This window comes from Amphibalanus amphitrite, unplaced genomic scaffold (assembly GCF_019059575.1).
Source record: "Amphibalanus amphitrite isolate SeventyFive unplaced genomic scaffold, NRLGWU_Aamphi_draft 000282F_arrow, whole genome shotgun sequence".
NCBI lineage: Eukaryota > Metazoa > Arthropoda > Thecostraca > Balanomorpha > Balanidae > Amphibalanus > Amphibalanus amphitrite.
The window spans coordinates 88608-322500 of record NW_024881777.1 but is presented as its reverse complement, the minus strand read 5'-3'; the positions used below and the strand labels follow the sequence as shown (position 1 = coordinate 322500).

The following is a 233893-nucleotide window of genomic DNA, read 5'->3' as shown; positions in this document are numbered from 1 at the left end:
GTTGGTTCCTAGAACTTCTGTTAATCTACGAAATAGGTCAGATCGCTGAGTGTTGAAGAGAGGACATATGAGTAGAAAATGTTCGACGGTTTCTTTTGAAGCACCACATCGGCAGATGGCTGAGTTGCTTTTTCCTAGAGCATACCTATGCTCGTTTAGTTCTGACGCTTGGAGCCTGATTTGGGTATGTAGCTGGTTACCTACTTTAGAGCCTTCGCTAAAGTAATGTGGAGCTGCCTTATCCATGCCCATAAGTGCATGGAGCGTTTTTTTGAATAGCCTCCAGTTTATTTCGCTCCTCAAGGCGTCGGAAAGTTCGTTCCATATTTTAGTTGTGGCTGGAACAAAGGATCTGGCATAGGCAGCTGACCGGGCAGCTGATACGGCACGCCGTGTTGATTGTGTGGAGCGTAGTTCCCGATTCAACTCTGTGGCTCTGGTCTGGGGGATTATGTCCTTGATATAGTTAGGTATTCGGTTATCAACTATGATTTTGTGGTAGAGTTCGACTCTATGCGTGCGCCGTCTGTCTTGCAGCGTTGTCCAGCCGAGCTCTGCTCTAAGACCAGCAGTCGACGTCCGTCGAGGCGTGCCTGTGATGAGGCGTGCCGCTCTATTTTGTGCCTTTTCGAGTCGGGACTTGTCATTGGCTGTCAGATGGCAATCGAAAATGGTGTCACAATAGTCGAGGTGGGGCTGAATGTACATCTGGTAAATATGAAGTAAGATCCGTCTTGGCACCAAAGACGCAATAGGGAAGAGAGGACTCAGCGTGCGATTGAATTTCAATAAGATATTATTTACATGCGACTTAAATCTAAGGTCAGTGGATATAGTCACCCCAAGATGTTTATGGGAGTCTCGAATGGGAATGATCTTATCGTCAAAAGTTAGAGCTGGGATACGCGCATGTTTGTAGGTAAATGTCTGTTGGGTGGTTTTATCTGCATTAAACGTTATGGCCCAATCATATCCGTAGCGTTTGATCCGATCAAGATCTACTTGAAGCGATCGCTCAACTTCGTGAATATTATCAGCATTATGACTGGCGTGTAATGAACTGTCATCGGCAAAAAATAGCATTTCGTTGTCAGTCATACTGCTGAGCCCATGCAGGTACATAATGGCTAGAAGGGGGCCTAGGACAGATCCTTGTGGCACTCCAGCTGATATTTTGCGTTGGGTAGAAGTAGCCTGGCCTACCTGCACTATTTGCTTTCTTCCACTTAAATAGGTGAGTGTCAGCATAGGCGTAGGAACAGGGGGGGCCGGGGGGGCCATGGCCCCCCCACTTTTCAGCCATTTTTTAAGTAAAATCTTGAATTTTTATTTTAATTACAAAACTAAGAGCAGGAAATGGTTTAGCAAGGTGAGATGAGCACAAAACTGCAAAGAATTTCTTCATAGGGGTATTGGGGCTCCCACAAAGAGACATTGAAGTTTAGCTGGCCCCCCCCCACTTTTCGTGAGGTTTCTACGCCCATGTGAGTGTGTGAGTGTGTGAATGATTGCGGTGACTGTTGTCATATCCCATTCGATTTGTATATGCACAACGACTTGGACATAGAATAGCCGTGTTTCCACGGACATGTCTGTAATGTGAAATAAATAAATAGGATTTTAACCAATCAAGATAGGTGCCTCTTATTCCGAATTCGATGTCACATTTCGCTAACAGACCCTCATGCCATATTTTTTCAAAGTATCTTGAGATATCTAGATAGATGACTGTATAATCGTCACCAGAATCCATAGCTCTATAAAGTTTGTCAGAAAGATAGCTAAGCTGAAGTTCCGTGCTGTGCCCTGGGCGATAGCCGCTTTGTTTTTCTGTTATAAGTGAATTGCTATAGATGTGGTGGTATATTCGTGCGAACATTAGTTTTTCAAAGATCTTTGATAGGCATGGTAGTAAGCTTATCGGGCGATACGATCCAGCTTCAGACGGGGAACCTCTTCCTTTGAAAACGGCCTTCACTGTTGCCTTTTTCCACTGGGTTGGATATTTGCCTTCTTGTACGGATTTGACAAAAAGTTTGGATAGCGGTTCGGCAATATAGGCAGCAGCCATTTTTATAAGTCGTACTGTTAAACCATCGGAACCGCAGGCCTTTGATGGGTCCACAGTGTGGCCAAATTGGCAATGTTGTGGGGAAATCCTCCCCTAATGAAAAGGATAATGACATCCTAAAAATTGGGAAAAAGACATCCTCACGACTTTTTCACTTAAATATATCATACTGTTCGGCAAGCATCAATGTGTTTGGCAACTTCTTGCTAGGTCATAAAATACCTCTGTCTCAATGAGCGCCAATTTGAATATAGGCATATACAATGTTAAGCAATATTCATATTCTTATGATCTGGCAATATTGATATAAAATATAGGTCGAGGTATGTATGCAGCAACTGCAAGACGTATGGAAGAAGACAAATGCAAGACCGAGACAGCATGGCATTAGCAGTTGAAATCAGCAATAGCATGCTGATGCTGCATGGGTGATGTGATTGTGACAAAATAAAAACTGCATTATATTCCAGTGTCTTGACTTTTGGAGCTGAGTTTGTACCTACCAAACAACATACACAGGTTTGGTAAGGAAATCACAAATTAAATTGTACAAACAACTAGGCTATTTCAATTTCAATTTCAATCGATGCTCACCCAGCGCAGATACAGCAGTGCTGCCAGATTTGGAGGATTTCCGCAAATCTGGAGGATTTTGAGCTCTATTTGCGGACAAATTTCGCTTTTGGAGGATTTTTGCTTCTGGAGGAAAATCTGGAGGATTTATCGCCCGATTATTATATTCAATGTCATGGAAAAATATAACACATTCAAGACTAAAAAGGCATTTTCCTGCCCAGCGTCACCCTACCCGTTAGGATATATCACGTCCTTCATCACCGTGAGACTGAAGAATGTCTCAGTCTGTAGCTATAACTACCAAGCTACTGGCGGATCTAAGGGGGACATTTGGGGCAAATGCCCCCGGCCCCCTGCATCGCCCGAAATCGACGAAAATTTTCGTTTTTTTGGGATAAAACGAAAACTAAACAACTTTTATAAGAAAAAGTATCTTTTAACCCGCGCACCGACGGGGGTCTGCGCCAACTTCGCACCGACGGGGGGGGCGGATGACCGCCCCCCCCCCTGAGATCTCGAGAACGAAGCAAGATAACGACAAGCAGTAAACGGCATCGGATACGCACGGACAAGGTCTACAATTTTTACTAATGTCATTTTCAGGTCAGGTCAAAAATGACGTCACAGGGGTCGAAAAAGTCAAAATGACGGCGCTAGATATGGAGAGTTTTTCTCGAATAACTTTCGAATTAGTCAAGATAGGAACAAACTAAGGGCATCATCGTGATCCTCTCGTCAATCCGCATCGAATGGTATATATGTTGAACTCGAAAGGTCAAGGTCAAAGGTTGACCTCAGGTCACGTGACCTCGAGGTCATCATGTATATCATTCGATGCGTCTTGACGAGCTGAACACAATGAGACCATCCGCGCGGCTGTATCTTGTTCCTGTACGGAGTTATTGGCAAAAAAACCTTAGGTGACCTTTGATGACGTCACATGACCTTACAGCTGCCCAACAGCAAAACAGGCCTCAAGGTAGTGAATGTTGATCATATATGAAGTCATGTATGGTATATGGGGCCATTCCGACCCGTTTTGGTGGTAAAAACAGGGAGTTCATTTTCCCCCATTGACTTACAATGGGGAGGTCGCGAAATTGACCTGACCTTAGGTCACCGATATCAAAACTCCGAGATATACAAATTGTAGCTACTAATGACCTAATAACATCCTGCGACTTTCAAAGGCCTCCGACATCTATTGTAGCTCTGGCACGGTGACAAAGTTGCAAAAAAGTGACTTGAGGTTGGGTCATTTAAAGTGACCTGGTGACCTGACCTTAAAAGTTAGGAGATTCAAACTGGCACACCATGTGTAAAATTGATGAGAGAATAGTCGTACCAAATTTCGCGGCGCTACGCGCCGCGGTTTTCCCGCTATCCGCGAAAAACCTCAGGGGGGGGGGGCGGATATCCGCCCCTCCCCGTCGGTGCGCGGGTTAAACTGCACAGTGCACAGCAGTGCGAAAGGATTCGAAATCCGATGAGTTTTTAGAATTTGGTGAAAAGTTTTTGGGGGTATAGCCCCCCGTAGCGTCCAAGACCGCCTTTCTATATCTACCAATAGGATTTGGAGGAATCTGGAGGATTTTTGTAACTGATCTGGAGGATTACAGCCTTCCCCATCTGGCAGCACTGAGATACAGCATATAGCCTTGGACCAGACTCGGATTAATATACAATAGTTATCAATTGATCGCAAAGAATAAAAGCAAAACTAAGCTCAAACACAACCACTGAAAATCAGGATAAGCACAAACCCCTCGGACACAACACCAATGCATCCACAGCGTCCACAACACAAGCAGTCGTTCGAGATTCAAGGCCATCAAAGACACAATAATCCCCTGTTGACTCTTCATACATCATGCACCACCGCCCTGGCGTGCTTTGTTCAGCCTGTGACGTCACCGGTGGTCAAAAAGGAAGTCGTTATCGGGAAGTCAAAATCCCGAAGGAAGTCGTTATTTTCGCCCCTAACAACCCCTAACTTATAATGACGACAGCACCGCTAATCGACCAAACCAAGACGAGAAAATGAGATAATACGAAAGAAAATGAAATAATACATTGCATACGCGGTCATTTTCTTGGAAAATTTGCGAAATGCTTGTTTTTAAGCCCAGTAAACTTCCTTCATTTTCATGCGAAAAATCCGCTGATTTTGCGGAAAAAATGGCTTCTGAAGAAATGAAATTGTTAATTCCCAGGCTCATTTTACGAGCTAAATGTTATACAAAGTGAAAGAAAATTGATGAATTATGCCCACCTATGCATCAAAACTGATATTAAGCCCACAATACTCTATTTTGACATGTTCAAATATAATGACATCCTTCGCCTGTTTTGGCGAAATTCTACCCCTAACAACCCCTAACTTCAACTCTTCGCCAAACTGTGAAAAACCATTTTTGTGATTTGGTATTCACATATATCATGCTCCATTGATTTCCCTACAATATTATCATCATTTTACGGACTGTATTGTCTTAATTTTCACGTTTGGCTGGCTTTTGTGAGCCGCTGTTTTAGGGATGTCGGAAGTTTTTCTGCCGAAAATCTCTGAAATCGTGTGACGTAATACGGAGGCCGCGAAGTTCGACAGGTGCGTCGAGATTGATAATCTTGTACAATATTTTGTAGACGAGGAAAACCGAAACATTTGCTCCATACCAAGGCCGTATAAGAGAGGTAGAATCATCCCGCAATTTCCAATGGACCGGTCGCTAAGCATTAGCGTGACGTCACTGGTGGAGACCGCGCGGCGCCCGGCTCCAAGCCGTATGTCGGGTACATTTGACACTTTATCGTTGTTATTACTGAACGTAACGACAACTTATGACTCTTAATAACTTTTTTACCCACCTAAAGCTGATTTCCTGGCCGATACATTGCCGAACCGAGCCCCAGGGTTGACAATTTTGGGATATGATGGTTCGGATGGGCGACCTCGCGACGGGAGAAGGAACAATTGCAATTGTTGTGTCCCGCACCGCCGATTGCATTCTCTATCTGTACCCGGAGGGGGGGGGGCAGGGGGCACGTGCCCCCATCGGATCAGGGGTCCACGCTGGCATTTTCGACTCAGAAGGGCCCCACAGGGCTCGAAAGAACACCTTATGTGCTCCGAATAGCCACACCTTTCTCCATAAGAGTCACACACCGGCTTTTTATTGTCCCTTGTCGGCATTTGAGGGCCCCTCGCCGGCCTCTCAGGCCCCATTGGCGACCTGTGAGGGCCTTTACCGGCCTATCAGGGACCAGCAGCTCTAAGGGTTCCACACACGCCTGTGATGAACCCCTAAACCAATGGTTGATGGCCCCCACAACGGCGCCTGCGAGGGCCCTCACCGGCGGCTGTGTGAAAGCCCCAAACCGGTGCCCAGCTGAGGGACCCACACTGCCACCTCTGAGTTCAACCGGCACCCCTGAATGAACTATGAAGTCCCAAAGGCCCAAACCAGTGGTTCTTGGCCATATATTTATCGGCGGCTCTGAGGGCTGAACGCCGGAGCCTCTGACGGCCCCAGACGGGACCTTCGCATTCACTGATAAAAATTTTGACACCCCACCTCCACGACGACTCCATATTTCGGAGTCTGAGTGCTTAAATTTTGGTGTCCGACTCCAAAATGTATGGTCATCGCCCCATCTTTTGGCGTCAGTTTCCGACGACGTCAAAATATGGTGTCCTCCTGAGAGGGTCATGATACCCTTAAATCGGATCAGTGAGTTCTGCGAGGGTGTTCGACACCAAAAGAGGGATACTTGACGCCTTTGTTGGGGAGTGTCTATCTCAAAAAAGGAGTCGTGCATTTTGGCAAGGGAGTAAGAAACCTTTTTATGAGAGTCACGTTGGAAATGAGGTGTCTCGACTCCACATTATACACTCATTTAACATGGAGTCGAGACTCCTTTTACACATTTGACTCCCAGAAACGGTGTTTTACTCTCTTGTCAAAATGTTCGACTCATGATCAAAGAAAGATGACTCTCTTTTAAAAATATATGACTTTCCTTTGAAAATAAGTGACTCTCTTTTGAAACTGTGGGAATCTATTGAAAATGAGCGACTCCCTTTTGAACATGTGCGAGTCTCTTTAAAAATGTGCAATTCCCTTTTAAAGATGTTCGATTCCCTATTGGAAATGTACGAATCCCTTTAAAAAAGTACGTTTCGTCTTAAATAATACAGGACGCCTTAGTTCAAATGTATGAATTCCTTTTCAAGGTCTCCTTTTGGTGCATACGACTCCCTGTTGAATGATCCCCAATGACCTACGACTCCCTTTTGAAAATTACCTTTGATGATACGGCATTCTTTTGAAGATCTGCTACTTAATACATCGCTGAAAATATACGCCTTTCTAACTAAAGTGTTACGCCTCATCACGGGAATGTTTAACCGTCTAAACGGAAAAAGTATACCCCCTAAGTAAAGTTTCGGACTCCTCTATGACTCCCTTAAACGGATGTCATAAAGGTGGCGCTGGCATCGGCTGGTGGCTGGTACTGCTAGTTTTAACTTTTCTCATAGATGTCGTTAACTGTCACAGCCTTTTTTCGGGTCAAACTTTCCGCTCTTTCTATGAAGGTTTGAGGAATCTTGTCTTTCTTTAATAATTTTTACGAGTTTGGCAGCTTGTGGTATAAACCAGGGCCATCACAACTTCTGTATGATGTAAGGTGATTGTGTGATAATGCTTTAGCGGCTAAAACTATGTGGAAAGACTCATGCTGTAAATAATAAAGCCTAAGATTTTCAGACGCGTGGCCATATGAATTTGACTCCAATCTTGGAGTCGAATCTAAAACCGGATGGAGGCATTGAAGTCTCACCTGGGAACTTCCGAGAAAAAAAAACGTTTGGAGTATCTCTCGGTTATGTCGTGACTCCATGTAAAGTGATATGCCAAAAAGTCCGCCCCACAGGGGTATCAAAAGAGTCTCTTTTGGGGCATCATATAACCCCAAAAAGAAAGAGTCCTAAGGGAGTCTTGACTCTATTTACGGGAACATGCCAAAAAGTCCGCCCCACAGGGGTGTCAAAAAAACTTTTTTTGGGCATCCGAACTCCGAAATATGGAGTCCACGTGCGCCAAGAAACGGCGTTTATGGACACCATATTGCAGTGTTATGATGCTCCAAAAGGGAGTTGTTTTGACACCCCTGTGGGGCGGACTTTTTGGCAGAGTCACCCTACCCCCCATTTGGTGTCATTTTTTCTTTCAGTGTTGGACGGCCAGTGGCCGCTCACCGGTGACTTTTGAGGGCCCCACACCGACGACTCTGAGGGCCCCAAACGGCGTCTGAGAGTACCTTGCTGGTCTCTGAGGACTCCACAGGGCTCCTGAAGACACCGCAGACCTCTTGAGGGCCCCTTGTCGGTCTCTGAGAGCCCCTGTCGGCTTATAAAGGGTTCGAGCCAGCAGCTCTAAGAGTCCCAACTCCCACACCCGACTGTGATGACCCCACACTGCAGTGTCTCTGATCGCCCACAATGGCAACTGTGAGGACCCTCACCGGCGCCTCTGAGGGCCACACACTAGCACCTCAGAGGGCCTACAGCGGCACCTCGGGGCCCCGCACCAATGCATCTGAGGGCCTCACACCGGTACCTACCTGTGAGTGCCCACACCAGTGCCTCCAAAGGCTTCATCACCGGCGGCCCTGAGGGCACTACACCGGTAATTTTGGGGGCCTACCGAAGGCACAACACAATCCCTTAGTCTCGCTGAGTTGCTATCCCAATCCCATACCGCGGCTTCCATCCCAATTCCGGCTCAACTAATTAGCAGCCACCCCCCCCCCCCTCCCATAGGTCAGGGGCGCCGCGCCGGTGCCGGTGCCGGGGGCCAGCGCCATCGGGGCGGCAGTAGGCCACGCGCACTCAGTGGTTAACGCTTAGCACCGGCGGCTAGCGCGCCGCTCCAAAACGGCTGCAGTATCTGGTCGATATAGGCAGGAAGCAGATGAGATGCAGGTGGATTGATGACCGGCAAGCGCTTTTGTGCTTTACGAGGGCGAAGGGTCGAAGTCGGCTGCTAAGCCGTGAGCGGGGTTTATCAGATGCCGGTTCACTATGACCTTTATCCGGGTACCCTGATGCACTCTTGGAGAGCCGAATTACAGCAAAGCTCCATCCACGACTGTATCTATACGGCTTACGCTTTTCTGAAAACGTCTGCGTTTGGCCTTCTACGGGCCCGGCCCGGCCGGCCGGCCGAACGGCCCCGATTGGCGATCCACCAGTGACGTCACTGGTAGTGTTAAGCTGATTGGCGAATAATACATGGGAAGAACCGGGACGACATCCCCCTGCTCCATACAAACGATTCGAGAAATTAAATTGAATAGACAAGTAGTGTGTTGTGTTGTGGCCTTGTTGCCTTATTTCAGTATTTGATAGAAGCGTAATAGAACTGATAGCAATACTTGCAAGCTATTAGTCAATAAGGTACAGGGACCCAAGACCTTGATCCTGGAAAGATCTCAATTAAAGTTGGGATGATGTTGGTCTATGCATGCACGTTTGTTATTTGTAGGTGGAGAGCGTAGACTGAGATTGCTTTGGAGAAGCATGGAACAGGAACACAGCTTCAGGTAAGGACGTTTCTCAGCATTTCGAGCCCTTAGCTGTTGCCATCATCAGGAATCCGCAACCGAACCTGGATGTTGAGCTCATTCACAAATATATAAGGCATCAGTTGAAATTTCATTTGTGTGCATCTGTTATTTTATCTGATTTGATAGATTCATATACTTCAAAAATACATATTACCTAAAAACAACAACCAACCAACAATCAGAACTCAGAAGAAATTTCCAGTGATGTTGGCTGGTTCCGTTAAGTTAATTATTAATATTTTGGATTAGCACCTCAGCAATGACATTGTCATTGCTAGTAAAAACCCTCTAGTTTCAAAGATTTTTCATTACCAGTTACCACCAGAGCTGGGCAAGTGCGTTCCTTTAGTGCGTTCCTGCGTTCTTCCGTACGTACGCACCGCCCTTTTTAGGAACGCAAGAACGCAGGAACGCAAAGTTTTTCAAAGGAACGCAAGTAAGAGGAACGCACCACCCGAAATTTTGAAGCGTTCCTGCGTTCTTGCGGAACCACCCGAAAAATTATATTGCTGCCAATGACCTCTGTGTCAAATGTTTGAATCTCGAGTACGTGTGTTTGCCGGTAGAGGCACCACTTGTCGGTCGAATCGAGGAAGGCTTGCTTAGATTTAGTGGTGATGTTTACTATTCGATTCGGTTTCAGGCATTAAATGTGTAAAGATTTTTAGTGGTGATGTTTACTATTCGATTCAGTTTCAGGCATTAAATGTGTAAAGTAAATATGATAACTTAACTATTGTTTTTAAGCAGGTCGTATTTTTGTTGAAAACCCTACGGATGATATTGGTAAAACGTATTTCAGATATTCGATTCGGAAAAGAGATGTCGAGTTGCTTTTCGGCCCCACGTCGCCATTCTGGGTATTCTGTGATCGATTCGCCCCGTGTTTGCTTGGGCCCGCGCCGCGTGGTTCGGCGGTATTTTTGAGGGAGGAACGCAGGAACGCGGGAACGCTAACGCACCGAACGAAAAAAAAATTGAGGAACGCTATTCCAGGAACGCACTAACCGCGGCCGGAGGAACGCAGGAACGCTAACGCACTACCGAAAATCGAGGAACGCGCCCAGCTCTGGTTACCACCCATCTACTCTGTGCATTCTGACTGAAAGAAATGTAGGCATCTGGCCAGATTCTTACAGATTGATATATATATATATATATATATATATATATATATATATATATATATATATATATATATATATATATATATATATATATATATATATATATATATATATAGGTATCTGGTGGTATGATAAAATTTGGTTTATGTGTAGATAGGTTGTGGGCTTAAGGTTGTAGGTTGTAGGTAATAGGTTTTGAGTTGGGACAGCCAGGTTGAAAGTTTTAGGTTGGTAGGTAGCTAGGTAAGGTTATATCAGGTTAGGTTATGTTCAAAATATTCACTGGACTTCATATTCACATTTACTAAAGATTTCTTATATTGAGGGGTGATCTGTTAATATTGGACATTTGATGAAATGTTAATGTGCAGGCAGATGTGATGGGTATGCAGATTTCATTACATCAATCATTGCTTTAGTGTGTGAAAAATCTTTATGAAGAAAATGCATTCTGGCATTTGCAAACACCATTTGAACTATGATGATGTATTGGACTGCTTCATTCTGAAGCCTGATCTGATTCAGATGGGAAGTACCTAATCATTTCAGGGATTTGGAGCTGTGTGTAAATTTAAAGCGATCTACATTTCTAATTCAACATAACTAGGCACTTATTCATTGCAAAACACTACTTATAATTGCAGTGGTACCTGGGTGAGGGGTGTTTTAATTTATGAGGAAAATACTGAGCAATATACATTATGAAATCTTTTAAACTTCACAACAACTGCATAGTACATTATGGCGACATCTATTGAGTAGGTTGTGGTGTTTACAGAGCCACCTACTGGCAGACGTCCAAAACGAAACAACCAAGACGCACCGTGCACTATGCGTTCAGACTCATAATCGAACTGATTGGTGAATTGGCCCCAGTCAGTCATACCACCATTCGTGACTCGTGTGACTGATTTGTGAACCTACCATAGACTCCTTACCTGCAAAGCATGACAATCTCGATGAGATGTCGGCGTGAATGCACTCAGCTAGACGCTAGTGTGTTGTACAGCACAGCTGATCCGCTGTCGTGTGGTACGATTTTTTTTTTGTGCCCAACCAACATGGTATCGTGAACTTCGGTGTGAGACTGAGCACATACCCTGTTGTGCTAGGAAAAGGAAATGATAGGGTGAACTATGAGACCCACAACAGGTTGAGCAGGGAATAAATCGCCGTGTTTTTTCCTTCAAACTCCATATCTGTTCTCCCGTAAATTTCCGACAGGTTGAAAAAAGCTTGAGAAAGCTTGAGAAAATACAGTGACTCGGTTTTCTGAAGTTTGTCTGTCTCAGCAGATCAAGCAATGTAAGAACAAGCTCACATGCTTGATACTTGATCAGGATCGAATAATTGATTGGACTTTTTTAATTGGATTTTTCGTGCTTCCGGGCAATTCACGGGAAGAAGATCAGGGTTTGGAAAAAACGCGTCGAAATGACCGGCTATGGTGTTTTCCCTAAAAAAGTGTGATAGGCTGGTAAATATTTTATGACCTATTCAGTAATAGCTCTAGGTCTTGCTAGATGTAGGTGTGTTTTTCCAGCTCTGTTAGCTCTGTTAGAGTCCGTCGGGCTGGTGCGGACTCATCACCTTAGTTGGTGCAGCTCGTCGACATATGTTGTCTCGTCTGGATATGGATTTGCGATCTGGCCAGCGATATAACGGTGACAAAATGTGCTCATCTCATCCGTTCGACCAACTCTTCTAGTTCAGTGTTACCCAGCCCAAAAAAGATCGGCGATATGGACGTTTCGGTACCTTATTGCATTTTATTTTCCCCTCAGTTGCCGTTACTACACACAGTAATGAGTAAATTCATCGCACACATTGAACCCAAGATCACAGTTGCGGTTGGATTCTGGGATATGCACTAGGACATTAATGTCGAGGATGACATCGGGAGTTGTACTGGCCACTGGCCATATCGGTCAACATTTTATATTAGTGATAACTTTTCTTAGTTCTCATAATCGATGCAATTCTGATTCTTATACTGATGCAATGTTTTCAGGTATTTCAGCTGTATCTTCGGGGAGCAGACGTCGGTGTCCGAGGTCATCTGGCAGAGGGATCTTGATTTGCTCAGAGTTTGCTTTTTGAAGAATTAACAAGTGATACGGTACGTTAAGAAGGCAGCTGTATTCTTGAAACGGATTATTTCGAGGCAACTACCCGGAATCATGCATTCTTTTCTGAGCTCTGCTTGAGTTATTTTCTATACCATCGACACAGACCACCGTGGCAGACGCACCGATGCTGCACTGAAACTTTCCGCCCCGAAAACATGGGATAGCTCACCCCGATCGTGTGCAATAAGACCACGCACTTATAACTTCCCACCGCCCAGCCGGCCGCCCGGCAGATGTCGTGGCGCGCGGTGCCGATAAGGCGCTGCCGCCGCCGTGCGGCGTCGAACTCTCGCCCTTATTGACACCGGCCGGTCGGCGGGCGTAACATGGTCCTCTTTAAGCCGTTTGAGGAGCCCCTAACAGTTAATACTTTTCAGTAAAAAGGGCATCATTGGTCTCAGAAAAGAATACCGCACCACATGAGCCATGAGCCCATATACTTTTCCAAAATTCGTTTTTTTTTAACAACCCTACTGGACAGCCGTCCAGAGTGGCGTCCCCCAAGGATCGGTGCTCGGACCGCTCTTATTCGTTCTTTACGTTAACGACCTCCCGGAAGCAGTGCAGTATCCAAATGTTCGCGGACGACACCAAGATCTACCGACCTCTCAGCGGCCCTACGGACTCCAGAATGCTACAAACTGCCATACAAGCAGCCATGGAATGGTCCAACAGGTGGCAGCTCCACTTCAATGCTGATAAGTGTAGAGTGCTGCATGTTAGAAGGGCCAGCGAAGTCCAGGGATATTTCATGGGCGACACCGAGCTGGAGCAGGTTGCAGTAGAAAGGGACCTCGGCGTCCAGGTCGACAGAGAGCTGAAGTATAGGAAGCAAGATGCATCTGCTTTGCTGAAAGCTTCACGGACGTTGGCTGTGATCCGCAGGTCATTTGAACTGATTGATGAGGTAACACTTGCTTTGTACAAGACACTGGTAAGGCCTCACTTGGAATACTGCAACATCGTCTGGGGTCCATTCAACCGTGCAGGAGGCTGCTCTTGCAACCCCATTCGTAGGTGAAAGTGGGGCACATTCGTGCAAAAAATGGATGAATCCAAATTCTTGTTCTTTGGTTGCTGCAATGGTATAATTGCAGTGGCGGTAGCAGGAAGGGGGGGGGAGCGAATCAGGGCCATGCCCCCCCCCCCAAGGCAAATCAGGGGAGCCATCATATCCATCCATCCATCCAACTGTTTATTGGTAATACAAATTAAACGCATAATATATAGTAAAATAAGAGGAGGCACAAAAGCCAAAGGGCTTAAGTCTCGGTGCCAACTCTCGTAATGCAGTGCACCGGAAATATGTAGGTATAATACTAGCGCAGACACACATACATGCATACTTACATACATACACATACGTACATACATACACATACATACATATATACGTACACGCCTGAACACATTCATCATCTCTCATACTTCGAACATACGCTCAGTCAGAAGTTCGCCCGACCGCCGCCCCGTCGCCGGCCAACGCCCGCAGCCACCGCCCCCGCACGCCCCGCTAGGAGGCCGCGCCCGGCCAGGTCCCTGGATGAAGTTAGAAAGCGCATGAGAATCTGTGAGTATCTTGTATAAATTTTTGGAAGTGGCGTGCCACCGCCCGACCGCCGACACCGTCGAGGCCTGAGCCGTGCAGGAGGATTTCCAGTTGGATGGTTTTAGGTTGAAGTGTAAAGTTGGATTGTAGGCTTCGGGATATATTTTGGTTCATTTCGTCTCTTTGTCGTGTGTATAATGGGCATGAGAAGATAAAGTGTGCTGTGCTTTCTTGAGGGAAACCGCACAGACAAGCTGGAGAGTCAGTTTTCTGAATTTTGTATAAATGAGAATTTAACTGTGTCATGTTAGTCCTTAGTCTGGTGTGAAGAATGTTTAGATTTTTGCTACCGTGTGAATAATATGTGGGTGGTTTGGATGCCGAATAATGTTTTTTGATCCACTTGTTGAAGTCTGAGAGGGGCAATTGCTTTGTGGTCTCTGGCAGTGTATTCCATTGTTTTCCTGTGAGAGTAAAGAAGGAGCGTTGATGTGTTGTTGTCCGGGTTTGAGCTAAAGTATGGTGTCTAGCGTTTCGAAGTGTCATGTTTATGTCATATTGTCGTGTACGTGGGATGATAGTTGAGATATAATTTGGAATATTGTGGTTATCAGGTCTACTTAATTTGTGATAGAGTGTCAATCGATGTGTTTGTCTTCTGGTTGTCAATTTGTCCCATCCTAGTTCGGTGCGTAGTTTGTCAGATGGTGTTCTAAACAGGGTCCCAGTCGTCAGTCTCGCTATTCTGTTTTGTAACGTCTCCAGTCTAGAAATGTCTCTTAAAGTGATATGTCCGTCGTACACAGTGTCACAATAGTCAAAAAGAGGTAAAATGTACGTTTTGTAAATTTGTTCTAGGATATGTCGAGGAAGATATTTTGCAATTGAATATAATGGGCTGGTATTTTTGTTTATTTTGCTTATAATTTCGTTTACATGTTCGTGGAATCGGAGATCGTGAGAAAACGTCAGTCCAAGGTGTTTATGAGTCTCATCTTTCGGTATAGGAGTGTCAGCAAAGTGAAGTGTCGGCTGTCGGTGTGACTTTTTAAGTGAGAATGTTTGTTGACTAGTTTTTGCTGAATTGAATGAAATGGCCCAGTCTTGTCCGTATTTGTAAATTTCGTCTAAGTCTCTTTGTAAGGTCGTTTGGGTGTTTTGTAGTGTGTCTGGTGAGTGGGAGGCATATAAAGAGGTGTCGTCTGCGAATAATAAAATGTCGTATGTGCGTTTTGATAGATCGTTTAGATAAATTAGTGCTAGAAGAGGTCCAAGTACCGATCCCTGGGGGCATCCTGCGTTAATTTTGCGTTGTTGAGAAAAGGAATTTCGAATTTGTACTCGTTGTAATCTGTTACTAAGGTAAGATTTTAGCCAGTGGAGAAGTGTTCCTGAAATTCCGAATTCATTTTCGCATTTATATAATAATCCTTTATGCCAGATCTTGTCAAAATATTTCGAGATGTCTAGGGATATTGCCGTGAAGTCTTGTACGGTATCTAAAGCTTTATATAGGTTGTGTGTTAAGTAATGAAGTTGAAGTTCGGTGCCATGCTTTTTGCGGTAGCCACTTTGTTTATCTGTCAAAAGGTCGTGTTCTGTAATGTGTCCGTAAATTTGCCTGTATACAATTTTTTCGAAAATTTTAGAAATGGCCGATAATATGCTTATGGGCCGGTAGCAAGTTGGATCAGAAGGGGACCCTTTATTTTTGAAAATTGGTTTGATGTTCGCCTTTTTTAGCTCGTCTGGATAAATGCCTATTGATAATGATTTGTTAAATAGTTGAGACAGTGGTTTTGCAATTAAGAGTGCTGTTAGTTTTAGGAACTTTACGGGAAGGCCGTCTGGTCCGGTAGATTTGTTGGTGTCTAGAGAGTTAAGTATTTGAAGTACTTCATGTTCGTCAGTCGTAATGTTGTCGAGGGCTGGTATCGGAGTCATGTCTGCGGTGGTTGTCGGTGGAAGTCGTGTGTCTGGTATGTCAAGTGTGGATTGTAGAGCAAAATGTTCATTTAGTAGTGTCGCCTTGTCTTGTTCGTCGTTTAGTATTGTGCCGTCACGTCCGAGAAGTGGTGGAATTGTGTTATTTTGTTTTCTCCCTGTTATTGAGGCAAGTGTTTTATGATATTTGTGTAAGTTTTGTTTATCATTCAATAACTTTTGCACCTCTCTTTGCATGTACTCGTTTTTTAACCGTCTGTTTATTGCTGTGACTAAGTTACGTTGACACCTCCATCTCGTCCAGTTACTTTCAGTTTGCGTTTCCTTTGCTAGTTTAAACAGTCTATCCCTTTTGCGTATGGTTCTTTTCAGCTCTGATGTTATCCAGTATTTGTCATTTTTCTTGCGTTTCAGTTTAATTTTTGGAATTGCTGCTGCCGCCGCGTTGTGTAAAGAAGTAATAAATTCTGATGTTGCGGTATTTATGTCCTTGTTCATGATGCTTTCCCAGTCAGTGTCAGTCAGTGTCCTAGTTAAAAGTGGTATGTCCATGTTTTGGTAGTCCCAAATAGTTACAACAGAATCGTCGTTGTCTAATGTCGGTCGTGCGAAGTCAAGTGTTACAAATGTTGGAAAATGATCTAGGTTTGCAAATGATGAAAGTATTCCGCTTTGTTGAATTATTTCACTGTTGTTAGTAAATATAAGGTCTCTAAGGTTGTTTACGTTTGTCGTGATTCGGGTAGCCTGTTGAATAATTTGATTAATATCATTTGCCTACCCCCCAAACAACCGATGAAAACCAACGCCAGATATTAACATCCTACATACTGGTCTTAAAGGGTCCTACACTGGCCTCTGGGGGCCCTTCAGTGACCTTCAAGGGCACACCTTGACCGATGAAGGCCCTCCACTGGCCTTTGGGGGCCCTCATCCGGCTTCAGGGGCCCCCCAACTGACCTCTGAGGGCCCCACACGGATCTCTGATGGCTTCATTTCTGTGTCTGGGGTCCCAAGACTGACGTTAACCCTATTCCTGGCGGGGGGCCTTTAAGGCCCCCCTTCAGGTTTTTATTGTGCCATTGCCAAACGCCGCAAGACTGAAAGCTCATACTCGGTGACTTTTTCTAAACATTCATTGCGCACATTTTGACCAAAAAAGTTGCCAGGTTAGGTCACCAGAGGCGGTTTGGTGACCCCACCTCAGAAAAGTTTGCAATCACGCCAGAGCTAGAGTTTTTGACCGATCAATTTCTTCTCTTCAGGTTTTAGTTAGGGTACCAATATGTGCAATTTGTATATCTCAATTTTCATATCTGTGACCTGAGGTCAGGCCAGACTCGTGACCTTTACATTGCAAGCCTATGGGAAAATATTGAAACGCCTCCTGCTTCGTGTAAACGAGTCAAAACCACCCAATTATTTCAGTATTATGGAAGATTATCTCATCGGTGATGATCGGTGCTGCTAATTGACAGGGGCACCGGTAAAGGTCATCTGAGGTCATGTGACGTCATAAATCGTTTTTTCTGTCAATAAATCACGACATGATGGTGCTTAAGACTTGTAAGTGGTACCAAACTGCTCGCCTGGTCAAGGCGCGTCGTTTGGTATGCAGCATGACCATACCCCACAACCTCATTGATGAATGACCTGACCTTGATCTCAGGTCAAATTTCAAATTGACCTGTGAAGGTCATCACATACTTATTTCGCATCGCCTCGGCGAGAGCAACAAAAAATGTATTGGTTTTATGTCTCTATGTTTCTTAGTTTAAAAGTTATATAGGTAACTAATTCCAAACATTTTATCGTTGATGACCTATGGTGACCTCAATATTGACCTGACCTGAAAATGTTTTGTGTAAAAGTTGTAGATCTTTAAACGACCTATCAAACGCCGTTTGCCGTTTGTCGCTGCGATGTGTAGTTTTTGATATCTGAAGGGGGGGGGGCCGAATCGCCCCCCCCGCCAGTTTCTTGTCCCGGCGGTCCCGCCAGGAATAGGGTTAAAGGGACATGTTCATGTCTAACATGGGGAATGGAGTTGAGATAGCAGTTTTGCTCGTTATATGCTAAAAGTAACCACATAATCTGGAGCCATTCGTCTCAAAAATATAAATTGACAGCGCTAGAGAGCAATTTCAATGGCCTTTACCAGATCGCCAAGCGTCCACTTCCAGCTCAGTCACTGTCCACCGTTGCTTGTATGCACGTGCCTACTGCTCGGTCGTCGCATTTCCTCCCAGCGTCAAGATGACCGAAAGATATGAGCAAAGTTATTGCATCACATTTTGTCAGAAACTTGGGGAAACGCAGTCCGACACCATCAGGAAAGTTCAGCTGGCATTCGGCGATGAAGCGATGGGCGTTACCCAAATCAAGTTCTGGTACAACCGTTTCAAGAACGGTCGAGGTTCAGTAGAGAGCGACATGCAGCCTGGCAGGCCCTCGACGAGCAGAAATCCTGAAATGGGTGTTGACGACGGTGACGATCAGGGTGTTGTTCATCATGAGTATGCTCCAGAAGGTCAGACGATCAACAAACAATATTATCTGGAAGTTCTGCGTCATCTACGAGACTTGGTGCGGCGTAAGAGACCGGCGTTGTGGGCGACGCAGGACTGGCAGCTTCACCATGACAAAGCGCCAGCCCTGAGCCCATCTCGTACAGGAGTTTCTGGCCAAGCACAGCATCACGCAGGTGCGGCAGGCCCCATACTCACCTGATATGGCCCCATGTGACTTCTGGCTGTTCCACTAGTTGAAAATGCCGCTGAAAGGCACCAGATCTCAGGACACAGGGGATCAAGACGAATGCGACAAAGGCCCTGTTGGTGATCGCAAAGAGTGACTTCTCACAGTGCTTCCAGCAATGGAAGGGCCACTGGGCTAAATGTGTAGAGTCGCAAGGGGCGTACTTTGAGTGAGAAAACAGTTCGAACTCTGTAAGCATTCGCGTTTATTGTATGGGGACAAAGGTCGGATACTTTTTGATCAGGCCTCGTATAGTCTTGGTTTTGGCCATCTGGCATGGATAGCGACTGACACAACTTCAGGGACGCTTCTCCATAACATTTCTGAAGCACTATCATTTATATTCTTTTCCCAAGGTTAGATTCCCAAATCACTGTTAATCCTAACCTAGGCCAGATCACTTTGTTCGGGTCCACGTGGTTCAAGCAGTTGCACACATTCTTTCTGTACATCAGGATAAACACTGAACACAACAGCTGCTAAGGTAAGCAGTTAGCTATTGAGGTAAGCAGTTACAGCAAGATTATTTTGCTACTAATTGGCAGAATGATGGCATAGACCTCTGTAAACAAACATGGACTGGACACAGAAAATCGGCACATGACCACAACGGCCCTAAAAGTTAACGCTAATCGCTCGGGAACCATAGCACTTACGACATCCATTTTTTCACTCTTCGGTAGCTCCATTCATTAAAGTTGCTGGGAACCTTGCGTTGCAGCAGTGGGGTGTGATGGATGAGAGCCTGCAATTGGCGCGTGCGGGGTGTTTACGAAGTTGGTGTAGTGATATCTCTGGAACGGCTGGGCCGATTTCCTTCCAATTTGGCATGTAAGCAGATACTATGTAACCACCACTGACCCATACTCCCAAAATGGTGTAATGCTGCACGTGCGCACGTGCGCACCCCTTTTCTATATCTCACAAACTAGCCGACGGATTTGGCTGAAATTTGGCATGCAGTCGCATGCTGAACCGTCAATACTGGTGCGCAAGAAAAATATGCGGTACATATGCACGTGCGCACGTGCGCACCCCTTTGCTGTATCTCAGAAACTAGCCGACGGATTTGACTGAAATTCGGTATGCAGTCACATACTGAACCGTCCATACTAACGCCGCAATAAAAATGAGAGGTGTCGATGCACGTGCGCACGTGCGCACCCCTTTGCTGTATCTCAGAAACTAGTGATACGATTGTGATAAAATTTTATATACAGGCCAATGTCATAGTTGCTATGTTGTGTCATACTTCAGAGTTAAGGTCTCAATGCACGTGCGCACGTGTGCACCCCTTTTGGTATCTTAGAAACTAGCTGCACGATTGAGCTGATTTTTGTTCACTGCATTCCAATGCGTATTCCCTATGCTATTGATCTTGTTAAAACATGCGGTATCGCATGTTTTGCAGGTGGTCACAAGAAAGCTTTCGTGGCGTTGCGGTTGGAAAGAAAAATAGCTTGTCATATGTGGTAAGGGAAACAAGAGAAATCATCAAAAGAGTTTGTGTGTTATTTAAGATATTCAAGCTGCCAGCGAGCTACCAATTATATGCAACGTTTTGTAAAATAAAATGCACCAACTGTGAGGCAATGAAAAGGGCGGGCACGCTTGTAATTTATGCAGAACGTCTAAGAATGGCATTTGAATATCTTAACCATAACTGGTGAAATATAGTTATACAATATCATCCATTGTTTACGACAGGTTATTATTGATATTTGAACAGAAGCGAAACTGACCACCATAAAGCGCTCACGAATTAATCTGCGAGCCTTCAAGGCTCAAAATTCGTCTGATAAGTGGTACCCACGTTTCCAGGGGCGTCGCCGACGGGGGGGTCGGGGGGGGGGGGAGTCGTGACCCCCCCACTCTTGAAAACTGGGGGTGTCGACCCCCACTTTTTGCGATGCTGAGTATGCTTTTTTAGCTTTTATATCAGTGAAGCAGGCGTCAACAACACCAACAAATACATCAGATTCAGAATCGCTTCAAGAGCTCCCTAAAGCCAATTAGCCAATTAGCTAAAGTTCAATTAGCTGTGGGTGGGGAACACCAGCACAACAATGTTTTTAAGTAGCCCCCATTCTAGTACCTTTTTATCCCTCAAAGGTTTGGGCGCGCCAAAACTGCCCCGAGCGTTCGTCTGATCGTTTAAAAAAAATGGTCGCAGTCGATTCGTCGGATCAGTAACCGTAACTACAAAACTACAAACTAGCCTCAGCCCCATGGCTACCGTCACAACTAGCTGTATAGCGCACATGTAGGGGAAAGGGAGTCAGATGGAACCGTCTCGGGCTTTCGCAAAGAAGGCGCGCAAAAAGGAGCCGATTGCAACAAAACTTCCGGTGCGCTCGAGTTAAAAACCTATTTAAAAATAAATTGATATCCCTGATTCAAATAAAGATGACCTTAGTTCACTTTTTCATAACATGCTTTTAATTTATAGGGTAGTTTTTGGAGCTGATTTTGAACTTAGCGCCCATCTGAACATTTAAGAAGTAGTTGTGTTGCTTATTCATATAACATGTTAGGAAGCAATCGGTGGTGGTCATCCACTATTAGGTACTGGTCGATCTGACCTGACCTGATCTACCCCAAACGCATGGAGTCATAATCTTCGTTCAAAACTAAGATAACATTCGTAATCAGAACCTCGAAAAAACATCACAACTTACATTCGTTAAGTTCTAGCAGGTCCCGAGTTTCTCTACTTATTGGCGATGACCTGAGTCCTGAGATGACCCGAAAACTTGTAAATGGGTATCATCGGCTTTCTCTCGTCACGGGCAGCATGCTCTTTTTTCCGCAAACCTGTAGATCGATCAGGGGTCGAAAGCATGCCTCAGCGTTAGTTTAGTATACGTTATACGTTAGCGACTGGGAAACCACCAATAGAAGGGCTACAGTGAAGCAGAAAACTATTCGATAGCTCTTTTAACGCTCTTTCGCTAGCTTCGCGTTAGATTTCATCTGAGGTCTATGTTTGGCCCATAAGAAGGCAAAACAGCTAACTGGACAGATTCTGCCGAAACATCTACTTTGCAATAACTTTCGATTCCGTGAATTTGTATGGTATGTACATATGTTGTCTTGTCACCACCGTGTTGATCTCTTTGAGACGCGTCACATGAGTTAAAATTTGACCATTCAGAATTAACGTTAAAACGACCTCAGGTCAACGTTATGTCCTGATCGAAAAAGGACCTCCTGCTGCATATGAATGGATCCGTGTTGTTGAGCTGAACAATGAACACTTTCCAGGTGCTGTCATCGCTCTACCGCGTCTTCGTCAAAAGTTGTAGAAAAAAAAAATGCTGGTGTCCATCGATGGACATTTCCACTAATAATCTTTCGAGTCATCACTCGCCATAAGTTGCACCCTGTCCCTGGCAATGATGAGCTGATTTGTCATGGCTCCAAAGATATTTTGCGTTTCTGACGAACTTTTTCAAAGCAGGAGGCATTCGTGCTTTTTCTAATTTCTCATTATTTTCTAATGATGAGGTCACGTATTTGACCTGCCTTCAGATCATAGATGTAAATCCTCAGTTTGAATCATGAATAGCTGACACGTATAACCCCATACATTAGGTATACAGTGTACCAAATTTCAAAGTTATTTGAGAAAAGCTACAAGAATGGCGAGAGGGGAAAGTTTTATAGAGGTATACCGTATAACTGAACTTGACATGGCGACCTGACCTTAAGTGACCAGTGATAATTTTTACGCAAGTGATGTAGGTAGGTATACCTACCTAATAGGCACAGACTTCTCTATATATGGACTGTGCGCTGATTTAGGAAATCAGCATTGGAGGCCCAAATTTCTGAAGCCGTAATATGAACCCATATGTTGTAACACAATACCCTTTTATTGTTTCCTGTCGACAGGCTGAATTTTATGTAATACATTTTGTTTTTGTACTACCTATTGCTCGTAGCTCAGAATAAGAAAGGCTTCTGGTCGATATGAATCTGTATTGGAACATCATTTCACGTTCATCGACACCCATTGATGTCCTCATGTCAAGTTCATCTCACATTGCACCAGTGGACTTAAAATGGCGTTAGTCCATTTTCACCGCGGGATCCAGCGAGAAAGGGTGGCTATCATCCCTTTCTTCTTCCCCCGTGTGCTGGATTGTTCACATCTCTGACATGGCTGGCTACAAACTCGCGCGACAGTGCACCGACCGCGCTGGTGGTAAAGGTTGGCGGTAATGCCGATGGGGGACTTTACGGGAAAATGTGTGTCTGCTGCAACGGTGTCTTCACTGTTCTTCTCTGCTACCCACTTTTTCGCACCACGCATCTACACATAGTCGCACTTTCACACATTCGCACATGCGCATCACCAATTGCAACGTATCCCTCCGTCTGCTCGTTTTCCACTCGCTGCTGAATGATAAGGCGATAGCTCTTGTGACGGTCGTTCCCATCACGTTGTCATGCTGTAGCTATTGTTGCTTTTATTGTGTCCTTTCGTCCCATGGAGACGTAGCCGAGCAGCTCTGAAGGACCTGTGGGCGGCCCCCAGGGCCACCACGATGCTGCCGCTCCGCATCTCCTCCATGTTGGGGTTGATGGTCGCCATCAGGCGATGTCGGGTGCCCATCAGAGCCGGGCACCGCAGGAGGACATGCTTGGGCTGTCCGCCTCCTCTCAGCAGACGGGTAGAGTGCGGCTCTGCATTGTCGGTCGTCGCACTGGTTGCACCCCGACAGCCAGGAGGGCGCCAACCCGACTCTGTGGCGCCATTGGGAGGAGCTTGTCCAGTGGCCGGCGCGGAGCTGGTGGATGTCCACCGCCGCTGGCCGGTCGCCGCCGGCAACGGTAGGCGGGAGTCGATCCCAGTCAGCTGGTGGAACTAGCCGGCTGGCCAGGCCCCGACACGGTGCGAGCCCTCGCCACTCTGGCGGCGGCCCAGTGGGCCTTCTGGACGTCTATAAGGATTGTTTTTAGTCGAGTATGTTTGCCTTCTTGGCGATGGTGTCGGCCCTCTCGTTGCCTTCCAACTTGCATTGTGAGGGCATCCACTGTAGGTAGACCAACAGGCCTCCAGCTGTCAGTCCCCAGAGGGCTCTCCAGATGTCCACTCCGAGCGAGGAGTGCTGGGCGGCCCAGCCACCTCGGATGGCGACGAGGGCGGACTGCGAGTCGGTGCAGGCTACGATGGTGTCTTCGGCGTGCGGCGGGTTCTCCAGCAGCTAGGAGAGAGCAGCTCGGAGGGCGACCATCTCAGCTCGGAAGCTGGAGCACAGGTAACCTGCCGGGGCGCGGATCGAGTGCTCTTCCCCGTTCGGCCAAACGATTAGTGCCCACGGCGCCTCCGTCATATTCTGTAGCTCGTTAGTTACAGTATGCTCTTCGCCCTTGGCACATTTCTTGGCTTTTCCATTAATAATGTTCACAGCTGGCCTAGAAATGGTGACCTGCCAGTTTCCTGAGATATCCAAAGTAGAAGTTCCTGTAATAACAGGCCACCACCGGCACAGATGTTTGTCCCAGCTACTTATACTCCAATCAGTCCTATGCATTTTGCTTCTGCTCCACCGCTATTTTTCCGTCCGTTCTTCGCAGACTGGCGTATTCTTGAGCTTCCCGATCCCGATGCAAGTTTTGCGGTAACATTTAAGAGCGGCAACCTTCATCGTTTAACATTGATGCGAAGGGTACGAATTCCATCATTTCATCGAGCATTCTTCCGAGATGATTTGATCCAGACCATAATGAACTAAAACCCCATACGACACACTGGATAAACTTCATTGTTTGATTGAATAAGCTTACTTCTTTTGGATGTCGTGGCGTATCACTGCCATGGGTATGGCATTATTTAGCGCGGCGTAGCTTCGAACTGCGATGGCGAGTTGTTCTTTTCACATTAACTGCTGTCAAGTTAAGTCTTTGTAGCTCCTTTCAGTGAGTCTTTTTTTTCTCCAGAATAAAATAAGGCACTAGGCATTATAGGAAGTATGCTGAGACTGGCGCCGTCGATAGCGTCCTGTTTTTCTTCTTGCTGTGTGAGTCTCACAGGAGTCAGTGTTTGCAAAAGTAAACTTGCAAATCTGATTGTCCTCAGCGTTATCTCTTATCTCGATTGATGGTTTCGTCTGTGAACATTTTTTCCTTTTAGTTATACGGGAGGCTAAAAAGTTGCCTTTTTGCTAGAAATTATGTTTCGTTTCACATTTTTCTTGCCCTGACTCTGGCTTGAAACCCGGAATGACATCTTCGCACCACACGTTTTCTGATCCGGTCGTGATGAGGTAGTGATCGATAATATTCTTTCCTTTTTTGACCATTTTTTTCGAGCTATTTCTTACTTATTTTTACTGCTTCTTGTGGCCCTATATAATGTATCGTTATTTCTCAAAACCCTTTTCAAAACCAACGTAAATGACTAGTTCCGACAAATTAGCAACGACAACCAACAATGCAACCAAGATTACTAGAACATAAGGTTGGACAAATTGTGACGTCACTGGTGCTTGGAATATTTTTCCTAGTATCCCACTAGGCAGTTCTAGTTGAAACTAAATTTGAAGGGAGGGCAATCCATTGCCAAGTATCTGATTTTAAGAAAATAATTGTGGGAAATTTAAAGTAAGGCACCATGGACTTGTTTTCAATTGGGAACAGATGATATAAAAAGAAAAATAAATGTTTTACGATACTACTAAATCAGATAATTTGATACAAATTCATAGACGTATAAATAAACTGGACTGGCAATTCGAAGGGACCTCCCATGGAAGATAGTGGCGCCGACAAAGCGGCGCCAAAAATCTGTGCTGTGAAACGTTGTAAAGCAAATAAATTTGTAATCATTTTAAAATGGATGATCGGATCGAGGTGATGGTGGTGCCGTTTGACGTGCCATTTCTGGAGGCAGGTGATGGTATAGGTCCCGGGTCACTCTCTGTCACGTGGCGCGTGTGACTTGCCAACAAACACATTGAGAGCAAAAACCTTTTATCGAAGCTTTAAGCCAATCCAAGGGAGGTCCAGGTGCCAAATTTGTAGGTCACATGTCCCGGCACCAAACCACTGACATATAAAATAATCGGCACCGAGAGATACATATTGCACATGCTCGGAGCGAAAAACATGTTTTGATGAGGCATTCTCCGATGTCCGAAAACTTTGACATAAGCACCTAAAGCTCGGCACAATGACACAAGGACACAACATGGACAAACGCTTGAAGGCGTTGTACGAATAGGTGCATGCTGGGGTGCACTGTCCACATGCTTCGCACGTGGAAACCTTTTGATATTACACTTCGTGCTACGCGTACGTGCGGAACGATATATTTATATTTCCGAAGCTAAGCATCGTAGCGACACGTGCAAGGTGGCGTTGGAAAAGTTTCACCGAGGCGTATCAGAAGCACGCCCTAAAATTCCGAATTTGAGGCAACGTAGTCAAGGTCAGATAAAATTGACCGGAAAAGGTCAATTAAACCCTCGCCGTTTGGCCACTGATTGAGCTAGAGCCTCGCATAAAAAGAACGTGTCGCCCGTGACGAGAGCAAGCCGATGATACCCAATTTTAAGGTCCTAGCTCATCGGTTGACCTGCCAGGTCAGGTCAATGACCCAAAAGTCGGGAAATCGGGACCTGTTAGAACGTCGTAAAGTGTAGCTGCTGTGAGGTTTTTCGCGGTGCTGATCACGAATATCATGTTAGTTTTGATCAAAAATGATGTTTTCATGCATTTAGGCCAGGTCAGGTCAGGTCAGGTGAAGGTCACCCAGCAGGGGTCCAGCCGGGTATTCATTGTAGGTGTCAACCGCCACTGACAGCTTCGTAACATGTTACGAAGGCACCAAAACTACTTCGAAGTTGTTGAAAGAACTGCTAAATTCGAAACCAGCTCCAAAAACTAGCTTAGTAACATGTAAAACTCGAAAAAGTGAACCGAGGTCATCAAAGGTCAATAACCTGACCCGACCTTCAGGCGACCTTGACACCCACAATAATGCATCGGACCAATATCATTTCACATGTTTAAATGTTTGAAACCACAAAATCACTGCAATCGTGCGGTTAATGTGAGCTGACATACGCAGAATCGCGATTCCGGCCAAGTATGGTCTCGAGGAATAAGTTACAGGTCAAAGGTGAATTTGGTCAGCGTCAGATTTTAGGGTACATTTAAAATTAATTACCTCAGGGTACTGAAAGTTTTGTCGCGATCGGCGACTTTTTACGCGAGTTAGGTATTCGCCAAAAACGAAAGGGAGGGAGGGTCCGGTCGACCCCCCCCCCCTCCCCCTATAAATGCGTGGGTTAAGAATTTGACCTCGGGCCAAAGTCACAGAAAAGGTCATGTTGGATGCCATTCGATTTGTATTGCTGAGCTGAACACATTATTGGTCGTTTCAGCTCTCAAGCATATTTCTATCTAAAGTAATGTACCTATTGTCAAAAAATGTTGGAGACGTTTCTTGACCTGAAATGACCTCAGGGGCATAAATGGGTCATAGAAGATTTTTTTCGGTTTAGTATGTCATGTTCACCTGTGTTTCTTGATGTTTGAGGGGTGTTTTAAGCCAAAAGAAAAGCAATTCAATTTGTTCCCTTTGATTTACGTATAATGGAGAGGTCACAAAATTGACTTGACCTTAGGTCACACATATTCAAATTCTGAGGGAAACAAATTGTTGGTACTGATTCCCCCATGCAATAGGTACCCTGAGTTTCAAGCTACTGGAATGTATAATGTAGGAATGACTGAATCACAAAGTTCTTAGATACATGGTGGCACTTTACTTTGCCTGGTGACCTGACCATAAGTGACCTGGGCCGGGGTCAGACATTTTTGCACACGTTACGAATTTGATGTATCGTTAGCTTTACTAAGTATGGATTTTATCATTAACGACCATGATTAAATTATTATCATAAGTTATTTTCACAACATAATATTCATAAGTTTCATTTCTTTGTTGCTGACGAAATTAGCTGACGATCGTTTGTTGAAGGTGCAACGTCTTCAATTTCGGTTGCTAGGGACGCTCGGTTGCTAGGAATGGCGTCATCAGTAGCAAAATGCCGATGCCAGATGAAGATTTGGTGGGGGCTGAATGCAACCAACATTCAAAAGCAAGAAAATGCGCGCTGCATTGAAAGAACGGCTGCATTTGTGAAGTATATACCTCCAGCGTGAACAAATGGCTAACTGAACGAGAAAACGTGTTCTCATTTATATACATTTATTTCTTATTTATTTTGAATTCAACAAAAAAATGTAATCCGACAGGTAGATAAAAGTATGGGCTGTCCTATATCCAAATTTGTAAATATTCTGACACCCTTTTCATTGTAAAAAGATGGATAAAAGTGCACTTATTTTTGGGCCTCCAATGCTGATTTCCTCGGATCAGCGCACAGTCCATATATAGAGAAGTCTGTGTAATAGGTTATACCAAATTTGGCGGCGCTGCGCGCCGATTTGTTACACGCGCACACACACACACATACGCACGCTCAAAACTGGGAAGTGTGGCAAAAAAAACACCCCTACCCAAGGCTATAGAACTCCAGGTAAGGACACCAGCCGTTTGACCTTGAACGCCGCCGGCCGGCCGATGACGTCATTGGAGGCAAGCCGGCTCGGCGGACGCATCGAGCGAGCGTATAACGGAGGAGCGTTGGACGTTGCGGGAGCCGGGGAGAGATTTTAACGTTTGCATACCACCATTGTTATGTTGATTGATCTAGACTGCATTCTTATAAAGCTCGACGCATCTTAGGCCTGGATGGTGCGTACATTCGTAGAACGGTCCGACGTCCGTGGTCGAAGCTGTCTACTCTACATGTAACAAAAGACGCTAAGACCGGTGCAATAACGGCGACCCGATCCCGTCCCTGGCGATTCTAGGACTCGTTAGGACCCAGGCCGAGTCTGACCCGTCTATTTTTAGGGAAATGGGGTGGGTGAATTGACAACCGAGTACCGATGGTTAGAATTGATCCCGTCGTCGAGCGATGGTTGATTGACAGACAACACATGTTGTAGTGGGCGGATAAGCATCAGGGATAATGCCTGAACGTAGGCAAGCATAATTGGTCAGCCATATTGTTTAGGAATATAAAATCGAATATTCCTTTCGCAATCGCCAGCGATGATCGCCAATCCACCAATCGCCAATCCACCATCCTCAGTCAAAATCATCGGATGTAGTTTTGAGTGCTCCGATGTTTTTAATTGATTCTGCGTTGTGCTAACGATTTACATTGTAAGATTTGCATGGATACATTCTTAAAGGTGCGAGGAATAAGTTGGTATTAAAAGGTTACGGAAATAATTTGTTACCTGAACGTAATTTCATCCATAAAATCACGTAAAAATGTAACTTTTCGCAATTTATAAGAATCGAGCCAACCTCAAGATTTCTGAAAGTGCGCTTGAATTTTCGTTGGGTTTCACGTGAGGTCCTTTTACCCAAGCATCCACAAAAATGATTGACCCACAAAGCTACCGAGTTCGGATCGGTTTATTCAGCATGCGATGCAAACGTTCACCCCAAGAGAAGGCCCAAAGTTCCTCGAACGATGAACTGGCCTTGGGCCTCGCACTGGTTCTAACTCTCCTTATTATAGGAGGGGTGGAGCCTAATCCCGGACCGAAGAGAACAGTCAATGTATCGACCCAAAGCGAAGAAGTCATCTGCCTCACACGAAATGAATTAAAGCTGATGGTAGCCGAAGCTGTAGAAGTTGCTCTGCAAAAAAAAGCAACTGAATTTGGAGAAGCACTCGCCTCTGATCTACATGACGCGCTCCGGGCTGTAGATGACGAACTGGGCAGGTATGCCACAAGAATCAAGAATCTTGAGGCATGGAAAAATGATAATGAAACAGATTGGAAAATGCAAACAAATGGATGTCAAGTACAAGACCAAGCCACATCGGAAGTAACTAAAATCGGGTACATACCAGCACTGCAAACACAACAGAGGAAAAATAACGTGACACAAAATGAGACGGGCAAAGAGGTAACCGGTACCCTGCAAGACAAGGTGAAAGGACAGCAGCAAACAGTTGGAGAAATACAAGAAAAAGAAGCCAAAGATATCCATTCGGAAAGATATGAAGAAGAGGGCTGGACAAGGGTAACTCGCAAAAGGAAGCAAAACAAATGGAGGAAATATGGGGGCATTCTCATTGGTGGACAAAATGTGACCAGAATTAAAGCCGCAGCCATGGATGAATTTCACTTCGATCGAAATGTGTCATTCGTCAACACCACTTCGGATAACTTCAAATACTCGTTAAGTAATATAACGGGTAGATCAAAAGCCGAAAACATCGAAGTAGTTATTCACCTAGGTGCCGATGACGCCCTAATACATGACGCAGATGGCATTCTGAAGAAATTGACGGACTTGGTGAAATATGCAACCCAAATTGGTAACGTGGAAACTGTCTCGGTTTGCTCTTTGGAAGAAAGGAGAGATGCTGGACGCTGGACCTGTCGTCTACCAGATCATTAATAAAGTGAACTCTCAACTGGCTCAATTCTGCACCTCAACAGGATCTACGTTCATTGATCTCAGACCCCGACTTGAAGAAACGAGACATGCGGGGATCAACAGAACAGGTATTCTGTACACCTTCGAAGGGGCACGCAACGCAGCGCAACATATCCTCGGACAGGTGCCAGGTTTTTTAGATTGAATGAGTCATTTTGTTCTGACGGCGATCTATCGAAGAACAACTCCGTTCAATCTCTCTATAGAAGTTGGCCGAATTTTCTAACAACCAATGCTAACGGTCTTTGTGCGAACACAAAACAATCAGAACTTTCAATTCTATTGAACACATACAATATTGATGTGTGCTTGATCACAGAAACTCACCTGGATGTAAAGGTATCTGATTGTCAAATATTTCAAGAAGGATATCAGTTAATACGCAAAGATAGAAACCTACGAGCTGTGAATAGGAGTAAAGGTGGCGGTATAGTATTGTACTTGAGAGAAGGCGTCCGTTACACCGTGCCCAATTTTGAAGTGCCTGAGGAACTGGAGATATGCTGGTGCGTTTTGAGACCGTCACAGGCAGAAAGCATTATCGTAGCTGGTCTCTACATTCCGCCTGACACAAGTGCACCAAGACGTCTTGCCATAACAGATCATGTCATTGAAAAGATTGATCATTTGCGATCACGCAGGCCCAAAGCAAAAACTGTTCTTTTGGGAGATTTCAATAGTGTGTTCGATGTCCATTCACTAGCACAGCAATTGAACCTAAAGCAAATCGTTACGGAACCTACCAGAGGTGCGTCAATTCTTGACATGATTTTAACTGATTGTGAAGCAGAGAGCACGCCTACCATTATTCCAGCCATTGGTACATCGGACCATGAAACGGTTGTCTGGATCGGTAGCGCACAAAACAAGAAATTTCACCAATATCGCACCGCAAGACCGATGAGAGCCTCGAACATCAGACAGTTTGGCCAATGGATATGTGAACAAGACTGGAATGACATTACCAGCTTTACTGATGTAGATCAAGCAGCCGAGGTGCTTGAAAATAAACTGAAAATTGCCTACGAAACATTCTTCCCGCAGGTTGCGTATAAATGCAGAAGAAATGATCCTCCGTGGATGACGAAGAGGATTAAAGAACTATTGATCCTACGTAACAGGGCACACAGCCGCCAGCAAACCAATCGCCTCAAACAGCTACGTGAGAAAGTACGATCTGAGATTTGTTCTGCGAAGACCCAATGGTACAGAAAGCGGATGGGTCAAGTCTCATCGGGCAAAAAGGCATCATGGTACAGAGAAGTGTCCAAATTAACTAATCGGCAGCCGAAGTCATGGGACTTCAAAACCACAGATGAAGCAACTTGTGATTCCGCAGCTGAGCTAATAAATAGACACTTTGCCCAAGTCTGTACGACCTATGAGGGACTGCAAGTGGACAAACTCCCGTGTTACCGGCGAATGACATTCCTTTCGATATCCAGCCATGGCAAGTGGCACTGCATCTTTCACGGATCAGAGAAAATATGGCTGTCTCCACTGGTCAATTACCTGCAAGGTTGATTAAGGAATTCTTTTTTTTTATTCCTCGTCCTCCACACGGGATATGTTTTCCCATTTATGGGAGGGCTCCTGCTCCTCCTCAGGGCTACGGTGCAAGGCGGGAGCCCACCCCACCCCCCAGTGACACAGTTAGGGACGCCAGTCCGGAAGCCGGGCGGCACCGGGGATCGAACCCGGGTCCTCCCGACCACAGAACTGACGCCTTACCAACTGCGCCACTGGAGCCGCCCACTGGAGCCCCAGCTAATTCTCAATAGAATTAGCAACTCCATTAGCGTATATATTCAACTGCTCGTTAAAAAGCTCCCAGGTGCCCTCGGTTTGGAAACGGGCTACAATCACACCGGTACCCAAGAAAGACAAGCCGCGCTCGCCATGAGATTTGCGTCCCATCAGCCTCACACCCACATTTATGAAGGTTTTTGAAAGATTTATGGTACCGCTCATTCTCCACGACATAAGTCCAAAGATCGACATCCGTCAGTACGGCAACGTAAAGGGAGCATCGACTGCCCACTACCTGGTCAGACTACTGCACAACCTATTCACGCAGCTGGACAAGTCGGACAAAATATTTTCCATGATAATGTATGATTTCAGAAAAGGTTTTGATCTAATAGATCACACTACAGTCATACAGAAGCTCCTGAACATGGGACTCCGATCTGCCTACGCACATTGGCTCTGCTCCTTCCTTCAGGACCGACACCAACGAGTGAAGATGCCGGATGGCAGCATTAGCACGTGGAGCCCCATAACCTGTGGGGCGCCACAAGGAACCCTAGTGGGACCAGTAGCCTTCCTGGCTATGATAAACGATGCCGCCGTCCAAGAAGAAAGGAGGCTTAAATATGTAGATGATTTAACAGTCTTCCAAGCATGCTCTGTGAATCAATTTAATGAAGAATGCACCCTACAGCAAGTAACGGATAAATTGTCGGAATGGGCCAACACGAACAAGATGGTGCTGAATACAGAAAAATGTCAGATTCTTCACTTCTACACAGCCAAAAAGCCTATTATCTTACCGGATATAGACCTTAATGGCAGCAGTATACCAACAACTGACCACGCAAGATTACTTGGGATCACGATATCCGGTGACATGTCCTGGCAGAAACATGTTGATGACATTGTGTCCAAGGGATCCCGAGCCCTCTACATGCTTGATGCTGCATGTAATGAAGAGGTTTCGGCCGCCACAAGAGCAGTTGGTTAAGGTATATACCACATACATAAGGCCACTGCTCGAGTACTGCGCCCCTGTATTCCACGCCGGACTAACTGTTCAACAGGCTCAGAAAATAGAAAAGGTACAAAAACGGGCCGTCAAAATAATCGCCGGATACGATGAAAGCTACCAGGACATCTTACAACGCCTTAACCTGGAAACACTCGCTAATAGAAGACAGACTTTATGTTTAAGACTCGGTAAACAGATGCTCAAGTCGATAGCACATCAAGACTTATTCCCGAAATCGAGAGGCTCGATATCCGGCAGAGAAACGAGAAGTTCTAACACTCTTGAAACGTTTTGCTGTGGTACTCGCCTGAGGAGGTCATGCATTCCACATATGACCTCGCTCATTAACCTGGATATCATGTCGTCCAGATAGAATATGGCCTGTACGCTACTGTTATCGTAATTGCGCCAATGTAGTTGCATTTGTTTATTTGCAGTGCCTCAAAACTGCTGTACTGTTATCACATGCGCTATATGGGCAAATGCTCGCAGCCATGAACTAAATACACCGTATCTCTCCCCCCCCCCCATGAGCATTATTTCATGTTCGTGCTTTATGTGGGTTAAACAAAACATTAGAATGTACCTATTAATTTCTACCAAGGAAGTACTTACATAGGTGCATAGGCACCTGCTTAAAACGAAGGCGGCGGAGAACAAAACCAGGCCGACAGGGTACGCGACTACTGAACTTTGACCCCGCCCGTGCGCCAGAGACGCCCTGTGTCGTCGCGCGGTTGTTGAAAGGATGCGCCGAGCGCCGGATGGACGGTCAGATGCTGTTTGATGTGTGGAAGGGGGAGGGGGAGATACACCTGCCGCAACTACGAGTCTTGTCCATGGGACGGGTTAGAATGTTGACGCTAAGCCTCTGGTGGTGTTCATGGCGGTAGGGCGGGGTGAGGGGAGGCAAGGTGATACGATACGGGATGCTGAGTTTATTTTCGTGTCCTTCTGCACACAGAAGGACTAAGGGATGTTTGATGTTTCACGCTGGCAATTGGTTAATTGGAGAATGGAGATGATCAGGAAGTGCAACGATAGTCCGATTGGTAGGACTCATTCTGGTATGGTGGAGATAATTGTGTTATGTGTGATTGACGAGGTGATGGGCTGCATTCAAGGTGAAGTAAAATAACAGGTCTTTTGATAAAATGGTTTCATGTGTTGGGCAAAAACTTGGAACACACAGCACAGACGTTGTTCAATGAAAGAGAATCGGGGTATGCCTCGAGTCCAACAACGATTGGTGTTTGCCTTGTCGATCGTCGTCCACCATGTGCGGACAGGAGCGGGTACTGTAATAAAAAAGAAACCAGCCCACAGATGTTATTTGTTTAGGATAAATAGTACTAACTCAGTAAAGCTTATCAATTTTCACATCAGAATTCGAAACGGGAAACAGCGAAACGATCGGTAGGTACTGTGACGCTAAACAAGCAATGGCCTGCTTTTCTCCCCCTGAGAATATCTCAAAGCTACAAAGCTGCATGAGGATTCATTTGATGCTAAAGAAGCGTTCCCGAAAATATGAATCATCTGGGTGCCTCCGGTTACCCGCCGAAATTGAATGAACAGTGCCGAATTTGGTTCTTACTGCTGCTAAATAGCGTGCGCTACCTCTAAACTTATGCTGGCGCAGCCGATTCTACTCGCGCTATCGCCGAAAATGGAGCGTTTTGCCGCTGTGCCGAAATTGAATGCTTTACCGCCGACTGCCTAACCTGCGCCGAGATATTATGTGATTCTTGTACATAATTTTGCGGTATGTCTACACACATTCCGTTAGTTCTAAAATGGACGATTACGCACCGAATTTAACTGACAAAAGGTGTAGACAATATCAAGCATTGGGATACATATAAAATTAACACACTGAATAAGAACATTGCACCTAGTGTGACCACTCATTATGTCCCAGAGGTTATCCCATGTCATGAAAGGTCCGCAGCAGTTTTTTTTATAAATAATTTTTGATAGATTCAAGCTAGAGCGATAAAAACACCTCAGCTGTGTTCAGCTCGACGATACGCATCGACTGCTATGCAGCATGACCTTTCCCGGTCAGGTCATGACCTTGACCTGAGGTCAAATTCTCAAAATTATCCTTCATAAGGTCAACCTTTAGTTTGTTCGACGTGTCTCGACGACAGAAACGCAATGCTGGCAAACGTAATGTCGAGACTCCCTTGAGTCAAAAGTTATTGCAGGAAAACATGGTTCGTAAAAAGGCTATTTTTAGAGTCTTTTGCCCTCTGAAGGCTAAACCGTTGACCTGAGGTCAAATCTGAGCGCAGCTTGCAGAAACACCTTTAAAAGGGCTATCGAATGCGCTTTTCTGCGGCGCTATAGCTCTATTGGTTTCCGAGTTATGTGCCGCTGCTTCGAAAACGGAAAAATGTTGAAACAGGCAACATTTTACCTTTGATGACCTCTGGTGACCTTACATTCGACCTGACCTAAAAAATGACCGTTTTGTTTTCGTCCTGTTTTTGACGATCTTTCGAATGCCGCTTATCGCGTGTCACTACGCGGCCCAGGAGCCGAGTTAGACGAGGGAGTGTGCCCCCCCCCCCCTCCCCAGCAGGACACGGAAAACTCAGACCACCAGCACGGCACGGGTTAAAAGTCGTAGATGGGCACCGCTACCCTAGCAAAAGATATTAGCAAAAAGGTGACCTCCATTTACTGGTGCAGTCCTCCTTCTCCCGGTGATGCCCCCTCCTTTTTCTGGAAGCGTCTCACTTCTGCTGGTATGCCTCACTTCCCGGGGGCGCCCAACCTCTGCTTGGATCGCCTAATCCATTATGGAGAGACCCACTTTGCTTAAGTCGCCTCATTTCTTCCTTCTAAGAACGACCAATTTGCTGTAGGCGGCCCACTTATCTGGGACGCCCATCTTCTGCTAGAAGTGCCCCTCTTCTTCCTGATGCGTCCCACTTCTACTACGAGTGCACCTTTTCTGTTAGGGCGCCCTTTTGCTGCTGAGGAGTCTTTTCTACTGTGAATAGGGCGGCCCTCTCCTGTTTGGCGACCCCAAATTCTGCTGGAGGCGCCCCACTTCTGCCCAACTTTTGGCGGGGTGCCCCTCTCTTGCAGGGGGCACTTCTCTTTTGCTGGAGACGCCACTCTTGTGGGGGCGCCCTTCCACTGCGGGGACGTCTCTCTTCTGCCAGAGGCACCCCTTTTCTTCTTATGGGGCTCCTGTTTTTTTTTCTGGGGCGAGGCGACCCTCTGCTGCTCGGAACGGGGCACACCTCTCCTTTTACTGGGGCACCGCCACTCTGCTGGGGTTGCCCTTCCGCTGTCGTCAGGGGCGCCCCTCTTGGTAGAATATACTCCTTTTCTTTTTGTAATGGGGCGCCCCTCTTCTACCGGGGGCGCCCATCTGCTGCTGGGGCGTCTGTCCTCTGCCGGATATTGTCAATGGGGCGCCCATATCCTGTTTGGCGGGCCCAACCTCTGCTGGAGGCTGCCTATTTCTGATTAACTTTTGCTGTGGCGCCTCTCTTCTGCTGGGGCGCCCCTCTTCTGCTTGGGGCGCCCGTCTCCTACTGGAGACCCCTCTCTTCTGCTGGGGCGCCCCTCTTCTGCCAGTGGCACCCATTTTCTTATTATGGGCTCCTTTTTTGCTGGGGCGCCCAGCTGCTGTCAGGGCGCCCCACTTCTCGGAATGGGGGCGCCTCTCTCCTTTTGCTGGGGCGTCGCTCCTCTTCAGGGGGACACGTCTCCTGCTAAGGGTGCCCTTCCGCTGCCAGGGGCGCCCCTCTTGAACAGAAGGTATTTTATATTCTTGTAACGAGACGCCCTCTTTCTGCTGGGGGCGCCCATCTGCTCCTGGGGCGACTCTCATCTGCTGGGAATAGGCAATTGGGCGTTACTCTCCTGCTTGGTGAGCCCAACTTCTGCTGGAGGCGCCCTATTTCTGCTGAACCTTTGCTGTGTCGCCGCTCTTCTGCTCGGGCGCCCTCTCTGCCGCGGGATATGGGCGCCTTTTTCGGATGGCGGGGGGGGGGGGGGCGGCCGCCCCCGTCGCCCCCCCCCCCTGGATCCGCGCTTGCCCCCCCACTCAAAAATCCGTGGCGACGCCCCTGCACGTTTCACCTAAATTATCCCGAATGAAGTTGTGATATAATAGTCGTCATATTGGCGGCAATGTAAGTCTGCACGTGTTTTACAATAAAAAAGTAAATCAAGAAGTAAATATCGATATTCGTGATAAAGTAATAAGGTGGTAATCCTGGTAATATTTATAGTCACCGTGGTGGTAATAAGCACAGTGTATAATTATAAATACAGTGGCGGCAAATGCGCTTGGTCACGTGACCAAATCTGCACGTGCGGTTGTGGCGAGGGCACTTCCCGAAACTCTGGTGCCAACGGCCTCGCGGCGCCCATAGAGAATACATGGGACCTTTTCTTTTCAGACCTATCGTGTCTACCAAGCCATTTAGTGCAAGGATACGACTGGTTTGAGATTCAGTCGTCTTTTGGCTATAAGTCGGCATAAGAAACGTATTTTTATCGGCAAAATTCGCTAAGTACCAGGTGGTTTTCCGATACCCTGCACGCCTCCTAACCCCCGGCGGCCGACCGGAGTAGTCAGTAGCGCTCCACTCACGACTTTTGGCGATAGCTCAAAACAACTTACAGCTAGAGGGCTGCTATTTGGCACACCTTATCTTTGCTTCCATACGCATCTTTGGAAACCAATTGCATTTCCGTTTCAGGTCAGATCACTGACTTATGACGTCACACGTGAACCTCTGCAATAGTCCCAAAAATACCGAAACTTTGCAATGCCCTCGGTGCCAGAGGAGCTGTCACAGCGAGATGATACTTACAGGACCTAGTATCCTCTAGAAGTCTCAAAACTTGTATATCTCGGATTTCTCCTAGAGGTCACATGAGGTCAGGCCGATCGCGTGACGTCACCATTACAAGTCAATGGGGAAAATATGGAAACTGTTATTTTGACGCCGAGAATGATCTAAACCTAGCTCAAGCACATGTAATCGCAATCTCATGCACTTCTTGCAATGTCCAATGCTTCACTTTTGCATCTTTAACCTAGCGAGACGTCATTTATGACGTCACAAAGGTCACAAGTTTTTTTCATAAATAACTCCTGATGAAATTGAACTGGCAAGTCGGAATAGTCGCCAATGGACTCGGGAAGACCTACCGAATCGAATGATATACGATATAACCTCCTCCGACCAACTTCGTGACCTGAGTGCCTCTGACCTGACTTTGACCCGATGTGAACACCTTATGTTGACCCCACCCAAACAAAAGTGTATGTACCATTTGACGCACCGGAGCATGACAAACATGGCGGTACTAAAATCGCGACTCTGCGCCGTTTTTTGGCAAAGTTATTTCTCAAAACCCGAAATCGTATTTTGGCCCTCGGGGCACTTGACCTGACCCTCAGAGGCCACCAGTTGACCTGAGACTTTTAAACCGTGCATCAATCGCTGCGTCCCCGGTCCCGTAACGGCACACATGCTTGTTTTTCCCACGAGGCTAGCTCAATTAGGGCGAGGGAGTCGTACCCGCCCACTCTCGCGGCCGGGGCATAGGTATGTAAAAAACTAATAAGTCTGGTGATGATTGATGCAATAATCTTACAGATAATGATTGATGAAGGTACGGTATAAGTTATTAAAGATATGTGAAAGAAATTTGCAGCCCTCAGTAGCCTTGATATATGCATTAAGAGTTGTAGAAGTATAAAACAACTGTAAGCTGCAGGCTCAGCTCTTCAGTTTCTACCTATGCCTGCAAACACAATAAAATCAATGGAAGAGTAATAATAGTTTAATTGTATTTTATTGATGCTATTCAAGTTTTAATGGTAACTATGTCAACGATGATTCAATACTATTTGCACGGAATAATTTACCACCGCACGTCTAAATATTTAGTATCTAAAATAATGCAGTAAAATAAGCTGCGCCACATCTGTCGACAGAATCTGGTGCCAACTCAAGGTCAAACGGAAAATGTGGTCACGTGACCAATGTCCGGCAGCTGTATGTAATAAGGTTCGAAACCTAAGTTACGGTTTGCTGTTTAGTGCTAGGAAGAAGTTTTGCTGCAAATTTAGGAAATAATTCGACCCATTATGTGATATTTTCGTTATTATTTAGCATGTGAAGTTGGTGATATGGTGAAATGTGCTGCGACATGGTGAAATGTGCTGCGTACCTTTGTCGCTCAGGATATGCGCCCACAAAGAAGGAGAAAGCTAACGGCACTGTTCTGCAAACTCTATCCGTCTTCAGTTTTCCCAAAGACAATGAATTACGGGCAGAATGGGTGTCTGCATTACGACGAAGGGATACAAATTGGAACCCCGACCATTGTGGAATATGCGAACTTCATTTCCAAGAAGACGATTTCTACCAGGAAACCCGCAGGAAGAGCGAACGGAAGAGGAAGTGTTTGAAGAAAGGAGCCATTCCATCCATCTTTAACCAATCGTGAGTACTTACATTCATATACGAAAACAAGCTGATGATCTTAACATTGCTTACTGAACATGAACTAAATTGAGTCGACAATGTCTTACCCTCGCACAGGCAAGTCATTACTCATAACACGATCAGGCAGGGGGTGTTACGACCCCCTGGCGTTTCGAAACGGAAGGTAGTAGAGCTTCGAAGGAAAATCGAGCGTGTGCACCTCGACGAGTACTACACGATGGTATCCAATATTTTACCCTAGGTCAACATCCGACCTAGTTATGGCAGTTCAAAAATCAAATTTTCGCGAAATCGGCACTTTTCAACTTTGCAAGCCGATTTTAAGAAAACTATGAAACATTTCGACATGAAACCTTCACCAACGTGTTCCCATGCAATTCTAGGTTTGGTACGGTGTCTTTTAAGCCTTTAGCTTGGACATTTAGCGCCCACAATGCTAAAGTCACGCGCCGTCACCCTGATGACACCATAGCAATTGCCAAATCTTATCCCGATCCGCCATACCGTTCGGAAGCTATCGCAAAAAAAACTCTGGGGAGGGGTCATCCCCCTGCCTGTGTGAGAGTTAATCGAAAAGGGCTCGTCACGCCCGACACGCGTGTTTTTTCGCGACATTCTAGCTCCATGAGGAACGAAATGACGAGGGTTTCGCACCACCCCAATTTCCCTCGCTAGATGACGCTAGTGACTTGCGCCGGAAAGCTAGGCTGCGCCGCATGACGGTTAAACATATCGCTAGATGGCAGCAACGCCGTACGCCGTAAAGTTAGGCTGCGCCGCATGACTGTTCTCTACATGGCCTTTAACCCGCACCCCGTAGGGCTACCGGCGGACCCTACTACCCGTAGGGGGGGGGGCGTTTCGGCCCCCCTAAGATCTCGGAAATTTACCGGCCGATTTTCAAAATTCAAACGGGGTTCGATAGCCCCACTCGGGAACTACCTTGTAACCAAATTTCATTGACCTAGGTCAAACCGATGACGTCACAGGTCAGGTCAAAGGTCGGATTTTCACCGTTCACAGGCATTTCAAGAAATGTGTTGTGAAAGCGAGTAAATTGGTAATTTATTGAAAACCATCGATAGTGCATTGTTCGTCAAACACATACTTTGCTATCTGAGGTCACTGATACCAGGTCAGGTCACAGCGAGGTCAGGTCACCGGGGGTCACAATATGGAAGTGTCGTGTGATGCATGATTTATGGTCCATTTTACATGACAAATGCGATTATGTAGGTTAGGCAGCCTTTGGGGCCAGCCTAGGTCACGTTTTGGTAAAGGTCAGGTCAAGGTCAGGTCAAATAAGGTCAAATTTCAAAGTTGATATTTTTGCACAAAATGGGTATCGATTCGATGCAGCTCGTCACGGGGAGTCTAATGGTGGTCTTTGTTTTGCTGTACCAGGTCTAGAATTGCCAAAAATTGGGTTTGAAAATTTGACGTCATCATTTTTGAACAGTTTTTTTACGCTATAACTTGGCCAAAAAACGAGGCATCGATCTGAAATTTGATATGTAGATAGAAGACGGTAGTTGCTATCACATATATTCCGTTTTTTTTCGAAACTCAAAAACTTATTGGATTTTTTGGCTAATATAAAAAAATGCTTTTTTGATTTTTGGGGGTCAAAACTCAAAAATTTCAAAAATTCGAGACAGCAGTTTTGTAGTTCTGTCAATTCTACATCTTTTTTGTTTTGATCATTTTTCTGTATCTTTAAAGCTGTAGGCCTGACAGGTCTTCTCGCGAAGGTCTTTTTTTCGGTCGAAAATGACAGAACATGACGTCATTCTGACGTCATTTGTGGCCAACCTATCATAGCCTCTGGAAAATGTTTTGGTCACAATGTGTAAAATTGATGCCCGGAGGGGTCCTGAAAGTTTGGTGGCGATATCTCCAGCCGGTTAGGAGATATTGACGGAAAAGGACAGGGGGGCCGTTTCGCCCCCCCCCCTACGGGGCGCGGGAGCAATGGACATGGCCTATGAAAAGAGACACATATGTGACTAATGGAAACGCTAAGATGACTGGCTTGAAGCGATTCTTACCATGCAACATGATAGCGATAATGTTGAAATTGCAAAATTATTGGTACCTAACGCTCGAGTCCCTCCACGAGGCCACAAGGCCTATGACCGGTGCAGTGGTGAGAGCCCGGTTCAAGCCCCGGCGCCGGGCGGCCACGTTTAGCTCCAGCGCGTGATGGCGTGCGCACCCGTGACAGGGGCCGCACAGAGCCAGGTGGCGCAAATGAGCGGAGGGGACCGTGTCAGATAGAAGGCACATCGTTCGAACTAAATTCTGCCATAGAACTGGAATTGCGCGATCGGGTGGTGGGGTCGGGGTCAGCACAAGCTATGCTTATTGCGGGACCTGATCTCGCAAATCCACCCATTCAAACATTCGGACAAAATTTATTTAAAAATAAAAATAAATAAACAATATAAAAATGGAGGCAAAAAGTAAAATAACCTATAATAGATTTTCCCATGATTTTTTTTTAATATGATGTAACAGACGCATAAGCCTGAGATAATATTTTCTAAGAGCAGCACATATTTTTTTTTTTTTAAAGAAAGTAAAATGAAAAATAATGTAAATTACAGGTCAGTGGCCAATGAATAATGATACCCGCTAGTTGATAATTCATTCACAATGTTGCCTGACATTCATTTTTTATCTGTTACAGTACATCATCGCACGATGCTGTTCTACGAACAACGGTGCTGGCAACCGCCTCAGCGAGGCGCCAAGCAGAGGAGCAGCAGATTGAGCAGCTATGCGCCGACATGCTGGAGGCTGAGAGCTTCTCCACTCTCGAGGATATGTACGACAAACTGGAGAAAGAAAAGCTGCCCACCGGATTTATCATACTGAGGATGACTACATCAGACGAGCGTTGTGACGTTCTCAGTGTAAGACTGGAAGAGCTGGATGAGACACTGGGACTTTCTATGATCATCAGAAACCTGACCATTTACGAAGACTTGCAGTTCCGAATGCACCTAGCGGGTGCAGAACTACCTGTCAACCACGCCGCGGGACTGACGGCCAGACCCGGACATTTTGAGCGAACATCCGAGGTGCTCAATGTTCTGGCTCGCCTGAAGTCACTCGACATCAGTGCCACCTATATGATGACTTCTGCAGCCAACCACCTAGACCGGGCAGCAGAAAGTGGCAGCAATGGAGAGTCCACGGTCTGTCAGTTTGCGGCGGAGCAACTGCGCCTAGCAACAGCGCCTGCAAACAGACGGCGCTATAGTCAGGCGCTGCTGAGTTTGGCTGTGGTTTGGGACAGAACGAGCCCAAATCTGTATGAAGATATGTGCCGCTCCGATGTCCTACTCCTCCCACACCGGAAAACCCTCCGGCGACTCATCTCTGCGCTCAGCGTGCGGGAAGGCATCGACATCGGCACCGTGACATATCTCAAGATGAGAATTGCCGAACTAAGCGACAGAGAACGCATCGTGAACTTGTCTATGGACGAAGTGTACGTCGCACGCTCAGTGGAACTAGCGGGAGGGCGCGTGTACGGCGAAAGTGGCGACGGTGTCGCCAGCACCATCTTCTGCACTATGATATCGTCAGTAGCCGGGAGATACGAGGATATGGTCTCGATGTCTCCGGTGTGTAGCATAAGCACAAGTGACATTCGCACCATCTTCTTCACGGTGTTGAAAACCTTGACAGAGATAGGGTTTGTCGTCATCTCCTGCACGACGGATAATCACCGCACGAACCAGGGGTTCCATAACTCCCTGGGAGAAGACGGATGCCACCCGGAGTATATAACGAACCCCTTCAACCCCAGCGCAAGAGTGTACACCATGTATGACAGTGTACATCTATACAAGAACTTCTTCAATCTCTTGAATAGGAAGACTCTTATGTGCAACCTCCCACAGTCTGAGACAACAGTGACAGCCGAGTACAAGCACCTACAACAGCTATACAAGATGGAGATGGGAGAAGAGGCGAAGATGGCCTATCGCCTGACAGACCGAGTGCTGAACCCGACAAGTATCGAACGTGTAAACGTTCAGTTGGCCGTGGCGGCAACGCATGAGTCAACCGTAGCAGCCCTCAGGTTCTACAGCCAGAAGGAGGAGTATCGTGACTTTGGACAGACGGCTGATTTCCTGGAGATGCTGAGGAAGTGGTTCAGCGTTGTCAATGTCAAGACAGCTTTCACACATGTGCGCCTGAATGACCCTCTCAGAGCCCCGCCCAGGAAAGAGGAGAGCCTTGGGCTGGACTACCTCACTGCCTTTGGAACAATGCTCCAAGTCTGGCAGGACAGGAAGGGCGGGGCCAAGATGTCCACCGACACATCACAAGCCGCCATCTACACTTGCAGAGGTCTGGTCGGCGTATCCCACTACATGCTGGAGGAGCACAGTGACTTGGTCCACTACGTTCTGCTCGGAAAGTTTCAATCCGACAAGATTGAGGGCCGCTTCGGCTACCTTAGGAAGTTGGCCGGCGGCAACTTCTGGGCGAGCGTACGACAGTTCTTTGAAGGCGAAGCCGTCATCAGGGTTAAGGGCCTCGTCTGGCTATCCGGTTACAGTCTTGGCACTGTAGCTTCAGTCATGGAAGAGGCCCGTCAGCAGCGCCATCGCGACGACGCCGAGGTGGTCGAACTCGAAACTCTAGTCGAGCACGCTTCGTGTGCGGAGCAGGAACCGTTGTCGGAGGGAGCAGAACAAGCCATCGCCCACGTGGCCGGCTACCTAGCCCGATCAGTCATGAGGACGAAACATTGTTATGCCTGTCACGCGATTCTGGTCAACAAGGAACCGGGCGAGCTGAAAGAGATTTCCCTGGATACAGAAGGCGGACACCAGACAGTTGACGCCCCTGGTCTGGATGAAGCTGTGAGAACATTCACAAGTCTCTTGAACCGGGGAAGGCTGCTGTGTCCGTCAGAGCTGGCTGTCAACCTATCAGTGAACATATGCCACGTGTACAGGTAATTTTACATTTCAGCTGTTAGATGTAACTACCAAATTTTCCGTGGGTTTAATTATGGACTAGTTTTGCTTTAACCCGCGCCCGGCTGGGGGTCCTGGATTTCCACGCCCTGCTGGGGGGGGAGGGGGGTGTTTGAACACCCCCCCTTGTAACTCGGCTCCTGGGCTACGTAGCGATACGCGGAAGGCGGCGTTCGAAAGAGCGTCAAAAATAATGACGAAATCACTTCGGTCAATTTTTTGGTCAGGTCAAAGGTCAGGTCACCAGAGGTCATTGAAGGCAAAATTTCGCCGATTTCCAGGTCGAATGTCGAAAATTTCCAAGAAGCCAATGCATAACTCGAGAACCAATAAAGTTACAGCGCCGCGGAAAAGAGCATTCGATAGCCCTATTAAAGCCCTTTCTGAGCAATTCTCTCAGATTTGACCTAACGTCAACGGTTTTGCCTGCAGGGGGCAAAAATTGCAAAAATAGCAGATTTTTTCGGAAACAGTTTTTCTGCAATAACTTTTGACTCAAGCCTTGTACGAGCTTACTTTTACCGGCATTGTGTTCCTCTCGTCAAGACGCATCGAATGAACTATAAGTTGACCTTGAAATGTCAACTTGAAAATTTGACCTCAGGTCAAGGTCATGACCTGACCGGAAAGGGTCATGTTGCATATCAGTCGATCCGTATCGTCAAGCTGAACACATCAAAGGCGTTTTCATCGCTCTAGCATGCCTCTGTCAAAAGTTATTTGCGAAAAACTGTTAGATACCATTCGTGACCTAAGATGACCTCAGGGCATAAACAAGGGTCACTGACACCATTTTCATGTTCAGTGTGTCTGAACCACTTGTAATTCGGTGTTTGGGAGTGTTTATAATGTCTTTTGTCCAAAAGAGGCGCATTTCAATTTTCTCCCATTGACTTATAATGGGGAGGTCGCAAAATTGACCTGACCTTAGGTCATCGATATCAAAATTCTGAGATATACATTTTGTACATGCTATTGCTCTTAGCAATCGCTGAAAGTTTCAAAGCGATCGGTCACTCGGTGTAGCTATGACAGACATTGAAACTGTTTATGAGGTGAGGTCACTTCAAGTGACCTGGTGACCTGACCTTGAATGACCTTGGTCTGAAATTTTCACAACATGTGTAGAATTGATGTACAATAAGGTGTACCAAAAACGGCGGCGCTCCGCGCCGCCGTTTTTGAGATATTCGCGAAAAACCACAAGGGGGGTGTTCAAACACCCCCCCCCCCCAGCAGGGCGCGGGTTAAGTTAGGAAACATCAAGTTTGTGATATTCAGTGACTTTAGCCCGTGCACCCTACACTCACTATATGGTGGTGTTTCTCCGTTCGCAGGTGGCTGATGCAGAATGAGACTTCTCGACGTGCTCTCCTTGGCTGCTCCCAACCGCGTTCAGCATTCCAGCGAGTCATGACCACCATAGGTCAACAGGACAGCAGCCTGACCAGCCTCCGATGCGCGAGCGGTCATGCCTTCCTGGAAGTTTATGGCCGGATGGCAAGCGCACTGTTCAATGTGTTCACCTCGAACTACGCTACTGAGATGAACAGTGCTATCCATTCAAGCAAGAAAAGAACGACAAGTCCAGTGAACACGCGAGATCGAAGTAAAAGATAAGGAAACTCAGCAGTGCGAAGAAGTAGTGCGAAGAAGTTAGCAGTGAGCTGAACTCAGTCCTCATTTCGGCGCCCTTTTAGGTATTGAAGATGTGTTGTAAATCTGACTTGTTAGGGATGATGCTTAGAGTTATGTATCATTTATTATATCCAATGTTGTGTAGCAAATGCGAATAACGACCTTTCCGTCTCATCTTGACCGGACGGGACCCATGCTGTCGCTCGCATTAGAATGTCTTGTCTTGTGTTATGTGTATTGTCATGGCATGTCTTGCGTTATATGGTGTACTGCGTGCGAATAGTGTATTTGGTCTGTCAAACATATGTATATTGAATAGTATGTATAATATCGGTACTTACCAGAGGCTGCGATTGTGATGGCAATCGCTTGGTAACTACCATGTTGTCTTGGGACGCAGTAATATGTAATGATGCAACATGTACTCGTAGGTACTTGAAATGCAGTGGCATGTGACATATACGACACGAATTATTGTTGGTCTGTTTTATCGCCAGCTGGCGCGTCGATACAATTATGAAGTGTGGTATGACTTAGGCAATTCGACAACGGACTGCATGCAAAATTGCAGTCCAATCGTAAGGTTAGTTTCTGAATACAGCAAAGGAGTGCACACGTGCGCACGTACATCGACACCTCACGTTCTTTTTGCACACTACACCTTTTTACGGCCAATTTAGGCGGCACTGCACGAAATTCAGAAGTTGTGCAGACAATTTCAGTTGTTCGGCTTTAGTGTGTTCATATATTGAATCGGTACACGATTTTCATCACTGCCTATTTCGGCGTAGCGCCAGCATAAATAACACCAGTGCAAACGTTTCTAACCACACACTACGGAATCTAAATGCACTGTTTCTAAAATTGGATTCACTGTATCTGAATATTACGCGCTATGTCTGAATAGCCTGCACTCTGCCGAACTATCGATGCACTTTGCCGTACTGTCGAAATTGGTCACACTATTACCGAATTATATGCGCTATGTCTATAATTGGCCGTAAAGTGGTGTACTAGGTAGGGATGGTTTAGTATGTGACTGCATACCGAATTTCAGTCAAATCCGTCGGCTAGTTTCTGAGATATAGAAAAAATGGATGCACTTGCAATTGCATCGACACCTCACATTTTTATTGCGGCGCTAGTATGGACGGTTCAGTATGTGACTGCATATCGAAATTCAGCCAAATCCATCGTCTAGTTTCTGAGATAAAAATAGTGTGAGCACGGTGCACGTGCGCACGTGCATCGACACCTCTCATTTTTATTGCGGCGCTAGTATGGACGGTTCAGTATGTGACTGCATGCCGAATTTCAGTCAATCCGTCGGCTAGTTTCTGAGATACAGCAAAGGGTGCGCACGTGCATATGTATGTACCTCGTATTTTTCTTGCGCACCAGTATTGACGGTTCAGCATGTGACTGCATGCCAAATTTCAGCCAAATCCGTCGGCTAGTTTATGAGATATAGAAAAGGGGTGCGCACGTGCGCACGTGCAGCATTACACCATTTTGGGAGTATGGGTCAGTGATGGTTACATAGTATCTGCTTACATGCCAAATTGGAAGGAAATCGGCCCAGCCGTTCCAGAGATATCACTACACCAACTTCGTAAACACCCCGCACGCGCCACGTGCAGGCTCTCATCCAACACACCCCACTGCTGCAACGCAAGGTTCCCAGCAATTTTAATGAATGGAGCTACCGAAGAGTGAAAAAATGGATGTCGTAAGTGCTATGGTTCCCGAGCAATTAGCGTTAACTTTTAGGACCGTTGTGGTCATGTGCCGATTTTCTGTGTCCAGTCCATGTTTACAGAGGTCTATGATGATGGATATATTCAGCAGGCCTACAACTATTTTTTTTTCAAGGTTTTATTTACATAATTCACATAAAAACGCCGGCAAAAATAAGCATACAACATTGTTGTGCTCACCATCCGCGACCCGCCTGGCCAGGCCGGGACGGTGTCAATCTGTGACATACGAGGGGCGTTCAAAAAGTTCTCGGCCTGACCATGAAGGAGCAGAGATACGACGTCGACTTATTATACCAAAAATGTTCATTTAGTCAAATAACCAGCGTTAAGACAAAAACATTTCGCGCAGCGCTTCGCGAGAGGCCCCAAGGTCTCCGTAGCCAAGTGGGTTTTGGACCCATCTGGCACGTCCAAGACGGCTGCTTTTGTCTCCTTGCTGTCAGCGAAGTTGCCACTGCTAAGCAATTTCTTTATGTTGGGGAAGGGTGCAAGCAACCAGAGGGTGCAAGGTACGGAGAAAAAAGTGGCTGTGACAACAACTCGAAGACACAGCTTACTGCTTCGCTGATCGTCACCCTGCTCATGTGTGCTGGTGCGTGGTCCTGGATCAGGCGCACACTTTTAGTCAGCTTCCCTAGTCTCTCCTCGATATCTGCTGCTCGCTACTGTTATCGAAGGGAGGTGTAGTATTCATCATTAATTGAGCGCCTCTGTTTTAGAAAGTTGAAGAGCAGAGTCCCGTCAGCACCCCCAAATGCAACCACTGTCATCTTGCCGACTGACTTAAACACGTCGCACACATTTGGTTGCCTTTACTCAGTGTGCTTCCACTTGCGCAACTCGGTCACACCCTTAGGGTCAACGTGACACCCACAATCCCTCCTCGGTAACAAGTAGTTCAATGACCTTTTTTGGATCTTCGATATAGGGGCCAACATTTTCGCGTTACGCCTCCTTTCGAGTTTGCCTTTCCTCTGGAGCCAGCAAACGGGGATGCATCTTGCAGAGATCTTAAACATACTAATACGCTGTTGAAGAATGGCTTTGAGGAACCTGATAGACACCTCTGCTTCTGCTGCGTTGTTCCATACCAGGACATTTGTCATTTTTCACAAAGAAGTGCTTATTTTTCATATTTTCTTTCGAGTCAATGCTGCTGATGGTTGGCCACTGCGGGGGTGACCATTAATAATCTGTTGACCAAAGTTGAACAGAGATGCCCACTTTTTGACGCTACTGTAAGAAAGACAAACCTCAACATGTGTTGGCACTAGCTTTTCGTGAATAACGTTTGGTGCATTTTTTCTGCAATACATGAACCAAATCACTGTTCTCTTCTGGGCGTCGCCCATTCTGACCGGGAATGGCAAACTATGTTACGTTTAATTAGCAGCCTGAACCAATCACAGGGCAGATTGGTTAATGGCTGCCCCATTAACCATGATGGTTCCCCTGATTTGCTTTTTTTGGGGGGGCATGGCCCTGATGCCGCCCCCCCGCCTTTCTGCTACCGCCACTGCATGATTATACCATTATAATTGCATGTCTGTCTGTCTGTCTGTCATTGCAGCAACCAAAGAACAGGAATTTGGATTCATCCATTCATAGACCTCTGTACAACGGTGTACAGAGGTCTATGATCCATTTTTTGCACGAATGTGTCCCACTTTCACCTACGAATGACTAATGAGGTTGCAAGAGCAGCCTCAAAAGCACAGTTGCACCCTGGCGCCACCAGCGCCACCTATCGCCCACCGCGCCAGACTTCCACAATAGACGGTGGTACCGCCCTGGTGGCCACCACTAGAACTGCCGTTATGCCAATCGATTGCCCGTGAGGCGGCCGTGGCGGCGGCGGCGGCGGCGACGCCAACTGACGGGGTGCGGGCGGCTGGCGCGGCGGCGGCCGGTGGTGTTGCAGCGCGTGCAGTAACGTCAGTGACGCAGTGACGCGGTAACTCGGTGACCCTGTGAACGGCCGCGCCATGCGCCCGTAAGTGGGCGGCCGCCCAACGGCATGACGTCCCGCTGGGTGGTCATAGCGTTCCTCAGTTTGCTGCTCAGAAAGAGGTGAGCACTGCCTGCCTTGTGATACGCGGGCCTGCCCCTTCTCCCTGCCTTGTGACACGGGCCTGCTCCTTCTCCAAGTTATAGTGCCCCTGCCCCTTCTCCAAGTTATAGTGCCCCTGCCCCTTCCTATGTTATAGTCGTAGCAGTGTTCCGTCACGTGATGACGTTACCTTCAGCAGCCTCCGGCTGCAGTGTTTAACCCGCGCCCTGCTGGGGAGGGGGGGCAGAATCTGCCCCCTCCCGTTTTTCGCCAATAACTTCTAAACGCGTTAAGACAGCGACGTCAAACTTTCAGTACCTTATCATACATCAATTGGACACTTTCCCTGAAAATTTGAGTGAAATCGGTCGGAAAATTTGTGAGAAATTGACGTTTTAGTGACGTCATGTTCGCCATTTTCGCCTCAAAAACGGCAAAATTTCAAACGCCGCTAACATCTTCATTTTAAAGGAATCAAGACGAACCAAAAAATGTTATACGTGATTCTACTTTGGCTCTCTCGGATTTTTGATACTTGGATTTTGGCCCAATTTTGTTTTCTTCAAAAAACTGACTTTTTTGGGAAAATAATTATGAAATCCAAAATTTTGAGTGTATCGAAAAAAACCCGGAATATGTGTCAGAGAAGTGGTCTATGTGCACCTACATACCAATTTTTAGAAGAATCGGTTCAAAAATGTGGGAGAAATTCAAAATTTTATGACGTCACGACACACAAATTTTGAAAAATGATTTTTTTTGAAGTTCTAGACCTCGTACGGAAACAAAAATAGCACCATTCGATTAGACGTGAAAAACTGCATCAGATAGACACCTTTTTAGGCCTTAACAACCAACTTCAAAAGTTGACCTCACTTGACCTAACCTTGACCTGACCTCGACCTGAAATTCATCCAGAGGTGGTCCATATCTTTTATTGAGTGTGCCTATTGAATTCTATGAGTAAAATAACCCATAAAACATGTGTCGCACATGCCCTTTTCTATATTTTGTTTTTGGTGACCTGACCTGACCTGACCTGACCTTGACCTTGACCTTTGAATGACATTGTATGCAAAGAATACTGTCTTGGTAGTCTAAGAACACGTTTTGGGCAATCAGTCTCAGTCCATTCTTCGGCAACTACGGTGCAAGGCCGATACTGTAGATTTAGAAACTTGCATTTTTGTACCCTTGACCTGACCTTGACCTGACCTCTGACCTACTTAAGCAAAAACATTGGGCTCTTTAGATCCGCCTTGTTGAGAGCTTTCGATTGCCGTTTTCCCCGTCTTTCTACGACCATCGGTTCGGAAGTTAGACACGGGGGCAGAATCTGCCCCCCCCCCCCCCAGCAGGGCGCGTATGGCTGAATAGCCCAGCGGGGAGCGGGTTAACCCGCGCCCTGCTGGGGAGGGAGATATGAACACCTCCACCTCGGTTTTTCGTGAATGTCCTCCCTCCAAAAACAAAACAATACAAAACAAAAACAGCGGCGTGGAGCTCCGCCGTTTTTGGAATACCTTATTATCAGGAATGCGGAGCCGTTGAAATTTCAGACGGCTCCGGCTCCGGCTCCGGCTCCGGAGAAAAAAATCGGCTCCGGCTCCGGCTCCGGGTGAAATGTCATGGCGGCTCCGGCTCCGGCTCCGAGTAAAATGATCCGGCTCCGGTTAGACACGTGCATCATCAGAACAGAGACAGGTTTCAAATTTCAGGTACATGAAAGCCAACCAACAAAGAAGATTATGTTCATTTTTACTCTGGCCACAGTGAACGTGTGAAAAGTGATGTAGTTATAGGTTTCTTTTTACGAGCGATGAGAATTTGTGATGAGGAGTTCCTGGACGAAGAGATTAAACATATTTACGACGCTTCACGAAACTGAAATACCCGAAGGGGTATCTCATTCGGCAAAAGCAAAAGGCTGAACGAATAAAGAAGAACCCAAAACAAAAGGAAAAAGATCAAGGAAGGAAAAGAGAAAATGGATATCGATTGCAAACTTCAACAGCGCGGAGGTTATTTCCAAATCACTGGAGAAGACAGGCGTACGAGTAGCAACGAACACGGGAACGAAGATACACGAGATGATTAAACGAAGACCGAAAGAGACGTCCGACACATCCGATTCTCCGAAAAGTGTAGTATACGAAATTCCTTGTGGTGGGTGTAACAAAAGCTACGTGGGAGAAACGGGGAGGGGGGTCGAAACGGGACTTAAAGAACATAAAAGTGACCTTAACCCGCGCCCGGCTGGGGGTCCTGGATTTCCACGCCCTGCTGGGGGGGGGGGGTGTTTGAACACCCCCCCTTCTAACTCGGCTCCTGGGCCACGTAGCGATACGCGGAAGGCGGCGTTCGAAAGAGCGTTAAAAATAATGACGAAATCACTTCGGTCAATTTTTGGTCAGGTCAAAGGTCAGGTCACCAGAGGTCATTGAAGGCAAAATTTCGCCGATTTCCAGTTCGAATATCGAAAATTTCCAAAAAGCCAACGCATAACTCGGGAACCAATAGAGCTACAGCGCCGCGGAAAAGCGCATTCGATAGCCCCATTAACGCCCTTTCTGAGTAATTCTCTCAGATTTGACCTAACGTCAACGGTTTTGCCTGCAGGGGGCAAAAACTGCAAAAATAGCCGATTTTTTTGGAAACAGTTTTTCTGCAATAACTTTTGACCCAAGCCTTGTACGAGCTTACTTTTACCGGCATCGTGTTCCTCTCGTCAAGACGCATCGAATGAACTATAACTTGACCTTGAAAGGTCAACTTGAAAATTTGACCTCAGGTCAAGGTCATGACCTGACCGGAAAGGGTCATGTTGCATATCAGTCAATCCGTATCGTCGAGCTGAACACATCTAAGGCGTTTTCATCGCTCTAGCATGCCTCTATCAAAAGTTATTTGCGAAAAACTGTTAGATACCATTCGTGACCTAAGATGACCTCAGGGCATAAACAGGGGTCACGGACACCATTTTCAAGTTCAGTGTGTCTAAACCACTTGTAATTCAGTGTTTGGGAGTGTTTATAATGTCTTTCGTCCAAAAGAGGCGCATTTCAATTTTCTCCCATTGACTTATAATGGGAAGGTCGCAAAATTGACCTGACCTTAGGTCATCGATATCAAAATTCTGAGATATACATTTTGTACATGCTATTGCTCTTAGCAATCGCTGAAAGTTTCAAAGCGATCGGTCACTCGGTGTAGCTATGACAGACATTGAAACTTTTTATGAGGTGAGGTCACTTCAAGTGACCTGGTGACCTGACCTTGAATGACCTTGGTCTGAAATTTTCACAACATGTGTAGAATTGATGTGTAATAAGGTGTACCAAAAACGACGGCGCTCCGCGCCGCCGTTTTTGAGATATTCGCGAAAAACCACAAGGGGGGTGTTCAAACACCCCCCCCCCCCCCAGCAGGGCGCGGGTTAAAGGGATTATCAGGGTTTAAAAATTGAAAGGAATCGGAATAAATTTCCAATCAATGAACTCCCCAGACTCTGCCGATTCTAAATATATGCATAAAATGTAAATCGGTACCAAAATTTGCGAGATATAGCCGTTTCAAAATTGACAAAATTGTACTTACTCACGCAAAACAAGTACTTGGGCGGCCAAGTTGGCCCATCACTAAAATGTAAACAAAGAGCAGCCTTGGGAAATTTCGCCAAGGCCGCCGCACCGCACTGTCGATTTCCACAAGACGGGCCTTGTCTGTTTTGTTTTTGTCTGTTGTTTTTAGGGCCTTGCAACAAGATTTCAGTGCTTGGCATTGAATTTGGATATGAACAAATTGAAGATTTGCTTTTCAATAAGACAGCAGGAGTTATCAACATTGCCAAAGTTATTATTTTGATTTGGGTGTGATTTGAATAGCTTGAGCTTGTTTGCTGATCATCAAATCTTGATTAATATCATTTAAATGTCAACAATTTTCAAGGGTAAATTTGAGTGTTTTATTTCAATAAATTGAAATGTAAGTGCATCAGGCACACGAGCTAAGTTTCAATCTGATTATTTTGTCAAGAGTGGTCAATCTAATGTAACGTCTTGCGAGAAAGCTTACCTAAGTGACTGAAGAAAGCTCTACCTACAGTTTTTCAAGATCTATGTTGATCTGTTTTTTCGAACAACAGGTTGTACAACATGATGTTGTGACATGACCTCTGTGTCCTGTACGTCTCCCCTGCTGCTGCAGCAGAGCCCCGGCTTCAACTATAGTTTGTTATGGGTGGGCTCTCCGTGAACGTCTTGGTGCGTTTCTACATATTTGCTGCTGTGAAAGGACGGTACATGAAAAAATATGTAACTTGTATGTTTTTTATTGCCCTGGTACCTTCTTAATGTATATTTTTGTTGTTTATGAGTGATAAATGAATATATTTTGAGGAAAATTGAGGCATTTCAGTTTTAGTTTGTGGAACAGAACAGAAGAAGCTGCTGAGTGCGGACTGCGGATCATGCTTCAATTGAGAGAATCATCCTCAGTTATCTACATATAGGCATGCTTTGTAAGCTCCTTGCATTTTGCCAGCTTCTACTTGCTAGTCAAAGTTGTAAGAAGGGTTAGGGAGAACAATTGGTACACATGCCACCATGTGCAATCACCAAACGAATGAACGTGAGGGCCAAGTCCTTCACACAGCATGGATGCTTATAGGTACTGCACTAATGTATAATGTTCATTATGTTCATATTAGCAACTCACCCAGGCAGCCTGCCTTGTGGTATTTCTGAGTTTAAGATTTTGTAAGACTCACACTAATCATAAGGTAAATTATATTGATATGTATGGATGAACAATGTGCAAAGGGGTCGCACGTGCCTGCTCAGTGCTCAGCCATGGATGCACGTGCCTTCTCAACAATAGGCGTGCTTGCAGACATCTCCATGGACGAACAATGTGCAAAGGGGGGGGGGGCGTGCCTCCGCGGCCGCCTGTTGGCTCAGCCGCTGCTGCTGCTTGGCGCCGCTGCTGAGCGCTGCCGGAGACGCCGCTCGCTGCCGGAGCTGCCGGAACAGTCACCGGAGCTGCCGCCCGCTGCCGGAGCTGCGGGAGCCGGGCCCGCCGCTCATCTGTCAGGACCGCCGACGGCAGCACGCCCGTCTGTCAGGGTCTGTCAGTGCCGGCAGTGGACGCGCGCGGGTGCGGGCCGGGTACGGACGCGCGCGGGTGCGCGCCAGGTACGGGTGCGCGCCGGCTATGGACGCGCGCGCGCTTGCGTGCCGACGATGGGCGCGCGCGCGTGTATGCCGACCATGGCTGCCGCCCGCTGCCGGAGCTGCGGGAGCCGGGCCCGCCGCTCATCTGTCAGGACCGCCGACGGCAGCACGCCCGTCTGTCAGGGTCTGTCAGTGCCGGCAGTGGACTCGCGCGGGTGCGGGCCGGGTACGAACGCGCGCGGGTGCGCGCCGGTACGTGCCGGGTACGAACTCGCTTGGGTGCGCCCCGGCTGTGGACGCGCGCGGGTTCGCGCCGGGTACGGACGCGGCGTGCTCGCCGGGTAAGGACGCGGCGCGCGCTTGCGTGCCGACGATGGGCGCGCGCGCGTGCATGCCGGCCATGGCCGCGCGCGTGCGCCCCAGCCATGGACGCGCGCTAATGCGCGCCGGCGATGGGCACGCACGTGCCTGCTCGGCAATGGATGAGCGACGAGCGTGCCTTCTCGGAAATGAGTATACATGCAGACATTTCATGGATGAACGCTTTCAATATGTTCAATGTGTTGAGACGGATCTGAGTAAACTGGAGAGAAACTAGGATAGTTTTAGTCCTGCTCAACTAGTTCTGCCAATAAGTACAAACACCACCTTGCTGCCAACTGCTTACCAAATACCGCATCTGTTGTACCCTTGCATGATGCATATGTACATACAGAAAAAAATACAGTCTGTTGAAATCTGAAAACATACACTGCTGAGCACTGTGGATGAATCTGTATGAACCCTGTGGCTCAGCGAAACCTTCTGGCCCAGGTTATAATTGACAGTGAATTAGGAATCAATCCTTGCGAAGAGAAAATAGATCATTGTGCTTTAGATGAGCATAATGAAGAAGCGTTCCTGAAGTTGAGTTAGTGGCTTTCCATCATCCATGCCAGATGGCCAAAACACACCATTTCAATACTGTCCCAAAAATATATTTCAAAACACTTATTGTATGGCTATACACACCAGCTTACTCAGTCACCACACTCAAACCACGGCCATATAAGGGTAGTAGTATAGCAGGCGCCACACTTGTTTTTTTGCAACCATGAACGAACGAAGAGAGGCGCTGTAGGTTAGGTTTGGTTTGGTAAGGTTTGGTGAGAAAGCATCTCTGGGTATAGCGCATCTCCTTGGTTGCAAAAAGAAGTGTGACGCCTGCTTTATGACTACCCATATAAGTAGACTCAAACACAGTCTACTGATACAAACGTCACTGGTCTCAAGTCTGCGCTCAATGCACCAGATGTACACTACTCACAATACGTCAGGACTCAACGTCAGCCACCAATTTTCTACATCAAAATTCACATCAGGTTTTCAAAGTAACAATGTATGTGCCACTTCTGTACTTTGTGCTACAAACACAGAATAAACTAGGGTTACCCGCGTGCTCCGCAACGCGAAGGGGGGATTTTTTGACCCGTGGGTATTGGGTTAGTCTGTGTCGATTTGCTTGGTAGATATCCATTTCGTTCGATTGCTTTTTGACGGCCAAGCATTTTGTAAGAAAACAATAAGATACATCGCATCGAGGTGCCCGTGTCGTATTATCATGCGTTCTACTTTAGAATGATTCGAAAACTGGCGTGAAGTCTTTTGAGGGCCATCGATGAATTTCGCTAAAAATGACAATGTAATGGTTTGGAACATTTACATTTTTATGGATACTGTTGCTAATCATGCAAAAATGAAGAGTGAATATTGGACAGAATTGAATGCTCTATCCAATGGTACCATATTCAATTGCCAAAGGTATCAGGTTATGCAGCAAACCCCGTGTGATTAATAAAGTGGCACAAAATTGACAAACACCATTTTCTCCTGTGATTTGCACCACCTTGATTTGGATCAATCAGCTTTTCACAATTTTTATATGAGAGGCAATACCTTTCTCTTGCAAATAGGCGTTGATTCAACTCGCTCCATTTAACGGTCACCTAAAAATAAAATTAATTCCAAAATTCCTCAAAAAACCGCAATTTTTCAAATAAAAGTGCCCTCTCCGGTGCACGTGGCGCGTGCTATCCTCTGCATTGCACACCATTCAATAGCCCGTTCAATTCTGTACACGATGCTGTTTTCCCCGTGCCGGTCGGACCCCTGGTCACCAAGATACTGCACGGGAACTGGACCCGTGTCGGCCAAAATTAGCCGTTTTCGCCCGATTTCGCACGCCGATTTATACATGTAAAGTCTATGACGCGAATTTGCACTTCAAATAGTAGTATAGATGATCAGTCAGCAATGCATTGCTCATTGTCAGCCAAAGTCTGCAAAGTCAGTCCGCAGGCTTTGCAAGTAAGTGCAAAGTCTGCGGAGATCAGTTGCTTTACACACCACCAATATCATGCTGCAATGTGCTCAAAACATGCCTATACACCAACAACAAAGCACAACCATGAAGCACCACTGATAACACTTAACCTCAAAGCACACAACATGATAATTTATTTATTTTGAGTACCTACAGAAACAGAATGTCTCGAGGCCACTCGTGCTCACTCCGAAATCTGCCAGTCGCTCAGCCTTGAACATTGACATTATTTCATCTGAAATCTATTTTCTTCACTTGATCAAAGTTGATCTGCGTCATACATCTTACAACGGATGTCTCGAATTATTGGTAACGTTCAGCACTTAGCATTTAAAATGATAGGTAACTTTGATTCAACACTAGTTCCATCCAAGCTTCTTCATTGCTTGAGCTATATCACTTTCAAGTTTAATTACTTGAACTAAGACATTCTTGAATTACACTCGGGATGAGCTAAGTTTGAACGCACACAACACAATTTTTTAATTTGAATTATTTTGATAACCCACAGGATATCTAGAATGAGAAGCTGAGAAGAATGAGAAGAATGTTGTGTTCGTTGTGTTACGGACCTATGCTATATTTCCCTATTTTGTCTTGGGAAAATATAATGGAGCATGTAATCCATTATATTTTCCCTAGATCCATTATATTTTCCCTAGATCCATTATATTTTCCCTAGAAATATTTAGAAAAGTCTCCGCTAGTGTAAACCCTATGGGCGTTTAGAGATGGACCACCAAGTACTCGCAAGTTTACGCGGCTGGCAGCCGCGAAAACTTTGGAGGCCCACCATTGGAAAATTAGGCAATTTTGAGACGAATGACTTTGGATTGGGGCTTCAGTCACCTTCTTCTACACGTTTCACTGAGTAAGTCCGAAATTTTGGAGAAAAAAAACCCTGATAATACCTTTAAGATTCATCGAACATCGAACGCAATCGTCGTACATGCCGAACAATCTCATCATTTACCGAACTGGGGAGCAACTCGATTATTAGAGAAGGGCGCACGAAAAACGACACGAAAAATCTTAGAAGCGGCTCACAATCAGCACGCGATACCATCAATACTAGGACTGGATTTATAACTTTAGCAACATGCGCTGTACGCTTAGTGGTAGGACCCCGATAGATAATCTCGTGATTGTGATCTATTTTTCGAGTGCTATTTTATATTTTTGTACAAGCTGCCGGTGACAATTTCTGTCCTCATTTCTGTTAACACAGTGATCAAGGTATTTTCATACCGAAAGCTTTGTGTGTTTAAATATCCATTTGACGTGCTATTGTTATTATTTATCCTAACTGTCTTGGATATTCTAGATTGAATATAAACTGTGACCCTGGCTTGTTTGTATTTTTACCAGAGTCAAACAGGCAACAGCACATTCACATAACATGCTCACCTAGCACCTAACTCATAGTTCGTCACAGTACCCTGCAGGATTTGTACTTATTGATTTCTCGAGCAGGAACAAAGCACTAAGTAGCTTAGACATGCTCACATAACATGCTCACCTAGCACCTAACTCATAGTTCGTCACAGTACCCTACAGGATTTGTACTTATTGATTTCTCGAGCAGGAACAAAGCACTAAAGTAGCTTAGCTATCATTTGCCACATCAGGTCACCTTTTTATGGACACTTGACAAATTATAAAACTAACATTACATAACCTAATCTAAGCTAACCCAACCAAACCTATTCAACTACTAACTATAGAAAATAAGCACCTGCCTATATACTTGTGCATACCTCTCATACCGTGTCAAAGTAAAGTACCTTGCTGGAAGATTACCCTCAGTACTTTTTATCCCAGACCTGTGAAGAAAACTAATACTTCTAAGTTCTGAGTCACTCCTGGCCATCCACAGAAAGAAACACTGAGAGCTTTGCCGTTGTATATTGGACCAATAATCACTATCACGAATAACTATGAACACATTATATGACCAGTAAAACACCTTTTGGGCGAAGAACGAGCGAGCGAGATAGTGAGCCCTGCACGTGCGGAAGGGCGAAAGGTACTTCCAACGGGCTTGTGCAAAGCACTCTTCTAACCGGTTGCTAGCGGTGTGCCAAATTTGAACGCAATTGGCCCAGCCGTTTCTGAGATCTGGAAGCGGCATTCTGCACGTGCGCACGTGCAAACGGGGTCCAAAGTGACTTTTGCACGGCACCCTACTAACTGGTCCCCAACCGTGTACCAAATTTGAGCGCAATCGGCCCAGCCGTTTTCGAGATATGGAAACGCCCCCTGCACGTGCGCACGTAGCACCCAAGCCGCAACACATGGGAATGCATTGCTTGGTGGGTGCCTACCTGTATGCCAAGTTTCAGCGAAATCGACCCAGTAATTACCGAGTTACTAAAATGGGAACAAATTTGACACCTCTTATTGTTGTATTTTGCATGTGCACTGGGGGTGAACCACATGCATCGAGAGTATCCTATTTTTGGTAGAAGGGATGCAGCTACCCTACAAAAATTACCGCAAGACAATCGCCCAAGCGGCTGCTGAGATATGAGCCTCTCAAAATCACTACTTTTGCAAAACAGCTTGAACACCCTTGACTTTTCACGTGGCACGTGCCACGACGGTCACTGAGATGTATCAAAAGTAGTCAATTACGGGGTAGAAGGGATGGGGCTACCCAACAAAAAAGACCGCAGGCCAATCGGTCCAGCGGTTGCTGAGATATAAGCCTCTCAAAAGCGTTACAGGCCGGGCCGGGCCGGGCCGGGCCGCTCATACTGAGATTTTTCCGTTATATTGAAAAGACTTCGCTTCGCTCGCTGCGCTCGCTCGCTCGTAATCACCATTACCATCTGCATAGCATAGTAAAGCTGCCCGAGTTCGTTCATTCTAGATTTTTCACTTGATAGCACTAATTGATCTTGCTGTTGTAAGTTGTAATTCAATATTCATACTAATACATCAATATGCGTTCATCAGCCAACATTTTCTGGCATGATACCGCTCAGCGTGCTCTTCAGTATTGATCCAAGATCTCCTGCCATATTTTAGCTTGTTTGCGGCCAATAAGCTCTTTTAATTTAACTTTTTCTTGCTGATATGTGAGCCAGGTCAACTTACGTTTATCAACCAACATTTCCCAACTTCAATTTGATATTGATATTGCTCAGGAGTCAGGACCTCTGTCAGCCTCCTGGATACTTGGAATTGTTTTCAGTCAACATGCTTCTACAATATGATATAACTTATAAGAATCACATGTGATTCAAAGCTTAAAAAACGACGTACCTACAAGAGTACGAAAACCTCCAGATGAACTTAAAAAGGGCCTTGGAATGCTTGGAACAGAGCCAAGTGGTGCTCCATTTGTTTGTTTACAATATTGTAGTGCTGATGTATTTTTAGGACTCTGACGGTCGGCTTGTAAAAAATGAAATGGTTTTACAAAATGTGTAAGGCAAGTAATATTTCTCTGAAAGAACTAAAATATTCAAAAGCTAAACACTATGAAATACCGGAATCGGAACAAAAAAGTAACCCGAAAATCCAGCTTAATCACCGGCTCCTAAAACTTCATCAAAATAAGCACTTTTCCCCGCAACTCGTTGTCCAGACGTAAATATGCGGTAACGAAAGGTTCGCAAGAGTTTTTCGCTTGTAATTTGTCATAGATGCATGCCAGAGCGATGAAAACACATTAAAAGCGTTCAGGTCGCCGATACGGATCGGCTGATATGAAACACAACATTTTTCGGTCATGCCATGACCTGGGGTTAACCCTCGCTCGTATAGGGGGGGGGGGGAGGCGAACGGACCCCCTCGGTTTTTCACGAATAACTCACGTAAAAAGTGACTGATCGCGACGAAACTTTCAGTACCCTCGAGTTGATCCATTTTACACTCACCCTGAAAATTTCATGACCCTGACCCAAATGACCTTTGACCTGTGACCTACTTTACAAGACCATGTTTGGCCGGAATCGCGATTCGGCGTATGTCGGCTCGCATTAGCGACGCGTTTGCAGTCTTTTCGTGGTCTCAAGCGTTCAAACATCTGAAATGATGTTGGTCCCATGCATTAGGGTGGATGCCAAGGTCACCTGAATGTCAGGTCAGGTCATTGACCTTTGATGACCTCGGTTCACTTTTTCGAGTTTTACATGTTTCTAGGCGAGTTTTGGAGCTGAATTCGAATTTAACAAGCATATGAACGTTTACGAAGTAGTTTTGTGCCTTCGTAACATGTTACGAAGCTGTCAGAGGCGGTTGACACCTACTACAAATACCCGGCAGGACCCCTACTGGTTGACCGGACCTGACCTGACCCGACCTGGCCTAAATGCATGAAGACATTATCTGTGATCAGAACTAACATGATATTCGTGATCAGCACCCCGAAAAACCCCATAGCAGCCACACTTTACGACCTTCTAACAGGTCCCGATATTCCGACTTTTGGGTCATTGACCTGACCTGGAAGGTCAACTGTAGTATATTAACGTAAAAGCAAGAATGAAATACGTAACGAAAGAGTTCAAATAAGCGCCAAGAAAGAACACATCAGCCTCGACCGGCCGCACCGCGCGCACTGTCTGACCCGACCGCCGCGCCGGTCAGCTCAGCGGGGTCGCCGCGGTCGTGGCGGCTGCCGATTGGTCCGCGCGCTCGAGTCCGCGCCCGCGCTACTCGGCCGGCGCCGCCCGGCGCACACAGGCACGGCATGGCGGAAAGTTCCCAATACAGGATCACGATACCACATCAACCAATGACCTACTGTTAACGCCAGACCCCTTGAGACCCTAATTTTTCGCGATCATTTTTGAATGCGTGGAAGAATTTCAGCCAAGCTCAGGACATGGCCGTTTCAAGACCTGCCGAAACTTTTACAATTTAGATATTTTGTCGCCATTTCAATATTTCAGGCACTTCTCATTGACTCGTAATGTTAAATTTCGAGCAAGATTTTCACCCGGTGTGTAGAGGCTATCACCAGTCAGTCTGTGATACATTATGACGTCATAGCTAAGCCCCGCCTCTGCGGTCTTGGCCTGCGGCGGTTTCGGGCCGGCGCGCGGTCACTCGCGCTGTGGCGGGGAGCGGGGACGGTCGAGCGGTGCCGAAAGCCGGCGGAGTTGTGCGTAACGTCTTTTCTGACAGTGCCCAAAGAGTGACATGATGGCTGAGGAGCCATAAATGCTCAATGCGCATTGCTTTTACAATGCTGATATGTTCGCTGATATTTGTTTTTTATAAGCTGTAAATGATGGGCAGATGGCATAATAACCTGACATAAGGTTAGGAAATATTCTCCTTTATTTAAAGCCTATGCCGTTGCAGATAATGTAATAATGGGATGTCGGATGCCATCAAGTAGCTGCTGATTTGTACATCGCTATGCACCCATCGACCAACGCAATAATTAGTTAATTGCCTTCGCTTCACATCATAAGGCTCGCTCACATTTCACCAAACAGATATCCTCCATCGAAAATCGTATTTGTTAGGAATCGTCAACGTTTGTTCGAAGCATGTGTGAGAACTATGTCGAGGAGCGATGGTCCTCTTGGTCCTATATATAAGAGTCAACAAGAGCCTAACATTTACTTGACCGTCTGCTGCAATTGATTCATAGCACGTGAAGCGTCAGCGAAATTCATAGTCCTTTACAGATGGCAGGGGTGTCGTTTGTACAGAGGTCGCTGATGGGCACGGGTCAATGCCGCAGTCGTGGGCGGAGCCTAATGTCATATGACGTATGAAAGCCTCTATCCAGGATGGAAAAACAGTTAACATTACGAGTCAATGACAAGTGCCACAAATATTTAAGTGACAACAAAATGTATTTGAAGAAAAAGTTTCGGCAGGTTTTGAAACGGCTATTTCCTAAATATGGTTGAAATTGTTCCACGCATTTAAAAATGATCGCGAAAAATTAGGGTCTCAAGGGGTCTGGCGTTAACAGTAGGACCTTAAAATTGGGTATCTACGGCTTCCTCTCGTCACGGGTAACACGTTCGTTTTTTTCCGCGAAGCTCTACACTGTAAACCAAATTGACAAGTCTTGTGTAATATAACCAATCATCTCTTGGTATGTTTACCAACTGATACTTTTTAAACAAGCCGTTGTCTGGTGCATTGCTTGTCAGGTGACAACTACGAGTCAATAGTTACTATGCACACCAACTTCTCAGTATCCCGACCAACTCTACATTTGTTTCAACGTTTGTTTCTTAACCAGTTTTGGAAACTTGTTGTCGCATGGTTATTTAACCGGCGCCTAACTTGTACTGGTCAGCTGGTCAGCATACACATGGTCAGCTGCGCTTATGACGTCAGACTTGGCGGACCAATCAGCGGTCGCCGCCCGCCGTTAGCGGGCCCCGGCGCGGCGGTTTCGAACCAGCAGTTGTCGCGCGGCCGCCGTGCAGCCTGGAGCAGCGACGAGGGCTGTTCCAGCATTTGTGCAGTAAAAAGTGAAATCTGTGAACTGTGGTGTTCGTGCTGTGAGTGAGGCCCCCCTCTGGCCTGCGGGACGCACTAATCGTGCCTATACCCGCGTTCGAGACAGCTCCCTTCCCCTGCGCGCGCAATGTAAGTGGGCCAGACCTGTGCATGCACATGTGAGCAGGTGTTTTGCGGTCGGTGTTTTTTTTTTATATATAAATACATTTATTTGCCTTTAATTCAACTCTTTGTATTTTTAACTTAACTGATGGACATATATGGGCTGTAAAAGCTAATCTGGTTAGCTATCATGATTTATTCGAATTATCTGCGTGATGGTGCAACTGCCATGATTGTTATGGTCAATGTTCAGGAAATATTCGTCATACGGGCATGTTATACTTCTGGCTTGATGTGGTGCACAAAACCATGTTCTTCCACATACGCAGCAGTTCTTGCTTCAAAGACTTATATGCTGACGGTGCACGATAGGTATACCTACTGGGTATACCTACCTCATGCATTTACCACATCCATTCGAAAATATGCACTCGGAATTGTCTCCAGTCAATAGTATTAATTACATGACCGTAATAAATACTAATGATTCCAGAAACTTCCGAATGGATGTGGTGTATGCATTCATTGATTATATAACCCATCAGTATTTCGTTTCTTGTCAGCGCTGCAAGCCTTTGAGCAATAACTGATGCCAGTCATGGTTTTGTGCACCACTTCCAGCCAAAAAATAACCTGTCCGTATAGAAAATATTTCCTGAATCAGTATCGTGGCAATTGAAAACGAACGCGAATCGTAAGTTCTTAAGGTTATCAACGCAAACAAAGCGATTGTTGACAAGTTCGAACAGAGCGTTAGTACACTTACTTGTTGACAATTTGTAAGCTAACAATGCCCAGTCAAAGGCTAGTTCATCAACAAACCAGCGGTTGGTGAACCGACAAGGAGACGAATATGCCTATCCAGAAGTTGGTAGGTCCACAAGGCCCAGACTAGTACTCAACAAGGTGACGCCTATGCGAATTGGAACCAAACTTGTAGACAAACTGTTAGTTTGTTGGCCAACAAGCCTGGGGTTGGTGAATCGACAAGGTGACGCCTATGCGAATTGGAACCAAACTTGTAGACAAACTGTTAGTTTGTTGGCCAACAAGCCTGGGGTTGGTGAATCGACAAGGTGATGCCTATGCGAATTGGAACCAAACTTGTAACAAGGAGCCAACTTGTAGATTTGGTTTACAGTGTAGCTCGATCAGGGGCGAAACGGCAAGGGGGGTCCCTTTATACGTTCGCGGCTGGAAAAATACCAATACGGGCGAGGGTTAAATTTTTAAGTTGACTTTCGAATGTCAAATAATAGTTCATTCGATGCGTCTCGACGAGAGGAACACGATGCTGGTAAAAGAAAGCTTGTGCATCACAAACTATTGAAGAAAAACTGTTTTAGCAAAACACGTCTATTTTGGCAGTCTGATCCCGGGCTTAACCCGCGCCTTGGTGTGTGTGTGTGGGTGGGGGGGGGGCTTTTTTCCCGCTCCAGACTCGATATACCTCCAGAACCACTATACGCCGATCGTCGCCAAACTTTCAGCAGCCTCCCGGGCATCAACTTTACACATTGTGACCAAAACATTTCCTAAGCCCATTATAGGTTGGCCGCAAAGTGACGTCATGTTCTGCCGCTTTTGACCAAAAAAGGTATCCAGGGAAGAGCTGTCAGGTCTATAGCTTTGAAGATAAAGAAAAACGTTTAAGACATAAAATATGTAGAATTACCAGGGCAACTAAACTGCCATCTCGAAATTGTGAAATTTTTAACTTTGACTCAAGTTTTTTTTTTATAATAGCAAAAAACGACTTTCGACAAAAACGGAATTATGTGATAGCCCATACCGACTTCTGTTAACATACCTAATTTTAAATCGATACCTCTTTTTTGCTACGTAATAGCGAAAAAATGTTCAAATTGGTGACGTCAAATTTTAAACTCAGTTTTTAACAATTCTAGATCACGTAGCGCAAAGCAAAGACTGCCATTTGACTCGCCGTGAACAACTGCATCGAATCAAAGCATATGTTTTGCAAAATATCAACTTTAAATTTGACCTTTTTGACCTGACTTTGACCTGACCACCACCACAAAGTGACAAAATCGTTCCTGATGGTCTTATAATCAACTCCATTGAGTTTGAAATGAAAAACTGGCCATAAAAGCTGCATCGCACAGCCCTAGTAAAATTGGGTTCATGTGCTGACCCTTGGTGACATGACTTGTGACCAGAGGCCTGTTTCACTAACAAATAAAACTTGTATTTACAAAGAAAAAGCTTGAGTTTACAAGAAATAATTACCAACATTTGAGATTTGGATTTCACGAAACCTTTGAGCATGAATTTTGAGTTTAAAATTTGCAAACTTTTTTACAAGAAAAAGTTTGCTAGAAAACATGGGAATCGCAAACTTTCTGTTTCACGAAGACCAGAAACTTGAAAGAAAACATCGTAATTACAAAACTGAAATTCCAGTGGTCCTGACGTTCGGAATTTTGATACTTTTTGTGCAATAATGCAAAACAGTCATATATTTAGAACAACTATGCTTTGTTGAGTCGTTTCATACTCAATTTTTACTTAGCACACACCCTAAGAAGCAAAATAATCGGTATTAAAATATCGCCATGTTTTGTCATTCGCGCGCCATAATTGCATTCAACAGTCTTCTGCTGTCAAATGTTTTGCATGTTATTTTCTTTCAATAATAGGACAATGTGAACTATAATTTATATCTTTTTCCAACAGCATCGTTATTTATAATTTAATTGGGCAGCTTTTGACATGAATACTAGACAATATTTGATAAAAAGAAGCAATATCTTTAACATGCTATAGTTCTTGATTAAAAACATTTTTACTGTTTACAAGTTTATTTGCAAACATTTTCTTATCGGAGGTGCCACTGGCGATGAAGCTTAGTGAAATCGGTTTTTACGTAGTTTGTAAAAATACTTATGAATTGTAAACTACAAACACTTGTAAATACAAGTTTTTAGTGAAACAGGCCTCAGACCTGGTATTATCAGTGACATCTAACAGCAGCATATGTACTAGGCAACTGAAGACCCCTCCGCTTATTTTCGATAAAATGCGTTTTACTCGATGATATAACGCATTCCTTAGAAGACCCGTGAACGGCAAAACATTTTATTTTTGACCTAAGCTCTGACGTAATCGGTGACCCTGAGGTCAATGAAATTATATTTTTCTCAACAAATTTGACAAGGCGTTCGAACGCCGTTTGTTGTTTGAATTTTGCGGATCCGTCTAGCAGTTTCGGAGATACGAGGGGGCGGTAAAAAAATAACCCGGCCGCAAACAGACTCCACCAGGGCGCGGGTTAACCGTTGAGCTTAGGTCAAATCTGATGGCAAGTAAGGAAAGACCGTTAAAAGAGTTATCGAATTCGCATTTCCGGAGCCCTGTAGTTTCATCCGTTCCTGACCTGAGGCATGCGCCAGTTTGTCGAAAATTGTCGAAGTTTGAACATGAAATTGGTCAACTTTTTCCTTCTTTGGAAATATATAAGCATGACCTTTCCTCGATATTGAATAAGAAAGTGCCGAAATATGTACTTTATTGATAGAAAATATGTGATATTTCGGCCACTGGCCTTTGTCGAACATATATAATCAAGATTAACAATAGTTCCGTTTCGCCGCAACGCGTTCCCAGGATGGGCATGACTGTGTGTACATAGGTGAAACGAAGCGCCCCCTGCGACTGCGCTTCAACGAGCATGTACTTGACCTCAAAAATAGAACTCCAGATACTCCCATGGGAGAGCATTTCCAGTCCTCCCACTCTAATATTTCAGTAGATGGCAAAGTACCTCTCACTGTGAAAGTCATGTACAGGTCTAAGGACCACCCGGATAGAAAAATAGCCGAGTCTTTGATGATCAGGAACCACCGCCCACATCTTAACAGTAACCACTCGTCATGGCCTATCCTGTGAAATTATTACGGAGCGAGCGAAGCGAGCGGAGTCTTACGTAGAATAACGGAAATTTCTGAGTATGAGCGGCCGGCCGGCCGGCCGTGCGGACGCTTTTGCGAGGCTTATATCTCAGCAACCACTTGACCGATTTACATGCGGTAAATTTTGTAGGGTAGCTTCATTCCTTCTACCAAGTATTGGACTATTCCCGATGCATGTGGATGACCCCTTATGCACGTGCCACGTGCAAAACGAAGAGGTGTCAGTTTTGTAATTGTTGCAATATCTCGGTAACTACTTGGCCGATTGCGCTCAAAGTTGGCATGTAGGTAGGCACCCACTAGGCACTGCATATCCATGTGCCAGAGTTGGGGTGCTGCTGCACGTGCGCACGTGCAGGGGTCGTTTCCAGATCTCGAGAACGGCTGGACCGATTGCGCTCAAATTTGGTACACAGTTAGGGACCGGTTAGTAGGGTGCCGTGCACAAGTCAGTTGGGACCCATTTTGCACGTGCGCACGTGCACGTGCACGTGCTTCCAGATCTCGAGAACGGCTGGGCCGATTGTGCCCAAATTTGGCACATCGCTAGAGACCGGTTAGTAGGGTGCCGTGCACGAGTCAGTTGGAGGTACCCCCTCGCAATTTCGCACGTGCAAGGCCCACCCTCTCGCTCGCTCCGTTAGTCGCCCCAAAAGGCGTTATACTGGTATGTATGTACATTGTACATGTGTGTATATGTGTTGTGCGAACTGCTTTGAGATATGTGTTAGTGATTTGGATTGTTTATTGATGTGCTTGTTTTCATTTGATTTGTATAGACTCACCTTCCACACGCGGTCTTCACAGATGTTAGGATAATTTCGTCTTAAACTGTCCTTACTTTCTTTCGGTCTAGAGCCTTTGTCATGATTTTCTAGCTTTATGAAGGTATCTAAACCTGATTATTACGGAGCGGGCGAAGCGAGCGTAGTCTTTCCTTAGATTAACGGAAATTTCTGAGTATGAGCGGCCGGCCGGCCGACCGGCCGGCCGTGGTCACGCTTTTGCGAGGCTTATATATCAGCAACCACTTGACCGATTTACATGCGGTAATTTTTGTAGGGTAGCTTCATTCCTTCTACCAAGTATTGGACTATTCCCGATGCATGTGGGTGACCCCTTATGCACGTGCCACGTGCAAAACGAAGAGGTGTCAGTTTTGTAATTGTTGCAATATCTCGGTAACTACTTGGCCGATTTCGTTGAAAGTTGGCATGTAGGTAGGCACCCACTAGGCACTGCATATCCATGTGCCAAAGTTGGGGTGCTGCTGCACGTGCGCACGTGCTGGGGTCGTTTCCAGATCTCGAGAACGGCTCGACCGATTGCGCTCAAATTTGGTACACAGTTAGGGACCGGTTAGTAGGGTGCCGTGCACAAGTCAGTTGGGACCCATTTTGCACGTGCGCACGTGCAAGGTGCCGCTTCCAGATCTCGAGAACGGCTGGGCCGATTGTGCTCAAATCTGGCACGTCGCTAGAGACCGGTTAGTAAGGTGCCGTGCACAAGTCAGTTGGAGGTACACCCTCGAAATTTCGCACGTGCAAGGCCCACCCTCTCGCTCGCTCAGTTAGTCGCCCCAAAAGGCGACTAACGGTAGGTATTGTACCGTTAGGTAGGTAACTGGTAGGTATTGTGTATTTAAACCTGTGTACTCATAGATAGAGTTTTCACCTTTCAACGGAATTATAATAATTTGTTACGGTGGTACGATATCGATTTTGTCACGAACTGATGTACGTAATTTTGTAGAGGCAGTTGGAACGCGTTGCGGCGAAACGAAACTATTGTTAATCTTGATTATATATGTTCGACAAAGGCCAGTGGCCGAAATATCACATATTTTCTATCAATAAAGTACATATTTCGGCACTTTTTTTATTCAATATCGAGGAAAGGTCATGCTTATATATTTTCAAATAACTATTACAATGTTCCTCGCACAAGCACTTAACTCCATCAACTTTTTCCTTCGATGACCTGATCTTTGACCTGACCAAAAAGTAACAGAAAAATGTATTCATCATATTTGACGCTCTTTCGAACGCCGCCTACTGCTTGTCGCTACGTGGCCCAGGAGCCAAATTAGAAGGGAATGGGGTGTTCAACCCCCCTCCCCCAACATCTGGGGCCCCAGCGGGGCTCGGGCTAATGATGCTACCTCCAGCAGCATCCAGGCTACAGTGCTTAGTGTTTCTCAGACAATGGCCGCCAGTTGTCATTGATTTCTTGGGTGTTAATGTGTACAGCGAGCGCCGGTCTGGGGATCGATGGGCCGATTCGCCGGCCCGCCTGCTCCTGCCATTGATCACCATTCTGGACTAAGGTGTGACGTAGCCAGTGTCAGGGCCGCGCCGCTGCCCCCAGCACGGGGCCCAAATCGGGACCTGCACGAGCCAAGGAGCCGGTCTATCGAGCCGGTCCCGCGGCCGGCTAGCGGGGCCTGAGGCGGTCTGGGGCTGGGCTCAGCCGGGCCCGGCTACACCACATGCCAGCTTATAATAAAATGAAGCATTATGGCATATCCGTGCACCCGTACCTGGTTTTGTTGGGGCCGGGGCCGGTGTGCGGCCGTGACGGTGCCGCTCGGCACAGGCCCGGCCCGCTCCGGAGTGCAGGTGCCGAGCGGCGGCACGGTGCGTCCACATCACCGTGACGTCACTGGCGGGGCGGGGCGCCGTGACAGCTCGCTTACTGTTAACGCCAGACGCCTTGAGACCCTAATTTTTAGCGATTATTTTAAAATGCGTGGAATAATTTCAACCATATTTAGGAAATAGCTGTTTCAAGACCTGCCGAAACTTTTTCTTCAAATACATTTTGTTGTCACTTAAATATTTGTGACACTTGTCATTGACTCGTAATGTTAACTGTTTTTCCATCCTGGATAGAGGCTTTCATACGTCATATGACATTAGGCTCCGCCCACGACTGCGGCATTGACCCGTGCCCATCAGCGACCTCTGTACAAACGACACCCCTGCCATCTGTAAAGGACTATGAATTTCGCTGACGTTTCACGTGCTATGAATCAATTGCAGCAGACCGTCAAGTAAATGTTAGGCTCTTGTTGACTCTTTAGGTATATGGGACCAAGAGGACAATTACTCCTCAATCTACTACTCACACATGCTTCGAAAAAACGTTAACGATTCCTAACAAATATGATTTTCGATGTAGGATATCTGTTTGGTGAAATACGAGCGAGCCTTATGATGTGAAGCGAAGGCAATTAGCTAATTATTGCGCCGGTCGATGGGTGCATAGCGATGTACAAATCAGGAGCTACTTGATGAAATCCGTCGTCCGACATCCCATTATCGCATTATCTGCAACGCCATAGGCTTTATACATACAGGTGAATATTTCCTAACCTTATGTCAGTTATATGCCATCTGCCCGTCATTTGCAGCCATAGGTGTCCATTTGTATACTTTTGGGTGTGCCCGGGCACCCCCAATGCTGAGTTGGGCACCCCCCAAGGGCTCTGGGCACCCCCAATTAAAGTTGGTACTGGCATCACTGTTACGATTCTTTGAACGCATTGTTTTCTCTAATTCATAGGCGCGGGAACGGGGGGGGGGGGGGGCAGTGGGGACAGACAGCACTCCCCCCCCCCCCAACTCTAGGGCCGTGGGTGCGGTGCCCCCACAGATTTCAGACGGAATATCGCACTGTTTTGCCAATGTTTTCTTTTTTGATGAAAACGCCAAGGGATGAAAAATAAGTAGCCTAAAACCGTCGAGAAAACTAGATTTGGGGATATCCTAGGTTGATTTCAATTATGTTGTGCCCCCCCCCCATCCAGTCTGAAAGTAATTCCCGCGCCCCTGCTCTGATTACCGTACATCAGAATGCGTTGTAAAAAATGGACACAATTTTTCGCTTTATTTACCAAACAGCAGCATTTGGTAGCCAGTGCCGCGTCAATGGGTTTTCGGTTCCGGACGGTCTGAGACCTGAAGTTTTGCTTTGAGTGGCGAGATAGTCTTTTGGTCTGAAATATCATGGTTTAACCTCCGCACCAACGGGGATCCGCGTTCCGCGCCAACCTCACACCGACGGGGGGCGGATACCTGCTCCCCGTGATATATCGAGAACGAAGCAAGATAGAAACAAGCGGTAAATGGCATGGGATACAAACGGACAAAGTCTACAATTTTTGCTGAGGTTATTTTCAGGTCAGGTAAAAATGACGTCACAGGGATAAACAAGTCAAAATAGCGGCGCTTAAGGTAGAGTATTTTTCACGAATAACGATTGAAGTACCAATGTCTGTCATACCTATCTATAGGAATCTTGGTCATACCCACACCGAGTGGCTGATTGCTTTGAAAATTTCACCGATTGATAAGGCCAACAGTTTGTACAAAATGTATATCTCGAAACTTCGATACCGGTGACCTAAGGTCAGATAAATTTTGCCACCTCCCCATTACCTTTAAGTCCATGGGATAATTCTTCGGAATGCTTGAGACGAGGCATTAGTATCACGGATGTTAGTTGTCGGACTTTCGTTCCCGTCTTGAGTTGAGATGTTAGTTTCACAACATTTCGGCCAGTTACTTCTCCGGCCGTCGTCAGTTGTTCTTTGGTCCATAGAAAGGTCTTGGGTGTTGGTGGCGTTGCGCCGTACGCGTTATACCTTATCGAAAGCTCCTGTGGTCAGCGGGAAATGATCTAGGGTTGCCCCGGTGATAGGCGGCAGTTGTAACCAATACTCCACCGCTGACCGCTCGAGGCAGACAAAGCGGCCAGACAAACGAACATCTCACCTCAAGACGGGGACGAAAGTCCGATATCTATCATCAGTGTCAATGGAAGGAAACTAAAATGCGTTTTTTTTCTGGACGTACACCATTCTGAACACTTCCAAACACCTATTAACAATTCAATATGACACACTGAACTGGAAAATGACACCCGACGTGAAAATGACGTGACCCTTCCTTATATCCCTGAGGTCATCTCAGTTCACAAAAGGGAGCCTAACAGTTTTTCGTTAATAACTTCTGGTAGGCGCATGCTAGAGCGATGATCGACTGAACGGATCGACTGACATGCAACATAACCTTTTCCGGTCAGGTCTTGACCTTGACCCGGGGTCAAATTTCAAAATGAAATTTAAAGGTCAAACTATAGTTTATTCGACGCGTCTTGATAAGAACATGATGGCTGGCAAAATAAATGTCATGACTTTCTCGAGTAAAAAGCCATGGCAGAAAAAACAACTTTTTCATAAGTGGCTATTACTGGAGTTGTTGCCCTCTGGAGAGTTTATGCTAAGCCGTTGACCTGAGGTCAAGTCTGAGGACTACTTTGGCGAAAGAGCGTTGAAAGAGCTATCGAATGCTATCGAAGCTATCGAAAATTGATCAACACGAGGGCACTACTGAAAGTTTCGTCGTAATCGGCCGCTTTCTACGCGAGTTATACGCGAAAAACCGAGGTTCGACCCCCCTCCCCCAATGTATACGGGTGAGGGTTAAAGCTCTGGGCAACCCAACCATTTTCACAAATCGACACCCCTGTTTGCAGCTTATAAAAAATAAAACAAATATCAGCGAACATATCAGCATTGTACAAGCAATGCGCATTGAGCATTTATGGCTCCTCGTCATCATGTCGCTCTTTGGGCACTGTCAGACAAGACGTTACGCACAACTCCGCCGGCTTTCGGCACCGCTCGACCGTCCCCGCTCCCCGCCACAGCGCGAGTGATCGCGCGCCGGCCCGAAACCGCCGCAGGCCAAGACCACAGAGGCGGGGCTTAGCTGTGACGTCATAACGTATCACAGACAGACTGGTGATAGCCTCTACACGCCGGGTGAAAATCTTGCTCGAAATTTAACATTACAATACGAGTCAATGAGAAGTGCCTGAAATATTGAAATGGCGACAAAATATCTAAATTGTAAAAGTTTCGGCAGGTCTTGAAACGGCCATGTCCTGAGCCTGGTTGAAAATAAATTCTTCCATGCATTTAAAAATAATCGCGAAAAATTAGGGTCTCAAGAGGTCTGGCGTTAACAGTAGTGGTCCCGTGACCTGCGACAAAACGCACATACCTGCGACAAGGCTCTGTACAGTAGTCCCCCCTCCAGAGGCGGCCGGCCGGCCGAACCCCCGGATTCCAGCCCCGACTCTACTGCGCAGGCCGCGGCAGCGACACGGGTCAGGTCAGGGCGCCCGGCGAGTGGGTCAGTTGGCGGCGGCCAGGCGGGCACCGTGAGCATTTTCAACGGGAAAACAGCGCCAACTGATTATGTGTTTGCTGCTTTTGAACTGCGTCATCTACGGGTACACCTTGTTTTTCTTACTGTACGGAGTAAGTCGTGGCTAGTAAATTATATTTTTGGGAAATGGAGTTAGAAGTGTTGGATTTCTTGAGTTGTTTATTTAAATTGACATATAGATAATTTTCTTTTTACTTCACCACATTTACAATTTTTATTATCTACATTCTTAAAGAATAAAAATAATAAAAATAATTTTAGATCAGACTTTGGGGATGCCTTGGTTCACTTTTTTCCATGTTTAGTCGTGGCTAGTAAATAATACCTACTATCATCACATGCCACAAGAATGGATCCGAATGCTTGAACTACTATTGAGATTAAGTAACAGATTATTACTTTCATAATAAGAAGAGTCGATATTTTAGTCCTTTATCTATTTTGATGTGCATTCGCAACTTCATTTCTGATTGAAAGCCAGAGTTTGGATAAGCACCTGTCACGAAGAACATCTACAATACCTATACATAGCCCGAAGATATTGCTACGCCATGACTCCAAACGGTTTGATTCTTGGGAAGGTTTCGATTTTAGAATATATGACGAAAAGGAAACTGTTGTGATTCCTACGGTGAAGCGCCGCGTACCCGAACTCCATTTGTGAACTCGTGTATACTCCATTGAAACCAGTGGCGAAACATTAACATTTTCCGATCGGGAAATCAGAAATGTTTCAGAAATCCAGGAAGTCTTAAGCAATGTCCTCACAATAACCAAACTAGGATCAGTCAGCCAATGATTGAAGGTAGCGAGCGCAACCCACGCCTCCGTTTAATACTCATTCGAGCAAACCATGTCTCTTCACACTGCATTTATTATACGCAGGTAATGTGACACAGTTTCACAAGTAGAAATAAATCGATATAGATCATCGGTCGTTTATTGAACGTCAAAAACCCGGTTCGGATCACTAAGGCCACGCAGGAGAGAGTTCACTGACCCTCACACAACTCATGAACAAATACAGGACACAATAAAATTACGAGTACAACTCATACATATCCTTACACACATTCAATTCAGTCAACAACATAATTGTACCTGACGCATCGAATGATTGTTGGCACGAGTAAAAATGTTGCTCCTAGCGCAGATCTCATAAATATTATTTAAGCCCGATATGTCCTACGCTATCCAGCAACCACTCCATTTTAAGAGTAACCGAAGGTTTGTTGCCAATAGTTAAAACACTATTCTTTAGAATTGTGTTTTTCTATTGAAAAACAAATCTGAGTTCCCTGACAATTTGGCAAAAGCTGCCTGAGATTAACCCTGTGGCCTGTTAATTTAGCAGCAGGAGCATAACGCGACCCCGGTCCCCAACGGCAGCCCTCTGTCTAGGGGACAATTAGGACTCAAGGATTGCCAGTAGTCGGCAATGAGGCAGTCCATACATGCTCCATCGAGGAGCGGGGCACGTCGAGTAATCAGCATATCGGGGCAGACATCGCGCCAGCCACAGGTGGGCCCCGCACAGGCACGGGCAGCGCAGCAAGACGTGCTGCGGGGTGTCCGCCTCCTCCCCGCACACTAGACACCGAGCGGCAGGGAAGGCGGTGTCCATGCAGCCGGGGCAGTCGGGGGTCGGCCGGCGGCCGATGCGGTGGAGGTACTGTGTCGATACGCTCCAGTGGCCGGCCCGTAGCTGGTGAATATCCACCGCTGCCTCTCTGCTGTCGAGTCGCACCGGTGCAGGCAGGGTCCGATCCGGGAAGATAGAGCGGTACCAGCCGCCGGGCAGGCTCTCCTGCCATGATCGGCGCGCAGACCTGGCGGCGGCGCGGGTGATGCTCTTGACATCCAGGGGGGTTGGTCTGCTCGAGTTCGGCGGCCTCCATCGCCAGCATGTCGGCCCGCTCGTTGCCCGGCAGACCACAGTGGGCCGGGACCCACTGGAGGTGGAGACGGCGACCGCGGTTGGCCAGCTGCATTAGGAGCCGCCAGATAGCGTCGCCTAGCTGGCTCGTCTGCGCCGCCGGTCCCGCATCCACTGTCTGTTGTGCCGCCCTGGAGTCGAGGCAGACGATGATGGTGTCCGGGTGAGTGTCCTGGTCCGGTGTGAGGTCTGATTCGGCAATCTCCTCCAGGGCAGCACGGAGGGCCACCAGCTCAGCTCTGGTGCTGGAGCATAGGGCGCCGGCTGGGGTCTTGACCGTCCACTCGGCTCCGGCGGGGAGGACGATCAGGGCGCCGCCCCCTTCTCGCACGGTGCCTCCCTCCGCCAAGCCGTCAGACCACACCCACGTCGCCCGCTCTGCTCCGGGGAGGTCGGCCAGCATGGCCTCCGCTGCCGCGCGGCGAGCCTGGTCGCCGGCGCTACGGACGCAGTAAGGCGGAACGGCATAGGAAATCGTGATCCCCTCACTTGAGGTCCACGGAGGGAGCTGTGCAACGACCATGGGTTTCACCTGGGAGGCGGTGACGCCCAGGGCGTCCAGCGTCCGTCTGCCCTCGTCGCGCCATCCTGTGATGTTGCGGAGTCGGCAGGGACGTGAGGCTTCGGCGAGCTCCCGGAGCGGATCTCCGGCGGGTAGTGCGGATGCGCGCGCCAGCAACCTCGTCGCGAGGGTGGCGCGTCGCATTTCCGCGGTGGGCAGGCCGGCCTCCGCCATGAGAGCGTGGGTCGGCGCTGACCTGGGGCACCCCGTCACGGCGCGGGCCGCTGCGCGCAGCTCCCGGTCCACCAGCTCCAGGTGGGAGCGGGATGCTGCGGGGAGCCACGCAGCCGCCGCATATTCGATGGCGCCGCGGACGTAGCCGTTGGCCACCGCGCGTAGGTGGTGCTCCTGAAGTCCCCAGGAGTGTCCTGTGAGCTTGCGCAGCTGGGTGGTGCGAGGGCGAGCCTTCCTCTTGAGGTTGGTGCAGTGCTCTCCAAAATGGAGCAGCCTGTCAAACAAACGTGACCCCAAGCAGCTTGATGGTGGAGGTCGCACGGACAGGAACGTCCGATACCTTGATGACGGCATCTTTGGCGTCCCGGCTCCATTGGGACAACACCATTATCTGCGTTTTCTGGCTGGCGATCGTCATCTTGTTGCGCGCCGCCCACCCCACCATGAGGTCCGCCGAGTGCTGAGCTGCAGCTAGTGCTGTCTGGATCGTCGCGCCGGCGCTGAGGGTGGCAGTATCATCGGCGTATCAGTCAGCTCGGAGAGGGAGTGGGCGGACGAGGTCCCGGTCACGGAGCACGGACGGCGCGCGGCGGCATTTAGCAGACCTCGCCAATCTGAACATTAGTCGGGCTACGACTGGACCACAGCCCGGTCCACCACTGCCAGGACCGCCGCGCGGCGTGGGCATTTTACGATCAGCCAGCACGCCGCCGCACGGGACCACGCGGCGGCTGTGACCTTCAGTGTTGTTGTCGTTGCTTCCTCCAGCCGCTACCGCGGCGTAATGGTACAGCTCTCGAGGTTTCTCACGGCGGTCGTCAGGGCCGCCACCTCTTCGTCCTCACGGCTCACGGACCGCCTCGGGGCTCAGGAAGACGGTGCCGAATCGACGGAGGCTCCGTCATATGAGGGCCGGGCACCGAAAGAATAGGTGATGGGGGAGGGGGGGGGGGAGTCGATGTCGGAGCGCTGGCGGTGTTCGTCAGTAGGGTTCTGTTCTATACAGTGAAGATACTGGCGGAAGCCCAACCACTGGCCCGTACGAAGCCGGTAGAGATCGGCAGCCGATGCTCGGTACTCCGCAACCGCTAGCGGCGGCAGGCAGCCCCCCCCCCCCATCAGAAACTGGCACCAACTGTCCGGCCAGGCGGCGGTGGCACAGTGGCGGGCCAATCTGATGGCCGCGCGGTGGACAGTGCCAACATCCCCCGGGACTGTCGCCTGGGGGAGCGGGGCCGCCTCCGCGCTCGAGGCTCGCGCTCGAGGCTCCTTAGCGGCCTGGTCGGCGCGCTTGTTACCATCTATGCCGGAATGGGACGGCATCAATTGCAGGTGGAATTGGCGGAACAGGACTGCCAGCCCCGTCCACACGGCGGCGCCCATCGAGGTTTTCTGTGTGGCTGGGCCCTCCCTCAGTGTCGCGAGCGCCGCCTGGGAGCCTGTGCAAAAGACGACCGGGGCTCAGGTGCCACAGGTGGTCGCGCTGATGGCTGAGCGGAGAGCAGCCATCTCCGCGCTCTAGCTGGTGCAGAGCTGGCCAAGGCCCCGGCCCCTCCGCTGCGGACTCTTGCGTCAGCCGGCCCGTCCGTCCATACCCAGGTGGCTTGGGAGAAAGAGCGCCTCGGACGTACTCGATGGTCATGCAGATTGTAGGCCTCACGAGTGGCCAGTAGGTCTCCTCGGCTGCGCAGTACATGGCGCATCATCCTTCGGATGCGGCCGGCGCGGAGCCCTCGGTGGTAGATCAGCAGGTAGAGCATTACTTGCACAGCTTGATGATCAGAGTCGCTCGGGCGGTCGCTGACGCGCTAGCGCTCATCACCAGTGGCGGGGCAGGCAGGCAGGGGCCAGGGCTGTCTTGCATCAGCCGAAGGCCCCTTCCATCGCCAGAAGCTGAAGCTGGCTACTGGCCTAGACCGCCAGCATCGTGGATTCGTGCTGTTTGATAAGCTCATTTCTCTAATCTGAAAACAAACAAACAAAAGTGGTTTCAAAAGGTATGCACACTGAAGTCAATTGCCAGTGAACCTTGTTATGACTAAAAATACAACCTGCATTGATTCCACACAGAACAAAAAAGTTAACATTGGGCTTAATAAGAATAATGGAGCACCATACAACATATATTGTATACATTCAGTATTATTTGCAATAATAAAGAATAGCACATGCTCACAGCAACCCAACACCACTGGCCACCCAAGTACTCCAGGCTCAAGTCATTGTTGATGACTCAACCATATCCAGGAAAGTCAACAATTTTTCATATTTTCAACTGCATGAACATTTTATGCTGATTGCACAACTAACTGACTCAAATTTGATGTTTTAAAGCAATTCATATTTGCTGAGATGACAATGAGCAATGTGAACATGTGCTTCTAAATGAAAATGATAACAATGCAAAGCACAACCAAAAGTTTGTAAATATTTAGTGGCTGCTTCCTTTTGTACCACCAGAAGGCTGACCTCACTGACATTCATGTGTTTGAAGAAAGAGAGGAAACCTTTGCTTATTAATAAACTTACCCATTGATAACTGGCCAGAATTATAGGCTTGCTGCTTTTTCTGAGTGATATATTTTCAAAATAACCCTGGTTTCTTCATAAATGATAGGAGATTGTCCTGCAAACATGAGAATGCATGTCAGCAATAACTACAGCAAAGATGCACTTTCAGTGTGGGTGTCATACAAAGAATGGCCATTATGGAGAGGTTGCCTGAGCCATGTGAAGCCAAATATGCACCCTCATATGGGGGCGCATACCTATTTATATTTGGATGTTACATCACAAGCTAAAGCACTTCTCAAAAATAATATCATTTCTAATTCTTGTAGCTGGTAAAATGTAGGACATTGTCGGCTATTATTTTCTTTCTGGTATTTGTCAACATGAAGTCCTAACTACAATTGTGACACTGTTGATATGCAACAACAGAAATTTCAGGTTTTAGGTTAGTTTAGGTTGTAGATTTGTATGTTTTAGGTTGTTAGGTTGTAGGTTGTTAGGTTGTAGGTTGTTAGGTTGTAGGTTGTAGGTTGGTAGGTTATAGGTAAGTAGGTAAGGTAAGGTCAGGTTTGATTGTTTTTCTTTTATTTGCGAGACACGTAAGTATCATTTTAGGATTCAGGATGTTAAATGATGTAAGAATATGAATAACATTATCCTTGAAATCTTCTTAGGACTTTATCTTTACATTTGCCTTCTTTGTTTGTATTGTTTTTGTTTTTTTTGGTGCTGCTAAAAGGACAATAGCCGTGTTTACATAGAGATCGTTGCAAGCTCCATCTGTTTTTAGGGCCTTGGCTTCATCCATTATCTTGCAAAAGATGGCAATGGTGCTGAACAGTTTACAGAATGATCCCCTCTAAATATGCGAAGATCACTGCATGGAAATTATCACAAAATAAATAAGCTAGAGCCTAGTCAAAAATGCGATGTAACCAGGCATACCTATTATTTCACGCAACAGCAAGCACAATTGCCACAACCAATGGAAAAATATTTCAAAGTTTAACTGATATGAATACATATCTGATTTCAAACACGAAATTCAACTTCTGTCTCACCTGATAACGAGTTAATTTAATTATAATTGATAGCTTCGTGACCCCCTCCCCACTTCTCATGTTTTGGCGGTGCGGCGGAAATGACGCACACGAGACGCACGAGACGCAGCTCCAAAACAATAGAAGCATGCTTTCCCTACGGCCGACGAAATTCTATAATATTTTATTTCCAATTTGTGATTCCTTAACATCTAAACTTTGGTGAAACGTCAATGCAGTTAAAATTGTTTCTAGTATTTTATTTAGATTCAGCTGAGAAAATATCAAACGGAAGCCCATGGTCTCGAAACTGGGCGAATTCCTTAGTACTTATCATTTTTTTCATAGCAAAATTTTTGTAAGAAAGGGTCAGTTATAGCCGATAACATCTAACTGAGTGGTTACTGACCATATAGCTGGAATAATCAATAACTGAGGATTTTGTGGAAGTAAAAAAATCATCAAAGCAAGACCTCTTTAGCGAAGAAAATAGCTGAAATACTGGAAAATAGGAGGTGATGGCTGAGGGTGCCCCAGGGTTTTCCGCATTTTAATTAACCTTAACATCTTATTTGAGGGGATTGTTGTACCTTATTGAAATCTCTGAGCGATTTTGAATTTACGAGTGTCCTAATATCATCAACCCAATCTTTGGATTTCACGAAATCGACGCTGGCAAAAAGGCTTTTTGAGTGACTGATTTTAATTACTTTTCTGCGTAAGGAAAATTTAGATGGGCAAGAGATAAATAATTCACCAATGAAATCAAAAGATGCGGCTTTTTTGCCAGTTTGGGCGAATTCTGTAGTGTAGTTATCGATTTTGAAAATGTAAATGCTGCTAATGGAATGCCAGGAATGTGAACCAATAGGGTCCATGTTGAAGGAAATTCTCGGCGTTACCTAGTATTTTTATCTACCGTGGCGGCGGCCGGCCGTGGAGTGAGGACGCCGTGCGTGGCGCAGAAATGACGCAGTGCAAAGAAGGGGAAGATAGTGACCCTGCACCATGTCGGAAATGATGCCTTGTGATCTAAATGAAACACCTGCAGTCCACATCCTCCCTTGTCCCATTCCTATGATATCATACCTAGTCCTGCACTAATTTCAAATGGTCATTCAACACAAGCAAGCAAACAACCCGTTAAGCGGCAACATAATCTCGAATAAAAATGCGATAGTGATGACTGCGATAGACGTAGCGCGAGGGCAATTCGAGGGGTTTACACTGAGAAGAAAAAACATTCCCAGGGGTGCTTTACGGGTGTCAAACAGACACCATTGGATGTGTCATCGAACACCCACATTGGTAATGGTGTTGATGCTGATGCTGTTTAGGGGATCATTAACCCTCGCCGGCACAGGGGGGGGGGTTGATGCAACCCCCTAATGTTTTTTCGCAAATAACTCGCGTAAAAAGCGGCTGATCGCGACGAAACTTTCAGTACCCTCGCATTAATCAATTTTACACCAACTCTGAAAATTTCATGACCCTGACCCCAATGACCTTTGACCTGTGACCTCTTTTCCGATACCATGTTTGGCGGGAATCGCGATCCGGCGTATGTCGGCTCGCATTAGCCGCGCGTTTGCAAGCTTTTCGTGGTTTCAAACGTTCAAACATGTGAGTTGATGTTGCTCCCATACATAAGGGTGGGTGTCAAGGTCCCCTGAAGGTCAGGTCAGGTCATTGACCTTTGGTGACCTCGGGTGACCTCGACTAACATTTTCGAATTTTACATGTTTCTAGGTTAGTTTTTGGAGCTGAATTCGAATTTAGCAACCATTTGAACATTTACGAAGTAGTTGTAACATGTTACGAAGCTGTCAGAGGCGGTTGACACGTATTACGAATACCCGTCACAACCCCTACCGGTTAACCTGACCTGACCTGACCCGACCTGGTCTAAATGCTTAAAGACATCATCTCTGATCAAAACTAACACGATATTCGTGATCAGCATCCCGGAAAACCACATAGCAGCCACATTTTACGACATTCTAACAGGTCCCGATTTTCCCGACTTTTGGGTCATTGACCTGACCTGCCAGGTCAACCAATGACCTTGCAGGTGACCTAGGACCTTAAAATTGGGTAGCATCGGCTCCCTCTCGTCACAGGCAACACGCTCGTTTTTTCCGCGAAGCTCTAGCTCGATCACGGGCGAAACGGCAAGTGGGGTCCAACGGACCCCCTCCCCCCTTATACGTTCGCGGCTGGAAAAACACCAATACGGGCGAAGGTTAGTTTTATAACACTGAACTGACGAAGGTTAGTAACCGAAATATATTCGTAATTTTCATATTTTGACAATTTAAAGATTTGAACACAGGGCTTATTCAGACGGAGGCTGAGCGCCGAAGGCGCGAAGCCGGAGTCAAACAATCGATGAAACTTGGAGCTGGGTCATGTATGTATGGTATTTGAGATTATCTCGCGAACCAAGGCATCTAGCGCAATAAATGAGGTACCAAATGATAGCCCGCACCGGGGTGTGTTTGAAGTTTGAACACCCCCCTGTGGTTTTCGCAGATATTTCAAAAACGGCGGCGCTTGTGCATCTTTTCCGCACATGTTGTAAAAATTTCAGACCCAAGTCGCCTTAGGTCAGGTCGCCAGGTCGCCAGGTTGATATCGGTGACCTAAGGTAAGGTCAATTTTGCGGCCTCTCCATTATAAGTCAATGGGAGAAAATTGAAAAGCGTCTGTTTTGCATGAACGCTATTCTAGACACTCTCAAACATCGATATGTAGGTGAAATTGACACACTGAACCGGAAAATGGCAACTGTGACCCTTCGTTATGTCCCCGAGGTCATCTCAGGTCACGAACATAATCTATCAGTTTTTCGCTAATAACTTCTGATAGAGACGTGCTAGAGCGTTGAAAACGCCTTAGATGTGTTCGGCTCGACGTTGCGGATCGACTGATATGCAACATGACCTTTTCCGGTCAGGTCATGACCTTGACCTGAGGTCAAATGTTCAAGTTGACCTATTAAGGTCAAATTATAGTTCATTTGACGCGTCTCGACGAGAGGAACACGATGCTGGCAACAGTAATGTGATGGCTCTTTTGAGTCAAAAGTTATTGCCGAAAAAACCGCTTTTCGTAAAAACGACTACTTTTGGAGTTTTTGCCCTCTGAGGCTAAACCGTTGACCTGAGGTCAAATCTGAGAACATTGTTCAGAAAGGTTTGTAAAAGGGTTATCGAATGCGCTTTTCCTCGGCGCTGTACCTCTATCGGTTCCCGAGATAGCCGTTGGCAGTTTCCAAAATGTTGAAATAGTCAACATTTTACCTTTGGTGATATCTGGTGACGTGACCTTTGACCTGACCCAAAAAATGATCAAAGTGTTTTCGTCCTTATTTTGGACGTTTTTTCGATTGCTGCTTACCGCGTGTCGCTACGTAGCCCAGGAGCCGAGTTAGAAGGGGGTGTTCAGACCCCCCCCCCGGCCCGGCGCGGAATCTCAGAGCACCGGCCCGGCGTGGGTGAAGTCTCAGTCCCGGACATTGCTTAGGCACCATTACAACTTTCCTGGTGCACAGGTGTGCACGTACCGTGCGAATCTGGCAAATTTTGGACCATGGCCAGTGAAGATCGATCCGATAATGATGAAGGATCGGCCGGCGCGCCTCCGGCGGATTCTTCTCCTCGGTGCGCCAGCTCGAACTGCAGTTGGCGCGCGGCACTCGCTCGAGTGTTCCGTGACGGTGTATCTGAAGAGGTCAGGCGTTGGCGCTGAGCTGCAGGTGTGCCGGGTCGGCTGCGCGACATGCGCAGGGGAAAGGAGGCAGATGCGGTCGCGGGTAGGCACGAAGTTGTGCGTCCCGCAGACCAGAGGCAGGGCTGCCTCACTCACAGCACTATCGACACCGCAATTCACAGATTTCAATCACTGACACACAAATCGCAGGGACAACCCTCGTCGTCGTCCCTGCGGGTGGCGGTCGCACGGCAGACTGACGGTTCAAACCCGGGGTGACCGCTGATTGGTCCGCCGTCCGTGACGTCAGACACACGTGACGGAAAGGGCGCGAAAACCGCTGATGAAGGAATGAAGAAGGATCCGATCATTCCTGGCACTAAATATATCTTATGAAGGAGTGCTGCTCATGGAAACGGGAATAAATGTATTCCGTCCGCACAATAGACGGTGTTACGTTACACCACTCATCAGGTGCAAGCTGATACCCCTATATAGGATACCCACACGCTCGGGAATAATAATGCACCTAAAGTGGGGTATAGAGCATAACAATAGCCGTGTTTACATAGGGTTCCCTTAATCTTCCCCTATTTCTCCCCTATTTTCAGATAGAATTTTAGGCATCATAGCGCTCGCGTGTAACGTTCCTATGGACGCTATTGTTGTTAGAAGCATACAAAGCATCGTTTATGCTGTAAACAATATAAATTGGGCTTATTTTTTACTCGAAATTCAACAATTCATATTTTGAAGTAATTTTATCCTGCCCTTCAATTCCCTCTTTAAGCGACAAATAGGGGAGGATTTGGTAGCGTAGCGCCTTTCCAAAAGCTGCTACGCTACCATATCCAGTGGTTCTCAAACTACCACATCACAAAAGCGGCGTGCTGATTGGCCGGCAGTTCCGAATCGTCCGACTGGTGGTCCGCGACTCGACAAGCGCACGTGCGCCGACTGAGGATTTTTAAGTGGCATTAACGCATAACTTAACTAACATAACATAACATAAGTAACAGTCACTTTCATTAGACATAAGCAGGCTTAGAATAGGGCACACATACTTGACACACTCTCACATTTTTTCTCAAAACCCCCGACCAAGATGTGACATCTGCGATGAGCATATCACAGTCTCGCATGTGCTTCTGCAATGTCCAAAATATAGACAACAGAGACACGCTCTCCAACACCACTGCCAATTGAACAATATTAACCCGCACCCTGCTGGGGGTCCTGGATTTCCACGCCCTGCTGGGGGGGTGTTTGAACACCCCCCCTTGTAACTCGGCTCCTGGGCCACGTAGCGATACGCGGAAGGCGGCGTTCGAAAGAGCGTAAAAAATAATGACGAAATCACTTCGGTCAATTTTTTGGTCAGGTCAAAGGTCAGGTCACCAGAGGTCATTGAAGGCAAAATTTCGCCGATTTCCAGGTCGAATGTCGAAAATTTCCAAGAAGCCCACGCATAACTCGGGAACCAATAGAGCTACAGCGCCGCGGAAAAGCGCATTCGATAGCCCTATTAACGCCCTTTCTGAGTAATTCTCTCAGATTTGACCTAACGTCAACGGTTTTGCCTGCAGGGGGCAAAAACTGCAAAAATAGCCGATTTTTTCGAAAACAGTTTTTCTGCAATAACTTTTGACCCAAGCCTTGTACGAGCTTACTTTTACCGGTATCGTGTTCCTCTCGTCAAGACGCATCGAATGAACTATGACTTGACCTTGAAAGGTCAATTTGAAAAATTGACCTCAGGTCAAGGTCATGACCTGACCGGAAAGGGTCATGTTGCATATCAGTCGATCCGTATCGTCGAGCTGAACACATCTAAGGCGTTTTCATCGCTCTAGCATGCCTCTATCAAAAGTTATTTGCGAAAAACTGTTAGATACCATTCGTGACCTAAGATGACCTCAGGGCATAAACAAGGGTCACGGACACCATTTTCAAGTTCAGTGTGTCTAAACCACTTGTAATTCGGTGTTTGGGAGTGTTTATAATGTCTTTCATCCAAAAGAGACGCATTTCAATTTTCTCCCATTGACTTATAATGGGGAGGTCGCAAAATTGACCTGACCTTAGGTCATCGATATCAAAATTATGAGATATACATTTTGTACATGCTGTTGCTCTTAGCAATCGCTGAAAGTTTCAAAGCAATCGGTCACTCGGTGTAGCTATGACAGACATTGAAAGTTTTTATGAGGTGAGGTCACTTCAAGTGACCTGGTGACCTGACCTTGAATGACCTTGGTCTGAAATTTTCACAACATGTGTAGAATTGATGTATGATAAGGTGTACCAAAAACGGCGGCGCTCCGCGCCGCCGTTTTTGAGATATTCGCGAAAAACCACAAGGGGGGTGTTCAAACACCCCCCCCCCCAGCAGGGCGCGGGTTAATTTTGCTCTTAGTACGCTGCTTGGCAATGATAACCCTGTGTTTTGATTAATGATTAATGACCTTACCCTCGTAGTTTGAAAAAGTTAGATCAAAACACTTGTTTATTAATAATTTCGAGCACAGCTCTTCATCAGAATAAATAAGAGCTGTGCTCGAAATTATTAATAAACAAGTGTTTTGATCTAACTTTTTCAAACTACGAGGGTAAGGTCATTAATCATTAATCAAAATGCTTTAATATGATCCTCGCACAAGCACTGAGAAACTTAAAGAACATAACCCTGTGTTGTTAAATTTGGTTTTTACTTTCTTGATAGCTAGAAACCTCTACGACTCCATCTAAATGAGCAATGTGCAAATGACAATTCTTATCTCATGAACACTTATGAAACACCATATATTGTACCTAACGCACATATGTCTGTTAAATGTATTGCTGAATGTTGATGTGTATGTTATATGTATTGATATGCAAGTGTACTAAACTGCTGTGCCATGTATGATCATATGAAGCGGAATGGCACGAAATGACCTGTGCAGGCCGAAGTGCCAGTCAATAAATGAATGAATGAATTAACGCATAAACGGCAGAAAGTCAAGGCAGAAATTCGACAGGTGCGGTGTTTTGATATTGCCGTGGATGTGATTACGCCTACTTGAAAAATAGCTCAGCCGTTTAAAGTATGTTAAATGCCAGATAGTTTTCTGATTTTTCTTGCTTTGAGCTTTCATGTGCTATCACTTTTACCTCAGTGTCTAGTCTGGAAGCTATTTGGGAGAGGGAGAGCCCTAAAGGTAAGTAACAATGGGGTTGGGAACTCGATTTTTTAAGAATGCATGAAAATGATCAAACTATTTTCACAGAATTTATGGTGCATACCATTGCCTCATAAAATCAATATCCTGAGAGAAATGGGGGAACAAAGATAGGAAACTTGTTTTGAAAAGTTCTTGAAAAAGATGCTCTTGATGCTGTTACGTCACATGTCACCTTCTGCGGTTGACAAATAATGGCGCATCTGGCGCACCACAGATTACATATTATATCAATGGGTGAAAGATGTTGTTTGTTTCACTCTGCCATTCGCGCTGTTTTTAACTTTAAATTATGCTAAAACATTTACGGATGAAATGTTCAGTGTCAAAAATTGATGTGTCTGCCGTGTACTATATTTCCACTTAACATTGAGCGCGTGATAAACATTTTATGTACCTCGAATTTTCAAATGATAAAGATGATGAATCGGAGGATGCTGAAAAGCAAAAGCTCATTCCAATATTTGGACTACTTTACGATTAAAATGTTTACATTCCTGTCATCTTATTGATCATTCATTTGTTCTTTTTTTATGAAAATAGCTTAAGGCGTTGAGAACCGAGGTAATTTCTATCTACCGTGCCTTAACTTACCAGCAACAGCAATCTATCTACGCCCTACGGTGGCAAGGGAGACTGTGAAAGAAGCGTAAGATGGATTATAAACAATTCTTTTGTGATATACTAAAGGGTCAAGTGCAGAGAAGAGCGTACAAGTCCTGTTTTGTGCCAGGCTGTTGCAGCAGCACTTATGAAACTCCGAAAACGATCTTCGTTCATGTCCCGAACAACATTACCCTGAGGAGATGATCGTCTGCAATAGCAGGAAGAGCTGATGCAAGTACTTTAAAATCCACTATCAAGTCGGTGCTATTGTTGTAATGATCACTGTGAGGTGAGATATTTTGTGTAAGGGCTGAGTGTAATGCCCAGGAGATGACCTCCATTCGCCCCCTGACCGGTCAGGGTTATAAAATTTGAGTGGATGGTGGTCCGTTTGGGGTTCAGATGTCAATTGTATTTTGTTACTGTCAAACAATACATGTTATGCTGGCGGCGAATGTGTGTAACGTCGGTTTTCGAAACAGAAGTTAGAACTGTAACGGCAGAGTGCTTGCTGGTCTCATCGTAAGTATTGTAAGTGTTGTAAGCAAAAGCATTGTCAATATTGCTTTTGCATTGATAGCATTGATGTATGGTAGATATCACCTCACATGATCTCGGCTCAGATAACCCTCTCCGGTGTCCCTGTCAGTAAATGGCACCTGGATCATTACAGATAAGATAATTTGTCATATTCTTAAAGAATTGGGTGGTTTTGACTCGTTTACTCGAGGTGCAGGTCGCATTTCAATACTTTTCCATAGGCTTGCAATGTAAAGGTCACGACTCTGACCTAACCTCAGGTCACAGATCAAAAATTCTGAGATATACGAACGACACATACCGCAGGTACTGTTTTGAAGACTTGATGAGAGGAAATAACTTCGTGAAAAACTCAACCTCTGACGTGTTTGCAAACTTTTCTGAGGTGGGGTCAACAAACCCGCTCTGGTTACCTGACCTGACCTGACCCGGCATTTTTTTTTTGCTGAGATGTGTGCAAAGAGCATTTAGGAAAAGTCACCAAATATGAGCTGAATGTCTCGCGGCGTTTGGCAATTGTACAAGAAAATCCTGAAAGGCCTCCCCGTCCGAAATAGGGTTAATGTGTATATGAAGAGTTGCAGATGCCAAACATACCCAGATCTAAGACTGCAGTTCCCAGCGCCGCTGCAACGGTTTTAAAACAAACATACATAGGACATACAAACATGTTTATTTGCATCTGTTTTGGATAATAAAGGTCCACAACTAAAAATTGACACAAAGTTTGGCAGTTTGTATCTCCAGAACGGAGAAACCAATGAGGATGAAATTTGGTCTCGAGCTAAATAAAAATGTTCTTATTTTAGATCGTTGAACTTTTTCATTCTTACTGAAACCATGAATTCGTTAGATGGTCTGAACGAAAATGACCGCCGAAAGGTCATTGGCCGGTTTTACATGAAAAACTGGGCGAAGGGCAAACCATATACTGTAAAACATTTTTCTGTGATGAATGTACCGAGAAAAACAGTCTACCGGGTAATTTCGAAGTGTGATGAAGGTAGGGCATTGACCCGAAAACCTGGGAGTGGCCGGCCAGCGGTCAAAATGCCCACACAAAAAGTTAAAGTCCTGAACAGGGGCGTCGACGCGTAAGGAAAACTGGTCCGACTTTTTCTCGGGGGGCCCCCACCGGTGGGGGCCCCCAGGGGCCCCCGTGGCCGCAGCAGGGCCCCCGAGAGCCCCAACAGGGGCCCCCGCGGCCGCAGAAGGGGACCCCGCGGGCCGCAGCAGGGCCCCGCGGTGTCTAGCAGGGCCCCAGAGGCGCAGCAGGGCCCCCGCGGTCTCTAGCAGGGCCCCCCGAGCCGCAGTAGGGCCCCCGCGGTCTGCAGCAGGGGCCCCCGCGAGCCACAGCAGGGCACCGCCTAGTCGAAAAAGTGGTCCGACTAGTCGGAAAAGTCGGACCGGTGTCGACGCCCCTGGTCCTGAAGAAGTACATGAACGAGAAAATCGGGAGGTCGCAGGCACGTGCGGCAGCCAAATTCAATGTCACCCAACAGTATGTGTCTAAAATACTGTCGTCTAAGACACCACTGAAGTATCGACGCCGGGAAAAAACGTCGGGAGCCTCGGAAGCCCAGAAAGAAAAGCAAAAAACAAGATGTCGCAAGCTCAGGATGGGTGACCTGAAGCCATCAGAAAATACAGTCATTGTCATGGACGACGAAAGTTATTTTCCGTTTCACTGCCCGGAAGTCCAAGCAAATAGAAGTTATTATACGGAAAACAAAGAAAATACCGCACCAGAAGTCAGATATCAACGTAAGGAGAAGTACCCAAAGAAGGTGATGGTTTGGGTGGCCATTTCCACCGCTCGGATCAGCCAAAGTTTCATGGCATACAAGAGTGCCATGAATGGTGAAACATACCGAAAGCAGTGCCTTCCTCGGTTAAAGGCCTTCGTTGAGAAACACCATGCTAAAGAAAACGTGATCTTTTGGCCAGATTTGGCCTCAGCCCATTACGAAAAGTCCGTCCTAGAAGAGCTGAAGAGGCTTCATATAAAGGTCGTTAAACGAGACGACAACCCACCTGCAGTGCCTCAACTCTGACCAAAAGAAAAGTTTTGGGCTTTGCTGAAGGCATCAGTATACAAGGACGGCTGGCAGGCAGAAAATGAACAGGAACTCCAGTCACGAATCGTCAAAAAGCTGAAGGAAGTTCCCGCGGAAGTGTGCCAGAGGCTGATGGCACAGGTGAAGACAAACGTCCGCCGTGTGTCTGACGAAGGCCACCAGGCGCTCCTGCGGCTCTAGGTCTAGTAGAGGACAGTGCACCGAGTGTGTTGGTGTGATTTTCATATCTCTGAGTCACTCAGTATGCAAAATACAAGCTCCTGCATTTTGTGTCAATTTTTAGTTGTGGACCTATAGCAACTCATGGCGCCATCACCCGCGATAACTGTTAGGATTTGAGATATATTTTTATTTAGGCCATTAGTTTGGCTGTAATGTTTATTAACCCGCGCCCTGCTGGGGGTCCTGGATTTCCACGCCCTGCTGGGGGGGGGGGGGGGTGTTTGAACACCCCCCCCCCTTGTAACTCGGCTCCTGGGCCACGTAGCGATACGCGGAAGGCGGCGTTCGAAAGAGCGTAAAAAATAATGGCGAAATCACTTCGGTCAATTTTTTGGTCCGGTCAAAGGTCAGGTCACCAGAGGTCATTGAAGGCAAAATTTCGCCGATTTCCAGGTCGAATGTCGAAAGTTTCCAAGAAGCCAACGCATAACTCGAGAACCAATAGAGCTACAGCGCCGCGGAAAAGCGCATTCGATAGCCCTATTAACGCCCTTTCTGAGTAATTCTCTCAGATTTGACCTAACGTCAACGGTTTTGCCTGCAGGGGGCAAAAACTGTAAAAATAGCCGATTTTTTCGAAAACAGTTTTTCTGCAATAACTTTTGACCCAAGCCTTGTACGAGCTTACTTTTACCGGCATCGTGTTCCTCTCGTCAAGACGCATCGAATGAACTATGACTTGACCTTGAAAGGTCAACTTGAAAATTTGACCTCAGGTCAAGGTCATGACCTGACCGGAAAGGGTCATGTTGCATATCAGTCGATCCGTATCGTCGAGCTGAACACATCTAAGGCGTTTTCATCGCTCTAGCATGCCTCTATCAAAAGTTATTTGCGAAAAACTGTTAGATACCATTCGTGACCTAAGATGACCTCAGGGCATAAACAAGGGTCACGGACACCATTTTCAAGTTCAGTGTGTCTAAACCACTTGTAATTCGGTGTTTGGGAGTGTTTATAATGTCTTTCATCCAAAAGAGGCGCATTTCAATTTTCTCCCATTGACTTATAATGGGGAGGTCGCAAAATTGACCTGACCTTAGGTCATCGATATCAAAATTCTGAGATATACATTTTGTACATGCTATTGCTCTTAGCAATCGCTGAAAGTTTCAAAGCGATCGGTCACTCGGTGTAGCTATGACAGACATTGAAAGTTTTTATGAGGTGAGGTCACTTCAAGTGACCTGGTGACCTGACCTTGAATGACCTTGGTCTGAAATTTTCACAACATGTGTAGAATTGATGTATGGTAAGGTGTACCAAAAACGGCGGCGCTCCGCGCCGCCGTTTTTGAGATATTCGCGAAAAACCACAAGGGGGGGTGTTCAAACACCCCCCCCCCAGCAGGGCGCGGGTTTTAATATTAGTTGGGCGGAGTTTGGTAGTTTTTTATTTAACTTGTGGTATGTTATGCTGATTGCGGGTTGTTCAAACCTTTCAAATGTAAGGACCTTATTGAACTCAACCCTACCCCTACACTACCCTACATACGACTGGACGCTTTCCAAGCCCACAAGCATGACGACGCCGAGATGGAATGTAGCCGGGAAATCACCCTCGCCATCTGCTCTAGAGCTAATCGTGTGGGGCGGCGTGTGGGGCGCCGCTTAGCCTATGGGGGTGCACTTCTAGTGGATGGGGACGGGGGTGCACCTGCACCCCTTTCATATGGAAAGTTACTTCCCTGATTACAGCTCCCCGTATTGCACCTAATCAGGGAATGGCCAGCAAACGGAGGAACTATTTCTGGATGACAGGCGAATAACCGCTCACGCAAGGAGCGGAGCTCCGCCCCGTCCAAACTGGCCAACAAAGCAGAGACAGAGGCAGCATCACATCTTCCATCAAAGAACTGGTTTCTGGCTTGGAAGATGAGCTCCATCTTTGCATCCGAGTCGGTGCTGTCTGGAATCAGCTGGTCTAATGGAGTGAGAGTAGTGAGACGACTAGCTATTGTATCAGAGCTGCCTGGTCTTCGTAGCATTTGCACCGATTCTTCTCGATCGGACTCTGAATTCTGTCCCTCCTGCGTATTACTTGAGGCATTGCTATGTAGCTAAGTCTTTGGCAGAGTTTCATTATCCATGCTTTGCAAACAGTGCCATAACAACACAGTTAATTAATCACCAAGCTGTTTTGCAAGTTCCAATACAGTTGAATCGCACGCGATTTGAGTGCTAAAATCAAGAAAAGTGCCAACTTGTTCCCGTAAAATATTTTGAATATTGACCTAAAAAATGAGTAATTTCCAGATAAAATAACAGCGAAATCAGTTTTCGCTTGCCAATAAAACTCACAGGTATTGAAGCTCCATTATTAAAGGAACATTTTAGTATATGCCATTCTTTATAAAACTTCTTAGCCACGCAATACCAGCGCAAAATAAAGAGATACTGAAAACACGACCAATCACTCCGATTTACCATAGGAAAATACATAGACAATGTATGTCTCAACTGCGCCAAATATACAGACAGTTATATACCTACATGTGACGTCATGATTAGCCCGACCAATCAGAAGCAAGTTGTTTTCAGCCACAAATAATTAATTTCTGAGCTAACTAGGCATTTTTTAACAAAGTGATTTTAAATTAAATCATTTAAAATTCTGAGCTTTTTTATTTTACCAAAACATACAGAGCATGCAGATAGGTCCCAACCCTATTGCAAACTGCTTCTAGAATGACTTAGTTGCGCCATATTTGTAGTGAAGTGAGGTAAAGGAGACAGAGGATTCCTTTATAAGGGACATTTAAGAGACAAATAGGGGAAGATTAAGGGAACCCATGTAAACACGGTTAATATCACCCTGTCCTGTAAGTCATTAAATCCTTTATCGGGTGTGACTGCTAAAATTCCATTTTTCGGTGATACCTTTGAAGAGTAAAAAATCTGAAAAAAGGTGTATGTGGTGTGAAATAATTGCAAAAATAGTGTATACCTGGGCTTACCTTTATCACCTAGGTGTAAATATTTTTTCCGTGAAACAGCGTAAAAAAATGAGGAAAATATTCCCATGGGGTGTCTCGCGGGTGTCGGAGATCATTGCAGTGTCACATATAACGCCCAGATTGGTGTCAAAAATGTTGTTTTGGGATGTTTTGGGACAATTAAACGAATATTAACCCTCGCCGGCACAGACCATTTTGCGTCCTTCGACGACACAAGGGGGGGGGGTACGACCCCCCCTCGCGTTTGGCCCCTGATCAAGCTAGAGCTTCGCGGAAAAACGAGCGTGTTGCCCGTCATGAGAGGAAGCCGATGATACCCAATTTTAAGGTCCTAGGTCATCGGGTGGCCTTCCAGGTCAGGTCAATGACCCGAAAACCGGGAAAATCGGGACCTGTTAGAAAGTCGTAGTGTGGCTGCCATGTGGTTTTCCGGGGTGCTGATCACGAATATCGTGTTAGTTTTGATCAGAGATGATGTCTTTAACACGCGCACCGACGGGGCGTCGGATATCCGCCCCCTGAGGGTTTTCGCGAGTAGCGGGAAAACCGCGGGCGCTATGATACCACTATTCCCTCATCAATTTTACACATGGTGTGCAAGTTTGAACCTCCTACCTTTTAAGGTCAGGTCACCAGGTCACTTTGAATGACCCAACCTCAAGTCACTTTTTTGCAACTTTGTCACCGTGCCAGAGCTACTATAGATGTCGGAGGCCTTTGAAAGTCGCAGGATGTTGTGAGGTCATTAGTAGCTACAATTTGTTAATCTCGGAATTTTGATATCGGTGACCTAAGGTCAGGTCAATTTCGCGACCTCCCCAATCCCCATTATAAGTCAATGGGGGAAAATCAACTCCCTGTTTTTACCACTAAAACGGGTCGGAATGGCCCCATATACCATACATGACTTCATATACGATCGAACTTCACTACCTTGAGATCTGTTTTGCTGTTGGGCAGCTGTAAGGTCATGTGACGTCATCAAAGGTCACCAAAGGTTTTTGGCCAGTAACTCCGTACAGGAACAAGGTACAGCCGCGTAGATGGTCTCATTGTGTTCAGCTCGTCAAGACTCATCGAATGATATACATGATGACCTCGAGGTCATGTGACCTGAGGTCAACCTTCAGGGGCGCGGGAACTACTTTCCGACTGGGGGGGCACACCATAATAGAGATCAACCTAGGGTACCCCCAAATCTAGTTTTCTCACCGGTTTTAGGCCACTTATTTTTCACCCCTCGGCTTTTTCAACAAAAAAAGAAAACATTTGCAAAAAAAGTGTGGTATTCCGTCTCAAAGCTGTGGGGGCACCGCCCCCACGGCCCCAGAGTTGGGGGGGGGGGGGGCAAGCTGCCCCCACTGCCCCCCCCCCCCGGCTCCCGCGCCTATGTCAACCTTTGACCTTGATCTTTCGAGGTCAACATATGTATCATTCGATGCGGATTGACGAGAGGATCACGATGATGCCCTTAGTTTGTTCCTATCTTGACTAATTCGAAAGTTATTCGAGAAAAAAACTCCCCATATCTAGCGCCGCCATTTTGACTTTTTCGACCCCTGTGACGTCATCTTTGACCTGACCTGAAAATGACCTCTGTAAAAATTGTAGATCTTGACCGTGCGTATCCGATACCGTTTACCGTTTGTCGCTATCTGGCTTCGTTCTCGAGATCTCAGGGGGGGGGGGGGCGGTCATCCGCCCCCCCGTCGGTGCGAAGTTGGCGCAGACCCCCGTCGGTGCGCGTGTTAAGCATTTAGACCAGGTCGGGTCAGGTCAGGTCAGGTCAACCGGTAGGGGCTGTGACGGGTATTCGTAATACGTGTCAACCGCCTCTGACAGCTTCGTACTATAGACTTAGAGACATGTTAGTGTGGAGAGCAAATAGATATTATAGGATTAAATTGGACTTACTCCACAAGAGAATCGTTTTCGGTCGACCGAAAACGATTCTCTTGTGGAGTAAGTCCAATTTAATCCTATAATAGCTTCGTACTATGTTACGAAGGCACCAAAACTACCTACTTCGTGAATGTTTAAATGGTTGCTTAATTCGAATTCAGCTCCAAAACTAGCCTAGAAACATGTTAAACTCGAAAAAAGTGAACCGAGGTCACCCGAGGTCACCAAAGGTCAATGACCTGACCTGACCTTCAGGTGACCTTGACACCCACCCTAATGTATGGGAGCAACATCAAATCACATGTTTGAACGTTTGAAACCACGAAAAGCTTGCAAACGCGCGGCTAATGCATGCCGACATACGCCGAATCGCGATTTCGGCCAAACATGGTCACGGAAAAGAGGTCACAGGTCAAAGGTCATTAGGGTCAGGGTCATGAAAGTTTCGGGGTAGGTGTAAAATTGATCAATGCGAGGGTACTGAAAGTTTCGTCGCAATCGGCCGCTTTTTACGCGAGTTATTCGCGAAAACCTTAGGGGGTTTTATCAACCCCCTGTGCCGGCGAGGGTTAAAGTATTAAAGTACAATCAAATATACAAACAAACAAATAAAATAAACAAATATTAAAGTATGTTCAATTTACCTCACCCTACTACGGTGGGGTAGTTTGAACATATCTTTATATATTCTCCGTCGTACCAAATGCTAGCTCAATCCTGGATGAAGAAAAACTGTTACATTAGCGCAAATGTCACTTGTTTTCACCATGCAAGCCTCATTTTTGGACGAGCCGAGCATACCTTGAATAGCATAGCCGCACTTCTCCACCAAGTCACGGTGTGTTCAATTTGCCCCACCGTGGGGTAATTTGAACATACTGCCTATATGTACCTGCCATAAAAACAATAATCTCGCCACCACCGATGTTGTTTGATCCATAAACAAATAGGCAGAACAATCCTAAACATTCCTTCATTTGAAAAATCAACACAACAACAAACATAACAGTTGCAGAGTATCAATATCTGCACGCCGCACACCGGTCAGTCAACAGAAGTCGCCTCTCTTCAATTAACCCGCGCCCTGCTGGGGGGGGGGGTGTTTGAACACCCCCCTTGTGGTTTTTCGCGAATATCTCAAAAACGGCCGTTTTTGGTACACCTTATCGTACATCAATTCTACACATGTTGTGAAAATTTCTGACCAAGGTCATTCAAGGTCAGGTCACCAGGTCACTTGAAGTGACCTCACCTCATAAAAAGTTTCAATGTCTGTCATAGCTACACCGAGTGACCGATCGCTTTGAAACTTTCAGCGATTGCTAAGAGCAACAGCATGTACAAAATGTATATCTCAGAATTTTGATATCGATGACCTAAGGTCAGGTCAATTTTGCGACCTCCCCATTATAAGTCAATGGGAGAAAATTGAAATGCGCCTCTTTTGGACGAACGACATTATAAACACTCCCAAACACTGAATTACAAGTGGTTTAGACACACTGAACATAAAAATGGTGTCCGTGACCCCTGTTTATGCCCTGAGGTCATCTTAGGTCACGAATGGTATCTAACAGTTTTTCGCAAATAACTTTTGATAGAGGCATGCTAGAGCGATGAAAACGCCTTAGATGTGTTCAGCTCGACGATACGGATCGACTGATATGCAACATGACCCTTTCCGGTCAGGTCATGACCTTGACCTGAGGTCAAATTTTCAAGTTGACCTTTCAAGGTCAAGTTATAGTTCATTCGATGCGTCTTGACGAGAGGAACACGATGCCGGTAAAAGTAAGCTCGTACAAGGCTTGGGTCAAAAGTTATTGCAGAAAAACTCTTTCCGAAAAAATCGGCTATTTTTGCAGTTTTTGCCCCCTGCAGGCAAAACCGTTGACGTTAGGTCAAATCTGAGAGAATTATTCAGAAAGGGCGTTAATAGGGCTATCGAATGCGCTTTTCCGCGGCGCTGTAGCTCTATTGGTTCCCGAGTTATGCGTTGGCTTCTTGGAAATTGTCGACATTCGACCTGGAAATCGGCGAAATTTTGCCTTCAATGACCTCTGGTGACCTGACCTTTGACCTGACCAAAAAATTGACCGAAGTGATTTCCTCATTATTTTTGACGGTCTTTCTAACGCCGCCTTCCGCGTATCGCTACGTGGCCCAGGAGCCGAGTTAGAAGGGGGGTGTTCAAACACCCCCCCCCCCCAGCAGGGCGTGGAAATCCAGGACCCCCAGCCGGGCGCGGGTTAACAGAATGTCTATCATTTCCGTTCGATAAAAACTCTCCCAACCTTGCTTCATCTTTTAGACCTTTTATACCTTTTATACCTACCTTTTATACCTTTTAACCTTATTCATCATCCTTTTATCTTTTATGGTCGTGCCACTTATATGGATTTTCTGTATTTTTGTGTTATTCATACTATCTTCAAAATGCCCCATATGTTCAAACTACCCCACCCTACCCTTGTCAAAATGTTTCAAGACATCGTTTTACAATACATCAAGTGAAGTATTGCTCGAACCACTGAACTGAATCAAATACATCAGGGTCACATTTGGCATCTGAAGCTCCACATGGATGAAGCCATACGCGTCAAGGCCCGATCGAGCCCCGAGTGTGTGCCGCCGGGCTGACCGGCCGGGCTCTGTGCCAGTGACGTCAGCTGTGGGTGAACTCGGGCTGACCGGGGCCGCCTCTATTTCAGTGACGTCAACTGTGGTACCAGCGTGGAGAGACTCGTAAACGTGACGCAGACAATATACCGGCTGCTCGAGGGCTACGACATTCGCCTGCGGCCCAACTTCGGAGGTGAGTTGGCGCTCGCAGCCCACTCACGGCTCATCGGAAAGTCATCCACAAAAGAAACGAAATATACCATTCGAAATCTGACGGTAAGCTGATTAGAAAATGTACTTTTTATCGAAATCGCTCAATGGCCTTTTTTAAATTGCGTTATTGTAAAAACGTAATAATTTTCTATTCAACGAGCTGTCCAGGACATTCTTGAAATCAAAGGCATGTTTTTTCGTTTTCCAGTGAAAGCTGAATGCCAAAAGAACAAGATACAGCAATAAAATATTCTCAAATATTAATACGCACCCGGATGGGGGCATTTTGCCCCCTGTGGTTTTTCTTAAATAGCGAGAAAACAGTGACGTGTAGCGACGCCAAATGATCAGTACCTTCCTGGGCATCAATTTGACACCTTCACACAAAATTTCAAGTCACAGGTCACCTTAGGTAAGGAGTTATTGAGGTCAAACTGAGGTCATGTTCGAGCAAAAATGAGCAAAAACATGATATCTTGAATTGCCGACAGGATCTGCAGTCAACAAGCAATCTCAAAGTTCTTTATGTGGTCGTGTAGGGTAAAAATAGTGCTACAAAACTGGTATAATGGATTTTCAAAATTTTAGTATTTTGACGCCCGAAAATATATTCTAAAAAACCCAAAATTCCTTTTTTCGAGTTTTGAAAAAACCGAATATGTATGATAGATGCTGCGCTTTTCTATCTATATATCAAATTTTAGATCGATACCTCCTTCTATGGTCAAGTTTTAGCGAAAAAACTGTTGAAAATTGATGACGTCAGATTTTTGAACTCGATTTTTAGCAATTCTAGACCATGTAGCGCACACAAAGACCACCATTTGATTCCCCGTGACGAGCTGCCTCGAATCGATACCCATTTTATGCAAAATATCAAGTTTGAAATTAACCTTATTTGACCTGACCTTGACCTGACCTTCACCAGAACATAACCTAAACTGGCCCCAACAGCTACCTGACCCACATAGTCGCATTTGTCATGTAAAATGAACCATAAAACATGCATCACATGATGTTTTCATATTTTGAGCCTCAGTGACCTGACCTCTGTAACCTGACCTGGAATCAGTGACCTCAAATAGCAAAAAAGTATGTTATGGACAATTCCCCATCGATGATTTTCAATGAGATGCATTTTAATGAGGTTAGTGCTTATGCGAGGAACATGTTTATAAATAGTAGAAAATGTAAAACATGACCTTTTTTCCTCGATAATTACCAAAACTAATGATGTACAAATATATTCTTTATTTGAAAGAATATAATATTTCGACCACAGGTCTTTTCAAACAGTTTCAAATTAGAAAAGATGTCATTTCCATTCCATTCCGAAAAGGTCATGTTTTTACATTTTCTACTTATTGATGATGCGCATTTAACTCGATTTTACAACGTATTTCTTGAAATGCCTGTAAACGGTGAAAATTCGACATTTGACCTGATCTGTGACGTCATCGGTTTGACCGAGGTCAATGAAATTGGGTCACAACGTAGTTCCTCGTTGGGGCTATCCAACGTCCTTTGCCGCTTGTCGCTATGTTGCGTGGTTCTCGAGATCCAGGGGGGGGGGGGGCAAAATGCCCCCCATCAGACCGCGTTGCTCGGCAGACCCATCAGGGCTCGGGTTAATATGCATCTCTCACAGCCGGCAACAAAGCGCAATCACACAACTGAGCGTCATCATGGATCAAGTTCAGCCACACAGAAGCTTGAAATGACCCTTATCAACTCGTGGACCCGGCGCTAGGCCCGCCTGACCGGCCACGGAAGAAACGTTCGAGTCTCGTCCTGCTAAACAAGTGTTATATTTGTTTGTTTAGCGATCCATATCGCTATCAAAGTTATTCAGGATACCTGTGAAGACAGTTCATTGTTCTGCTAGATTTACAACATGTTTTAACCCGCGCCCTGATGGGGTCTGCCGAGCAACGTGGTCTGATGGGGGGGCATTTTGCCCCCCCCCCTAAGATCTCGAGAACCACGCAACATAGCGACAAGCGGCAAACGGCGCTGGATAGCCCCAATGGGGAACTACCTTGTGACCGAATTTCATTGACCTAGGTCACACCGATGACGTCACAGGTCAGGTCAAAGGTCGAATTTTCACCGTTTACAGGCATTTCAAGAAATGAGTTGTAAAATCGAGTAAACTGCATTTCATTGGAAATCATCGATGGGGAAATGTTCGTCAAACACATATTTTGCTATTTGAGGTCACTGATACCATGTCAGGTCACAGAGGTCAGGTCACTGAGGGTCACAAATTAAAAATATCATGTGATGCATGTTTTATGGTCCATTTTATATGCCAAATGCGATTATGAGGGACAGGCAGCCACTGGGGTCGGTTCAGATTATGTTTTGGTGAAGGTCAGGTCAAGGTCAGGTCGAGGTCAGGTCAAATTAGGTCAAATTTCAAAGTTGATATTTTTGCATCAAATGGGTATCGATTCGATGCAGCTCGTCACGGGGAGTCCAATGGTGGTCTCCGTTTTGCGCTACGTGGTCTAGAATTGCTAAAAATTGATTTCAAAAATTTGACGTCATCAATTTTTAACAGTTTTTTCGCTATAACTTGACCAAAAAAAGAGGTATCGATCTGAAATTTGGTATGTATATAGAAGAGCGGCGAAGGGACTATCACATACATTCCGTTTTTTCGAAATTCGATTTTTTTTTTGGAAATTTAGAGTTTTTCTAAAAAATCTTTTTTTAATTTTTGGGGGTCAAAAACCCAAAATTTCGAAAATCCGAGATCGCATTTTTGTAGTGCCGCCTTTGTTTTACACAACCCCATAAAGAACTTGCTTGTTAACTGTAGAATTGGTGAGCGTTTTAAGATGTCATGTTTTTTGCTCATTTTTACTCGAACATGACCTCAGTTTGACCTCAATAACTCCTGACCAGAGGTGACCTGTGACTTGAAATTTTGTGTGAAGGTGTCAAATTGATGCCCGGTAAGGTACCCAAAATTTGGCGGCGCTGCGCGCCGCTGTTTTCTCGTTATTCAAGGAAAACCACGGGGGGGGCAAAATGCCCCCCTCCCATCAGGGTGCGGGTTAACCCTCGCCCTGGCAGGGCATTTTTCATGGCAGGGGGGTCGATGCGACCCCCTCCCCCTCGCGATTGGCTCCTATGGCACCTAGAAACACCAAATTTGGTAGGTAAGTGGGTCCCCTGAAGTTCTCGCCACTGTGCAAATTTAATTGCTCTCGGTCAATATTTAGGGGGTTTTGGGGGTATGAATGTAAAAATTTCGCTAAAGACAGGTCAAAAAGTTTTTCCGCTTCAACTTTTGATGTAATTGCACTGGAAAGTCGCAGAAATTGTACCTATATATAAAGGCAAGGGTGACCAAGCATTGGCATCAAATTATAGGCCTATATCCCTGTTATGTGTTGTGTCCAAGATCCTCGAAGGTCTTACTTCTCTCCAGCCTAGATCTTATTTAAATGAATGTTGTGTGTTGGCAGAAACCAGTTTGGTTTCCGACCACACCACTCAGTAGATCATGCCCTCATTACCCTGACAGAATCAATAAGATCTTCGCTCGACAAGGGTGACGTATGCCTTTTGGCATCTCTCGATTTAAGCTGAAAGCTTTTGATTCTGTTAATCATAACTTACTCTTAGACAAACTGTGTCAGTATGGCATTGACCATCCATGGTTTAAGAACTATTTAGACGCTAGAAAACAGTTTGTTAGGGGCTGTGATGAGAAACGCGACGTTCTGTCCGGCGTGCCCCAGGGCAGTGTTTTGGGCCCTATGCTCTTTAATTTATTTGTTAACAATTTGCCTACTGCTGTATCCGAGTCATGTACAGGTCTCGCGGGTTTTAGCGGTAGGTCGCTCGGCGGGCGGGAGGGCAACTAGTTCCGCCCCTGTATCGGCGACCCTTTGCTCCGCCCAGTTACGCACGAGCGTGTACTACATCACGTAGTAGCGTGGGGGAGGGGAGGGTTAGGGTGGCAGCGTGTGTAGAGGCTAGAACCGGTTTCTACCGCCTGGGCCGGCGATCCGTCATGCGGTCAGGAGACAGGGAAAGGTCAGAGGTCGCATACAATGTGCGGTGCTGTGCCCCGTCCTCTCCACGTGCTGACCGGCGCACGACCCCGTCCGTTGGCCAATCGGTGTTGAGCGGTCAAGGTCGCCCGTAGCCAGCGGGCTGAGTGAGCCGGCAGCGTGCCGATCCAAGGTCGCGAATAGTATTAGCCGGTTACCAATGGGGCCGGCAGACGACTGTTAAGCGCTGTTATTTGTTGGGGACGTTTCTGCTAATTATCCGTGACCTGATGAGGCCGGATATCGTGTCACACTACATTTTTATTTTCTGCCGCACTATAGTTCCAAAACTACCAGACACAAAGCTTACCGCAGAAAATGGTGTATGGATTTTTGACATCATTTTTAATAGATAGGCATTTGGGTTCTAGTTACACCAATATTATTTGTTGTTATCTTTGTGATTTTTGAAGCCAAATCCATATGAGTCGCTTGAAGAAGCATAACACCATATGATAGGAGATAAATATGCTTTAGCCTTCGACTTTCAGGGGGACAGGAGTCCGAAACGACTTTTCTCCCTTTTTCAATCCATGTCTCCCCAAGTATTGTAGATATCGTCAGTCGTCACCAAACTTTCAGGGTCCCTCTCGGCATCAATTTTACACCATGCGGGGCCGTCTTTTTCCAGAGAGTGTGATAGGTTGGCCAAAAATGACATCAGAATAACGTCATAGGTCTGCAATTTTCGAAAAAAAAAACTTTTGCGGGAATAGCTGCCACTCCTACAGTTTTGAACATAGATAAAAATGTGTAACACAATAAGATGTTTATCATTAAAGCATATTATTTCAGCAATCATCATATTATTTTCCAAAAATAACCGAAAGTTTTCTATACTTCGAGAAAGTCTTGAAGAGAAAAATATTCCGAATATACTCCGGCTTCAAAAATCGACTCCCACTCCGACTCCGACTCCGACTCCAGCTCCGACTCCGGGCATTTCCCTATAAGTCCATATCATGATAGAAAAGTTCATGTCGGAGGTCTTTTTGTCTTGCCTGAGACAATCATCGCGCGTTCCATGACCTTACATCGCAGCTATAGATACTCTAAAAATAGCATTCAGTACCATAAGCAGTTTCTAGCACAGCCGGTCTTCTGGTTTTTCGCTGAAAGTGATCGTCCAAAACAGAAACCTTGCCTTAGCTTCGGCAAAGTCTGGTTTGGAAATTGGAAACATCAACGAGCATAATATTTCCAAGCAAGCATGTGTAGGGCATGGCTTTGAGCTATGCCAAATTAACTCCGAACCCGGAGTCGGAGTCGGTAAGATTTTGGCGACTTCGACTGCGACTCCGGTCATAACTATCGACTCCGACTCCGACTCTGCAGCCCTGGCCGGCTATCCAACACCGTTTAAATTTTGAAAATCGGCCGGTAACTTTCCGAGATCTTGGGGGCGGGGCGAAACGCCCCCCCCCCCTCACGGGTGGTAGGGTCCGCCGATAGCCCTACGGGGCGCGGGCTAACGTGGTCCATCGATATGCCAATTATCAGATCAATAGCTCGACTTTTTGGAAAACTTATGGTGAAAAAATTCACAATTGACATCAATTTGTCAAAATCCCATTTTCGGCCGATCTATGCCGATCTATGGCAGCTACGATTTTTTTTGTATAAACATACGTGGCGAATGCGATCCGCCACTTTATGGCGAGTTGTTCGAGAAAAGTGAGGGGAGGGGTTCGTTCGACCGTCCTTTCAAGTGCAAATAATAAAAGTTATAAAAACGGTAACATCGGGAAAATACAATTCATTGTATCTATCTCAATAAATAATTGTGGATTATTTCGTAATGATAGATGCATTTTAATAAGCAAAAGATATTTTTAGTTGATCTGAGGCCAGTTTTACCAACAGCAAAATCGCCGGCTGCCGGAATATTTTGCCCATAGCGGTTACTTTTTCCGATCATAATTTATTATATATTTAGCGGTTATTAGTTGACCTTGAGGGAGACTTCTAAAAAATACTGGCAGCCGGCTATTTTTCTGTTGGTAACACTGGCCTCAGCACAATTCCATTCTATTCTATGCCTAAACCTATCACCCTGTTCCAGCTCCTCCCAACCGACCCAACCCCTGCTTTCATAGACATGCCACACCGGCCGAGCTACAAGGCTGGCGGCGAGCGCCTCACCCCTCCCTACACGCTAAACAGCGCCGGGCTCTCGTGACCTCTACCCTCACCGCCCGAGGGCTCGGCCGTTGTCCAAGGACGCCCTGCGCGCGGGCCGCAGTGATAGCCTCTACTGAGTCCCGCTTCCATTCACCGTTTACTACGCGCTGGGTTCATTCATGCCTCTGTGTTTCAGCGTCCTACCCGCTGGGTGGCACCACTGTAGTCATAGGCGACTGCAGGGAAGCCGCGGTCAGAATTCCCCAAACGGCAGATTTTGAGGTTTTCTTTAAATTTCTCCGAAACTATTCGGCATACGGTTAAACCTTGTTTCATAATCATGGTAGGGAACTATACGAATAAATCGGTCACATCTTCGAGCCTACAAAGCTGAAGACGAAAAGATATGCCGGAAAGGCAAAACCTACCCTTAAAACCCGCGAGACCTGTACAATTGTTCAATATGCTGATGACACCCAGATCGTGGTTTCGGCTCACCCAAAGACGTAAATGACATGATTTCCCGCCTTCGAGCAGTCCTTCAAATATTAGCTGAATGGTTTTCTCGAAATCGGCTGGCCCTTAATGTTAGTAAATCAAAAGCAATCCTCTTTGGCTCCAAAGCAAGCTTAAGACGCATGAGTATTAAGAGCATCAATATATTTGATACCAGCATTGCGATCAGTTCATACATCGTAAGTTTAGGCGTTACTCTCGACCAGTCTCTGTCATGGGATCGACATGTTAGCACCGTTGTGGGGAAATCGATAGGCATGTTGATTGGTCTTGGTCATCTTCGCCACATTATGCCCCTAAAAACGATTGTGCTTCTTATCAATGCCTTAGTCCTCCCCCACGTTCGTTTTTGCATATCTGTCTGGGGAAGTTGCAATGCAACGCAACGGAAAAGAATAGGGAAAATCATAAAATTTGCGCGGCGTATTGCTGGCCGGGAATCACCGAGATTAGCTTGGCATGGTGACGTTGGGGCCGAGCATAATATGGCTGTGCTGAAAATTATTCGAAAAAGTCTTCTTTTCCTAGAAAGTACTCCAAATGCTATTTCATCTCTTTTTAAAGTGAAACGATCTGAGCGAATGACGAGGCAATGTGGCAATTTGGACATTGCCATCCCTAAAACCGAATACAAAAAAGCATCCTTATCGTATCACGATTGTAAGATATGGAATGGGTTACCTCCACATTTACGACAATGCTCTATCGCCGAATTTTGCAAATACCTTAAAAGTAAAGCGGATGCTGGCGAATTAAGCGGTTAGGAATGTAGCACTGCGATGCGTCTTATTGGAATGTGTATAGGTACCTATTGTGAAAATTGTGCATAAGTGTGAATTGCAAATGTTAAAGGGACAGTATCACCATTTTGATGAAATTTGACATTGCATAGGCCCCACCTTTCTGGTCCGGGAACTGAAGACCGATCCTCGAAGCTCCACACCGTTATCCCGCTATCGCCGCTCAAAGTACGAAAGGTGTACTACACTTTGAATCGTGCTTCACTATCTTCACTGTTTAAATGTTTGCGCCGTTTTGAATTGACCGCCAGTAATAAAACTTTTACCCTGGTCATTGCATCAAATTTTATAAAGCCAAAACGTTTTTCGAACTTATTCATCACCGTTAAATTCATTAAATAGTCGTAGGCAATTTCCGCTGTTTCCTTCGGATTCTAGCGGCTCAACAAAGGAATTCCTCCAGCTTGAATCACAATCTCCCTCCAATGTATGACGTATATGTATGACGTCATCTGATCTGCTGAAAGTACTTCACATTTGCTTCAAGTACGAGAATATTGTCACGTGATATCTTCTGGGCAATACCTAATGCTGCCTTTCCCTAACGACAACTCAATCAGAAGAGCGGCCGCGTAAGCGTAGCGTCAATAATGTATTATCTGCGCCAGTTCTGTAGTAATTTCGCAGGCTTCCAAAGTGGCGGCCATGCTTGTAGTGGTGGTTCGCTCATGAAAATGACTCGCTCATGAAAAAATATTTTTCACCGAGCCCGGTCCTCAAACTATGTTTTTCTGATTCAGAAAAATAAGAAATGCTAGAAAAAAATCAGCTCCATACATTGATTTTTTTCTCGATTATACTGTCCCTTTAACCCGCGCCGGGCCGTTGCTCTGAGATTCCGCGCCGGGCCGGGGGGTGTCTGAACACCCCCCTTTTAACTCGGCTCCTGGGCAACGTAGCGACACGCGGTAAGCGGCAATCGAAAGAACGTCCAAAATAAGGACGAAAACACTGGTCATTTTTTGGGTCAGGTCAAAGGTCACGTCACCAGAGGTCACCAAAGCTAAAACGTTGATTATTTCAACATTTTGGAAACTGCCAACGGCTATCTGGGGACCAATAGAGCTACAGCACCGCAGAAAAGCGCATTCGATAGCCCTTTTCCAGACCTTTCTGAGTAATGTTCTCAGATTTGACCTCAGGTCAACGGTTTAGCCTCCAGAGGGCAAAACTAAAAAATAGCCGTTTTTACGAAAAGCGTTTTTTCGGCAATAACTTTTGACTAAAAAGAGCCATGACATTACTTTTGCCAGCATCGTGTTTCTCTCGTCGAGACGCGTCGAATGAGCGAGCTATAATTTGACCTTGAAAGGTCAACATGAAAATTTGAGATCAGGTCAAGGTCATGACCTGACCGGAAAAGGTCATGTTGCATATCAGTCGATCCGAAACGTCGAGCCGAACACATCTAAGGCGTTTTCAGCGCTCTAGCACGCCTCTATCAGAAGTTATTAGCGAAAAACTGTTAGATTCTGTTCCTGAGATGACCTCGGGGACATAACCAGGGGTCACAGTTGCCATTTTCCGGTTCAGTGTGTCACGTTTACTTACATCTCGATGTTTGAGAGTGTCTAGAATAGCGTTCGTGCAAAACAGACGCTTTTCAATTTTCTCCCATTGACTTATATTGGAGAGGCCGCAAAATTGACTTGACCTCAGGTCACCGATGGCAAAATTCCGAGATATACATTTTTTAGATAGTGTTGCTCTAATCAATCGCTGAAAGTTTCAAGGGAATCGATCAATCGGTGTAGCTACTCGTATGACGAGCATTCTTATTTTTTTCGGAGGTGAGGTCACTTGGCGTAACCTGGGTCTGAAATTTGCTCAACATGTGCGAAAAAGATGCACAAAAAGGTGTGTCAAAAACCGCAGGGGGGGGGGGTGTTCAAACACCCCCCCCCGGCCCGGTGGCGAGTTTCCTAAGTGTGGAACTGCCCATACCTAAGGTCTATGATTGGCGCAAGCTTCGCCGAGATGACGTTACAGGCTGTGACGTCATGGCTCACAGTCGGCTGACCAATCGCTGCACGATTATAGGCTAGCGGCGCACAGCACTAGCGCCCCCGGTGTTATTATGGGAAGCTGAGCAATTACATTGAAATCTAATGCATAGCTTGTGTTGGGACCAATTATGTATTACTAAGGCGTCCATGTCTCACAAATTAATTCGTCCATGCTCCTCACATTTTGCAAAGTGACCTTATATTATGCGTCATAAGGTACTAACGCTTCAAACAATCAACACAAAGCACCAGCCAGGCACTGTTACAAGTAGCGAGCAGTTAAGTGGCGGCAGGTGGCGCTACCATCTCCAGCATCGGTTCAGATGGCGTCACTCACTATCCGCACTATAGTTCCGCACTACCTGCTAATAAAATAAATAATAAATCCGCTAATAAATCTGCTAATAATGTCGTTTATAAATCTACTAATAATAAATTCGCACTACCTGCTAATTTATGTCCTATTGGTGTCAAACATCATTCAACGCCGATAGGCAGTATCACCTGCAGTAATACTGAAGACATTTGCTCAATGCTGAAGCGAAACGCAGTGCACAAACCACACCGTCAAAACTCAAGCACCTAGGAGCACCTAGGAGATATGCTTCCAAGGTGGGCGAATGCACGAACGATAACTGAAATAACACCGGTTATATATTTACGTAGAACAAGTTACTTTTTCTCTAGCTAGGGAACTCGCTAAAATTAAGACTGACTAAATATTTACGCAGGATAACTGGCTCTGCCTCTTCGCCAACTTAAGGACCCGCCAATCCACGCACCTAGCCGCCAGCGCCGAGTGATGACGTCACTCGAACGGGCGACGGTATGAATAGTTCCACACTTAGGAAACTCGCGGCCCGGCGCGGGTTAACAATCCTGTATGATATGTGCGAACGGTGCGAGGCTGCGTTATCTGTGCTAGTCACCGTGATCTGTGCTTTTCCCAGTTCCCGTCGTAATGCCCACTTGTTTGTGGTTGTCGGGTGAACCGAAAAATAAATTAGCGTTAAGGTTGCTAAGTGAGTCCGGGCTAAGCTATTACGTTCGGTGTGTTGGCATTGGCTGGCTTCGACCCCTGACCCCTTCCTGGGCTCTTCTGAAAGACGCCCTAGAAAGGACAGAGGGAGACAAAAAAAAATATGGCTGCGCGCACTCCGTCGCTCGGCGTCCTAACGGAAAAGGCCGCTTGGGCAGCGTTGCCACGTGTCCAACATAAGTCGTATGTCGGACTTACTTACGTGCAGTTGTGGTAGCCGTTGTGGTTCCATTGCCTGCGCCCATGCTGTAAGTTGCTAAAATACATTCATGGTAGAAATCAACGCTGTTACAATATATCGCCCACGTTCTAAATGCCATATATCTGCGCCTGTCGTGTGTGCGCGACATCTGGTGGCACTATGCGACCCGTAGTTTTCCCCGGCGCACCTAGGTGGCACTACCTGTCCCGTGATAAGGCACTACCTGGCGCTGGCGGAGGTGGGAGGTGACTAGGGATGGCGCAACTTCCCGCTAATATAATTTGCACGGTTCCATCGTGAAATGACCATTAGCGTTAAGGTTGCTAAGTGAGTCCGGGCTAAGCTATTACGTTCGGTGTGTTGGCATTGGCTGGCCTCGACCCCTGACCCCTTCCTGGGCTCTTCTGAAAGACGCCAAAAAAAGACGCCAAAGATTAGGGAAACATAAACACTGCCGCTGCATGAGAAGTACTGGTGACCTCAGAAAGTATAAGTCATGCCGCTGTTCAGTGCTCTAGAAGGAGCTGCTGGGACAGGGCGTGCGGGGACATGTCATTAGTAGCGACGTAATGACATGGTAGTTGACGGGGAATCGTATGCTGGGGCAAGCCAACGGACAGCCATTAGTAGCGACGTAATGGCGTGGTAGTAGACAGTGAGTGGTATGCTGGGGCAAGCCAGCGGACATGTCATTAGTAGTGACGTAATGACATGGTAATGTAAATAGAGTGAATAACCTTATGCTCATGTTATATGTTGCAAATTGATATAATTAAAACTAAATTGATATATTTCGATATTGCACCGTCATCAGAATAAGAATAGCAATTAAGCAGCGAAACAAAGCTGATTCAAACGGAATACAAAACGTGCATCTTTTGGTATGGCTCTCGTTCGATAAGGTCGATCAGTACGTAAATACAATCATCCAGGTGCGTGTCAACATTTGCAAATTATACATGATAATGCTTTAAAATATACATAATGCACATCATGCCAAAAATACATGTACGCATACAATATACATACTTTACATAATAGGTGGATACATACATATGCGCATACAATATACATACTTTACATAATAGATGGATACATACATATGCTCATACAATATACAATATACATAATACATAGATACATACATGATATGCATATACAATATACATAATACACATAATATATAGTTGTCTATTGTTACTCATACATACTCATGACGTATTGCAATGTTACACAATAGGTATTCTACAATATTGTATGTTACGCTGGGGCTACCGGAGCCACTGGGGGTGTGTATGGCGGGGGATTGAGGAGAGGCCATGATGAGGTTTGTGTGTTGAGGTGGGGTCGCTGGTTTCTGATTTCGATTGACTCGGCTATTTTGAGGTTTGGTACATCTTTGCAAACTTTTTCGATCGACACGCTAAACGACTCGGGCCCTACTATGCTGGTTGGGTGTGTCCTAGCTACATGATCTCCGAGTGGAGTGTCCTTGGTTTGGTTTTTTGCGTCCCTCAAATGCTCGTGAAACCGCTCCCGGATGCGTCTTTTAGTTTCTCCTATGTAAATACTAGTTTTGTCTTGGCACATGTTACACGCGATTTTGTACACAACGTTTTTGGTGTGGCAGCGACCAGGCAGCCCCGCCTCACAAGTATGACATTTCCTTGCACCTGCCGGGCAGGGAGGACTTTGCATGGCTGACCTGGTGAGGTGTTGCGCTAGTGTTTTTCCACTGGTCCAAGCGACCCGCGCATTCAAACCCGAGCCCCTCAAGACTCCATCCACCCGTCGTGCTAGGGTTTCGTCGATGTATGGGAGTGTGATATATGTAGGTTCGTTTTTTGTTCTGTTTTTTGCTCTGTTTCTGCCGTTTTGCTCACTACTAAATAGAACTCGATGCTTAGTTCTCTGGATGAGTTTGTTGGGGTACCCGTTATGACGGAACAGCATTTCGATCTTAGCCATACCCCGCTTTTGTGCCGCCTTGTCAGATCCCAGACGTTTAGCACGTAGAAGCTGTGAATACAGGACGGATCGCTTACACTGCATGGGATGAGCTGAGCTGAAGTGCACTATGATCGGTGCCGCCATCGGCTTGATATACAGCTCTGTGTTGTACGTGCCATCGTCACGCACACTTATGGTGGTGTCGAGAAAGGGTATATATCCACCAGCTGTTTTGTCAGTCCTCTCGATGGAGAATTTGAGCGCTGGGTGAAAGTCATTTAAGAAGCGGAAATATTCATCGAGTTTGTCTGCACCGTGAGTCCATACTCCTAGCACGTCATCGATGTATCGCATGTATGCGACGGGCTGGTACTGAGAGTTGGGGGACGTTAAAAGCAGAGACTCTACGGCGTTCATGAATATGATTGCTAACGGAGGGGCAATTCTTGAACCCATGGCTACACCCATGGTCTGTTTGAAGTATTTATCACCGAACCTAACATAGTTTTTGTTTAGGCGGTGTCTCAAAAGTACTTTTATGTCCTGGCGGGTCAGACCGAATGTGTCCACGTTATCGTTATGTCTGTCGAAGAGCTTAAGCGTAGCTTCTATGGCCTCAGTGGTGGGGATGTTGCCGTACAAGTTCGCTACGTCTACAGAGAACACGATAGTGCCCTCTGGGAACTTACCATCAAATTGGGACTTAAGTCTCTGCAGATAGTCCTGAGTATTTTCTAAGTGTGCTGGCACAAACGCTAGCAATTGAGTTGTGACGGTCCGCCCCACTCACCGGTCACTGTAGTACTGATGCTCCGCCGCCGCGCTGACCCGTAGGTCAGCTGATGTCCGACCCGTCCACCAGAGGCGCGCCAGTCGCCCATAGGCGCGCTCAGGTATCCCAGAACCCCACACAACACCACACTACTCCTCCCCCACTTCAGCCCCCCACTCCCCACATCTGTCTGCTAGGTTATACTGTCCACTCCCCCAGCCGGTCCGGCGGCTTTCGCTCCCTTGCACTCCGCCGCAGTTCCCGAGCTGGTACATCCGCTGGGTGGGGAACCGGCTCTCCCTCTTCGCTGTCATCTTCCCCATCATCTTCACCTTCAGCATCGTCAACGTCCTCTTCTTCCGATTCGAATATCAGCTCCCTTTGGGCAGTTGCTGGACCTGGGTGCTGACTCTTCCCTTGTGACTGACCCTCAGCCGGTGAAGGTCGACGGCCTTGCAGTTTTGCCCCATCTGCGGCGCGATCGGAAGCCTGTAGGTGCTCTTTCCGTGGCTCTACCGGCTTAAGTTGGTCATGATGCCTCAGAAAACGTTGCCTGAAGTTGTCCTCTCGCTTGATCCAGTAAGTATTACCCTGGCGACATTGAACCACGATGAATGGACCACTCCAACGGGCCTGAAGCTTTGCAGGAGTTGCAGTTGTGGAACAAAGTCATTGTAATAGGTGCACATCCCCAAAAACTGCCGCACCTGTTTTGTCGTTGTTGGACTTGGCCAGCCCTTGATTGCCTCTACACGCTCCGGATCTGGCTGTACTGCAGAGCCAGAAACAACGTGACCGAGAACGCGTATGCGGCGACGGCAAGCCACCACTTTTCTACTCTTCACAGTTAGACCTGCTTTCCGCAATCTCTCAAGCACTGCTCGTAGCAGAGTGAGGTGTTCAGTTACCGTCCTTCCTCCCACGACGACATCATCCATGTATGCTGTAACACCGTTACCGAGAAGGCCCCTCAGCACGACGGACATGAGGCGGGTAAAACAGCTCGGCGCACCCTTGGCTCCATAAGGCATCACCAGAAATTCCCATTTTGAATCTTCTGTACAAAACGCTGTTTTATGCCGATCTTCTTGCGCAACGGGTACCTGCCAGTAAGCAGAATTAAGGTCGAGCGTCGAGAACAAGGTCGAACCGGACAAACTGTCCAGGCATTCCTTCACCGTCGGCAGGTACGTAACCTCTTCAACTGTCCTTTCATTCAGACCTCTATAATCAATCGCAAACCTATATGAGTTGTCAGCTTTCCTAACCATCAGGATTGGCGCTGACCACGGCGAAACAGACGGCCGAATGATGCCCCGTGCCTCCATCGACGCAACTTGCCGCCTGACTTCATCCCGTAAGTGGTACGGCGTCCGGCGCGGGCGCACCGCCACCGGCGGCCCGTCAGTAGTGGTGATTTTGAACGTTGCCATGTGTGTGCGGCCCAACTCATCCTCGTTATTCGCGAAGACATCTCTGAATTCATTCAAAAGACTCTGCAACTTCTTCCGGTCAGCATCCCCAATATCCGCTTCCGAAATATCCACTTCTGCCGGACCCGTACGCAGGAGCTTGTCCCTTTCCGCGTCTTCCTCCACACTTGCAGCCGTAACCTGGCCCATGACGGAGTTCCCATACATTTTGACAGATTCTGCGCCAGGATTGTGAATCAGAATAGGCATCCTATTCCCCGCGTCAGACCGAACGAAACAGGGGACTGATGCTACCCCGTGACGAGTAGCTTTCTCAGGATCAGGATCGAATAGTACCTCCCTGGGAAGACGGCCAAAATCGTCCGCGCCTACATACACGACTCGCTCAGAGTGAGGCTCCACGACGCAGTCTTGCAGCAAACGAACCGAGACTGGCTGCGTAGGGACACCGCAGTGTCTGGCCTCCAACTGCATACGGTGACCACCGAGGTGCAACAACTGTGCGTTAAGGTCGACCGAAAAACTAGGAAATCGGCGGAGAACGTCCATACCAAGAATTGCAGGCGCGGATAATTCTTTCACGACAATAATTGGCACGTGGCTTACTTGCGTCGGGCCAATGCCAAGGTTCGCTGTGATGGCACCAATACAATTTAAAGGCAGTCCATTAGCGCCAATCGGTTTCCGAGCAGTCGGGCTCATTTTCAAACCATTTATCCCAGGTAGCGAGGCTGAAATGCACGTGACCGCCGCCCCTGTGTCTACCAGCCAGGAACAGGGAATCTTGTCTTCTGTCCCGCCCACATGCAGCGATTGATTTCCCGGCTGGCCCGCACTCAGCAGAGAGGGACCAGCCGCCTTCAGTTTAAAGACAGCGGACAGTCGTGCTGCGTATGTCCAAACTCACGACAGCGCCAGCACATGACCGGGCTGGCCCGTCCCCGGCCGCGCGCCAGAGGTGCGCGTGTGCAAAACCGCTGAATATGCCCAGCTTCTCCACAAGTCCAGCAGACGACGCGGCTCATCGCTCCATGCTCCATACCAGGATCAGCGTGCCCCCAATGTGGCTCCTGGCTCCGTCCCTGCCCACCCGGCGGGCCGGCGCCGGCCGCCGAGTCACGTGCTGGGGTCATGCTGCCACGACCCGCTCGCGGCCCCGGGGCGCCTGCAGCCCCGCCCCGCCGCCATGCGGCGCCCACCCGGCCGCGACCGACCGGCCCGCGGGATGGAAAAATACGCGCAACATGCTCCTCCCCCGGGCTGCTGCACCCGCCAGCAGCTCCTGTTATGACATCACGAATTGCCAGAACGGAACGGGACAGTTCAGCGACCTCCGTTCTCAACTTTGTGATACTGTCTGGCTCACACACAGTCTGACCCGCCGGCTCCAGACTGCCAGCAGAGTTCCCTATGATCCCCACAGCACAGGCAGGTTTGGGTTTGCCGTCTGCGCCCGCCATCGCCTCGTCAATCTGTTTTGCACGGGCTGGAAGGTTCTCGACATCCAGGTCGGGGCATAGTAGCCGCAGCTGAGCAGACACAGTCGCATTGATACCGTCGAGAAACCGAGATTTTATCAGAGCCTTGGCGACAGAAGTGTCCGCCTTGGTATCAGGAAAGGCGTTCACGAACAGAGACTGCAACGCAGCCAGAAACATACCGTAAGTCTCGCCGGGAAGTCTGGCGCGGGTCCCGAACGCAGTCTGATACGACCTGGTGGAAGCTCCAAACTCTCGCCGTAGAGCAGCCTCCAGCGACGCCACCGAGCTGGTGTCGTCTTCCGTCAGCGAGTCCATGATGCCGATCCTCGAGCCCAGGCCCAGCAACGCCTTACCGATCGCCTTTTTCTCATCTCCCACTTGCAGCCGGTACGCCTTCACTTTCCGCATGAACGTATCAAGTTCCTCCCCTTCACCCCACACCACACGGCTGTCCCCATGTCCATCCATCGCGACTATCGCTGCCACCAGTGTGACGGTCCGCCCCACTCACCGGTCACTGTAGTACTGATGCTCCGCCGCCGCGCTGACCCGTAGGTCAGCTGATGTCCGACCCGTCCACCAGAGGCGCGCCAGTCGCCCATAGGCGCGCTCAGGTATCCCAGAACCCCACACAACACCACAGAGTGGTTATTCTCTCTAGTAGCCATGTGAGCTTATCCAGCGGATCACCGCAGGCAGATACGATGGGGCGTAAGGGAGCATCAGGTTTGTGTGTCTTCGGGAGCCCGTATAGTTCGGCGGTCCGAGACCCAGAAGGCAAAATGCTTTTAACTACCTTGTCGGGCACCTTACCTGTAAGTGTAGTTTTGATTAGCCTTTTTGTTGTCGCTTCGATCTTTGGGGTGGGATTTTTCTCAACAGCCTCGTACGTATCAGTGATCGTTTTAGCTTTTTGCACGTATTCAGCTTTTGACAGAACCACTAAGCCCTTGCATTTATCTGACCGTTTAATAACAATCTCGGGATCTTTGCCAAGTTCCTTTAGAAGACCCAAGTCACCAGACTGGTGATTAGGTTGTTCTACTGTCTTGTGGTTTTTAAAGAGTGTCATCACTTTTTGTTTTACAGTTTTGAGGGCCTGCTCATTGTGGACTCCTGCGGTAGGGGCAGCTTTGGAATCAGTGTCACTGAATCTAGGTATCAGTGTCACCTTGCGTTGGGCGATCGGCGCTTCATCCGGGCTGGGGCGGTCCGTGTGAAGGTTGTCACCAGCATTCGATGTGGCGTCAAGACAAGATGAAGGGCCTGCATGGTACGACTTAGCTTTCTCTATGGATTCCCTCCAGCGGAGAGCAAAGGCACCTCTCTCCAGACCTAACTCTACATCTTTAAGGGTATGACTATTCACGGATCGAGAGAGAGCGAAATTGGGGCCTTTGTTTAACAAGTTGACAAGCGGCTCTGGGAGAATTCTGTCAGTCAGATTCAAGAATCGCTCTCGATCAGCAAAAGGATCATCAGTGGTCTCATCGCCTGACCGTGAAGGGCTGTCAGTAGCGCTGGCTCCAGGGCTCTCTGGTTGGTCTGCAGTCACCATGTTGTCAGCATCGCCGGCGTCCGTTGGAGTGTCTTGCAGGTGAGTTACTGCTACTCCGCGGATTTCGTCACTGTTGCGGTCCTGTAGTGTTGTAGATGCCACGCTGACATCAGCGGCAGCCTGGTCATGGCGTCCTTGAGGTTGTGAGGTCACATGCACGTTGACATCTCTATCTTCTCTCTGGTCCGGCTCTTCGATAGGATCATCTGGAGCTGAGACGTCTCCAGGAGGCACAGTATTACCTCTTGAATTGGCTTCTGCTGACACATTCTTCTCACGATATAGGTTGACAAACTTCTTGCTTAGGGTGGCAGCTGACAGCAGTCTGGCTTCTTCATATACTTGTTGTGCTAGGGCCTCAACTTCGTAATGCAGGTGATGGTGAGCTACTTCCTGATAAAGACGTCTGCTTTCTCTCAGTCTGAAAGCTCTGGTGCGGAAGGCGTCCTTGATCGACTCATTGAGAAGTGTGCGACAGAAGTTATCCCGGTGTTTTTCAACGACAGCACTGTGCCTGTACACGTATGATATGTTGCTCACACTGTTAGTAATAAATCTTGGACATATTGATGCTCGTCTGCATTCCAGAAGGAATCGGATTCGTTCGTCTGCTTTCGCTTGTTTGTCGGCGTTAATGATGGTTCGTACCAAAGCTTCGCGGCGGTTATAATCTTGTTCAACTTCTTGGAGGTAAGCTATGGTATTTCTGAGCATGATTAATAATGTAAATAGAGTGAATAACCTTATGCTCATGTTATATGTTGCAAATCTATATTATGAATTATAACATGTCTGTGCGTGCCTGCGTCTGTCAGGACTTATGTGTCTTATTGCGCCTGAAAGGCGCCGCGTATCGGCGTGAAATTTGGCATGCCGAATCTGTGGGCGTGGGCGGTCTTTGCATTAAAATTTGGGCGTGATCGGGCCAGGGGTGCGCCGTCAGCACGCGCTCGCGTGCGCCATAGGGTTAACACGGGAAACGGTCAAATCGAAGATCGGGCGAAAACCGGCCTGCGGCGCCCACTTCCCGGGCCCAAAACTCGGCGACAGATTGCCGTAGCGAGGTGGGGTTGCCACCACTGGATAGAGGAGAGCTGGGCCTAGCGTATTGATATGGTTTCATAGTATAGCACGCGCCACGTGCAAGACAGCACCCCCGGTTGTGAAAGAATGACCGATTTCATGCATTGTGGGAAGAAAACCGATGCCGCTGGAAAACGGCTTGACGGAATGAAATCGGTGTTGTATCATTTTGCAGACAAATGTACGTGTAATAATAGGAAAGCAAATAAAAAGTGACGATCCGTACTATTTCTTTAATAATGAAAAATTAATTTGAAAACTTGATTTTTACGGAGCGCGATGTCCTTTACAACACCAAAACGTATTGAAAACGATGATCAATCGTTATGAAACCTACATATTCGGAAAGAGCATTCTTTTCTGACCAATATCCACCCAAAATATTATCGAAAAGTCAATAAACTTTTGTGAAAATGACTCAAGCATGCGACCGTGTTTTGATAACGTTACGCGTATTTTCCGACGAAATCGGATCGGTGGCTTCGGCAGGCAGGCCCAGGCAGGCCATTGAACCTTTGACAACAAACGGTAGCGGAAGGCACCTCTCGCCAGGGGAATTCGCCAGTAAATAAAATAAATTTATTCTTGCAATAACTCAGCCGCTACCGGGCCGATTGTGCTGAATTTTGGGACTGTCAACGGGCACATATCGAACGACACATTACCATATGTAGGGTGCTAAATGCTAATGCACGTGCACACCTGGAAAGGAGCAGTTTCCTATCTCAAGAACGGCTGGGCCAATTTCTCTCAAACTTGGTACACACTACAGAACCCGTAAAATCAATTAAATACCATACAGTTATCGCGCAAACATGGCCATCTAGTCTATATTATGATTTATAAGTCGTCCGTGCGTGCGTTCTCCATCCATCCGTGTGTCATGACTTATGTGTCTTATTGCGCCGGAATGGCGCCGCGTATCGACGTGAAATTTGGCATGCCGAATCTGTGGGCGTGGGCGGCCTTTGTATTAAAATTTGGGCGTGATCGGACCAGGGGTGCGCCGTCAGCGCGTGCATCTCTCTCGCATGACGGGCCGCGGCTGGCGCCGAGCGGAGAGCACGTGCTCTTGGCTCATTTTCTTCGCTGCCAAAACTGAACGAAAAGCAGCAGAGCCGGCAGGTCATTGAACTTTGACAACGAACACCGGCGCAGGGCACCGCTCGCTAAGGGGATTCGCCAGTAAATAAAGTAAATTTATTCTTGCAACAACTCAGCCACTACTGGGCCGATTGTGCTGAAAATTGAACTGTGGGTGGGCAGGGCACTCACCAGGCGATGCATGGTCATGTGATACAGGTGCGGTGGACCGACTGAACGTGCGCACGTGAGGGGTCGGCCCTATATCTAAGGAACGGCTGGGCCAATTGCGCTCAAATTTGGTACACAGCTTCAATCGAGTATGAGTAGGGTATGAGTAGGGTAGAGTATGTGGAGGATATGAGCAGTGTATGGGCAGAGTAGGGTATGGGCAGGGTGGGGTATGGGCAGGGTAGGGTATGGGTAGGGATCCAAATAATACAAATCAACGATTTTTAACCCAGCATAATGCATCCGTAAAACCAATTTAATCAAAACGTACAGTTATAGCGCAAAACATGCCGTCTAGTTGATATAATTAAAACTAAATTGATATATTTCGATATTGCACCGTCATCAGAATAAGAATAGCAATTAAGCAGCGAAACAAAGCTGATTCAAACGGAATACAAAACGTGCATCTTTTGGTATGGTTCTCGTTCGATAAGGTCGATCAGTACGTAAATACAATCATCCAGGTGCGTGTCAACATTTGCAAATTATACATGATAATGCTTTAAAATATACATAATGCACATCATGCCAAAAATACATGTACGCATACAATATACATACTTTACATAATAGGTGGATACATACATATGCGCATACAATATACATACTTTACATAATAGATGGATACATACATATGCTCATACAATATACAATATACATAATACATAGATACATACATGATATGCATATACAATATACATAATACACATAATATATAGTTGTCTATTGTTACTCATACATACTCATGACGTATTGCAATGTTACACAATAGGTATTCTACAATATTGTATGTTACGCTGGGGCTACCGGAGCCACTGGGGGTGTGTATGGCGGGGGATTGAGGAGAGGCCATGATGAGGCTTGTGTGTTGAGGTGGGGTCGCTGGTTTCTGATTTCGATTCCGCCATACACACCCCCAGTGGCTCCGGTAGCCCCAGCGTAACATACAATATTGTAGAATACCTATTGTGTAACATTGCAATACGTCATGAGTATGTATGAGTAACAATAGACAACTATATATTATGTGTATTATGTATATTGTATATGCATATCATGTATGTATCTATGTATTATGTATATTGTATATTGTATGAGCATATGTATGTATCCATCTATTATGTTAAGTATGTATATTGTATGCGCATATGTATGTATCCACCTATTATGTAAAGTATGTATATTGTATGCGTACATGTATTTTTGGCATGATGTGCATTATGTATATTTTAAAGCATTATCATGTATAATTTGCAAATGTTGACACGCACCTGGATGATTGTATTTACGTACTGATCGACCTTATCGAACGAGAACCATACCAAAAGATGCACCACTGATGTTAGTTGTCGGACTTTCGTCCCCGTCTTGAGTTGAGATGTTAGTTTCACAACGTTTCGGCCAGTTACTTCTCCGGCCGTCGTCAGGTGTTCTTTGGCCCTTAGAAGGACCTGGATGTTGGTGGCGTTGCGCCGTACGCGTCATACCGTTCGAAAGCTCCTGTAGTCAGCGGGAATCGAACTCGGGTTTCCCCGGTGATAGTCCACGGTTCTAACCACTCCACTATCGAGGTCTGCCTCGATAGTGGAGTGGTTAGAACCGTGGACTATCACCGGGGAAACCCGAGTTCGATTCCCGCTGACTACAGGAGCTTTCGAACGGTATGACGCGTACGGCGCAACGCCACCAACATCCAGGTCCTTCTAAGGGCCAAAGAACACCTGACGACGGCCGGAGAAGTAACTGGCCGAAACGTTGTGAAACTAACATCTCAACTCAAGACGGGGACGAAAGTCCGACAACTAACATCAGTGATACTAACACCTCGTCTCAAGCATTCAGAAGAACTACAAAAGATGCACGTTTTGTATTCCGTTTGAATCAGCTTTGTTTCGCTGCTTAATTGCTATTCTTATTCTGATGACGGTGCAATATCGAAATATATCAATTTAGTTTTAATTATATCAATTTGCAACATATAACATGAGCATAAGGTTATTCACTCTATTTACATTATTAATCATGCTCAGAAATACCATAGCTTACCTCCAAGTAATGACATGGTAGTTGACATTGAGTTATGTGCTGGGGGCAGGGGCCAGCTGACATGTCATGGTAGGGACGTAGTGACAAGTGCTCTAGAAGGAGCTGCTGGGACAGGGCCAGCGGGGACATGTCATTAGTAGCGACGTAATGACATGGTAGTTGACGGGGAATCGTATGCTGGGGCAAGCCAACGGACAGCCATTAGTAGCGACGTAATGGCGTGGTAGTTGACAGTGAGTGGTATGCTGGGGCAAGCCAGCGGACATGTCATTAGTAGCGACGTAATGACATGGTAGTTGAGATTGAGTTATGTGCTGGGGGCAGGGGCCAGCTGACATGTCATGGTAGGGACGTAGTGACATGGTAGTGGACAGTGAGTTGTATGCTGGGGCAAGCCAGCGGACGTGTCATTAGTAGCGACGTAATGACATGGTAGTTGACAGTGAGTTGTATGCTGTGGCGAGCCAGCAGGCATGTCATTAGTAGCGACGTAATGACATGGTAGTTGACAGCGAGTTGTGTGCTGGGGCAGGCCAGCGGACATACTTGACCGTCCTCCGCACCGGGGGGGGGGGCGGCCGGGTGACTCATCCGGCGTGACGTCAGCTGCCCGTGACCAAGGCCGTGACGGGCTTGTGGCCGGCGGTCGGACTGCCGTTGATCGGGGGTGTCGCCTTGCACCGGTCTGCAGCGGGCCGACTGGGGGTCAGGTCACTGCTGGCAAAGTGCCACTCTGTGGATGCACGAATGCCTGCTGCTATGCTGCATTGATGATCTAGTGGTGACATAGCATGACAGCCCAGGTAATTAGGCAGGCCAGTCAGGTATGGCCATGGGTGGAGAATAAGGGGTTTGAGGGTGCACGAGCACCCCCTCATTTCGCAAAGCAGCCCCACAAACAATGCAAAACCATCATAGCAGCTTGTTAACCAAAGTATCAAACAGAAAAGGCACCCCCTGGGATTTTGACAATTTTCCACCCCTGGGTATGGCCGGCTTTGCCTGGCATGCCCTCGGGATGGCGTGCCATTGTGCAGTTAGGGCATTGTTTAGTGCGAACCTATGACACTGGTGCATGTAACCGATAGTGGTGTCAAAGAAAACGTATGTCCAAAGTCCGTCCAATGTCCAATGCTTGCGTCGATTGTCCGTCCAAAAATGTCCAAGCCAGCCATTTGTCCAAAGATGTCCGAAACCTACGCAATAGTTTACACTCAACACTGTTATTTAATTTGCTTTTCATGTACCATTACAAGCTCAAAAGTGTTAATCATATCGAAAGCTGAGCTTTCTAATAGCCAATCAATGTTAAACACGACTACTTTTAAAAAATGTTGAGGTGTAGCAAGCGATTGTCCAAAGTTGTCCAAAGCCTGCTGCCATTGTCCAACCGAATTCCGAATTGGACATTGGACAAAATCGGAATTCCGAAGATTCAAGTTTCGATTGACACCACTAGTAACCGAGCAAGTTTTGTTAAGGTGGCGCTGGCATGGCATGACATGCCAGTGGGCAGGGCATTGCTCAGGGCCAAGCTACAATGTTGGTGTATGCGACCGCCCAGAGGGCCATCTGAGTATCTGAGACAGGCGGCCACATAGTATGGGGCGAAGGGTAGTAACAGAACAAATGAACCAACTGCCAGTATTCAAGCAACTTGGCAGACAAATTTGCTGACGAAAATTAGACCGCTGGTTAGAGGGGCGCGCCATGATTGCCTCGTGCGAAGGGCCCGCGCGTAACTAACAGGCCGGATAGCTGGTAACTCACCGGTGTACCTTCTGGGTCGTCCCATGGTGGCGGTAGCCGCCGCTAATAGCTATCACTCTACTCTCCGCGTCAACCGGTAAAAAAAATATGGCTGCGCGCACTCCGTCGCTCGGCGTCCTAACGGAAAAGGCCGCTTGGGCAGCGTTGCCACGTGTCCAACATAAGTCGTATGTCGGACTTACTTACGTGCAGTTGTGGTAGCCGTTGTGGTTCCATTGCCTGCGCCCATGCTGTAAGTTGCTAAAATACATTCATGGTAGAAATCAACGCTGTTACAATATATCGCCCACGTTCTAAATGCCATATATCTGCGCCTGTCGTGTGTGCGCGACATCTGGTGGCACTATGCGACCCGTAGTTCTCCCCGGCGCACCTAGGTGGCACTACCTGTCCCGTGATAATGCACTACCTGGCGCTGGCGGAGGTGGGAGGTGACTAGGGACGGCGCAACCTCCCGCTAATATAATTTGCACGGTTCCATCGTGAAATGACCATAATAAATAAATAAATGATAAATGATTAAGATAAAGCAAAAAGAAAAGCACCACTGAGCTCAGCACGTCAAGGCGCGTCGAGTGATATACTTTTTTTACATGCTTAAGTGTACTTAAAAAGTTAAGCATATCTTAAGTACAACTTATGACTTAACCCTCGCATGTGTGCGGCGTTTGCCAGCTTCTAATGTGTAGGGAGGGGGGGGTCGGTTGGACACCCCTTGCCGTTTGGCCCCTGATTGAGCTAGAGCTTCACGGAAAAAACGAGCGTGTTGCCCGTGACGAGAGGAAACCGATGATACCCAATTTTAAAGTCCTAGGTCATTGGTTGACCTTCTAGGTCAGGTCAATGACCCAAAGTCGGGAAAATCGGGACCTGTTAGAAAGTCGTAAAGTGTGGCTGCTAAGGGTTTTTCGGGGTGCTGATCACGAATAATGTGTTAGTTTTGGTCACAGATGATGTCTTAACCCGGCAGGCGGTGGGCCTCCCGGCCACCTCCTGCGCGGTGGGGGGGGGCATTTTTTGCCCCCCCCCCCGTATCTCCGAAACTACTGGACGGATCCGGAAAATTCAAACGGCGTTCGATAGCCCTTTCAAATTTGTCGAGGGAAACAAAATTTCATTGACCTCGGGGTCACCAATGACGTCACAGGTCAGGTCAAAGATAAAATGTCTCACCGTTCACGGGGCTTCTAGGGAAAGCGCTATAACACCGAGTAGAACGCATTTTGTCGAAAATCAGCGATATGGCGTCAGTTATCTAGTACATATGTTGCTATTAGAGGTCACTGGTCATACAAGGTCAGGTCACAGGTCAGGTCACCAAAGGTCACCCAAGAGTCACCACATGAGCCCAACTTTACTAAGGTTATGCGATGCATGTTTTATGGCCACTTTTTCATTTCCAACTCAATGGCGTTGGTTATAAGGCCATCAGGTACGGTTTAGGTCACTTTCTGGTGGAGGTCAGGTCAAGGTCAGGTGTAAAAAAGGTTAAATTTCAAAGTTCATATTTTTGCATAAAATGGGTATTGATTGGATGCAGCATGTCACGGGGAGTCTAATGGTGGTCTTTGTTTTGCGCTACGAGGTCTAGAATTGCTAAAAATTGAGTTTGAAAATTTGACGTAATCAATTTTGAAGTTTTTTTTTCGCTATAACCTGGCCAAAAAAGAGGTATCGATCTCAAATTTGGCATGTAGATAGAAGGCGATAGGGACTATCACATATATTCCGTTTTTTTTTCGAAATTCAAAAAACTTTTTGGATTTTTCGGCTATTATATTCAAAAAAACTATTTTTTTTATTTTTGGGGGTCAAAATCCAAAAACTCCGAAAACGAAACAGGAGTTTTGTAGCCCTCTATATTCCACACCTTCTAAATCGGAAACATTTTTCTGTATCTCTAAAGCTGTAGGCCTGACAGCTCTTCCCGCGAAACCTTTTTTTTGGGTCGAGAATGGCAGAAATGACGTCACTCTGACGTCATTAGCGGCCAACCTATCATAGCCTTTGGAAATTTTTTGGTCACCATGTGCGCTAGCTACTCCCGGGAGAGTACTGAAAGTTTGGTGACGATCGGCGCAGCGGTTCTCGAGATATGTCGAAAAAACTAAGGGGGGGGGAAATGCCCCCCACCGCCTGGAAGGTTAAAGCATTTAGACCAGGTCGGGTCAGACTTCGCAGCTAAAATGTTTTCGTCCTTTTCTGCTCAATGCATTCCCTGCGACTTTTTACAAGACCTTCTTCTCGTCGCTATTTCTCGCTTTCAACTGATGGGCTCCAGATCATGACTGCGCTCACGCAAAATAAGATGAATGGAGAAACAGTTTTGCACAGGGACGGCGCCACAGGGGGGGGGGGGGGCAGGGGGCAGCCGCCCCCCCCCCCCAACTCTGAACACTGGGGCCGTCTTTCAGCCAGCAGGTCAGGTATGGACGGAATAGTCTCTGACTGTGCAGAAAGAAGACTTCTGGGCAGAGCTGTAGAAATGAATTCAGGAGTGGGGAATCAAGCCAAAGGGGGCCTTTTCAAGGTGCCGCTGCCAAGATGGAACTTACGGGCTTTGGCCCATGTTTTTGGAAAAGGGCCCAATTTAGCAAAAAAAAAAGTTGAAAGAAAATCATTTATCATATATCTTGGGTGATTGTGGCCCTGTCCTATCTTCCCAGCAGTAGAAAGGGCCCGGGCCAAAGAGGGCCCATGCCACGTCTGAGAGGGCCCATTCAATATATGAAAGGGCCCATGCAAGGTCTTGGAGATACAGCCCACCGCTAAAGTAATGTAGGGTTTTACCAATCTCAACGGTTGGCTTTGACTGGCGATTGTTTAATGCGGAGTGATCGAAAAGAAGATGTCAATAGCTAAAGTTGCAGTTGCAAGGGTGACGATACATATAAGCTACATTCAAAGTTTCATTGTACATAGTCTGGCTAATCGTTCCTAAGCTTCAGAAGCAGAACATACCCATGACTGAAACCCCACATTACTTCTGCTGTGGACTGTACCATATTATGCCTGAGAAGCAGAGGGCCCATACCAGTCATGACAGGGCCCGCAGCGGTGCTGAGATGGCCCTTGGAAGGAGTGCGAGAGCCTGTAAAATGCCTGAGAGGGCCATACCAGCAGTGACAGGGCCCATATCAGTACTGAGAGGGCCCACAGCACTCAGCAGGGCCCATAACAGTACTGTGGGGGCCACCACAAGTTATGTGAGGACCTGTACCCTGACATATTACTGAGGGTTATGTCAGTCAATGGCAATCATGGAAGGGCCCCCAGCAATACTGAGAGGACTGTTGCAATGACTAGGAGGGCCCGTGCCATACCTGCGAGGGCCCATACCACTCATGCAAGGGCCTGCAGCAGTACTGAGAGGGCCCTTGCAAGAACTGGGAGGGCCCGTATCATGTCTGAGAGGGTCTATACCAGTCATTAGAGGGCCAACAACAGTGCTGAGAGGGCCATTAAAAGGTCTGGTAAGGTCCTTAGAATGTCTGAGAGGGTCCATACCAGGCCTCAGAAGCCACCATGTAGTATAAAAAGGCCCATCTCAAGCCTCTGAGGGTCCCTACCAGTCAAGAAACGGCCTTTACCGGGCTCCAGTGGCCATGCCAAACTGAGGATCTAACGAACTTCAGAAGGCTCATACCAGGCCTCAGGGGCCTAAACCAGGCTTCAGAAGGACCATATCAGGTCTCAAGGGGCCAAGCCAGGTCTCTGAGTCTGATGCCTCTACTAGGCCTTAGAAGGTTCATAAATCATAATAGACTAAATGGGGACCTGACAGGTTTCCGAAGGCCCAGACCAGCCCGCAGAGGACACCTACAAGGCCTCAGGAGGCCAATTTCAGGCCGCATAGACCCTAACAGACCCTAACAGAAGTCCCGTATCAGGCCACAAAGTGCCTACACCAAGCTTCAGACTGTCCATACTAGGCCTAATGGGGCGTAACAGGTCTCCGAATGCCCATTCGAGACCTCAGAGGGCCCATATCCAGTCTCGGGGGAACATAGGAACTAGGCCTCATAGGGTCCCTATGTTATCGAAATCGCCCGCGAGTACGCCGCACTAAACCCTGGCCGCCGGTCAACCTTCGGCGTCAACCGTACCATGCTTGAGAAGACCCATGACCCATACCACTCATGCGAGGGCCTTTAGGTCAACCTAAGGGCATTACCCGCGGTGCGCTCCTGTGCCATGTGTGTACCGGTGTTTTTGAGCCGGTCATGTCGAGCCGAGCTCCTGTTTGAGCCACTGTCGGTCCGAGTCACTTCCCAGCCGAGAGACGGGGCATGATAAAATCGAGTATTGAAAACAAGCTTTTGTTCAGAATTTTGGCTTCTCAGGCTGATTCAGGTTGTTTACGTGGAATTCGTTGGTCAGGATAGTAAACAGCTTCCAACAAAAAAGGCTACCTATTCATGTCACAACAAGAACAATGTCTTGCCTGTTGTCAAACGGGCCCCTCGGTCTTTCGCGAATAACTCGCGTAAAGAGCGGCTGATCGCGACGAAACTTTCAGTACCCTCACGTTAATCAATTTTACACCTATTCTAAAAACTTCATGAACCTGACCCTAATGAACTTTGACCTATGACCTACTTTTCGAGACCATGTTTGGCCGGAATCGCGATTCAGCTTATGTCGGCTCGCATTAGCCGCGCGTTTGCAGTCTTTTCGTGGTTTCAAGCGTCCAAACATGGGATATGATGTTGCTCCCATGCATTAGGGTGGGTTTCAAGGTCACCGGAAGGTCAGGTCAGGTCACTGATCTTTGATGACCTCGGTTCACCTTTTTCGAGTTTTACATGTCTCTAGGCTAGTTTTTGGAGCTGAATTCGAATTTAGCAACCATTTGAACATTTACGAAGTAATTTTGGTTCCTTCGTAACATGTTACGAAGCTGTCAGAGGCAGTTGCCACCTACTACGAATACCCGGCAAAACCCTTACTGGTTGACCTGACCTAACCTAACCCGACCTGGCCTAAATGCATATGACATCATATACGATCATAACTAACATGATATTCGTGATAATCACCCAGAAAAACCCCATAGCAGCCACCCTTCACGACGTTCTAACATATCCTGATTTTCCTGACTTTTGGGTGATTGACCTGACCTGGAAGGTTAGCCGATGACCAAGGACCGTAAAATTGGGTATCATCGGCTTCCTCTCGTCACGGGCAGCATGCTCGTTTTTTTTTTTCGGCGAAGGTCTAGCTTGATCAGGGGCGAAACGACAAGGGGGGATGAACGGACTCCCGCCCCCTATACGTTCGTGGCTGGAAAAAAAAACACCAATACGGGCGAGGGGCGAGAGTGTACCCGCGCCCCACTGGGGTCTGCGTATAACACGCCCTACTGGGGGGGGGGGGCTATTCATAGCCCCCCTCCTAACTCCGAAACTACTGGGCCGAAAATTCAAACGGCGTCTGATAGCCCCGGAAAAACTGTCGAGCGAAACCTAATTTCATTGACCTCGAGGTCACCGATGACGTCACAGGTCAGGTCAAAGTAAAAAGTATTAGCATTTTGGCTTCTTCACGTTTTGGGCTCTGGTCGCCGTCTTACAAGTCAGATCAGGCTCATTTTTGGTTCACACACTCGTGAACAGATTCTCTAGATACTCTGAGGGTACCAAACTTGTACTTTGATTTTCAGGTCAAGGTCAGGTCATCACAGGTCACGAAAATATTATATCATCCGTCGGGCACGTGACACGTGTTTTATGGTCCATTTTGGCCAAACATTTCGAATTTGATGTCGTCTGTGTCATTCGAGGTCATTTTGAGTCAAATTTAGCTTAGGTCAGGTCACTTTCAGGTCAAAAAAGGTCAAATTTTGAAGTTAAAATTTTTCCACAAAACAGGTGTCTATTGGATGAAGTTTGAGCTCAGAAACACGATCGTGCTATTTATATTGGCGTACGATGTCAAATTCGTGCTGAAAAGTTGATTCGAAAAATTAATAATTGCTAATTGTTTGCAATAATGCGTATAACTTGGCCATTTTTGAAGATATTTAGCTAAAACCTGCTAGAGTTAGTCATGATAATGCGTTCTATCACATATATTCCGTTTTTTCGAACAGTCAAAAGAAATTTGAAAAAATGTAAAAATGTAAATTTTGAATTTTATTATATAAAACTTTCGAAATTTTCAAAATTTCGAAAATCCGAGATGGCAGTTTGATAGCGCAGTCTATTCTGAGTCCTCTCATGCAAAGAAATTGGATCTAGCTTAAAAACTGAGCTCTTGGGAGCGATTGCCGTGGTTCAATGTTTTGCGTCGAAATCGGCCGAACATGACGTCACTCTGACGTCATATCCGGCCGACCTATGGTAGGTACGAAGTTCAAATTGTGACACAAGATGTCAAATTGATGGAGCCGAAGGTACTGAAAGTTTGGCGTCGATACGTCAAGCGGTTTGGAAGTTATTGCAGAAAAACGGGAGGGGAGGCTATAAATAGCCCCCCCCCCCTAGTGGGGCGCGTGTTAATACAAAAGTTACTGTGCATAAGGCAACGGTTGTGGGAATGGTAGGTCAAGGTACAAATAAAGGCTTGCATAATATTGACGGTATTGACGATATTTCGGAAAGTTTGGGCCCCCATCTTGTTTGGGCCCTTTTTCTGTAAAGCTGCCCCCGCAAGGCGAAATCCGTGGTGCCGTCCCTGGTTTTGCAGATACAGAAAAGCGTGTAAGACATAAAAGGTGTAGGATTACCAGGACTACTTAAGTGCCATCAATAAATTTAAAATAACGAATTTTGACCCCATTTTTTAACAAATATAATAGCCCAAAAATTCAAAACGTTTTTCGCTTTTCGAAAAAAAAAACGAAACTGTGATAGCCCCTACCAACTTCTATTCACATACCAAATCTCAGATTGATATCTACCTCTTTTTTGGCCCAGTTATAGCGACAAAAAAAAAACTGTCCAAAATTGATGACCTCAAATTTTCAAACTCAATTTTTAGCAATTCCAGACCACGTAGCGCAAAACAAAGGCCACCATTAGACTCGTCGTGACGAGCTACATCGAATCAATATGCATTTAATGCAAAAATACCAGCTTAGAAATTTGCCTTTTCTTGACCTGTCATTGACCTTACCTCCACCACGAAGTGACCTAAACCATTCCTGGTGGTCTTACAACAACACCATTGAATTGGAAATGAAAAAGTGGCCATAAAACATGCATCGCACAGCCCTAGTAAAATTGAGTTCATGTGCTGACCCTTGGTGACCTGACCTGTGACCTGACCTGATATTATCAGTGACCTCTAATAGCAACATATTAACCCCCGCCCTGCTGGGGGTCCTGGATTTCCACGCCCTGCTGGGGGGGGGGGGGTGTTTGAACACCCCCCCTTCTAACTCGGCTCCTGGGCCACGTAGCGATACGCGGAAGGCGGCGTTCGAAAGAGCGTCAAAAATAATGAGGAAATCACTTCGGTCAATTTTTTGGTCAGGTCAAAGGTCAGGTCACCAGAGGTCATTGAAGGCAAAATTTCGCCGATTTCCAGGTCGAATGTCGAAAATTTCCAAGAAGCCAACGCATAACTCGGGAACCAATAGAGCTACAGCGCCGCGGAAAAGCGCATTCGATAGCCCTATTAACGCCCTTTCTGAGTAATTTTCTCAGATTTCACCTAACGTCAACGGTTTTGCCTGCAGGGGGCAAAAACTGCAAAAATAGCCGATTTTTTCGGAAACAGTTTTTCTGCAATAACTTTTGACCCAAGCCTTGTACGAGCTTACTTTTACCGTCATCGTGTTCCTCTCGTCAAGACTCATCGAATGAACTATAACTTGACCTTGAAAGGTCAACTTGAAAATTTGACCTCAGGTCAAGGTCACGACCTGACCGGAAAGGGTCATGTTGCATATCAGTCGATCCGTATCGTCGAGCTGAACACATCTAAGGCGTTTTCATCGCTCTAGCATGCCTCTATCAAAAGTTATTTGCGAAAAACTGTTAGATACCATTCGTGACCTAAGATGACCTCAGGGCATAAACAGGGGTCACGGACACCATTTTCATGTTCAGTGTGTCTAAACCACTTGTAATTCAGTGTTTGGGAGTGTTTATAATGTCTTTCGTTCAAAAGAGGCGCATTTCAATTTTCTCCCATTGACTTATAATGGGAGGTCGCAAAATTGACCTGACCTTAGGTCATCGATATCAAAATTCTGAGATATACATTTTGTACATGCTATTGCTCTTAGCAATCGCTGAAAGTTTCAAAGCGATCGGTCACTCGGTGTAGCTATGACAGACATTGAAACTTTTTATGTGGTGAGGTCACTTCAAGTGACCTGGTGACCTGACCTTGAATGACCTTGGTCTGAAATTTTCACAACATGTGTAGAATTGATGTATGATAAGGTGTACCAAAAACGGCGGCATTCGCGAAAAATCACAAGGGGGGTGTTCAAACACCCCCCCCCCCCCCCCCAGCAGGGCGCGGGTTAACTAGGCAACTGACGCTCTATCGCTGATTTTCGATAAAAACTCGATGTTATAGCGCATTCCCTAGAAGACCCGTGAGCGGCAAAACATTTTATCTTTGACCTGACCTGTGACGTCATCGGTGACTCCAAGGCCAATAAAATTGAATCTCCTTCGACAAATTTGACAGGGCTTTCAAACGTCGTTTGAATTTTGCGTATCCGTCCAGTAAGTTCGGAGATACGTGTGGGGGGGGGGGGCAAAAAATGGCCCTTCACCAGGTCGCGTTATAAACAGACGCACTGGCGGATCCAGGGGGGGGCCACGGGGGCCATGGCCCCCCCCCAAAGGCCTAAAGTGGCCTGTTTGGCCCCCCCCCCCCCAAAACGCCAGAAAAATTGCTAAGAAAATATACCTTGATGGAGGTTTTTAGCCACTTGGTGAAGTAAAGCTTTCCACAGCATAATATGGAAGCAATATAGTAGCAGTGAGGGTCAGTCAAAAGTTGCGCGAGCGGAGTCGACCTTAAAAAAAAGACTGTTGTTGGCACGTGTTTATGGCGCGGCAGCTGGTAGTTGGCGGTGTTTCGCGTGGTGTGGCATCACTGGCGGATCTGGGGGGAGGGGGGGGGGGCACGGGAGCCTGAGGTGCCCCTGACAGGCCCGTGGTGCCCTTGCTAGGCCTGTGGTGCCCCTGGACCCTGGCAGGCCTGTGGTACAGTCCACAGCAGAAGTAATGGGGGGTTTCAGTCATGGGTATGTTCTGCTTCTGAAGCTTAGGAACGATTAGCCAGACTACAATGAAACTTTGAATGTAGCTTATATGTATCGTCACCCTTGCAGCTGCAACTTTAGCTATTGACATCTTCTTTTCAATCACTTCGCATTAAACAATCGCCAGTCAAAGCCAACCGTTGAGTTTGGTAAAACCCTACATTACTTTAGCGGTGGGCTGTACCTCTGGCGGGCCTAGGGTGCCCCTGCTAGGCTGCTGATGCCCCTGGGACCTGACAGGACTGTGGTGCCCCTGACAAGCCTAAAGTGCCCCCAACAGGCCCGTGATGCCCCCGACAGGCCCAAGGTGCCCCCGCGTGATGCCGTGACGTGATGCCTGCGAGGCCGGTGGTGCCCCCTGCGAGGCCGGTGGGGCCCCTGACAGGCCCATGGTGCCCCTGCTAGACCGGTGGTGCCCCTGGCAGGCCTGTGGTGCCCCTGCTAGGCCGCTGGTGCCCCTGGGCCCTGACAGGACTGTGGTGCCCCTGACAGGCCCAAGGTGCCCCTGCAAGGCCGGTGGTGCCCCTGTAAGGCCTGTGGTACCCCTGCTAGGCCTCTGGTGTCCCTGACAGGCCCATGGTGCCCCTGCGAGGCCGGCGGCGCCCCTGGCAGGTCTCTGGTGTCCCTGACAGACCTGGGGTGCCCCTGACAAGCCTGTGGGGCCCCTCACAGGCCCGTGGTGCCCTTGTTAGGCCTGTGGTGCCCCTGGCGGGCTGGTGGTGCCCCTACTAGGCCGGTGGTGCCCCTGACAGGCCTGTGGTGCCCCCGGGCACCAAGGGGGTCATGACCCATGTGGCCCCCCTTGGATCTGCCACTGATGCATAATATATTGATTTGTAAAGGCGTTATGGCTTATGCAATATGCAATTGCAGGCACTTGGTATCCCTCACTTATCCCTCATTGGGGCTCTGGCGGGCTCCTGAGGGCCCACGTCTATCTCCGGGAGCCCATATAGACAGGCTCCTTTGGGTCCTTTCAGTACATACACTATAGCATAAGAGGTCTCCATGCGAGTCCTATACATACATCTGAGGGCGTACCCTGATGTCTGAGGTACCCAACTGCAGCTCCAATGGTCTCTTCTTACACTGGCGGATCCAGGGAGGGGGCATTTAGGGCCATGCCCCCTTCCCAGAGGCCTAAAGTGGCCCGTTTTCCCCCTCCCCCAAACCATAATGAAACATAGTTCAATCAGGGCGTGGCCCAGGAGCCGAGTTAGACCACCTCCCGGCCCGCAAAGGGACCCAAGCACTGACTCGAAGCGGGTTAAAGAGACCCTCCCACCTTCAAAAAGGTTAATGAATTGGCATGAAAGTGATGTCGCTAGGTTCAGAAAGGGCGAAAACGAATATCTACCAAATTTTATCGAAAAATATTCACCGGTTTTCAAGAGATTAGACTTTTATTTTTGTTTACTTTTTGGGATATCCGCTGCTGTTCCTAGCGACTTTATTTGAAAGTGCGGCATTTGTTGCGCGCAAAGCAGCCTATACCACCGCGTGCTACCAAACGTTTTAGTAAAATATTAAAAAATCATTAGATCTCCGCTGACGTCACACATTCAGAGGGGTATCCAAAAGCATTAGCCCCTCTGAATCAAAATGCTGCAATTTTGAAATTCAATATTTCCGATTTAAGGCATTTCTCGATGTTGTGAGTGCGTGCCGAAACCGGTAATTGTGAGCCAGGGACCCCATTTTGGCTATCTCAGCTCAAATCTAATGTTTAGGTGGGAGGGTCCCTTTAACTGGTCGATAAAAACAATGGTAAGTGTTTACAAAGTAATATAAAGGCATGGGTCGGGTGGGCTACCATTTATATATTCTTCTTTTTAGTTAAAAAAAATTCATAGTGTCAGGGCTGTGACGAAAAATAAGTGGCCTAAATCCGATGAGAAAACAGGATTTGGGGGTACCCTAGGTTTGGCTCCTGCATGAGTTGGCCCCCCCCCCAAAACGCAAGCCTGGATCCGCCAGTGAACAGACGCCGCCAGGGCGCGGGCCAACGGGCACGGCTTATATCGGCCCTGTGTGTCATATGCCATTTTTTATTGACTAAGGACACGCAATGCTCTGACTAGCATTGTTCTGCTCTTATCATGCCCTATCTCAATCTATTTGTGAATATGACTCATCCCCCCTTCTTTTCAGGGGATCCTCTTTACGTTGGAATGGATCTGACAATCGCTAGCTTTGACTCAATCTCAGAAGTGAACATGGTAAGTGATACGAAATATGAATGCTTCTTTTCAAGACGCAGTCCAGGTGTGAGGGATTGTTTTACAATCACAATTGTTGGATCCCTGTTGCATTTCGCCTCCCTCCTAAGATCTCGGAAAGTTACCGGCCGATTTTCAAAATTAAAACGGCTTTCGATAGCCCCATCGGGGAACCAATTTTATTGACCTCCGTCTAACTGATGACGTCATAGGTTAGGTCAAAGGTCGCATTTTCACAGTTTACAGGCATTCCAAGAAATGTGTTGCTGAATCGAATCAAAACATGTTAACCCTTGCCCCGTTGGGGAGGGGGCATTTTGCCCCCGTGTTTTTTTCTGAATAGTAAGAGAACGGCAGCGCGCAGCCCCACCAAAATTTCCAGTACATTCTCGGGCATTCTCGGGCGTTCTTTCAGTACATTCTTAGGTCAGGAGTTATTGAGGTCAAACTGAGGTCATGTTCGAGCGAAAATGTGCAAAAAAAACATGAAATCTTGAAACGCTCACAAAAGCTACAGTTAAGCTACAGTTAAAAGCTTAAGTTAACAAGCAATTTCAAATTTCTTTATGTGGCCGTGTAGAGCAAATAACGGCGCTACAAAATTGCTGTCTCTGTTTTCAAAATTTTGGGATTTTGCCACCCCCAAATGATTTTTTTAACACGCGCAGTGGAAGGGGGCGGATTCCGCCCTTAATGTGAAATTTTGGCTACCTGTCTGATTCGCCTTGCACCGCAATTGCCCAATTTTTTTTGTTTAAGTGGGTCAGAGGTCAGGTCAAGGTCAGGTCAAGGGTACAAAATGCAAGTTTCTACAGTACCGGCCTTGCACCGCAATTGCCGAAGAATGGACTGAGACTGATTGCCCAAAATGTGTTCTTAGGCTACCAAGACAATATTCAATGCATACAATATCATTCAAAGGTCAAGGTCAAGGTCAGGTCAGGTCAGGTCAGGTCAGGTCAGGTCAGGTCAGGTCAGGTCAGATCAGGTCACCAAAAACAAAATATAGAAAAGGGCATTTGCGACACATGTTTTATGGGTCATTTTATTCATAGAATTCAAAAGGCACACTCAATTAGTGATATGGACAACCTCTGGATAAATTTCAGGTCGAGGTCAGGTCAAGATCAGGTCAAGTGAGGTCAGATTTTGAAGTTGGTTGTTAAGGCCTAAAAAGGTGTCTATCTGATGCAGTTTTTCACGGCGTGTCGAATGGTGGTTCAAAAATTTGTGTGTCGTGACGTCATAAAATTTTGAACAACTCCCACATTTTTAACTGATTCTTCTCAAAATTAGTATGTAGGTGCATATAGACCACTTCTCTGACATATATTCCGTTTTTTTTCGATTCACGCAAAATTTTGGATTTTATAATTATTTTCCCAAAAAAGTCGGTTTTTTGAAGAAAAAAATGGGCCAAAATCCAAAATTGTCAAAAAACCGAGATAAACATTTGATAGACAAAGTAGAATCACGTATAACCTTTTTTGTTACGTCTTGATTCCTTTAAAAATGAAGATGTTAGCGGCGTTTGAAATTTTGCTATTTTTGAGGCGAAAATGGCGAACATGACGTCACTAAAACGTCATTTTCTCAAAAACAAAGCTGACGGATTTCGCTCAAATTTTCAGGGAACGTGTCAAATTGATGTATGATAAGGTACTGAAAGTTTGACGTCGCTGGCGTAACGCGTTTAGAAGTTATTGGCGAAAAACGGGAGGGCGCAGATTCTGCCCCCCCCCCCCCAGCGGGGCACGGGTTGACTGACCCCAAAGGCTGCCTGACCCACAGTAATCGCATTTGTCATGTAAAATGGACCATATAACATGCATCACATGATATTTTCATATTGTGATCCTCAGTGACCTGACCTATGTGACCTGACCTGGTATAAGTGACCTCAAATAGCCTGCGCCCCACTGGAGGGGGGCTATTCATAGCCCCCCTCTCGTTTTTCTGCAATAGCTTCCAAACCGCTTGACGTATCGACGCTAAACTTTGTTTTGCTATTTGAGGTCACTGATACCAGGTCAGGTCACAGAGGTCAGGTCACTGAGGGTATGAAACTGTCGTGTGATATATGTTTAATGATCCATTTTACATGACAAATGCGATTTTGTTAGTCGGGCAGCCCTTGGAGCCAGTTTAGGTTACGTTCTGGTGAAGGTCAGGTGAAAGTCAGGTCAACTTAGGTCAAAGTTCAAAGTTGGTATTTTTGCATCGATGCAGCTCGTCACGGGGAACATAATGATGGTCTTCGCTTTTGCGATAGAATTGCTAAGAATTGAGTTTGAAAATTTGACGTCATCAATTTTGAACAGCCCTTTTCGTTAAAAACTGGCCAGAAAAAAAGAAGCATGGCATCGATGTCAATTTTGCTATGTGGATAGAAGACGGTAGAGACTAACATATAAATTCTGTTTTATTTTGTTTTGCGAAACTCGAAATTTTTTGGAATTGTTGGGTAATATATCCAACAAATACTTTTTTTTGGGGGGGGGGGCTAAAATCCCGAAATTTCAAAAATACGAGATTGCAGTTTTATAGCCCTAATAATTTTGCAATTTTATATTCAGAACACATTTGCCAGGCCGCGTTATGAAAAATGCCCTGCCAGGGCGAGGGTGTACTTAGATTCGTTCAAACACCTTAGATGCGTTCAGCTTTACGATACAAGTCGACTGATACGCAATATAAGCCTGTAACCTTGACGTGAGGTCAAATTCTAGTTTTATATGTCAGGTCAGTTTACAGATCATTTGACGCGTATAGACGAAATAAATGCGACGCCAGTAAAAGCAAAGTAATAAAAGCTAAATGTAAAAAAATGTTGGAGGAAAATGTTTTCCAAAGACGTCATATTGTCAAAGTTTTTGCCCTCTGGAGGATAAGCTGTTGACCCTAGGTCAAATGATAAAAAACTCAACAAGTCCCTTGTCAGAAAGAGCTGTCAAAACATTTTTTTCTTATGCGGCACTGTAGCCATTTGTTCTGGAGTTATGCGCCGATTTGTGAAAAAATGTAATCACGTCAAAACTGGAAGGGAGAATTTGTGATTATTTTACTTTTGGTGACCTCCAGTGCCCTCAGCGATGACCAGCGATGATATAGCAATGACCTTTTTGATTCTAAAAGATCTCATAGCGAGCACTCTATTGCTTTTTTCCGCGTCTTTTAAGCCTTCTTACCTGCCGAGATTAACCGGTGTGGCATATACCCCCCCCCCCCCACATGGCGAAGTTGGATGCAACCCCCACTTGGGCACGATTTAATCTCGCGAGGGCCGTACTCCCGGTGCTTGTACACTGAATGGTATTGTATAACTGTGTCCGCAGGACTACACCATCACCATGTACCTGAACCAGTACTGGAAGGACGAGCGGCTCGCCTTCAGTAGCGGCCATGACATCCTGACGCTGTCCGGCGACTTTGCCGAGAAGATCTGGGTGCCCGACACGTACTTCGACAATGACAAGAACAGGTGGGTGACGCCAGCCAGCGCCGCTCCAATGATGGTGTACCAGGTGGGTGACGCCAGCCAGCGCCGCTCCAATGATGGTGTACCAGGTGGGTGACGCCAGCCAGCGCCGCTCCAATGATGGTGTACCAGGTGGGTGACGCCAGCCAGCGCCGCACCAATGATGGTGTACCAGGTGGGTGACGCCAGCCAGGGCCGCTCCAATGATGGTGTACCAGGTGGGTGACGCCAGCCAGCGCCGCTCCAATGATGGTAACAGGTGGGTGACGCCAGCCAGCGCCGCTCCAATGATGGTAACAGGTGGGTGACGCCAGCCAGCGTCGCTACAATGATGGTACCAGGTGGGTGAGATCCGCACGTGCAGAGGTACGAAGGTCGAAGGGTGCCCCACCTCCCTATGTGACTTATGCACGGTACCTAATAACCGGTCCCTAAAGATGCGCCATATTCCAGAATAATCGACCTAACCTTTCTTGTGACTTGTGAGGTGGAAACATTGCCCCGCACGTGCGCACACGCAAAGTGAATCCTAACTGACTTCTGCACGGCGCTCTAGTAACCGGTCCCTAACGGGGTTCCAAATTTGATCGCAATGTGCAGCGCGAATTTTCTATGAGTTTCATATGAAGACGGCTCATGACTAGAATACATGGCATACTCGGTAGGTCATCTATACCTAGCAGGCTACTTCTTTTCTTTTTGTTTGCTATTAGCTGTAAACTTTAACCCTCGCCCTGGCAGGGGGGCGGGGTCGATGCGATCCCCTTCCTGAGTTTTGTTTTGCGATGTGCGCCGAACTATTAGTCAGATCGTGTTGAAATTTTCAATAGCCTCTGGGGCATCCTTTGTGCAAGCGTTGGAAAAAAAATCGAGTCATGTCAGGCCACCGAGATACGACGTCATAACAGGTACAACTTCCGACTGTTTTTGACAAAATCACACTTACATATATTTGTTTATTTTTTATTTATTTCACATCGTGAGGCCATTCCACCGCATGCAGTGGCTATTCCATGCTTCGCGTCAGTTGTGTAATGGAAGAATGACTGATCTCAAACATGCACTCATCCGTACCAACATACAATACGACTGTACAATCGTACAGTCGCACCGCACCCTGGAGACACTGGATTTCCGTCGGCGTGCTCTGGCTGCCGGAGATGGTCCCATCCTGGAGACACGGGATTTGGCAGTCGGTGTGCTCTGGCTGGCGGAGATGGTCCCATCCTGGAGACACGGGATTTGGCAGTCGGTGTGCTCTACTCGGGACTCTACTCGTACTCTACTCGTACTCTGGGCATAGTGTATGATGTTTGTATTTCTTTCTCTTTAATTTACTTTATTTTCATTTTTAGTTAGTGTAGTTTGAACAATCACTAACATCTAACTACGGCAATACCAACCTAAACTGATAAATCCTAACTGGACAAATCCGGGCAACGCATTTCCTTGTCCCATGGATCGCTTAGTTCCATTTCCTGGCCATGACAAGAAGGAAGAGAAGAAGATGTGAAGACAACTTCTGGACGCTCTGAGCCCAAGAGGCTAGGGTGTGCCCTAGCCTCTGGACGCGGGCAGGGGTGTGCCCAGGCGGCTGTCAGATCAGGAGTCTGGCAGGGTAGCGGCACAGATCAGGCAGGGTAGCGGCACAGTGGAGGCGCCGGCCAAGTCCAGCACGTAAAGCTAGCCCGGCTGACGGCACGCGCCGCGGCGGCAGGGGCGCATCCAGGCAGCGGGGCAGGCGGGGAGGCGCCAACTGGCGCCGTCACGGTGACGCTGGGTCGGATCAACTCATCATAGGACAACTCAACATTCAGTCCTACAAACCCAAGCTACACGACCTTCGGAATGACATTCATGATACCTACGGCTTTGACGTTCTGGCGCTCTGTGAGACCTGGCTGGCGCCGCCCGTGCCTGACCGGCTAGTCGGTGTGAGCGGCTATAGGCTGTTTAGACGGGACAGGCCGGCCACCTCCAGCCTGCCCAGAGGGAGGGGCGGTGTGGCCGTGCTGGTCCGTGACAGCCTGAGCTGCGAGCTGCTCCCGACACCTGTGACGGGCGTGGCCGGCTCCAGCCTGGAGATTGTTTGGGTGATGGTGCGGACCAGCAAGCACCAGTCGGTGCTGGTCGCGTCGGCATATCGAGTGCCGCACAACACCGCGCGTCAGCTCGCGACCGACCTGGACGACCTGGAGTGCCAGCTTCAGCATATGGTCGCCAACTTCCCACGAGCAACACTTATCCTCGGAGGCGACCTCAACTGCTGTCTACTTAAGGCGAAGACTAGCGACACCAACCCCCTGATTAGACTCTGTACCACCTATGGACTCCACATCACCAACCAGTGTCGAGCTACTTATCGTCCGGCCGGGTCTCTGCTAGATGTCGTCATTACTAACCGTCCGGAGTTGATCAGACGTGTCGGTGTCACCAGGTCCGCACTACGGAGGTCCGCATGACTTCACTCGTGTTATGGTCGCTCGTGAGAGTCGTGCGGCGCCACGCCGGGAATCCAGTGTGTACCGACGCCCTATCAGCAGGATAGATACAAACTCGTTTAATCAGCAGCTTGCTGATACCGATTGGTCTCCTGTGTATTTCTCGGACTCGACTGAGCGTAAGTGGAGCGTTTTCCGTGACACGTTCGTTGAACGATTGGATGCTGTCGCACCGCTCAAACGCGTCCGTGATAGGCAGGTGACTGCGCCGCCCGTGTCAGCCGAGACCCAGCAGCTGCTGCAGTCCCGCCGCGCGGCCTTAGCTCGGGGCGATCGAGCCGACTACAAACGGGTGAACCGGCTGTACCGCGCCGCCGTGCGGAACGAGACCCGCGCGCGGTATGCTGGTGCTATCAGCCGCGGTGACCGGGGCGGGCTGTGGCGAGTGCTGCGGCCGGTCGTGGGCAGGAAGCAGCAGTCCTGCGAGATACCGAGAATCACGCCGAATGCATTGAATGATTATTATGTTGCGATCGGTCCTTCCACTGCAGCCAGTGTCCCCGCCGCTACTGTACGTGTGCCCACGCGACTCCCGAGAGTTTTGACGTGTGCGTTTGAGGTGCAACCTACCGATTTGGACACTCTTTATGCCACATTGCTGTCGATGAAACCATCTATGTCGACTGGCAAGGACGGTGTCAGTGTGCGCATGTTACAGAAGTTCTTTCCCGGGATTGGCCATGCGGTTTTGGATGTTGTGAACTCCAGCCTTTCTAACGGAGTAGTACCGCAGGACTGGAAACACGCTCTGGTTACCCCAATTCCGAAAGGAACGAGGGCTACCGAGCCGTCCGACACGCGTCCCATCTCCATCCTGCCTGCGATTATGAAATTAGTTGAACGTGTCGTGCAAAAACAGTTGGTCTCTTATCTCGAAGAAAATTTCCTTCTCTCGGACGCCCAACACGGTTATAGAAAACAACGTTCAACGGAAACCGCGCTTCACGTCTTTACTGATCATGCTCTTCAGGCAATGGACAATGGTAACATTTGTATCTTGGTACTACTAGACCTCTCAAAATGTTTTGATGTTGTTCCTCATGTTACACTTCTCGACAAATTGTCTGTGTACGGTATCGAAACCACATGGTTCCGTGCCTATTTGGCTCACCACTCGCAGCAGGTCCAAGTGAGGTGCGCGGACGGTTCGACACTGCTGTCGGACAGCAAGGCTAACGCGATTGGCGTATACCAAGGCGGCGCCCTGAGTTGTCTCATGTACGGTTCTCCAGGGTATTAGTCGTTGGTCGCTCGGCGAGCGGGAGGGCAACCAGTTCCGCCCCTGTATCGCGTGACCCCTTGCTCCGCCCAGTTACGCACGAGCGTACTCCACGCCGCGTAGTAGCGTGGGGAGGGGAGGGTTAGAATGGTGGCATGTGTAGAGGCTAGAACCGGTTTCCACCGCCATGCCACCGCCCAGCGACATGGAGCGGGGTCGGTGACCAGGGCGCAGGGAAAGGTCAGAGGTCAGCTATAACGTAGAACTTTGTGTCTCTCTCCCCTCCGCGTGTAACGACCGCACGACAGCGGCCGGCCGCCGATCAGGCTAGACATGTCAAGGTCACCCGCAGTCAACGGGCTCAGAGGGTTGGTCGAGTGCGCGTCCGTGGCTGACGACAGTCTCGACCATGTGCTATGGTGCCGATAGACTAGCGTGGGTAATAAGTTTTTGTTCAGGCTGCTGGGGTGTGTCATCTTGATATGATGCTTTGTAACATGTATGATACGCAACCTCGCTGGCAGTGGCCGAGAGGAGGGGGGGGGGGGGAGGCGGGTGCCGCCTACACATGTTTATTTTTGTTGATAGCTGCGAGAGCTGAAATTTGGCAAGCCTGACCTTTGGTTCAAGCTGAATTTTTATGACAGCAGCTGTATTTTCACCCTTGCCCATATTGGTGTTTTGCCAGCGTCTATCGTAAAGAGGGGGAGGAGGGTCCGTTGGACCCCTTTGCCGTTCAGCCCCTAATCGAGCTAGAGCTTCGCGGAAAAAGAGCGTGTTGCCCGTGACGAGAGGAGGCCGATGATACCCAATTTTAACCCTCGCCGGCACAGGGGGGTTGATGCAACCTCCCCCTAAGGTTTTTCGCGAATAACTCGCGTAAAAAGCGGCCGATCGCGACGAAACTTTCAGTACCCTCGCATTGATCAATTTTACGCCTACCCTGAGATTTTTTTTGACCCTGACCCAAATGACCGTTGACCTGTGACCTCTTCCGAGACCATGTTTGGCCGGAATCGCGATTCGGCGTATGTCGGCTCGCATTAGCCGCGCGTTTGCAAGCTTTTCGTGGTTTCAAACGTTCAAACATGTGATTTGATGTTGTTCCCATACATAAGGGTGGGTTTCAAGGTCAGCTGAAGGTCAGGTCAGGTCATTGACCTTTGGTGACCCCTCGGTTCACTTTTTCGAGTTTTACATGCTTCTAGGCTAGTTTTTGGAGCTGAAATCGAATTTAGCAACCATTTGAACATTTACGAAGTAATTTGGTGCCTTCGTAACATGTTACGAAGCTGTCAGAGGCGGTTGACACGTATTACGAATACCCGTCACAACCCCTACCGGTTGACCTGAACTGACCTGACCCGACCTGGTCTAAATGCTTAAAGACATCATCTCTGATCAAAACTAATACGATATTCGTGATCAGCACCCCGGAAAGCCACATAGCAGCCACACTTTACGACTTTCTAACAGGTCCCGATTTTCCCGGTTTTTGGGTCATTGACCTGACCTGGAAGGTAACCCGATGACCTAGGACCTTAAAATTGGGTATCATCGGCTTCCTCTCGTGACGGGCAACACGCTCGTCGGGACCTGTTAGAGCTTCGTATATAGGGTTTTGCGGGGTGCTGATCACGAAATTCAAGTTAGTTTTGATCACAGATGATGTTTTCGGGCATTTAGGCCAGGTCGGGTCAGGTCAGGTCAGGTCACATGTTAAGAGTGAACCAAAACTACTTCTTAAATGTTCAAACGGTTTCTAAATGCGAAATCAACTCCAAAATCTACCCTAGAAACATGTAGAACTCGAAAGAGTGAACAAAGGTCATCAAAGGTCAGTGACCTGACTGATCTTCACGTGACTTGATACCCACTAGAATCCATGCGATCAACATCCTTTCACATGTTTGATCGCTTAAAGCCACAAAAAGACAATAAAACGCGTTCTACTCGAAATACGCCAAAACGCGATTCCGGCCAAACATGGTCTCGGAAAACAGGTCACAAGTCAAAGGTCTTTTGAGTCAGGGTCATGCAAATTATAGGGTAGGCGTAATATTGAATAACTCGAGGGTACTGAAAGTTTCGCCGCAATCAGCCGCTTTTTGCGCGAGTTATTTGCGAAAAACTGAGGGTAGGAGGTCTGTTCGACACCCTCCTACAAGTGCGAAGGTTAAGGTCAGGCCGTTGACCAATGGCGTCAAAAGTGAGCCTCTGTAAGGCCCCAAAATGTCGCGACGTCGCAGCACCCTTCGTGCCAGGGGATTTTTCAACGGGGAATGAAGCTTATATGATCTAGTACTATCTCCCAGAGGCCTCACAACTTGTATGTAGCTATCTCGTATTTTTCTTAAGAGTCACCTGAAGTCACCTGAGGTCACGCAACCTCACGATTATTAATCAATTGGGAAATATGAAAACTGTTATTTTGGCGCCGGGAGCCATCTAAAGCTGTCTCAAGCGCATGAATTTGCGATTTTATACAATTTTTGCAAGCCCCAGCATTCACTTTTCCATTCTTAAAGTTAGGCGACTTCATTTATGACGTCACTAAGGTCACAGGAGATTTCACCAAAAAGTCCCGATCAAATTGAGCTAGCGAGTCGGGAAGCCACCAGTGGACTTTTAAGGACCTACCGCATCGAAGAAGCGATATGACCTCCTTGAGTCAGCCTCGTGGCCTGAGTGGCTCTGCCCTGACATGACCTGAGGTAAACACCTTAAATTGACCTCAACAAAAACAAAGCGTAAACTATTCGACGCGTTTGAGCATGCAAAACTCTTGGCTCTGTAACCACTTAAGGTGAAGTTGTTTACCAAAAACCGATCCCGCGACTTGGAGCACTTATACTGATTACTGACCTCAGAGTTTATCGGTGGACCCGACTCCGAGACATTCAACTCGGGTATCAGTTGCTGCGCCTGCATCTCACACGACGCACGCGCTCAGTTTTATCAGTTTTATCCGCAAGGCGCTAGCTCAATTAGGGGCAAAAAGACGGAGAGGGGTCGTAATCGCCCCCCCCCCCCCCCCTCGGCCGGGGTATATGCAGAAAACCCAAAATTCCGTTGAAGGTTAAGCACTGAAGTGATATATTATGATGCGAGAGGGTATAGGTAAAAACAAGCATGCACACGAGCGGATGTGAATTAAACTGTGTTTGAGGTATGCCTTTTTTATTATACATTCGATTTGCTTTAGTTATTGGTAAGAACAGATACAACCAAGAAGAGCGCCCCTGAAGAAAAGGTGGCGCACCGGACGGGTGCAATTTTAAGGTCCAAGGTCAGTCGGGGACCTCTAAGTTCGGATCAAGCGCTGCATGTTAGGGTTAAAACTTAATAAAAAAAAAATGGGAGCAAACAAGCATCCCGATTTTGGCAGCATCGTCATGCTTTGTCACAGCACTCATCCACTCCCTCGCCCGAAATATTAGCCCGCGCCCAGATGGGTTCTGCCGAGCAACGCGGTCTGATGGGGGGGGGGGGCATTTTGGCCCCCCCCTCAGATCTTGAGAACCACGCAACATAGCGACAAGCGGTAAACGTTATTGGATAGCCCCAACGGGGAACTACCTTGTGACCCAATTTCATTGACCTCGGTCAAACCGATGACGTCACAGGTCAGGTCAAAGGTCGAATTTTCACCGTTTACAGGCATTTCAAGAAATGCGTTGTAAAATCGAGTAAAATGCATTTCATTGAAAATCATCGATGGGGAGTTGTTCTTCAAACACATATTTTGCTATTTGAGGTCACTGATACCAGGTCAGGTCACAGAGGTCAGGTCACTGGGGGGTCACAATATGAAAGTGTCGTGTGATACATGTTTTATGGTCCATTTTACATGACAAATGCGATTATGTGGGTCAGACAGACTTTAGGGCCAGCTTAGGTCACGTTTTGGTCAAGGTCAGGTCAAGGTCAGGTCAAATTAGGTCAAATTTCAAAGTTGATTTTTTTGCATAAAATGGGTATCGATTCGATGCAGCTCGTCACGGGGAGTTCAATGGTGGTCTCCGTTTTGCGCTACGAGGTCTAGAATTGCTAAAAATTGAGTTCAAAAATTTGACCTCATCAATTTTTAACAGTTTTTTCGCTATAACTTGGCCAAAAAAAGAGGTATCGATCTAAAATTTGGTATGTATATCGAAGAGCGCAGGGACTATCACATATATTCCGGTTTTTTTTCGAAATTCGAATTTTTTTTTGGAATTTTGAGTTTTTCTAAAAAAATCATTTTTTTTGATTTTTGGGGGTCAAAATTCCAAAATTTTGAAAATCCGAGATAGCAGTTTTGTAGCGCCGTCTTTTCTCTACACAACCACATAAAGAACTTTAAAATTGCTTGTTAACTGTAGAATTGGTGAGCGTTTCAAGATGTCATGTTTTTTGCTCATTTTTACTCGAACATGACCTCAGTTTGACCTCAATAACTCCTGACCTGAGGTGACCTGTGACTTGAAATTTTGTATGAAGGTGTCAAATTGATGCCCGGTAAGGTACCCAAAATTTGGCGGCGCGCAGCGCCGCCGTTTTCTCGCTATTTAATAAAAACCACAGGGGGGGCCAAAATGCCCCCCCATCAGGGCGCGGGTTAGTTCCTTTTTGTATGAGTTCTGGCATAATCCCGCACATTATGCTGCATGTTGTTTGCCATGAAAAAAGCATGTTCAGCTACGTTCTACGCAGTACGCACTAACCTAACCACCATCCCATCATCCACCACTAGCCACCATCCCGTTCTGTGATCCGTTCCACCCCACACGAATCAGCCGAGATACTAGTCAGTCGGGCTAGCGCTATCCTCCCCTCCCTTCCTGACTGCACAGCGCTAAAACCCAGAGCCGAGACTTCCCGAGCGCGACCTCTGACCCCACGCGGTCCGAAGGGTCGGCCGATGCCTAAGGGCGCGCCGCGCGCCGGCCACCCGGATAGCCTCTGCCGAGTCTCCCTTCCATACACCGTTTACCACGCGCTCGATTCATTCATGATTCTGTGTTTCCGCGTCCCTCTCGCTAGGTGGCACCATGGATGTCATAGGCGATCCCAGGAAGATTGCGGCCAGAATACCCCAAACGGCAGAAAATGAGGTTTTTGGTGGATATCTCGGAAAGTATTTGGCATACAACGATGAAATTTCACAGTCTCGTGGTAAATGTGCATACACATAATCCGGGTTGATACTTCTGCATTTAAACATTATATAGGACCAGATATGTCCGAAAAAGCAAAACCAACAAGACTTTTACTGGAGAGCCGTACATGCTGTACTCAAACGATCTGTGTCTGTGTGTTCCCGATGACGTCACGGTAGTCCAGTATGCTGATGACACCCAGCTGATGGTTACTGGCAAGAAGAGCGACTTGAATCTGTTGACCGCGCGTATGGAGGATGCACTGGGTCGAATGTATCAGTGGTTCTGCCACAATGGAATGAGACTTAATGCTGCGAAAACACAGATGCTTGTGATCGGTACCCCAGCGATGCTTCGCAGTTTGCCGCCTGTCACGCTGACTTTCTGCTCTACCACCATTACAGAGTCAGAAACTGTTAAAAATCTAGGAGTGACGATCGACCGTCACCTTAGCTTTGTGTCCCATGTAGACGGTGTGGCGCGGAAATGTACCGGGATGCTGACAGCGCTACTGCACGCTCGTCACGTTATACCGCGGTCAGCACTGAAGCCGATAGTTGAAGCCCTGGTTGTATCTGTGCTACGGTACTGTCTGTCGGTGTACGGCCCGTGTGGTGAGGTGCAGTTAGGACGGCTGCAAAAAGTTATAAACTTTTGTGCACGCGTTGTGTCCGGTCGGCGACGACGTGATAGCGTGGCGGCTGTCATCAAGCAGCTGAAGTGGTTGACTGCCAAGGATTTGGTAACATACCACACAGTGAGTGCTGTCGAGCGTATCTTTGTGTCGGAGCAGCCGGAGTACCTCAAAGGTACGCTGGGGCAGCGGGCTAGCCAGCGGCACCGGCACAACACTAGGCAGGCCAGCTACCTCACCCTCCCCTTCATTCAAACGGAGTCGGGAAGACGTAGATTGTGCTACCGAGGTGTGACTCGTATGAACGAACTTGGAGTAGAACCAGGGACATTGTCGTACCGGGCGAACACCCGAAAGGTGCTGCTGTCTAAGCAACAGACATGAGCAATAGCATGTATGGGTGCGTGTGTGGGAATTATGCGTGCTGCACACTGTTCCTCGTTTTGTATCACACTATCATGACGTGGACATGTGAAAAGCCTCACTATTGAGAGGACCTTGTCTGAATATATCTGTAATCTGTAATCTGTAATCTGTAATCTAATCTGGGACCTAGTTGGACGCCTATGACATACCCAGATGTAGCCCAGCCCACATTCGCCCAGATGTCCCACATCCCGCCCATGTGGGCCCCATTTGGGATGGCCTGCTGGGTACCCTCCCCCACAATAACATTGGCACTTTCTCTCTTGGGTTACGTGTGAGGCTCGCTTGAAAAAGGTCGATTTAACATGGGAATCCTATGGGGTATTAGTTTTTGAGCGCCCATTTGGCCCAATGCTACCAAATGTTACTGGCTACCCCTGCCCCAGAGTGTCGTGTACCCCTGAGGTAATGTGAGGGAGGTGTCTGTTGCAGCTTTCTGCATGACGTCACTGAGAAGAACAAGATGGTGCGTTTGCACGGTGACGGCAGCATTACGTACGGCATGCGCTTCACCACGACGCTGGCGTGCATGATGGACCTGCGCTACTACCCGCTCGACAGCCAGAACTGCACCGTCGAGATCGAGAGCTGTGAGTGGCCGCGGCGCCCTTCGCCGCACTCAGCTGGAAACACGTACAAGTCACCGCTAAAGTAATGTATGTGAGGTTCTACTGTAATAGAGGCAAGTCTAGCACCATTCATTGATGGTGAGATGTATCATCAAAAGCGTGTATCGCACAGCCTTGTTTTTCAGCTAGACAACTTTCTGCGTCACAGTTCTATCTGCCACAGCATATTCACTATCAAAGAAAAACCCGAGTATCGTATATATTCACCAACCTCGGAGCCCCCCGGATTCCGGTCTCTGTGACCGCCACTGAAAAAGAGAGTTGTAGTCCTACGCAAGTGTTGCAGTTCTCTCTCCCTAGGAACTGCAACAGTTGGAGTAGGAGCTCTCTGTCTCTTTCTCTGTCTCTGTCTCTCTCTCTCTCTCTCTCTCTCTCTCTCTCTCTCTCTCTCTCTCTCTCTCTCTCTCTCTCTCTCTCTCTCTCTCTCTCTCTCTCTCTCTCTCTCTCTCTCTCTCTCTCTCTCTCTCTCTGTCTATCTCTGTCTCTCTCTCTGTCTCTCTCTCTGTTTCTGTCTCTCTCTCTGTCTCTGTCTCTCTCTGTCTCTGTCTCTGTCTCTGTCTCTGTCTCTGTCTCTGTCTCTGTCTCTCTCTCTGTCTCTCTCTCTCTCTCTGTCTCTCTCTGTCTCTGTCTCTCTCTGTCTCTGTCTCTGTCTCTGTCTCTGTCTCTGTCTCTGACTCTGTCTCTGTCTCTGTCTCTGTCTCTGTCTCTGTCTCTGTCTCTGTCTCTGTCTCTGTCTCTGTCTCTGTCCCTGTCTCTGGCTCTGTCTCTGTCTCTGGCTCTGGCTCTGGCTCTGGCTCTCTCTCTCTCTCTCTCTCTCTCTCTCTCTCTCTCTCTCTCTCTCTCTCTCTCTCTCTCTCTCTCTCTCTCTCTCTCTCAGAGATGGGGCGGGGCTGACCTACTGGCCGGCGCAGTGAGAGCCGCTTTGTTGGCGGTAGGCTGACAACCGAAGCTCATCTGTTTTGGTGACTCTCCTCCTATGGTTCGTCAGAAGGTCATTTCATGCACAAAAGAAACGAACTATACTGCGTTTTTGTAAAGACGTTATATTTTTTTATTCAACGGGCTGTCTCGGACATTCTTGAAATCATGGGCATGTTTTTTCGTGTCCTAGTGAAAGCTGAACGCCAAAAGAGCAATATGTAGCCAGAAATATTCTCAGATACGTGTAATGACACAATGACACTTATCGACTCGCAGACCCGGCACTCTCAGCTCGCCGGCCCGACCACGGAAGGAACGTTCGAGTCTCGTCCTGCTAAACGAGTGTCATATTTGTTAGTTTAACGGTCCACCAAATCGCTATCAAAGTTACCGTAAGGTGAGGTTATTTGAGACAGTACTGCAGTGGTTTAGTAAAATCTATGTACCATGAAAACCGTTTGATTTTTTTATTATTATTTTGCTCAGGCTGATGTGGAATTGAACGATGAATGCCATGGGTAAGGTTTTTTTAATTTTAAACATTTTGAAAGAAACTTGACATTAAATGAGAAATACAGTAAAACCACAGTTTAAGTTGTACGGAAAGCACCCCTATCTCCAGCGTAACATGGTTGAAGTTTTAAAAACTTTCCAACCGAATATGTCGTAACCAACGTTATACTTATGGGCTAAGTACATTTGTCATGAAGACGTTATGTATTGTTAACCCGCGCCCCAGTGGCGGTCTCAGCCAACCTCGCCCTAGTGGGGGGGGGGGGCATATGTTACCACCCACCTCTAACTCAAAAACTAAGAGGGCTAGAAAGACGTGGTAAAAAGCAGTCGATAGCTCTCGATGCGTACGTTTGAAAGTATTTCGGTCATTTTTTGTCTTAGAGCAATATTGGGGTCAGCAGAGGCCCATGGGCGTCGCCACCACTACGGACACTACGGACAGTGTCCGTACAAGTTTTGGAAGGTCCGGAAACTTGTACGGAATGTCCGTACAAGTTGAGACGACCGAAAAAGAGCTTTGCAAGTAAAATAACATAAATGCAGCAAAGGTGTTATTGATAATGCTATATTTCCGGAAAAGTGCTCAAAAGGTTCCAATTTTTGACGAGGAAGACAGCGGTCTTAATCACGCTTTTCGATTTACCAGTGAATGGCATGTTCTCTTTCAAACTGCATAGTAGATTAGATACCGATTCCGGAGGAATCGTATTCGTGCGACCTTGAGTGAACTCGCCCTCACAGGACAGGGGACAGCACAGCGAACACATGTATGTAATGCAGGTCATAGAACAGGACAGGATACAGCTGGAAGGGCAGGCTCGGGCTCAGGCTCAGGAAGACAGGGACGTAGAAGCATACCATCAGCAGGGTTACATCCCTGAGAGCGGGCTGAATCACATACTATGACGCATATGAAGGGATAGAATACCGCTCTAAGGGGTCATACAAAAGTCGCATTCGTACCTGTCTGAAGGAGTCTCACCATTCGTAGGACATTAGTGTTCCTCGCTTATCCAAAGGGCCCAATTGACGTGTCACGTGGGATGGCATTCTAATACGAAGGAAACGAAACAATGAAGGAAACTTAATGAAAGTGCCTTTATCGTTTTTAATAATGCTACTTCGTGATGTTCATGACGAGCAGAACGTTTGAAACCCGAGTTCGCACTGTCGGCTAGCTCTGGGTTCAGCGACCGCGCTGCTCCGCCAGGGTAAGCCCTCACGGACCCTCAGTCACCTGCGTGGGGCTCTCTACCTCTGATATGGGCTCTCAAAAGAGTCAAACCTCTGCTAGGAAGCCTTAGAAGCCGGATTGAGGCCTTCAGAAGCATATGCTAGCCTTCCAGGTGGTGGTGGGGGGGGGGGGCATTTTTTGCCCCCTTTAGTTTTTTCAATATATCTCGAGAACCGCTGCGCCGATCGTCACCAAACTTTCAGTACCCTCCCGGGAGCAGCTAGCGCACATGGTGACCAAAATTTTTTTCCAAAGGCTATGATAGGTTGGCCGCTAATGACGCCAGAGTGACGTCATTTTTGCCATTTTCTACCCAAAAAAAGTTTCGCGGGAAGAGCTGTCAGGCCTACAGCTTTAGAGATACAGAAAAATGTATCTCTAAAAATGTACCCCGGCGCGGGTTAACCCACGCCGGGGCCGGTGCTCTGAGATTCCGCACCGGGCCGGGGGGTGTCTGAACACCCCCCTTCTAACTCGGCTCCTGGGCCACATAGCGACACGCGGTAAGCGGCAATCGAAAGAACGTCCAAAATAAGGACGAAAACACCTCAGTCATTTTTTGGGTCAGGTGAAATGTCAGGTCACCAGAGGTCACCAAATGTAAAATGTTGACTATTTCAACATTTTGGAAACTGCCAACGGCTATCTCGGGAACCGATAGAGCTACAGCGCCGCGGAAAAGCGCATTCGATAGCCCTTTTACAGACCTTTCTGAATAATGTTCTCAGATTTGACCTCAGGTAAACGGTTTAGCCTCCAGAGGGCAAAAACTCCAAATATAGCCGTTTTTACGAAAAGCTTTTTTTTTCGGCAATAATTTTTGACTCAAAAGAGCCATGACATTACTTTTGCCACCATCGTGTTCCTCTCGTCGATACGCGTCGAATGAACTACAATTTGACCTTAAAAGGTCAACTTGAAAATTTGACCTCAGGTCAAGGCCATGACCTGACCGGAAAAGTTCATGTTGCATTTCAGTCGATCCGCAACGTCGAACCGAACACATCTAAGGCGTTTTCAGCGCTCTAGCACATTTATATCAGAAGTTATTAGCGAAGAACTTAAAGATTCTGTTCGTTACCTGAGATGACCTCGGGGACATACCGAGGGGTCACAGTTGCCATTTTCCGGTTCAGTGTGTCAATTTTACCTACATCTCGATGTTTGAGAGTGTCTAGAATAGCGTTCGTGCAAAACAGACGCTTTTCAATTTTCTCCCCTTGACTTATTTACAATGGAGAGGCCGCAAAATTGACCTGACCTTAGGTCACCGATATCAAAATTCCGAGATATACATTTTATAGATAATGTTGCTCTTATCGATCTCTGAAAGTGTCAAGGCAATCGATTGATCGGTGTAGCTATGACGAGCATTCTTATTTTTTTCTGAGGTGAGGTCACTTGGCGTGACCTGGTGACCTGACCTAAGGTTACCTGAGTCTGAAATTTTCACAACATGTGCGAAAAAGATGCACGAACAGGTGTGCTAAAAACGGCGGCGCTCAGCGCCGCCGTTTTTGAGATATCTGCGAAAAACCGCAGGGGGGTGTTCAAACACCCCCGGCACGGCGCGGGTTAACCTTCCAGGCGTTTGGGGGGGCATTTTTTTGCCCCCCTTTAGTTTTTTCGATATATCTCGAGAACCGCTGTGCCGACCGTCACCAAATTTTCAGTACCCTCCCGTGAATAGCTATTGCACATTGTGACCAATTTTTCAAAGGCTATGATAGGTTGGACGCTAATGACGTCAGAGTGACGTCATTTCTGCCATTTTCGACCCCAAAAGAAGGTTTTGCTAGAAGAGCTGTCAGGCCTACAGCTTTAGAGATACAGAGAAATATTTCAACATAAAAGGTGTAGAATTTAGAGCACTAGAAAACTGCTATCTCGGATTTTTGAAAATTTTGAATTTTGATCCCCAAAAATCAAAAAATAATTTTTGGAATATAATAGCCAAAAAATCCAAAAAAAACTTGAATTTCGAAAATTTGAATTGAATTTTTTTGGCCAAGTTATAGCGAAAAAAAACTGTTCAAAATTGATGACTTCAAATTTTTAAACTCAATTTTTTAGCAATTCTTGAACTCGTAGCGCACAACAAAGACCACCATTAGACTCCCCGTGACGAGCTGCATCGAATCAAAACCCATTTTATGCCAAAATATCAACTTTGAAATTTGACCTTTTCTGACCTGACCTTGACCTGACCTTGACCTGACCTCCACCAGAAAGTGACCTAAACCGTACCTGATGGTCTTATAACCAACACCATTGAGTTGGAAATGAAAAACTGGCCATAAAACATGCATCGCACAACCTTAGTAAAGTTGCGTTCATGTGGTGACCCTTGGTGAGCTTTGGTGACCTGACCTGTGACCTGACCTGGTATGACCAGTGACCTCTAATAGCAACATATGTACTAGACAACTGACGCCCTATCCCTGATTTTCGACAAAATGCGTTTTACTCGGTGTTATAGCGCTTTCCCTAGAAGCCCCGTGAACGGTGAAACATTTTATCTTTGACCTGACCTGTGACGTCATCGGTGACCCCGAGGTCAATGAAATTTGGTTTCCTTTTACAAATTTGACAGGGCTATCGAACACCGTTTGAATTTTCCGGATCCGTCCGGTAGTTTCGGAGATACGGGGGGGGGGCAAAAAATGTCCCCCCTCACCGCGCGGAAGGTGGCCGGGAGGCCCACCGCCTGCCGGGTTAAAGGTTATTTGACATACATTCGTACGTCAGGCAAGCCTTCAGTACCTAAACGTGCTTATCCCGCGACCCGTTGAGGGGGGGGGGGACAAAGTGCCCCCTGTGAATTTCGGAGATAACTCAGAAACGGCTGCGAATTTCGACTTGAAACTTTCAGTACCCCTCCGGACATCAATTGTACACAGCTCCGGAAAAAATTAGGTCCCAGGTCATCTCAGGTCACGAGCTATAGAGGTCAAACTGAGGTCATGTTCGGCGATTTTTCGTCGAAAAAGTTGTTCACGGAGAAAAATCGCAGAAAATCAGGGTTTCGACTTAGCAACTCATAATAAATTGTACCGTAGGTATAAAAGAGCATTACAAACAAAATGGCTATATAGAAAATTTGCAAAATATAAAAATCTCTAGATCTAGGGATTTTCTAACATAGAATTTAGATTTCTTGAGATATTTTTTTTTAAATTTGGAGAATTTTTTTTTCAAAAAACCGGAATATATGTTAGAGAACCCCTAACTGGCCTTACACATGCCAAAAATTAACAAAAGTTTCTAAAACTGCCTGAGATATAGCCATTTGAATGACTGAAAAAGAAGCGACTGTTCTTATGACGTCATAACACTTTCATATTTGTGCTTGAAATGAGTCAGGAGTAATATATATGATTGTTAACAACCTTTTGCTGACTGAATATGATCCTTTACGTGACTTAACGCTCGCCCGTATAGGGGGGGGGGTCGAACGAACCCCCCCATGGTTTTTCGCAAATAACTCGCGTAAAAAGCGGCCGATCGCGACGAAACTTTCAGTACTCTCGCGTTATTCAATTTTACACCTACCCTGAAAATTTCATGACCCTGACCCAAATGACCTTTGACCTGTGACCTACTTTTCGAGACCATGTTTGGCCAGAATCGCGATTCAGCGTATGTCGGCTCGCATTAGCGGCGCGTTTGCAGTCTTTTCGTGGTTTCAAGCGTTCAAACATGTGATATGGTGTTGCCCCCATGCATTAGAGTGGGTGTCAAGGTCACCTGAAGGTCAGGTCAGGTCATTGACCTTTGATGACCTCGGTTCACTTTTTTGAGTTTTACATGTTTCTAGGCCAGTTTTTGGAGCTGAATTCGAATCTAGCAACCATATGAACATTAACGAAGTAGTTTTGGTGCCTTCGTAACATGTTGCGAAGCTGTCAGAAGCGGTTGACACCTACTAGGAATACCTGGTAGGACCCCTACTGGTTGACCTGACCTGACCTGACCCGACCTGGACTAAATGCATGAAGACATCATCTGTGATCAAAACTAACATGATATTCGTGATCAGCACCCCGGAAAACCCCATAGAAGCCACACTTTACGACGTTCTGACAGGTCCCGATTTCCCCGACTTTTGGGTCATTGACCTGACCTGCAAGGTCAACCAATGACCTATGACCTTAAAATTGGGTATCATCGGCTCCCTCTCGTCACGGGCAACACGCTTGTTTTTTTCCGCGAAGCTCTAGCTCGATCAGGGGCGAAACGGCAAGGGGGGTCCAACGGACCCCCCTTATACGTTCGCGGCTGGAAAAACACCAATACGGGCGAGGGTTAATTAAGTCACTTTTACGTAAAAAATTGTTTTTCGTTGTAAACTGGTACAATCTGACCTTATTTGACCATCCTGTAACGATATAGGTCCAAGAAAAATGGTCAAGGAGTTTTTTTGGATCCATATATATGAAAAGTCTTCATAAAGGCTCGAATATTCACAACTTAACATGCCTTTCCTTACGATTCACCAAAGTGTTTTCTGATTGGTCGAGACTGACCCCTGCTGTGACGTCACAGGTCATCATCCACTCAGGTGACTATCCACATGCCAGATTCATCATATACATCATATCTAGACTCATTTTGAAAACTTAGATTTCATTTTTATGACCGACTTCTCGTCATTGCAAATTGGACTGATTTGACCTTGTTTGACCTCCCTGTGACGTCACAGGTCAAATATCAAGGTCATCGATATCCTATCTTGTGCATCTCGATGAGTTCTTTCGATTGCCGTTTGAATTTTTCCGATCCGACTATCGGTCCTGGAGATACGACGGGGGGCCCTTTGGGCCCCCCGTCGTGGAACCCCCCAGCGGCTCGTGGCTAAGAATGTTATGGGAAGGTCTCGTCGAGAGCTTTCAAACGCCGCCTGGCGGGGCTCAACACGACCATTAGTTCCCGGTATAACAGGGTGGTCAGATCCCATCCCTCCCCATAGTCCCGGTATAACAGGGTGGTCAGATCCCATCCCTCCCCACAGTCCCGGTATAACAGGGTGGTCAGATCCCATCCCTCCCCACAGTCCCGGGATAACAGGGTGGTCAGATCCCATCCCTCCCCACAGTCCCGGTATAACAGGGTGGTCAGATCCCATCCCTCCCCACAGTCCCGGGATAACAGGGTGGTCAGATCCCATCCCTCCCCACAGTCCCTGGATAACAGGGTGGTCAGATCCCATCCTTCCCCACAGTCCCGGGATAACAGGGTGGTCAGATCCCATCCCTCCCCACAGTCCCGGTATAACAGGGTGGTCAGATCCCATCCCTCCTCACAGTCCCGGGATGACAGGGTGGTCAGATCCCATCCCTCCCCACAGTCCCGGGATAACAGGGTGGTCAGATCCCATCCCTCCCCGGCACACGGTCCCCACAGTCCCGGGATAACAGGGTGGTCAGATCCCATCCCTCCCCACAGTCCCGGTATAACAGGGTGGTCAGATCCCATCCTTCCCCACAGTCCCTGGATAACAGGGTGGTCAGATCCCATCCCTCCCCACAGTCCCGGGATAACAGGGTGGTCAGATCCCATCCCTCCTCACAGTCCCGGGATGACAGGGTGGTCAGATCCCATCCCTCCCCACAGTCCCGGGATAACAGGGTGGTCAGATCCCATCCCTCCCCACAGTCTCGGGATAACAGGGTGGTCAGATCCCATCCTTCCCCTGCACACGGTCGGGGCCGTGGGCACGGAAATCGCCCAGGCTGTACCGGGCTATTAACCATAACATGGTAATTTAATCGTTCTTATCAAGAGAAAAAGTGCTTAATTACGTTTTCTGCCAACTCTGAGCACGCCGTGGTCGACATCCTCAGTTGGCTATATACGCTGAGCGGCTGCAGCAAATATACGAGGGGGTATCGAAAAGTTCTGATCATCACTATGAATTAGATGCGGTAGAAAGTTGATTTTTTTTACATGATGTTCATTTTCACAAGTCACCACACACGGCCGCAAACTTATCGCATCGTTTCTTGAGCTGCCTCAGGCGGTCATTGTAGGACCTTCGCACTGTCCCGTAAATCACTGCTCCACCTCATCAATGACGTCATTTCTGTCCTTAAATCACCGGCCATACTGTGGATTCTTCATCTCCCGTAACAATTAGTCAGTTATTGCCCGATCAGGTGATTTCGTTAGATGCGGTAGGATTTCATGTCCATAGCATGTTGTTTCTTCAACCGCAGCTCAGGACGAATGGGCGGGGGCGCTGTCGGTGCGGATAAAACATCTTTCCTGTTTTTTTTTTTGCGGGTATTCTGCTCGAGGCCATCTCGCAACTTCTTCAAAAGTGTGCAGTAGTGCTTGCTAATCATTATCCGACTATTATCAAGACAGTCGGTAATGACTATCCTTCGCCAGATCCAGAACGCTGATAGCATTGACCTTCCATATCGGCTTCTGCATCTTCGCCTTTAAGGACAGATGTGCCGTGCTGCAACTTCTTGATCATCTTTTTGTCTCTGGGATCATACACATAGACCCAGCATTCCTTGTATCAGGGTTGTATACGACTCAATCAATAGCAATCAATTCAATCACGACAAATTTGGGAAACCAATCAAATCAATCAAGTCAGAGCAGTTTTCGGGAATTGATTCAATCGACTCAAACGCGACAATGAAAGGAATCAATCAACTCAATCAAACGACTCAAACCAAGATATACATTAGGTTTTTTGCCCCACCAACTTGGAAAAGTGTCCATAGCAGTCTGGTGTACCTACCTACCTACCTACCTACCTACCTACCTACCTACAGAAGAAACATAAAAATATTGTCATTTAAAATTATAAATTGCCATGCCATTCAAAGTTTCTATGTAATAAGGAAGGATACCTAGTGATGGACAGGTGGGTCATGATATTGAGGTTCAATGGGTAGAATTGGAGCAGAAGTTTCATTTAATGGGTGCAAAATAACTCAGTAGTTGACTTCAACAAATGCCCCTTAACCCAAATCACCACCTTTCACCTAAAAGTTGTCAATATAATTTTGGCCATGTTCCAGCTAAGTCATCAGGCCATCTACCTCATGTAAAGCCCCCGTCTATCTCTTATGTGAGTTATGCGGAGCTCTTCTGAATTGAACCCTGAACATAATGAACCTAGCTAGGTTTCATGCCACACTGAGTCTGACACCATATGAAAGTGTTGAAAATGTGCTACAAATTTGACAACTTCATTAGGTATGCTTTATGAAGACAGCAGGAAAGCAGGTAGGTACCTACTTACCTGCCTTGATGTGTCACTGGCTACCAACAGTACCAACGAAGGTAGATAGGTTATATGTGAAGAATTCAAAACATTTTATTGCAATACAATTTGAAACTGTTAGGACTGGGGGATAGGGATGAGCATTAAAATATATTTAAAAGGAAATGGAAAGGACAGGGACTCTGGAACCACAGGATAAGTTAAAGACAAAGGAAGTAGGTACAAGGAAAATTAAAACGCGAAAACGGCACGGTGCGACTGCGAAAAAACAAAGAAAACGTTTTGCCGATAAGTATGCTAAGCTTTTATAAATCCTTATTCTACGTCTTTTGATTTTTTGGTAAAATGACGTCATTGGTTATCATGTAGTATGGTAGATCATCATAAAATAAATCGGTTGTACAACACCAATTTCGTTTGTTATTATTTCATTTGAAATAAAACCACTTAATAATATTCGGTAAAATATTTTAAGGAAAATGAAATACAGGGTGTCCCAAAAGTAAGGTCATCATTTGTTTTGGCCACACCGCCAAAAATACGCGATGGATAGAAATAAATAGGACATCATATTAAAGAGCATTTTATAAAATTTTATTCTGATATACATATGAGTCAATACATTGGCTCGTAGCCCCACATTTGCTGCTTTTCTGCATGGCTACCATTTCGGGCCGCGTGCACGAATAGACTGCGTTTTACTTCCTCCACTATTCTGGAGCGATTCTCCGGCGAGATGCCGCTTATGTTTGCTCGGAGGGATCATCCTTTCGTTCTTCCCGGCTCGTTGGGTTGTCCTAAAAGACAACCTTTCCGTTGTGTACCCAGAGAATAAAAATATGAAGGTGTAACATCAGGTGACCGCGGAGGCCATTCAATGGCGTTGCCCTGACTGAAAATTACGCGATCTCACATAAACTCTCGGAGACAATGCATGATCTTCAGGACGGTGCAAGCATAGTCTCCATCCTGCTGAAACCACTGCTGGTTGATGGTGTCGGCACAGGCCAGCTGCGTTGCGACGAGCGGAAGAACCACTGGGAGGGCTCTCGGCCACCTCTCTTGATTTATTTTCACCCGATTCCCGCTGTCGTCCTCAGGACCTCGAAGCACAGGTGGCTAAGTATATATGCCCTGTGCGTACATTATACCTTTTTCTGACGTTTTACCGGTTGAGGCGAAACTATGCATGAGTTCAGAGATAGGGCGAGCTGATAGGGTCTGCTTAGGGCCGAAAACTGGGCGGTATTTACCCTTTGTTTTAATGACGGACCCTCTCTAAGAGTTGAATTTCGACCTTCTCAGTTTTATGCCTACTGCTCGATGTAGTTATGATCAAAAATGTTTTAAGCATGCAAGAAAATAATTTTATGGATGTACCTTGCACGTGTTAAAATTGGAAGTGATTCGGACTCTTACTTCTCGAGATATTTAATTTTTAAATCATGACCTTACTTTTGGGACACCCTGTATATTAAATATTAATGTATATTAAATATGTTATGCTTAGGCCCTCAGGAGAAAAGGATCAACAAACGTTCTGCTGCAAATTAAACAATGCAGCAAATTAGCTATTAATTTACGTAAACGTAATTAGCGAGACTAAAACGACGCTTTTGTTTAAGTTATTTTTTGTAGGGGTTTAAGATATTTATAGAGTTCAGTGGGTTGTTTCTGAGGAGATGTGGAGATGTGAATTATTAATTAATCACACTTTATTAGTATATAGGGCCTTGCACTTTATCATCTGGATTTAAAAAAAGTTTCCTGCTGAGTGCAGAAAGGTAGGTAGGTGCATCGCCAGGTATTATCTCATCCATGGCCAGGTTCTATCACAGGATTGGAGCAGTTATTGCAGTTGAAAGTCAAAGTTGGCTGTTCATGTTTAGGCCCTGTTCTTTATTTGGCCATCTACCCCATATTGCAGTTGTGATGACGAGCAGTTTTCAGTGTAGTTTTGTGATCTTTGATGTCATCAATTGGTGTCATTATTTTTCGTCAACTAAAACTTATTTAAACTTTCCATTCAATCGACTCAATCATACGAGTCACTCTAATTTTCGGGAATCAAATCAGTCAACCAGTCGCTAAAGTCAAACGAGTCAGTCAACCAGTCATCTCGAAAAGTCAATCGACTCAATCCAATCAACTCAAAATACGCGTTGAATCAAATCAATCAATTCAATCGACTTGATTGGTATACAACCCTGGTCACAAGTCATCAAACGATCGAAGATGTCTTCAATTTCCTAATAAAAGCCTAGTTTTCGTTTCGAAAGGCCAAGACGCATTTTTTTCTTGAACAAAGTAGACACACGAACTTCTAAGCGGGCTGACTCCTTTATCGTCTGTAGTTCTTCGCTGATAATATCTTCAGGCACTGCCAGCATCAAGACCTTTCTGTTGCACAATCATCTGAAAGGTCACACGACGATCTGTAAGGATGAGGTCCTCCACTTCCTTCACAGCAGGGGGGCGACAAGGCTATTCGCGCAATGTATTCAGTTATGGGCCGCGCGGGGCCTCGCGATGACGCGGCTGGAGGCAACTGCTCAGCGCGCTAGGATACTACTGGCGGGGCCGGGCGCCGAACGGTGTGCAATAAATGGGTTATGGGCGGGAAGACAGAGATGAGGTATTGAATTTGAATTGTCATCAGCAATCGGGTGGGGAGGGAGAAGGTGTCTAATCGAAATTGGGATGGGGAAAGCCGAAAATGGCACGATCGGCTCAGAGCTCCGACAGGGCCGGGTGCCGTACCATGTGTAGTATATTTAGGCGGGCAGACAGAGATCAGTTATTGGATTTAAATTCACCTTACGATCGGTTTCTGGTAGGGTTTGAAGGCGTTTTTAGTAAAGCTCGGGGTGGGGCAACCCACTGGCGATCCAAGGGAAGGCATTTGGGGCAAATGTCTTCCCCCACAACCGGGGCAGCGCCCGAAATCGCTGTTCGAGAATAAAATAAAACTTCACAACTTTTCTAAGGAAATGTTGGTTACCTAATCACACTGCACAACAGTGCGCAATGAATGGAAATCCTAGTTTTTAAAATTAATTCGGAGAAACCTTTTTGGGGTAAGCCCCCACAGTGTCCAAGACCGCTTCCTGGATCCGCCAGTTGTGAATAAGTCACAGTCGATACCCACCAGGAGCATATACATACATTGACCCCGTTTCCCTAAAAATAGACGGTCAGATTCGGCTTGGGTCCTAACGACCCCTCTAGATTCACCAGAGACGGGATCGGGTCGCCGTTATTGCACCCGTCTTAGGGTCTTTTGATACATAGACAGACAGCTTCGACCACGGACGTCGGACGGGGCGATCATTCTACGAATGTACGCATCTTCCAGGCCTTGGATGCTTCGAGGTTTATAAGAATGCAGTCTGTAGATCAATCAACATAGCAATGGTGGTATGCAACCACATTAAAATATCTCCCCGGCTCCCGCAACGTTCTAACGCCCCTCCGTTATGCATTCGCCCAATGTGTCCGCCGAGCCGGCTTGCCTCCAATGACGTCATCGGCCGGCCGGCGGCGTTCAAGGTCAAACGGCTGGTTTCCTTACCTGGAGTTCTATAGCCTTGTTCACAGTCATCACCTTGTCAGTCACTGGTTGTCACTCACTTCTTGACTCCCCTGCAAGGGCCATGCAATCAAGTTGAAAATTATTTCTTCATTTCCGGTAAGTGCATGAGATGGGCTTTCCTCGCCATAAACTATTTCACGCTCTTGATGTATTTTCGCAGTGTGATACCGTTTCAAATGCATTAGTTGGATGACGGTTCGGTCCTCAATGGGCCCAATACTCATCTTTTTTACTTCTTAGTCTCTCCTACATAAAATAAACCACTTTTCAGGATTCTCTTTGCGGGAACATTGTTCTTGAGAACCAAATAAAATACTTACCAAAAATAATCAAAATCGGTCTACATATATCTTCTATGTGATGATCAGAACTTTTCGATACCCCCTCGTACAGCGCTGTATTCTGACACAGCAGCACCGTTTCAGCTTCCACGGCATGACAGCGCCGGCGGGGAGGGCTGAGTTGAGGCGGCACTCGGCGACCGATCAATACATCGGCGCCCACTGCGCCCCTCCCTGTGCCCCGAGCGACCCTCCTCGGCGCCACAGTCCCGCCTTAGGCGGCGCCCGCCCCGCGCCCGCCCCGCGCCCGCCATTATTGATGGATTACCTGGAGGCACCCTCAGCCCCTGCTGACTGCCAGTCTGTTAGGAGCTGGCGGCGAGCTCTCTCACACACAGCCTTTTACCTCCTACGGACAGTAGCCGCGTTTTCATAGGGCTAGTTGCCAGCTAGTGGAATTCCGATACCTACCGAGACATTTATTCCACTAAGGAGACATTTCAGGCACATTCCTCTAGTTTTGACGACCTATCCGGCCAGAAGACCAGATAGGTAGTCAAAACCAGCGGAATGTGCCTGAAATGTCTCGTTAGTGGAATAAATGTCTCGTTATCGGAATTCCACTATCTGGCAACTAGCCCTATGTAACCGCGGCTAGTGTGAGCTCCTATCTACAGTTTTAGCTCCTACGGACAGTGTGAGCCATAAGCGTAGGAACAGGGGGGGGGGGGGCCTGGCGAGAGTTGTCCCTCGCCGGCACAGGCCATTTTGCGCCTCCTTCGACGGCACAAGGGGGGGAGGGTACGACCCCCCTCGCGTTTGGCCCCTGATCGAGCTAGAGCTTCGCGGAAAAAACGAGCGTGCTGCCCGTCACGAGAGAAAGCCGATGATACCCAATTTTAAGGTCCTAGGTCATCGGGTGACCTTCCAGGTCAGGTCAATGACCCGAAAACCGGGAAAATCGGGACCTGTTAGAAAGTCGTAAAGTGTGGCTGCTCTGTGGTTTTCGGGGTGCTGATCACGAATATCGTGTTAGTTTTGATCACAGATGATGTCTTTAAGCATTTAGACCAGGTCGGGTCAGATCAGGTCAGGTCAACCGGTAGGGGTTGTGACGGGTATTCGTAATACGTGTCAACCGCCTCTGACAGCTTAAACTACTTCGTAAATGTTCAAATGGTTGCTAAATTCGAATTTAGCTAAAAAACTATCCTTGAAACATGTAAAACTCGAAAAAGTGAACCGGAGTCACCCGAGGTCACCAAAGGTCAATGACCTGACCTGACCTTCAGGTGACCTTGACACCCACCCTAATGTATGGGAACAACATCAAATCACATGTTTGAACGCTTGAAACCACGAAAAGCTTGCAAACGCGCGGCTAATGCGAGCCGACATACGCCGAATCGCGATTCCGGCCAAACATGGTCTCGGAAAAGAGGTCACAGGTCAAAGGTCATTTGGGTCAGGGTCATGAAATTTTCAGGGTAGGTGTAAAATTGATCAATGCGAGAGTACTGAAAGTTTCGTCGCGTTCGGCCGCTTTTTACGCGAGTTATTTGCGAAAAACCTGTGCCCCCCCCCCCCTGTGCCGGCGAGGGTTAAGCCACAAATACGTTAATTTTTTGCATGAGGTGAATAGTACGCATCCGAGAAAAATGCACATGAAATTGCGTTCAATCGATTTAAGCGTGTCATGGAAATGTAGTGATTATGGCCATATGTTAAAAACCAGCATGTCAGTGTTTGAGGGCCGCCGCCGTGTTTATATTTATTTCATATTTATACATACAACAACATCCACATGCATCTGGCGTGCTGTCTGGCATGCCTCTTCATTGGCTCTGTCACAACGAAATCCACTGCCCCTGCGGCTGCTGCTCCCTTTCATCATCATCATCATCATCACTTCGTTTATTGGTCAAGGCATGCAAAAATAAAGTTTAACAAACAGATAAGGCATGATGCAAAAGCACACAATGTACTTAAATCGAGGCACCATGTCTGGGTAAGGGTAAACCAAGGGATAAAACACCGGCCGCCGCCACGGCACCGGCCGCCGGGCACCAAAGTCTGATGTCGGTGTCAGCCGCCACACAACCCACCTCGGTCACCAGCCACATGAGCAAATTAACCGCGTGCAAGAGTCTAAGTTAATCTACCGGTGTCAATCAAAAATTTTTGAAACGCGCGGGCCACCGCCCGACCACCAACACCACCGATATCAGTGCCGTGTGCCAATGTTAGGAATAGTTGAGGTTGTTCAAGGTCAACAAAAGAAGGCGAGATGCGGGTTAGTGTATTGATCATTTCAGTTCTGGGATTCGCATATTTGGGACAGGAAAGGACGAAATGTTGGGACGTTTCGTCAGGATAGCCACAGTTACACATTGGGGAAGGACATTTGAGGATTTTATATAAATGGGAGTTCAGATATGTCATTTCGGTAGGGGAAGTTGGGGGAACGCCGAATACTTTTTTTCTGACGCCCGTAGCACGCAAGGTAGACAACATAAGCTATTCTTGTTGGCGTCATTCGAGAGGCCAGTCTTTTGCCTTTCAAACATACCAGGCGCATTTGATGAATTCGCATACCGTTAAGCGCACAAACTAAAAACATCAAAGAGGTGACTTTTTCGGCGTTGCCCCGGACTGCGGGGAAAGCCGAAAATGGGAGAAATGATCTACGGGGAATGCCGACATTGATGTTTTGCCACTTTATTTCAAACTTTATCCAGAATTTATCAAAGCTGACACGCGTTTTAAGAGCTTGAGGACGCTTGGTGCACACTGGAAGTTATAATTGTGTGATATAATAAGAAAATGCCAGGTAAATAATTCCTTATAGGTAAAAGGCCGTTGTGTCGGTTGAAAGTGTAATTTGTGTGACTAAAAATTCGCGTTGCTATTCTACAGCAGTAAAGTCCACGTAGCGTGCTTTAACGTGCGTACCTAATTGCACGTTTTCGGCATTACCCCAGCCAGCCATACTTTCATTTGCAGGCCCATAACTTTTCAACGTGCCGTATAAATTTCAAATAGGCAGCACACTTATGCAAAGACATGCTGAAGATTACTTGACAGAATTGGCCAGACAAACGGTAGCATAATGAGTAAGAAATGCAGCTTCAAAGGCACATGTAGTACAAGGAACGCGTACCTTGAAAACGCTCTTGGCGCCCTAACAGCCGATGTATTCCGAATGACGACTCGTAACAAACATGCGATAATTGTAGTCACTTAAGCTTCAGAGCATCACTGACAGGTGGCATCCATGTCTTACGGTTTTCGAAATATCTCGAATTTCGGCTTTGCCCCAACTCCGGCATTGCCCCAACTTCCCCTACGCATTCTAGTATGTAATGTATTTCCCTCCTTTGTTCCGAAGCTGTAATACTTTGGTGGATCAGGTAACCCCAGCCGCTCGCGAATTTCTTTTTTAAATGATTTATGATTTTGATTACGGATGGTTTCTGGCAGTTGGTTTCAGTTTCTGATTGTCGCTGGAAAGAATGACTTATAATAAGATGATGTGCGATGAGGAAGTCTGGTGTGGGTGTTTGCATTTCTTAGTGATGTTTGTGTCGCGTGCTCGTGTATTTGGTATTCTGGACGTGATGTAATTTGGTGTGGGCTGGTTTGGGTCGCTGAGTTTGTGATACAGGATGAGTTTGTGCATTTGTCGTCGTTGCGTTAAAAGTTCCCAACCCAGTTCTTTTCGCAATTTATCGGTCGGTGTTCTAAAAAGTGTACCAGTCACTAGTCTCGCAGCTCGATTTTGCAATGTCTCTAGTCTGGTTGTGTCCCGTATAGTAAAATGTCCGTCGTAGATCGCGTCACAATAGTCGAAATGTGGTCTGATATAAATTTTATAGATTTGGTCAAGTATTTGTCTGGGTAGGTAACGTGCGATGGGGTAGAGGGGACCAAGCGTCTTGTTTGCTTTTTGGCATATATTGTTTATATGTTCGTGGAATCGTAGGTCGGTAGATAGAGTTACACCTAGGTGAGTGTGATTTTGTTTCATTGGTATGGGGAGTCCTCTGAATGCTAATTTTGGAATTTGCGGAGTGCGTTGGTGGGAAAAAGTTTGTTGAATGGTTTTTGCAGGGTTAAATGTTATCGCCCAGTCTTTTCCATAGTTGTAAATAACGTCCAGGTCGTCTTGAAGTGAAGTCTGTGTCAGTTGTATGTCTGTCGCGTGGGGAGAGTATACATAGAGAAGTGTCATCGGCGAAGAAGAGAATGTCATTTTTTGTCTTGGTAGATAGTTTATCTAAATAAATTAATGCTAGTAGAGGTCCTAAAACCGATCCCTGCGGGCAGCCCGCTTTCAAAGTCGAGAGCGGTGAAAGATCATTGCCTAAAATTACCCTTTGCTTTCTATCAGTCAGGTAAGACTTGAGCCAATTTAACAACTGTCCCGTTATCCCAAATTCGTGTTTGCATTTATAAAGTAATCCCTTATGCCACAGTGTATATAAATACAGTGGCGGCAAATGCGCTTGGTCACGTGACCAAATCTGCACGTGCGGTTGTGGCGAGGGCACTTCCCGAAACTCTGGTGCCAACGGCCTCGCGGCGCCCATAGAGAATACATGGGACCTTTTCTGTTCAGACCTATCGTGTCTAAACCAAGCCATTTAGTGCAAGGATACGACTGGTTTGAGATTCAGTAGTATTTTGGCTACAAGTTGGCATAAGAAACGTATTTTTATCGGCAAAATTCGCAAAGTACCAGGTGGTTTTCTGATACCCTGCACGCCTCCTTACCCCCGGCGGCCGACCGGAAGAGTCAGTAGCGCTCCACTCACGACTTTTGGCGATAGCTCAAAACACCTTACAGCTCGAGGGCTGATATTTGGCACACCTTATCTTTGCTTCCATACGCATCTTTGGAAACCAATTGCATTTCCGTCTCAGGTCAGGTCACTGACTTATGACGTCACACGTGAACCTCTGCAATAGTCCCAAAATACCGAAACTTCGCAATGCCCTCGGTGCCAGAGGAGCTGTCACAGCGAGATGATACAGGACCTAGTATCCTCTAGGAGTCTCAAAACTTGTATATCTCAGATTTCTCCTAGAGGTCACATGAGGTCAGGCCGATCACGCGACGTCACCATTACAAGTCAATGGGGAAAATATGGAAACTGTAATTTTGACGCCGAGAATGATCTAAACCTAGCTCAAGCACATGGAATCGCAATTTCATGCAATTTTTACAATGTCCAATGCTTCACTTTTGCATCTTTAACCTAGCGTGACGTCATTCATGACGTCACAAATGTCACAAGTTTTTTCGTCAATAACTCCTGATAAAATTGAGCTGGCAAGTCGGAAAAGTCGCCAATAGACTCGGGAAGACCTACCGAATCGAATGATATGCGATATAACCTCCTCCGACCAAGTTCGTGACCTGAGTGCCTCTGATCTGGCTTTGATCCGATGTGAACACCTTATGTTGACCCCACCCAAACAAAAGTGTAGGTACCATTTTGACGCACCGGAGCATGACAAACATGATGGTACTAAAATCGCGACTCTGCGCCGTTTTTTTTACAAAGTTATTTTTCAAAACCCGAAATCGTATTTTGGCCCTCGGGGCACTTGACCTGACCCTCAGAGGCCATCAGTTGACCTGAGACTTTTAAACCGTGCGTCAATCGCTGCGTCCCCGGTCCCGTAACGGCACACATGCTCGTTTTTCCCGCGAGGCTAGCTCACGAGGGAGTCGTACCCGCCCACTCTCGCGGCTGGGGCGTAGGTATGTAAAAAAAACTAAAGTCTGGTGATGATTGATGCAAGATTCTTACAGATAATGGTAGATGAAGGTAGGGCATCAGTTATTAAAGATAGGTAAAAAACAAATATGCAGCCCTCAGTAGCATTGATTAGAACCATAGGCGGCGGAACGGGGAGGGCACCGGGCCACCGTGCCCCCTATAATTTTGGCATTTTAACATTAGCCCCATGGGCGTTGCATGGAAAGAATCGGACCGAAAGTCGGCAGTGCCCCCCCCCCTTAATTGAAGATGTTCCGCCGCTACTGTATAGAACAACTGTAAGCTGCAGGCTCAGCTTTTCAGTTTCTACCTATGCCTGCAAACACAATAAAATCAATGGAAGAGTAATAATAGATTTATTGCATTTTATTGATGCTATTCAAGTATCAATGGTAACTATGTCACCGATGATTCAATATTATTTGCACGGTATCATTTACCACCACACGCCTAAATATTTAGTATCTAAAATAATGCAGTAAAATAAGCTGCGCCACGTCTGTCGACAAAATCTGGTGCCAACTCAAGGTCACACGGAAAATGTGGTCACGTGACCAATGTCCGGCAGCAGCCTTATGCCAAATAGTATCAAAATATTTAGATATGACCAAATAAATAGCAGTAAAATTGTGTCCATCGTCAAGTGATTTGTAAAGGTTATCAGTTAAGTAAAGTAGTTGATCCTGTGTGCTGTGGTTTTTCGGTATCCGCTTTGTTTATCTGTAAGTAGATTATTTTCGGTGAAGTGGGAGTATATTTGCCTGTGAACTATTTTTTCAAATATTTTTGACAATGGTGACAGTAGGCTTATCGGACGGTAAGAAGTGAAGTCAGATGGTGAACCTTTGTTTTTAAATATTGGCCGAACGTTGGCTTCTTTAAATGCTTTTGGATATATACCGCTAGACAGTGAAGCATTGAACAACATGGCCAAAGGTTTTGTTATTAGAAGTGCTGTCATTTTTAGGAATTTTGTGGGAATTTTGTCTGGTCCTGTTGATTTGTTTGGGTCAATAGAGTTAAGATAATAGAGGACTTCCTGTTCTGTTGTGGAGATGTTGGCGAGGACGGGTACCGGCTGCGTGTTTGTGTTTGGTGGCGGTTCTTGTTCGTCAGAGATGTCAAGGAAAGTTTGTGCTGCGAAGTAATCGTTAAGAGCTATGACTTTACTTGGATTGTCTGTAATAATATTGCCTTCTGAAATTTCGAGTGGAGGTATGGTGTCATCTCTAAAACGAACTGTTATGTTGCGTAAAGTTTGATGAGCCCTCAGCCCCTGTGGCGGCTGAAACTGAATTTGCCACTTATCAGTGTCACACTGTACGGACATGTGCTCAGTCTGGTGGCTGGTACAGTCGTGTACAGGTTGATGGTCCGCTACTCTTTATCCACCGGGTTCCTATGGCTCAGCATTGGTAGCAGCCGCCTGGTACCGGTAGACTGTGCCGCATGACCCGAGAGTGAAGCGGCACAGTCTACCCACGCCGTTTGACATCGGCTCGGGTCGCCAGGTGGAGCGCTTTGTAGACCAGCTGTTGCGTCAGACCAGCGCGGGGGGAGGGGCTCGTCTCGGTGGTTGGCGTGGGCTGGCGAGTGGTGTGGGGCGTGTTGGTGGACCATGGGGGCTGGGCGGGTGTGTGTGGTCACTTACTGCATTGCACATTTTGCGTCGCAAAATGTGAGGGTGAATGAATGTGTGAGGGACTATCCCACCTTTAACATGGGGTTTGAGTTGAGATAGCCAAGTTTGCGGCGAGGTTCAGAAACCACTATCTATCTAGGTTGCAACCCCCGCGGCCTCTTGGTGTTGAAGAAATTCGTTCCCTTCATTTGAAAATGGGCCTTGTACAAGGCCCTATCTTCAACATGGGGCGACCGTTAGTGTGACGTCACCTCGTTTAGTCATTCTGATTTAAATGGGTTTGTTCGTTGAAAAATCGCTTAAAACTTGGTCTGAACTTTGTTGTGGTGCCTACAGAGTAAAAAGAATCAGTTTTATGACAGTAATGTGGCCTGGGGAAGGAGGTAATTTTGGGCTGTGACGTCACATATTTGAAAGTTTGTGTTTGGAATATGGGAAGCCTAAGATGTTTAATGAAAAATAAATGCTAGAACCGTGTTCCTGGTCATCCAATCTATAAAGTTGGGCACAATTTAACTGGTTTTAACAACATTTTAGAAGGTGGGATAGTCCCTTTAACAATTGCATTCCTGGTTTTGCTAAGCACAATGCACGGAAGACCCAGCGAATATAATTTACTTTACTTGTGCATTGTGCAAAACGTGAGTTGGCACGGTATCGAGGCAACCATAGGTCTTGTGCCACATATATGCATGATATTTAGACAATATATTTATGAAAATGGTAGATTGATCCTGGATGTCAATTCGTATGCTAAATGTCGACATGTATTAAAAGTGAACGAATGAATGAATCAATCAATCAATCGGCAATTGACATGTAGGTATAAAACCGTATAAATGGCTCGCAACCACTAAAATCAAACCAGATCCTAACTCGGAAAAGTAGCCGGAGCCCCGATGAGGCTCGAACCGGGACTCCACGTTGAAAGTTTTGCCAATGATCCATCATCATTCCACCAAGCCAGAGCGACCGGTACCCGAAAACACAAAAACATTCATTAACCCCGCGTTCGATGTCTCTCGGACGGCGAAGATTCTACGCCGTCCGGCCAATCACGTTTCATAACCGCAGCCGAGCCCCCGCTGACCTTGGACGGGATTGGCTGGACGGCAAAGAATCTTTGCCGTCCGGGAGACATCGAACGCCGCCTAAGTTTGCTGCCGACCGCCCGGCCCCGCCGCCCGCCCGGCCGGACTTTGCCCCGGCGTAATCCGCGATCCAGTGTAGCTCAGCGTAGGAGTGCCAGACTGTCAAACTGGCTGGTAGTGAGAGGCCCGGTTCGAGACGCTTCGCGTGCTGGATGTTTATTTCTGTGTGGGAGGCTTAGCGATTAGTCCACTTTTCAGAAAGATTATTTGGTGACAGGTCTGTTTTCTTTCTTTGCTGCAATTCACGAGGAGACCGTATGGACCCTTACCTGTCCTTCCGCACCCCACTTGGAATATGGGTGTTTGGACCCCCCTGGGTTTTGTGAATATCTCTAAAGCGAATTTTTGGAGGGTGGATTACGATCGGTTCTATGCGACAAGTGACCACACACACCCAGCCCCAGGTCTGCTCACTCCCTCCCCACATCACCTCCGCCCCACACCACACTCCAGCCCGCCTCATCCACCGAGCCGAGCCAAATAGACAGGCCTGACCCTTACCCCTCCCCCAAGCCGGTGTAACGCAGCGTCCGGTCAAATCGCTCTACCAGGCGACCCGAGCCGGTGTCATACAGTGTGGGTAGGCTGTGCCGCTTCACTCTCGGGTCATGCGGCACAGCCTACCGGTACCAGGCGGCTGCTGCCAATGCTGAGCCATAGGAACCCGGTGGATAAAGAGTAGCGGAACATCATCCTGTACACGACTGTACATGCCAACATTATGCTGTTGGCGCGGCTGCCGCGGGCATGCTCACGCTGACGCCCGCTGTTGGTGTGTGTGTGTTTGTTTTCTGCAGACGGTTACACGGTGAAGGACGTGGTCATGTACTGGAAGGAGACGCCTGTGGTCGGTGTGGAGGAAGCCAAGCTGCCCCAGTTCACCATCGTCGGATACGAAACCAACGACCGCAAGGAGAAGCTGGCCACGGGCATCTACCAGCGGCTGTCGCTCTCCTTCCTGCTGCAGCGCAACATCGGCTACTTCGTCTTCCAGACCTACCTGCCGTCCATCCTGATCGTGATGCTCTCCTGGGTGTCGTTCTGGATCAACCACGAGGCGACCAGCGCCCGCGTTGCCCTCGGTGAGCCAGCCGCCCAGACCTGGCTCCAGTTAAAGTCCATGGCCTGTCATACATCCAGTGAAACTAGAAATATGGTTAATGTAAAGGTAAACCAGTAAGCTCTTTGCCACTTCACTACACTCACCTTGACATGAGGTCACATGGGCGTGGTGCCCACAGTCGGTGGCTCCGTGCCGCACCTCACTGCAGCAGGCCGCGCTCTGGCATTGTCTACTAGATGTCTGCTTCCAGCAGCCACGGCCCAACTGAAATCAGCAGGCTAGCTGGCGAGTCTGTCTCCAGTGTTCACTCCTGTGCTTACCTCCCAACGATATTCTCCTCCTGTTGGCCTTTAAAGGTTAAATATGACATTTTTTCCACAAAACTGAGTTAAAACCATTTCCTGATAAAACACAACGAGTTATAATGTAAATTAAAATCATTTTGCTCAAATGAGTACCTTGCAGCTAATATCTCACCTTGAAGTCACGTAAGCAGGGAGCGCTGAAAATTACCGTTGAACAAGTATGTACTTACAAGTACATCACTTCTTGGTACTTACATGAAATTCTCTGAAACGAGCAGATTCCTTACCCTTGATATAGGTATGTACATCACGTCTACACCATTTTCGATGCATTTTATGACAAATAAGTCCAATTTTAAAACAGTCTATATTATGATTTATAAGATGTCTGTGCGTGTGTCATGCCTTATGTGTCTTATTGCGCCTGAAAGGCGCCGCGTATCGGCGTGAAATTTGGCATGCCGAATCTGTGGGCGTGGGCGGCCTTTGTATTAAAATTTGGGCGTGATCGGGCCAGGGGTGCGCCGTCGGCACGTGCAAAAGGGTGCTCTCATAGGGATAGCATGGTGTCGGCGAGAGCGGCGGTCGGCCGAAAATCGGGCCGACACGGCTCGCTTTCCGGCTTGATATCTCGGCAATGGGTGGACGCAGCGAAAAGCGGTTGCCACCAATGGATAGAGGAGAGATGGGCCTAACGTATTGATATGGTTTCATAGTGTAGCACGCGCCACGTGCAAGACAGCATCCCCGGTTGTGAAAAAATGACCGATTTCGTGCATTGTGACGGGAAAATCGATGCCGCTGGAAAACGGCTTGACGGAATGAAATCGGTGTGGTGCCATTTTGCAGGCAAATGTACGTGTAATCAGAGGATAGCAGATAAAAAGCGATGATCCGTACCATTTCCTTAATAACGAAACATTAATTGGAAAATTTATTTCGCGCGGAGCGCGATGTCCTTTACAACATCGAAGCGTATTGAAAACGTTGATCAATCGCTATGAAACCTACATATTCGGAAAGAGCATTCTTTTCTGACCAATATCCACCCAAAATATTATCGAAAAGTCAATAAACTTGGGTGAAAATGACTCAAACATACGACCGTGTTTCGTTAACGTTACAGGTATTTTTCGACAAAATCCGATCGATGGCTTATGGCCGGCAGGCCATTCAAATTTTGTTAATAGCTTTCAAAGCATGGGCTGCAATGCACCGCCCGCAAAGGGGAATTCCAAACACTGAAAATAAGCGCCTACCAGTAAACAGCACATTATTGTACTAGGAATAACTCAGCTACTACTGGGCCGATTGCGCTGAACCTTGGACTGTGGGTGGAGGGGACAATAACCTGGCGATGCATCGTCATTTCTGACAGGTAGGGTGGATCGATTGCACGTGCGCACGTGAGGGGTCCGCTTCTACATCTCAAGAACGGCTGGGCCGATTTCGCTCAAATTTTGTTCACTGTTGGGGACAATTTAGAAAGGTGGCTGGCACAAGTCATCTGGAGTCTCAGCTAGCGCGTGCGCACGTGCAGTGGGCCAGTTTGATATCTCAAGAACGGCTGGGCCAATGGCGCTCAAACTTGGTACGTTACTTTAATCGAGTATGAGAAGGGTAACGATGTGTTATTAGTAAGGTAGGGTATGGTTAGGTTAGGGTAGGGTAGGGTGGGTTTGAGTTCGATAAAGGCAAACCATGAGAAAGGCTCTAACAACCCGCAACCAGCACCAGCATAACATGCCGTTCAAACAAATATCCAACTCCGACAAAATAAGACAAATAAAAATCATAAGTTCCCACACCCAAACTAATGCCCCATCAAATGCATCTATCAAAACGCACAGTTATAGCGCGAAATATGCCATCTAGTTGATTTCTGAATTAAAACAATTGACAGGCAGGTTAAAACACGTGACATTCAGCTTAACCCTCGCCGGACCTATTGGTTTTCTACATACGCGCCGGCCGAGGGGGGGGGCGGGTACGACCCCCCTCGCCGTTTCGCCCCTGGTGGAGCTAGCGCGTCGCGGAAAAAAAACGAGCGTGTGCGCCGTTACGAGACGCAGAGATTGGTACACTCGGGGGCAGATTGATTGATGTTCCACCACTCCCTGCCCTGCATCGGGTTCCCATGGCTCAGCACTGGCAGCAACCAGTGGTGCCTGCCCTCAGCACTGCTCAGCACTGCCTGCCGTGCCAGTGCTGCCAGTGCTGCCTGCACTGGCAGCAGCCAGTGCTGAGCCATGGGAGCCCGATGGGTAGGGAGTGGTGGAACATCAATCTGCCCCCGAGTGTACCCGATTTTAAGGTCCTAGGTCAACCGGTGACCTCTGAGTGTTTGCCTTGCTCAGGTGCGTCGAATGATACTACTTTTTGTTTGGGTCAGGTAAACTTAGGGCATGGATGAAAGAACCTGGATAGGAAACTCCTATTCCTTCAACATTACGGGCAGCGTTCCGGGCGATCGACCTGCCACCTAGCGTTCGGTAAGTATCGGGACTGGAAACTCCCGCCGTTAAGCATTACGGCCTATGGGGGACGCGGGGCGGCATGTTTTGAAACGGGTATTAGACCGCAATGCGGATTTATTTTTAGGTTTAGAAGCTATTTACGACAGACAAAATTGATCAGGCTATCGAATGAGACCAAAACTATTATTGTCCGTTCCGCACAAAAGTCGTACACGAGGGCCGAATACAGGCGACCTTGAAAAAGAGGGCCATTTCTAGTGTTTTTCTCTACGCGGCGCCGGTGAACGCTTACGCGGCGCCAGTGAATGCGCGGCAGACGCGGCTCCCGCTGCCGCCGCGCGTGCCCTCGGGCACTTACCGAAGGGAACGCAATCAGCTGTTAGTTTCCAATCCAGGTTCTCCTTCATCCATGCTTAGGGTGTTGACGTCAGGTCACGGTCAGGTCAGCACCCCCAGGTCACGAAGTTGGTCGGAAGAGGTCATGTCGCATAGCATTCGATTCGGCATGTCTTCCGGAGTCCATTGGTGGCTTTCCCGACTCGCTAACTCAATTTAATCGGGAGTATTGACGGAAAACTAATATGACCTTGATTACGTCATAAATGACGTCACGCAAGGTCAACATTGCAAAAGTGACGCATCTAACCTTGCAAGGAGTGCATCAAATCACGATTCTGTGTGCTTGAGATAGTTGGAGATCGTTCCCGGCGCCAGAGTAGCAGTTTCATTTTTCCCCATTGACTTATAACCCGCGCCCCGCTGGGGGGGGGGGGGGGGTGCAGAATCTGCCACCCTCCCGTTTTTCGCCAATAACTTCAAAACGCGTGACGCCAGCGACGTCAAACTTTCAGTACCTACCTTATCATATGTACATCAATTTGACACGTTCCCTGAAAATTTGAGCGAAATCCGCCGGGAATTTTTGAGAAAATGACGTTTTAGTGACGTCATGTTCGCCATTTTTGCCTCAAAAACGGCAAAATTACAAACGCCGCTAACATCTTCATTTTTTAAGGAACCAAGACATAACAAAAAAGGTTATACGTGATTTTACTTTGTCTCAAATGTCAATCTCGGTTTTTCAAAATTTTGGATTTTGGCCCAAATTTTTCCAAAAAACTGATTTTTTTTGGGAAAATAATTAGAAAATCCAAAATTTTTATTGTATCGAAAAAACGGAATATATATTAGAGAACTGGTCTATGTGCACTTAAATACCAATTTTTAGAAGAATTGGTTCAAAATGTGGGAGTTGTTCAACATGTTATGACGTCACGAAACACAAAATTTTGAAAAATGTTTTTTGGAAGTTCTAGACCTCGTACGGAAACAAAAATAGCACCATTCGATTCGCCGTGAAAAACTGCACCAGATACTGCATCAGATAGACACTTTTTTAGGCCCTAACAACCAACTTCAAAATTTGACCTCACTTGACCTGACCTTGACCTGACCTCTACCTGAAATTCATCCAGAGGTGGTCCATATCACTTATTGAGTGTGCCTATTGAATTCTATGAATAAAATGACCCATAAAACATGTGTCGCACATGCCCTTTTCTATATTTTGTTTTTGGTGACCTGACCTGACCTGACCTTGACCTTTGAATGATATTGTATGCAACGAATATTGCCTTGGTAGCCTAAGAACACGTTTTGGGCAATCAGTCTCAGTCTATTCTTTGGCAACTACGGTGCAAGGCCGATACTGTAGAAACTTGCATTTTGTACCCTTGACCTGACCTTGACCTGACCTCTGACCTACTTAAGCAAAAAAATTTGGGCTTTAAAGATCCGCCTTGTTGAGAGCTTTCGATTGTCGTTTTTCCCGTCTTTCTACGACCATCGGTTCGGAAGTAAGACAGGGGGGGGGGCAGAATATGCCCCCCTCCCCCAGCAGGGTGCGTATGGCTGAATAGCCCAGCGGGGCACGGGATAATGGTGAGGTCACGAAAATGACCTGACCTCATATGACCTTTAGGAAAAATCCGAGATTTACAAGTTGTGAGACTCATAATGGATACTAGATCCTGCAAGTTTCATTTCCCTGTGACATCTCCTCTGGCAGTGAGGGCGTTGCGAAGTTGCGACATCTGAAGACCGTGCAGAGGTTCCCTTATGACGTCATAGGTCAGTGACCTGACCTGATCCAAAAATGCGGTTGGTGTCAAAGATCCGGCTTGAATCAAAGGTCAGGCATGCCAAGTTTCAGCTCTCTATCCCCAGCGTGTTCGGAGCTATCGCGAAAAAAACCTATGGGTGGGAGCGGCACCCGCCCCCCCCCCCTCTCGGCCGGCGAGGGTTAAAACAGACAACAAAACAGACCCCTAGGCAGTTTCGACCAACGTTTTGCACTGGTTACAAACAAAATAAAAAGAGCTGGCGTTTGCACAACGCGTTCCAACTAAACAAAAATTAATGAAACTCGAAAAACTCAAGTCACGAAGCGATAAATCGAAAATCGAAAAACCGACGCGAAAAAGTGATAAATCGAACCGAAAAGCGAAAAACCGAAAAATAAAAAAGCGAAAGTGTGTCCCGTGTAGCTTGACAAGACTCCGCTCGCTTCGCTCGCTCCGTAACCAAACTCAGCCGGTGATATATTTTCAAGACCTCAGTCCTTACTGATTTTTGAAATCGGCCTTCGGCCTAGTAAAAAATCCAGCAAGGACCTCGGTCTTGAAATTTTATTTACACCGGCCTCGTTCAGTATTATGTATAACCTGCGGTCCGTGTCCAGTAACCTGCGGTCCGTGTTCGGCAGTAACCTGCGGTCCGTGTCCAGTAACCTGCGGTCCGTGTCCGGCAGTAACCTGCGGTCCGTGTCCAGTAACCTGCGGTCCGTGTCCGGCAGTAACCTGCGGTCCGTGTCCGGCAGTAACCTGCGGTCCGTGTCCGGCAGTAACCTGCGGTCCGTGTCCGGCAGTAACCTGCGGTCCGTGTCCGGCAGTAGCCTGCGGTCCGTGTCCAGTAACCTGCGGTCCGTGTCCGGCAGTAACCTGCGGTCCGTGTCCAGTAACCTGCGGTCCGTGTCCGGCAGTAACCTGCGGTCCGTGTCCGGCAGTAACCTGCGGTCCGTGTCCAGTAACCTGCGGTCCGTGTCCAGTAACCTGCGTTCCGTGTCCGGCAGTAACCTGCGGTCCGTGTCCGGCAGTAGCCTGCGGTCCGTGTCCAGTAGCCTGCGGTCCGTGTCCGGCAGTAGCCTGCGGTCCGTGTCCGGCAGTAACCTGCGGTCCGTGTCCGGCAGTAACCTGCGGTCCGTGTCCAGTAACCTGCGGTCCGTGTCCGGCAGTAACCTGCGGTCCGTGTCCGGCAGTAACCTGCGGTCCGTGTCCGGCAGTAGCCTGTGGTCCGTGTCCAATAACCTGCGGTCCGTGTCCAGTAACCTGCGGTCCGTGTTCAGTAACCTGCGGTCCGTGTCCGGCAGTAACCTGCGGTCCGTGTCCAGTAACCTGCGGTCCGTGTCCGGCAGTAGCCTGCGGTCCGTGTCCAGTAACCTGCGGTCCGTGTCCAGTAACCTGCGGTCCGTGTCCGGCAGTAACCTGCGGTCCGTGTCCGGCAGTAGCCTGCGGTCCGTGTCCGGCAGTAGCCTGCGGTCCGTGTCCAGTAACCTGCGGTCCGTGTCCGGCAGTAACCTGCGGTCCGTGTCCAGTAACCTGCGGTCCGTGTCCAGTAACCTGCGGTCCGTGTCCGGCAGTAACCTGCGGTCCGTGTCCGGCAGTAACCTGCGGTCCGTGTCCAGTAACCTGCGGTCCGTGTCCAGTAACCTGCGGTCCGTGTCCGGCAGTAACCTGTGGTCCGTGTCCGGCAGTAACCTGCGGTCCGTGTCCAGTAACCTGCGGTCCGTGTCCGGCAGTAACATGCGGTCCGTGTCCAGTAACCTGCGGTCCGTGTCCAGTAACCTGCGGTCCGTGTCCAGTAACCTGCGGTCCGTGTCCGGCAGTAACCTGCGGTCCGTGTCCGGCAGTAACCTGCGGTCCGTGTCCAGTAACCTGCGGTCCGTGTCCAGTAACCTGCGGTCCGTGTCCAGTAACCTGCGGTCCGTGTCCGGCAGTAACCTGTGGTCCGTGTCCGGCAGTAACCTGCGGTCCGTGTCCAGTAACCTGCGGTCCGTGTCCAGTAACCTGCGGTCCGTGTCCGGCAGTAACATGCGGTCCGTGTCCAGTAACCTGCGGTCCGTGTCCAGTAACCTGCGGTCCGTGTCCAGTAACCTGCGGTCCGTGTCCGGCAGTAACCTGCGGTCCGTGTCCAGTAACCTGCGGTCCGTGTCCGGCAGTAACCTGCGGTCCGTGTCCAGTAACCTGCGGTCCGTGTCCAGTAACCTGCGGTCCGTGTCCGGCAGGCATTACCACCGTGCTGACGATGACCACCATCAGCACGGGCGTGCGCTCCTCGCTGCCGCGCATCTCCTACGTCAAGGCCATCGACATCTACCTGGTCATGTGCTTCGTGTTCGTGTTCGCCGCCCTGCTCGAGTACGCCGCCGTGAACTACACCTACTGGGGCGCGCGGGCCAAGAAGAAGGACAAGCGTCTGCGCGAGAACGGTGCCGCCGCCGCCGCCGGGGCCGGCAGCCAGACCGTGAAGGTGGACGGCTTCACCAGCGAAGAAATTATCGAGCTGCAGGACATTCGCGTCTCGCCGATCCCGTCGATCCGGAACCGGCGCACGGGCCGATACGGGGCCGTCGACAGCGGCGGCGCCCTGTCGTTTCCGCCCAGTTTCCGCATGTCTCGCGGCTACTCGACGGGGGGCCGGGGCCGCGCACCAGCGCCCCGCCGCCGGGTGATGAGCACCCTGCGGCGCGGCGCCTCCGTCTTCTCGCGCTCCATCCCGCGCATCAAGGACGTCAACATCATCGACAAGTACTCGCGCGTCGTCTTTCCCGTGTCGTTTGTGCTCTTCAACACGGTTTACTGGTGCTTCTACGTACTATAGTGGCCGCTAGCGTGGCGGCGTGCCCGGGACTGGCCGGCCGGCTGGCGCCCGTGTGTGATATGGGGAGAGCACCGCCGTGGCTCTAGCGAGCGCGGCCATCCGGAGAGGCGGGGAGTCGCCGGCCGACCAGGCTGACCGTGCCCGAGCGGCCCTCGCCGGCCTCTGGCAGCCTACTGTCAGAGAGGCCGGCCACACACCCTCCCTAGTGCTCCAGTGTTGTGGCCACCCCACCAGAGCTTTCGTGCCACTTGGGCACCGGTGGATGATGCGATCCGAGGGGTCAAAAGTTACCGGAGCGTAGCACGTACCGTTGGTTCAGCGCCTTTGAGCGCTATTTGGTACCGCTTTTGGAGCGATCTCGCCGACCTGTGTAACAAAGTTTTGAGAGACGTCCGCAGTTAGCGTTATCACGTGGCTGGGGCTGCGCTAGTGGACGGAGCCGGCAGACTGGCCATCTGCTCTTCCGCCGCCGCCGGCTGACGGCTGTGCAGCGAGCGGTCGGCCCGGGCGGCGGCGGCGGACCGGAGCGGCGCCGGCCTCCACTGGGCAGGTGGCGCTAGCGGCGCCGGCCTCCACTGGACAGGTGGCGCTAGCGGCGCCGGCCTCCACTGGGCAGGTGGCGCTAGCGGCGCCGGCCTCCACTAGACAGGTGGCGCTGCCCAGCTGTCACGCAGCTCTCAGTTTCGGCGCAGGGACGGAGAGTGCGTTACAAATCAGCTGCATACAAGTCAGCTGAAGTGGTCGCTGATTGGGTGAGTGACTGAGTAGCTGAGTGAGTGAGTGACGCGGAGCTGTTTCCGCCTGGGTTCGTCACCCACTGAGAGGCTGCGGCGCGGCCCATGCTCTATGGAAATGGTGTATGGTGTTGTGCTGGCCGGCGCCGTGGAGACCCGGCAGTGAGTTTGTGTCGGCCAAGGTGGATGAGGGGGCGGGCAGCGGGGCGCCGAGCGGCTGCCCACCAGCTGAACACTGGCGCCAGTAGTCCTGCTCTTCTGTAGACCGCTTGTGTAGGATAACGCTCGTAGAGGCCATTCTTTGAATCATCATGCAGGTATTTTGTTATCGGAGCATGATTTATTGACTAGCTGCTTACGCCCGGATTTTTAACCCTCGCCGGCACAGGCCATTTTGCGTCCTTCGACGGCACAAGGGCCCCCCTCGCGTTTGGCCCCTGATCGAGCTAGAGCTTCGCGGAAAAAACGAGCGTGTTGCCCGTCACGAGACGAAGCCGATGATACCCAATTTTAAGGTCCTAGGTCATCGGGTGACCTTCCAGGTCAGGTCAATGACCCGAAAACCGGGAAAATCGGGACCTGTTAGAAAGTCGTAAATTGTGGCTGCTATGTGGTTTTCCGGGGTTCTGATCACGAATATCGTGTTAGTTTTGATCAGAGATGATGTCTTTAAGCATTTAGACCAGGTCGGGTCAGGTCAGGTCAGGTCAACCGGTAGGGGTTGTGACGGGTATTCGTAATACGTGTCAACCGCCTCTGACAGCTTCGTAACATGTTACGAAGGCACCAAAACTACTTCGTAAATGTTCAAATGGTTGCCAAATTCGAATTCAGCTCCAAAAACTAGCCTAGAAACATGTAAAACTCGAAAAAGTGAACCGAGGTCACCCGAGGTCACCAAAGGTCAATGACCTGACCTGACCTTCAGGTGACCTTGACACCCACCCTAATGTATGGGAGCGACATCAAATCACATGTTTGAACGTTTGAAACCACAAAAAGCTTGCAAACGCGCGGCTAATGTTAGCCGACATACGCCGAATCGCGATTCCGGCCAAACATGGTCTCGGAAAAGAGGTCACAGGTCAAAGGTCATTGGAGTCAGGGTCATGAAATTTTCAGGGTAGGTGTAAAATTGATTAATGCGAGGGTACTGAAAGTTTCGTCGCGATTGGCCGCTTTTTACGCGAGTTATTCGCGAAAAACCTTACGGGGGGTTGCATCAACCCCCCCCCCCTGTGCCGGCGAGGGTTAACATTGTATACCACTTACCATATCCTCATGTGCGGATTGTATTCGCTGAAAAGCCTGCAGTCCTTATTTGCTCTTTTATAGATAAATAGATGAATATACCTGACAGATATGGAACATTCGTAAACTTGGGAAGCAAGTTGTTTTCGATGCAGCAGAAGACTTAATCAGGACAAATGCTGCTGTTACATTTAACCAGATCTGCATCGAAGATATGGAACATAGACCCGGGAACAGGGGGGAGGGGGCAGCGGGGGCGCTTGCTCTCCCCCAACTTGAGAGCCGAGGGGGCGGCGCCCCCTTAACATTGAGGCAGCGAGAAAGGATCTTTCCTTCCTTTTCCGAACTTCTTTTCTTCTTGTTTCCTTTATACATCTAAACATCAACACACGGCATTTAGTCCTTGCCATCTGAATGGTTTCTGCTGATACAGTATCGATTTGACAACATGTGCTATTGTCATCTCGCTTTGGTTTGGGCCTGACCTTGGCCATAAGTTTGGCAGGCCAGATTTTATACTGGACTATTTTGAGTCAACTTTGAGAAATACATAACGTACAACGCTGGTAAAATCGTTGCTATAGGTATAACATAGTTTACCCGCTCTGGGTGTGAGGAAGGAGTGTGGGGCAATGAGTGCACTGATGTGGCGCCCTCGGAAGGCCGGTATGGGATTAAAACTCAGCGACACTAAGGGCTTGTGTGGTGCCTTCGGTTATCGGTAGCACCCTCAGAATCACCGGCGTAGGGCCCTCAGAGCCGCCGGTAAGGGGCCTTTAGAGGTACTGGTGTGGGGCCGTCATGCAGGTGCCGGTGTGGGTGCTCAGAGGTGCTAGTGTGATTCTCTCAGAGGCGCCGGTGAAGGTCCCTACAGGCGTTGCTGTGGGCCCTCAGCCCCTCATAGACGCCGGTATGGAGCGGTTACAGACGGGTGTGGGGCCTTTACAAAGAGCTGCTAACGCAAACCTTCTACAAGCCGGCAGGGGGCTCTCAGTGACCAGTAAAGGGCCCTTAGGCCGGCAGAAGAAGTCCGATGGGGTCCATAGAGACCGGCATGGTACTGTCAGACGCCGGTGGGGCCCTCAGAGTCACCGGTGTGGGGCCCTCATAGGCGCCGATGAGGGTCCCCACAGTTGCCGTTATGGGGCCCTCAGAAAAATAAGTGTGGGGCCTTCACAGGAGGGAAATGCCCCTAGAACTGGCCCCTCATAGGCTGGTAAGAACTCTCAGAGGCCAGTAACGGGCCTTTGCAGACTACCGATAACCGAGGGGCCCCTAAAAGCCGCAAGAGGCCCTCAGAAGCCGGCGTGGGGCCATGGAGATCTTAGTGTGGCTATTTAGGGCCCGTGAGGTGCTCTTACGAGCCCCGCGGGGACCTTCTGAGTCGAAATATGGCCATCGTTAACCCTCAGCGGTCAAATGGCGCCGCAGGGCCCCTCGGACCCGAGTGTCCCTTTGAACCCGATGGGGGGAGGGGTACGTGTCCCCTTAGACCCCCAGCTACGCCAATGTTTCATATGCATCATGTCAGGTACTTTAGGCTCGCCCCCCCCCCCAACTTGAAAATCGTTCCCGGGCCCCTGATATGGAATGTTGGAAGATATCTGACACTAACAGGAGCCTTCGTGTATGACAAACATACTTGACTCCGGAGTCCGGAAATAGGTGAAATTTTAATAATAGTGAAGTTAGGTATTCAACGAAATTGCGATTTGCAAAGTGGCAGAATAGCAGCAAATAGTAGAAATGCAGAGCAATAGCAAAGCCGACCGCTATTTTTCTTTACTAAAACTTGGGTTTGTTATGAAAAAGGTGCTGGCCTGGCGAGGGTGAAGCCTGCCCGGCCGTAAGGGAGGTTATCACTGCTGCCGTTTTTTCTTTTTTTTTTCGCAATTATTTGGAACACGCTAGTTGTAAAAAGCTAGAAGTGAACATACCTGAGCTTTGCTTCGAACGAAATCTTTTGACATAAACGGCATTTTCAGGGCAGGTCGGGTCACTGACCTTTGACGCCATAAGTAAACCTCTGTACGGACGATTTAAAGCGATCATTCCACCTTAACACGCGCCCCGTAGCGTAGGGGGGGGGGGGGCGAAACGGTCCCCCTGTCCTTTTCCGTCGATATCTCCTAAACGGCTAAAGATATCACCACCAAACTTTCAGGACCCCTCCGGGCATCAATTTTACACATTGTGACCAAAAATTACCAGAGGCTATGATAGTGTAGGAGGGCGGCTTTTCCTCCCGTGCCGCCGCCTATTGCTCGGGCGGCTATATGCTGACAATGGACTGCCGCTCCGAGACTGTGTCGGAAGTGGGACTTCGCCGCCGCAAGCGCCCGCGGCCGCAGGTCACGCGCCGTGGGCTATATGCCGAGCTTGGCGGCGACTGGTGTGCAGAGTGATGGCGGCTGCTGATTGGCTGGCGCTGCGACGCCAGGGCAGCCGCCGATTGGTTTCCCCTCGGGAACCTTCTGTACCTGAAGGTCGTCTGAAGGTCATTCTGGAGCCGGGGGCATTGAGACTGGAGCTGGGAATTGGTTTTGGAACTGTCACTCGTGTTCACAATATATCTGCATATCATGCCTGATATTTAACTCACGGCCATGTCTACATTTGGTGGCAGCGTTTAGCGAGCTTCGCTCTTTCTAAGCAAGTCGTAACCATGGGCGTCACCACCACTAGGGACACTAGGGACATTGTCCCTAGAAGTTTTGAAATCATCGAAAACTACTAGGGATTGTCCCTAGAAGTTTTTGGAGCTCCCTTTACTGGGGACACGCAAAGAACCCGGGACACAATAATGACGCAACTTGCTCAGCTCTCCAAACACATGTGTTTTGCGTTGCGAACGGTCGCGTCAACATCGCCACGATAAATAAAAAGGCCCACGAGCGGTGTGCCTCCTCACAGATGTGACGGTGCCCTCCGGCCTCCAGGCACGTGCGTGTGGTCGCCGTAAAGCTGGATACGGCAGGCCGGCACTCGTCCGAGAAATTGGTCGAGTTTGTTTCCCAGTCACCCGAGGAGACACCCGAGCCGATTCTGGAGGTGCCCAGCGTGATTGCTCAAACGAACTCGGCTGGTTACATACAGGTCCAGCTTATAAACCCGACCGATGACGATATGCAGCTGCCCGCCGGTTACGAGCTGGGGCAGACCCAGCTGTATGAGGGGCTGGTCGCCAAAGTGCGCGTGGACCCGGCGGGAGGTCAGGATCAGGACAGAACTGGGCCGCCGCTCTGGGCCGGCCGCTGGTCAAGCCAACATTTCCTAAATCAATTCCCTCTGGAACATCGGAGTGGGGATCGGAGACGGCGGGTAGAGGGGGTAGGCATCAGGGCCATGCCCCCCGCCCAAAGGGAAAATCAGGGGTCATCATATAATTTCCCCCCCCCAAAAAAAAAAACAAGCGATGGGGCCCCGGCCCTTATTCGATTGTCACTAGGCTCAAGAAACCCACATCAGCTATTAACAGCTCCATACCGGTCTTTTGGGGCCCTACACTGACCTCTGAGGGCCCTTCCATGGTGGTCAAGTGCCCACACTGACCGTGGAGGACCCGCATTGACCTCTGAGAGCCCTCCGCTGGCCTTTAAGGGCCCCTAAACCGGCATCAGGGGCCCATCCGCCGGCCCATCTGAGGGCCTCACATCGGCTTCTGGTGGCAGTTCTGTCTCTGGGGTACCAAGACTAACCTTTACGTGTCCCTGAGGGCCCTGTACTGGATTTTGAAGACCCGATGCCGGCCTCTAAGGGCCTGCATCGGCCTCTGAGGGCCTATTTTGGCCTTTGGGGCCCTCTGCTGGTCTGTGGGGCCTAACGCTGGCTCATGCCGGTCTTTTAGGAGTTAGGACCCAACACTGACCTCAGACGCCCCAATGTTGGCCTGTATGGCCCATATTAGCTTCTGAGGGTCCCGCACTGGATTCTGAAGACCCGATGCCGGCCTCTAAGGGCCCGCATCGGCCTCTGAGGGCCAATCTTGGCTTTTGAGGGCACTCTGCTTGTCTCTGGGGTCCAACTCTGGGGTCTCGCTGGCCCATGCCGGTCTTTTAGGAACCCACACTGACCTCTGAGGCCCCATGCTGGCCTGTAAGGGCCAATTATATTAGCCTCTGAGGGTCTCGCACTGGATTCGGAAGATCCGATGTCGGACCTTTCATGGCCTGCATTGGCCTCTGGGGGACCATTTTGGGCTCTGAGGGCCCTCTGCTGGCCTCTGGGGTCCAACAGGTTTGCATAGGCAGAATGATGTGGGCACGCGTTTCCTGATCGAAGAATATGCCTACATACTACCGCGTAACTTCTTCGTTTTTTTCCCCAACTAAATATTAATTATTATCCCTCGTTTTTAAATTAGGCAGTGGCCGAAGTCCAACAAGGAACGAAGATTTGGGGGTAGGTGGGCATTGGCGACCAGACTCAAGCAAAGGTTTGTGGCGACGAAAAGTGTCCCTATAAGTTCTGAAACCGTGGTGACGCCGCTGGTCGTAACTATGACTTGATTCTACTTATATCGGCCAAGAACGAATGGAGAAGAAGTGAAGATGATCTCGACTGACCTCGGTGTTCTGCCCCGGCCGACCTCGCGAGTGCGATGAGTGAACTCGAAACTGTGAGTTTTTCTTTTCGATCTGGCGCCGTCTGGGCCATGATCCTTCGTTTCGTCTGAACTGAGACGATCAGTGACTGTGCCTGTGCCAGAACTATGGTGGCTGCTACGCTGCACTTTGGTGCCTCGGTGGGCAGCCTCTGCCGCTGTTTGTTGAGCAGCCGTTCCTTTAGCCATGCGCTGGCTCGACGGAGGTGAAGTGTTGAAGTGAGTGGCCAGCTGGTCCTCTTCAGTCTTCGGAGTTAAGCCCTTGTTACACTGCCGAATTTTGGTACACGAATGTGCACGAATATGCAAGTCATCCTATGTCGCGGACCGATTCGGGATCTTTCTTCCACGGTCTTGGCATTTCGCAGACCAGTCGTTGTCCACCGCGCGACTTTTACGGTTCGTCACGACCGCCACGAATATTTCATGAAAAATGAAAATTTCGTGGCCGTTCGCCGAACTTATAATAAACGAACATGGTCGCCAAACAGTCGCCGAGTCGCCGCCGAGATGTCGCTGCGTGCGCCGACTTGTTGCCAAGGTATCGCCGACTATTCGCAACAGATTCGCCATTCATTCGCGATGTTCGCCGAATCATGGATCAGCTTCGACCCGCGCACGATTAGGGGGGCCCCCCACCCGTTTTCTGCAAATCGGGCTCTGTCGGCGAACTGTTCGCTTCGCCTCTGTCGGTGAACTGTTCGCCGATTTCCTACACGACGTGATTCGGCGACAGGATCGTGGCCAAAATTCGGCAGTGTAACACGGCCTTTAGCGGGCAGTGGCTGGCTTGATCTGTTGCCGCCCACCTGCTGTCGCAGACGCTGCAGTTTCAAGATTTCAAGCTCTTCGTTCGTCGCCGCTGTCAGTCGTGGCGACCCGTGGCGACTGAAGTGACCGTTTGAAGTTCGGTCGTCGCCGCCGTCCATCGTGGCGGTCCTTGTGATTGTGATGATCGCCTCCGAGTGCGTCCGCCGTCGCCGTCGCTCGTGGCGACCGCTGTCGCAGTCTTCTTCGTCGCCTTCAAGTTGCAGCCGCCGCTCCTCGGCCGCCGGCTTCGGCCCAGAGCTGCTGTGACGTCAGCAGTCACGTGACGCTGCTCGTCGCTCGGCCGGCTGCGCGTCAGCTGATCGCCGCGGCCGCTTCTGCCGGCTGCCTGACGGCCTGACGGCCTGGCGGGCCAATGGATGGGCAGACGGCGAGGATCTTCATCGACAGACGGCTATAAGATAAGTGCATTAATCGATTGTGTTGTGTCTATTGTGTAGTGTATGTATTTTGTTTGTGATGTGTAGATAGGTGCAGGGGTGTCGATTTTTCAAAATGGTTGGGGGTGCTCAACCCCTGCACCGGGTGAAAGATTGTAGCTTTGCCATGGGGCACAACCGTACCTACAAGGCATGGTTGTGTATCCCCATAAGGTACTGATAATCCCGGGATTTCCACTAATATTTCCCAAAGGTTGAACGTTCTTCAAAATCATTCTGCTCGTCCTAGTACTTGGCTACCTCATTACATAAACATCTTTCCGAAAAAAAAACGCGTACATTTGCCGGCAGCTCGGCAGCAGCCCCGACACCTCTGTAATAAGGTGACAGAAACCGATGACCGCGATTAGCACCGGTGCAGCAGCCCCTGCGGTCCGCAGGGGCGGACATTGCGCGGGAGGCAACGGTATAGCTACGAGGCTCTGGCGTTTATCAGACGATCACAATAATCGCTGAAAAAAATAACAGGTGATTGCAATTCGATATTTATGGGTTTACGATTTTCCTCAGTGGCGTAGCCAGGTGGGCCCGTGAGCCCCCCCCCCGCCCCATCAGGTTCAGGGGCCCATCGGATTATTCGGGCCTGAGGGGCACTGCGGCGCCAATTGGCCACTGAGGGTCCACGTTGGCTATATTTGGACTCAGAAGGGCCCCACAGGGCTCGTAAGAACACCTCATGGGCCCAAAAGTACTAACATTAAGATCTCCATAAGGGCCCCAAGCCAGCCTCTGAGGGCCACTTGCCGGCCTCTGGGGGTCTTAACCGGCCTCTAGGGGGCCAGCTCTAGGAGCTGCACACCCGCCTGTAATGGCCCCACACCCATTTCTCTGAGGGCCCCTATAACGGCGACTGTGAGGGCCCTCACCGGCGCCCCTGAGCGCCACACCGGCGTCTCTGAGGGCCCCACACCCCTAACTCTGAGGCCCTATACCAATGCCTTTAAAAACCCTACATGGGCGGTTCTGAGGGCCCTTGACAGTTACCAGCGACCCTGACGGCCCCACACAGGTGACACGGAGGGTCCCAGCGGCGTCTGAGCGCACCATGCCAGTCTCTGAGAACCCCACAAGGCTCCTGAAGGCACCGGTGACCTCTTGATATCTTCTTGTCGGCCTATGAAGGATCCGTTCCGTAACAGCAGTTCTGAGGGCCCAACGCGCGCCTGTGATGGCCCTAAACCAGTGTCTCTGAGAGCCCCACACCGGCGCCTCCAGTCCGAGGGCCCCACATTGCCATATCTGAGGGCCCCACACTAGTGCCTCTTAAGGCCCTATATCGGCGGCTCTGAGGGCCCAACATCGTAGCTTCTGAAGGCCCCATAAGTGCGCATGTGACGGCCACCCTGCCACCGGTGACATTTGAAGGCCCCACACCGGCGACTCTGAGGGCCCCATCAGCGCCTGAGCCCGTTCCGGTCTCTAAAGATGACCCCACAGGGTTTCTGAAGGTACATACATACCACCGGCCTCTGATGACCCTTTGCCGGCCTCTGAGGGCCCGTCGCCGGTCTCTGGAGCCCCCTGCCGGCTTGTAAAGGGTACGCGCCAGCAGCTCTAAGGGTCCGACACCCGTGTACGACGGACCCACACCATCTTTGCAACTTAACGTTTTTTTCGCCCTTCTTCTTAAATCTAAATTTTCTTTTCTTTACATCTTTATTTCATGCCTTGTAAGTTGCGTAATTGTTTTATTTTTAGTAGTGAACTACTGCAGAACAATTATTTTCCTCAAGCAGAGTTATTGAGGGACAAAACCATTGGGGGTGCCCGGAAAACCATTGGGGGTGCTCATTTGAGCATTGGGGGTGCTGCAGCACCCCCAAAGGTATACAAATCGACACCCATGGATAGGTGTGTCATTTGGTAAAATGAATCTCGGGGAGCAGAGTGGATCTGGGGACGTGCGCCGCGGGGCGACCGGTGGATTTTCATTTGAGGCGCCAAAGTTCGCCGGGGAGAGTGGCTCAGCCTGTGACAGATTTTTGGCGGATCTGGACACTTTCTACACTTTTCACAATTTGGATGATGAGTTCAAGCTGCGCTTCCTGCCGCTGTGCTTGACCGGGTTCGCACGGGATGCTTTTGAGGCCCTCCCACGGGAGGAGAGGGACACGTTCAGCCGGGCTGCTAGTGCTCTCCGCCACTTGTTCATCAAACCGTGCGCGCTGGACGCTCATAGCCAGCTTCAGCAGTTAAAGTTTGACCCGTCGACCTCTCTTGACGCGTTTGTCATCCGACTGCGTGCTCTAGTGGCTGAAGCGTTCCGGGGGAGTGTGTGCGATCAGGTGCTCTTCCACTCTTTCCTCACGGCTCTGCCGAGAGAGTATAAGCAGCAGATAATTTCGACCGGTATCGAAACCTTCCCAAAAGCCGTAGAAAAAGTGAGCAATATAATTCGTAGTGAGCGCGTCCCGGTTCAGGATGGGGCCCCGGTGCGTCAGGTCAGTCAAGCTAGTGGGAATGAGATACTGGAAAAAGTACTTCAGCGGCTGGAGCAGCTGGAGCTTCAGGTCGCGCGAGCGGCTCAGCCCGCCGCTCGGGAGCGGGGACCGGCGCGAGCGGGGGCGACACGCGCACGGGACGGTCGGTCGGACGCGGGCCGGCCGGACGGGGGCCGCCAGGGGCGCGGCCGGCGCGCATGTTGATCAAGACAGCCCATATTCAGCCCAGATTCAGCGCGTATTCAGCCCAGATTCGGGACACCTCCGATCAAGCTGAAACTCGCACACAATGTAGGCCATGACATGCCCAATCCACAGTCCAAGTCATTCGGTGGCACTCCCAGCCGTTTGACCTACAGAGGTCAGCAAAGGTCACGTGGCCCAAATTTGCACAGCAGATTGTGGCCCACCCAGTAGAGCTAGAGCGCTAAAAATGGCAACAATCGACTCGCCAGCATCTAATCTTACTTTCCCAACACTCATTTGACCTCTCAAGGTCATGCGATGACCTAAGGTCATTTGTGGGCTATGTCGAAAATACACTTGCACAGCAGTTTTCGAGTAGATGGATTGACCGAATTCCAAATCAGAGCACATCATCGGGTAGCCCATAGGCCGTAGTAACTTTCCTTCAAAACCGCTTTTCGATATGTGACCCCGTTTGACCTCTGCAGGTCAAAATGTGCAAATAATCGACACTCAATACGTCGCAGCCCGGATTCAGCCCAGATTCGGGACACCTCCGATCAAGCTGAAACTCGCACACAATGTAGGCCATGACATGCCCAATCCACAGTCCAAGTCATTCGGTGGCACTCCCAGCCGTTTGACCTACAGAGGTCAGCAAAGGTCACGTGGCCCAAATTTGCACAGCAGATTGTGGCCCACCCAGTAGAGCTAGAGCGCTAAAAATGGCACCAATCGACTCGCCAGCATCTAATCTTACTTTCCCAACACTCATTTGACCTCTCAAGGTCATGCGATGACCTAAGGCCATTTGTGGGCTATGTCGAAAATACACTTGCACAGCAGTTTTCGAGTAGATGGATTGACCGAATTCCAAATCAGAGCACATCATCGGGTAGCCCATAGGCCGTAGTAACTTTCCTTCAAAACCGCTTTTCGATATGTGACCCCGTTTGACCTCTGCAGGTCAAAATGTGCAAATAATCGACACTCAATACGTCGCAGCCCGGATTCAGCCCAGATTCGGGACACCTCCGATCAAGCTGAAACTCGCACACAATGTAGGCCATGACATGCCCAATCCACAGTCCAAGTCATTCGGTGGCACTCCCAGCCGTTTGACCTACAGAGGTCAGCAAAGGTCACGTGGCCCAAATTTGCACAGCAGATTGTGGCCCACCCAGTAGAGCTAGAGCGCTAAAAATGGCAACAATCGACTCGCCAGCATCTAATCTTACTTTCCCAACACTCATTTGACCTCTCAAGGTCATGCGATGACCTAAGGTCATTTGTGGGCTATGTCGAAAATACACTTGCACAGCAGTTTTCGAGTAGATGGAATGACCGAATTCCAAATCAAAGCACATCATCGGGTAGCCCATAGGCCGTAGTAACTTTCCTTCAAAACCGCTTTTCGATATGTGACCCCGTTTGACCTCTGCAGGTCAAAATGTGCAAATAATCGACACTCAATACGTCGCAGCCCGGATTCAGCCCAGATTCGGGACACCTTCGATGAAGCTGAAACTCGCACACAATGTAGGCCATGACATGCCCAATCCACAGTCCAAGTAATTCGGTGGCACTCTCAGCCGTTTGACCTACAGAGGTCAGCAAAGGTCACGTGGCCCAAATTTGCACAGCAGATTGTGGCCCACCCAGTAGAGCTAGAGCGCTAAAAATGGCACCAATCGACTCGCCAGCATCTAATCTTACTTTCACAACACTCATTTGACCTCTCAAGGTAATGCGATGACCTAAGGTCATTTGTGGGCTATGTCGAAAATACACTTGCACAGCAGTTTTCGAGTAGATGGATTGACCGAATTCAAAATCAAAGCACATCATCGGGTAGCCCATAGGCCATAGTAACTTTCCTTCAAAACCGCTTTTCGATATGTGACCCCGTTTGACCTCTGCAGGTCAAAATGTGCAAATAATCGACACTCAATACGTCGCAGCCCGGATTCAGCCCAGATTCGGGACACCTTCGATCAAGGTAAAACTCGCACACAATGTAGGCCATGACATGCCCAATCCACAGTCCAAGTCATTCGGTGGCACTTCCAGCCGTTTGACCTACAGAGGTCAGCAAATGTCACGTGGCCTAAATTTGCACAGCAGATTGTGGCCCACCCAGTAGAGCTAGAGCGCTAAAAATGGCAACAATCGACTCGCCAGCATCTAATCTTACTTTCCCAACACTCATTTGACCTCTCAAGGTCATGCGATGACCTAAGGTCATTTGTGGGCTATGTCGAAAATACACTTGCACAGCAGTTTTCGAGTAGATGGATTGACCGAATTCCAAATCAGAGCACGTAGCCCATAGGCCGTAGTAACTTTTCATGAAAATTGCTTTTCGATATGTGACCCCGTTTGACCTCTGCAGGTCAAAATGTGCAAATAATCGACACTCAAAACGTCGCAGCCCGGATTCAGCCCAGATTCGGGACACCTTCGATCAAGCTGAAACTCGCACACAATGTAGGCCATGACATGCCCAATCCACAGTCCAAGTCATTCGGTGGCACTCCCAGCCGTTTGACCTACAGAGGTCAGCATAGGTCACGTGGCCCAAATTTGCACAGCAGATTGTGGCCCACCCAGTAGAGCTAGAGCGCTAAAAATGGCAACAATCGACTCGCCAGCATCTAATCTTACTTTCCCAGTACTCATTTGACCTCTCAAGGTCATGCGATGACCTAAGGTCATTTGTGGGCTATGTCGAAAATACACTTGCACAGCAGTTTTCGAGTAGATGGATTGACCGAATTCCAAATCAGAGCACATCATCGGGTAGCCCATAGGCCGTAGTAACTTTCCATGAAAACCGCGTTTCGATATGTGACCCCGTTTGACCTCTGCAGGTCAAAATGTGCAAATAATCGACACTCAATACGTCGCAGCCCGGATTCAGCCCAGATTCGGGACACCTCCGATCAAGCTGAAACTCGCACACAATGTAGGCCATGACATGCCCAATCCACAGTCCAAGTCATTCGGTGGCACTCCCAGCCGTTTGACCTACAGAGGTCAGCAAAGGTCACGTGGCCCAAATTTGCACAGCAGATTGTGGCCCACCCAGTAGAGCTAGAGCGCTAAAAATGGCAACAATCGACTCGCCAGCATCTAATCTTACTTTCCCAACACTCATTTGACCTCTCAAGGTCATGCGATGACCTAAGGTCATTTGTGGGCTATGTCGAAAATACACTTGCACAGCAGTTTTCGAGTAGATGGAATGACCGAATTCCAAATCAAAGCACATCATCGGGTAGCCCATAGGCCGTAGTAACTTTCCTTCAAAACCGCTTTTCGATATGTGACCCCGTTTGACCTCTGCAGGTCAAAATGTGCAAATAATCGACACTCAATACGTCGCAGCCCGGATTCAGCCCAGATTCGGGACACCTTCGATGAAGCTGAAACTCGCACACAATGTAGGCCATGACATGCCCAATCCACAGTCCAAGTAATTCGGTGGCACTCTCAGCCGTTTGACCTACAGAGGTCAGCAAAGGTCACGTGGCCCAAATTTGCACAGCAGATTGTGGCCCACCCAGTAGAGCTAGAGCGCTAAAAATGGCACCAATCGACTCGCCAGCATCTAATCTTACTTTCACAACACTCATTTGACCTCTCAAGGTAATGCGATGACCTAAGGTCATTTGTGGGCTATGTCGAAAATACACTTGCACAGCAGTTTTCGAGTAGATGGATTGACCGAATTCAAAATCAAAGCACATCATCGGGTAGCCCATAGGCCATAGTAACTTTCCTTCAAAACCGCTTTTCGATATGTGACCCCGTTTGACCTCTGCAGGTCAAAATGTGCAAATAATCGACACTCAATACGTCGCAGCCCGGATTCAGCCCAGATTCGGGACACCTTCGATCAAGGTAAAACTCGCACACAATGTAGGCCATGACATGCCCAATCCACAGTCCAAGTCATTCGGTGGCACTTCCAGCCGTTTGACCTACAGAGGTCAGCAAATGTCACGTGGCCTAAATTTGCACAGCAGATTGTGGCCCACCCAGTAGAGCTAGAGCGCTAAAAATGGCAACAATCGACTCGCCAGCATCTAATCTTACTTTCCCAACACTCATTTGACCTCTCAAGGTCATGCGATGACCTAAGGTCATTTGTGGGCTATGTCGAAAATACACTTGCACAGCAGTTTTCGAGTAGATGGATTGACCGAATTCCAAATCAGAGCACGTAGCCCATAGGCCGTAGTAACTTTTCATGAAAATTGCTTTTCGATATGTGACCCCGTTTGACCTCTGCAGGTCAAAATGTGCAAATAATCGACACTCAAAACGTCGCAGCCCGGATTCAGCCCAGATTCGGGACACCTTCGATCAAGCTGAAACTCGCACACAATGTAGGCCATGACATGCCCAATCCACAGTCCAAGTCATTCGGTGGCACTCCCAGCCGTTTGACCTACAGAGGTCAGCATAGGTCACGTGGCCCAAATTTGCACAGCAGATTGTGGCCCACCCAGTAGAGCTAGAGCGCTAAAAATGGCAACAATCGACTCGCCAGCATCTAATCTTACTTTCCCAGTACTCATTTGACCTCTCAAGGTCATGCGATGACCTAAGGTCATTTGTGGGCTATGTCGAAAATACACTTGCACAGCAGTTTTCGAGTAGATGGATTGACCGAATTCCAAATCAGAGCACATCATCGGGTAGCCCATAGGCCGTAGTAACTTTCCATGAAAACCGCGTTTCGATATGTGACCCCGTTTGACCTCTGCAGGTCAAAATGTGCAAATAATCGACACTCAATACGTCGCAGCCCGGATTCAGCCCAGATTCGGGACACCTCCGATCAAGCTGAAACTCGCACACAATGTAGGCCATGACATGCCCAATACACAGTCCAAGTCATTCGGTTGCACTCCCAGCCGTTTGACCTACAGAGGTCAGCAAAGGTCACGTGGCCCAAATTTGCACAGCAGATTGTGGCCCACCCAGTAGAGCTAGAGCGCTAAAAATGGCACCAATCGTCTCGCCAGCATCTAATCTTACTTTCCCAACACTCATTTGACCTGTCAAGGTCATGCGATGACCTAAGGTCATTTGTGGGCTATGTCGAAAATACACTTGAACAGCAGTTTTCGAGTAGATGGATTGACCGAATTCCAAATCAGAGCATATCATTGGGTAGCCCATAGGCCGTAGTAACTTTCCTCGAAAACCGCTTTTCGATATGTGACCCCGTTTGACCTCTGCAGGTCAAAATGTGCAAATAATCGACACTCAATACGTCGCAGCCCGGATTCAGCCCAGATTCGGGACACCTCCGATCGAGCTGAAACTCAAACACAATGTAGGCCATGACATGCCCAATCCACAGTCCAAGTCATTCGGTGGCACTCCCAGCCGTTTGACCTACAGAGGTCAGCAAATGTCACGTGGCCCAAATTTGCACAGCAGATTGTGGCCCACCCAGATTTGGAATTCGGTCAATCCATCTACTCGAAAACTGCTGTGCAAGTGTATTTTCGACATAGCCCACAAATGACCTTAGGTCATCGCATGACCTTGAGAGGTCAAATGAGTGTTGAGAAAGTAAGATTAGATGCTGGCGAGTCGATTGGTGCCATTTTTAGCGCTCTAGCTCTACTGGGTGGGCCACAATCTGCTGTGCAAATTTGGGCCACGTGACCTTTGCTGACCTCTGTAGGTCAAACGGCTGGGAGTGCCACCGAATGACTTGGACTGTGGATTGGGCATGTCATGGCCTACATTGTGTGCGAGTTTCAGCTTGATCGGAGGTGTCCCGAATCTGGGCTGAATCCGGGCTGCGACGTATTGAGTGTCGATTATTTGCACATTTTGACCTGCAGAGGTCAAACGGGGTCACATATCGAAAAGCGGTTTTGAAGGAAAGTTACTACGGCCTATGGGCTACCCGATGATGTGCTCTGATTTGGAATTCGGTCATTCCATCTACTCGAAAACTGCTGTGCAAGTGTATTTTCGACATAGCCCACAAATGACCTTAGGTCATCGCATGACCTTGAGAGGTCAAATGAGTATTGGGAAAGTAAGATTAGATGCTGGCGAGTCGATTGGTGCCATTTTTAGCGCTCTAGCTCTACTGGGTGGGTCACAATCTGCTGTGCAAATTTGGGCCACGTGACCTTTGCTGACCTCTGTAGGTCAAACGGCTGGGAGTGCCACCGAATGACTTGGACTGTGGATTGGGCATGTCATGGCCTACATTGTGTGCGAGTTTCAGCTTGATCGAAGGTGTCCCGAATCTGGGCTGAATCCGGGCTGCGACGTATTGAGTGTCGATTATTTGCACATTTTGACCTGCAGAGGTCAAACGGGGTCACATATCGAAAAGCGGTTTTGAAGGAAAGTTACTACGGCCTATGGGCTACCCGATGATGTGCTTTGATTTGGAATTCGGTCAATCCATCTACTCGAAAACTGCTGTGCAAGTGTATTTTCGACATAGCCCACAAATGACCTTAGGTCATCGCATGACCTTGAGAGGTCAAATGAGTGTTGGGAAAGTAAGATTAGATGCTGGCGAGTCGATTGGTGCCATTTTTAGCGCTCTAGCTCTACTGGGTGGGCCACAATATGCTGTGCAAATTTGGGCCACGTGACCTTTGCTGACCTCTGTAGGTCAAACGGCTGGGAGTGCCACCGAATGACTTGGACTGTGGATTGGAAATGTTATGGCCTACATTGTGTGCGAGTTTCAGCTTGATCGGAGGTGTCCCGAATCTGGGCTGAATCCGGGCTGCGACGTATTGAGTGTCGATTATGTGCACATTTTGACCTGCAGAGGTCAAACGGGGTCACATATCGAAAATCGGTTTTCAAGGAAAGTTACTACGGCCTATGGGCTACCCGATGATATGCTCTGATTTGGAATTCGGTCAATCCATCTACTCGAAAACTGCTGTGCAAGTGTATTTTCGACATAGCCCACACATGACCTTAGGTCATCGCATGACCTTGAGAGGTCAAATGAGTGTTGGGAAAGTAAGATTAGATGCTGGCGAGTCGATTGGTGCCATTTTTAGCGCTCTAGCTCTACTGGGTGGGCCACAATCTGCTGTGCAAATTTGGGCCACGTGACCTTTGCTGACCTCTGTAGGTCAAACGGCTGGGAGTGCCACCGAATGACTTGGACTGTGGATTGGGCATGTCATGGCCTACATTGTGTGCGAGTTTCAGCTTGATCAGAGGTGTCCCGAATCTGGGCTGAATCCGGGCTGCGACGTATTGAGTGTCGATTATTTGCACATTTTGACCTGCAGAGGTCAAACGGGGTCACATATCGAAAAGCGGTTTTGAAGGAAAGTTACTACGGCCTATGGGCTACCCGATGATGTGCTCTGATTTGGAATTCGGTCAATCCATCTACTCGAAAACTGCTGTGCAAGTGTATTTTCGACATAGCCCACAAATGACCTTAGGTCATCGCATGACCTTGAGAGGTCAAATGAGTGTTGGGAAAGTAAGATTAGATGCTGGCGAGTCGATTGTTGCCATTTTTAGCGCTCTAGCTCTACTGGGTGGGCCACAATCTGCTGTGCAAATTTGGGCCACGTGACCTTTGCTGACCTCTGTAGGTCAAACGGCTGGGAGTGCCACCGAATGACTTGGACTGTGGATTGGGCATGTCATGGCCTACATTGTGTGCGAGTTTCAGCTTGATCGGAGGTGTCCCGAATCTGGGCTGAATCCGGGCTGCGACGTATTGAGTGTCGATTATTTGCACATTTTGACCTGCAGAGGTCAAACGGGGTCACATATCGAAAAGCGGTTTTGAAGGAAAGTTACTACGGCCTATGGGCTACCCGATGATGTGCTCTGATTTGGAATTCGGTCAATCCATCTACTCGAAAACTGCTGTGCAAGTGTATTTTCGACATAGCCCACAAATGACCTTAGGTCATCGCATGACCTTGAGAGGTCAAATGAGTGTTGGGAAAGTAAGATTAGATGCTGGCGAGTCGATTGGTGCCATTTTTAGCGCTCTAGCTCTACTGGGTGGGCCACAATCTGCTGTGCAAATTTGGGCCACGTGACCTTTGCTGACCTCTGTAGGTCAAACGGCTGGGAGTGCCACCGAATGACTTGGACTGTGGATTGGGCATGTCATGGCCTACATTGTGTGCGAGTTTCAGCTTGATCGGAGGTGTCCCGAATCTGGGCTGAATCCGGGCTGCGACGTATTGAGTGTCGATTATTTGCACATTTTGACCTGCAGAGGTCAAACGGGGTCACATATCGAAAAGCGGTTTTGAAGGAAAGTTACTACGGCCTATGGGCTACCCGATGATGTGCTCTGATTTGGAATTCGGTCAATCCATCTACTCGAAAACTGCTGTGCAAGTGTATTTTCGACATAGCCCACACATGACCTTAGGTCATCGCATGACCTTGAGAGGTCAAATGAGTGTTGGGAAAGTAAGATTAGATGCTGGCGAGTCGATTGGTGCCATTTTTAGCGCTCTAGCTCTACTGGGTGGGCCACAATCTGCTGTGCAAATTTGGGCCACGTGACCTTTGCTGACCTCTGTAGGTCAAACGGCTGGGAGTGCCACCGAATGACTGGAACTGTGGATTGGACATGTCATGGCCTACATTGTGTGCGAGTTTCAGCTTGATCGGAGGTGTCCCGAATCTGGGCTGAATCCGGGCTGCGACGTATTGAGTGTCGTTTATTTGCACATTTTGACCTGCAGAGGTCAAACGGGGTCACATATCGAAAAGCGGTTTTGAAGGAAAGTTACTACGGCCTATGGGCTACCTGATGATTCGCTCTGATTTGGAATTCGGTCAATCCATCTACTCGAAAACTGCTGTGCAATTGTATTTTCGACATAGCACACAAATGACCTTAGGTCATCGCATGACCTTGAGAGGTCAAATGAGTGTTGAGAAAGTAAGATTAGATGCTGGCGAGTCGATTGGTGCCATTTTTAGCGCTCTAGCTCTACTGGGTGGGCCACAATCTGCTGTGCAAATTTGGGCCACGTGACCTTTGCTGACCTCTGTAGGTCAAACGGCTGGGAGTGCCACCGAATGACTTGGACTGTGGATTGGGCATGTCATGGCCTACATTGTGTGCGAGTTTCAGCTTGATCGGAGGTGTCCCGAATATGGGCTGAATCCGGGCTGCGACGTATTGAGTGTCGATTATTTGCACATTTTGACCTGCAGAGGTCAAACGGGGTCACATATCGAAAAGCGGTTTTCAAGTTACGTTACTACGGCCTATGGGCTACCCGATGATATGCTCTGATTTGGAATTCGGTGAATCCATCTACTCGAAAACTGCTGTGCAAGTGTATTTTCGACATAGCCCACACATGACCTTAGGTCATCGCATGACCTTGAGAGGTCAAATGAGTGTTGGGAAAGTAAGATTAGATGCTGGCGAGTCGATTGGTGCCATTTTTAGCGCTCTAGCTCTACTGGGTGGGCCACAATCTGCTGTGCAAATTTGGGCCACGTGACCTTTGCTGACCTCTGTAGGTCAAACGGCTGGGAGTGCCACCGAATGACTTGGACTGTGGATTGGGCATGTCATGGCCTACATTGTGTGCGAGTTTCAGCTTGATCGGAGGTGTCCCGAATCTGGGCTGAATCCGGGCTGAATCTGGGCTGAATATGGGCTGTCTTGACGGACATCCGGCGCGCCTGTTTTGCCTGCGGCAGTGAGCAGCATCTGTGCGCGGCGTGTCCCCATCGGCGCGCACGGTGCTATACGTGCGGCCGAGACGGGCACATTTCCCGTGTCTGTGACCGGGGAAACGACGCCGGGGTCACGGTAAGTTGCAGCGCCAACCAGTGCCCCCAGCCCCAAAACCCGCCGCAGTGAGGCCGGAGAGGGCCAAGTGCGCTTCCGAGGCTGCAGGCGTGGCGCTGAATGATGACATGACCTTTTCAGGGACCGTTGCATGTGTGTCGCGTAAATTTTTGTTAGACACGGGGTCGTCTATTAACGTGATAAATAAGTCCCTGCTTGACGTTCTTCCTCATGTGACCCTATTGAAAACAGCGACAAAAGCAAAGACAGCCTCACAGGAGGAGTTGCCGTTGATTGGTCTTGTGAAAGTGCCGGTAAAAATAGCAGACCAAAGTCACGTTGTCACATTCTATGTCACTGAGTCAATTGATGTCCCATGCCTCCTCGGTCTTGATTTTCTCCGTGTGGTGCCCTGTGTGATTGACCTGTCGGGCCGGCGTCTGTTGTTGACTGAACAGAACCAGGCGCGCTCGATCTCAGCCGAGAAAACGTCTGTGGGACGAGCTGTGGTGGGCAGTGATTTTTCCCTTCCCCCGGCGGCTGAATGTTTCGTGAAGGGATACGCCCACAATTGTGATTATACCGGCCCTGTCCTTGTGGAACCGTGTCTGTCTCTCCCAGGTGTGGAAGTGGTAAGATGTATCGCGACTGTGACCGATTCAACCATTCCGCTCCTGGTTAAGAATGTGACCTCAGAAAATGTGACCATTCCCAAACACTGTCCCGTGGCTGATTTGGAGGTGAGCTTTGAGGAGCTGTCACCGGAATCCGAGTCCGAGCCAAATAAAACGGTGGACATTGAATCCATTGTTGACCTTTCTGAGACTGACCTGACCGATTCACAGCGCAAAGAACTGTTTGCGGTGCTCAAAAAGCACAGTACAATGTTTGACGGTCACGTGGGTCACACTTCTCTTGTGACTCACCAGATTGATACGGGTGACCATCCTCCCATTCGTCAACGGGTGACCATCCTCCCATTCGTCAGGCTCCTCGGCGAATTCCTCCTCACTTGAAAGAGCAGGTGCGAGAGCAATTAGACCAGTTGGTTAAAGACGGCGTTCTGGAGGAGTCGGATGGTAGCTGGGCGTCACCAATTTGTCTCGTTAAGAAAAAATCGGGTGAAATTCGCATTTGTGCTGATATGCGGAAACTAAATGCATGCACCCGACTACCCGCATTTTCCATTCCGCGCATTGATGATACTCTGGACGCGCTGGCTGGATCTTCTTTGTATTGTGTACTGGATATGAATGCGGCGTACCATCAGGTAACAATTGACCCAGCTGACCGGGATAAGGCCACGATCACTACACCTCTAGGCAACTATAGGTACAGGTCACCGCTGAAGTAATGTGGGGTTCTACTGTGATCGAACAAAACATAGCGCCATTCCTTGACGGTAAGATATATCGTCAAAAGCGAGGATCGCACAGCTTCGTATTTTAGATTGACAACCTTCTCTAATGTGTCACCATTCTACCTGCCACAGCATGCTCGTTATCATCGAAAAACTGAAATATCGAGCCCCTTGGAGCACCCCGGAGTCATGTTTCTGTGACCGCCACTGAACACAGAGTTGTAAACCTACGCGCGTGCGTACTACGCAATAGTAAGGAGTCATTGCTGGACCCTCCAGTAGAGAGCCCCTGCCATTGATGATCCGGACACCAGCATCGGCCGATTGGAGCTGCGCTCTGACAGGCGAGGGGGGGGGAGGGTCTGAGGTGGGGAGGGGTTGACCGCGGGGCTACTGGCCGGTGCAGTGGGAGGGGTGGGTGGAGGTAGGGTGACAGGGACACCAGCCTCAGGGCAACAGTGAGCTTTGACCCGAGGCGTGCGAGAGCGATGCCCGATGCCATTTTGTGAAGCAGCCAGCGTGTCACGGATTCACGTGGGAGCTTTGACTAAAATAACTATCAAAGCTACAGTTTTGAAGATAAAAAAAGCATTTGAGAGAAGATGTTCGTAATGAGCAGTTGTAACTTACTACAATATCAGATTTACCATTTAGGTATTTTATTTAAAATATTTGAATGAATTGATGTTTTGCATAACAATAGCCGATCAGAATACGTTAAATTTTAACCACCTGTATAGTCTAATTCTGTAAAATATTTGTGCATTGGCTTCGGTTGTCCGCCGAACTTTTTTGTTCATTGAGGGCCTCATCGACATGACCTGTATTACAAGATTTACGCTGTAGCAAAATCCTACGCTAGCTGTATGAGTAGAAATGCTGTATGACAAAGGCACTGGCGCCCGACAACTGGGTCGAGGCAGGTGGAGGCCGGCCAGAGGTCATGCTCGTATCAATCACCCTTGACCCCGTCCACCGCCCCCGGCGGATACTCAACAGTGCGCTCATTGGCTCATTGGTTTGTCTCAGTGAGCGCCAATCACAGTCAGTTCAGTGTGCGTGCTGCGTGTGAGATCACAGCGAAGCACGATACTGCCATAACCCTATACTTGGAAGAGGCCTTCTGGACGGCGTTGCCAGTTAATGGGGTGGGGGGAGAAATTCGACATACAAATAAGTTTCTAAAATAAAATGGTCAGTGGTTGAAAAGCATAACATTTCTTTCAACGTTCACTCGTTTTCATAAAAAAGACGAGGAGAAGAAATAACGACCGTTGAAGCATCTGACTATTAACCCGCGCCCGGCTGGGGGTCCTGGATTTCCACGCCCTGCTGGGGGGGGGGGGGTGTTTGAACACCCCCCCATGTATCTCGGCTCCTGGGCCACGTAGCGATACGCGGAAAGCGGCGTTCGAAAGAGCGTCAAAAATAATGACGAAATCACTTCGGTCAATTTTTGGTCAGGTCAAAGGTCAGGTCACCAGAGGTCATTGAAGGCAAAATTTCGCCGATTCCCAGGTCGAATGTCGAAAATTTCCAAGAAGCCAACGCATAACTCGAGAACCAATAGAGCTACAGCGCCGCGGAAAAGCGCATTCGATAGCCCTGTTAGAGTCCTTTCTGAGTACTTCTCTCAGATTTGACCTAACGTCAACGGTTTTGCCTGCAGGGGGCAAAAACTGCAAAAATAGCCGATTTTTTTCGGAAACAGTTTTTCTGCAATAACTTTTGACCCAAGCCTTGTACGAGGTTACTTTCACCGGCATCGTGTTCCTCTCGTCAAGACGCATCGAATGAACTATAAGTTGACCTTGAAAGGTCAACTTGAAAATTTGACCTCAGGTCAAGGTCATGACCTGACCGGAAAGGGTCATGTTGCATATCAGTCGATCCGTATCGTCGAGCTGAACACATCTAAGGCGTTTTCATCGCTCTAGCATGCCTCTATCAAAAGTTATTTGCGAAAAACTCTTAGATACCATACGTGACCTAAGATGACCTCAGGGCATAAACAAGGGTCACGGACACCATTTTCATGTTCAGTGTGTCTAAACCACTTGTAATTCGGTGTTTGGGAGTGTTTATAATGTCTTTTGTGCAACAGAGGCGCGTTTCAATTTTCTCCCATTGACTTATAATGGGGAGGTCGCAAAATTGACCTGACCTTAGGTCATCGATATCAAAATTCTGAGATATACATCTTGTACATGCTATCGCTCTTAGCAATCGCTGAAAGTTTCAAAGCGATCAGCCACTCGGTGTAGCTATGACAGACATTGAAACTTTTTATGAGGTGAGGTCACTTCAAGTGACCTGGTGACCTGACCTTGAATGACCTTGGTCTGAAATTTTCACAACATGTGTAGAATTGATGTATGATAAGGTGTACCAAAAACGGCGGCGCTCCGCGCCGCCGTTTTTGAGATATTCGCGAAAAACCACAAGGGGGGGTGTTCAAACACCCCCCCCCCCAGCAGGGCGCGGGTTAAGCGAGCCAATATTTTTTTTTTTAATTTATATTTATGGAAAGGTGCAATGTAATTGCAGTCACACTTGTATTTTTTTAGCGATTGCAATTGGAATTGGTGATCATTCCGGATACGGTCTGAAGCTATCGGGATAAATAATTGAAATACCTGGGTGAATTGCGCCACCCATGTGCCGATGAGTTTGAATTTTTCCGCTTTGCGATAAAAAAAGCAACTGTTTTGCAAGTAGGACGGCTTCCGTTGACCAAACGTTTATTGTCATCTCAAAGGGCGGCGACCACCTCCCCGTCCCTCCTCGACCCCTCCCCTTTATTTACACGACGGAGTCCCGTCCCTCACCGCCGACTGGTCACGTGATTGGCCTCGCCCGAGGCCCAGCCAACTGACCCGGAGCGCGGTAGGCGTCATGCCATGCTGCTTTAATCACTCAACACATCGAGGCTACTGTTCAGACAGCCGTGACACTAGAAACGTCGTGGCGGAGCGGTTAAGCGTTATGCTATGGGTCGCGGGGTCGCGGGTTCGGTCCGCGCCGGGGTTGTCCGTTTTCCACAGACTGGTTCTGGCCGGCTCAGGCGAGATGGATATATCTTTTGAGGTTATGACCTCACGAGCACTATGAATACAATCGACATTCGTTGACTCTTGTTCGGTCATAAGATATTAGCCGATTATATGTTTGTGTATGGAAATATCTCTTTTCTAATTCGCAAAAACTAGCCGACTCACTTTATCATCATATAACTCACTTGACGTCATTGCACTGGCAAGTGAGTTGCTAGAAATGTGACCTCGTCAGGACCATTTTGCAGGTTGTTAAAAGGACAGACAAGTCCATTGGCTGCGGTGACTATGCAACCTGCCCTGATCATGTAAACGCGGCATTGTGACTAGTTCAGCCACGAACACATTCCGCATTTTCCTAGAAAAAAAAAACTATCGGCACGCTCGGTGCCGCGGAGGGTATGCCAACCTAACAGACCCGCGCTGCCCAGCGCACTGCTAGCCCGGAGGCGGTTGGCGAGGCTGACCCCACTGACCTCGCTCCGCGACCAGACTCTCGGTCACTCACGCCACAACCGAGAGGCGCCAGCCTCGACGCAGGGGCATCTGGCGCCATTCATGCTGCCTCCGAACACGGTGATTGGTTTGCTGCAGAGTCACGTGGTTGGGGCATCAGTGGCGTAATCAGGAATTTAGTTACCAATCTCACCAACAGATGGCTCTGACCGACGATTTTTAAATACGGGTTGATCAAGAGGTAGATAGCAAAAGATGAGTTTGCAGGTGCAAGGATGACGGCACATGTAAGCTACATTCCAAGTTTCATGATAATCTGACAAATGGTTCCCAAGATACAGATGCAAACTCTAACCACTACGGATACCCCACATTACTTCAGCGGTGACCTGTACAGTCTGTCTTAAAAGTACCGCGCAAAGTGACGGTGGATCCATCAAGCCTGACCGAGGAAGGGCCTGCTATAATTTGAAAGTCACCGAACCAATGGAGCTGGGGAATGGACGAGGATGTCCATTGCTTCGGTGACTCAAATTTGGCAGTCCTTCATCGGTCAGGCTTGATGGATCCACCGTCACTTTGCGCGGTACTTTTAAGACAGACTGTACAAGCGTATGTGTTTTTGATTGAGTTCAGCCCCTTTCACGTGCTGCCGATTGCTGAACATTGTGCTGGGTGACATGCCATCTGAATCTTGTCTTCATTACTTTGACGATATCATCTTGCATGGTAAGTCGTTCTCGGAAGTCTTGAAAGCTCTGGACGATGCGCTTTTCCGGCTGCGCGCTGCCGGACTGACGCTCAATCTGGCGAAGTGTCAATTTTTCAGGAAGAAGGTGAAGTTCCTCGGACATGTGATCTCGGGTAATGGTATGGCGACTGACCCAGAAAAGGTGAGAAAGGTGACGGACTGGCCACAGCCGCGGACGGCCAAGGAGCTGTCCAGTTTCCTGGGATTGTGCTCGTATTTTCGAAAGTACGTGCAGAACTTTGCATCCATCGCGGCTCCGTTGTTTCGTCTCACGAACAAAGATGTCCCGTTTCAGTGGTCGACGGCAGCTGAGGAAGCCTTTGTAAGCTTGAAGAAAGCTCTGACGGAGGCCCCAGTGATCAGCTTTCCCAGGTTCGGTGACGGAGCTGGAAAGTTCTGTCTGGACTGTGACGCGAGCGACCTGGGAATCGGCGCTGTTCTTTTACAGGAGCAGGATGGTGTCGAACGAGTGATAGCTTACGGTAGTCATCAGTTGTCAAAGTCTCAGAAAAATTACAGTACTACGAAGAAGGAGCTATTAGCGTGTGTCGTTTTTGTTCAGGAATTCTCTCATTACTTGAAGGGCCGAGAGTTTACGCTGCGTACGGACCACAGCAGTCTTCAGTGGCTTTACAACTTCAAAAATCCCTCGGGTATGCTGGCCCGGTGGCTGGAGATTCTCGGGAATTTCCAATTTCAGATCGTGTATCGTCCTGGTGCGCAGAACTCAGCAGCCGACGGCCTGAGCAGGCGGCCGCCGAAGGTTGAAGATGTGGGCTGTCAGACGGAGAGCTGCCAGCACATTTCTGCGTTCAATTGGCCCCTCAGTTTCATTCAGAGTGAGCAGGGTAAGGATGAAGTGCTGGCCGAGCTGGCACGGTTACTTGCGACCGGCTCGTGCCCCTCTCGCCACAGCGTCTCGAGCGCTGTGAGGCCGTGGCTGAGACACTGGTCACGGCTACGCCTCCTCGACGGCGTCATTTTCAAAGTGTACCGCAGCCGTCCGCAGGCCCCTGAGGCGCTGCAGGTGGTAATTCCGTCTGAGCTTGTGGCAGGTGTGCTCACTTCTCTGCATGCAGGCCCGTGTGGAGGACACTTCGGTCATGAGAAGCTATTCAAACAGGCTCAGAGACGATTCTTTTGGTTGGGGATGTATACAGATGTGGAGAAGTTCTGTCAGCAGTGCGACCGCTGTGCCGGCCGCAGCTCCCCCAACCCGCCACCCCGAGCGTCTATGGGCGAGTTGTACGCAACTGAACCCTGGGAGGTGGTGTCCATTGACTTTTTGACCGATCTTCCCACTACAGCGCGCGGCAACAGACACCTGCTGGTGATCTGTGATCACTTCACCCGCTGGGTGGAGGTGTTCCCGCTTCCTGACATGCTGGCTGTGACGGTCGCGGAGACTCTGGCGTCACAAGTGTTTTCTCGCTTTGGGTGTCCCAAGCGTCTTCACTCTGACTGTGCCGCTAATTTCAGAAGCCAGGTGATGTCGGAGCTGTGCCGAATCATGGGCATACAGAAAACGAGCACCACTGCTTTCCATCCACAGGGAAACAGCCGCTGCGAGCGGGTCAATCGGACCATCCTAGGGATGCTGGCGAAGTACCTGACGGATAATCACAGCGAGTGGGACCGTCACCTGCCGCTGCTGATGCTCGGTTACCGTGCCTAGATTCACAGGTCGTTGGGGTATAGTCCCTTCTTTTTGATGTTCGGTCGGGAGCCGAACCTGCCCATTGACGCTGAGATTGACTACCCTACCACGGCCCGTGCTCGGTCCGCCGCGGAGTACGTAGACGAGCTGTGTAGCGGTCTCCGTAGCGCGTACCGAGAGGCCCTCAGCGTGTCAGATAGGAGGCACACTCAAAACAAGCGTCTGTATGAGCGGAAAATGAATGAATTTCATTACAGTGTGGGTGATCGGGCCATGCTGTTTCGTGGTGTTGCCAAGCGTGGTGAATATCACAAGTTCATGAGGCCCTGGAAACCCGTGGTAATTGTCGCCAAGCGAGGGGATCTTAACTATCGTGTTAGACTGGAGGACGGGAAAATGTTGTGTGTGCACCACAATAGGTTAAAGCCATGTACCGTGCCCTCTAGTAACACGACAGAGCCAGATCCAGCCGCCAGTGGCGCGGTAGACCCGGTAAGTGGCCGCTCAGACTCTGCTGAGCAGGCCGGTCAGTCGACGAGTGCGACACGGGCGGAGACCGCTGGGTCACCGCCTGTCGCGGGGACTAGTCTCTGTCCTGTCCCAGGGAGCGCATCTGAGGTGACGATGCGTTCTGCAGCTGAGCCTTCAGCTGAGGCTGCCGTTTCACAAGGTGCAGAGCAGTCGGTTGGTCTCCGTGTGACCTTCCGGCCGATACCGCTGCCTCGCACTGCGGTACCCCGGTGGCTCCGAGACGCTCTACGCGTGAGCGTCGGCCCCCTGACCGATATGTAGCCGTAATGTAAGACACCTGATCGCAACACTGCCCAACCGCATCTGCCTTTAGCGCGCTTTATCTTGTGCTTTGACTGGCCAGCAGAGCCCAGATGCGTCGAGCGACTAGCGCGTGGCGTAAGTGGCGGAAAGTACGGCAGTGGGTCTCGTCTTACCTTACCGGCTGATGTGTGTCCTGTCTCGTGCCCCGATGACCCGAGCTGACCTTTTCTGTCGTTTGTGTATATCGCGTTGCTGGCGTCACTCTTTGTGACGCAGTCGTCTTATTCTGGTTCCCAGGGGACGCGCGCTGGAGCCGGTGCGCCTCATGCGGCTGGCGCCTCTTTGTAAGCGGGGAGGAGTGTAGGAGGGCGGCTTTTCCTCCCGTGCCGCCGCCTATTGCTCGGGCGGCTATATGCTGACAATGGACTGCCGCTCCGAGACTGTGTCGGAAGTGGGACTTCGCCGCCGCAAGCGCCCGCGGCCGCAGGTCACGCGCCGTGGGCTATATGCCGAGCTTGGCGGCGACTGGTGTGCAGAGTGATGGCGGCTGCTGATTGGCTGGCGCTGCGACGCCAGGGCAGCCGCCGATTGGTTTCCCCTCGGGAACCTTCTGTACCTGAAGGTCGTCTGAAGGTCATTCTGGAGCCGGGGGCATTGAGACTGGAGCTGGGAATTGGATTTGGAACTTGAACTTTGACTTTGGTTTTGGAACTGTCACTCGTGTTCACGATATATCTGCATATCATGCCTGATATTTAACTCACGGCCATGTCTACAATAGGTTGGCCAAAAATGGCGTCAGAATGACGTCATGTTCTGCAATTTTCAACCAAAAAGACCTTCGCGAGAATAGCTGTCAGGCCTACAGCTTTGAAGATACAGAAAAATGATCAAACATAAAAGGTGTAGATTTGACAGTGCTATAGAACTGCTATCTCGAATTTTTCAATTTTTGAGGTTTGACCCCCAAAAATCAAAAATACTTTTTTGATATATTAGCCAAAAAAATGCAAAAAGTTTTTTAGTTTCGAAAAAACGAAGTATATGTCATACGACCAACCGTCTTCTATCTACATACCAAATTTCAGATCGATAGCTCGTTTTTTGGCCAAGTTATAGCGAAAAAACTGTTTAAAAATGATGACGTCAAATTTTCAAACTCAATTTTTGGCAATTTTAGACCACATAGGGCAAAACAAAGGCCACCATAAGACTCCCCGTGACAAGCTGCATCGAATCGGGCTGAATTCGAAATTAGTAACCATTTGAACATTTACGAAATAGTTTTGGTGCCTTCGTAACATGTTACGAAGCTGTCAGATGCGGTTGACACGTATTACGAATACCCGTCACGACCCCTACCGGTTGACCTGACCTGACCTGACCCGACCTGGTTTAAATGCTTAAAGACATCATCTCTGATCAAAACTAACACGATATTCGTGATCAGCACCCCGGAAAACCTCATAGTAGCCACACTTTACGACTTTCTAACAGGTCCCGATTTTCCCGATTTTCGGGTCATTGACCTGACCTGGAAGGTCACCCGATGACCTGGGACCTTAAAATTGGGTATCATCGGCTTCCTCTCGTGACGGGCAACACGCTCGTTTTTTCCGCGAAGCTCTAGCTCGATCAGGGGCCAAACGCGATCAGGGTCGTACCCCCCCCCCCCTTGTGCCGTCGAAGGACGCAAAATGACCTGTGCCGGCGAGGGTTAAAGTGACCATCCCACCTTAACATTAGTTTTGAGTTGAGATAGCCAAATTGGTGGCCATGGCCTGCAAATACCGATTTGAGCACTCACAAGTCACAACATCGAAAAATGCTTTAATTCGGAGATATGGAATTTCAAACTTGCAGTTTTTTATTCTAAGGGCTAATGCATTGGAATGCACCCTTAGAATTTGTGACGTCAGCGGAGATCTAACGATTTTTAAATCTTAGACTAAAACCATCGTTAACACGTGGAGGTATACGCTGCTTTGCGCGCAACGTCTGCCGCACTTCAAGGCTGCCAAATTATTGCTTCGAAATAGGGTCGCTAGAAACAGGAGATATCCAGAAAGTAAACAAAAGTAAAAGTCTAATACCTTGAAAACCGGTGAATATTTTTTCGATGAAATTTGGTAGATATTCGTTTTCGTTCTTTCTGAACCGAGCGACATCACTTTCATGCCAATTCATTAACTTTTTTGAAGGTGGGAGGGTCCCTTTAACATTAGATTTGAGTTGATATAGGGGCATTGACACGTCAAGTGGGCAAAAAATGACGATTTTGAGCCTCACCTCCTCCGATTTTTGTGAAGCTTTGTGAACCTACTCATCTATCACTACGTTTCCATGGCACGTCTAAATTAGAGTTGCAAAATTTCCCTACCGCACTACCGGCATGCCGGTAATTTTTCACTACCGCAGGTTTTTTCGTGGTATCTGGCATGTCTTGCCGGTAGCATGCCGGTATTTTTGATTTTGTGCAAAAAAAAATAAATTATTAGCATATGATTCAAACCTTGAACACTAAGAGGCTCTCAAATTGTAGTAACAGAATTCCTATTAGCCACTGCAAGATACATTTTGTGGTAGAAGTTCCATTGCTAATGGTAGAGGTAATACATGGACCTTAACATTTCACAGGCTTGGTTATATAGAATATAACTAGTTGGCCCCACTGGTAGTTGGGTTGAACAAAATCAGCCTGTTGGTAGTTGTGGTTGGACAATGGATGGCTGCTGGGTGGGACGCCGGACGGGTAATGAAATTGCAAAAACGTGGCACCTCTTGTAGGGGTAAGCTAGAATCAAGAATGCAGGTTTTTAGTATGCCGGTAATTTGGCGGTTTTTTTTGCTTGGGGCGTGGTAGCATGCCGGTATCCCAGAAAATTTTTGTGGGGCGGGGCGGTGCCGGTAGCAGCCTTTGGGGAAAACTTTGCAACTCTAGTCTAAATCGATTTAGCGAAATTTCACGTGCGTTTTTCTCGGACACTATTTACCTTCTGCAAAAAATGAGCGTATATATGGTTTTAGCTAGCACCTAATCCTATATTTACATTTTTAAATTATGCCTAAATGCTATGATGGAGCAAATCCATTTTTCAAAATCGGCTTAGCTTGTGCCATGGAAAAGTATCGTAAGGTGGGGCTATTTGAGACAGTGGGGCTATTTGAGACAGTATTTAAAATTGCTATAAAATAAAAACCACTTAAAATTTATGCTTGATTTTTTGCTCAGGCGATTTACTGCTCGATTCCACACCTCCCTGAGCAAAAACATCACACAAAAATCAAACGACCTACATTTTATAGCGATTTTAAATACTGTCTCAAATAGCCCCACTGTCTCAAATAGCCCCACTTTACGGTAGCCTATATGTGAAAAGAAAGGAGACATTTTTTTTTCAAGATATGACGTCACGTTTCCGAGATACACGTCATCAAACATTGACTTTGGCAAGGCACATTATCATCTTAAACCCGCGCCCCAGTGGCGGTCTCAGCCAACTTTGCCCTAGTGGGGGGGGGGGGGGCATATGTTACCACCCACCTCTAACTAAAAAACTAAGAGGGCTAGGAAGACGCGGTAAGAAGCAGTCGACAGCTCTCGCTCTCGATGAGTACGTTTAAAAATACTATAGTCATTTTTCATCTTAGAGCAATATTGTGGTCACCAGAGGTCATCAGAGGTCAAAATTTGCAAATTGTCATTATATTTTTCAGAAAACATGCCATTATCTCAGGAACTATGATAGCTAGAAAAACGCTTGGAAAAGCGATCGATAGCTTTTGAAGTCTTCTTTTAATAAGGTTATCATAAAAATGACCTCAGGTCAGTGGTTTAGCCTCCAGAGGGCAAAAACTCCAAAAATAGCTGTTTTTACGAAAAGTGGTTTTCGGCAATAACTTTTGACTAAAAAACGCCACGACATTTTTATTGCCAGAATCGTGTTCCTCTCGCCAAGACGCGTCGTATGAACTATAATTTGACCTTGAAAGGTCAACTTGAAAGTTTGATCTCAGGTCAAGGTCATGACCTGACCGGAAAAGGTCAGGTTGCCTATTAGTCGATGCGTCTCGGCAAGACAAACACAATGAGGCCATCCCCAGCGTTCTCTTTCCATTCGAGAGTTATTGGCAAAAATCTGTTTGTAGCCTCAAATGACCTCGGATTACCTCTCTAGAGGCTACCAGCAAAAAAAGACACCTTGGTCGTCACGGGTGGTCCAAATCATTGTGATTCTGAAATATTTGGACTGTTCCTACGCGTACACACGGATCTAGAGGCATTTTAGTTTTTCTCCATTGACATAATGGAAAGGTCACCCTACTGACCTGACCTTAGGTCACGGATATAAGAAATCCGAGATATAAAAATTCTAGGCGCCCATAACATCATGTAATCCACCAAGTTAAAAACCTTTCTGACAAGCACTGCAGGCTGCACATGATTGCAAGCTTTTTTAGGCTTGGTCAGGTAACTTGACCTGGTGACCTGACCTGATATGATCTGGGGTCAAAAATTTCACACATTTTCCAAAATTGATGTATAAAAAGCTACTTTAAGCGGCGTGGTTAGTCATTGGCCAAAAGTAACGGCCACGGGCCGTAGGTTGACCACCCCGAAATTTAGTGAAATGAAGTGTAGGTTCAAGCAGCTTAACCCTCGCCCTGGCAGGGCATTTTTCATAACACGGCCTGGCAGGGGGGGGGGGGGTCGATGCGACCCCCCCTCGCGATTGGCTCCTATGGCACCTAGAAACACCAAATTTGGTAGGTAGGTGGACCCCCTGGAGTTCTCGCCCCTGTGAAAATTTGGTTGCTCTAGGTCAATATTTAGGGGGGTTTTGGGGGGTATAAATGTAAAAATTTCGCTAAAAACAGGTCAAAAGTTTTTCGCTTATAACTTTTGATCTAATTAAGATAGAGCAAAAAGAAAAGCACCAGTGAACTCAGCACGTCAAGGCGCGTCGAATGATATACTTTTTTGCTTGCTTTAGTGTACTTAAAGTTTTTCTTAAATTTTAAGTAAACTTAAATTAATAAATTAAAATAAAGTTAACCAAATTGCATCATATCGCATATCATTCGATTCGGCTGATCACCAGGAACACAAAGATACCATTTTTTAAGCTCTAGCGTCATTATGTGCGAAGTTATTGCCAAAAACGTCATTTGACCTCAGTTGACCTCATTTGACCTGACCCATGGATAAGTACACCAAACAAAGAAGCACCAAGTGACCTGCTGTTAAGTACTGTGGTTTCAAAGCACAAAAGTGATAGAACGAAGCGGATATCTCCAGTATTTTCCGAATTGAGTATTTTCCCATAGGCTTAGCATTACGACGTAATGACCTCTAACTGACCTCAGGTCAGTGACCTCAAAAAACCCGAACTATATGTTATACAACTCGGTGAACTTAGCACATCCTGAAAGTTTGAAGGAAATCAGTGCAAAACTGTGAGTTGGACAGGTGCAAAAAGAAAATTGAAATTTGACCATGACCTTGTACCGGTTTTTCTGACCTGGTGACCTGACCCAAGGTCACCCGGACCTGAAATTTTCAGGTCATATGTAAAAAGGTTGCCCATAGGCTGTGCCAAATTTGGCGGCGCTGCGCGCCGCCGTTTTTACGCTATCTTCGAAAAACCTTAGGGGGGGTCGCATCGACCCCCCTGCCAGGGCGAGGGTTAAGTAATGCTGGTGCATGGAGTTGAATAGTGATGTAAATGTGATCACAGACTAATGTAAATATGCTTTTTAAAAAAAAGTTTCGAAAATTGCAGCAGTTTTGCGAGTCAAAAATTGCTGTAAAATAGGCCTGTACGACTTCAACAACAGTGCGCCGAAAAACGTCTAAAAACACCTAAACAAAAATTAGATGTAGAAAACTAACTGCACCCGTTCCGCTCCATCCCACTTACAAATCAAATTCCGTTTTTTTCTTTTTTTATTAACCCTTAGAGCTGGGAGAGTCAGGCGTATTTCCTTTTTGCAACCAAAGAGAGGCGCTGCACGGAGAATGCTCAATTTCATCATTAAAAACTGGCTTACAGTACAGCTCAGCGATGACCAGAGCTATCTTCGTTGCTTAGTAGTTAGTGTGCCGAGTGTACCCACCTCGTAATCTAAAGGTCGCTGGCTCGCTGCCGGTCAGCCTCAAGTGTTTTAACACGCATTCATTTTTAAGTAGCATTTGGCCAGCCGGCAACTGTCGTGAGGGCTAGTGTTCGTATCTAAGTAGCATTTGGCCAGCCGGCAACTGCCGTGAGGGCTATACATATTTATGCGTGTCAGATTAGATCAGATCAGGTCAGGTCACACCTGACCTGATCTTATCTAACACGACAGGTCTAATCTAACACAAACAGGTCAGAATGTAGAAGTTCAAACAATCTTACAATCTACACCAGAGAAAATCTTTGAATTAGGTACAAAATTATGCCACAGAACTAAAAACAATGCAGTTTTGCAGAGCATTGCTCAAAAGATCATTGTAATTCAGCCTTGTTCCCATTCTAAGATTGAATAAATACAAATTATGAGGTGAAATTTACTAAAAAGCAGTTTTTCAGAAAACAGCTTCAACCCATGTTCCTTGTTTGCCTGATTCCAAACTCAAGTCAACACATCATAGTTTTGACAGCATGAATTTTCATATGAAACCATATTGAGGTTACAATTTCAATAATCTTGTCACAAACAGTACACTTTAACCCTCGAGGTAGTCTTTCTGCTCTGCACTCAACATGTTTAGAGCTAGAAGGGTGATTTTTCTTATAGCTGCTCCTCTATCCTTTCTTGATGTCCACTGACAATTTTAACCCGCGCCCAAGTGTGGGGGGGTGTTTGAACACCCCCCTGCGGTTTTTCGCAGATATCTCAAAAACAGCGGCGGTCCGCGCCGCCGTTTTTGGTACACCTTATCATACATCAATTCTACACAGGTTGTGAAAATTTCAGACCAAGGTCATTCAAGGTCAGGTCACCAGGTCACTTGAGGTGACCTCAGCTCATAAATAGTTTCAATGTCTGCCATAGCTACACCGAGTGACCAATCACTTTGAAACTTTCAGCAATTGATGAGGGTAACAGTATCTATAAAATGTATATCTCGGAATTTCGACATCGGTGACCTAAGGTCAGGTCAATTTTGCGGCCTCTCCATTATAAGTCAATGGGAGAAAATTAAAAAGCGTCTGTTTTGCACGAACGCTATTCTAGACACTCTCAAACATCGAGATGTAGGTAAAATTGACACACTGAACAGGAAAATGGTAACTGTGACCCCTTGTTATGTCCCCGAGGTCATCTCAGGTCACGAACAGAATCTAACAGTTTTTCGCTAATAACTTTTGATAGAGGCGTGCTAGAGCGCTGAAAACGCCTTAGATGTGTTCGGCTCGACGTCGACGTGGTCACTCGGTGTAGCTATGGCAGACATTGAAACTATTTATGAGGTGAGGTCACCTCAAGTGACCTGGTGACCTGACCTTGAATGACCTTGGTCTGAAATTTTCACAACATGTGTAGAATTGATGTATGATAAGGTGTACCAAAAACGGCGGCGCGGACCGCCGCTGTTTTTGAGATATCTGCGAAAAACCGCAGGGGGGGTGTTCAAACACCCCCCCCCCCACACTTGGGCGCGGGTTAAAATTGTCAGTGGACATCAAGAAAGGATAGAGGAGCAGCTATAAGAAAAATCACCCTTCTAGCTCTAAACATGTTGAGTGCAGAGCAGAAAGACTACCTCGAGGGTTAAAGTGCACTGTTTGTGACAAGATTATTGAAATTGTAACCTCAATATGGTTTCATATGAAAATTCATGCTGTCAAAACTATGATGTGTTGACTTGAGTTTGGAATCAGGCAAACATGGAACATGGCTTGAAGCTGTTTTCTGAAAAAACTGCTTTTTAGTAAATTTCACCTCATAATTTGTATTTATTCAATCTTAGAATGGGAACAAGGCTGAATTACAATGATCTTTTGAGCAATGCTCTGCAAAACTGCATTGTTTTTAGTTCTGTGGCATAATTTTGTACCTAATTCAAAGATTTTCTCTGGTGTAGATTGTAAGATTGTTTGAACTTCTACATTCTGACCTGTTTGTGTTAGATTAGACCTGTCGTGTTAGATAAGATCAGGTCAGGTGTGACCTGACCTGATCTGATCTAATCTAACACGCATAAATATGTATAGCCCTCACGGCAGTTGCCGGCTGGCCAAATGCTACTTAGATACGAACACTAGCCCTCACGACAGTTGCCGGCTGGCCAAATGCTACTTAAAAATGAATGCGTGTTAAAACACTTGAGGCTGACCGGCAGCGAGCCAGCGACCTTTAGATTACGAGGTGGGTACACTCGGCACACTAACTACTAAGCAACGAAGATAGCTCTGGTCATCGCTGAGCTGTACTGTAAGCCAGTTTTTAATGATGAAATTGAGCATTCTCCGTGCAGCGCCTCTCTTTGGTTGCAAAAAGGAAATACGCCTGACTCTCCCAGCTCTAAGGGTTAATAAAAAAAGAAAAAAACGGAATTTGATTTGTAAGTGGGATGGAGCGGAACGGGTGCAGTTAGTTTTCTACATCTTATTTTTGTTTAGGTGTTTTTAGACGTTTTTCGGCGCACTGTTGTTGAAGTCGTACAGGCCTATTTTACAGCAATTTTTGACTCGCAAAACTGCTGCAATTTTCGAAACCTTTTTTTTAAAAAGCATATTTACATTAGTCTGTGATCACATTTACATCACTATTCAACTCCATGCACCAGCATTACTTAACCCTCGCCCTGGCAGGGGGGTCGATGCGACCCCCCCTAAGGTTTTTCGAAGATAGCGTAAAAACGGCGGCGCGCAGCGCCGCCAAATTTGGCACAGCCTATGGGCAACCTTTTTACATATGACCTGAAAATTTCAGGTCCGGGTGACCTTGGGTCAGGTCACCAGGTCAGAAAAACCGGTACAAGGTCATGGTCAAATTTCAATTTTCTTTTTGCACCTGTCCAACTCACAGTTTTGCACTGATTTCCTTCAAACTTTCAGGATGTGCTAAGTTCACCGAGTTGTATAACATATAGTTCGGGTTTTTTGAGGTCACTGACCTGAGGTCAGTTAGAGGTCATTACGTCGTAATGCTAAGCCTATGGGAAAAGTCTTGTTCGATTCGTTGGAGGTGAGCTATGGCTAGTTTGAGCATAATTATGAATATTATGATGGTAGAAAATGACCTTATGCTCATGATACAATGAAATGATATTAAAATAAGTCCAAAAAGTATTATGATATATTTCGACTTGCGTCGTCTTCAGAATGTACATTTTCAGAATTGTCGACGAGCAAATTCAAATCCTTTCAAAATAGCGTGCAACATTTTTGTGAGATCTCTGGCTAACAAATTACAGTCAGGTCATACCTATAATAAATTTTAACAGCGTACAATACAATGAATACAATATCACTGAATAATAATTGGATAAATATTGTCAATGCTACACAATACCTAAAAGTAACACAGGCATATGTTATTTGTGCAGCACGCCAAACTCGCGAAAATGCATAACCTATGCAGAGTGATTGACAGGATAAGATGCATTCATACACTTAATTACACATGTTTCAGGTGCGTACAACTAATACATACACACAGCAAACATGACACCAGTGTAGAGCTCGCTGAGGTGGTGTACGAGTGGGGGGGGGGGGCGCTGTCAACTGCGTCTACCCTAAATCAAATTAGTACAAATGGCGATGAAAGCCGCACCTAACAAGTACAAGTACTTCAGGTGAGACAAATAAAAAGAATGGATAAGCCAATAGAGACATGCTGACAAAAAAGAGGACGGAAGGCCAAGCATAGAACATTGCCTATGTGGGAGTGTAGGGAGGGGGATGGAGAAGGGGCCAGGATGAGGTTTGTGTGTTTAGGCATGGTTTTTGGTTTCTTATTTCAACAGATTCTGCTATTTTCAGATCAGCCACATCTTTACATACTCTCTCTATGCTAATTTTGAATGAGGATGACGATATACTACATGATGGGTGGTTGAGGTTGACATGGTCTCCGAGAGGGGTGTTTTTGGTCTTGTTTTTAGCATCCCGTAGATGCTCATTAAATCTTTCGCGGACTCTCCTTTTTGATTCACCTATGTACACAGCGGGTTTCTCATCACACAGGTTACATGTGATTTTATATACAACATTTTTGGTATGACAGCGGCTACGAAGGCCTGCTTCACAGGTGTGACATCTCTTTGATCCAGCAGGGCACGGAGGACTTTCGAGACCTGACCGTATCATATGCTTGGACACCGTTTTCCCGCTGACCCATGCGACCTGTGCCTTCAGACCAGACGAGCGCACCGCACCGTTCACTCGGCGCGCTAGTGTTTCGTCAATGTACGGGAGCGATATGTAGGTCGTGTCATTTTTGTTGCGTCCAGTGGTGTTGTGTTTGTGACCTTTCTGTGTGTGGTGCATGATCTTGTGCTTAGTTCTCTGTATGAGTTTGTTGGGGTATCCGTTGTGTCTGAAAAGTGTCTCTACGACCTTCATTCCTCGCTCTTTTGCCTGTCTGTCTGAACCTAGCCGTTTAGCCCGCAAGAGTTGTGAGTGGAGTACTGATCGTTTGCATTGCATTGGGTGTGCTGATGTGTAGTGAATGATGATAGGTGCAGCCATAGGTTTGATGTACAACTCTGTGCTGTAGGTGCCGTCTTCTTGTACTGTGATGATGGTGTCTAGGTAGGGTATGCTTCTATTTGGTGTTCTGTCAGTTCTTTCGATAGTGAATTTTAGCGCTGGGTGGAAGTCGTTCATAAACTGGAAATACTCGTCAAGCCTGTCTGCCCCATGGGTCCAAATGCCTAGCACATCATCGATATAACGCATGTAGGTCACTGGCTGGTACTGAGAATTTTGAGAAGTCAGGATCAGGGATTCTACAGCATTCATGAACACTATGGCTAGTGGGGGAGCAATCCTAGAGCCCATCGCTACTCCTACTGTCTGTTTGAAGAACTTTTGACCGAACCGAACATAGTTATTATTAAGACAGTGCTGTAGGAGCGTTTCGATATCTTCAACAGAGTCCAAAAGTGTCAATTTTGTCCAGATGCTTTTTGATGAGGTCCAGGGTGGCTGTGACAGCTTCGCTAGTGGGGATGTTGCCGTAAAGGTTCGTCACGTCTACAGAAAATACTATGGCACCCGCTGGGAGTCCGTGGGGAAACTGTGTCCTAAGTTTCTTAGGACACAGTTTAGGTCACAGTTTCCGTGAGGAAACTTAGGACACAGTTTCCCCACGGACTCCCAGCGGGTGCCATAGTATTTTCTGTAGACGTGACGAACCTTTACGGCAACATCCCCACTAGCGAAGCTGTCACAGCCACCCTGGACCTCATCAAAAAGCATCTGGACAAAATTGACACTTTTGGACTCTCTGTTGAAGATATCGAAACGCTCCTACAGCACTGTCTTAATAATAACTATGTTCGGTTCGGTCAAAAGTTCTTCAAACAGACAGTAGGAGTAGCGATGGGCTCTAGGATTGCTCCCCCACTAGCCATAGTGTTCATGAATGCTGTAGAATCCCTGATCCTGACTTCTCAAAATTCTCAGTACCAGCCAGTGACCTACATGCGTTATATCGATGATGTGCTAGGCATTTGGACCCATGGGGCAGACAGGCTTGACGAGTATTTCCAGTTTATGAACGACTTCCACCCAGCGCTAAAATTCACTATCGAAAGAACTGACAGAACACCAAATAGAAGCATACCCTACCTAGACACCATCATCACAGTACAAGAAGACGGCACCTACAGCACAGAGTTGTACATCAAACCTATGGCTGCACCTATCATCATTCACTACACATCAGCACACCCAATGCAATGCAAACGATCAGTACTCCACTCACAACTCTTGCGGGCTAAACGGCTAGGTTCAGACAAACAGGCAAAAGAGCGAGGAATGAAGGTCGTAGAGACACTTTTCAGACACAACGGATACCCCAACAAACTCATACAGAGAACTAAGCACAAGATCATGCACCACACACAGAAAGGTCACAAACACAACACCACTGGACGCAACAAAAATGACACGACCTACATATCGCTCCCGTACATTGACGAAACACTAGCGCGCCGAGTGAACGGTGCGGTGCGCTCGTCTGGTCTGAAGGCACAGGTCGCATGGGTCAGCGGGAAAACGGTGTCCAAGCATATGATACGGTCAGGTCTCGAAAGTCCTCCGTGCCCTGCTGGATCAAAGAGATGTCACACCTGTGAAGCAGGCCTTCGTAGCCGCTGTCATACCAAAAATGTTGTATATAAAATCACATGTAACCTGTGTGATGAGAAACCCGCTGTGTACATAGGTGAATCAAAAAGGAGAGTCCGCGAAAGATTTAATGAGCATCTACGGGATGCTAAAAACAAGACCAAAAACACCCCTCTCGGAGACCATGTCAACCTCAACCACCCATCATGTAGTATATCGTCATCCTCATTCAAAATTAGCATAGAGAGAGTATGTAAAGATGTGGCTGATCTGAAAATAGCAGAATCTGTTGAAATAAGAAACCAAAAACCATGCCTAAACACACAAACCTCATCCTGGCCCCTTCTCCATCCCCCTCCCTACACTCCCACATAGGCAATGTTCTATGCTTGGCCTTCCGTCCTCTTTTTTGTCAGCATGTCTCTATTGGCTTATCCATTCTTTTTATTTGTCTCACCTGAAGTACTTGTACTTGTTAGGTGCGTCTTTCATCGCCATTTGTACTAATTTGATTTAGGGTAGACGCAGTTGACAGCGCCCCCCCCCCCCCCACTCGTACACCACCTCAGCGAGCTCTACACTGGTGTCATGTTTGCTGTGTGTATGTATTAGTTGTACGCACCTGAAACATGTGTAATTAAGTGTATGAATGCATCTTATCCTGTCAATCACTCTGCATAGGTTATGCATTTTCGCGAGTTTGGCGTGCTGCACAAATAACATATGCCTGTGTTACTTTTAGGTATTGTGTAGCATTGACAATATTTATCCAATTATTATTCAGTGATATTGTATTCATTGTATTGTACGCTGTTAAAATTTATTATAGGTATGACCTGACTGTAATTTGTTAGCCAGAGATCTCACAAAAATGTTGCACGCTATTTTGAAAGGATTTGAATTTGCTCGTCGACAATTCTGAAAATGTACATTCTGAAGACGACGCAAGTCGAAATATATCATAATACTTTTTGGACTTATTTTAATATCATTTCATTGTATCATGAGCATAAGGTCATTTTCTACCATCATAATATCCTATGGGAAAATACTCAATTCGGAAAATACTGGAGATATCCGCTTCGTTCTATCACTTTTGTGCTTTGAAACCACAGTACTTAACAGCAGGTCACTTGGTGCTTCTTTGTTTGGTGTACTTATCCATGGGTCAGGTCAAATGAGGTCACCTGAGGTCAAATGACGTTTTTGGCAATAACTTCGCACATATTTTTTTTTTCTAAGCCGCCGCCCATGATCAGACGACCAGGAGTGTCCACCCACTGACCCACGCGACAACAGCACCTTACGTTAACACCTCCCAAGACAAAAATATGAAGAAAGTCGCGACACTCCCTGCTAAGAAAAAGGAAAGCAAACAAAACAAAGCTAAATACAATACTTAGTAAGTTAGTAAAATGTCATAAGAAGAGGCAAAGAAGTCAAGACTAAATGTAGCTTGACTGGCCGCTACACCATTCCCAAAGAAGATAGTGAGAAGGAGAGAGTGATCCAGGGGTTAGTGGTAATAAGCGCATGCAAAGCTTGCATTATAGAAGAGGGACAGAGCCTAGTCACACCCGGAGGAGTCAGATCCTAACCGAAAAGGGATACCGAGCTAAGCAAGCTTGTTGCTCGGTAAACCCAGTTCGGTGGGAAGTATCGTAGGGCTGATTTACGTATTGTTACGTATCCAGGAGAACTTAAGTGTGACTTGTAAGTACACAAAACAAGACGAGACGACCGGTATACAAATAGCAAGTAATGTAAATAGACAGAAAGCTAGGTCATTGAGCGATGGCGATGATTCAAAGACATACAGTTAGTACTGTACGTACTGTATGATGTTTATAGGGAGAAAAAGCAAAGCTTAACAAAAAGAAAAGGGCAAAACAAAAATGTGGGATAAAAGTTCGAGAAGAAGTAAAAGACAAACAGGGAAAAGACATAAGGACCACTAAATACCACCACCTCTTGTGGCGATCTAGGTACCCAGTTAGAACATACCTACCCAGTTACAGAGATGTACAATGTTCCAAAATTAGGTATGCATAAGTGATATGCTTTAAAGACAAATTCTGTAATTGTGTACATATAACTATGTACTGTGCAAGTATGTACCTGTGAGAGAGCGGGTAAAAAATACATTATCAGGTAAATGTACGTACATACCCACAATAAATAAAATGGGGGACATTGGCAGGTATTCGTATGTTTACGAACGCAGGTGGAACACAAGAACATAAATGTCAGTGTTGGCAATGGTATCAGTATTGATCGATAAAAAACTGCTTTGAGAAATCCTTGATTTCTCTCTTTGTTAGTGGAACTGCTTCCATATCTGTGAACTTAGGACCAATTATTGAGTTCCAAATTCTAGGTGCAGACCACCTAGTAGTGTAGCTGCGATAATTTTTTTCTGAGAAGAACTCGTGGAAATGATGGGTCGAGCGAGTATCTCGAAGCGGTTCGAGTATCGTAAAAAGTCTGTCAATAGATGAAGGCAAAGTTCCTTTCAACTTTCTATGCATTAGCAGAAGCATCTGCTGCTTACCAATGTCTCTCAACTTAAGTATTTTCAGTTTCTTAAAAATTGGTGCTGTGTGTGCGAGTCTATGTTCGCCATCAATCATTCTGACCACACGCTTTTGTAATTTCTCGAGCTTATCTACGTTTGTAATATAAGTGTTGCTGTAAAGCATACAGCAGTAGTTGATATACGGAAGGAAAAGTGCGTTATATAAAAGAAGCAGCTGTTTAGGTACCAATATATACCTAGCTCTGCTTATGAGTCCAACGTTACGAGTCAGCGTTGTAGAAAGGTGTGAAATGTGTGATTTCCATTTCAGATCGTCATCTACGTACATGCCCAAGTACTTAACTGTTTTAACTTTTAACAAATTTAATATGTGCACCAGAGAGCAAAACAGACACATTGACAGCGCGTTTAGAATTATTGTAGAGCTGACAAAAAGTTTTGTCTGTATTTAAAGATAATTGGTTTGCTTGAAACCAAACAGCTATCTTGGGCATTGTGGCGTCGATGACTCTTTGCAAATGGGCTTCATCATTGCCTTCAATGAAAATGGCTGTGTCATCTGCATACAGATATGCAGTTATATCATCAGAAATGGAGGGAAAGTCATTGATGTAAATTAAAAACAGAAGTGGCCCAAGGATGGAGCCCTGGGGAACACCGATATCAACCGAAGCAAGGCTGGAGCGAACATGCTCTACCTCAACACACTGTGTGCGGCCTTCTAAATATGATTTCAGCATCATAAGTGCATTGTCACGTATACCGTAAGCATACAGTTTCTTAAGTAAAATGGTTTGGTTCACAGTGTCAAATGCTTTTCGGAGGTCAAGGTATAAGCCGCAGACAACTTTGCCTGCTTCAAATGCTTGGTTTACCTTTTCTTGAACCAAAAGAAGGGGCATGTAAGTGCTCATGCTTTTTCTAAAACCAAACTGAAATTCGGTGATGATTTTGTTATGTTCAAAGAAATGCTCAAGTCGGGTATGTACTAGTTTTTCTAGTATTTTCGATATAAAAGGCAGTATGCTTATTGGTCTATAGTTTGTAAAACGTTGCTTATCCCCTGCTTTAAAAATTGGTTTTATAACCGCCGTTTTCAAAGGGCGAGGAAACACGTTTTGGCGTAAGCATAAATTCAAGAGAAAGACAAGCTCTCTTAGGACAGTCTGGTAAGTTGCTTTAAAAATACGTGCATTAATGCCGTCTATTCCACCACCAACTTTTTTGGTGCTATTTACTATCTCAGTAACTTCAATGTCATTAGTTTCGGTGAATGATGATAGTGAGTTTCCTAGTCCTCTAGGAAGATTTTCAATAGGGTCGGTGGAACAAGGAGGTATCCGCTCTTTTAAGTCATTGCCAACACTAGCAAAGTATGAGTTAAAAGATTCGGCGATTATTTTTGGGTCATTTTCAACATCATCACCAATCTTAAAAGACGGTGGACTTTCTTGTTTAATTATGTTTCCTTTCGTTATCTCGTTCAGTAGCCGCCAGGTTTCCCTCGGGCCACAATCTTTTAGTGCGTTCTGATAGTAAGTTTGCTTGGCTTTCCTCAGTATATGAGTGAACAAATTCTTATAACGTTTGTAGTTGTTGATATTGAAGGGAGACGGGTGTCTATTCTTTATACGAAAAAGCTCGTTTTTTCTGTTAATGGAAATCAATAAGCCAGGGGTAATCCATGGTTTAATAGGTGTCTTTTTCCGAGTGGGAGTATAGGTGTGGCTGCACCTAGATATCTCGGAAGTGTAGGCTTCTATGAATGTTGTACATGCGTGTTCCGCATCAGTTTCATTACAGAAGTCTCTTAGTTTCAACTGCAAACGAGTTTGCAAGTGAGGAATCATGTTATAGTTAAAAGAAGTGATGGTTTGCCTCATATGTTTATGAGAATTGTCTGTTCTGAGAGTAAGATCGACAAACACTGGGAAATGGTCTGATAAGTCACTCAAAATAAGACCTGGGTCATTCAAGATTGAAAGGTTATTAGAGAATATATTGTCAAGCAGTGATGCACTGTCGACACCAAGTCGTGTAGGTCTAAAAATACATGGAAAGAAACCATTCGTGGTAAACATGTGCAGAAAGTTTTCAACAGAGCTATCTGTTGCAACTTGGAAAAGGTCATAGTTAAAGTCACCGGTGATAATAACATCCTTATGACATATACTTGTGTGTTCAAGTACCTCAGTCATTTGGTCAATAAACTGGGAAGAACATAGACGTGGGGGCCTGTAGACAACACCAAGTACAATTTGTTTGGATTGTACAGTACTTTCAACAAATAAAGATTCTGTCTCATCAATCTTATTGATTTTTAGAGGCGATGTTGAGCTTATGCACTTATTGCATATATACATCGCAACACCTCCACCTGTTTTATTAGGACGACTACTAAAAATTGAAGTATAGCCTGGGAGATGCCTGTACTGCTCTGTGAAAGGATCTAGCCAGGTTTCTGTTAAGCAAATAACACTCCAGTGTTTGCCGGTTGAGTAAATGAAAGTTTGAAAATCATCAAACTTTTCATTGGTGAGAATGGATCTAACATTGATGTGTATAATAGAAAGCCCATCACTATGCTCATGGGAAAACAGTTCCGGTTGAAAAGGAGTATAATATTTGCAGTTACGTTTCAGGTGTTCGTATTGCTCATGTAAAAAGGAAAGGTTCGTAGGGCCAACACTTTGAAACGGGTTAAATATTTTGTTATTAAGGAGAGGTGGAAGGGTTTCATGTGGTTGCGCTTGCATATAGTATTATGCAAAGAAGGTTGAGTGAAAGGTGATGAAAGGTACTGGAAGGAAACCCTATCAGGTGATTTAGGGATTGGGTGTAACTAAAATAAGCTATAACAAATTTACCAAACAATGCCTGATATAATTACCAGGACACATTTGTTACATATATCAAAACGTTGATGCATGTAAGTTAGCACATATTACGAAGTGGTATGTGCAGTAGTAAGCTGGTGACATGAAATAATTTCCATGAAGGGAGCTAACCATGTTACCAAGTAACACCAGAAGGCGTTTAGCACTCCTCAGTATAGATAAATGGAAACCAAGGTAAGTAGTGGGCGTAGGCAAGTATGCAGTCATTATCGCCGGTTACACACAGGCCTCAACAGGCCTCCACACGAATGGGAGACAATCCGCGAGGCCGAGAGGACAGCGACATCTAGGGAGTTTCAGGTAGATGGCGCTGAGGCAGGTCAGATGCCTATTAGGGTCGGAGGACGGAGGACGGGCCAGTCCGGACTCAAGCCACCGCGACCGAAACCAGCCACGGCAGCGAGTCCAGAAACAAAGGGCAAAGGCGCCGCTTTTGTTCACGATCATAGCCAGACAAAGGCTGCTGCCCACGCGTGTCTGTGGGAGTGACATGTCACAATGTGTGTTACAACTTACATAGTTACTGCAATCTATGTATCAGATCTAAGGGCGGGCCGACAGGGATGTGGGGAGGGGGGGGGGTGCAGGATGAGAGCATAGTGGCTATGAATGTAGAAGTTTATAAGAAAATAATTCGAGGATACAGAACACAAAAAGAAAAATGAGATTATGAATGTTGAAGAAAGTAAGCAATGGCTGTGTGACTTGCTTTCAAGCTTATTATATGTAATTTGCAATAGGTAAATATTGCATGATTGTAGGCAACCCAGAACATGGATTTTATCATTAGGTTTGATGTGAACCTATCCAATTAAGAGAAGCAAGTTGAACACGCAGCCCAAACAGAACACCATAGTCAGATAACGCATCAAGGTGCCAGTAAGCAAGGAATAGTGCCCACTCACACAAAACACAAGTTAAAACATGGTAAAATGACCCATCTGCCAGGTCAAGCACTTGGGCAGCATGCACCAGTGCTCACACACACTTCATACAGATTAAAACAGTAAAATGACCTTTTTGCCAGGTCAAGCACAAGGAGCTCCAAGGCACCTAGTGCTCACACACACAATCATACAGAGGTTAAAACTGGGTAAAACAGCCTTTCTGCCAGGCCAGGCACATGGAGCCCACAGGCGCCAGGTGCTCACACACACAATTGTGAAGGTTAAAACTGATTAAAATGACCTTATGGAGGCCAGGCACAATAGTTCACCGGCACCAGACGCAATAACTGACCACTGTCAGCTGCCAATTATAAGCCAATTGGGTCCAGGCTGGCAAAAATGTGGTCAAACATAGCAGTCCATTCATGACTGCACAGAAAGCATTAGCATGAAGAATGATTTTCATCATTTGCACATGTCATGTCAGCACATCAGCCGTATCAGCACATTAGTGGGATAAGTGGTATCAGGATGAAACATCAAGCAACTAATAATGACAAAAAAAAGGAAGTCAACACAAAAGGGGATTAACCCAATTACCAGGAATAAATAATGGAACCATCATGGCAGGAAGGAACTAAGGTGCAAACATGGAAAGTTCCCCACACCCCCGTCAGCCCACTACCTAAGAAAAAAAAACAGCAAAAAAAAAAAACAGTATACAATATACATTTTTTTATCTTTTTTATATTTTTAACTTTTTATATTTTTTACTTTGAAGTTTGTCTCTGGTGCTTCTGACGTTTGTCCACCACAAACTCACTCAGGTCAGCAGCCCGTCCAGCGACATGACCAGGGGGAATATTGGCCAGGGTCTGTGATCTCAGGAGCCTGTTGGTTTCACCGTTGGTTGCCTGCCGAGGTCCCCTTGTCTGCTTCAAGGGGGCCGATTCCATCGCACTGACTACCTGGTTTTGGGAAAACCACGGCTCAATGACTGCATACTTTTTGTCCCTGGTGTCCCTGGCAAATATGGTCCCATTTTTGGTGTGGTAGTTAACCACTATGTTTTTCTCTTTCATGTCACTCAGTATCCTGATCATGTTTGCTCTCGGCTCTGTAAGATTTTCATGGATGATAATGCGGTCAGCACTATCTTCCTGCTCAAACCTGGCCTGGTACACTGCATCTCGGTCAGAGAGATCCTGAAACTTGACAAGAATCCTCTTTTTGTTTTTTAGGCGATGACAAGCGACAATAGATCCTTGCATGTTTACTTTGAGTTTCTCTTTGATAGCCTCAGCTGCGATAGCTCTGGTCTCATGTGGGGATTCAGTCTGGTCAGGTGATGGAGCAGGGATGGACTTACCACTGAGGATAAGTGACGTCTTTCTGCTATACTGCTCATTTTTCTCAATATTCCTCTCCAGGTTTATCATCCTTTCTTTCAGTTTGGCATTCTCCTCCCTTACCTCCCTGAGCTCAGTGCGTAGAGACTCAGTCGCAGCCTTAAAGGAAATAGTTCACTTTTAACATGGGGTTTGGAACTGGAATAGCAGTTTTGTTCCTTGCGCTGAGACTAGCACAAATCAGAAGCTTTTACGGCCCAACGATCACCCTAGACGAAGATATTCCATTTTTCGTTCCGAAAAGAGTGCCTTGCAGAGGAATGCGTGCCTTGCTGAGGAATGCAGTCACGTCATCGTCAGCCAATCAGAACGCTGCTTACAGCCGATGGGTTTGTCCTACGCAATATGATTGGTCAACGCGTAATAAGCTTCCGCGTCAAACATTATTTTATATAGAATATAGTTCTTCTTATACTAAAATATAGAAAATAATCCTTTTTACAAAAACGTTTTGTTTTATTTTCTGATCATTTTGAGCATAAAAAACATAAATCCATAGCGAAATACTAATTTCAAGAAAGTGAACTATTTCCTTTAACAGCCTTCTCAACCAGTTCTTGGACATTTTCCATAGTGACACCCATCCCTCAACTCACAGAACACACACACTAAATCAAATAACAGAAAAAGAAAGCTTGAGCAGCAAGAAATTTACGTTGATGCCAATACAAAATGAGGAAAGTGGGTAGACAAGTGACAATCTTACCAACAACCAAACAACACTCACTCAAGATATAGGGACAGACACACTAGTATTGATATTCAGAGATAGAAAAGAAAACTTTAATGAAAAATCAGTCAAGAGAATGAATTAGTCCACACAAAAGACGGAAATAATAGATTTTCAGACCACGAAGACAAAAGCGCAAGAGCGCAGGGATTGTCACCAAGGAACAATGGCACAGTTGTACCAAAATGAAGACAGAGGCACAGACAAATTTATCAGCAGAAAGAAGACGAGAAAACTTAAAGAATTACTACAGAAATCAACAAAATCACTCTAGCACCGGACTAAGGTCACCGGACACAGGGAACAGGAAAAGACTCCACAATTCCACAGCGTCACGATCGCCTCAAAAGGGCGTCACGATCGCCTCAAAAGGGGGCGATCATAATGACGCTAGAGCTTAAAAAATGGTATCTTTGTGTTCCTGGTGATCAGCCGAATCGAATGATATGCGATATGATGCAATTTGGTTAACTTTCACTTAATTTATTAATTTAAGTTTACTTAAATTTAAGAAAAACTTTAAGTACACTTAAGCAAGCTAAAAAGTATATCATTCGACGCGCCTTGACGTGCTGAGTTCACTGGTGCTTTTCTTTTTGCTCTATCTTAATTAGATCAAAAGTTATGAGCGAAAAACTTTTGACCTGTTTTTAGCGAAATTTTTATATTTATACCCCCCAAAAACCCCCTAAATATTGACCTAGAGCAACCATATTTGCACAGGGGCGAGAACTTTAGGGGGTCCACCTACCTACCAAATTTGGTGTTTCTAGGTGCCATAGGAGCCAATCGCGAGGGGGGGTCGCATCGACCCCCCCCCCTGCCAGGCCGTGTTATGAAAAATGCCCTGCCAGGGCGAGGGTTAAGCTGCTTGAACCTACACTTCATTTCACTAAATTTCGGGGTGGTCAACCTACGGCCCGTGGCCGTTACTTTTGGCCAATGACTAACCACGCCGCTTAAAGTAGCTTTTTGTACATCAATTTTGGAAAATGTGTGAAATTTTTGACCCCAGATCATATCAGGTCAGGTCACCAGGTCAAGTTACCTGACCAAGCCTAAAAAAGCTTGCAATCATGTGCAGCTTGCAGAGCTTGTCAGAAAGGTTTTTAACTTGGTGGATTACATGATGTTATGGGCGCCTAGAATTTTTATATCTCGGATTTCTTATATCCGTGACCTAAGGTCAGGTCAGTAGGGTGACCTTTCCATTATGTCAATGGAGAAAAACGAAAATGCCTCTAGATCCGTGTGTACGCGTAGGAACAGTCCAAATATTTCAGAATCACAATGATTTGGACCACCCGTGACGACCAAGGTGTCTTTTTTTGCTGGTAGCCTCTAGAGAGGTAATCCGAGGTCATTTGAGGCTACAAACAGATTTTTGCCAATAACTCTCGAATGGAAAGAGAACGCTGGGGATGGCCTCATTGTGTTTGTCTTGCCGAGACGCATCGACTAATAGGCAACCTGACCTTTTCCGGTCAGGTCATGACCTTGACCTGAGATCAAACTTTCAAGTTGACCTTTCAAGGTCAAATTATAGTTCATACGACGCGTCTTGGCGAGAGGAACACGATTCTGGCAATAAAAATGTCGTGGCGTTTTTTAGTCAAAAGTTATTGCCGAAAACCACTTTTCGTAAAAACAGCTATTTTTGGAGTTTTTGCCCTCTGGAGGCTAAACCACTGACCTGAGGTCATTTTTATGATAACCTTATCAAAAGAAGACTTCAAAAGCTATCGATCGCTTTTCCAAGCGTTTTTCTAGCTATCATAGTTCCTGAGATAATGGCATGTTTTCTGAAAAATATAATGACAATTTGCAAATTTTGACCTCTGATGACCTCTGGTGACCACAATATTGCTCTAAGATGAAAAATGACTATAGTATTTTTAACCCGCGCCCGGCTGGGGGTCCTGGATTTCCACGCCCTGCTGGGGGGGGGGTGTTTGAACACCCCCCCTTCTAACTCGGCTCCTGGGCCACGTAGCGATACGCGGAAGGCGGCGTTCGAAAGAGCGTAAAAAATAATGACGAAATCACTTCAGTCAATTTTTTGGTCAGGTCAAAGGTCAGGTCACCAGAGGTCATTGAAGGCAAAATTTCGCCGATTTCCAGGTCGAATGTCGAAAACTTCCAAGAAGCCGACGCATAACTCGGGAACCAATAGAGCTACAGCGCCGCGGAAAAGCGCATTCGATAGCCCTATTAACGCCCTTTCTGAGTAATTTTCTCAGATTTGACCTAACGTCAACGGTTTTGCCTGCAGGGGGCAAAAACTGCAAAAATAGCCGATTTTTTCGGAAACAGTTTTTCTGCAATAACTTTTGACCCAAGCATTGTTAGAGCTTACTTTTACCGGTATCGTGTTCCTCTCGTCAAGACGCATCGAATGAACTATAACTTGACCTTGAAAGGTCAACTTGAAAATTTGACCTCAGGTCAAGGTCATGACCTGACCGGAAAGGGTCATGTTGCATATCAGTCGATCCGTATCGTCGAGCTGAACACATCTAAGGTGTTTTCATCGCTCTAGCATGCCTCTATCAAAAGTTATTTGCGAAAAACTGTTAGATACCATTCGTGACCTAAGATGACCTCAGGGCATAAACAGGGATCACGGACACCATTTTCATGTTCAGTGTGTCTAAACCACTTGTAATTCAGTGTTTGGGAGTGTTTATAATGTCTTTTGTCCAAAAGAGACGCATTTCAATTTTCTCCCATTGACTTATAATGGGGAGGTCGCAAAATTGACCTGACCTTAGGTCATCGATATCAAAATTCTGAGATATACATTTTGTACATGCTATTGCTCTTAGCAATCGCTGAAAGTTTCAAAGCGATCGGTCACTCGGTGTAGCTATGACAGACATTGAAACTTTTTATGAGGTGAGGTCACTTCAAGTGACCTGGTGACCTGACCTTGAATGACCTTGGTCTGAAATTTTCACAACATGTGTAGAATTGATGGCGCCGCCGTTTTTGAGATATTCGCGAAAAACCACAAGGGGGGTGTTCAAACACCCCCCCCCCCCAGCAGGGCGCGGGTTAAACGTACTCATCGAGAGCGAGAGCTGTCGACTGCTTCTTACCGCGTCTTCCTAGCCCTCTTAGTTTTTTAGTTAGAGGTGGGTGGTAACATATGCCCCCCCCCCCCCCACTAGGGCAAAGTTGGCTGAGACCGCCACTGGGGCGCGGGTTTAAGATGATAATGTGCCTTGCCAAAGTCAATGTTTGATGACGTGTATCTCGGAAACGTGACGTCATATCTTGAAAAAAATGTCTCCTTTCTTTTCACATATAGGCTACTTTTCCATGGCACAAGCTAAGCCGATTTTGAAAAAATGGATTTGCTCCATCATAGCATTTAGGCATACTTTAAAAATGTAAATATAGGATTAGGTGCTAGCTAAAACCATATATACGCTCATTTTTTGCATAAGGTAAATAGTGTCCGAGAAAAACGCACGTGAAATTTCGCTAAATCGATTTAGACGTGTCATGGAAACGTAGTGATAGATGAGTAGGCTCACAAAGCTTCACAAAAATCGGAGGAGGTGAGGCTCAAAATCGTCATTTTTTGCCCACTTGACGTGTCAATGCCCCTCTATCAACTCAAATCTAATGTTAAAGGGACCCTCCCACCTTCAAAAAAGTTAATGAATTGGCATGAAAGTGATGTCGCTCGGTTCAGAAAGAACGAAAACGAATATCTACCAAATTTCATCGAAAAAATATTCACCGGTTTTCAAGGTATTAGACTTTTACTTTTGTTTACTTTCTGGATATCTCCTGTTTCTAGCGACCCTATTTCGAAGCAATAATTTGGCAGCCTTGAAGTGCGGCAGACGTTGCGCGCAAAGCAGCGTATACCTCCACGTGTTAACGATGGTTTTAGTCTAAGATTTAAAAATCGTTAGATCTCCGCTGACGTCACAAATTCTAAGGGTGCATTCCAATGCATTAGCCCCTTAGAATAAAAAAACTGCAAGTTTGAAATTCCATATCTCCGACCCTTAGAATAAAAAAACTGCAAGTTTGAAATTCCATATCTCCGAATTAAAGCATTTTTCGATGTTGTGACTTGTGAGTGCTCAAATCGGTATTTGCAGGCCATGGCCACCAATTTGGCTATCTCAACTCAAAACTAATGTTAAGGTGGGATGGTCACTTTAACCCTCGCCGGCACAGGTCATTTTGCGTCCTTCGACGGCACAAGGGGGTACGACCCTGATCGCGTTTGGCCCCTGATCGAGCTAGAGCTTCGCGGAAAAAAACGAGCGTGTTGCCCGTCACGAGAGGAAGCCGATGATACTCAATTTTAAGGTCCCAGGTCATCGGGTGACCTTCCAGGTCAGGTCAATGACCCGAAAATCGGGAAAATCGGGACCTGTTAGAAAGTCGTAAAGTGTGGCTACTATGGGGTTTTCCGGGGTGCTGATCACGAATATCGTGTTAGTTTTGATCAGAGATGATGTCTTTAAGCATTTAAACCAGGTCGGGTCAGGTCAGGTCAGGTCAACCGGTAGGGGTCGTGACGGGTATTCGTAATACGTGTCAACCGCATCTGACAGCTTCGTAACTTTGCCCGCTGGATCCACAGAGATCATAGATCCGACCCCTAAATTTTGTCGAGAGATCCATTCGGATCATAGATCCAACCCCTGAATTTTGTCGAGAGATACACTCGGATCATAGATCCAACCCCTCTATTTTGTCGAGAGATCCACTGAGATCATAGATCCAGCTCTCGGATCCATGCACATGTCTGTATATGTTACAGGCAAAGTGAAAACTCGGGCATTTTGCAAAATGCCTAGGCAATTTGCAAAATGCCTGACCGGCCAGGCATTTTGCAAAATGCCCAGGCAGTTTGCAAACTGCCTGACCCACCAGGCATTTTGCAAACTGCCTGAAATATTTTCCCAGGCATTTTGCAAAATGCCTGACATCAAACTCGCACTAGCGACGATGTATAGGTAAGCATCATTTGTAACTGCCGCTTACAAAAGTTAATCGCTGTCAATGCGCACCAAGTGAGGGGACACTGCGTTCTCCGGGTAGCGCCGCCGAGTTCAGGTCACTGAGCCCCAGCGGCCGTCGGGTGCCGAGCACCGGGCGTGGTTTCGTGGGTAAACATGCGCTCGGTATAATGAGTGTACTGTTTCTAAGAGCTCTTGGTGGCTTTTTGAAAATACTATGGGTGGATATTGATCAGAAAAGAATACTCTTCCAATTTACGAAAACTTGATTGTTACATGTTTAGGTACCTACATTATCAATCGTCTCTGGCGGAACAGTTGCCCACCAGGGCAGAATACTGGACATCGCAGCTTTTATACACACGGCTACAACTCCGTATATACGAAAGGTACGGAGGCGGTGGCTCAAGTCCATTCAGCGTTGGCTCCATCTCGACAGAATTGACGCAAGACGTAGGTATACAG

General features: G+C 47.3%; 2 protein-coding genes across 2 annotated transcripts; both read left to right on the top strand.

The window, feature by feature from the left end:
* The first annotated feature begins 23386 nt into the window (after window positions 1–23386).
* Window positions 23387–46699, top strand: LOC122387327. The gene is made up of 5 exons (XM_043377436.1): window positions 23387–23464; window positions 23829–24047; window positions 24367–24410; window positions 42276–44564; window positions 45924–46699. Exons 1-5 carry the CDS (start codon window positions 23387–23389, stop codon window positions 46204–46206), a joined length of 2913 nt encoding a protein of 970 aa, XP_043233371.1. The 3' UTR covers window positions 46207–46699.
* A 3145-nt stretch (window positions 46700–49844) lies between these two features.
* LOC122387331 (gamma-aminobutyric acid receptor subunit beta-like) lies at window positions 49845–180554 on the top strand. Its single transcript, XM_043377441.1, has 7 exons — window positions 49845–50054; window positions 98449–98552; window positions 134114–134181; window positions 137517–137662; window positions 148013–148170; window positions 171373–171657; window positions 178763–180554. Exons 1-7 carry the CDS (start codon window positions 50002–50004, stop codon window positions 179356–179358), a joined length of 1410 nt encoding a protein of 469 aa, XP_043233376.1. The 5' UTR covers window positions 49845–50001; the 3' UTR covers window positions 179359–180554.
* Window positions 180555–233893: the final 53339 nt, after the last annotated feature.

Bases quoted from the DNA above. Each gene is read 5' to 3' on its own strand.
- LOC122387327 (XM_043377436.1), top strand. From the start codon at position 23,387: ATGTCGGGTGCCCATCAGAGCCGGGCACCGCAGGAGGACATGCTTGGG. The intron at 23,465-23,828 runs GTGCGGCTCTGC...CATCCACTGTAG, and splicing joins CCTCTCAGCAGACGGGTAGA to GTAGACCAACAGGCCTCCAG. The intron at 24,411-42,275 runs GTAACATTTAAG...TATCTGTTACAG, and splicing joins ATCCCGATGCAAGTTTTGCG to TACATCATCGCACGATGCTG.
- LOC122387331 (XM_043377441.1), top strand. From the start codon at position 50,002: ATGACGTCCCGCTGGGTGGTCATAGCGTTCCTCAGTTTGCTGCTCAGA. The intron at 50,055-98,448 runs GTGAGCACTGCC...CCTCTATTTCAG, and splicing joins AGTTTGCTGCTCAGAAAGAG to TGACGTCAACTGTGGTACCA. The intron at 98,553-134,113 runs GTGAGTTGGCGC...CCTTCTTTTCAG, and splicing joins CCTGCGGCCCAACTTCGGAG to GGGATCCTCTTTACGTTGGA.